The 288358-nt window shown below is 39.6% G+C and overlaps 2 protein-coding genes and 54 non-coding genes across 58 annotated transcripts; 55 read left to right on the forward strand and 1 right to left on the reverse strand.

The window, feature by feature from the left end:
- Nucleotides 1–11118: 11118 nt before the first annotated feature.
- Nucleotides 11119–22331, reverse strand: qdpra (quinoid dihydropteridine reductase a). Its single transcript, XM_063876886.1, has 7 exons — nucleotides 22130–22331; nucleotides 21946–22038; nucleotides 20750–20846; nucleotides 19893–20033; nucleotides 16622–16730; nucleotides 14185–14268; nucleotides 11119–12425 (listed from the first exon to the last, which is right to left on the reverse strand). The coding sequence occupies exons 1-7, from the start codon at nucleotides 22214–22216 to the stop codon at nucleotides 12323–12325; spliced, it is 714 nt and encodes a 237-aa protein (XP_063732956.1). The 5' UTR covers nucleotides 22217–22331; the 3' UTR covers nucleotides 11119–12322.
- A 3198-nt stretch (nucleotides 22332–25529) lies between these two features.
- trnal-uag (transfer RNA leucine (anticodon UAG)) lies at nucleotides 25530–25611 on the forward strand. The gene is given in 2 exon segments: nucleotides 25530–25567; nucleotides 25577–25611. It is a non-coding gene; the product is annotated as a tRNA-Leu (tRNA).
- Nucleotides 25612–25970: 359 nt separating this feature from the next.
- trnal-aag (transfer RNA leucine (anticodon AAG)) lies at nucleotides 25971–26052 on the forward strand. Its single transcript has one exon. It is a non-coding gene; the product is annotated as a tRNA-Leu (tRNA).
- A 354-nt stretch (nucleotides 26053–26406) lies between these two features.
- trnal-aag (transfer RNA leucine (anticodon AAG)) lies at nucleotides 26407–26488 on the forward strand. Its single transcript has one exon. It is a non-coding gene; the product is annotated as a tRNA-Leu (tRNA).
- A 361-nt stretch (nucleotides 26489–26849) lies between these two features.
- On the forward strand, nucleotides 26850–26931 carry trnal-aag (transfer RNA leucine (anticodon AAG)). The gene has a single exon. It is a non-coding gene; the product is annotated as a tRNA-Leu (tRNA).
- A 112-nt stretch (nucleotides 26932–27043) lies between these two features.
- Nucleotides 27044–27125, forward strand: trnal-uag (transfer RNA leucine (anticodon UAG)). The gene has a single exon. It is a non-coding gene; the product is annotated as a tRNA-Leu (tRNA).
- A 356-nt stretch (nucleotides 27126–27481) lies between these two features.
- On the forward strand, nucleotides 27482–27563 carry trnal-aag (transfer RNA leucine (anticodon AAG)). The gene has a single exon. It is a non-coding gene; the product is annotated as a tRNA-Leu (tRNA).
- A 353-nt stretch (nucleotides 27564–27916) lies between these two features.
- Nucleotides 27917–27998, forward strand: trnal-aag (transfer RNA leucine (anticodon AAG)). The gene has a single exon. It is a non-coding gene; the product is annotated as a tRNA-Leu (tRNA).
- Nucleotides 27999–28112: 114 nt separating this feature from the next.
- Nucleotides 28113–28194, forward strand: trnal-uag (transfer RNA leucine (anticodon UAG)). Its single transcript has one exon. It is a non-coding gene; the product is annotated as a tRNA-Leu (tRNA).
- Nucleotides 28195–28552: 358 nt separating this feature from the next.
- On the forward strand, nucleotides 28553–28634 carry trnal-aag (transfer RNA leucine (anticodon AAG)). The gene has a single exon. It is a non-coding gene; the product is annotated as a tRNA-Leu (tRNA).
- A 355-nt stretch (nucleotides 28635–28989) lies between these two features.
- trnal-aag (transfer RNA leucine (anticodon AAG)) lies at nucleotides 28990–29071 on the forward strand. The gene has a single exon. It is a non-coding gene; the product is annotated as a tRNA-Leu (tRNA).
- Nucleotides 29072–29185: 114 nt separating this feature from the next.
- trnal-uag (transfer RNA leucine (anticodon UAG)) lies at nucleotides 29186–29267 on the forward strand. The gene has a single exon. It is a non-coding gene; the product is annotated as a tRNA-Leu (tRNA).
- Nucleotides 29268–29625: 358 nt separating this feature from the next.
- On the forward strand, nucleotides 29626–29707 carry trnal-aag (transfer RNA leucine (anticodon AAG)). Its single transcript has one exon. It is a non-coding gene; the product is annotated as a tRNA-Leu (tRNA).
- Nucleotides 29708–30070: 363 nt separating this feature from the next.
- Nucleotides 30071–30152, forward strand: trnal-aag (transfer RNA leucine (anticodon AAG)). The gene has a single exon. It is a non-coding gene; the product is annotated as a tRNA-Leu (tRNA).
- A 113-nt stretch (nucleotides 30153–30265) lies between these two features.
- trnal-uag (transfer RNA leucine (anticodon UAG)) lies at nucleotides 30266–30348 on the forward strand. The gene has a single exon. It is a non-coding gene; the product is annotated as a tRNA-Leu (tRNA).
- Nucleotides 30349–30703: 355 nt separating this feature from the next.
- Nucleotides 30704–30784, forward strand: trnal-aag (transfer RNA leucine (anticodon AAG)). The gene has a single exon. It is a non-coding gene; the product is annotated as a tRNA-Leu (tRNA).
- Nucleotides 30785–31145: 361 nt separating this feature from the next.
- trnal-aag (transfer RNA leucine (anticodon AAG)) lies at nucleotides 31146–31227 on the forward strand. Its single transcript has one exon. It is a non-coding gene; the product is annotated as a tRNA-Leu (tRNA).
- A 112-nt stretch (nucleotides 31228–31339) lies between these two features.
- trnal-uag (transfer RNA leucine (anticodon UAG)) lies at nucleotides 31340–31421 on the forward strand. The gene has a single exon. It is a non-coding gene; the product is annotated as a tRNA-Leu (tRNA).
- Nucleotides 31422–31771: 350 nt separating this feature from the next.
- Nucleotides 31772–31853, forward strand: trnal-aag (transfer RNA leucine (anticodon AAG)). The gene has a single exon. It is a non-coding gene; the product is annotated as a tRNA-Leu (tRNA).
- A 112-nt stretch (nucleotides 31854–31965) lies between these two features.
- On the forward strand, nucleotides 31966–32046 carry trnal-uag (transfer RNA leucine (anticodon UAG)). Its single transcript has one exon. It is a non-coding gene; the product is annotated as a tRNA-Leu (tRNA).
- A 359-nt stretch (nucleotides 32047–32405) lies between these two features.
- trnal-aag (transfer RNA leucine (anticodon AAG)) lies at nucleotides 32406–32486 on the forward strand. The gene has a single exon. It is a non-coding gene; the product is annotated as a tRNA-Leu (tRNA).
- A 107-nt stretch (nucleotides 32487–32593) lies between these two features.
- Nucleotides 32594–32675, forward strand: trnal-uag (transfer RNA leucine (anticodon UAG)). The gene has a single exon. It is a non-coding gene; the product is annotated as a tRNA-Leu (tRNA).
- A 353-nt stretch (nucleotides 32676–33028) lies between these two features.
- On the forward strand, nucleotides 33029–33110 carry trnal-aag (transfer RNA leucine (anticodon AAG)). The gene has a single exon. It is a non-coding gene; the product is annotated as a tRNA-Leu (tRNA).
- Nucleotides 33111–33469: 359 nt separating this feature from the next.
- On the forward strand, nucleotides 33470–33551 carry trnal-aag (transfer RNA leucine (anticodon AAG)). Its single transcript has one exon. It is a non-coding gene; the product is annotated as a tRNA-Leu (tRNA).
- A 363-nt stretch (nucleotides 33552–33914) lies between these two features.
- Nucleotides 33915–33996, forward strand: trnal-aag (transfer RNA leucine (anticodon AAG)). The gene has a single exon. It is a non-coding gene; the product is annotated as a tRNA-Leu (tRNA).
- A 112-nt stretch (nucleotides 33997–34108) lies between these two features.
- trnal-uag (transfer RNA leucine (anticodon UAG)) lies at nucleotides 34109–34190 on the forward strand. The gene has a single exon. It is a non-coding gene; the product is annotated as a tRNA-Leu (tRNA).
- Nucleotides 34191–36876: 2686 nt separating this feature from the next.
- Nucleotides 36877–36957, forward strand: trnal-aag (transfer RNA leucine (anticodon AAG)). Its single transcript has one exon. It is a non-coding gene; the product is annotated as a tRNA-Leu (tRNA).
- A 107-nt stretch (nucleotides 36958–37064) lies between these two features.
- On the forward strand, nucleotides 37065–37147 carry trnal-aag (transfer RNA leucine (anticodon AAG)). The gene has a single exon. It is a non-coding gene; the product is annotated as a tRNA-Leu (tRNA).
- A 345-nt stretch (nucleotides 37148–37492) lies between these two features.
- Nucleotides 37493–37574, forward strand: trnal-aag (transfer RNA leucine (anticodon AAG)). The gene has a single exon. It is a non-coding gene; the product is annotated as a tRNA-Leu (tRNA).
- Nucleotides 37575–37930: 356 nt separating this feature from the next.
- trnal-aag (transfer RNA leucine (anticodon AAG)) lies at nucleotides 37931–38012 on the forward strand. The gene has a single exon. It is a non-coding gene; the product is annotated as a tRNA-Leu (tRNA).
- A 111-nt stretch (nucleotides 38013–38123) lies between these two features.
- On the forward strand, nucleotides 38124–38205 carry trnal-uag (transfer RNA leucine (anticodon UAG)). The gene has a single exon. It is a non-coding gene; the product is annotated as a tRNA-Leu (tRNA).
- A 354-nt stretch (nucleotides 38206–38559) lies between these two features.
- Nucleotides 38560–38641, forward strand: trnal-aag (transfer RNA leucine (anticodon AAG)). Its single transcript has one exon. It is a non-coding gene; the product is annotated as a tRNA-Leu (tRNA).
- Nucleotides 38642–39621: 980 nt separating this feature from the next.
- Nucleotides 39622–39703, forward strand: trnal-aag (transfer RNA leucine (anticodon AAG)). Its single transcript has one exon. It is a non-coding gene; the product is annotated as a tRNA-Leu (tRNA).
- A 350-nt stretch (nucleotides 39704–40053) lies between these two features.
- trnal-aag (transfer RNA leucine (anticodon AAG)) lies at nucleotides 40054–40135 on the forward strand. The gene has a single exon. It is a non-coding gene; the product is annotated as a tRNA-Leu (tRNA).
- A 3044-nt stretch (nucleotides 40136–43179) lies between these two features.
- On the forward strand, nucleotides 43180–43261 carry trnal-aag (transfer RNA leucine (anticodon AAG)). Its single transcript has one exon. It is a non-coding gene; the product is annotated as a tRNA-Leu (tRNA).
- A 356-nt stretch (nucleotides 43262–43617) lies between these two features.
- trnal-aag (transfer RNA leucine (anticodon AAG)) lies at nucleotides 43618–43699 on the forward strand. Its single transcript has one exon. It is a non-coding gene; the product is annotated as a tRNA-Leu (tRNA).
- A 114-nt stretch (nucleotides 43700–43813) lies between these two features.
- On the forward strand, nucleotides 43814–43895 carry trnal-uag (transfer RNA leucine (anticodon UAG)). The gene has a single exon. It is a non-coding gene; the product is annotated as a tRNA-Leu (tRNA).
- A 355-nt stretch (nucleotides 43896–44250) lies between these two features.
- On the forward strand, nucleotides 44251–44332 carry trnal-aag (transfer RNA leucine (anticodon AAG)). The gene has a single exon. It is a non-coding gene; the product is annotated as a tRNA-Leu (tRNA).
- A 356-nt stretch (nucleotides 44333–44688) lies between these two features.
- On the forward strand, nucleotides 44689–44770 carry trnal-aag (transfer RNA leucine (anticodon AAG)). The gene has a single exon. It is a non-coding gene; the product is annotated as a tRNA-Leu (tRNA).
- Nucleotides 44771–44884: 114 nt separating this feature from the next.
- On the forward strand, nucleotides 44885–44966 carry trnal-uag (transfer RNA leucine (anticodon UAG)). Its single transcript has one exon. It is a non-coding gene; the product is annotated as a tRNA-Leu (tRNA).
- A 355-nt stretch (nucleotides 44967–45321) lies between these two features.
- On the forward strand, nucleotides 45322–45403 carry trnal-aag (transfer RNA leucine (anticodon AAG)). The gene has a single exon. It is a non-coding gene; the product is annotated as a tRNA-Leu (tRNA).
- Nucleotides 45404–45747: 344 nt separating this feature from the next.
- trnal-aag (transfer RNA leucine (anticodon AAG)) lies at nucleotides 45748–45829 on the forward strand. Its single transcript has one exon. It is a non-coding gene; the product is annotated as a tRNA-Leu (tRNA).
- Nucleotides 45830–46192: 363 nt separating this feature from the next.
- Nucleotides 46193–46274, forward strand: trnal-aag (transfer RNA leucine (anticodon AAG)). The gene has a single exon. It is a non-coding gene; the product is annotated as a tRNA-Leu (tRNA).
- Nucleotides 46275–46382: 108 nt separating this feature from the next.
- Nucleotides 46383–46464, forward strand: trnal-aag (transfer RNA leucine (anticodon AAG)). The gene has a single exon. It is a non-coding gene; the product is annotated as a tRNA-Leu (tRNA).
- Nucleotides 46465–46820: 356 nt separating this feature from the next.
- On the forward strand, nucleotides 46821–46902 carry trnal-aag (transfer RNA leucine (anticodon AAG)). The gene has a single exon. It is a non-coding gene; the product is annotated as a tRNA-Leu (tRNA).
- Nucleotides 46903–47015: 113 nt separating this feature from the next.
- On the forward strand, nucleotides 47016–47097 carry trnal-uag (transfer RNA leucine (anticodon UAG)). The gene has a single exon. It is a non-coding gene; the product is annotated as a tRNA-Leu (tRNA).
- Nucleotides 47098–47452: 355 nt separating this feature from the next.
- Nucleotides 47453–47534, forward strand: trnal-aag (transfer RNA leucine (anticodon AAG)). Its single transcript has one exon. It is a non-coding gene; the product is annotated as a tRNA-Leu (tRNA).
- Nucleotides 47535–47878: 344 nt separating this feature from the next.
- trnal-aag (transfer RNA leucine (anticodon AAG)) lies at nucleotides 47879–47960 on the forward strand. Its single transcript has one exon. It is a non-coding gene; the product is annotated as a tRNA-Leu (tRNA).
- A 363-nt stretch (nucleotides 47961–48323) lies between these two features.
- On the forward strand, nucleotides 48324–48405 carry trnal-aag (transfer RNA leucine (anticodon AAG)). Its single transcript has one exon. It is a non-coding gene; the product is annotated as a tRNA-Leu (tRNA).
- A 108-nt stretch (nucleotides 48406–48513) lies between these two features.
- On the forward strand, nucleotides 48514–48595 carry trnal-aag (transfer RNA leucine (anticodon AAG)). The gene has a single exon. It is a non-coding gene; the product is annotated as a tRNA-Leu (tRNA).
- A 356-nt stretch (nucleotides 48596–48951) lies between these two features.
- trnal-aag (transfer RNA leucine (anticodon AAG)) lies at nucleotides 48952–49033 on the forward strand. Its single transcript has one exon. It is a non-coding gene; the product is annotated as a tRNA-Leu (tRNA).
- A 115-nt stretch (nucleotides 49034–49148) lies between these two features.
- On the forward strand, nucleotides 49149–49230 carry trnal-uag (transfer RNA leucine (anticodon UAG)). Its single transcript has one exon. It is a non-coding gene; the product is annotated as a tRNA-Leu (tRNA).
- A 357-nt stretch (nucleotides 49231–49587) lies between these two features.
- Nucleotides 49588–49669, forward strand: trnal-uag (transfer RNA leucine (anticodon UAG)). Its single transcript has one exon. It is a non-coding gene; the product is annotated as a tRNA-Leu (tRNA).
- Nucleotides 49670–50039: 370 nt separating this feature from the next.
- On the forward strand, nucleotides 50040–50121 carry trnal-aag (transfer RNA leucine (anticodon AAG)). The gene has a single exon. It is a non-coding gene; the product is annotated as a tRNA-Leu (tRNA).
- Nucleotides 50122–50493: 372 nt separating this feature from the next.
- trnal-uag (transfer RNA leucine (anticodon UAG)) lies at nucleotides 50494–50575 on the forward strand. Its single transcript has one exon. It is a non-coding gene; the product is annotated as a tRNA-Leu (tRNA).
- Nucleotides 50576–65426: 14851 nt separating this feature from the next.
- Nucleotides 65427–216493, forward strand: fstl5 (follistatin-like 5). Of its 3 annotated transcripts, XM_063875755.1 has the most exons (17): nucleotides 65427–65494; nucleotides 65646–65789; nucleotides 88521–88662; nucleotides 95549–95579; nucleotides 116324–116572; nucleotides 142963–143159; nucleotides 148827–148947; nucleotides 162326–162492; nucleotides 170546–170666; nucleotides 181897–182058; nucleotides 182861–182995; nucleotides 195795–195821; nucleotides 196055–196173; nucleotides 203035–203184; nucleotides 206039–206146; nucleotides 208348–208472; nucleotides 214266–216493. In XM_063875755.1, the coding sequence occupies exons 2-17, from the start codon at nucleotides 65767–65769 to the stop codon at nucleotides 214966–214968; spliced, it is 2580 nt and encodes an 859-aa protein (XP_063731825.1). In that variant the 5' UTR covers nucleotides 65427–65494; nucleotides 65646–65766; the 3' UTR covers nucleotides 214969–216493. The 3 variants fall into 3 exon arrangements, with proteins under 3 accessions (XP_063731825.1, XP_063731824.1, XP_063731826.1); XM_063875754.1 differs by having other exon boundaries at nucleotides 65435–65789; XM_063875756.1 differs by lacking the exons at nucleotides 65427–65494; nucleotides 65646–65789 and adding an exon at nucleotides 82577–82790.
- The last annotated feature ends 71865 nt before the right edge of the window (nucleotides 216494–288358 follow it).

A 288358-nucleotide genomic window follows, 5' to 3' on the forward strand; every position in this document is an offset into this window, starting at 1 on the left:
AGAGATTTGTGTGTGTGTGTGTGTGTGTGTGTGTGTGTGTGTGTGTGTGTGTGTGTGTGTGTGTGTGTGTGTGTGTGTGTGTGTGTGTGCTTAATCTGCCCTGAGAGAGACGACCGCACGACTCCCAAGAGGCTTATCTTGGTCAGATCCTGTTGCTTGCATGGAAACTCTCTCAATTCGGTCACATCGTTCGTCCAGTGTGTAATACAAGTCCCCCCCCCCCTAAACACACACACACCACCACCCCCACACCACCACTGACCTGGATTTGACTGGCTGCTGCCGGCGGTATCCGCCCACATCGACTTTGACGGGCCTCGTGGCTCTTGGATGTTTCGCCTCTAAAAAGGGAAAATAGCATTTATTTTTCGCTCATCAACATTTTATAAATAACCGTGTTTTCGATGATGGACCCCTTACACTAAAGGAATGGAGCGCTGCAGGGATTAAGCATTGTTGTAGGCCAACGCGGGAGTTAGCATTGCTATGGTTCCTTCAACAAAAACTCAAGTGGACATCCCAAACAACCTCTCTCACTTAGCCACGTTTCTTTTAAAGATGTTTTAACACTTACACATTTACTAGGAAATTAACTGACATAGTTTATGTTGTAGGACAAAACGTAAATCATTCTTCGGACGTTGTCGATTGTTCCAAAAGCCTTTGACATTTGCTACTCTTGTTAAATACGTTGTGTTGGCACAGTTGCTTTTCACACCTGATGCAAAATGTACTCAAGACTTCTTCATGTGAACTCGGGCATGGATCATAAAGTAAAAGTCTAACCTGAAAATTAGCATTAGCAATATTGCTGCATCAGTGTACAAAACAGCTCCAATCAGAAGATACCACATTCATTGAGTTGCCCTTTGCCTAGTTATGATTACAGCTTACTATATTAAACGATTTCAAGAACCACCCTATTCCAGCTCTCTCTAAATGTCATCTACAGTCTTATAACCCAAACTCACCAAATCAACACTCACCCAGAATTCAATTTGTAACCGTAAACTACGTCAAATATACTCCCACTTGAAATGACAATGAAAAGGTTAAAAGGTAACTTTACATAAGAATGATCAGCTTAATTTAGTTAAGGTATCACAAGCTAAGCTAAATACTATGTTTTAGTTCAGTCAGACTGCTTTCAAAATGTCGATGACTATAACAGATTCACTTTTCCAACCAAATTGAATATATGCATAATTTTTGGCATATAATGCATTTTACACACTTTGCTTAGTCTCCAGTTGCAATATACTTACTGTACACAAGTTCAAAGAATATGCTAAAACCCCCCCCTTATACACTCAATACGCATAAATACACATTCAAACTTTAGAAATCAGCAGAGAATAATAATATAAAACCCTCAAATCAGGGTGTGTTTATGTAACGGGGGTGCATGTTAGCCTCTCAGGAGGGATGCTGCAGACATCAGAAAGCCGATTCCCCTCTTCTACATACATTAAGGGTGTCATTAAGCATTACTGACATGCATCATGTAGCAGCACATTATCTGCTGTAGTTCTACCTCTCCGTCTTCAAACGATTCCCTCCCGTCGCCACAGACCTGTGTCGATCTCTAATTTGAAAACAAATGATTTATCACGAGGTTATAACCACCAGGAACCGGGACCTGTTGATATTTCTGGTCCCAGAAGTGACAGATGTGATTAGATGGGTCACATGTGATGCCGGCCCCTCCTCACCCCCCCTATCCCCGCTGGAGGCCTAATAACGAGGCTATTACCTTTAATGGCAGCCTGCCTCCATCCCCTCTGATGTTGTCATTGCTAAGTCCAGTATGGCCCGAGGCATTTAAAATAAATTAAAATGTTGGGTGTTTAACTCAGATCATCCGTACAAACTATATTCCTAATCAAGCAAAGTTACAAACAACTAACAACATGACATGCAGCATCAAATGCATGTGACAAAGACATGCTTGTTGAGAAACAAGAGCTGAAACAGAAAGAGTCAGTTCTGGCTCCTATAGCCCGAGGCCGTGAGGCCCCTGCTCTGCCCCGCCTCCCCTGATGTTACATTTGGGTGAGGGTGGGGAAGAGAGACAAGTAGACATGGTCTTCCAAATATCTGAGCAGTCATTACATTTTTTTAGGATTTGTGGTTGGTATTTTGGCGACTGCTATCTTTGTTTTTGGATCAAGAATTGCCACAATAAGTTGGACAGTACAACCAAATTTTTAGACAGCCAAAGTGTTACAACTAACTTCAATAAGGTGGAAAGACAATGTGAAAGGGTTTGAGGTGTAAGACAAAACATGGACAACACTGTATGGAAACAACCTGTAAAGCCCCTCTCTGAAGCACAGGCTGATTAAATGTGTTTTTTTCTCTAAATGGGACCATCATTTACAAAATAGGTTTAGGAATCAAGAGAATGTACTGTCATGTTTTCATAGATTTCTACACAAACCAAGATAATGGATAATAGGTGGATCTGAAAGGATTGCCTCGGACCTAACAGAAGAAGTACTTCTGCAGGGTATGACACTTGAAATGTGAGACCTTCAAATGTTTGTTTTTATCCACCAAATGTCTTGAGGAGTGTCAGAGAAAGGAAAGAATGGGTGTGGAACCAAAGCCTTCATTATATGACTGATAATGCCTGGTGTGAAGGATCACGCAACGCTCTGCATCCCTGCTGGAGCACATGACTTCATATTGCATGTGTGGGGGGGACACACATTCACTGCAGTCCATTTTAAGGTTACCAACAGCCATATTTTAGGAGGGTTTTTTTTGGGCAAACGTTGGATATTTTTGCATTTAGTGCCTATTCTTGTCAATACCTTAATTGATTAACATTTCAGCACTAAAGTATTTGCATCCTATTAACAAGCTCAAGGTATGACTAGTGTGTTTCTTTCAGATGAAATACTCTCTCTGTTGTGTGGCAGCTGTGGCTCATGAGGCAGAGCTGGCTGTTCATTAATTGCCGGGTTGATGGTTTGATCGCTGGTGTCTCTTGTCCACCTGTCAAAGAGTCCTCAAGCAAAACACTGAGCCCCAAATTACTCCTGATAACCAGGCCAGCGTGTGTGTGTGTGTGTGTGTGTGTGTGTGTGTGTGTTTGTGTGTGTCTCTGTGTGTGTGTATGGCCGAATCAAAGGAACGCTATAAATTGCTCTGAGTAATTACCATATATATATATATACATAAATACTGTCCATTAACTTGTGATTTAGAGTTTTAAGACTATCTTTTAGGAGAAATATGCTTATTTGAAATAAAACTGCAAAGCTTTGAGATGTGAAAAGAACGGAAGAGTGGTGTAGAGATGCTATGGCTAAGTTAACAGTGCAAGCTTTCGTGCTCAAATTGGAATAAATGTACCAATCCAATTATTTGTGTTCGGTGCTTGACATTTTGTTTTGTTAAGAGCCCTATTGTGCTCATTTTCAGGTTCATATTTGTATTTTGAGCCTCTACTGTCTCCATGCTTTAATGTTCAAAAGGCTCTTTATTTTTCTCATACTGCCTGTGCTGCAGCACCTCTTTTCACCCTCTGTCTGGAACCAGAGCCCAGTCTGCTCTGAGAGGTTAGCTGGCCGGTGTAAAGATCATTTCAGATTTTGCCTACAGTGTAAAAGTAGCTTCAGTGTGCTTCATGACAGTAACATGTCAGACAGTGAAACTTGCTCAACCTGTCCACATGCACAGATTTAAAATAGTGTCTTCACTCTGTGCACAGCAGCAGTTTTTGGTTCTGTTGATACCATTTTTTTCCCAAATGCTAAAACTCTGCACTGAGTGAGCCTCACATTGCTCCTGGAAACTGTCTCTGTCTCCCCATGTCCCTCTGAGTGGACGGTAAATTATGTCAAAATGTGCCAATGTGACTCGTGTGCTGCTTATTCTGTGTACCGCTCAGACAGGAAACAGTAATATATGGAGTGGAGGTTTGACAGATGCGTGCATTGCTGCTGCATGTTGCTGTCAGCCTGTCCTTACTGTCACAGTGATGCCGCCGACAGGAAAACATGTTCCCACATAACTTCAGTGTAATCACAAATCAAAACACTGCAGAGGCATCCCAGCCTCTGTTGTTCCTGTCTGTTTGAGAGAGATTACAATTTGTGTTTTAGCAACAGGATTTGACAAAGTCTTCACAATTTTTTCCTTTCAGTTGAGTCATTTTCTGAGATTTTATTAAAGTGTGCATTGAAAGAATATCTGGAGCAGGCCTTCATCAGCCCATCATTTATTCAGTGACATGGATTTTCAAACAGTGGCTCACCTCTCGCTCACTGAGCAGATGTTGAGCACCATCTCCAGCAGCCTTTATCTGAAGAGACACTGGACCTCATGTTGGCTATTTGAAAGAAAGAAAAAATAATCTTCATCCACGTCGACCCTGCACTCTGAATTACTGGCACGTGGGGCATTTAATTAAATAAAAAAACTCATCACTATACATTTTAATTATGCTCCCATACAGCTCAGGTTCACTTATGAGTTAGTGCCATCTATAGACCAAGCTGGGTATGACTGAAAACACGGATTTAAAAGAAGAAAGTGACAGTTATGTAGTGTAGGTGCAAAACAGCTTGTTTGATTACACTGGATGACCTTTCATTTATTCCCGGAAAGTTATATTATACATAATTAACTTAATTTCTAACCTGATCGTGTCCTCTATGAAGATTTTCATATAGTTTTGGCTTTTTAACATCCTATTTCCATGCATTTTTACAAGAAAAGCTACGTTTATGCAGCTATTTTAAAGTCACCCTCCACTCAAATATGTGCTTTGCTTATCTTTCTATATGTTTGTATTTTCACTGTGCAGAGTCATTTGATTTTCAAAGGCTGGTTCTACACTCAGAGCCTGAAAACTGACAGTTGTAATACAAAAAAATATGCATATTCACAAGTTTTTTGGGGTTAACGAAGAGTAGATGACATTTTAAGATTTTCCTCAGATACAGATCATTTTTTAATTACTTTTATATGTATTACAATTTGTGTGAAGTGGATTTAACAGAGTAAAAACTACTTCTTTACGAGTAAAAGCCCTTCATTTTAAATCTTCAGAAAGCAAATCAGTATTAATGTCTTAATTTTGTATCTTGCCTTACTTTTATTTAACACTCTTTGTCTTTCTGAATGCTTTTAACTTCATTTTAGCTTAATGTGTGAATGTGTTCGTTAATATATCATATATTTTATACCCCTGTGATTCTGATGCTATTAGTATAGTATTATAAAATGGTTATTGTTACTGATGCGTAAGGATGGAAGTAGCATTTTGAGCCAATACCGTTCTTGTTGTTGATAAATCTGCTACAACGTGTCATGATTCCTAGGATCATAACATGCTTGTAAACTTGGATCAGCACAGTGCACAAGTATTGTCAAATACACTCCAAATATCAAAAGTAACAGTACTTTTTGCACAATGCAAAATGTAAATATAGTACAAGGGCCCTAAATGTGTACTTCAGGCGAGTACTTGAGTAACTGTACTTTAGTTACTTCGACTAAACTTGTTATGTGAAGTTGGAATTATATGCTGTTGTACTACATGTTCAGGCTATTATTTAATCATGACAGCTGCATAAAGTGCTAAAACCGCATGAACACATGAATGAGACTGTGAATAACACCTTCATCAGACCTCAGGATCCTCCATGATCCCGTCTCTGAACTCCTCCTGTCTGATCTCCTCTCTGCTTTGTTGTTTTAGATCCTCGCTTAAAAAGAACCCAGCCCCGGCTATGAGAACAGGCATTCAGGAAGCCAAGAGGCGGTTCCAGGGTTTTGGGTGACTTACTCTCACGCAACACATGTGGCGGCCGGTCCTCGGGAGGCAGAGGGGTCCTCCCTGCAGGTCAGGTTACCCGGAGCAGCCAGGGGCTAACCACTACCATCTGCCTCACCTTCCACAGCCACTGCAGCTCCAGCTCTCAATGGCTTCCACATGGAGCCCTGCCATGTCTGACATAAACCCTGCAACACACACCTTCATAAAACTGATGCACACACCAGGAACAAGCAGATATATCCACATGGGCTCAGGCACACATAATGCATGATTAACACACATGTGAAGTTGAGTATTAATCATGTGATATTCCTGCACATTAAAGAGAGTAGTTTATTTATATTGCACTTAAAAGTAAAGTCACAATTAGATGTAAAGGGAAATTGAGTAGGTAAGTGACATTTATTTAATGTAGCACCTTCGATAATACCTTACAAGAAGAACACTTTGTTAAAACTGGCTTTGCAGAAAAATACATTACAATTAGGAAAGTAAAGTTGATTTACAATAGCACCCTTTAAAAAACAAAGTGCCAAATATATATAAATATAAATAATACCCAGTAGAGAAAAAAACAATGAATATAAACATCAGCATAAGGATGGATATGAAATGTATAAAAAGCATGTACAAATGGCAGTGTTTAAAGTTGTTAGATCAAGAAAAAATCCCCCTAAAAAGCTTTCAAATATTTATTTTCCTCTCAAATGTGCACTCATTTGGTATCATAAATAAATAAATAATATTTAAACATACACAGAAGTTTCACACAAGCAAGTGCAAGCACTAACTGAATGAATATATATGCACACAAACACATAAAAGCAGCATGCACACAGACACATGCATGCTGCATTGTGCACACATACATATGTTCACACAACAAGCGGGCAGGAGTGTGTGTGTGTGTGTGTGTGTGTGTGTGTGTGTGTTAGTGTGTGAGTGTGAGTGTGTGTGTGTGTGTGGGGGGGGGGAAGGGTTGAGGGGCTTTAATCAGGAAATTCACCTCCAGGGGTTTCGTGTAAGCAGGCCTGGACGCTGCTCGTCTCTCTGCTTCACACAATGAATCACGCAGACAGCCGGTGCTTGAAAGCCTCGGCCCACTGTCAATAAAGCTAATGCTATCACAGGTTCTCTGTGCACTGCAATCTATTATATGGTTTTATATGCAGCATGTGGGTGAAAAAAACAACAAACCTACTTATTATACAGAGCATAAATAGTGGTTTGGTGTTTTTAGAGGCACAAACATTTTATCAGTAACTATTTTGAAGCCGCTTCTATTGAATCTAGATGAGATGAAAAGGCAATACAGCCATTGTTGCATTAGAGGCAAACTCCTCCTCCTCCTAAACACCTGTTTTCAGTGCACTTATCACACACAATGCTCTTTATTTTATTTATTTATTCTTAAAATTATAATGGATTTGACTGTGGAATCAAACCATTACAGACACCTGTGACAGGCTCAATTAAAATGGGGTGAAATGGCCAGACTAAGAGCAAATTCACTCATTAAAATACAATATACAGCACAATATAATCTAAAATACTATCACAACAAGCAGTAAAGAAAAGATTTAGAACAAACTGCACCAGTTTTGAGTCTTTAATCTCATTGCAATTAATCATCATTTTTATTCCTTTGAATTATCTGACCTTTATCTAACCAGGATGGTAAAAACTGATTGATGGATTAGTTTTCAAGAGGGTCTCGGACATAAATGAATCATAAATCATGAGGTCCACACAGGAGAACCATTGATCACCTGTCCTCAAGTAAAAGATCATTGTCTGAATGACGCCTTTACCCTAAAAATATATGGAAAAAAGGCACATTTACCCCAAATGTACAGTATTTTCGACATAAAACAAAGTCAATTGGGCGAAATAAAAGTGTTGTTGTGTATGTAAATGTCTCCAATTTCAAACATAGAGGGCAGAACATGCTCAAAATTGCCCCTCGAATAGTTTTTTCATTTATTTTCTACCCTGATTATAGAATTATCATGTATTTATTCTAGAAGAACTGCTATACATGTGGCTGAAAACACGCAAAAGCTTATGTTAATCAGCCAACAGTAAAATGACTGCTGTGATTTGGCGAGAATGTAAGTGTAAATCTGAAAAATATAAGAAAACATCATAAAATATTACCTTATGGTTTTGTGTATGTGTGGAGTGACAGCCATATAATGCTACGAGATAAAATAAATAAACCTATCTACGGCGGCCAGCTGTGCCTTTCATATCTTTGCTTGTATTATGACATTGCTGGGAAAAAATGCGAATCCTTGAGCAGGATTGCTTTATGGTAATATTGGATTTACAGGATCGTTGCATCGTTGTGGTCAAGTATCTTTTTTTATTATTAGAAAACCTTTCTTCTCTGAAAAGCTGGATTTTTAAAAGTATGTCTGTGTATTTTATGGCTGTTTTAACAGACAAATAACAGGGAACAAGGGGAGAGAAAGCTGGTATGCAACAAAGGTCACCTGGAGGATAAATCAAGGACGTCGGGGTTCATGTTATTCCTAAAGACATCACATCTGCAGCTGAAGACTCACCTATATAAACTGGCCTGAGTCTGACCTTGTGCTCTCAGGTGTATTTACGGCCTGTTGTTGCGTTTGTTTTATTGTTTGTATCTTTTTATGTTTTTTATGGTCTTATCCTCTTAAGTGTTACTCTTGAGAAGCACTTTGTGACCCTGCTCTGTGAAAGGTGCTTTAAATAAACCTAAAGTACTTACTTTCTCTCATTAGCACCACTTATTAACCCATCTCATTATTATGATATTTGCTCAATGGAGGGAACAGGATGTCAACCATAAGGACATTGTGATAAAAGATGTATCCATATTCTCCTGAAAATTGGAAGAAAAAAAGTTTTAAGGACACCATATTATGCTTATTTGGTATTTCCCTTTCCTGTAGTGTGATATATAGGTTTCTGTGCATGTAAATGGTCTGCAGAGGCTAAACTGTCTCTCCTACACACTCCCCCCCATGCCTGAAACGCCTCCATTGGTCTCCTTTGTTAACTTGTGAAACATATTGATATCACTATCTAGCCCTTTTATTGGCTAGCACTCCAGCGCATTGTAAGTGACAGGCTAAGGGGCGGGACATCTCTAAGCAGTTGACCAATCACAACAGAGCTGACCAGCTAATCAATCAAAGCAGACTGGGCTGTGGTTTCAGACAGAGGGTGAAAAGAGGTGCTGCAGCACAGGCAGTATGAGAAAAATAAAGAGCTTTGTGAACATTAAAGCATGGAGACATGCATTTGTATATGTAACATAATTGAATTAGTTGGGATCTAAGAAACATATCACAAAGATCTAATGCATGTTATTTGTTTATGTCCTAAAATGTCCTTTTAAGTAATCATAGGCTCAATCTTTCCACAAAAAGTACAATAAAAGGCACAGTTATAGACAGACAGACAGACAGACAGACAGACAGACAGACAGACAGACAGACAGACAGATAGATGAATATACAGTAAGATTGCCCTTAATACATCACATCCTCATGAGGGACAGAAACAATATACACATTTAACTGAAACATATTTGCCGCAATTCCCACTGTTTGGAAAGACTGAAGATGTGCTCAGTAGGTCACCCGCCTATGTGTGTTGCATCACGAGAAATCCCAGGATGTATTTTCCACATCACATTAAGACTCAAATGAACTGCATGCATACTGTTTGAAATAAAGGCCTCAGTGTCAAATCCCCCAGAGAGGACAAAAATAAACTGCGTGGTCTCTGGAGGAAATGTTCACTGTCCCATTACCCAACATAATCCCGCTGTCCTTACATGACTCAGCTCATGTTTACCAGTGTGCACGATACAAGCAGACATCCCTAAACCACATCAGTCACCCTGCATTTACATACTCACCATCAGCCCCCCAAGATGAGATGTGAACAACACACTGCTGGCAGCTTGAAAGGAGAGTTACCTCGGATAAATTCTCTTTAGCACACCGCTGCACCTGTGACATACAAATAATTTGCTCCTCATAGATTTACATTGCACGAAACAACAGCATCTGTGGCGCTGGGTGACAGCTTATCTGCCCCCGCTGAAACAGCAACAACATGCTCTGTCTCAGCGGTAATCTTTGATCAGCTGAAACGCTTTCTGTGATAAACATTGACTCGATCCCCATGGGCAATCACTCTATAGTGCTGGCATCATGGGAGGTAATGTATGCATAGACGTGTTGAATTTGCCTCGGGCCCTCACACACACACACAGGGGTGCACACACACAGTGAGATGAATTGCTACGCCACCTAGAATAAATACATATCAGCTACAGTGAGCTTGGGCGCTTTGCTCTTTCCTATTAATCCTCAGCATGGTGATTTATTGCAGTGTGCTTGTCAACGGCCATATAGTCCCTAAGAAGTGTGGCCGGCCTAAAGAAACAGCACAGTTTAAGACTATAAGGCCCCCACTGCAGTCTATCTGTGTGTATTCTGATGATGAATATATGGCTCGGCAACATGTTTGTGCAGATAGGAATGAGACTGTAAAACAATCTATTTGTCATAATCCAATTTTTAAATTGATACAGTAGGTTTGCATCTACCAAGATGAAAGGTCTGGATGTATTGAGTGGATGCATTAAAGGGCGCTTATTTTAGAACAGGGTTTGCATGGCGGTGCACCCTCAGCTGCAAGTGTAAACTCATCCATTTCATTAATAAGACTTCCACTGAAAAATAAACTGGCAGTGCAGCAGTGGGAGTCTTATTAAACAGCACCATCTAGTGGTTGTGTGTATACTGCGGTCTTAAAAAGGCAGGTTAAGTTCAATTCATTTCTTATCTTCAATATAAAAAAGAAAAGTATTGCATGTTTAAACACAATATATCTAAATGCTCTGTGCCATTGAGCTCAACTGTTGCACAATACCATATCAATATCCTGCACTATTGCAATGAGTGATATGTTCCTTCATTAGCATGGACATGACCACTGTAGATCACAAACGTAAAGCTGTAAAGGTCCATTTAGCAGCAGTTCTGGAGCTCTAAATCCTCTTCATCAGTTCTAGAAAAGGTACTTAATGAACCTTGAAGTGAATTTTTATTTATTGCTGTTTCTGAGCCCAAGAATGGATTTTGTACTTCACTTTTTAAATATTATAATATTCTAGTTTTTAGAAAACTTGAATATAATAGCAGACTGTGGACATAAAGCAGCAATACAAAGGAAGTTATACTTAAAAGCTACTAAATGGACCTTGAAGAGAGATTATTTTATTGACTGCTGTTTCAAAAGTCGAGCATTGACTTTGAACCTCAAACTTTTCTTTGTATTCCGACTGTTTTTATTGAGAATTTGACACAGTTACAATACACGACTTAGAAAACAGGAACAGGAACAGAGCACCTTTTGCACACGGTGGACACCAAGGACACTTTGACTTTTTGCTACACACAGGAAGCAAGGCCACTCCACTTTAAACTGGATTGTCCGTACGAGAGAAGAGGACAACGGCTTTCTTTTACTTTTCTGCAGAGGACGTTTAGAGACGAGACACAGAGGACCAAATTATTGTGTTGGGTTTCACAGATGGTAAAGGAAATGACTGCAGCTAACAAAGGTATGAAACTCCCGATGTACATTTTGAAGGGGTGGGGGAAAAGTTTAGACGGGTTATTCATTTCAGGCATTTTCTTAGAGAGTTTCTATTATTGAAAGCATAAAAAACATGTTTGTAACTTTTCTTTGGCAAAACATTTAAAATAAATGTTTATGATTTAAACATTTGCTGTTAAAAAGTGTGATTGTCGATTGTACCGAGTTAGACCCCCTTTCTTTAGAGGATGTTCTGCCATTTCTGATTTTGGATATGCAGGCGGTACAAATCGCGAGAATAATTGTTTTCATTCACTGAACAACTTCCACATCAATGTGTCTGTGTGACTTTAGGGTCTGTGAGCCGCTGGGAACGCAACATCAAACCATACTGACCTTTCTTGCTTTTCATTATACTAATTGTAGCAACACTGCAAAGACACAGAATTATAATAAACCTGTCTAAAATCATTGACTGCTTCCACACAGTCTTGACCAAGAAAAGAGCAACACATTTTAAATGAAATACTTTTCATTAAACACACCTCACTGATCTTTGAAAGAATACTTTGAATACCTTCTCATATTTGTTAAGAGAGTGGAGAGAGCATCCATACGATTACAGGAGATAAAACAGTGGAGATTACTGTCAGGGTTTACAGCTAGATGGCGCTCTGATGCAGCTTTTGCAATGAAAGCCCTCCTCCCTCATACTCCCTCTTCTTCCTCACCCCTCCCTAACAAACCCATCTAGCCGTCTCCTCCCCACCTCCTTATTGTATCCAGTTTCTCTCTGTCACAATCTATCTGCTTCACCTCCACACCCCCTTCCTCATCTCCTCCTCCTCCTCTCATCTGTCGGTCTCTCTCCCTACCTCTCCTCCCTCTCTCTCTCTCTCTCTCTCTGCCATCACCGCCTCCTCTCTCACTTCACTGCGCTGGCACGGCCTGGGTTTCCCCTCCGGAGGTCGTCAGCTCCATCAGGCTGCCTGAAGCCGGACGGTTCACTCCTGTGGTCCAGCTGAAGAAAATTCTGGAGGAAAACAGAGGAGAGGAAGCATTATTAGCGAAGTAGAAGAGCTGGGAATCGTTTACAACTCACAACCATGTGTGTTACTCACATAAAAAGTATTATACAGATAATACAAAGTATATTTAAAATGTTTTACCTTTCTCAACTTCACCACACTTAAAAAACTGTAACTGAAAAGTGCAATTGTTATTCCTGAACTTGATTTGTCTGTTTTATAAAATAGCTATTTGTTTTTATACTGTGTATTGATTTGCTATCTTGGCCAGGTATTGTTAGGTTTTATTTCCAAAGGAATTCCCGGGTAAAATAAGGTGAAATAAAATATTTACAGCCTGTGGTCCATATGTTTCCGAGGTTCAATAATGACTTTGACTGTTTTGAAAGCAATAATGTAAACTAAGAAACACTATAAACATCTTCAGGCTGTATGAATGAACTTTGTCATTTGAACACAAAAGGTGAGTACAGCAGATGACAGGGGGAAAAAAATGGACAATGAAAAACCCTTAATTTCCTGTCACACAAACCGTTTCTATTCCTGTCCTCAGACCCTCATCTGTTTACTCAGGGATTATCAAACTGGATCAAATCCTGTCTAATCTTCCTTACCGACACGAAGCCTAAACACGACCTACTGTCTTAATGCAGCCAGCTTTTAATCACGGTGTTCAAACACTTTGATTAAATAAAATTGTATTTAAAATCAAGTCCATGTTCTATTTTTTATATATGTTTTAAGTAATATGAAACGTGAAAGAAATACATGCACATCAAACAATCTCTTCCCTGTTTTAGAATTGATGGAATAATACAGAGATATGACTCACTTTTTGAATATTATTTGTAGTTTGCATTAGATTTGACAGTAATAGATCCTTAGTAAAAGGTACTACTTCCCCACAACTACATCGTCAGGTAAATGGTTCATTATGCAGGTCAGATTATATGTTTGATGGAGATGGGTTGGGGTTGTATAAGCAAGAGAATAAATGTCATAAATAATACAAAACACAGACAGAAAAATGTATAAGCTACAATCATGAGCCGGCAGGAGAAACAATCAGAAATACACAGACATCAATCATGCTGCACTGCCAGACATCTGGCGGAGAAATGTCACATTCTGATTCCCTCTCTCCTTCAATTTCTTGTATATTAAATTTGACAGGAAAATGTGACAGACCATTCAGAACCAGGGAATATATAACAGCAAGCATGACTACAGGAAGGTTTGATTACTGTAAGGTAATATTAAATGTTATGTCATTTTAAAAGAAAACCTACCGTACGAACTAATGAGCAGTTCAGCTTTTGATCAAAACTGATATATTACAGAAAAAAAGATGAATTCAGAAATTGTTTTGCAGATTAATCAAAATAAGATCACTGTTAGTTGCCACTTTATAACTAACCTATAAATAAATGGTGATTAATTACTATTTCAAGCCATGCACTGTTCTGTAAATAACAAAGAAATACAATTCAACAGATTGATAATGTAATAGCATTGGAGTGTGGACTTTTCCTCAATGCAAGAGTCAGGAGTAAGAAAATCACTGATTTGTGAATTTAATGATGTATTACCTTCATGACTTAAAACCAAATACAGCCATTTAGACTGTAACCACTTTTAAAATATGGCTCTATAGCTAAATAAATGACATCAGATAGATTTGTATTGATGAAACAGACATACGAGCATGTAACAGCTGCCCCTTCCAGCCTGTATATCAGACTGAGTCATTGCCCGCTCACTCACTCTGCGATGTACTCCAGCGGCGTCCAGGAACTGAAATCTGCGTCAGGCATGAACTTCCTGTTCATCGGCGTATCCAAGGTAACCCTGTCAAATTAAGGCAGATGACAATAGGGGAATGACGACAGCGAGAGAACAGAGAGGCAGGCTGCCCGACACACACACACACACACACACACACACACACACACACACACACACACACACACACACACACACACACACACACACACACACACACACACACACACACACACACACACACACACACACACACACACACACACACACACACACACACACACACACACACACACATCTTATTCATGACTTCAATATCACTTAGCAATTCCTCACAGCACGCGCTTCTTTTCACCTTTAGATCAACTCTTCTGATATTAACATGCAGTGTCCCTGTTCAACAGCTTATGATCAACAAAACATCCTGACCTACACGTCCTGTAGTATTTCTCAGGGAATTGTCAATGTGCATATGCTTTGTCCATACATTTAAATGACCAGTATATAATAGTAGAAAGAATTAAGCTGATTAACTGATTGAAAATTATATCTGAAAATTGTGAAAAAATACTTAAATTTCATCAAGGTCAAGCAGATTACTTTAAATGTCTTGTTTTGTGAGGCACAATCCCAAAATACTCACTTATATATGACATAAAACAAACGAAATGCAGAAAATCTTCATATTTGAGAGCCTGAAAAAAGCATTTCCGACATTTTTGCCAAACGACTTATCATGAACAAAACAGCTGCCAATAATTCTTCCTTAGATGAATATTTGGTGCAGACAAAATGCCATGCAGTGTTGGTTTATGATGGTACAGCAGGAGTGGGGGTGGTGGATGCAGGCTGTAGCAGAAATGCAAGTCATGGGGCTAATGCTGAACAGATGTGACAGATGAGGAAGGCTCACTGCAGCCTCACGTTGGTGGAAAATACAACCAGAGAGAGAGAACAAGAGCAGTTTACCCCCCCATAAAAAACACATTTCTCACGATGACTGTGCAAAAACTGGTTTTAAAATTCAATAAACGGACAGAGGAGGCGATGATGCAAAAGAGACTGTGAGCGTAACTCATCCAAAACAGATCATGTGCAGGAACACAGATCTGCAGCCTGTTCCATCCTTCACTCCTTATCTTCACCCAGCTCTTATCCATGGCTTCAACATAGAAATCTGAGTCACGGTTGAATTTACAGCACATTGTTTCTTTTATTTTGACTCTTTTTGTTGGCTGCTTGCAGTTTATTTAAAGCTGCACTGTGCAACACAATTTTCTGAGATATAATTATTTCTACCCTGAGCACAACATAAGGGTTTAACATATAAGGTATTTGTGTCCACATTAACCAAAAACAGTATATCTTTAATACAATTGTGATACCATCCAAAAAGCAGTGAGAGAGTGCTTGACGCAGAGGAGTAAGATACAGAAACATCAGTTTTTGGTCTTTATTTTTCTCATACTGTGTCTTTTCACCCTCTGTCTGAAACCAGAACACAGTCTGCTCTGATTGGTCAGCTGGCCGGCTCTGTTGTAACCCTCTTAGTAAAGTCCCGCCCCCTTATCCTATCACGTACAATGTGTTGTAGCGGTAGCCATTTGAAGAACAAGTGGGAGATAGTGACTCCACTATGTCCACAAAGTAAACAAAGCACTAGAGAAATTCCCTTTGGAGGGAACTTTTGGATTTTAGCCTTTCAGACCATTTACATGCACAAAAACATATGAAGTATAACACACTACAGAAAAGGGGACACCTAAAAAAATTACAATAGGCCCCCTTTAAGGTTGCAACAACTGTTTACTTTAGACAGCCTTAGAATTATTTAGAACCTCCTCTGTGGTTGTTCCTGCAGTACGTGTCTCCAGGAGCACATTGAGCCATGATGACGCACAAACATACTCAAAAGATGGAAACGTGACCATTGTTGGGGCTGGTGAAAAGTCATACTGGACCTCCAAGTTCAAGATGAGCGTCTGCTTTGGGTTGTTTCTAAGGTAACAGACACGGGGCAGCAAGATCCTATCAAAGTGCGACTCACTTGTCTTCAGAGAGAAACGTATTTATTAAAAAGGTGAACGCCATCAGTCATTTCATAACGCCACAGTTAAAACTTCTTTTGTATAGCAAAATCGAATTCTAAATTCTCACATATGCATGATTAGGACGTGGGTGCATTAAGCTGCGAGGATGATTAAAAAAGTGTGTTTGGACACATTTTGACTAAATTCTCTGCCATTGATTAAAACTGTTGTGCCTCAAAAGCCAAAAAACTACTTGCATAGGTGGAGGGAATGTGACACTCAAGAGACATTGTGGTCGACTATTACCCCCTCCCTGTGACTGTGATGTTTTAAACCTCAGGACATAGTGTGTATTGAGTGTGTACACAACATGTTAGTGAAGTACTCACGGTAGTATCGCAACAGCAACCGCTCCTGAAGGCATCCCACTGTTTTTCGCTGCGAGGCTCTGACACAGCTGGTGGACTGCAGCTTTGGCCATGCCGTAGCCCACCATGCCTGCCGGGTACACAGACAATATTTCTTTTACAGTCCTGGAAGAAAATTCAGTTGGCAAAAAAAACATCAGAAGCATCACACACTGTGCCGAGGAACGGATGACATTGATTTAGTAGCAGGAGGTCAAGTGGAAGGAAAATTGGAGAATCCATGAAAGAAACATCTTTTTCAAAGTGAACCAGGGATGTTTAGGTTTCATAAAAGGGATCGGATTTACAGGATTCAAGTAAATCACATTCAATATACCGAGAAATAAAACAGCTTGTTCTCTCCTTTAAAGTTAATCTGTTTCTTTACAACAAGTTTCAGTTCGGACCAAGTCAAGAATAACGTTGAAACAAATGTTTTCTGTTTCAGCATCTGGAAACATTAAGTGCTTTTCCTCCCAAACATCTAACAAGCTTTCTGAAGAATGCTAAGCATCTGCCCACCGACTAAACCAATCTTATGACAGGCTTTCAGAGATCTGACCAATGGGAACAAGGGGTGGTGACATGGATTTTGTTACAAGCTTTTGCTTTACAACAAGAGAAAAACAAATCCACACGGCTATGAATTTTGAGGCATGTTGTTTGTGATACGTTGATGAACTAGTGTGCATCCATCTTCAAACTCTTAATTCTGTCCTAATTCTTGTATAACCTGAAAGAAAGTGTGTAAATATTTAGCTAGAACTAATATTTACCTATGAAGGTTTGTGAGGCACCACCTTATCTTATCAGTTATAATATACTCAGTTATACGTTTGAAAATGAAAGAGGAAATAAGATCAGATGAAGCTTGTGTTATAGCTATATTTTAGTGTCCTGGATTGACAATACAGAAGTGTCTTCATATCAAAGATGATTGAGATTAATGCAGTACTGACATTTTCCAGGGTAATCTATGCAAGGATACAAACTGGCATCTTCATGAACAGGCAACAAGCTTCTTGAAGAGAGTGAGTAACATGGTTTTCTGTGCATCCAAACACTGACGTCTATCATTTACATATCTTAGAGGATAATCAGATTAGAGATTAGGGGTAAAAGAAAGTCACATGGAGATCACAGAAAAGACCCGTGTCTGTCTAAGACTCAACTTCTGTTTTAAAGCCTTAATCAAAAGGTTAGGATTATTTTTGAAAAGCCATTCACGAGGTTTGACTACCATTTCTGGGTTTGCTTGGAGATGCAAATAGAAATTGATGATTTGTTCAAAACAAAACAAACATATGTTTTCATCACCTTCAATACTCTGCTGTTAATACTTCAACATTTAACCTGGTATCATTTAAGTAAAAAACAAGAAACTGCAAAGTAATTCAGATAAAACGATAAGCTTTCTTGTTTTTTGCTGATCAGACGATCACGATTTGGTCGGATATCATTAACTTTTTCCTCACTCTGATAAAGCACACCAAAGAAAGAAGAAAGAACCTCTGGCTCCTGATATTGATTCACATTTGTTTGGATTTCTGGAAGAATAGATAATGTTTACAAACCCTGAAAAAGTCAAGAGTTGCAGTTTCCTATATACAGTAAATAATACAGGCTCAGTCCGAAGAGAACAATAGATATCAGAACTGCATCAGTGCAGTAAACACAGATATTTGGCTGTGTTTCTGTGGAGCCTAAAACTGCTGAGTCATTCCCTCCATAAGCCAGCAGCCAATGAGTTTATGTGCCTTCTTTGTGCTGTCTGCTGAGCTGGGGCTTTGCTGCGGAGTTGGATCTCGGCCCATCACATGGTTAGTATGAACACAGGGGGAGACTGGACATCACATGGCACCAAACCAAAGCCGGGCGTCTGGATGCCACAGAGGCTGACATGAGGCCGGCTGGTGTCGCATTAACCACGGTTAACTGGGTAGAATTAAGTTCCTCAACACACCATGCAAAAGTATGAAGGTAGGGGATTTCTGTGCATTTTCTGTGGCTGATAACTTTTATATGTATACATATTTGGGTTCTTTGTTATTTTGTCAGTTGTAAACCTGCCTGTGCGCAAGAAGTTGGTTCAAAAAGAAGCTTGTTTGACCAATAATGAACAAACCAGTAACTACATTCTTGACATAGACGCTTGCACTTTTCCTAGGACAGTTTAATATTTTCCCAAAAGAGAGTCACATGTTGTTGAGCGATGACCAAATTCGGATCCTCTCCTTTTCTCTGACCACACCCATCTTCAAGGTCTCAATCATGATTTCTCCTTGAAGATTTGTGACCATATCATGCATGTTTCCCCCGTTATATAATGTGATGTACTGTAGCTCTGACAAAATCTGTCCAGACGGTCCGCTACAAGGACTTCTTTTTGCCAACAGTCCCAAAAGTCGACATTGAGCTGGGGGAAAATGGTGTTTAGTTATGCTTCTCAAATACGTTTAGGAACCAGCTGCAAAATGAGCTTAAACTCATGAAGCTGGTCTCTCTGAAGCGCTTTTTAATGACCAAGAATCAGGCAGCTCTGTCTGTAGATGCTCTGCATGATGAGGTTCTGATGGTGACTATGATATGTTTCTGTTTACAATTTTTTGTCTCCAACTGTGGGGCTGCCTATCTCAGTCAGTGCTGTCTTCTTAAAAAGATATTTGTGGCTGTGGAGAAGCTTTCTACAGTTTGAGAAATAACCATCATCATCTCTTTTCAGCTTCAGCCCATCTGGGTTTTTCCCTAACCAGTCCTATACAATTGATTTGTCGTCTTTTGTTTAAGCTTTCTTTAGTCCTCAGCTGTTTAAATACACCCTAATGAGTTACATTTTAATTATTCACCTGCTGTTGTAGAGTAGAGCAGGTCAGGGTTGAGTCAATTGCTCAAGGACACAAACAGAGCGCAGGTTTGAAAACGACAGAGCCCATCAGCTATTCTACCTTTTACCTGCTGTTTTGTTTCTCTGCTCTATTTTATCGACACATTTTCCTTGCTCTGTTGTGAGCTCTGTGCGAGATCCCCCGTGTCTCTGATCAGTATGTCAATTCCCCGGTCAAAGCCCCACGGCGCTTTCCTTATTACCTCCATTATTTGAATTGGCAGGTTGGACAACAAAGCTATATGCACAATGTAGTCTCCAATACATCAAAGTCTGCCTGCAAACCCTGACGTGACCAGCGGCCAAACCAGGTCATCATGATGAGAACGATAAACAACTAATGTGTGTGTTTGTGTGTGTGTGTTTTACCTCCAGTGCCTGACAGAGCTGCTTTAGCTCCAGCCAAAGTCAACAGTCCGCCTGGTTTGAGGTGCAGAGTGGCGAGGTGGCTGGAGATAGTGGAGGTCCACACACTCTGTTTCCACATCAGATCAGTGTTCTTGTATAAATCTACGAGGTATTTGAAAAAAAAACATTAAAAACGAAAGCCTCATTTTAAATTCGCTGGCATCTTATAATTTACCCAACCTGAGGGTTAGGGGGAGGGTATTTATCATCTTATTTAATTAAACACTTTGGAAATGCGCTGAGGAAAACGACAGTTACACAAGCAGATCAATACCAGTCTTAGGTTTGTCTGGAAAAAATGTAAAGCTAAAAGCTGGTTCGCTCAATGGTTAGTTTAAAGTATTTTGGAGCATGTTGGTATAGTGTATTTTTTCTTTCTCTTCGTGTATAGTATTCTACAGATGTGTTTCTAATGTTGATATACATTTGATTTACTTTTTAAAGATATTTCTTAATTTTTGTTTTCATGCTGCTGCAGCAAAATAATAACAGAAGAAAAAAAATCTATGATGATTCACGGGACAGCTTTTTTATATAAGCTATGCAACTGACTTTGTTTTCTTGTATTTATATTATTGTTGACAATCTAATCTGATAACTTTTTGAACTGTTTTTTTTCAACACACATTTTTGAGCAGAATTTAAGGGATGTTTGGATGTGGGATTTAATTACCTTGGGAAGAGCAATGCTAACTGTTTCCTACTGTTCCCAGTCTTTATGGTAAGCTAACCAGCTGCTTCCTATTTACTGTACAATTTGTCAAGGCAGCAATAGCTGATTATTAATTTTACAGCAAACAAAAAGGTTGAACTCTGACCTTTGGAGCTACAGCTTCCTCCCGCCCAGCCTCCGGCCACACACAAGATGGCGTCCACTTTGAGTTCCCCTAGCAACTGGGCCACATCTGCCGTCACCTATCAGACAAAATGAGAGATAACTAACAACTCCTTATTTATGAAGACACGGGGGAATGGCATTTAAATGTCAAGCAGTACATCTCAGCTTTTATTAGCTAGAAAAGTGTAATACACATTGTACGCTGCATTCAGGACAACACAATAAATGAGGATATTTAAAAATCAACAACATGCACAGTAGGAGATAAATGAATGATGAATACAAAGAGTGACCTTTATTGCAAAATACTAAATAAAATGAACATGTATCCTATGGCAGTGTGACAAGGGATCTGTAAATAATTGAGACATGCTACAGAACTTAACAAAAGTCATGTAAACCACCTAAATTATTTGTTGGAATGATGTACACAAGGACCTAACATGGCAGACATATACATAAATTAAGGGCAACTTTAAAGAACACAGATGTAAGATGGATTTTGCACTTTTTGTCAATGTGATAGCTCTTAAATATTTTACTGAAATCGTTAAAGAAAAGAGTACCCTTTGAAAACATACCTGGGTTGTTATTTATTGCATTTTAACTTGACATTTCGCTAATTAAGTTACAGTGTGTGCGAGTAGTGTTTTTCTCTGTCTCTTTTTCCCCCCAGAGAGAAATAAACTAGATATAAATAACATAAAAACAAGAAGTAAAATGTGGAATATGTCAATTTGATTTTGTGTCGGGGTAACCATTGTCGAGATTTAACAAGATAAAAAACAAGGAAAAAATATATATTGACTGGGCTTGTTACACAGCTGCAATTACATTAAATCGTTTTAATAAAATACAAACAAGTATATTTTAAAACAAAATGCTTCGGTAGCATCAAATAAAGCAGAAAGCTAAAGAAGTCGTTGAAAAACAATACAAAATTATAATTACATTCACATTTTTCATTTTTTCCTAATTTGACTTGAACGCAGCATTGACATAAACAACTGAATGCAGCAAACATAAATATAAATCATATTTATTATAAACTACTATATTCATAACAACAGTTCGACTTTAGCTGCAGGTTGTAACATATCTACTGCTACTTGTAAGTCCATCACTTACACATTAAACAGAAACAACTATTAAAATAAACATCATTATAAAACTCACCTGTCCTGCCTGCTCGTTAAAAGATTCACTCGACTTCACAATCACGTTGTCGTTTGCCTCCTCGTTTGCAACCATATCGATGGAAGTAACCCACTATAAATGAATAACAAACATAGAAACACACTTAGCTTACCATTTAGCAGAGTGTTAGCAGCTAAGCTAGGATATGCATGCTATCACTCACCCATCCTTTGGATTTAAAATGCTGCACACACTTGGAGCCCAGAGCTCCTCTCCCTCCATACACGATCACCCGATTAGCAGCAGCCATGTTTGGGGTCAGTAAGTGTCAGAGTTAATGCTGTGTGTTCGCAGAAAGCAGAGTGAGCTGAGGCTAAACTGCAGCTGAAATACAGAGAGGGAGCTAGAGAGAGAGAGAGAGAGAGGAGGGGGGCGTTTCTTCTGCAACAGGTTGGTGGAGCTAATGCGACTTTCAAAGGTACTCGGACATGCGAGTATTGAAAGGAGCCACATGGACTAGTCTAGTGAAATATCCAAATTGCAGTATTTGGTGAAGGGTAAACAAAAACATGGCAAAATATGTGAAAATATATGAACAAAGTTGAGTGGTGCTGCAGGCTATAGAGCATACAAACAGTATTCTACAGATTTAAAATAAATATGTGCATGGTGCACATCCTCTTACAATCGTTGATACATATTTTTCTATAAATATCATAATAATGTTACATAATGATCAATCCTACTTATGTTGCAAATCATTTCCCTGTGCCATATCAGTCGAACAATAGAAATTAGATCGTGCAGCCCTTTAAAAAAAAAAAGAAAACTGTTTGATAGGTCATTTTATTTGAATACATATTAAATAAATGTTTCCCCAAATTCAATTTAAGTTATACTTCAGTTTACAGGATATCTGTTAAAGGTTGTACACTTTTGAAGTTATATAACTGTCAAATTGAATTTTTTTTTCATATGTGTACAGTTTTACTTTTTATTCTTTTCTATTACGACACATGTTGTATTAAGTGTTAGATTAACACGCTTAAACTTCAGCCTACACCTTTCTTTGAATATGATTATATTTTACCTTTAATATAAATATAAACCACTTCTCCTGCAAAATGCTCTACTGATTCCCCAGCTAGTCACTGACTTTATCCGTCTGCTGTTGAATCTACAATATGTTTGCTTCAGTCTGAAAAGAGCTGAAAACAATAAAAGTCTGGGAATAATTCTCTTTAGATAATTTAATACACGGGACCCCTTCCACATGGATGTAAATGAAGGTTCTGTACCTCACAGTGCTGCAAAATACAATTTGTTGGAAAAATAGTCCTGCTCATTGATTTGCAACACTGCCCACAAGAAGCTAATGCATGCAGGGATGTTAAATGGAGATCTAGTTCAGGATGCAAAATCTCTGACTGGTTAACCCACTTTTCTTGCACTAAATAGTTAATGTTGTTAAATTGCGTTATTACATTTTGAACTGATTATGAGCTCATAGAAGAAGCCTTGGACTTTTTGTGGGTCAGTCTGGCAGAGAGAGCAGAGAGCAGTACTGCAGAGGCTTCTTTTGCTAAATGTAACAGAAATGTAAAAAGTAAGATGCTCTGTGTCTTATATTCATTGAACCAGTTTGAATACTGAGGGTCAAATGGTTGACTACCTGCATTCTATTGAATTTTTGTGATCCAATTTATGTTGGAATTGTTTTTAGTTTTGCAGTTTATACAAACATAATGGTTTATGATGCGTTAAGGCTGGCAGCCATTTGTTCTCTTGTAGAGCAACTCTTCTCATTACATAATAACTCACCGCCGAGTCAGCATACATGCAGGCAGGATTTACTCCATCCCATTTGTGTCTTTTTTCAGGAAAACCACATTTGATGTGCTGGTGGGACCTTTTCATGTCATTGATACATTGATTTATTTAATTTAAATGATAAACCCTTGCACTTTAATAACTCATATACCCCAAATGAGTGTTCTCTGAGAAGTTGTATTTAAATAGGTAATATTGAAATATGAAAGTTGTAATTTAATTGAAATAAAGTCAGTATTTCGTACAGTCTGCTGTGCAAAGTTCATTTGTAGCTTCTGGATGACGGCACACTGTAATGGTAGAGGAGGTTATCATAATGAAGGTTTTCTTCACATTCATTTGTTATTATAAAGACATTGGAAAATGGTTATATCAGACACCAGTGCGTAGATAACTCTATGGAATTGGTATATTAGCATTTTGTGTTTGAATGCCTGCCAAATAAATGTAGCTTACATTTTGCTTCCTCTTAAATTGTAATATTATTATTTTTAATTTTAATTTTTAATTTATTAAAAACAATGTTGTATTACTATCATGATTATTATTATTATTATTATTATTATTATTATTATTATTATTATTATTATTATTATTATTGTTGTTGTTGTTTATTGCCACACTTTTAATATTATTATCACATTTATAGTTAGAATTGTGTAAAATTATCATTGATTATAATTAATATTGTCTTATTATTATTTTTTATTCCCTGCTAGTGTCATATTAATCAAAAACAATTATTCAAACAATATTCTTCTCTCACTGAAAGTATGTTTCTTACATTCAGTTTTCCTGCAGTGACAGCAGGTGCTGCTGTTACACTGTGATGCTGATGACACAGCTCTGTGTTGCAGCTCCACGTTATTGTGCTGCTGTTCTGTCTGAGCTCTCATGAATAATACAAGCAAGATGGCCTTGACTCCCCTGTCACTGTAGAGCAGCCCCCGATCTGTCACACTCACCTGGATTTGACACACACTCCTGCTACAGGGGAATAAATGCTTGGTTTGTGTATTTTGACATCCACACACTCACACATATTCAGTGTGAGGGAGACAAATACACACTTGCACTTTTTGCAGTGTTGTAAACAAAAGTAATATGCCATCCCTTCCTGCATGTCTACCTATCTCCTGGATAAAAGGCATGACACACACACACACACACACACACACACACACACACACACACACACACACACACACACACACACACACACACACACACACACACACACACACACACACACTAACATCTATTGTTGATGGGAGTCAGTGAGGCTGACCGAGCTTGCTTCTCGCAGAGAGCCAGATGACGTGTCGAGGAACGAACAATAACTACGTCCTGCTGTCTGGTTCATATCTGGGAGACACATGCTGCAGCTTTCTGAAATCCACACAGACAAAATCATAGAGAACGCAGCAGAAATCTGTGCCAGGTTGAGTCTCTGTCTGCAGCTTGACTTGTTAGGTGGGGGTATTGTTTTGGAAATTCAACTAGAATCATCTTCTGGTAAGAAATGATCGATAGAAAGTTTCAATTTCAGAGTAAATGCAGGTGATGTACATATTTAATGAGTTGCATTGTCCTATTGAAGACAGTTAGTGTGGCCGAGCGGTCCTAAACGCAGGATTAAGGCTCCAGTCTTTCAGGAGGTGTGGGTTCAAATCCCACCACTGCAAATATGAAACTAAACAACTTTTGGTAAAAGGAAACCACAGTCATTATGGTTGCTGTCAAGCTTCGTCTTTTTTACATTTTTTTTTTGGTGCATTTTGCTATTAAATGAAGGTAGTGTGGCCGAGCGGTCTAAGGCGCTGGATTTAGCCTACAGGATCTCAGGAGGCGTGGGTTCAAATCCCACCACTGCCATTATAAGAAAATATGTGCTTTAAGGAAACCACACCTACTCTGAAGACAAACCCTCCTATTTTCATAGCAACTGAGTCTTGAGTTAGTTGTGGGTCAGTGGTAAGTATCTGCTAAGATGCTCAACACCAAGATCCTCTTCAAATCAAAAACACACTGTTTTCTATTCCACCTTCTTAATCCAAGGAACATTTATCAAGGTCGATTTTAGTTTTGATGTAAATTGACAATTGTAAAAGAAATTGGACTTTAGGAATTCTTCCCACTGGCTGTAGGGGCTCTTTGATTTGAAAGATTGTGGTTTCTTTTAAGGTTATACTTTATTTACATTTTCAATGATTTGCATTTCCCCATGAAAAACAGGTAGTGTGGCCGAGCGGTCCAAGGCGCTGGATTAAGGCTCCAGTCTCTCAGGAGGCGTGGGTTCAAATCCCACCACTGCCATTATAAGAAAATAAGTGCTTAAAGGGAACCACAACTACTCTGATGACAAACCGTCCTAATTTCCTAGCAACTGAGTCTTGAGTTAGTTGTGGCTCAGTTTGAGGGTCAGTTGTAAGTATCTGCTAAGATGCTCAACCCCAAGATCCTCTTCAAATAAAAAACACACTGTTTTCTATTCTACCGTCTTACCAAGGAGAATATATCAAGGTAGATTTTTGTTTTGATGTAAGTTGACAATTGTAAGAGAAATTGGATTCAAGAACTTCAGGTAAAAGGAAACCTCAGTCATTATGGTTGCTGTCAAGCTTCGTCTTTTGTACATTTTTTTTTGGGTGAATTTTCCTATGTAAAGAAGGTAGTGTGGCCGAGCGGTCTAAGGCGCTGGATTAAGGCTCCAGTCTCTCAGGAGGCGTGGGTTCAAATCCCACCACTGCCATTATAAGAAAATAAGTGCTTAAAGGGAACCACAACTACTCTGACGACAAACCGTCCTAATTTCCTAGCAACTGAGTCTTGAGTTAGTTGTGGCTCAGTTTGAGGGTCAGTGGTAAGTATCTGCTAAGATGCTCAACCCCAAGATCCTCTTCAAATCAAAAACACACAGTTTTCTATTCCACCTTCTTAATCCAAGGAGCATTTATCAAGGTAGATTTTTGTTTTGATGTAAGTTGACAGAGAAATTGGACTTTAGAAATTCTTCCCACTGGCCGTAGGGGCTCTTTGATTTTGGTCATTGTGTTGCTATCAAGTTCATTCTTTTGTACGTTTTCGATCTGTTGCGTTTCCCATGAAAATCAGGTAGTGTGGCCGAGCGGTCCAAGGCGCTGGATTAAGGCTCCAGTCTCTCAGGAGGCGTGGGTTCAAATCCCACCACTGCCATTATGAAACTAAAGAACTTGTGGTAAAAGGAAACCACACTCCCTCTCATTATGGTTGCTATCAAGATCCGTCTTTTGTAAAAAAAAAATGTTGCATTTTCCTGTGAAAAGAAGGTAGTGTGGCCGAGCGGTCCAAGGCGCTGGATTTAGGCTCCAGTCTCTCAGGAGGCGTGGGTTCAAATCCCACCACTGCCATTATAAAAAAAGATAAGTGCTTTAAGGAAACCACACCTACTCTGAAGACAAACCCCTCTACTTTCGTAGGAACTAAGTCTTGAGACAGTAGTAACTCATTTTTAGGGTCAGTGGTAATAATCTGCTAAAACGCTCAACCCCAAGATTCTCTTCAAATAAAAAACACACTGTTTTCTATTCTACCGTCTTACCAAGGAGAATTTATCAACGTAGATTTTTGTTTTGATGTAAGTTGACAATTGTAAGAGAAATTGGAATTTAGAACTTCAGGTAAAAGGAAACCTCAGTCATTATGGTTGCTGTCAAGCTTCGTCTTTTCTACATTTTTTTTTGGGTGCATTTTCCTATGTAAAGAAGGTAGTGTGGCCGAGCGGTCTAAGGCGCTGGATTAAGGCTCCAGTCTCTCAGGAGGCGTGGGTTCAAATCCCACCACTGCCATTATAAGAAAATAAGTGCTTAAAGGGAACCACAACTACTCTGACGACAAACCCTCCTATTTTCCTAGCAACTGAGTCTTGAGTTAGTTGTGGCTCAGTTTGAGGGTCAGTGGTAAGTATCTGCTAAGATGCTCAACCCCAAGATCCTCTTCAAATCAAAAACACACAGTTTTCTATTCCACCTTCTTAATCCAAGGAGCATTTATCAAGGTAGATTTTTGTTTTGATGTAAGTTGACAGAGAAATTGGACTTTAGAAATTCTTCCCACTGGCCGTAGGGGCTCTTTGATTTTGGTCATTGTGTTGCTATCAAGTTCATTCTTTTGTACGTTTTCGATCTGTTGCGTTTCCCATGGTAGTGTGGCCGAGCGGTCCAAGGCGCTGGATTAAGGCTCCAGTCTCTCAGGAGGCGTGGGTTCAAATCCCACCACTGCCATTATGAAACTAAAGAACTTGTGGTAAAAGGAAACCACAGTCCCACTCATTATGGTTGCTATCAAGATCCGTCTTTTGTAAAAAAGAGAAATGTTGCATTTTCCTTTGAAAAGAAGGTAGTGTGGCCGAGCGGTCTAAGGCGCTGGATTTAGGCTCCAGTCTCTCAGGAGGCGTGGGTTCAAATCCCACCACTGCCATTATAAAAAAAGATAAGTGCTTTAAGGAAACCACACCTACTCTGAAGACAAACCCCCCTACTTTCGTAGGAACTAAGTCTTGAGACAGTAGTATCTCAGTTTGAGGGTCAGTGGTAATAATCTGCTAAAATGCTCAACCCCAAGATTCTTTTCAAATCAAAAACACACTGTTTTCTATTCCACCTTCTTAATCCAAGTAACATTTATCAAGGTAGATTTTTGTTTTGATGTAAGTTGACAATTGTAAGACAAATTGGAATTTAAAACTTCAGGTAAAAGGAAACCTCAGTCATTATGGTTGCTGTCAAGCTTCGTGTTTTGTACATTTTTTTTTGGGTGCATTTTCCTATGTAAAGAAGGTAGTGTGGCCGAGCGGTCTAAGGCGCTGGATTAAGGCTCCAGTCTCTCAGGAGGCGTGGGTTCAAATCCCACCACTGCCATTATAAAAAAATGACAAGTGCTTTAAGGAAACCACACCTACCCTGAAGACAAACCCCCTACTAACTAAGCAACTAAGTCTTGAGTTAGGCGTAGCTCAGTTTGAGATTCATTGGTAAGTATCTGCTAAGATGCTCAACCCCAAAATCCTCTTCAAATCAAAAACACACTGTTTTCTATTCCACCTTCTTAATCCAAGGAGCATTTATCAAGGTCGATTTTTGTTTTGATGTAAGTTGACAGAGAAATTGGACTTTAGAAATTCTTCCCACTGGCCGTAGGGGCTCTTTGATTTTGGTCATTGTGTTGCTATCAAGTTCATTCTTTTGTACGTTTTCGATCTGTTGCGTTTCCCATGGTAGTGTGGCCGAGCGGTCCAAGGCGCTGGATTAAGGCTCCAGTCTCTCAGGAGGCGTGGGTTCAAATCCCACCACTGCCATTATGAAACTAAAGAACTTGTGGTAAAAGGAAACCACAGTCCCACTCATTATGGTTGCTATCAAGATCCGTCTTTTGTAAAAAAGAGAAATGTTGCATTTTCCTTTGAAAAGAAGGTAGTGTGGCCGAGCGGTCTAAGGCGCTGGATTTAGGCTCCAGTCTCTCAGGAGGCGTGGGTTCAAATCCCACCACTGCCATTATAAAAAAAGATAAGTGCTTTAAGGAAACCACACCTACTCTGAAGACAAACCCCCTACTTTCGTAGGAACTAAGTCTTGAGACAGTAGTAACTCAGTTTTGAGGGTCAGTGGTAATAATCTGCTAAAATGCTCAACCCCCAGATTCTTTTCAAATCAAAAACACACTGTTTTATATTCCACCTTCTTAATCCAAGTAACATTTATCAAGGTAGATTTTTGTTTTGATGTAAGTTGACAATTGTAAGACAAATTGGAATTTAAAACTTCAGGTAAAAGGAAACCTCAGTCATTATGGTTGCTGTCAAGCTTCGTCTTTTGTACATTTTTTTTTGGGTGCATTTTCCTATGTAAAGAAGGTAGTGTGGCCGAGCGGTCTAAGGCGCTGGATTAAGGCTCCAGTCTCTCAGGAGGCGTGGGTTCAAATCCCACCACTGCCATCATAAGAAAATGACAAGTGCTTAAAGGAAACCACACCTACCCTGAAGACAAACCCCCTACTAACTAAGCAACTAAGTCTTGAGTTAGTCGTAGCTCAGTTTGAGGATTCAGTGGTAAGTATCTGCTAAGATGCTCAACCCCAAAATCCTCTCAAATCAAAACCACACTGTTTTCTATTCCACCTTCTTAATCCAAGGAGCATTTATCAAGGTCGATTTTTGTTTTGATGTAAGTTGACAGAGAAATTGGACTTTAGAAATTCTTCCCACTGGCCGTAGGGGCTCTTTGATTTTGGTCATTGTGTTGCTATCAAGTTCATTCTTTTGTACGTTTTCGATCTGTTGCGTTTCCCATGAAAATCAGGTAGTGTGGCCGAGCGGTCCAAGGCGCTGGATTAAGGCTCCAGTCTCTCAGGAGGCGTGGGTTCAAATCCCACCACTGCCATTATGAAACTAAAGAACTTGTGGTAAAAGGAAACCACACTCCCACTCATTATGGTTGCTATCAAGATCCGTCTTTTGTAAAAAAAAAAATGTTGCATTTTCCTGTGAAAAGAAGGTAGTGTGGCCGAGCGGTCCTAAGGCGCTGGATTTAGGCTCCAGTCTCTCAGGAGGCGTGGGTTCAAATCCCACCACTGCCATTATAAAAAAAGATACGTGCTTTAAGGAAACCACACCTACTCTGAAGACAAACCCCCTTACTTTCGTAGGAACTAAGTCTTGAGACAGTAGTATCTCAGTTTGAGGGTCAGTGGTAATAATCTGCTAAAATGCTCAACCCCAGGATTCTTTCAAATCAAAAACACACTGTTTTCTATTCTACCTTCTTAATCCAAGTAAATTTATCAAGGTAGATTTTTGTTTTGATGTAAGTTGACAATTGTAAGACAAATTGGAATTTAAAACTTCAGGTAAAAGGAAACCTCAGTCATTATGGTTGCTGTCAAGCTTCGTCTTTTCTACATTTTTTTTGGGTGCATTTTGCTATGTAAAGAAGGTAGTGTGGCGAGCGGTCTAAGGCGCTGGATTAAGGCTCCAGTCTCTCAGGAGGCGTGGGTTCAAATCCCACCACTGCCATTATAAAAAATGACAAGTGCTTTAAGGAAACCACACTACCCTGAAGACAAACCCCCTACTAACTAAGCAACTAAGTCTTGAGTTAGGCGTGGCTCAGTTTGAGGTTCAGTGGTAAGTATCTGCTAAGATGCTCAACCCCAAAATCCTCTTCAAATCAAAAACACACTGTTTTCTATTCCACCTTCTTAATCCAAGGAGCATTTATCAAGGTCGATTTTTGTTTTGATGTAAGTTGACAGAGAAATTGGACTTTAGAAATTCTTCCCACTGGCCGTAGGGGCTCTTTGATTTTGGTCATTGTGTTGCTATCAATTTCATTCTTTTGTACGTTTTCGATCTGTTGCGTTTCCCATGAAAATCAGGTAGTGTGGCCGAGCGGTCCAAGGCGCTGGATTAAGGCTCCAGTCTCTCAGGAGGCGTGGGTTCAAATCCCACCACTGCCATTATGAAACTAAAGGCCTTGTGGTAAAAGGAAACCACAGTCCCACTCATTATGGTTGCTATCAAGATCCGTCTTTTGTAAAAAAAAAAAATGTTGCATTTTCTTTGAAAAGAAGTAGTGTGGCCGAGCGTTCTAAGGCGCTGGATTTAGGCTCCAGTCTCTCAGGAGGCGTGGGTTCAAATCCCACCACTGCCATTAAAAAAAAGATAAGTGCTTAAAGGGAACCACAACTACTCTGACGACAAACCATCCTAATTTCCTAGCAACTGAGTCTTGAGTTAGTTGTGGCTCAGTTTGAGGGTCAGTGGTAAGTATCTGCTAAGATGCTCAACCCCAAGATCCTCTTCAAATGTTTTCTATTCCACCTTCTTAATCCAAGGAGCATTTATCAAGGTCGATTTTTGTTTTGATGTAAATTGACAGAGAAATTGGTCTTTAGAAATTCTTCCCACTGGCCGTAGGGGCTCTTTGATTTTGGTCATTGTGTTGCTATCAAGTTCATTCTTTTGTACGTTTTCGATCTGTTGCGTTTCCCATGAAAAACAGGTAGTGTGGCCGAGCGGTCTAAGGCGCTGGATTAAGGCTCCAGTCTCTCAGGAGGCGTGGGTTCAAATCCCACCACTGCCATATGAACTAAAGAACTTGTGGTAAAAGGAAACCACAGTCCCACTCATTATGGTTGCTATCAAGATCCGTATTTTGTAAAAAAAAAAAATGTTGCATTTTCCTGTGAAAAGAAGGTAGTGTGGCCGAGCGGTCTAAGGCGCTGGATTTAGGCTCCAGTCCTCAGGAGGCGTGGGTTCAAATCCCACCACTGCCATTATAAAAAAATGGCAAGTGCTTTAAGGAAACCACACCTACCCTGAAGACAAACCCCCTTACTTTCGTAGGAACTAAGTCTTGAGACAGTAGTATCTCAGTTTGAGGGTCAGTGGTAATAATCTGCTAAAATGCTCAACCCCAAGATTCTTTTCAAATCAAAAACACACTGTTTTCTATTCCACCTTCTTAATCCAAGTAACATTTATCAATGTAGATTTTTGTTTTGATGTAAGTTGACAATTGTAAGACAAATTGGAATTTAGAACTTCAGGTAAAAGGAAACCTCAGTCATTATGGTTGCTGTCAAGCTTGGTCTTTTGTACATTTTTTTTAGGGTGAATTTTCCTGTGTAAAGAAGGTAGTGTGGCCGAGCGGTCCAAGGCGCTGGATTAAGGCTCCAGTCTCTCAGGAGGGTGGGTTCAAATCCCACCACTGCCATTATGAAACTAAAGAACTTGTGGTAAAAGGAAACCACAGTCTTATGGTTGCTATCAAGATCCGTCTTTTGTAAAAAAAATAAATGATGCATTTTTCCTGTGAAAGAAGGTAGTGTGGCCGAGCGGTCTAAGGCGCTGGATTTAGGCTCCAGTCTCTCAGGAGGCGTGGGTTCAAATCCCACCACTGCCATTATAAGAAAATAAGTGCTTAAAGGGAACCACAACTACTCTGACGACAAACCGTCCTAATTTCCTAGCAACTGAGTCTTGAGTTAGTTGTGGCTCAGTTTTGAGGGTCAGTGGTAAGTATCTGCTAAGATGCTCAACCCCAAGATCCTCTTCAAATGTTTTCTATTCCACCTTCTTAATCCAAGGAGCATTTATCAAGGTCGATTTTTGTTTTGATGTAAATTGACAGAGAAATTGGTCTTTAGAAATTCTTCCCACTGGCCGTAGGGGGCTCTTGATATTTTGGTCATGTGTTTGCTATCAAGTTCATTCTTTTTGTACGTTTTCGATCTGTTGCGTTTCCCATGAAAAACAGGTAGTGTGGCCGAGCGGTCTAAGGCGCTGGATTAAGGCTCCAGTCTGTCAGGAGGCGTGGGTTCAAATCCCACCACTGCCATTATAAAAAAATGGCAGTGCTTTAAGGAAACCACACCTACCCTGAAGACAAACCCCCTTACTTTCGTAGGAACTAAGTCTTGGGAGACAGTAGTAATCTCAGTTTGAGGGTCAGTGGTAATAATCTGCTAAAATGCTCAACCCCAAGATTCTTTTCAAATCAAAAACACACTGTTTTCTATTCCACCTTCTTAATCCAAGTAACATTATCAATGTAGATTTTTGTTTTGATGTAAATTGACAATTGTAAGACAAATTGGAATTAGAACTTCAGGTAAAAGGAAACCTCAGTCATTATGGTTGCTGTCAAGCTTGGTCTTTTGTACATTTTTTTTAGGGTGAATTTTCCTGTGTAAAGAAGGTAGTGTGGCCGAGCGGTCCAAGGCGCTGGATTAAGGCTCCAGTCTCTCAGGAGGCGTGGGTTCAAATCCCACCACTGCCATTATAAAAAAAATGACAAGTGCTTTAAGGAAACCACACCTACCCTGAAGACAAACCCCCTACTAACTAAGCAACTAAGTCTTGAGTTAGGCGTGGCTCAGTTTGAGGTTCAGTGGTAAGTATCTGCTAAGATGCTCAACCCCCAAAATCCTCTTCAAATCAAAAAGACACTGTTTTCTATTCCACCTTCTTAATCCAAGGAGCATTTATCAAGGTCGATTGTTGTTTTGATGTAAGTTGACAGAGAAATTGGACTTTAGAAATTCTTCCCACTGGCCGTAGGGGCTCTTTGATTTTGGTCATTGTGTTGCTATCAGTTCATTCTTTTGTACGTTTTCGATCTGTTGCGTTTCCATGAAAATCAGGTAGTGTGGCCGAGCGGTCCAAGGCGCTGGATTAAGGCTCCAGTCTCTCAGGAGGCGTGGGTTCAAATCCCACCACTGCCATTATGAAACTAAAGGACTTGTGGTAAAAGGAAACCACAGTCCCACTCATTATGGTTGCTATCAGATCCGTCTTTTGTAAAAAAAAAAAATGTTGCATTTTCCTTTGAAAGAAGGTAGTGTGGCCGAGCGGTCTAAGGTGCTGGATTTAGGCTCCAGTCTCTCAGGAGGCGTGGGTTCAAATCCCACCACTGCCATTATAAGAAATAAGTGCTTAAAGGGAACCACAACTACTCTGACGACAAACCGTACCTAATTTCCTAGCAACTGAGTCTTGAGTTAGTGTGGCTCAGTTTAAGGTTCAGTGGTAAGAAGCTGCTAAGATTCTCAACCCCAAGATTCTCTTCAAATAAAAAAAGACACTGTTTTCTATTCACCGTTTACCCGGGAATTAAGTAGTTTTTGGAGTGGGGTTAAATTTAAAAAATTTAATTTAGATTTATTAAAAAAAAAAAATATTTTTTAATTTTTTTAAAAAAAAAAAATAAAAAATTCCAAATTAAATCTATTAACTTATTTTGGGGGGGTTTAAATAAAAAAAAAAAAATAAGTGCTTAAAAAAACCACAACTATCTGACGACAAACCCCTAATTTTTCCCGCAACGAGTCTTGAGTAGTTTTGGCTCAGTTTTAGGGTTGTGGTAAGTATCTGCAAGATCTCAACCCCCAAAACCCCCAAATGTTTTCTATTTCCCCCTTTTTATCCAAAGGGGCATTTATCAAGGTCGATTTTTGTTTTTATGTAAAATTGACAGAAAAAAAAATTGGGGTTTAGAAAATTCTTCCACTGGCGGGTAGGGGTCTTTTATTTTGGCATTTGTTTCTTAAGGGTTATTCTTTTTTTTTTTCGTTTTTTTATTTTGCTTTCCCCCTGAAAAAAAGGTGTGTGGCCGAGCGGTCCCAAAGGGGCTGGATTAAGGGTCCGTTTTCAGGAGGCGTGGGTTCAAATCCCACCCCTGCCATTATGAAAAAAAGAACTTGTGTAAAAAAAAACCACAGTCCCCTCATTATGGTTGCTACAAAATTCGTTTTTGTAAAAAAAAAAAATGTTGCATTTTCCCTTTTAAAAAAAGGTAGTGTGGCGAGCGGGGCTAAAGGGCTGGATTTAGGTCCGTCTCTCAGGAGGCTGGGTTCAAAACCCCCACTGCCATTATAAAAAAGAAAGTGTTTAAAGGGAAACCACCCTACTGAAGACAAACCCCCCTACTTTTGTAGGACTAAGTTTGGCTAGTACTATTTGGGGGCAGTGGAAAAATCTGCTAAAAGCTCAACCCCAAGTTCTTTCAAATAAAAAACACTTTTTCTATTCCCCCTTTTTCAAGAAATTTATCAAGTAGTTTTTGTTTTGTGGGAAGTTGACAATTGTAAGAAAATTGGAATTTAAAACTTCGGTAAAAGGAAAACCCCATCTTTATGGTTTCGTCAGCTTGTCTTTTTTTCATTTTTTTTTGGGGTGCTTTTTTCCCATGTAAAAAAGGTAGTGGGCCCAGCGGGCCAAGGGGGATTAAGGCTCCCGTCTTCGGAGGCGTGGGGCAAATCCACCCCTGCCATTATAAAAAAAAAAAAGTGCTTTTTGGAAACCACCCTACCGAAGACAAACCCTCTAACTAAACAACTAAATTTGAGTTAGGGTGGCTCAGTTTGAGGTTTGTGGTAAGTATTGCCTAAGTGCTCAACCCCAAGATCCTCTTTAATGTTTTTTTATTCCACCTTCTTAATTCAAGGAGCATTTTTCAAAGGGCAAAATTTTGTTTTGATGTAATTGGGAAAGGAAATTGGCTTTGAAATTTCTTCCCCCTGGCGTAGGGGTCTTTGATTTTGGTTTGTGTTGCTATCAATTTTTTTCTTTTGACGTTTTCGTCTGTTGCGTTTCCCCTGAAAAAAAGGTGTGGGCGGGGCGGTCCCCAAAGGGTGGATTAAGGCTCCCCTCTTCGGAGGCGTGGGTTTTAAATCCCCCCCTGCCATTATGAAACTAAAGCTTGTGTTTTAAAGGAAACCACAGTTCCCCCTATATGGGTTTCTATCAAAATTCCCCTTTTGTAAAAAAAAAAATGTTGCATTTTTCCCTTTAAAAAAAAGGTGTGTGGCGATTGGTCTAAGGCGCTGGATTTTGGCTCCCCTCTCTGGAGGCGTGGTTTAATCCCCACTGCCATTATAAAAAATAAGTGCTTTAAGGAAACCACACTACCCCCGAAGCAACCCCTCTCTAGAACAAGTCTGAGACGTTTCTCAGTTTGGGTTAGTGGGGAAACTGTAAATTTCAAACCCCAAGATTTTTTCAAATTAAAAAAAAATGTTTTCTATTTTACCTTTTTACCAAAAAATTTATAATGATTTTTGTTTTGATGTAAATTTACAAATTTTAAAAAAATTGGAATTTTTAAAATTCGTAAAAAGGAAACCTCAGTATTATGGTTGCTGTCAAGCTTCGTCTTTTTACATTTTTTTTGGGGGATTTTTCCCATTAAAAAAGGGGTGTGGCCCAGCGGGGGCTAGGGCGGATTAAGGTCCAGTCTCTCGGGGGTGGGTTCAAAAATCCCAAAACCACTGCCCCTTTTAAAAAATAAGTGCTTAAAAAGGAACCAAACTACCTGGACAAACCCCCTAATTTCTGCAACTAGTCTTGATTTGGTGGGTCAGTTTGAGGGTCAGTGGGAGTTCGTAAGATGCCAACCCCAAGATTCTTCAAGTTTTTTATTCCATTCTTAAATTCCCAAAGGGGCATTTACAAGGTCAATTTTTGTTTTGATGTAAGTGACAGAGAAATTGGACTTTAGAAATTCTTCCCACTGGCCGTAGGGGCTCTTTGATTTTGGTCATTGTGTTGCTATCAAGTTCATTCTTTTGTACGTTTTCGATCTGTTGCGTTTCCCATGAAAAACAGGTAGTGTGGCCGAGCGGTCCAAGGCGCTGGATTAAGGCTCCAGTTCTCTCAGAGGCGTGGGTTCAAATCCACCACTGCCATTATGAAAACTAAAGAACTTGTGGTAAAAGGAAACTCAGTCATTATGGTTGCTGTCAAGCTTCGTCTTTCTACATTTTTTTTAGGGTGCATTTTCCTATATAAAGAAGGTAGTGTGGCCGAGCGGTCTAAGGCGCTGGATTAAGGCTCCAGTCTCTCAGGAGGCGTGGGTTTCAAATCCCACCACTGCCATTATAAGGAAATAAGTGCTTAAAGGAAACCACAACTACTCTGACGACAAACCGTCCTAATTTCCTAGCAACTGAGTCTTGAGTTAGTTGTGGCTCAGTTTGGGGTCAGTGGTAAGTATCTGCTAAGATGCTCAACCCCAAGATCCTCTTCAAATGTTTTCTATTCCTCCTTCTTAATCAAGTAACATTTATCAAGGTAGATTTTTGTTTTGATGTAAGTTGACAATTGTAAGAGAAATTGGAATTTAGAACTTCAGGTAAAAGGAAACCTCAGTCATTATGGTTGCTGTCAAGCTTCGTTTTTTGTTCCTTTTTTTTTTGGGTGTGAATTTTCCTATGTAAAGAAGGTAGTGTGGCCGAGCGGTCTAAGGCAATGGATTAAGGCTCCAGTCTCTCAGGAGGCGTGGGTTCAAATCCCACCACTGCCATTATAAGGAAATAAGTGCTTTAAGGAAACAACAACTACTCTGACGACAAACCCTCCTATTTTCCTAGCAACTGAGTCTTGAGTTAGTTGTGGCTCAGTTTGAGGGTCAGTGGTAAGTATCTGCCAAGATCCTCTTCAAATCAAAAACACACTGTTTTCTATTCCACCTTCTTAATCCAAGGAGCATTTATCAAGGTCGATTTTAGTTTTGATGTAAATTGACAATTGTAAAAGAAATTGGACTTTAGAAATTCTTCCCACTGGCTGTAGGGGCTCTTTGATTTGAAACATTATGGTTTCTTTTAAGGTTATTCTTTATTTACATTTTTAATGATTTGCATTTCCCCATGAAAAACAGGTAGTGTGGCCGAGCGGTCCAAGGCGCTGGATTAAGGCTCCAGTCTCTCAGGAGGCGTGGGTTCAAATCCCACCACTGCCATTATGAAACTAAAGAACTTGTGGTGAAAGGAAACCACAGTCCCACTCATTATGGTTGCTATCAAGATCGTTTTTGTAAAAAAAAAAATGTTGCATTTTCCTTTGAAAAGAAGGTAGTGTGGCCGAGCGGTATAAGGCGCTGGATTTAGGCTCCAGTCTCTCAGGAGGCGTGGGTTCAAATCCCACCACTGCCATTATAAAAAAGATAAGTGCTTTAAGGAAACCACACCTACTCTGAAGACAAACCCCCCTACTTTCGTAGGAACTAAGTCTTGAGACAGTAGTAACTCATTTTTAGGGTCAGTGGTAATAATCTGCTAAAATGCTCAACCCCAGGATTCTCTTCAAATAAAAAAGACACTGTTTTCTATTCTACCGTCTTACCAAGGAGAATTTATCAACGTAGATTTTTGTTTTGATGTAAGTTGACAATTGTAAGAGAAATTGGAATTTAGAACTTCAGGTAAAAGGAAACCTCAGTCATTATGGTTGCTGTCAAGCTTCGTCTTTTGTACATTTTTTTGGGATGCATTTTCCTATGTAAAGAAGGTAGTGTGGCCGAGCGGTCTAAGGTGCTGGATTAAGGCTCCAGTCTCTCAGGAGGCGTGGGTTCAAATCCCACCACTGCCATTATAAGAAAATAAGTGCTTAAAGGAACAACAACTACTCTGACGACAAACCGTCCTACTTTCCTAGCAACTGAGTCTTGAGTTAGTTGTGGCTCAGTTTGAGGGTCAGTGGTAGTATCTGCTAAGATGCTCAACCCCAAGATCCTCTTCAAATGTTTTCTATTCCACCTTCTTAATCCAAGTAGCATTTATCAAGGTAGATTTTTGTTTTGATGTAAATTGACAGAGACAATTGGACTTTAGAAATTCTTCCCACTGGCCGTAGGGCTCTTTGATTTTGGTCATTGTGTTGCTATCAAGTTCATTCTTTTGTACGTTTTCGATCTGTTGCGTTTCCCATGAAAATCAGGTAGTGATGGCCGAGCGGTCCAATGCGCTGGATTAAGGCTCCAGTCTCTCAGCAGGCGTGGGTTCAAATCCCACCACTGCCATTATGAAACTAAAGAACTTGTGGTAAAAGGAAACCACAGTCCCACTCATTATGGTTGCTATCAAGATTCGTCTTTTGTAAAAAAAGAAATGTTGCATTTTCCTTTGAAAAGAAGGTAGTGTGGCCCGAGCGGTCTAAGGCGCTGGATTTAGGCTCCAGTCTCTCAGGAGGCGTGGGATCAATCCCACCACTGCCATTATAAAAAAGATAAGTGCTTTAAGGAAACCACACCTACTCTGAAGACATACCCCCTACTTTCGTAGGAACTAAGTCTTGAGACAGTAGTATCTCAGTTTGAGGGTCAGTGGTAATAATCTGCTAAAATGCTCAACCCCAAGATTCTTTTCAAATCAAAAACACACTGTTTTCTATTCCACTTCTTAATCCAAGTAACATTTATCAAGGTAGATTTTTGTTTTGATGTAAGTTGACAATTGTAAGACAAATTGGAATTTAAACTTCTGGTAAAAGGAAACCTCAGTCATTATGGTTGCTGTCAAGCTTCGTCTTTTGTACATTTTTTTTTTGGGTGCATTTTCCTATGTAAAGCAGGTAGTGTGGCCGAGCGGTCTAAGGCGCTGGATTAAGGCTCCAGTCTCTCAGGAGGCGTGGGTTCAAATCCCACCACTGCCATTATAAAAAATGACAAGTGCTTTAAGGAAACCACACCTACCCTGAAGACAAACCCCTACTAACTAAGCAACTAAGTCTTGAGTTAGGCGTGGCTCAGTTTGAGGTTCAGTGGTAAGTATCTGCTAAGATGCTCAACCCCAAGATCCTCTTCAAATGTTTTTCTATTCCACCTTCTTAATTCAAGGAGCATTTATCAAGGTCAATTTTTGTTTTGATGTAAGTTGACAGAGAAATTGGACTTTAGAAATTCTTCCCACTGGCCGTAGGGGCTCTTTGATTTTGGTCATTGTGTTGCTATCAAGTTCATTCTTTTGTACGTTTTCGATCTGTTGCGTTTCCCCTGAAAAACAGGTAGTGTGGCCGAGCGGTCCAAGGCGCTGGATTAAGGCTCCAGTCTCTCAGGAGGCGTGGGTTCAAATCCCACCACTGCCATTATGAAACTAAAGAACTTGTGGTAAAAGGAAAAATCAGTATTTTGGTTTCGTCAAGTTGTCTTTTTTTACATTTTTTTTTGGGTGCTTTTCCCATATAAAAAAAGGTTGTTGGCCCCAGCGGTCTAAGGGCTGGTTAAGGCCCAGTCTTCAGGGGCGTGGGTTCAAATCCCCCACTGCCCTTATAAGGAAAAAAGGTTAAAAGGGAAACCAAATACCCCTGACGACAAACCGTCCTAAATTTCCTGAACTGGTCTTGAGTTGTTGTGGGTCGTTTGGGGTCAGGGTAAAATATCTGTAGAGCTCAACCCAAGTCCTTTCAAATGTTTTCTATTCCTCCTTCTTAATCCAAGTAACATTTTTAAAGGGGATTTTTTTTTTGAGTAAGTTTGACAAATTGTAAGAGAATTGGAATTTTGAACTTTGGTAAAAGGAAATCAGTCATTATGGTTGTGTCAAATTCGTTTTTTGTTCCTTTTTTTTTTGGGGTGAATTTTCCTTGTAAAAAAGGTGTGTGGCGGGGTTTTAAAGGGAATGGATTAAGGCCCAGTTCTCGGAGGGTGGGGTTTAAATCCCCCACTGCCCCTTATGGGAAATAAAGTGTTTAAAAGGGAAACAAAAAAACTTCGACGGAAAAAAAAGTTCCATTTTCTGAAAGAGTTTGGTTAGTTGTGGGGTCGTTTAGGGTCAGTGAGTATCTCCCAAGATTCTTCAAAAAAAAAATTTTTTTTTTTTCCACCTTTTTTAAGGAGATTTATAATATTTTTTGGGAATTGGACATTTGAAAAGAAATTGGGGGTTTTTAGAAATCTTCCCCCCCGGTTAGGGGCCTTTGATTTTGAAAAAACCCTTATGGTTTTTTTAAAGTATTTTTATTTTACTTTTTAATGATTTGTTTTCCCCCTAAAAACGGGAGTTCGAGCGGTTTCCCAAATCTGGATTAAGGCTGTTTCGGAGGCGTGGGTTCAAATCCCAAAAAAAACTGCCTTTTTTTAAATAAAGAATTTGGTTTTAAAGGAAACACATCCCCCATTAGGGTTTCTATAAATTCGTCTTTTGTTAAAAAAAAAAAATGAACTTTTTCCTTTAAAAAAGGTTTTGGCCCACTTAAGGGGGAAGGTCCTTCCAGGAGGCCCGGGGCAAATCCCCCCACTGCCCTTATAAGGAAATAAGGTTTAAGGAAAAACAAAATACTCGACGACAAACCCTCCTATTTTTCCCGAATGGGGGAGTTTTTTGGCCATTTAGGGGTTTCCCGTGGTAAGTTTGCCAAGATTTTCTTCAAAAAAAAACACCGTTTTCTATTCCACCCCTTTAACCCAAAATTTAAAAGGCGAAGTTTTGAGAAAAAAAAATTGTAAAAAAATTGATTTTAGAAAATTTTTCCCCACTGCTTAGGGGCTCTTTGATTTTGAAACTTTTGCACAGGAAAAACCATTTGCATAAATGGTTTTTGATTCAAAGAAGAATCTGAGTTTTACTCAGTTACCCTTTAAGTAAAGAAAACTATTTTGAATTCTTAATATCTAGTTAACTTAAACTCAGTCAGTTTCAGTAATTTAGCTAGTATCTCAGTTGAGCTCTTATAAGTGTTCTAGTATTAGTTTGTTATCCAGTTAGTTTGCAGTTATTTGGTATAACTAGTTCTTTAATTTTCCATCTTAATTATTAATCAACTTAGGCCTATTTTAGTTAATTAAATCAGAAGCATTTGGTATTACCCTCTATCAGTAGGTTATTACAACCAAGAAACATAGGGCATCTTACTAAGCCCACAAGAGAAAGTTAACACCAGTAAATGCAGTATCAATCAACCTTACAGTTAAACACATTCACAGTATGCACATAAACATCAACACAAAATGGTTAACTGTATCAATGTCCATTAAATCAATTCCTTAGTGCTAAACAGTCCTTTAGCGAGAGAAAGGGAGAAAGTTCCCTTTCACACAGCAGCGCGGAGCAGTCCACGCACTGCTCACGTGATCCAGAGGGGAGAAGTATGGCGGCTACTACTGGCACAGTCTTACCGCAGTTGGTGATTGATTCTCGGCAGGGAAAGGAAGGGAAAGGCTGAAGCACCCGGCCCCTCACTACGATGTCCGCTCTCCTCGAATAGGAGAAAAGATGTTTCTTTCGACGTACAAACACAGTTCAACGTTGCTCCTTCCTCGGGTGGCTCGCCATCCAATGTCGTTGACCACGCGCTGGATGCGTGATCTTCAAAAGCAAACTGTATCTCCGCGAATCTCCTCAGTAACTCAAAAACTAAAACGCTAAACAAAACCACAGTCTATCGACATAGACAGAAGGGTAAACAAAACACTCACAGCAAGAAAATAAATCGTCAAATACACTTAGATTTCTTAGCTCTAATATCTTCTTACTGGAGCTACTCTCAAGCGTGACTTCACCTGTTCTTGCTTCCTCGATTCTCCCGAGAATCTTCTGGAAGAGAATGACTATCAGCACTGTAATTAGCTGATAGATATGACCTTTCAACTTCAACCAATGATAAAATAAATTACCAAACCCATGAAATAATGTTTTTAATCCTATTTATCTGTTTAAGATGTTTTTAATATCAATAAAGTAAATTATTTGAAATGATGAAATTCTGTTTGATATTTATTCTTATTTATTAACTATTTAATAACCATGTCTATTTTCACCTGGGTTACAACTGCCATTATAAAAAAAGATAAGTGCTTTAAGGAAACCACACCTACTCTGAAGACAAACCCCCCTACTTTCGTAGGAACTAAGTCTTGAGACAGTAGTAACTCATTTTTAGGGTCAGTGGTAATAATCTGCTAAAATGCTCAACCCCAGGATTCTCTTCAAATAAAAAACACACTGTTTTCTATTCTACCGTCTTACCAAGGAGAATTTATCAACGTAGATTTTTGTTTTGATGTAAGTTGACAATTGTAAGAGAAATTGGAATTTAGAACTTCAGGTAAAAGGAAACCTCGGTCATTATGGTTGCTGTCAAGCTTCGTCTTTTCTACATTTTTTTTTGGGTGCATTTTCCTATGTAAAGAAGGTAGCGTGGCCGAGCGGTCTAAGGCGCTGGATTAAGGCTCCAGTCTCTCAGGAGGCGTGGGTTCAAATCCCACCACTGCCATTATAAGGAAATAAGTGCTTTAAGGAAACAACAACTACTCTGACGACAAACCGTCCTATTTTCCTAGCAACTGAGTCTTGAGTTAGTTGTGGCTCAGTTTGAGGGTCAGTGGTAAGTATCTGCCAAGATCCTCTTCAAATCAAAAACACACTGTTTTCTATTCCACCTTCTTACTCCAAGGAGCATTTATCAAGGTCGATTTTAGTTTTGATGTAAATTGACAATTGTAAAAGAAATTGGACTTTAGAAATTCTTCCCACTGGCTGTAGGGGCTCTTTGATTTGAAACATTATGGTTTCTTTTAAGGTTATTCTTTATTTACATTTTTAATGAATTGCATTTCCCCATGAAAAACAGGTAGTGTGGCCGAGCGGTCCAAGGCGCTGGATTAAGGCTCCAGTCTCTCAGGAGGCGTGGGTTCAAATCCCACCACTGCCATTATGAAACTAAAGAACTTGTGGTAAAAGGAAACCACAGTCCCACTCATTATGGTTGCTATCAAGATTCGTCTTTTGTAAAAAAAAGAAATGTTGCATTTTCCTTTGAAAAGAAGGTAGTGTGGCCGAGCGGTCTAAGGCGCTGGATTTAGGCTCCAGTCTCTCAGGAGGCGTGGGTTCAAATCCCACCACTGCCATTATAAAAAAAGATAAGTGCTTTAAGGAAACCACACCTACTCTGAAGACAAACCCCCCTACTTTCGTAGGAACTAAGTCTTGAGACAGTAGTAACTCATTTTTAGGGTCAGTGGTAATAATCTGCTAAAATGCTCAACCCCAGGATTCTCTTCAAATAAAAAACACACTGTTTTCTATTCTACCGTCTTACCAAGGAGAATTTATCAACGTAGATTTTTGTTTTGATGTAAGTTGACAATTGTAAGAGAAATTGGAATTTAGAACTTCAGGTAAAAGGAAACCTCAGTCATTATGGTTGCTGTCAAGCTTCGTCTTTTCTACATTTTTTTTGGGTGCATTTTCCTATGTAAAGAAGGTAGTGTGGCCGAGCGGTCTAAGGCGCTGGATTAAGGCTCCAGTCTCTCAGGAGGCGTGGGTTCAAATCCCACCACTGCCATTATAAGGAAATAAGTGCTTTAAGGAAACAACAACTACTCTGACGACAAACCCTCCTATTTTCCTAGCAACTGAGTCTTGAGTTAGTTGTGGCTCAGTTTGAGGGTCAGTGGTAAGTATCTGCCAAGATCCTCTTCAAATCAAAAACACACTGTTTTCTATTCCACCTTCTTACTCCAAGGAGCATTTATCAAGGTCGATTTTAGTTTTGATGTAAATTGACAATTGTAAAAGAAATTGGACTTTAGAAATTCTTCCCACTGGCTGTAGGGGCTCTTTGATTTGAAACATTATGGTTTCTTTTAAGGTTATTCTTTATTTACATTTTTAATGATTTGCATTTCCCCATGAAAAACAGGTAGTGTGGCCGAGCGGTCCAAGGCGCTGGATTAAGGCTCCAGTCTCTCAGGAGGCGTGGGTTCAAATCCCACCACTGCCATTATGAAACTAAAGAACTTGTGGTAAAAGGAAACCACAGTCCCACTCATTATGGTTGCTATCAAGATTCGTCTTTTGTAAAAAAAAGAAATGTTGCATTTTCCTTTGAAAAGAAGGTAGTGTGGCCGAGCGGTCTAAGGCGCTGGATTTAGGCTCCAGTCTCTCAGGAGGCGTGGGTTCAAATCCCACCACTGCCATTATAAAAAAAGATAAGTGCTTTAAGGAAACCACACCTACTCTGAAGACAAACCCCCCTACTTTCGTAGGAACTAAGTCTTGAGACAGTAGTAACTCATTTTTAGGGTCAGTGGTAATAATCTGCTAAAATGCTCAACCCCAGGATTCTCTTCAAATAAAAAACACACTGTTTTCTATTCTACCGTCTTACCAAGGAGAATTTATCAACGTAGATTTTTGTTTTGATGTAAGTTGACAATTGTAAGAGAAATTGGAATTTAGAACTTCAGGTAAAAGGAAACCTCAGTCATTATGGTTGCTGTCAAGCTTCGTCTTTTGTACATTTTTTTTGGGTGCATTTTCCTATGTAAAGAAGGTAGTGTGGCCGAGCGGTCTAAGGCGCTGGATTAAGGCTCCAGTCTCTCAGGAGGCGTGGGTTCAAATCCCACCACTGCCATTATAAGGAAATAAGTGCTTTAAGGAAACAACAACTACTCTGACGACAAACCCTCCTACTTTCCTAGCAACTGAGTCTTGAGTTAGTTGTGGCTCAGTTTGAGGGTCAGTGGTAAGTATCTGCTAAGATGCTCAACCCCAAGATCCTCTTCAAATGTTTTCTATTCCTCCTTCTTAATCCAAGTAACATTTATCAAGGTAGATTTTTGTTTTGATGTAAGTTGACAATTGTAAGACAAATTGGAATTTAAAACTTCAGGTAAAAGGAAACCTCAGTCATTATGGTTGCTGTCAAGCTTCGTCTTTTGTACATTTCTTTTTGGGTGCATTTTCCTATGTAAAGAAGGTAGTGTGGCCGAGCGGTCTAAGGCAATGGATTAAGGCTCCAGTCTCTCAGGAGGCGTGGGTTCAAATCCCACCACTGCCATTATAAAAAAATGACAAGTGCTTTAAGGAAACCACACCTACCCTGAAGACAAACCCCCTACTAACTAAGCAACTAAGTCTTGAGTTAGGCGTGGCTCAGTTTGAGGTTCAGTGGTAAGTATCTGCTAAGATGCTCAACCCCAAAATCCTCTTCAAATCAAAAACACACTGTTTTCTATTCCACCTTCTTAATTCAAGGAGCATTTATCAAGGTCGATTTTTGTTTTGATGTAAATTGACAGAGAAATTGGACTTTAGAAATTCTTCCCACTGGCCGTAGGGGCTCTTTGATTTTGGTCATTGTGTTGCTATCAAGTTCATTCTTTTGTACGTTTTCGATCTGTTGCGTTTCCCATGAAAAACAGGTAGTGTGGCCGAGCGGTCCAAGGCGCTGGATTAAGGCTCCAGTCTCTCAGGAGGCGTGGGTTCAAATCCCACCACTGCCATTATGAAACTAAAGAACTTGTGGTAAAAGGAAACCTCAGTCATTATGGTTGCTATCAAGATTCGTCTTTTGTAAAAAAAATTTAGGGTGCATTTTCCTTTGAAAAGAAGGTAGTGTGGCCGAGCGGTCTAAGGCGCTGGATTAAGGCTCCAGTCTCTCAGGAGGCGTGGGTTCAAATCCCACCACTGCCATTATAAGGAAATAAGTGCTTTAAGGAAACAACAACTACTCTGACGACAAACCCTCCTATTTTCCTAGCAACTGAGTCTTGAGTTAGTTGTGGCTCAGTTTGAGGGTCAGTGGTAAGTATCTGCCAAGATCCTCTTCAAATCAAAAACACACTGTTTTCTATTCCACCTTCTTACTCCAAGGAGCATTTATCAAGGTCGATTTTAGTTTTGATGTAAATTGACAATTGTAAAAGAAATTGGACTTTAGAAATTCTTCCCACTGGCTGTAGGGGCTCTTTGATTTGAAACATTATGGTTTCTTTTAAGGTTATTCTTTATTTACATTTTTAATGATTTGCATTTCCCCATGAAAAACAGGTAGTGTGGCCGAGCGGTCCAAGGCGCTGGATTAAGGCTCCAGTCTCTCAGGAGGCGTGGGTTCAAATCCCACCACTGCCATTATGAAACTAAAGAACTTGTGGTAAAAGGAAACCACAGTCCCACTCATTATGGTTGCTATCAAGATCCGTCTTTTGTAAAAAAAAAAATGTTGCATTTTCCTTTGAAAAGAAGGTAGTGTGGCCGAGCGGTCTAAGGCGCTGGATTTAGGCTCCAGTCTCTCAGGAGGCGTGGGTTCAAATCCCACCACTGCCATTATAAAAAAATGGCAAGTGCTTTAAGGAAACCACACCTACTCTGAAGACAAACCCCCTAGAATCGTAGGAACTAAGTCTTGAGTTAGGCGTAGCTCATTTTGAGGTTCAGTGGTAATAAGCTGCTAAGATTCTCAACCCCAGGATTCTCTTCAAATAAAAAAGACACTGTTTTCTATTCTACCGTCTTACCAAGGAGAATTTATCAAGGTAGATTTTTGTTTTGATGTAAGTTGACAATTGTAAGAGAAATTGGAATTTAGAACTTCAGGTAAAAGGAAACCTCAGTCATTATGGTTGCTGTCAAGCTTCGTCTTTTGTACATTTTTTTTGGGTGCATTTTCCTATGTAAAGAAGGTAGTGTGGCCGAGAGGTCTAAGGCGCTGGATTAAGGCTCCAGTCTCTCAGGAGGCGTGGGTTCAAATCCCACCACTGCCATTATAAGGAAAGAAGTGCTTTAAGGAAACAACATCTACTCTGACGACAAACCCTCCTACTTTCCTAGCAACTGAGTCTTGAGTTAGTTGTGGCTCAGTTTGAGGGTCAGTGGTAAGTATCTGCTAAGATGCTCAACCCCAAGATCCTCTTCAAATGTTTTCTATTCCTCCTTCTTAATCCAAGTAACATTTATCAAGGTAGATTTTTGTTTTGATGTAAGTTGACAATTGTAAGACAAATTGGAATTTAAAACTTCAGGTAAAAGGAAACCTCAGTCATTATGGTTGCTGTCAAGCTTCGTCTTTTGTACATTTCTTTTTGGGTGCATTTTCCTATGTAAAGAAGGTAGTGTGGCCGAGCGGTCTAAGGCAATGGATTAAGGCTCCAGTCTCTCAGGAGGCGTGGGTTCAAATCCCACCACTGCCATTATAAAAAAATGACAAGTGCTTTAAGGAAACCACACCTACCCTGAAGACAAACCCCCTACTAACTAAGCAACTAAGTCTTGAGTTAGGCGTGGCTCAGTTTGAGGTTCAGTGGTAAGTATCTGCTAAGATGCTCAACCCCAAAATCCTCTTCAAATCAAAAACACACTGTTTTCTATTCCACCTTCTTAATTCAAGGAGCATTTATCAAGGTCGATTTTTGTTTTGATGTAAATTGACAGAGAAATTGGACTTTAGAAATTCTTCCCACTGGCCGTAGGGGCTCTTTGATTTTGGTCATTGTGTTGCTATCAAGTTCATTCTTTTGTACGTTTTCGATCTGTTGCGTTTCCCATGAAAAACAGGTAGTGTGGCCGAGCGGTCCAAGGCGCTGGATTAAGGCTCCAGTCTCTCAGGAGGCGTGGGTTCAAATCCCACCACTGCCATTATGAAACTAAAGAACTTGTGGTAAAAGGAAACCTCAGTCATTATGGTTGCTGTCAAGCTTCGTCTTTTCTACATTTTTTTTAGGGTGCATTTTCCTATATAAAGAAGGTAGTGTGGCCGAGCGGTCTAAGGCGCTGGATTAAGGCTCCAGTCTCTCAGGAGGCGTGGGTTCAAATCCCACCACTGCCATTATAAGGAAATAAGTGCTTTAAGGAAACAACAACTACTCTGACGACAAACCCTCCTATTTTCCTAGCAACTGAGTCTTGAGTTAGTTGTGGCTCAGTTTGAGGGTCAGTGGTAAGTATCTGCCAAGATCCTCTTCAAATCAAAAACACACTGTTTTCTATTCCACCTTCTTAATCCAAGGAGCATTTATCAAGGTCGATTTTAGTTTTGATGTAAATTGACAATTGTAAAAGAAATTGGACTTTAGAAATTCTTCCCACTGGCTGTAGGGGCTCTTTGATTTGAAACATTATGGTTTCTTTTAAGGTTATTCTTTATTTACATTTTTAATGATTTGCATTTCCCCATGAAAAACAGGTAGTGTGGCCGAGCGGTCCAAGGCGCTGGATTAAGGCTCCAGTCTCTCAGGAGGCGTGGGTTCAAATCCCACCACTGCCATTATGAAACTAAAGAACTTGTGGTAAAAGGAAACCACAGTCCCACTCATTATGGTTGCTATCAAGATTCGTCTTTTGTAAAAAAAAAGAAATGTTGCATTTTCCTTTGAAAAGAAGGTAGTGTGGCCGAGCGGTCTAAGGCGCTGGATTTAGGCTCCAGTCTCTCAGGAGGCGTGGGTTCAAATCCCACCACTGCCATTATAAAAAAAGATAAGTGCTTTAAGGAAACCACACCTACTCTGAAGACAAACCCCCCTACTTTCGTAGGAACTAAGTCTTGAGACAGTAGTAACTCATTTTTAGGGTCAGTGGTAATAATCTGCTAAAATGCTCAACCCCAGGATTCTCTTCAAATAAAAAACACACTGTTTTCTATTCTACCGTCTTACCAAGGAGAATTTATCAACGTAGATTTTTGTTTTGATGTAAGTTGACAATTGTAAGAGAAATTGGAATTTAGAACTTCAGGTAAAAGGAAACCTCAGTCATTATGGTTGCTGTCAAGCTTCGTCTTTTGTACATTTTTTTTTGGGTGTATTTTCCTATTGTAAAGAAGGTAGTGTGGCCGAGCGGTCTAAGGCACTGGATTTAGGCTCCAGTCTCTCAGGAGGCGTGGGTTCAAATCCCACCACTGCCATTATAAAAAAATACAACTGCTTTAAGGAAAACACACCTACCCTGAAGACAAACCCTCCTATTTTCCTAGCAACTGAGTCTTGAGTTAGTTTTGGCTCAGTTTGAGGTTCAGTGGTAAGAAGCTGCTAAGATTTTCAACCACAAGATTCTTTTCAAATCAAAAACACACTGTTTTCTATTCCACCTTCTTAATTCAAGGAGCATTTATCAAGGTCGATTTTTGTTTTGATGTAAGTTGACCATTGCAAAAGAAATTGGACTTTAGAAATTCTTCCCACCGGCTGTAGGGGCTCTTCAATTTTGGTCATTGTGTTGCTATCAAGTTCATTCTTTTCTAGGTTTTCGATCTGTTGCATTTGCCATGAAAAACAGGTAGTGTGGCCGAGCGGTCCAAGGCGCTGGATTAAGGCTCCAGTCTCTCACGAGGCGTGGGTTCAAATCCCACCACTGCCATTATAAAAAAAGACATGTGCTTTAAGGAAACCACACCTACCCTGAAGACAAACCCCCTACTAACTAAGCAACTTTAGTCTTGAGTTAGTTGTGGCTCTGTTTGAGGTTCAGTGGTAAGAAGCTGCTAAGATTCTCAACCACAAGATTCTTTTCAAATCATAAACACACTGTTTTCTATTCTACCGTCTTAATTCAAGGAGCATTTATCTAGGTAGATTTTTGTTTTGATGTAAGTTGACAATTGTAAGAGAAATTGGAATTTAGAAATTCTTCCCACTGGCTGTAGGGAGTCTTTGATTTCAAACATGATGGTTTCTTTTTAGTTTATTCTTTTCTACATTTTTAATGATTTGCATTTCCTCTCAGAAAACAGGTAGTGTGGCCGAGTGGTCCAAGGCGCTGGATTTAGGTTCCAGTCTCTCACGAGGCATGGGTTCAAATCCCACCACTGCCATTATGAAAATCAAATCTACGGTGAATACCACACCCACCCTTAAAACTAAAACCCCTGTGAGAGCAGCCTTAAGTCTTAACAAAATCATCCTTGTACCAAACATAGATATGAATTCAGCCAGTTTGAAACTAACCACCCAGATGGTTAGTCACTAAGAAAACTATTGCAGCACATGAAGTTAGATTTGATATCCGTTGACAATATGGTTGACTTTGTGCTCTGCACACTTCTCAGTGATTTGTAAGAGGATACTTTCCCTGAAATTTGAAAGTATTTTTCATTCCTTTTTTGTGTTGGTCTGAAAATGTGACGGCAGAATGTACCTCTCCACCCCCTTCTTATTTGAAAGCTTCTGGACTTATGTATGATTTGAGATCTGATGTCGAGCAGCTTTCAGTCTTATGGCCCAAATTGAAAAAATTCAAGGACTCTTACCCAGTCATGGTTCAGTTTAAAGCACCAGTCTGTGTTTTCCAAGCCAAACATTTCTCAACATCTATATACTGTAGGCTATTTTACATTTGAGCATTGTTTCATCTTTAATTTGTGTGTATCCTAAAGTAAATCCATTAAAAAAAGACCAAATGCAAAGTATAACCTTTTATATACTACTTTTACATTTTTATTTTGCTAAAGTCATTTCATTTTCTTGCATTATTCCACTCTGCTGACTTGCTTTGACCTTCCTCACCTTACCCATAACCATAATGAATGCTCTCTTACCCTGATACTTAATGATGTCTTTGTTATTGCTCTGCTGTCCTCTTTAATTTGTTGGATAATATTTATTATGCACATCTATCTTGGTTGTGCAGCACTTTATTTGTCTCTGTGACTCATGAGAACACATAATCATAGTTCTGTTTGTAAGTGGTGGAGCATCGTTATCTTTTGCGAAGATATTCACCTCATGCTTGAGCAAACTGTTGCCTTCAGAGGCGATTTATACTCTGTATAAATCCTGTAGCTATGAATAAAGCCATCACTCACATTTCAATGCATACATTACTCACTGAACTGTTCTACTTTGACCCTAATGCAAGGAGTGTGGTGTTCCTTAAAATATGATTTCTCTCCTACAAACTGTTTTGTAAGATCCAATGAAAGGTTATCCTTTAGTGATAGCATGGGGTTTTAGAGTAGATATTTAGATCTACAGACAATAAACACACATCATCTTTGGGGCTAATGCAGCTTAAAAGATGCATTGCACTAGAAGATAGAGTTGATATATTCTGCTGGTAACAAACAAACTCAGATTAGCATGGGTACATTTGGTTTAAGAGGATTAGAAAGGCCGATACTGTAGAAATATACAGCAACTGGAATTTCTGTTGACAATTGTAAGAGTTTTATTTAAAAAATGTGATTACCCACATTAGAAAGATGTGCACAATCAAATCCAACAGGATGTTCTTCAAAAATGCACAGTTTTTTTATTTGTGGCACAGGAGTAAATAGCAAAAATACAACAATTCATTGACGTGCAGAAGTCATTTACATCTACCTGGATCCACCTTGATCTTCCTTTTATACAGTTAAGACCCGTTATGTTTACTGACATTTAGACTGTCTATGTTGTAAATGTATTATCATTTTAATTTATCCTCACGGAACCTACTGCGTGCTGTCTGTCTGTCCTGGGAGATAAGAGGCGTTCCTCTGTTGCTCTCCCTGAGGTTTCTTCCATTTTTTCTGATACTCTGTTACCGACCTTTTCTGTCCCTTCCAGTCTTGTTCGCCTGTGACTGGTAAACCCCACCCACCTTTTGTCTTCAACTAGAGATTTGTTAACGTGTTCTGGTTCCTGTTTGCCTATGTCGGCAATTTATCTGCTCCCTGATCCACTGCCTAACCTCATCCTGTCTTCTGCCTGCTTCCTCTCTGAGACTCTAATTGGATAATTGCCTTTCCTGCATCGATTACCTTCCCTGCCCTGCTTTGTTACTGTAGATTTTGATATTAATCAGTATAAAGTGTATCTGCTATCCATTGTGCTGCATTTGGTTCCTAACACAACCCGTTAGAGTTGGACCCACTCTCAATCCATTTCAAATCCTTTTCAACCCATTAAATGATGAGCATTGTTTTTCACTAACTATATAAGTGTTGCCTTTTTGTCTCAGACTCTTTTATAGTGTGAAAATGTTGATGAGTTTGTGCAATTAAAGCCTGCGAATCAACCAGTGTGCGCCAGTCTTTTATTTTCCCCTTGCAAGGGGATCTCTCAAACAAGGTTTCAACACTTAATCTTGTATCACACGTTAGCAGATCTGAGGTGAATGCATTTATTTGCCATATACAATTCATTGCGTTTGCTTCCTGTCCCTGTAAAAATCACTTAGCCGCACTGCGTTTCTTTACCACTGGCAAATGTTTTTTTTGGGTTTGTTTCCCGCTGTGACAGCAACATCCAGCCAAATTGTTTGGAACGATTCTCTTAAATCTTACAGGAGGACACACAGTATGTCCATCCCTCTCCCCGGGGTTTCTCCTTCTCATAGACATTCATGCTTTTAAGACATAAATCCTCTGCTGCTTTCCCATTCATCCCCAAGCTGTGTCAAGCAGCGCTCTGTTGCCGTTTGAGTTCCTTCGTTTCATTGTGGCAGTCTCCAAAGAATTGGCAGTCGGAGACTTTGGGCCTGGTGTGAGTTTGTTGATTGCGACGCTTTATGACTTGTAAATGTTTTGGGAGGCTGAGCCGCTTGAAGTGGTTTCTTAATGGGAGCTAATCAAAGCGGTGGGAAGCAGGGAGCAGTAGGGGGGGAAAGAGACAGATAACAGGAGCAAGATGGAGAGGGAGCTGCATGCTTCCACCGCCCAGATATGCACTCAGTTTCCAGTTTATTAGGTGGTTAAAACTAATGCAGGCGAATACAACAGTCCTGCAATAAATCCCTACATTCATGAATTTTATACTCCATTTGTTTTTAAGAGGTGTTGATTAAACTGTGTGTTCGTTTTGCAGGCTGCAGTTTGTGGTGCATTATACTGAGAGGTGTTTCATAATTGTGTCCATCCGATTTATATCAATGAGGCTGAGCTGAATTACAGAAATGCCTCTCTGCATGAAGACACAAACAAATCACGCTATAAAGGACGGAGCATTATAAAATAACGTGTTCAACCTCATTGATATAAATACTTGGGTTTAATGATATACAAGCTACTATCCTGGAAAGACCCCACGCAAAAGGACAATACAAAGAATTGATTTTCTCCACAATATTGTATGGAAGACCATAAAATGTATTTTTAGATTTGACCAGAAGTGTTTGTTTCTTTTTGTTTTATCTGAGAAAAAAGACTGAATTCTGAGAAAGGTCAGAATTCTGAGACTTCTTCAGGTCAAATTCATGATCTGTTCTAAACAAAATTCACATGTGGCCCTAATCCTCTTCCGTAATATTGCAATACGACATGGTGCAGTTAAAAGAGTTAAAACAGCTCAACCAATTGTAAACCTGCTCAAAGATTGTTGGTCAACCTTTTAAGAAACTACGAATCAACTTACTATGATAACATATTGGGGCTGGCCAACCACGAGTCTCCGACCCCAACCATTTCTTTAACAGCGAATATGACATGTTTACATTAAATCAGACTTAAAAGCTCCCCAGTGTGATAAGGTTAGACAGAAGCACTCTTCTGTTATCCAGTCAATCCTAAAATTGCATACAAACGACATTAAAGGGTCTTGAATAAATTGTCCTCGGTTGTTCTAATGATATATTAAATATCTGTTCTCTTGCCTCTTGTCTAAAACATTTGTCCTTGATGACGCGAATGGAGCAGCTTCAATGCAAGAACACATTTCGGACTTGATCGGACAATAAAACATTTATTGTGTTGTATCGTTATTCAAGCAAAAGCAAACAATTTTTACAATAACTTCCTATTTTGTTTCGTGAATTACTGAGCTACACATGCTGGAAACTTTTCTCTGTGCCTCACATGTTGCCTTTGGATGAGGATTTAGCATTTCACATTAGCTCTAACAACAGTTTGAAATATGAATGTATGGTCATCCTGCAGGGAAAACAGTAAACACAGGTTTCTTCTTTCCTCAGCCAACACTAGATGTCCCCATGAGCATTTGATAAAACCGAGACAGCTCCTGGCGTTTCACTCACAAAGGCATCAGGGAGATCATAAACATGTATTTTATGAAGCCTTGAAGAGCAGATGCAAATGAAAAGATTACACTGAGAAGCAAGTGTGCAGACATTGCTAAAGGGAGGTAAAAATATCCGGCTAAATGCAAGAGTCCAAGAGTAAATCTTGTAGAGAAAGTATGAGCTCTGAAAACAAAACCTGTGCATTGTTGGTCAGGTGATCCAAACAGAGGATTACATGGTGAAGATTGAGGGGTGTCATGTCTCAGATCTCACACCAGCTCGCCCTAAAGTGGATTATGACACTGATATCGGTGTCAGGCATTTACTGCAAGGCGAAAGATGGGTGTGGAAAAAAAAGGGGACGGGGTAATCTGCTGGTAAACAGAGGAAGGTCGATGGCTGATGTGGGATAAACGTACAGCTCGCCTGGAGTTAGACTTAAGATCAGCGTGGTGAAGCAATAAAGTGATAGTGTGATTCTGTAGTGGCTGCAGTGAGGGAGAAAGGGATGGTTTCCTGAGGAGCTGTGATTACAGAGGGATTGGAGGTGAAATCCCAGGGAATCACCGGCGTCTGTGCAGGTGGTTTATTGAGGTTTTACTTTCATGGGTGTGAGGAAACAATCAGGATGGAGTTGGGGGAAAAAATCAAGAGCGGGATTGAAACATCTGTGCAGGGACTTTGGGCTGGAAGGAGATTGTGCTGTAAAGATGCCAGCTGACATTCCCTTTTGACTTCATGGTAGTTAATTAAGTGTAAAACATTACATCACCTGATTGTCCAAACAGCTCCATCTTCTAGTGTTTGTACCCATAAATAACATATACACTTTATCTCAGTCTTCACACATTCATCTCTCGTTTTCTTAGGACAATAAAGTTGGAACTATTTTAATCTAATCTAAAACTTCTGATCAACATAGACACATTTCAGCCTCAAGTGTCACGAGTTTTCATTAGCATATTTCCCTCATCTGTTTTCTCATTTGCCACACTATTTCTTGGTTGATGAGGCTACTTGAGTTTGTAATGACTAGGTGATAAAAGAAATGCTTCCTTTAATTACAGTTTGTTCATAGATAAACTTGAATGTGTTGGTGGAGCGATTTTACACTTCAGGAAAGGAGGCATTGAGACATAAAAACAGAGATTGTGTGTTCAGAGGATTTAATTGTAAGAAATCTGGCCATAAAAGCAAAGTTTTCTGCTCAGTCACAAAATAAGGACTCTTGAAGAAACATTAACGCAGGAAATGTCACCATATGTCTACTCCATACATCTTAGAATCGATTCGTAAAGAAAAGCCACTACATTTTTATGTGTGGTCTTTTCAAACCATTGGTAAGAATGCATTAGCGTTTCAGGAACATTTAACACTTAGGAAAAGAGATAAATACAGTTTCTGCTGCAGAAGCAACACACTACAACAATCCAATAAAGTATTATGAATTTTACCAAGCGAAAGACGCAGAGGGAACTTATCTTGCAAAGGTTTTTCAGGCTGATAAAACAAGATTTAATTTAAACTTTTGATGTTCTGTTCACAGTCAGGAACCGTAAAAAGATAATGCCCTGGAATCTGACCGAGGTTTGGCATTTAGAGCCAAATATCACCCAAAAACAGCTTTGTAGATTCAGGAGTGTGGCACTCTGCAGTTTCAGACTTCTTCTAAGATAAATTACTTAGAAACCCAGAAAATAAACCAAAAGAATAAGCGATATTCAAATAGGACATACCATGTTAATTTTTAGATGAATAGAAACTCCCTCTGGAGGGAACACAGGGATTTTAGCCTTTGCAGACCATTTACATGCACACAAATCCATATTACACTACATAGGAAAGTGAAAACCCATGATAGGGATTGTGTTGCTTGTGAGTTACTCAATTTTAGGAAAACCACCAGTGGTCCAGACAAATTTTGATTACCACCTTCTCAAAATAATCTTTCCTCCAAGCTCCAGAGTCTCTGAAATATGCAGCTTTACTGTGTGTCAACTGCTTTAACCAAAACTTCTGGGATGTGCACCACTAAAGCAGAATGTCACCTGACATAAGAATGCCCTTTATAACATATCTTAAGGGTATCATTGTGTCTAAATGTAGTTTTAAGACCTTTTACAGTTTAAATGTTGCATATATTAAACCAGGGACCACATTCCAGCTAAGAAAACTGCTCACTCTGCAGAGAGAGGGGAGGATTTCAGGATTAATGGGTGCGGTGCAGACTGATTTTTTTTGCCCAATGGGCCCCCTATAAGGTTAATCTAGCCATAGACAGCCAGGTGTACGTTTTCATCAAAAGAGCAAGTCTGCATATTTCAAGGAGTAAAAAGCTGATTCCTGGAAATAAAAAAAAAAAAAGATAAAGCCTACAAAAAACAGAAGAGATTTTCCCATCCTCCCACAGCAAAGAGAGATCAAGCGTCTTGTTTGTAAAGGACATAAATCATTCGCCTGGTGTTTAGTCACTCTTTGAGAAACCTCCTCATTACAAATAGAAACATCATCAACTCAACCTCGGCTCGCTCCTCTCCCGAAAGAAAAAACAAATTAGACGAGCCTTGTCGCCACTTCTGTTGCTTGTTTGGTTTTTGAGCAAGCAACAGAAGTAAGTTATTTAGCTTTCCTATCCTGCAGCGAGAGCTACTACATCCAGACTGAACAGCGAGGGCTGCCATGTTCGCTTGCTCTGCTTAATAAGATCTGATCACAATATGGACAGGAGGCAGGCATGCATATAAATCATAGGTGTGAAGGCTTGATTGGATTGTTCATTAGCAGCGCAGGAAATCCAAATTCATTGCAAATCCAGGTCTTTAGGTCATGATGAATAACCTGCCAAATCAAATCTTGAAATCTAAATGATATCTAAAGGCTTAAATATGACCCAAAGATCCTTTGGCATCTGTCCGTGCAAAAAAACACCAGAAAAATAGTTTTAATCTTCTTATGTTTTTAGGTTTTCTTCTTTCCCCTCCTTTATGCTGACAATCTCGTTTCAACCATTATGCTTTTGCACCATAATGGACGTTTTTATTTCTGCTCTGTGGGTTGATTTTGGAGACTTGCTGCATTTAAAATGTGCTTTTATAGAGTAAGTATTAAGTATATCCCTGAGGTTGTTTGTGTGGCATCTTGGGGGCATTAACTTTTGGATTTTATGGGTTTAAACTCTTTATTTATAGTCCATGTTAAACCACTGCACGAACTAGGGAGAGGTGATTATGGCAAACATTAAGGGGATCTATGAGATGCATAGTAGTGGCCTAAAAATGGTCTTTTATTGTTTGTGCGGATGTATTGATTTATTACTGCGACTACTTCTGTATAGAGAAAGCTTTTCCAGTTGAAATGCATGTAATTACTTTACAATCCCGTCCAAACTTTGTTTCAGATCTAATTTCAAGTAAAATGTTGTTTTTGTTCCTGCCAATGATCTCATTCTTGACCTGCTTTAAATCTGGACCGTGCCTCTTTATGTCAAAGGAGTGTTTCATGTTTCTCATCCCCCTGAGTCTCTTCCCTTCACTCTACTTCCACATCCTTTGGGAAACAATGCTCGGCTAACAAGCACTTCAAAAGTCCACTCTGCTCAGCTGTAGTATCTACCAAAAAGTTTTGATCAGTGGTGATCCACTTTTTTAACTCCTCGCCCTCTGGGATAAGAGTTTGGCCACAGTAGAAGGTGTTGAGATGTTTATGAAACACTTTCAAATCTGTCTGCAATTATAAAGATGTCAAGGAGTAATTGAATATGCAAGAATAATCATCCTTCTTAGTAAGAAGCATGCAAACTGTCTGCTTGTTTCCCTTTACTCGTGGCCTAATTAGGATAAATATTCAATCTGTTGTGCACAGAATCATTTTGCCATGGATTCTGGCCTGGCGCCTTTGGCAGGATGCGATGATTTGAGTGGTGCAAACACTGGCCACAAACAAAAGCAGAGGTGGCCTGGAAGCAGCATGGTGGCATCTCCTCCTCTTCGGGCTGTTTGTGTTTCAAGCTTCTGCTTTAAGAGAAATGTTTTCTCTCTGACCTCAGCGGGCCAGACAAAAAAGCTTTCAGTCAAAGTGGCGTGACTGCTGCATTATGAATGTTCCCGCAGAGTTTTCCATCAGGCCTGACTCAGCAAAGACTTCCACTCGTTTCTCAAAGTATCACTCTCTGCATAAGTGACTGGAGCTGAAACCAGGCGTGCGGGAGGTCTGCTGAAAGCATTGGAGAGCACTGAATCATGGAGGCATGGAAACAGAGAGCTGGATGTACATTTAGGGATTCATCTGACTCGCACAATGTCCCCTGTCAGTGTTAGTGATGTGCACTCCACTCCTTTCACAGCGTTACTCTGAGGGGATGTAAATACATTGGACATAATCTGGTGTCCGTCTGTCTGTTGCCCTCTGCTAAATAGTTTGACCTGAAATCCAGTCTACATAACTTATGACAATTAGTTTAGAACAATACCCTTCCAATTTAATCAAACATTATGTGTTGGGAATCTCCATCTGCCGACAAAACTCTTACATTTTTACCTTTCAGAGAGTGCATTCAGGGGAAGATCTACAACACAACTGCTGCATTAATTCACAGAGTTCGAATGGAAATCCTCAGCTCGGGAAGAGGGGCAACTAATGTCACTCTGTTTGAGTCCAGGTCCAGAGAGTGGAGAGTAGGAGTCAATATGCTGTCCTAATGCAGCAGTCCGGGTAGATGTACCTCAGGATGACATCCCAATACGAAGCCGTAAGTTTAACACATAATAGGATGCAAAACTGGTCACATGTCACATCTGTGTGAGCGCGCCTTTGCTGAAGCTCCCCATACAATTTGTCACAATCTATTACAGTCTCACACAGACACACACACACACACACACACACACACACACACACACACACACACACACACACACACACACACACACACACACACACACACACACACACACACACACACACACACACACACACACACACACACACACACACATACAAGTTCCCTGCTTGAATAACGAACCACTACAACATGCTACAGAAGACAACTCCTTCCCCATCTTCCTTATTTAACATGCAGGGCATTAATTGTCTGCATGATAAATCACAGCCATCCCAGCAGCACCCATGTGACATACACACTCGGGTTTTTCATAAGCACAGATGTGAAAACATAATCTCCGGATTCGCAGGGTGAATGTCAAGGGAGAGCCGCCTCTTATTTGCCTTAATGAATCATGCTATAACTTCATTTTGCAGGAGCAGCAGCACAGTGTGCGTATTCGCTGGATGAGCGGGAGCACGTGCATCATGTTTGATTATGGTGATACGTCTCCAGCAGGATATTTAAACATGATGCACGACACTCATGACATGCTTTCCACGATTTACATGAAAGCGTGTTGTCATTTAATTTGGGTAACAGCTCTTGTAATAAATTGTCATTATTGGCCTGTCCTTACATGATGTATTACAGCTATTTAATTAATGTTATTCTTTGACATCTTGTCTGGAGTAGAAAGGGATCATGCTTCCTATAACATAAGATTAATTGATTTCAAGTGTGGTTTATTAGATTGAAATAGGTACAGACAACATAGGCCTATAAACAGAAAGTAAAGCTTATATGAGGAATTTAACCTAAATACGAATAGAAAATAAAATAAACGTCTATAAGAGAGCATTTGGAGACAAACATTGCAAGGCAAAGTGAAAGTAATGATATAAAGGTGGATGTAGGAAGAAAAAGACTGAAGGCTTTTTCGGGGACAGGTGAGGCCACAAAGAAAGAAAACCAGCTGGGCAGATTTTTCTCTCGGTCAATGCACAACGTTGCTTATCACAGCAGCGCAGAAAACCCTCAGATCAACTGAGCTCTTTCAACAAGTGAATAAAGTCACTCTATCAACGCTTTGAACAAGTATATAGCTGGATAAAATAGTGAGTATGAAAACAGACAGAAAGCTCCCTTCTCCTGTCCTTGCCTCGGGTCATGTTAGGTTCAGGTTCACTCGTGAATATGACCTCTTCACCAGGATAATCGTCGGTCGGATGCTCAAAGGTTTCAAATGAATGGTTTTCCTTACAAGTGACCTTTTGTGGTAAATATGGTCTGTCTTCTCCCATAAGCAAGTGAGAAAGGACAGTCTCAAAACCCTGGTTGACAAAGGAAATGACTTCAGCCGCAACTACACATGTTTAGTTCTTCGTTTTTACCCATAAAAGGATTTAAGTTGCCTCAACTTTATCATATCTTAACTACCAAGCTCACATGATAGCAGGCATTACACAAAAACACAGGTCAAACAAGCTGCTTATTTTAGCATTTTTAGATTTTTAATAGAGACTGACATACTGTATAATGTGTTTATGTTTTTGTTGAGGTAAGAGGTATGAGCAACACATCATATAACTTATTTAGTTTAACACTGACATTTTTAAATCTCAAACCAGTGTTTAGCGCAAAGTAGCTATAAATATCAACTGAAAACTGAAAAGTCAATCCTAATTTATGACGTGAATCTTTGCCTGCCTTGCAGACAGGTGGGTAAAAGGAGGAGGAGTAAAATGCACGCATTCACATTCTTCTTCTTCTTCTTCTTCTTCTGGTGCATGCTGGGAGATTTTGGAGTGTGAGCGGAAGAAAAGAGCGACGCTTTATAAGTTACATTTTTCCGTTTGTGCTTGTTTATGGGTGTTAGTTTCATATAGTTTATCGGTGATAGTTTACTTTGCTTAACTTTTGGGTCTTTTGGTGGTGTTTTTGGGGTGTTTTGCGGGCTTCTCCTGCCGGTGTCTCGCCGGCCGGCGTCTGACGTCATGGTAAATGGAGACTTTGCCAAACTCACGCGGAAGCACGGCATTAAAATATCGGCCGGCTTCCCATGCACTGTGGAGGATATCGGGCTGGCTGTGGGGGAGAAGGTAGGACACAGCAGCATTAAATCCCTGGCGCGGATGAACAGTGCAGTCGTGATCTTTCTGGACCAGGTGGAGAAAGTGAACCGCGTTATCGAGACGGGCATCACGGCGAGTGAAATGTTTGTGCGGGTGCAGCCGCTGACGCTCCCCGCAACCAAAGTGGTTCTGTCCAACGTCCCTCCCTTCATAACTGATGAGTTCCTCAGTAGAGAGCTATCCAGACACTCAGGTCTCTGAGGAGGCCAACTCACAGCTCGCAGGGCCTTTGACAACGCAGGAGTTGCAGGCCGCACTGCAAGGCATGCAGGGACGGCGGGCTCCTGGTATCGATGGCCTCTCGGTTGAGTTTTTTTAAAGCGTATTGGGACATCTTGTCTCATGACCTGTTAGACGTTTTTAATGAGTCTGGCCTCTGGCTCTATGCCAATGTCCTGCAGCAGAGCGGTGATCATGCTGCTGCCAAAAAAAGGGAACTTGCAGGACATCAAAAACTGGCGCCCTGTGTCTTTGCTGTGTGTGGATTACAAGCTTCTGTCCAAGGCTTTGGCCACCAGGTTGGGGAGAGCTATTGAGCAGGTCATCCATCGGGACCAGACCTACTGTGTGCCCGGCAGGTCCATGGTGGACAATGTTCATCTGATTCGAGATGTTTTGGAGGTCTCCAGCTCATTGGGCATTGATACTGGTCTGATTTCTCTAGATCAGGAAAAGGCTTTTGACCGCATTGAGCACAGCTTCCTCTGGAAAGTAATGGAGAAGTTTGGGTTCAGCGCTGATTTCATAGCTAAGATCAAAGTGTTGTACAATAAAATTGAGAGTGTGCTGAAGTTCAACGGTGGGCTGTGTGCTCCTTTTAGAGTGTGTAGAGGGGTCCGGCAGGGCTGTGCTCTGTCTGGGATGTTCTATGCACTCTCCCTAGAACCCCTCCTCGCTCTAAATACGCTCTAAATTGCAAGGGCTGTTTTTACCTGGTTTTAATGGAAACACGGTTTTATCTGCATATGCGGACGACATCGTTGTTTTTATTGTTGACCAGAGGGATGCAGACATTTTAACCAATATTGTGACAGATTTTAGTTCAGCATCGGCAGCGAGGGTCAATTGGAAGAAGAGTGAGGCCCTCGCTGTCGGTGAGTGGCGTGGCGGTCTCCCAGTTCTTCCCCAGAGCATGACATGGAAAAGAGATGGCATAAAGTACCTGGGTGTGTTTGTAGGGACCCAAATATAGCCCAGAAGAACTGGGAGAACGTCACAGAGAAGATTGAGGAAAAACTGTCCAAATGGAAGTGGCTGCTCCCGCAGATGTCTTTTAAAGGTAGAGTTTTGGTTTTAAACAACCTTGTGGCATCCCAACTGTGGCACCGCCTTACCTGTGTAGACCCTCCCTCAGGCCTACTGGCCCAAATACAAAAGAGATTGGTAGATTTCTTTTGGGATGGGCTACACTGGGTGCCACAGGGGGTGCTGTTTTTATCTAGAGAGGAGGGGGGACAGGGCCTTGTCCACCTGGCCAGCCGAACAGCCACTTTTAGAGTGCAGTTTCTGCAAAGGTATCTTACCGGCCCGGCCGATTTGGTGTGGAGAGATGTGAGCAGCTGCATTCTGAGACGCGTGAGTAACCTGGGGCTGGATGCTGCTCTGTTTTTAACTGATTTAACCATTTTAAAGTTAAGTGGGTTACCTCCCTTTTATCAAGGTGTTTTTAAGTCTTGGGCCCTTCTTAACCATAAAAGGTGTCCAAAGACTGACTCTCTGCACTGGTTGTTAAAAGAGCCTCTGATTCATGGAGCCAGGCTGGACGTTAGCTGCAGCGAGACACCAGGACTGGCGGTGGCGCTGCACAGATCTGGGACCCTGAGCCTTCAGCAGGTGGTGGAAGCAGTGGGGCCGGAGCTGACCGATGCCCGGGCCTTGGGCTCTCTGCTGGGCCTACACTCTGTCCGGGTGGCCCAGAGGATCCTGCAACTCTGGAGCCGGAGCCTCTGCGCTGAGGAACAGAGACTGTTAAGGAGCTACGGACAGGGCAGAGCCAAACCAGACCCAACAGACCCTTTCCCGGAGATATACCTGAGCCTAGGGCTCGGAGAGCTGACGGGCCCCCTGCTCAAGGTTGCAAACCCAGAGAAAATGACCATACACAAAGCGGACAAAAAGACAATATACATGAACATTGTAAAAACCATAAACAAAAATGGACTGAAGGACAGGGCCTCCACTGTGTGGAGCACTAGACTGGGTGCCGGAAACGGACCAGGCCCACAGTGGAGGATTCTGTACAAACCCCCCTTAAAAAAACGTACTGCCGACCTCCAGTGGAGAATTTTACACGGCGCTATCGCCTCCAATTATTTTATCTCCATCATTAATCCTGCTGTTAGTAACGAGTGTCCATTTTGTGGTTTTAGAGAAACTGTTTTACAGAGTGCCAGAGACTCACGGGTTTCTTCTCTCTTTTAACATTGGTTTTTAGTCTTTTTAGTATAGCTTTTACCGAGAGCGTGTTTATCATGGGGGCTCCATACAGAAAGACAAGCAAGGAAAAGTGGCAGCTCCTAAACTACCTCTCTGGTGAAGCAAAAATGGCTATTTACCTAAGTAGGAAGAACAGAGTGGAAAACAGGAAGGGACAAGAAGCAAAAGCGATCTGGCTGTGCAATATCAGAGCCAGACTCTGGCTAGAGCATCGTTTTTATAAAAACATCGGGGACTTGGAAGCTTTTAAACAACGTTGGTGCCATAAAGACATTGTATGTTCTGTGGTGAATGAGGATTTGCACTTTACACAAGTTTTTAAGGCTTAGCTTTTTTTATTTACCTATTCTAGGTAAATTGATTTTTGTTGTATTTGATGTAAATGTACATTTTCTAAATCTGTAATAAAGTGTTTTTGTAAAAGTCAAAAGTCTTCTTCTTCTTCTTCTTCTTCTTGTTATATTTGGAGATTTTATTATTTTTTATAATCTATTTTATTTGTTTTGGGGGACGTCTTTTATATTGCACATTTTATCATATTATTATTATTATTGTTATTATTATTGTTGTTATATTGTATTTTATTTAATTATTTATTAATTGTATGTGTCATTTGACTTGGTCTGCATACTGCTTTTGTCTTGTCTTTCTTGAATCTATATTACTTCTGAACTGCCTACTTCTTGCACTTTGTCTTGTAATCATGTCGTGAATCTGTTCTGTTTAAGAAAAATCAATAAAAGGTTGTGAGGAAAATAAAAAGTACTTGTGAAAAATATTGATTTTTAGCTGTCACTCTCACTCATGATGACCCCCTGGAGGTCATACAGTAACAGCACAGTGTGGTGATGTAGTACTGAATAAAACAGTGCTTACACCATTTTACACTGTGCATGGGCCTGTATGTGCATGTGTTGTGCCATAAAACAATACTGTTTTCCTCCCCCTCCCATTTTTTATTTAATAGATTTACTGTCCGATGTATGCAGTATGTGTTATATTTGTTTACATGTCTACATTTCTACTGCTGAAGTATATCTTTATAGAGAACATTTCTAGTAAATCCAGAATTTTATGTTGTGTATTATATGTCTTTTCAACTATCCATCTATCCATCTATCCATCTTTCCATCTTTCCATCCATCTATATATCTATCTTTCCATCCATCTATATATCTATCATTTCAGTCAAGTTTGGCTCTGGCTCATAAAACGCCTCACATTCCGGGTGTCAGTCTGTCCTGGTTTGGTTGCTTCTACTGCCTACTACGGGACATTTGTGATTGGTTTACTCCTCCTCGGCTCCGCCCTCCCCCCCTGTATGTAAATCCGGTCGGGACTGAGGCGGTAGGTGAGGTTGGGGCTGGTGGCTCCTGCCTCGCGCACAAGAGACCCGAAAGCGGCCGAGGTGAGATCACTGCGCCTCCGGAGCTGTCTTCTGTGCCGTGGTGCTGAACTCCACGTCGCCCTATTTTCCCTACATTCTCCTCCATCCGCTCTGCTGAGCACTGGTGATATTTCGGGACGGGATTAACATCCTTCTTTTTGGCTGTTTATAGGCGCAAACTTCCCCTCTCTAAAACAGATCGGAGATTACACACCACCAGCGTGGATTTGAAGGAGATTAATAATAGTTGGTGGGTCTTTTCACCTCTAAACTCGCTTGGATTATACTCCTGGATGGTTAACGTCTGGACACAAAGGTAAATAAATGTTTTATTTGTTGTGGATTTTGTGTTTTAGATAGAAGTCCCCGCACTCTGCCTCGTTTAACACACACCATCTCCGAACTCCTCTCCAATAATCCGCCGGGTCACTCTCTTTAACTCAGGGAATATCTCACAGCCTGAGGCTTTTTACCTTCTTGTCTCCGGGTCCCGGAGGCTCAAATCATCTGATATGAGTAGATGTGAAGTTCAGATAACTGTCACTTCCTTCCCACTGTAACACAATCAATGCGTTTGTAACGACTGGATACGCGCCACGATGCCCAGAGCTTTTAATTCAGCCGCGTAGTACTTAGTGTGTTATTTTTTTCCTTGGCACGGTAATCCTTGAGTGACACCGTTAGCAGCAGAGGGATTATACTTTTGTTTTTCATCCTCAGCTTTGCGCCTGACTCATTTGGCACTGTTTTACAGGCTCCATCGCAAAAGGGGGATGGACATTAATTGTGTGTTTTTTTATTTTTTTTATTATGGTTTGCGATTTAAATTTAGGGTTTCTTTTTGTTGTTTTTATCGCCTCTATCGTGCAGCAGATGGAGTCAGAGCTATTGTAAAGCCAGATTAACTTCTGCCATCGATACGACTCAGGTTTACTGCCTGAAATCCTGCGAGGAGCTCTCTGTTGATGGATATAAAGCAGCCTTATCTGTAGGTCCGGGGAAACATATTTTGCTGCCTATAAATATCCTACAGACATTTTAAACTCCCTATATACAACTCAGTGTTGAAATCCCCCACACATACTATCTGCAAACTACACTAACATGTAATGCATTTTATTCACTTAAATTATCATTTGAGGTACTTCAACAACTATTTAATATATACATTAACATTTCAAAGCAATGCAATGTGTCATGTTTAGTTCTTTGTTGCTTCAATATACAAATCACGCTTTACTGGACAAAACAATCATCGGTTCATACAAGAAATTATGCTTTTTTTTTACAGATGAATTATAAATAGTGAATAGTGTTTATATTATCCTATATAAACGTATATTTCCTTAATATAATAAGTGTAACACTCACAAGGTCATTATTCTGCATTAAATGCTTTTACTTTTCAGTTAAAGTACATACACTTTTACTTAAGCAGCATTTTCAATTTAAGACTTTTACTTGTAATAGTGTTTTTTATAGTGTATATTCCAGATGTGTTACTCCTGATTAGCCTGGTAACAGCTTTATGTATTTACAGTAAGAGGTAAAAGTGGCAAGACAAACAATGTGCTGGTTGTCCATTAAAACAAACTCAGCAGTCTACATATCGTGCCATGCACCAGAACACATATGATGCCTCCAATATTCTCTCATAATTGCAGCAGTAATGGAAATTCTTGCAGAGTTAGTGGGAAAGCTACAGGATCCTTGCTCAGCCGTCCGTGTGCTTTTTACAATCCAGTTTCAATCCATCTATTTCCACAATGCATTCACTTTATCTGTGAAAGCTCTTTGAAACCACAAGATAATCTATTTCCAGTGGCGCATTACATGAATGGCTGGATCTGTTTTTCAAGGCTGCACTTCCTAATTGATTTGGATAAAACAGAAACCAAGTACTATATAATTCATATTCAAACTATGCGGTATGTGTTGTATACATACTATATATGTGTTGTGCAGAATATAGTGATGAGGCTTGATAGTGGTGCTGGCCTCAATATGTAACACATTCGGTAATGGAAAGAGACATAATCAAATGTTCAGTGTAAGAGAGAAATATGATTCTAAAGCTTTCAGTTTTTGTCATGCTCCCGAGGACAAAGCCAAACAAGTGTTCACAATATTCTCATAGGTAAAACACATTACCCAGTAAGTTTCGATAAAGCTTTTTCCCCACTTTCCCCCCCAATCTCAGATCCAATTAAGCCATTTAACAACAGGTAGGAGATGGTGCCGGCTGAGCAGGTACTGGTGTTAATGGAGCTGCTATGCTTTTCATTTCATTACAATAACTTTCTGGTAGCACCGCGGGGAGGCAAAGGCTTTTCAGTCAATAATTCTTTTCACTAGAAAGAAGGAAATTAATGATGGGAAACTGATCAAAGCATTTCAGATGTGAGAGGAAAAATACAAAGTGCCAGTGCAGCTGGTAGCAGGTGAGGGCAGATTGGAAGAATACGACAATAAAGCTGCATCTGTAGGATAAATGCACTGCCATGGAAAATAACACAGCTTTAGAGTCTTTATGATGATCTCAGACGTCCTGTTGTTGTAGCAAGTTCAAAAATCTTTACCATTCACTCGCAGAGAAGTCTTTTTGATGCTGTTTTAAAGAGCTAACTGGTTTGAAAAGGCATATTTTACTTTTTCACTGGCTTTCTGCACACATCTTAGGTCTCAGGTAAGCAGAACTGAACACAACCAGAGTGCAGATTAAATGACTGTATTGCTGCTCTGCCTGTTACCTTCAGGCTTCTTCAGGATCTAAAGAATCCAATATGTTTAGGTGCTTTTCCATCACATACCATAATACCACTGCTGAACTAACTGTGAACAAAAGGTAATGGAATAAGACAGCATGCCTTGTATCTATATGGTACATTATATAAGGCAGTATAATTGCATCTATTAAGTAGAAAGCACTTTCCTTGCAGATGGAGACTTTAAACACTTTCCACATGAGAAACTCTGATAGTTAATTTGTTGATGTTGATGTAAATGTTAAGTTCACTTAAATGACCAAACTAAATATGTTATTCACATTGTCATCCGTGTCTGGTAGACTGTATTTCCAGTAAAACCAGTTTACGTTGAATTTGGTAGATTATATTCCAGAGTGTTTAGAATATAGACATAGTTCTGATTTTATAAGGTAACTTGAAAATGCTTTGAGCTTAAATTGAATTCACCTTCTTTGCGTGGTGGTATTGGCAGGTATTTCAGAAATGGAGATCTCAAAACTTGGCCACATAAAAACCAAAGGAAAATCACTGGAGCGGAGTGAGAACATTATTATATTGTAACTGTGGTAAACCCAACAGTTAAAGGAATAGTTCAACCCTTTCCAAAAGTCTCCATCTTCTGAGAGTTGGATGAGGAGATCAATATTTCTCTCATGTTCGTGCCCAGAGCAAGAAGGCGTTTAACTTGAAACAGAAACTCCGGCTCTATCCAAGATCCAAAAATCATTCTACCAGCACCTCTAAATATCACTTAATAACATCTTATTTGAGCAATTTCCACAGAGATACGTCCAAATCTGAAAATATGGGCTTATGTAAAATAACACCCAACGTTTTGGCAACTTCACGCATCCTCTCTAAGGTGTTTCTGGTTTAAAGGTGAGGATAGGTCTCTGCACTCAGCTATTCAGCAAGCTGTTACAGAATGCAGTTAAGTATGCAAACCATCGACGGATGTCATTAATTTCATCTAACTTTAGCGAGGAGGTTAATAAACACATTTCAGAAAATATCAAACTTTTTATATTTTTATTCGAAAAAATCCTTAATTTGTTTTCACTGAAAGAACCAACCTTTACTGACACTGCAGTCGATTTTCTGACGAAGGAATGATTCCACATTCGCAGTCTCCTTTCTGTAACCATCACCCTGAGCCATCCATCGGCCACATTTCACAAGGTCTCAGATCACCTCCACTCAAAATGTGTTTTTCTGATGTTTATGCCACCCAAACTGTGTGACCTTAACTTGTATCCTAACACTCAATTGAAGGTGTATTTGCCTTCGTCTTATCAGGTGCAGACTCTCACTACAATCTGGCGTTGAAACAGACCCATGTCAAGTTAGATTAGGTACTCGCATATTTAAAAGTAAACAGCTGTGTGTGACAGAAATACCAGCAGTCACAGAGCAGATATTACCAAATACTGTCGAGCGGGAGGATTCTTTAGCAGGAACAACGTCTTGTCAGCAGTCTGCAGTTTTTGGTATTAAACCGGACCCTTGTGCTTCCTTCCCCTATTGATCAAATAATCCCAGTGGATATTATTGGATGTTTTACAGCCACAAATGCTGTGTCAGCTTCTACCAGCTACAAACAAACAACATAAAAATGGAAGATGCTAACTAGACTTAGCATTCTGATACATTTGCTAGTCACCGATTTTTGTGCGCATAAACTCCTCATCTGAAATGTGAAGCACAATCCCTCCAATGTTTCCTCTTACGGGAAAAATAGACCAGATGCCAAAAGCCACCATTCCAGAGCTAAACTAGCGCAAACAATGAGGGAGAAATTAGGAAGTGAATGTGCTTTCAAACACATTTTGGAGTTCTTTAGGTAAAACTCATATATATGAAATGTTAATCATAGCAGTGTCGTTTTACAAACTTTAAATCATGTCTTGAGGCGGACTTTAAGGTTTGATGTGTTATATCTCAATAGCTCGGCCCCCACCCACCTCAACAATAACACTTCTTACTCTGCTTTCCCCTCTTCCATCTCCCCTCTTCCCACTCAGAGCTAAACTGTAACCGCTGCCAACTCCCATCTGTGTCTCTGTGTCTGTCTTTGTTGTTCCCTTCTCCAAGATGTGCAATCTTTATTGTGCAGACCCACACACATTGAGATATGTTATCCTGCTGCCATATTTAGGCGACACTACCTCCTGACATCCTTATGTCTTCTGGCAAGCAAGGGGGGGTGGGTTTGTTTGATGGAGTGAAAAACAGTTTCTTCCTCAATTGGGCACGATGCATTTTTCTACTTTTCTATGTGAGTGCATAGTTGCTTGTAGCATGCAATCTAACAGGAAACCTCTCCGCAGTTGCAGATGAGAACACTTACAATGCAATTTAGATTATTAGCACGTGTTTAACTTGCTGTAATGATGTATGAGAAAGTCTAGCAAGTCAGGCATTTCCACTGGATCACAGCCTATTTCTCCTTTCATTTCGCTCCCATGATCAATCTCGGCAGTACCAGCCTCTGTGTCCTGACTTTTCAAACAGCTCTGGATTTTTGAAGCATGACCTCCTCCACTCCATGTCTTGATTGAAGTCAGAGTGGATTGTTAAATTGCTATTGTCATAACCCATTTCGTACAGGGCTACAGAATAACGCTTCTGTGGCTACTTTTAAAGCCGAGGCCGGGTGAAATATTGAGACGGCTTTTTCTCTGTCTCAGTGCTCTTTGGCAGATGGTCAGACGATAATAGAAGTAGCAGAAACACTAAAGGGTGAGGGTCAACCGGCTCTAGGTTTCTGCACTAATCCTGTCAGTGTGCTGCAGGCGAGTGTTGCTTGGAGAGTTGTACAGTAAAATATGTCTCAGTTGGTAGGGTTGTTTGTTTTTGATGCAGTACTGCTGTTGTTTGCTGTTTATTTGCAGCGTTTGACACTTTAGGAGGCGGTTGCTGGCCATGCGTTGCATTTTAATGGCAGGTCGCGGCTCGGTTTTCACTGCCGCTGTGGGCCAAGTGTGACGACATTGTTCCCGGGCACAGTACAGTAGATCAGATTGGGCTGATTATGTAATGATTGTTAACAATGGGAGGGCCAGTGTACCTCCGCCAGGTCTTTCTTCCTGCAGAGTTGTAGCCACAGCCTGTACCTCAGGACATTCGAAATGGCCTATAAATTAAAGGGCTATAAAAGAAGAGTCAAGGTCTTTCCTGCCGCTGCCTCGTATGTCGGGACTCCTGCGATCATAAATGATTGTAATGTGGACCATGTAACGCCCTAGTCCCCGCTGTCAACCCTTTGTCATTCAGAACTTATAGGTGCACTCTGAACTCGCCCCTGTGATGTGTAAAACATCCGTAAAATATTTAGCGGTGTTATAATTGTCAATCATCTTAATTGTTAATAGCTTTGAAAGACACCCAGGGTGAAATCGGAACTGATGGTAGCCACAGTTGGCTGTTTATAATTCTTAGATGCTTTGCCAAGCTAGACAGAAACGCTGTGCATGACAAAAGATATATTTAAGAATCACTTTTCAGTGCTTTGATGAATAATGTGCACGCTCTCTGAGGATGAATTTGTTCAAATTATCATACAGTACGAACTGGCAGCCGAGCATTGGTCACAGTGAGCTGTCTGGCACTTCTTACAAGACTGCCTGGTTGTATCAAAGATAAATGATATAGACTGAGCAAATAAATGCATCCTCTTTACAAAGCGCCATCCATTCCTAAAATACAACAATTACCTGCAAAAGAAGTCGATTCTATTTTTTTGCCTCTGAAACTTAGCTGACGATTGCTTATCGAACACGTTTTGGTTTTAATTTGCAATAACAACAGTTTAATTGATCAAAATGTAAAATGTGTTTGACTTAACTTCATTGAGCAACTCATTTCAAACTATATGAAGCAATCCTTCTCAGAACATCCAGTTTGACAAGCTGTCAGGAAAGTTTTTTGACATATTGAAAAATACGCCTGTTCGCCTTCTTGCCAAAAGTTGGATGAAGAGATGACCATCAATCTCATGTCTGTGTGTAAAATATAAAGCCACCTTTTGCAGACATTTGGCACAGCTAAGCATACAGAGTGGAAATCGAGGGTGACACGGCTGTTCTGGCTTTGATTTAGAAATGTTGTTACCTCAGTTTTGACAGTTTTACCAAAACACACATTTTCTGCAACTGTACTATACTTATACAGTTCGAAACACATTTTGATTAAAATCTTCAATAACACATTTATGTACGCCTAATTAAAGAAGCCCCATCATGCTTTATGGGGTTTCTCTTTCCTTTAGAATTTTATGTAGGTTTTTGTGCATGTCAATGGTCTGCAAAGGCTGAAATCCCTGTCCCCATACACCCCCCCTGCCTGAAACGCCTCCATTAGACGGCCGTAACAGTGACATCACTACCCGTCTATAGGAAGGAATCTAAGGAGCGGGACATCTCTAAGTGGTTGACCAATCACAACAGAGCCGGCCAGCTACCCAAACAGAGCAGACTGTGCTCTGGTTTCAGACAGAGGGTGAAAAGAGGTGCTGCAGCACAGGCAGTATGAGAACAATAAAGAGCTTTTTGAACATTAAAGCATGGAGACCAGTAGAGGTGCAAAATACTAATATGAACCTGAAAATGAGCGTAACATGGCCCCAGAGTAACAATGTTATCGACAAAACTCGGTTCAGTTCAATTGTATGACTCAATCTTCATCATCAGATATCGTTTGACAAGCTGTCAAGCTTTAAATGAAATGTTTGACATTTAGAAAAATACGCCCTTTCGCCTTCATGCAGAAAGTTAGATGAAAAGATGAGCATCAATCTTATGTCTCTGCAGAAAAATATCCAGTAGCCTTTTAGCTTGGCTTATCACAAAAAATTCAGGGGAAAAAGCTAGCCTTGTTTTGATGGGCTGATTTTATAACGTTAGTTTTAAAAGCAGCATAAAAGCTTTCAGTGGGATATTTATTCTTTTCAGTCACAACAATGCCACATGTTTCAGTAAGTTTGGTAAACATCTTAAATAATTTATATATTCTGTCATCCAGCGATCAATCACACATGTTCTCTGCATTTGTTTGTATCAGAAAAAAGTGTGAAGCTGAAAAAGGAAAACGTGCAATTGAGTCAACGGCCCATCCTGTTTGTGAGAAAATAATGCAAGATGCGGTCCCAGCGCTCAGGGAAATGCTCCCATTCTGTAGCACAAAACATCTACAGTCCTGCTGAGAACAAAGCAGGCTGCTGAGTTAGAAAGACATCAGAGGCTCATTAGCGTTCCAGTGATTGACCAGCTGAACTCTCGTTACCCTCACGACTTTCTTAATGTTTTCACGGCTGCAAATCCCTCCACCTCTTCCCATCGTATGCACTAGTCCCATGTCACTCATGTCCCATCGATACAGTCATAAGGTGTCAGAATACCTGTTTTGGTTCCAGAGACTGTCTTTAAATCCTTGTGAGGTACCTACTTTCTGAGCACGAGGATCATTGAAATTCAACGTTTGATTTCAGAAGTTTCTCTGCCTGGATTTGGACTGTCTGCTAGGATTTACAGCAGATTAACTTTGAAAGTGAATTAGCTCTCGGCTTCTGCAGTTGCTATCATTTTCTTATCCGCTTTTGCCATCACCACTGGCTGACACATATTCCCACATTTACTAAATATTCCACACTACGATCTGTTTGTGTGACCCTTATAGAGTTGGCGGAGTATATCAAAAACAAATCAGAGCGTAAAAAGAGATGATTGACAGTCGTGAAAGCAGACATATAGAGGCAACACACCGCTATAGGGGCGTAATCTAAAGACACACACAAGAAGAACACACTCCCTGGATGCATTTGTGCTAAAATGTAACTGTGATGCACAAGGGATTCAGTGGGAAGACACAACACAGCATCACAAGTTCAAAGCTCAGTCTAATCACATTTTATGCTTTCGGATAGATATCTGAATGAAACAGATAACAGCCCCATAAAAAGGACAGGGGATAATGAATTATGTCATCACAACATGCTGCCAACAAATTTACACAAGGGCCTATCTCCATCATTATCTTCTATCCGGTGGCAGGGGATGCTCTGCTGTTATCCGCTTCGCATTTGGAGCTGCGCGTCCCTGCCTAATGAGTGGGAGGGATATCGGAGCGGCGGTTCGCTTAAGAGGGAGAGGTGTACATGCTTTGAACCCATGTGAAAGTGAGGGTTCAACAAATCCTAAGAAGTCTGCATTAATTATTTAGTGTGGCTGTGAACTGAGCCTTGTAGATGCACAGGAGGGTAATTGATGTGATTGATATACGGGGTTTTGAATGATGAGTTTCTATCTGAAATTCCTTTGTTGAGCACCGTTAAAGAGCCGTGCAGGTGTTTAACCACGTTTAAGTCAGTTGATACACCTATTATTTAAAGTTTTGACAGGTGCACATTGTCCTGCTTATTTCACGGCCACATACTTAAACAACCCACGAGTTGACTCATTTTTTAAAATGTACTTACTTTCGTATTTGTCCGCAAAGGAAGAAAGTCAGTGGCACGGCGTACCAACGGCTTGAACAACAACGTAATTTAAAATGACTTTAATAGTGATTGAGGTTTTTGGTAACTGTCCAAGTCTCTTCACATTTGTCTTTAAACAAAGCCAGACCATTTGAGTGTTTACCAAGGTCCAACAGTGTAACGTACTAAGTAAACTACCTCAAGCACTGCACTTAGGTACAATTTGGAGGGACTTTTCTTGAGTATTTCAATTTTTTGCGGGTTTGTACTTTTACTCCACTTCATTTATGTTACCTTTAGTTATTTTACAGATTTGGATTAATGATGTGAAATATAATCAGCCCTTAAATCAGACTTTAGTCCACCTGGAGTAAGTTCACAAGCCACCCTGCAGTATACAAAGCCATTAAAACTAGCTGCACCTTTACCAGCTCTGAGAACTCTTTAGTGATCAATAATTATAAAACATATCAGATATATTATTCTGAAATGGACCAATCAAACAATGACTACTTTTACTGTCGCTACTTTAAGTACATTTTGATGAGAATACTTTCTACTTTTACTGGAGTCACATTTTGAATGCAGGACTTTTACTGTGACAGAGTATTCCTACACTCTGGTACTTCTACTTTACTCAAGTACAAGACCTGAGTACTTCTACTTTTACTCAAGTACAAGACCTGAGTACTTTTACTTTTACTCAAGTACAAGAGCTGAGTACTTCTTCCACCACTGGTGTTTACTTCCTGTCTGTCTTATTTTGATGTTCCCGTTTGTGTTTCCTTCCTGTGAATCTTTTTCTGTGGTTTTCTCTGACCATCGTGAATCCAAAGTTTGTGCTCTTCACAAATATAAAAGTGCTGTTCAAAAACTCCTCTGCATCGTTTTCTGATTGGTGTTTGTTGTCCATAGCTGACTATCCACCATACTTCTTTCTGTGGATTTATATGAATGCACATTGTCCCTTGATCCTTGTTAGCAACAGTAATGTTATGCTTTGCAGTGGTCTGTATTAATAAACTCTGAAATGTCCAAATAGACCAATCAGAATCAAGTATATATATCTGTGAGTAGAAGTGTGTGATCCGTCCCTGGCTTCCCCCTAATCCTCATTGGATGCAGCTCAAAACAATCTCACCTTTCAGGTCCATTAAGTAGCTGTACTGGAGGTTTAACTGTCACTTTTAATTGTCAATCGTGTGATTAATTGCCATTGCTATGTCTCACGTGACTACGTCCCATTCACAATTAATGTTGCTGAAAATGAAAACGATAAGAAGAACAATGTGTTAATGTGTTTTCAAACTCTCCGATGTCAGCAGCTTTTCACTTTAACACTCATAGACGAGGTTCGCTGAGTGTGAATGCAACAGCATGCTTCAAAAGACACAGTCACACCTGAGAGATGCCCCGAATAACCAAAGTTTTTATCTACTTCACTGAGCGACCCCACTGGAGCCATTGGGAGGTTAAGTGCACCTCAACAGCAGGTAATGAGGTGGCAGCAAGTCCCTCAGTCTGTCACACTCAGATTAATCTCCATCTCAGTCTTATTTTGGCAGCTTCTTGAATCACACTGGCTTATTATTAAAGCGACCCTATTAAGCTGTAAATGTAAATGGTCTGCAAAGGCTAAACTCCCTCGGTTCACTCCAGAGGGAGTTTTCTCTCCCACACACTCCTCCACTGCCTGAAACGCCTCATTTCTTTACTTCCTGAAAATATTGACATCATTAGGAAACACTCCTGATTCTATTGGCTAGCACTCAACCACATTGTACGTGATAGGCTAAGGGGCGGGACTTTGCTAAGCGGTTGACCAATCACAACAGAGTGGGTCAGCAAACCAGTCAGAGCAGACTGGGCTCTGGTTTCAGACAGAGGGTGAAAAGAGATGCTGCAGCACAGGCAGTATGAGAAAAATAAGAGCTTTTCAAACATTAAAGCATGGAGACATGTCCCAGTAGAGGAAAACAATACAAATATGAATAGTTAGAGTTTAACAATGAAATACTTCTGTAAAAGTTCATGAAAAAATCATAATCTTCTTGGAAGATGAAAATATTTGATGCCCTGGTACTCACATTTAAACATTTGTTAATTGATTGATTTACTAAAATGAAAAAGTATGAAGATAATAAAATTATATTTGGACACTTTTTAAGGACACACTTATTCACTCTGTCTTTTTTTCCCCGGACAGTGTTACACTTTCCTTCCTCCTCAAATACTTTTGCCGACTCATTGCAGTACTTTGACCTTGAACAGAGTACTTTTACAGTGTTGTATTAGAACTTTTCATTACAGTAAAGGACCGGAATACTTCCTCCACCGCTGCTGATGTCTTTTATGTCATTTATACTGCAGATTATTGAATGGTGTGGTTGGATGTGGGAGCACCTCGATGCATATTTTTGCATACCAATTCAGACAAACTCAAATTAGTTGAACTCCTCCATGCTTCACAACACCGCACAGAGTAGTTTTTAACACCCAAATGTTATATGATGACAATTACGACATAAAATATACACAAATTAAGGCTAATATTTCAAGCTAACTCATTCATTTAGTTAATGAATTAGTCCATTAGCATTAGTGGTCATATTTAATATATCATGGTGATTATGGAAAGGCATTAGGAAGTCAAGTGCCTCTTTTTTTGGACGTGATCCAGAATATCTAAGTGATGATTAAGGCTGTGCCAGGGTTGGACCTCAGCTGTTTTTCAAAGCCTGTTCAGATTTGGTTCAACTATTTGGACTCATTTTAAGCTCCACAAAGAAATCCCCTTTTGTGAAAATTGCTCCTCAGATGAAAAGAAAGAAATACAGCGAATCCTCACTTTGTAAAAAAGCGACTCTTTTCAACTATTTTCTCATGTCCTAGCCGCTGTTGCTCATTATTTCAGCTGTGGATATCAGGATACAGTTAATGAAGACTTCCACTGGCAATTCACCCTTTGAACATTAGTCTGTCTGAGGTGTGCTTCAGAAAACTTTGACATAAAACCACTTCTTTAGTTATCTCTAAGGTTAAAAGTAAAGAAATTTACTTGGTTATTAGTCCTTAGGGTTTCTTATACATCATCTACAACTAGAGCATAATCTAAAGGTCACATATGTGTCTATGAAGAAACGAAAGCTTAATATGCTAAATGTAACTTTGTCTTACAAATATGGAGACGACAGGAAATTGAGAGGCTGCACTCAAAGCAGAATGCACGTTAGCTGTTGGCAGATACAGCTGCCTGCACAGCTGGGCGTCTGCAGAGGAAGTGCTCTCCTAGCAAAAAGGCGCCGTACATCCCCTCTACGAAACATCTGTCACCATGTCATTTTAGATGAATGGGTGGTGATTACACAATGACGGTTTTGTGTCGAAGGTGGCCTCGAATGGACTAATTCTTGGCAGATTGCAAGACTGTTCACATTGCCAAGTTTTCCTAATGAAAAAGGAGGAATTATGAGATATGTGATGTCAAGATTTGAATTCCATAAAAACTCAGATAAAAACTGTTTTTTTTGTTCAGTTCAGTTAATTTAAATCAGGTTATCGTGGGATTTTATACCAAATATTCGTAGGAGCTAATGGCTTCAGACACCAAACACATGAACTACACTATTTAAGGAACTCAAGTTATTGTGGTGTAATTTTTGTTTGCACTTCCTCAAGAATGGTGTGTAGGCTTTTGAGTTGTTAAGTTGTTGCTGGGAGTTTTAACCAAGCCCCCAGGAAGTGCGCTGGGCATTGAAGTACATTTTCGTATTGGCCAAATGATCCTTCAACAACTTCGGTGACGTCACTGGGCCCAAAAATACTGCCCATTGACCAACATTGGGAAAGAGTTGCCTGTAAATCTGTGGAAAATTGTTATTTATCTGAGCTCAATCAACTACCCAGTATGATCAACTGAATAGCCCTTATTTAAGTCATCCAAAAAGTCAAATCTAGAGTTGATTATCCTCTCCATTCATTTGACTGAGCCAAGACCTGATGTGACGCTGTCGATTGATGGCAGGGCTTAGGGAAAACTCAGATGCTCCATGCATGGCCCTATATCCAGGTATTTATGTTCTTGAGAGTCAGGCCATTTTGGATTTCATGCGTAACTTTTATAGGAAGGAACAGGGACCCACCTTCAAAGCTATATGCAGTTCTCATATATCCATGCTTTGAAACTAAAAGGCAAGTCATACATCTGCAGAGCAATCAGTCTTACCGTTGAGTCCTTCTACAATTTTGGAAATTCAGCTTTATAACTATGATTTACATATTAAAAACAACAAAACCAATACCCCATACAGGCAAACTGCTTCCTTGCAGCCTGAATAAATGCTGCATGAGTACTGGCAGCCTCTAGACCTGTGTCAGTGACCTTTAGTACAAACACCACTTCAAAATCCTGACCTGTCAGATAGTACTACCTGGGGAGCAGAAACTGTGATCCAGGGTTGCTGCAGTCAAAATATTTTCTAATAATATTCCTGGGTTCAAGAAAAGGTTCCTGCTGAGAAAAGGAAAAGCGTTTTTACTCGGTATTGCCAATTGATACCTGAGAATTTTGAATATCCTATTCATGACAGCTTTCGGTTTTATTGGAGGCTCGAAGCACCTGGTTTATAGTAGAGTTGTTGTTGTTGTTATTTCTGAGGAAGAATCCTCCGGCGCACAGGAAGTAATGCATTTTATGTTTCCAGCTGCTGCAACAGCTTGGAATAAACAGGGATGGGGCAGTTATCATGTGAAATGATAGCCAACATACCTGGAAAGACATTATCACAACCTCAAACTTCATCAATAAAAGTCTGACAGAATTCGACTGACATTGTAACAAGTTATCTGGGCAGTGCCAACATCCTGCAAAATTAAAGACGTAGCTCAAAGTTGTTGCCAAAAAGAATAAAAAAAACTATACCAGTAGTCTCCTTTAACTGCACAGTGATAAACACAGTGATAAACAACCAGGACTTAAACTGCAAAGTAAGAAAACATTTGATTTAATATCCCTAATATACCATAGAACTGCAAAAAGCAAGCTATATTTTTTCTCAATAACTCAATAATGTCCTCTAATTTTCCTTTTTGAAACTATGTACTATATCACATATTGCTTTTTATTTCAATGGCACTTTTAAGAATGTCTCAATACCTCTGAGCCAACATGGACTTCGAGTTGCATTGTTTTAGTTGTTGTTAGAATGTTATTTACTTATAATCAGGCAAAATTTTGTGAAGCACATTCAAAAAGTTGGCAGGTGTTCTTGAAATAACAATATTCTGCATATTACCATTAATGAATTACCAGCCGAGGCCTCTAATCTGAGTAATTGTTGTTACAGTTGTTCAAATGAGCAAATTTGATTTGTGCAGCCTGAAGGTGAATTGAAGAGCTTTGGGGGTCGATGTTTAAATCTTTTTATTATAGATCTATTCTTTAAACGTGAATCTAAAGATTTGAGCCTTAAATATATTTACAGACACTATAAGTTCCATTTAATTTATGGTTACTACTCTACAAAGCGCTCCTGCACAGTTTACAGTTTAAAGTTACGAGGCCTGAGGCTGGAAATATGAAATGAAATAAAAAGGTTGTTATACTATTTAAAAGAACCCCCTCTTTCTTAAGATTATATACATAGGATTATTTTGTAAATATAGAAGAACGTCTCAGTGTCTTTCTCATGCTTTTGACCATCTTGTAGTTTCATAGATTGAGGTTGAGTGCTTTGCCCAGGAGGAAACTCCAGTATATACTGAAGAAAACGATATTTGAACCCCAGTTTCTCTGAGCTTATATGGGCTTCACATAAGCTTACAACCTCACATTCACTAGCCGAGGTCTCGAACCTCTAGGCAAGTGCTGCAGCCCCTTTTATGAGCCCACTTTGCCATTTATTAACTGACCCACTGACGGCAGGTCTTACAGAAAGAAAGCATGGTCTGTTTGAATTGTTTCAGCTCTTTACTCCTCACCAGAACATGTTTTCATTTTCTTTCAAAACTTCATTTTCATGCACATCATAAACGTCTGGACTACTGAGACACATGGTGTCACCTCGATGCCTTATAATAATGTCGCTGTATGATGTTAGGAGCTCTTTATAATGATTCCGACTGAATCTATGCATGCAGGGACATACAGTAAGAGTGCTCTTTCAGATACTCATTTAGGCATGTATGACATTCAAAGTGATCCCTGTGTTCTTTGTTGTAAGGAACTGCTCTTTCTGTAAAATTGGCAGAGTATTTTCTGCATTTGTAAGGAAAGAAAAAGGCACCAAACGGAAGCACTACCCTAGGGGGAAGAGTGTCGCCCGTGGTTTTGGACGTGCTTTGAACTTGAAGGAACCCTTTATCAGTGCACAGTGCTGCCGGGGATGTACGAGTATGAGAAGTGCCGTGATAACTCTGCCAAATAAGACATGCTGCAGCGGGGTGCTTGGGCTGCAAACACACAGCAGATGCTCCAGTGTTCTCCAGATATCTCAGAGACAAACTGTAATGCTCCAACCAAATTGATCTGTACATAGAAATACCGCTGAGCGAGCTTAAAGAGATGCGCACACAGGAGGTCAGGACTGTGTCAGCTGAAGCATATGGTGAGAGGGAAAAAGCAGAGCCGTTTATCTGCTGACTTCAAGTTCCCCTCCAGTGACCTAGCCGACTTTCTGAATAAATTCAAACAAGCCTCTAGGAAATCATTGGTTTAGAGAGCAAACTGGGAACGCCAGTGCATCCCTGCTACTGTCCCATGTGCCACTGATGCAATGCAATTTCTCAGCTGTACAGGTGGGATTCCTTTTGACTGGATAGGGCTGGAGAAGATAATATGTTTTACAGTAGGGAAGAAGCAGAAGGATGTTGAAACATTAATAAGGTTAGGTATGTCTGCTCATCTAGTCTGACTTTGACATGTATTTCTTTTTGGTCTGCATAGTACAGCAAACCAGTGCATAACAAAATAATTGTTTGTGGTTGTTATACAAATATCTAAATGGTTTCTTTTGCTATAATTTAACATTTCTATGGTCTAAGTGCACCAGCAAAAGGAAAAACACAATGGAAAAAGAGAAACAGAAGCAATATGAGGTTAAAAATACATGAAGAGACCGGATGGCAATGCAGTAAAAAAACATCTGAATTGAGTTTGAACTCACTTTGCACCAGTCTTACCTACAGGTGACAGGCTGGATGCAAAATGTAATACAAAAGTTAATTATATTGAATAAATCTTGTTAAAATGGAAAGAATGAATTAAATTGAATGAAACTAAGAGTATTGAACATGAATGTGATGCAGAGGCCAGTCTCGTATAACTGTCAGTGCAGTTTTTGCTATGAATTATAGTGGCATACATTAGTATTAAAACAATATAAATATTGATTCTAACTTTAAAAATATGTGTTTATTTGCAAACTCAATAAAAGTAGTACACCACTGTAGTAGCAACAACATGTAAAAGTACTCAGAAGTCAGTAGCTATAGCATTTAAACCACAACTATTACAACAGATAACTCAAATGTTCAGCTATTATTAATGTTGTACATGGTGAACGCATGGTAGATGTAATTACCATGCTTTGTAAACATTACTAGGCCCATATTGTAGATCAACCTTTATCATTAGATAGTCATTCAATAGTTGTCATCAGATTTCTTATTGACACTTTATATATTTAAGCCATATAGTACCTTTAACATTTGGTATGCTAAAATAACACAATAACATAACAATATGGTATCCTTTAATATAATATACTGTACTATAATATGATAAAATATAACGTAAATATAATTAAATGCACCTCATGTTGTGTAACTGATTCTGTTGATCTACTAGCACTTGGCCACAGGTGGCAGCAGCGAGCACATCTTGGATTGACACTGCTCTCCTTCAGCTGAATTCTCCTGCAGTGTGTTGTTAGTTTACACACCGACACGACTTCTCTCGGAGTATTTTTACACATAAACCTGCCTTCCTATGGCTTTATGTTTTTGACAGTCCTTTAAAAAAGTCCACTCTATCGCCACCAAATGGCTGACATTGGATATACTAACAGTCGTGCTTCAGGGCTAACTTCGCTAATGCCAGGTAAGTGCAGTCCAGCTGCTAACAAGTAGGTAACGGTGTACATCCTAACGTGTCAGCACGTGTTTGATATAAATATTGATGCATTGATGTGTTTATCACAGCTGGTAAACGTGGAGATAATTTGAATGACTTTGCATACTGCAGGGTAGCTGGTTAATTTACTCCAGGTTTAACTAAAGTATTACATTTACTGTCGTACTGATTTTGGGTTTCTGGCACTTTACTCAAGTATTTCCATTTTATGCTACTTTATGCAACAGTATGCTCTACAACATTTTGGAAACCAATATCGTACTTTTTAAAACAAAATGGTTAACTAGTTACTTATTCTACATATTCACATTGTATGTTAATACAAACACTAATACATTAACCAAGATAAAAAGAACAGGTTAAGATATCCAGCGACAGTGTTAAAGTAGCTCCACCTTTACCAGCTGTGATTAATGCATCAATCATCAAACTGCAGTTATTTAATAAATATGATTCTAAAATATGACATTACGCACAAGAAGTGTTTTTTGATGCTAATACTTTCATGCAGAGATTGGTCATTGCCAAGATAACATTAACTGATCTTCGGTCCTAATCAGGGAAGCTGTTGAGCAAGGCATTAAAGCTTTGGTAAGCAGCTCAGCTACACCACATATCTGACTGTACTGGACTGATCCCTGGTGTAAATCTGCAAAACTGGCTGACTTTAAAGCAGAGAGCTTGCAAAAGCCCAGCATGCATGCTCAGCAACGTGGGTAAATAACAGTGCACAAATGGAAAAAAGTAGTTATTTCTTTCTCCTTTGACACTTTATAAAAATAGATGCACCTGCTAAAGTGCTGAAAAGTTGCTGCCACAGGAAAGTGACGCTTTAGCTTTAAGTGTAATTTTAACACTTGATGTGTTTTGCACACCGTTTGCTAAAATTGCATTTGAGGACTATTCTGAATAATAGAGGTATAAAGAAAATTGTCTATCAAGCAGAACAGGCTTTGATTTTCAAATGATCTGCACGGGAGGCTCATACCATTTTCCGCCAAATCTTTCTATTATATTTGTCATCTGTTGCTCTGTGGCAGCATAAGAACAGAAATAAAATAAACTAATGTGTCCGGGGTGTGACATTGGGTTTTCATAAATGGGTAGCTTGCACTTGAACAATGTGGCACAGATGAAAAATAATATTTACTGGTTTGTTTTATAGCATGTGTTTTAGCATATTGATAATATCCAGTATATCAGAATGATGAAGTCTGATGCTTGGCAGGTCTGGTACATCATTTATGTAATGTGACATAATACGAACAGCACAGTGACCTTGAAGTGGACAAAACCTTCCAAATAGGAGTGTTTGTGTGCAGTGTCTGGCCGTGTTCACTGCACAGAAAATGGAAGTTTTGCCCTGCTGTCCTTCGTTCATTTGTACTGCTCTCACACTCAGGGGATGTGCAGTGCAACCACAGTGCATCACTGTTTGCTATTAAACTAATTAGGAGCTTAAGAGGTGTAAAAGGTGTAGTGGTGTTGGATATATTCAGCTCTAAAAAGCACCAATAAATACTTTTCTCTTTCTAAAGCCATGAATATTGGAATAAATAATGTCTCTTCAAGCTGCTCACACCATGTTTATGTTACTAAACTTAGAGCAGACACAATCATTGAGGGGTTACAAGATAAATCAGAGGGTTTGCAAGATGATAACCAGGGTGGGGAAGAAGCGAAGGAAAACATTACTAACTCTGTGTTGTTTTTAAACACAATTAAATATGTTGTGTGATAGAAACAGGGTGAATTTATTCAGCCTCTTATTGTGGGAATTGGATAATTGGATCTGTTGCTACAGCAGACTGTGATTAAGTAAAACAGGCGTGCGTTAAGGATAATATTAATGATAATGGTTGTTCAAGTGCATCTAAATGGCGGTCTTTTGTTTGGAGATTAGATCCTGTAACTATTTCCAACATCTACAGATATTTCATGATATTTTTTCTTAATATTTTAAAATGACGCTCCTTGTTCAGGATTTCTTTTGTCATAGTTTTTTTTTTAAGAAGTTATAGGCAATCATGTTGTTGTGAGAAACTTTGCAGACGGCATGGTTTGTAAAACAGATGCCCGAGGAAAGCGCTGGCTGCAAAAGGTTGAAATATCTTGAAGTGTGCCTTATGTTGTTGAAAATATATTCTCAGTGTTGTTTAGAAGTCATGAACTCTACTGTATCTGCTGTCTACTGAAAAACTGGATAAACTAAGTGTTCCCAGTGGACCGTATTCAGAATTTGTTCAATTATATTCCAAGCAAGCTGACTTTAATTAGAAAGCTGTAAATTGGAGAGTTATCAGCAATACGTCTGCATTAGTCTAAGCTGACTAGTAATAGTCATGTGGTAGAAGAGTATTTCTGAATTAAGGCCCTTGGCGGCAAATTCATGAAAAATGCCAGGAAAATGTATTGCATGTTTTAATTAGGTATTCCTATTTTCCAGACTTATAACCTACCAAACATGCATGACAGCTGATAGTAAATTACAATGTTTGCACGCAATTAACGGCCATGATGTAGTACGCAGTCGTGGTATCTGTAAGTCGAGCTCCACATTTCTGTTGTAATGCGCGTCCAGTGACTGCTGAATGAGACAGATAGGGGGTGGTATGGTATGGAGGACAGCGGCTGTGAGCTTGTCAAGACATGATGCATTGTTTGCACAGTGGGAAATAGGTAGTCTTCATTTGAAAGTCAATTCCAAAGCTTAGACGTGCTCCAGGGAATTTAAAACCATGAGCCAAAGTTATGATGGCACTCGGTGAGGGGGGTCCAGTGAAAACTTCCAGACTGTTCCTGTCTCCTGTGCTTTTCAGGCAAATATATACAACTATTTCTGAGGTGCTGTCTGTTAAATTAAAGATCGTTTAGACATCTTACTTTTCCGAAAATATATCTGTATTTGGCTTTGAACCTTTCATTGAGAAAAACCTTTCGAGTTGAAGCTCCAGTTTTACTTTAAAATTAGTTTGTGAATAAACAAAACATACAAATTATAACCCAGGGCGGGAATTAGGTTCGGTTACAGTTGCACCATGTTACAATAAAATAAATACATTAGTTTTAGTTTATTAGTTGATTGTACATTTAAGTAAATGTCCAATACAAGGCTGCATACACAGTTATCAAATGCACACTACACATTCTAAACACATCTGAGCTTTATTTGGGGATTAGCGTTTGGATTTATAACATATGATGTGAATGGGAGGGACAGAAGATAGCTTTTTGGTATTACAATACAATTGAACACTATCTGAGTTAGTTAGCTGTTAGTAGTAATATTTGCTATTGCGGTTTGCCTTTGACAAACTTTTGCCTTTACCGTCGCTTCTTGTTCCCATCTGTGTAGTTTTTAAATGTGCCAAAAAGCTCTATAATGGTTCACACAATGAAAAGAACAATTAGACTCCATGACAAGAAAATGAGATAACTAATGGCCTCAAAAAGTCTTTGTGCAGTCAAAAAGTAGAGCTTGCTGTTTAGGAACTGAAACCAGAGCTCCAAGGAAGAATACAAATGAGTCATTAGAAGTCGAACTGTAAAGTAGTATAAGTCATGACTAATCATAATGAGTCGAAAGCATGAGAAGCAGTACTTTGTGACACAGTAAAAGTTCTTAAAACTGTGCATATGTCTCTGTCTCTAACACAGCCTCCTGCAAAAGTTAGTCCATTAATAACACATTTAACTCTGGGACGCCGCAAAGAAGTTGATTGATTGCGCTTGCAGATATGTTAATGCACCTAGTGTGGCTCAAAGAGTGTGTTAGCAGAGAAGTGGAGCAGCAGCAGCTGCAGGCATGCTTCCTACCTGGATCTGGAGAGTTTAGAAATGCAGAATGAATATGATCACATTAAAAAAGCAATAAGGAAGAAGTTCAGTTCCCCATAGCCCAAAGCCACCATTATATATCTGCAGGGGTTGGTGAGACTGTCGATCATTAACAGAGTTTTAACGATTACTTTGTCAGGTTCAAATGTCTTTTGAATTTCTAGACTCGACTGTAGAATATAACTCCCTTATCAAGTCACTTTCAAGGCCTCCTGCCGGCAGCACAGGCAGACATACGATGGTGAGGGACTGGTAGTCGAGACCTTTCATCTACAAAGGTTAAAGGCTTTTGATCTGCAGGAAGAAAGGCCAAAGACCACGTCTGTTGTGTTGCATATAAACTGTATATTTGTTTCTTTGTAGATGTTTCCTTTGGTTCTTATTAGCTGGTTTGTTTGTCTCAGTTGTGCAAATGTTACTTTCTGTAAATTCAAACGCGACAATCTGGATGTGTTGTTGTTGCAGCAGGTTGGCTCACAATCATTTCTATACAGGTTGCCTTTGACAAAGAACATAGATTTCTAAATGTCAATGTTTCTGAAGGTTATGCAAAATGTCTGGAAAATGAATCTGGCAGATTCCATGCAAACCCTGCTGTTGATGTCTGTTCCTCTGATTGAAAGTTTATATTTTCATCATATCATACGTTCGAAAGGACCAAGTTCTTCATATCTTTTCAAGAAAAAACAAAATATAGGGATTGAATTTCAAAGCAGAAGATGTTCAGGGATCTGCAGGTGCCAGGCGGCTCAGGAAGGCAATAAAAGTCACAGGAATAACGTTTTAATGTTCCCTCTTCGTCTGGCACATCACAGCGCTCTGCCGGCATGACCTCCTGACCCGAGAGCATGCGGGCCCACCGAGCTGCCACAACAGCCATTGTTGTCTGACTCAGTGTCACTCCAGAAGAAAAGAAAGCAGGGTCACAGTCCTGCTGTCAGTCAAGCCTCCGCCGCAGGATGACGAGCAGGCACTGGTGGTTTGACACGGCTTAGAAAGTACAGCTCGGTGCTTGCGTGTGAAAATCAACAAGTCAACTTCGAGCGAAAATTATTTATAAAGCTCTTCCAACAAAGGGGGATTTTTCCGACATGCTGCTCAAAGAACTGAAGGCAGAATAAATGCTGATAAAGACGCGGGATACAAATAAGGAGGGAACAAACACATTCCAGATTGTGACAGTATGCCTGTGTGCATGTGTATTCTCAGTGTGTGTTTACACCCTGCGTCTGTCAATATGAAAGCACTGGCTAAAGCATATCCTCTATACTGCATTTATATGTCTTCTCTGTGTGTTTCCTGCTGTTTCTAGGTCACATTCGCTGTTCATGTTTTTCCCCACAAACACAGTCTTGTTTAATTCATGATTTGCAAAGGTCAAACTTTTTTTCTACAGTGCAATGAATTATTGAATATATGCACTTACATTAGGGTCAAAGAGTGAGTATTCTCTCTCCCGTTAGATAAATATATTTGGGCTACATCTTTGTGAGTGTGTGAGGAAACTGTTTAAGATGTAATCTCAGCACTACATCACAGTTGATGACTTAGACACTCAGACTAATTAATCCAAAGCCCTCACTCTAATCGCCTTAATATATTGGCTCTTTGTCTTCTTTATCTTGATTTTTTTTTTCATGACATCTACTTCCCGTTAATTGATTCAAAAGGAGATACTAATCTTCTCGCCGAGAGTGGGGCACGTATTGATAGCTTTAGTTTAAACCAGCGACAGTTTTGTGCTTCCCATTGTCTGCACTAATTACGGCCGACTTGATTCATTATCTTGGCCAACAGGTGTTGAAACCTCCAGGGTGTCGGAGAAGAGCGCTCACCTTTCCTGTTTTGTTTTGTTGACAGGAAAAGACCAATGAAGACAGCAGGATGGTGGTCGGCGGCAATTTTATTGTTGGGGCTCGCTGTGCTCGGCGCAGATGGGAGACCCAACAAGGAGGAATTCAGGTCGCCGCTCTATCGACCAGTCGTGAGATTCCGACACAAGGTATTGATCGCCGCCTTTTTTCATTTGCTTTCCGTAACAAGAGGACATTGTGCTTTTGCCAACTATGAAACTAATTACAGTGGCACTTTCTCCATCCATCAGATGACTCCCCTGAGTTTGTTGTTGTTTTTCTGCCCACTGAAAAATACTCCCATGAATCATTATCCTCCCTCTGTGCCAGGGGACCATCTTTTCAAAGACAGCATCAGATTTATATGAGCCACAGCTGGGCAAAAATAAAGACGCGGCCTGAATGATGCAAGGATGTTTGTTTGCCATTTAAGCTAAATGTTGAAAGTTAAAGATGGAGTTTAAGGCTTATTGAGTCTGCGATAGAGGGCAGGCCGCAAAACCAAAATCTGCTGCTCTTATCAAGTTATTCCTCTAACTAGTAGAAGAGTCCATTTTTTATCTGAATCGTTTCCAGAACACCAGAGTGGATCAATTAGGGCTGGACTGGGTTAGAAATTGACTGTTTTGGCAGCCCGGGACTTGATAAAAGCAAAGTGTTTTGTCTAGAGGCATTAGTTAGATTGTCCTCCTTCAGTACACATTTCCCATAAGCCCCCTTTGCAACTCTGCTCCCAAGAATACACTTCTCCTCTCTACCCAATCCAAGACAAAATGTACTGTAGCAGCGACAATAAAGAAGATGTGTTGCGTTTACTTTTACTTCAAGGCGACCTGTGATCTTCAGAATCACTTTTGAATTTCAGATTTGTTCCAGTCACGTCTGCACTGGAATGAAAGGCAGCGGTACTTTTTAAGGGAGGGTCATTTGAGAGGTGGTGAGATGGAGATGGAGATGGAGAGTGATACAGAGGAAAACAGATGGAGGAATTTCATTGGACCGTATCAGAGATGAGCGGGGGGGCCGGGACCGATGCAAAGCTGTCAAATCGACACCATGGTCAACCACGTTTTGACCTTTTGAACAAGATTTATACAGACAGTTGCTTCTTAACACGAAGACTGCAGATATCCGCTATGCAAGAGTTCTGCTTCTTTCAAGCTAGAGCTATCCTGGAAATAGTGTTTAGGGAGTGAAGAGATTTAAACTTCAATACCCCAAAATCCTATTGTATGATCTCGGTAAACTGCGGAGATAGCACTTCTGTCAGAGTGGGATGCTTTATACCAAAGGGGAAGGGGAGGCCAACCCTCGAAAGACAACTTCTGCCTGGACACCGTTGGATTTCTTAAAGGAACAGATCACCAGATCACTGTTTTTTAAACCTTATTTCTATGTACAGACTGGTATTGTAGTTGCATACTACATCTACAGATCCTACATACACTGGGGTCAGCAGAAGTATGGACACTAAGCTTTTCTATATTTCAGCGTTGGACAGTTTTATTTTTTGAAGTGGATGTTTTTTAGTTTGGTGGAAAAAGTATTATTTTCTTTAGCCTGTGTGGACACTTTCAGGTGTAGGACTTTGGGGATCGATAGTATCCTAGTACCATCATTTTATTTCAAGCTATGGTTAATCTTCACAGTCAGATGTGTCATAAAACCTAATTACTGTCATTTCAGTAGTGGTTAGAAACATCTTGGAAAAAACCTGTTCTCAGAGCTTATCTCAGAGGTAGTTTAAAAGACATTGAGACACACATATTAGCTGGCTCTCCTATGATCACAATTATCATTTCTTCCCCCCCTTGAAACCTTTCTTGCCTGTGCTTTTTGTCTCCTCACCTCCCTAACACTATGCTGGGTTTCCTTGCTTTCACATGATTATCAATTGTACTGCTTTTTATTGCAATGCATGTCATTTGAATGAAGGTACTCTATTTAAGTAGCTTCAGCTCGACCGAAGCTAAAGCTAATTAGAGAAGCGGTGTAAATACTGCTCTACCTTCCTATCAACCAATATATCATTTATCTTTTGTTGAAACTAACTAGGTTTGACTTTATTTCTTTTATTGGCCTGGTTTGGAAGCAAAGTGACTTTAATAATTAAAGTAATGTATGTCCACATTTAGTGGAGAATTTGATGAGAGCTACAAAAGTGATGTATGTGCTTTTCCACTCTAATGTAAGTGATGTGCCTGGCGCTGTGATAACATGGCAGAGGGATGTCATTAACACATTTGCATACTTTTACAATTCATCTTGAGAGAGGACACAGGTAAACTCCGCTCATCCCTCCACCTGTCCAAAAAAGGACTGTGGAAATGAAGAGCCTTTGGTGAAAAACGGCCACGTTGCAAGCCATTTTCTCCAAAATAAGTCATCAGCCTTTATCTTTTCTTTGAGGAGTCTCATTTCTTTATTCTCGTCTAGATTTTAGAGACGCAGTTGTTTCAAAATGAAATATCCACAGATTGTTGAACAGCAATAACACGTTTTAAATGATGGCTTGCGGCTCAGAAGTAACATTTTGTTGGTACTCCCTCTGTCAATTTACAAACAAACAAGCAATTAAAAGCTTCTTTGAATCAAATGTGCATCAAAAAAACTGGACTAGTGCAGAAACAATGATACTTCTTCTATTATATTTTATAATCTGCACATACCGGAATAAGTGCTGGATGTCCTCTGAGCTCTGAAGCTGTGATACACAGTGGCCGTGTTAATGCTATGCGCTCTCCTTTGCTTTGAAGGACAGCGTTTGACAAGGTTAACAGGATGGGATACAACCTTTTTATGGGCTTTCCTCACAAAGACTTCAATCAGCTGGAGGCATTCGGCCATAAACAGCCTGTCACGTGCTCTTCCCATAATTCCCATGGTATTGTTTCAGAAATTCACTGTGAAATCCTCCACATGGGGTCAGGAATAGGACGCAGATCCTGGCCACCAGCATCCAGTCCTAATTATGTTTCCTCGTAATGGGAGAGATTTTATTTTATACAGTCTTATTTCTCTGACATCAAGCTGTTATGTCAGGTCAAACAAAATGGAGGCAAGGACAACTGTGTGAAAAGCCCCGTTCATCCAGCACTGGCTTGGCCTCATGGCAAATCTAGATTAACAGGGGATAAGCAGAGAGAGAGGGAGAGAGGGAGAGAGTGGGAGGGGGTAGGGCAAATGAGGTTGAGATAAACAGACAGGGTTGCAATTGGGAGAAACAACTGAAATAAATCATAAAATCCAACATGGCTTGATTTACAGTAGCTTAGCAAAGACAATGTTTTCCTCACATGTGACTTCTGTATTATATCCACCCTCCTCCCTCTCAGCTGGTCAGCTTTAGCCCCAACCCTTGTCACTCATTTTGATGAGCTGTCTACTTTCAAATGGCAGCCAGCCTGAGGTGGAGGTAACCAGCTTCTGTAAAGTCTCCACAGGGGCCGAGGAAGCAGACGCTGTGTGGAGCCAATCTGATATAACAATAACAAGATGTCCATGTCCGTGCAGCTGTTAAACCCGGAGTGTTTTTCCACGAGTCTGTTCAGCTGTTCATTGGCTGGGGCCTTTACTGTAGGAAACTCTGCCAAGGAGGTTAAGTTGTTGTGTACTGTTGGGTTTTTTGTTGATCTGTTTGTCGGCAGGATGTACTAAAAACTACTGCTTTCATGAGACTTGGTAGAATGGTGTAGCAGGGGAACCTAGAAGAATTTTAGACCGGATCTGAGTCACTCTGCAGATACAGACATTGTTTTTCACACTCGTTAACCGGGTGAGATGTCTGTGCCCTTCTAGTTGTTATTGATATGATGAACTTTTGTCAGTAGGATGTTTCCACTGGTGAAGAAGTTGGATGGTTAAAAAACTCCAATTGGATAAATGTGCAGGATGCTAAAGGGCATAGAGAAGAAAAAGGAAAGGGAGTCTTCAGATTGATGTTTTTTTCCAACTGATGCAATTCCTCTGTACAAGAAGTCACATATCTGTTCTAACAAGGCCCCTAAGCTGTTGTAAAATCACTCCAAATGCGACCTGAATGTGCTAATGGTTTACTAAAAAATGGGTGCTACACATACCTGGCAAGTTTTCATAAAATAAACCCACAGCAAGAAGACATTTTATCATTCATTGATAATAAGTGATCATTCTTTCACCAAGCAGTGTTGTTCTTCAGCCACATAGCAAACTGGTTGCCAAGCAAAACACGGGCGCTGTTGAGCCTCATTAAAGATTAACATTTATCTGAATGTCCTCATGAATTGTACACTTGTTGAAGTACATTTTAAGCACTCTTCTTCACTGGTACACAGGTTGTCGTCTCTGGACAGGTGCAGGCTCTGTGTTATTTGTAATAGGAGAAAAGAAAAAGGCAGATATAAGGTATAACAAAATATATATCTACCATCAGCAACTACACAGTAATTCTCACTACAACTCCAATGAAGCAATACGACACAGTAAGTTCTCTGCTTTTCAAATAGAAATCCCTGTCGGCTCTCTTTACTTCTTCTCTCATTAATTTCAGATTTTGTCTCCTTGGTTTCTACATGTAAAATACAGTTGTAGGGGCATACAACTAATGATCTGTTGACCTTTACACATCCAGACTTGAATAATCGCATAGCCCATCAGCTAAAAAAAAAATTGAGAATCAAATCATGACCCCAACATCAACAATTTGATTTGGTGAAATATGACACCTCTACCAGATCTGAGATAAAGGATAAATTCACACCTTGCTGATGGGACGCTGTAATGTAAATTTTACTCTCTTGTCACACAGGTACGAAGCAATTTGCAGTCGTTTCAAGTTGAAGTGTACTTGGAAGTTGATGGTGTGGAGGAGTGAGGGGTGTGAGAACTGAATTAGAGGAAAAGGAGGGGTTGAGAGATAAAGCCAGAGAGCGAGAGAAAGAAGCTGAGAGGAAAATGTGGGCGGTCAGCCAACTAGCTGTGACAGGTGCAGATGAACCGTGGGTTGTACAGCTGGGTGCTTCGTCGTCCCCAGAGTCTCTGGGCAGCAGAGACAGGCCTGCCGGCAGCCCTGGGGAAATCATTCTCTTCAAACAAATGAAGTGTGAACACTCTCTGCCATATGCAAATAAGCACCATTTGATATCTTCCCTACCTGTACTGCAATTCTAAATGTCAAACCCTTTCGGAGGGCTGGGGGGGGGGATTTGAAGAATGTCACACAGCCACAGGTGTTTCTGTAATTGTGCTACTGGGTTGTTGGTCAACAGTGTTTTGTTTAATATTCAGAAGGGTGATGAGATGTGTGTTGACTTGATAATAGTTTTCTTTTAGTTTCATAGATTTATTTGGACTTTTTCTGAACTTACTTTTAAATCAAAACAAATCGAGTGAGCGGATCGTACGGCTGGTTTTACAAATGAAGGGAGAGCAGGCGATAACCAAACATTTTGTTTGTATTGATTGACAGAAATCAATTTAACGTAACCAATGTACTGTGAGATAACATATTATGTTTGTGTTTTTAAATTATAAAAGAAAGGCTTTAGGATTTTTTTTGACATTTTATGGTTTGATCAATCAATTATATTGCAGGTATATTTATACAATCACCCAATCTTGTACTGATTAGATAACAAAATACAACAAATATCAGCCCGTCAGACTCAGTACAGTATATACAATGACAAAAAGGACCATATCCCTGATAAGGATACACAAAATAGGAAGAGCTAAATTAGTCTTGGAGTGGAAAAATCCATACATACTTTTGTCAAATCACTCTTATCTTTGGGAGATAAATACACAGTTTGCATATTCTCTGCTGAAACCCAGGGATTGGGTAATCAGCTATTTTCAGTAGGCAGTCAGGGACCACTGTTCATATTGACTGTAGCCCTGTTGCATAATGCATGTACTTCATAACGGCACCTTGCTCGAGATAGTCGGAATTTTCTGTACAAGAACCAGAAGCATGAGCAATGCAGATTTCACTGTAGAGAAATCAAATATTAATGCCTCTTTCTTTCGTATTCATGGTTCTGTGGGGAGCAGCTACTCGGAATAGCCTTCCTGATAACAGCATCTTCTACGACCGTAATCACTATGCATGCTCTAAATGCCGCTGATTTTATGGCGCTCCTTCTCAAAGGGTCATGGTTATTTGCTCTTCTTTGCATGTCTCCCTACGCTATGAAATATATTTTCAATGAGTCCACTTTTTCTTTTTTTTTTCTTAAACACAGATCAGGGATGTTTTGGTTTGCTGTGAGTGAGGAATATTTGAACTGCAAATATGATCAAATGGTGCAAACGACTTTGAACGCCATATATGGACATCCAATCTCAGAAAAAACTAAAGAAATATATTCAAAAAAGAATAAATGAATGTTGAAATGTTGGACAAAAGAACATCCTTGAAATGAGATAAAACTTCTCATTTAAGTTAGAAAATAGATTATTAAGAAATGATTAAATATCCTTGAATATACTAAAATATGCTGCCTTTAGCTGGAAATTAAATACTCATAATGAATACTCATTTTGCCCTCATTTCCTTCAGAAATGAATCAGTATACATCCTAATGTTAATTTTTTCTTCTGATTTCTGGTTTGGTATGCATTATGTAAAGCCTTTTAAAGAGGGTTTGTGTATGAAATGTGCTATACAAAGACCTGCCTTGCTTTAATCCTCCAAATATCAAAGAGGTGATGTGACAATGGGAAAGGTTTATCATTGTGTATGTAAGTGATGCAAATACCACTTAATATAACGGCACGTTAATCTCAGATTTATGCGTGCATAAATGGCCATTCAAACAGACTACACTACAATGTGTCAGACAAGTTTTTGCATTCAGAGTGAGATCATTGGAGCTTAACGTCACGACGGCACAGACACATGATCTCACTTGAACACTGAGCTGTTTAATACAATTTCTGTGGTAAAGCACCAAGAGTTTGCCCCTGATTTAAATGAAAACATGTTGATGCTGTAATCGTGTCATTTATTATAACCGTTAACTCTTGTCCTTTCTCTTTTCATGTTCGCTCCTGCAGGATGGGATCCCTGAGAGCTTGAGGATAAAGGGTGAGTTTCCATTTCTCATTGCTTGCTCTTCCTTCGTCTCTTACGACATGCAATTTACTCAAGCAGCATTGCACATGAGACAGGTTAGGTGTGTGATGGGGGGCCACAGTATGACTCAAGCACATCTGCTGTAGGATCCTTTGGACTACCTGTGGTGTAAAGCAGGGGTGTCCAACCTTTTTTGAACCAAGATCTACTTTTAAAGTTGATAGTGTGTCGAGATCTACCAAGCCATATCGAAAGCCATAGTGTAGCCACAATTAATTGTGCACCTATATAATAACACACAAAGATGGTGAAAAGATCAAGTTTTAACAATAATAATACATTTATTGAAGTACATGTACATCGTGCAAAGAGTAAGCACAAGTAGGCCTAGGACTGGCCCGTAACAACACAACAACATACAACCCAATTAATAAAATGCCTAATTCAAGTTGGAAAAGTGGTCCTCTACCTTAGTGGGACTTCTGACACTGAGAGGAGGAAGCTAGTCTCTCATAGTCCGGACAGTAGGAGCTGAGTGCCAGCCATAAGCAGGCCGCAAGGTGGTCATCAGTCATGGTGGATCTGTATTTTGACTTAATGGTTTTCATATGTGAAAAGGCAGACTCACACAAATATGTTGATCCAAAAAGTGCAACCAAATTCTTTGCAGTTTGTCTGAGGTTGGGGTACTTCTCTTTCTGCATTAGATTCCAGAATTGGACATTTGTGTCAGGTCTCTTAATTTGAGCTCAATGTCATTATTTAGTGTGAGGATCTCATTCTCAATAGCACCGCTATCCAGGTTGAAAAGTGATGTCACTTTGGACGTTATACAATCCACATCTATATTTTCCCCAATGGAAAACTGAGAAAACTGACATCAGGCTCAATGGATGCAAAGTCAGTAAAGCGCCTGTGAAATTCTGACAAGATGCTTTGCACTTGATCATCATAACATCGTGCACTCTCAAGCTCCACACAGTCTTTGCCCTGACGCTAAAGTTCTGTGTCCATGTGTGGAAAGTTCCGCAGATCACACTGTTGCAACCTGCTTGATAGCAGCTGCAACTTGCTTTTAAAGGTGTTCACGGAGCTGATCATGTTGATGATGTGTTTGTTCTTACCCTGCAGCTCTAGATTCAAGTTATTGAGCTTGTCAGTCAGATCGGTAAGAAAGGCTGAATCCAAGAGCCACTGACTGTCTTCTAGCTGTGCATATTCAGCATGGTTTGAACATTTCAGAAATTCTTTAATTTCGGGCAACAATGTAGAAAAGCGTTCACCTTAAGTCTGTGTGCAGCAGCAGATCTGTGTGTTCTGCACCGGTCTCCTCCAGTTGCGCACGGAATAATCGCCTCTGCAGACTCCTGGCCCGAACAGAACACGCAGTCTTGTTAGCCACATCCATCACGTCTTTCATAATTAAAATCTTCCCGCACAACCCTTGCTAGTGAATTATACAATGGTAATTCAGGAAATCCGGGAAAGATTCAGACTGTTTGCACAATCCAATGAACCCAGCAGTACGTCCAATCATTGCTGGAGCCCCATCGGTTGTAATGGAGACGAGTTTGAAGAGGGGCAACTTGCACTTACTAACGAATTCCATAAAAACCTGAACAATATCTGTGCCTCTTGTGTGCCCTTTCAAATGCAAAATGATCAGCAGCTCTTCTTTTACACTCACATTGTTGAAAACCATTCTAATGAACACAAATAGCTGAGCCACATCCACAGCATCAGTGGATTCATCGAATTGTAGAGAAAAACACTCACATGTGTCGATATCATTCCTCAATTGCTGTTCAACATCCTCCGCCGTTCCCTCGCATCGCCGTGTAACAGAATTTCTTGATAGCTGCACATCCTGAATAGCAGACACAATCTCCTTTCGATTTTTAAAATCGGCAAAAAGCGCATCTGCGGCTTCCATGAACGCTTCTTTCACAATCTCACCCTCCTTGAAAGATTTCTTTCCTTTTGCAAGAACACGACAGACACGATAAGAAGCTGTGGTTGCAGCCTTACTCGTGGTATTGGGCCTGGTAAAAATGGACTGTTGTGCTGCTAGCTGACTTTTCAATTCCTTGACTTTTCGGGCGCGCAGTGGTGATTTAGCTGGGAAGTTTGTATCGTAGCTCTTGTGGACCGTTTTGAAATGCCGCTCCAAATTCCCTTTCTGTGGTAAAGCCACATTTGCATTGCAGATGAGACGGATGGACTTGGCATTCGAATACACGACAATAGAATCCTCCTCCCACTCTGAAAGAAAATGATAAGTTTTAGATGTTTTAGCTTCTGCTGCCATGGTAGTATCCACTCGCTCTAGTCAAGCTTCTCGCGCCCTTCCGAGTCCTTAGTTACAACCTAGCAACCATACCCTGCGCGCGCAGATAGAAAGAAGCGCGTGAGATTTGTTCTTTGATTATGCCTGAGCTACCTTACTATAGCTGTACAAATCTACACACTGCTTCACGCGATCAGCAGTTCATTGTGCCTATTTAAGATGTTTTAAGTTGGAAGTTTTAATGTAGGCCTATTTTACACAACAGTAGGAGGATAGCCTACACACAACATTTTCTCGCGATCGACTGGAACTCAGCCCGCGATCGACTGGAACTCAGGCCGCGATCGACTGGAACTCAGCCCGCGATCGACTGGTAGACCGCGATCGACTGGTTGGGCACCCCTGTTAGGATTTATGTATTTTCTTTTTTAATACAAAGCAACAGAAAACACCTCCATAGAGAGCACCTTTAACTCAAATCTCCACTCTAAGAAATCCATTTGGAGCACATCACTGTATCTTCTCCCCCTCGGCCTCAATGTGAAGATCTCACCAGATAATCACATTTTTAAACACAGTCAACCAACCACGTTCCGGGGCAAACATTTCCTATGGTAATTTATCCTGGTTTTCACTTACCAGGTTCTTCTAAATGCAGGATAGATAACAAAAGCATAGTTTCTCACAGTGAAGATTACCAGCCACTGATGCATGATATTTCCCGAGATACACTTTGTTTAATGCCAGAGTAATGTGTTGTACTGCAACATGTACGAATGGTGACAAGCCTTGGACAGATGTTGGAAAACATTGCTGTGGTTGTGGCCATTGCACATGTGGTAAGTTGTCCACCCAAGCTAAAAACAGGTCTAAGAGAGTAACAGGATGGAGATAAACCAATGTTTTTAAAAGAAGCTGAAGGATATACTGCATAATATTTACTATACTTTGACACAGCATGTCTTGTATCAGTTTAGCAGTAGTGTAGTTGCAAAAAAAACCAACGTCTCAGTTTTGATAGGAATGGAGGTTTTTGTCGCAATATACTTCAGTGGGTTGAGCGTTAGGGTATATAAGAACATATATGTTTGAATATAGATATTGTGCTTTGGTTTGTATTTGTAAAGGTACATCAGTAACTCATCATCATTAACACTAGGTAGTTTTTGTTCATCTGCATGTACACTTTCCCCTCTAAAAGCTAGGTAAAGTTTGCAGTGGAGTTAAAAGTGTGGGTGATACATTTGACTTTATACCAAAGAGAGGAGCTTCAGTTTAACTCTGAGCTCCAAACAAAAATAAATTGTGCAGTGAAGGTTTAGCAACCTAACAATACAATCAAAAACTCCTACTTAACTTTATAAAATGTAGTTAGGAAACTTAAGTTGTCTAAATACTAATACCTATCATTTTGCCGATTTTTTTCTTCTGGTGTAGAAGATTAAACTGAACAAAGAACATCGGCTGAAACAGCATCATCATTACGACATGTGGTGTAGAATTAATAAGTAGCCTACATCAACAACCATTCTCTATTGTCATTTAAACAGTTACTTAAAATAATGAATCAAAAGATGGATTATTAATGAAGATAACCAACAGTAGCATGTGTAGTTGGCGCTGTTATCCCAAACCAGCTCCATCTCCCCGGTTGCACAGGGCGATGTGGCTGCATTAATGTGCCTCCGTCCTCTTGTTGTCTGAGGGATGCATCTCATCTGTCAACCTGCCACCTTTCTAATGTCTTCTCTGTCTCCTCTAAACAAGAGTCAATGTCAGGCAAAAGGTGATCCCTCTGCCCAACATGTCTGCCACTAAGTGTTTGAAAGGGCCGCTAAATGGACGTCTCCCCATTTTTCTTCACCAGGGAAGGTCGAAGCTGTAATTGTAGAGGGTGCATTACCATAAAGGGCGGCCCCAGCTGTCTGCTGTGATTCACTTTAATGCGCCATGTTCTCTAAGCTGAAAAAAAAAAAGAGGAAGGGAGATCTCACTTTGGCCAGTTTTCAGCAAACTCATTTCCAGGCCAGTTAACGAGAAGGCAAGCGAAGTGTAGAGAACATCATAAATAATTCAAGCATCAACCCGTACATTGGAGTCTTCTCATTATTACGCGACTGAGGTCAATTTATTGTTAAAACTTCAATTTTACAAGCTACGTAACCATGTACTTTTCGAGTGGACATCAAGCAACCTGAAATTAGAAAAGACACAGGAACAGCTGAGCTCAGTTCAGTAATGCAGTTAATGGGAATGAAGAACTCCTGGTGGAGAATTGGTAAGAATTAAGGCTTTGTTTCAAACTCCCGCAGAATAAAATCATTATATTTATGGGCTTTCTTATGTCCATGTAAAGCAATACCACAAATCTTTTTGAAGTATTTGTCTTCCTCAGACTTTTAACATACTTTGCTTCATTCAATACAAAACCAGTTGACATCCTGTTTTATTGCGGGCCGGTTTATTCCCCTTTTTCGGTCTTGCTCTGTACTCAAACACGTGTTGAAATGTCTGCACAATTTAATATTTATTGCCTTGCGATAGACTGGCAACCTGTTCATGGAGCACCTAACCACAATCATTCACCTAATGTGTGCTACAACCCCGAACAGGATGAGCCGTTGAGAATATTATATTCCTACATTTAGTGTGGATGAGAAAAACAAAAAATAATTATAGATCCGGGAAATGCAGCGCCCTGTAAACTCTACAAACTGAATGTCATCACGGAGGATACAAAGACAGACAAATGCCAGCCGGATTCCAGCATGCCCTGTAATTGGAGTCCAAGAACGAGTGCCACACTAACCAAGGCTGTTATGAAGGCTGCAGCAGGACCTTGGGCTGCCGGAGAAATGCAATTTTACGTAATAAATTGACTGATTTAGCCATATGAAATACCTGGTGGAAGTTTTCAAGATAATCCGGCCTTCCTCATTATGTGTAAAACCTGTCAGCGATGGGAACACTGTTATGTGGGATGACTTGTGCAGACGAGAGACTAAGACACCATTAAAGCTGGTGTTTACGACCACGTTCAGTGCTGCACGCTGTGGTTATTTCAACAAATAACAAATCAGTTTGGGCATTATGCTACCAGGTGAATGCTCAGGTCTTCATCTTGTGTTTGTTAAAGTTTAAAGGTCTTTGAGGGTAAAGAATCAAGACCTTTTTCAATGTTTTTTTCAATGGAAAATAGTTAGAATTTATATATTTTGTGCAGAAAAGAAGTTCTGACACCCTTTTCTCTTTAATTGTTGTCCATGGGCTTCGGTTAAGACCACAAGTTCTCATTATAAACATCATTAGTGTTAAAGTAACGCTAATTAACCTTGATCTTTGAAGGAATTGGTCCTTAATAGTCCTTGAAAAGTCTTTGATTTTAATGTTTAAGAAGTTTTAGAACCTGAATGCAACTTTAGCAAATAGAGACGAGCAGAAATTCTACAGGTATGGTTTAGGATAGTAATACTGAAATATGGCATGATGTTATATCTGGAGGTGCTCTCCATAATCTAAATTGGGAAGTGATTGAACAGGTTTGTCGGGTCGAACCTGTCCAGTGGACGATGCCAAAGCAGTCCATCTTCATCACTGCAATACACCACGCTCATATTATTGGAGCTGGTGGCCGGTGACATTTACATTGCATTGTAATATAATGTGACACTCTACCTCCATCAGCCCTGCAGTGTTATGCTTTTTGACAGGAATTTGGATTACTTTATATGGATAAATAAAACTGTTGTCTTTAAATGTGAATATGCCTCAAATGCTTTCCTGCCGTTGTTTAAATTCATGAGTTTATTAGCTTTTTGGCAACTTTTGTTAAAACAAGGCAGACTGTTTAATGTGGATGCTATCTTCTTAGCTGTTAGCTGTCACCCATTATCTACACGTTTTTTAAGCTTGCATAAAACAAATAATCAGACAGATTTTGTTTAACATTCAGGAAATTCAGCATTTTGGGTTCATTAAGTAAGACGGTGAAATACAGACATCACCACGCATGAATATATGGCCACTAAAGACAGATTTTCCCATGGCAACAAATACATAAATTCATTACTAATGACAATATGACCCATAAATAACAATCACACACCCTGGATTATCCCCGTTGGTATGGTACAACCTTTTCAGGTTCGATGGTGGGTTAACATGTTGTTTTGTTGCCTGGCACCAATGTTTTCGTTTCCCCTAATCTTTGTCGTCTCCCATTCTTTAAATTACTGACATAATATATTCATTTGTATGCATAACAGCTGCCTTACCCACAACAGACCCGAGCCCCTTGCAGAGGCACATATGAATAATTCACAGGCAGCAAACACCAAGCGCTAAATTGTACATTAATTCTAAATTTACACTCCAGACCCGGGATACACTTTTAATAACTCGTCACAGACGTCATATGTACAGGAGAGCTGTGAATCCTGCCTTGCATTGCACTTTTCTCTCACAGTGAAAGGAGACACAAACAGGGAGTCTTCCAGTATATTGTTTTGCCAAGATATAATTTGAAAAGCTCTCGTACAGTACATCTTAATCAAGTAACTGTGCTTTCACAGAGTCTTTATCTGGGCAGGGAGGGAAGACTGCACTGCACCATCTGCTTATGAGCGGACACTTACAGGCTTAGATGAGTTGCCGAGTAAACAAAAAAACCAGAAGGCCTTTTAGGATTTTCCTTCTGAATTCCCACAGGGTAACTTTACGGGCCACTTATGCTCCTTGACCCATTAAGCCATAAGAGGACAGTTGTGTGTGTCCTAAATACTTAAAAGTACAACTCTGTCACCTCCTCAGGGGAGAAATCCGGCTATATCTTTCACGGTCACACTGCACTTTAAGAAGCATTAGGGTGGGCTTACACTGAAGGTCTCCATGCTCCATTTTTAAATTGTTGCTCCAATTTTTTGTAGGTGGTTATCTAAATGCTTGGATAAAGGCTTTTAAGTTATCTGAAATCAGCATGACATAAAAACACACCATCAGAAATGATCTTCTCAACACAAAGTAGAAATCTGTTTGACTGCCTTTTCCTCTCTTGTTCAAAGTCAAAAGATAGTTTTTCAGAAGCGGAAGAGCTCGTCTACTTGAATAATCCCAAACTGCTCCACTGAAAGTTAACGGGAGGCTTATATCTCCGGACTTTACTGTGGCATTTGAATTCTTTGAAAACCAAATGAGCTCCAGACTCCAGTCCTGTTATCAGTTCTGCTGGAGGAAATTCACTGTAATCTCTCCAGGAACCAAAAACCTCTGGGCCCTTTCACAAGTTACCATTTAATATTTAGTTTTCAACCGATTTGAAATCCCGATCATACAAAAAGTTAAAATGACAGTTGTCTGACTCCTGACTTCGGATGGAGTTACGAATGCTCGTAAACGTTGACTGATTGACTCCCCCTCGGCCATAATATTAACATTTATGAGCCTTTGCCGTAGTATACTGTTATGACATGCAATTTATTTCCAGCTCTTTGAATTGCTTAATGAACTTGCAAAGTGCTTATTTGAAAATAATAACACGCGCAAGGGTAAAAAGCAAGAGTGATAGGTGTCATGGCGACCATCAGCACTGCGAAAGGGAAGCATAATGTGCTGCACACTTAGCAAGACCAACAGTTTTACCATCAACACTCATCTTCAGCGCATAAATGACTTCCAGGACGATGATACCCATACTTTTTGCCAAACCGTATCCTGAATATGTAGGATTAAATGGAGTGAGACGAATCTAATTGAGATTCATCAGTATTTCTTGGTGATCTGCATGAACTCTGGGTGCTTACAGTGGATAATGATGAAGGCTTGGCTGCAGCAGTGCCTTTTTCCCATCTGAAGGTCAGCACAGTAATCACAGGAAGGAACATTATCTTGAGGAACGTTTCCTACCCTCAGCCAAGCTTCACTTTAATGTATTTTTTGATCTGAATGGCAGGACCGCATCAGTGTCCAAACATTAAATAAAGAGAGACACCCATTTTCACAGAGCTATTCTTCTTATTTTATTGTACGCTATGTCCAAAAGGAAAATTACTTTTTATATTTTGCAGTACGAAAATGAATTCTATAATAATTTCTCAGGAGTTTTCAACATAAATCTTCTCACAGCAGCTATCATATCTAAGGCAGCATTTTGGGTACATTTAGGAAGCTTCAATATACCATATGAGGGATAAACAACTGAGGCTTTAGTGTCTCTAACTCACTCGTATTCCACATTATCTTTCAAAACTCCTTTCATCTTGCACTGTTGGTATCACTGTTTGCTTGTAGAGAGTTATAAAAAGTCGATGTGACTGACGGTAGGCTTTTGTCTTGTTGTATGATCTTGTTCTCAGCAGGGGTTTAGCTTAGCTTGTTTGTGACAACAACAAAAAGCCTTCAATTTTTTTTTTTTCTTTCTCGACTTAGAATCAGACGTTCTTTTATGCGTTTCATCATGGAAAACAAAAAAAATCTCTGCGCAACGTGTGCTTTAATCTCTTCAATATTCAGTTCATGTTCCCCCTTTTTTTGGGGACTCTGGTTTTTCTTTTCTATTTCTGCCCTTTGATAAAGGCCCCTACTGAGTTAAAACGGTATAACACTTCAGAGGCTATAGAGCAAAGCCTTGATCCTTGTCTAGCTTTGGAACTTGAGACAAATAACCTTATGAGTTTCATTACAAATAAAATCACTTTCAGACAGAAAAACATCATCTTTATGAATAATCCCTCTTCTTATAATCTTAAATATTAGACTGTAGTAGTAGTAATAGCAGTATCACCTCTAAAAGTGGGGATTCACACCATATGCATACATTAAAGTGGAATTCATGTTAAATGTATTTATTTTCAAAGTGTTCCTCTTCTAAAAATACTTTTCTGGTGTCCATGGAAACCATTAAAATTGCTTCCTCAATGAAAGAAAGCTGCTTTTCTATTATGATAATTTTCTGTATCTAATTTGTTAACCTTCATACCCTCAAATCGCACACTGCAGCGTTACTCTGAACATGGAGGGGTCTCTAAATGCTTTGGATGAATGCATTTAGCATTTGAAAGTCACAATTACTTTGAGTGCTCGGATCAAATTCTAACTAAACCTATTCATGGTATTAACAAAAAAAGCAATTCAGCCACTTAGCGGTGTCTTTTATCCCCAAATAGGCTACATTCAATCTATTCCTAACCAACATGTACTGTATGTGCTTGCTCTATATCTACAGTAATGTACCTTTTTCACTTTTAGACATGCCTACAGTATACATACCCATCAGTACATTGTTCTTTAATCTGATTTCTGTTGTAAAATAAGGTTTTATCCTTTACCCGAGCCTAAAGAAAACCTCTTCAACTTTTCTTTAAAGCCTCCTTTCTTTGTGACAGATTACTCATTTTTGTGTGCTAATACAGTGGGGAGAACAAGTATTTGATACACTGCCGATTTTGCAGGTTTTCCCACTTTCAAAGCATGTAGAGGTCTGTATTTTTTATCATAGGTACTCTTCAACTGTGAGTGACGGAATCTAAAACTAAAATCCAGAAAATCACATTGTATGATTTTTAAGTACTTCATTTGCATTTTACTGCATGACATAAGTATTTGATACATCAGAAAAACATAACTTAATATTTGGTACAGAAACCTTTGTTTGCAATTACAGAGAGCAGACGTTTCCTGTAGTTCTTGACCAGGTTTGCACACACTGCAGCAGGGATTTTGGCCCACTCCTCCATACAGATCTTCTCCAGATCCTTCAGGTTTCGGGCTGTCACTGGGCAATACAGACTTTCAGCTCCCTCCAAAGATTTTTCTATTGGGTTCAGGTCTGGAGACTGGCTAGGCCACTCCAGGACCTTGAGATGCTTCTTACGGAGCCACTCCTTAGTAGCCCTGGCTGTGTGTTTCGGGTCGCTGTCATGCTGAAAGACCAAGCCACGACCCATCTTCAATGCTCTTACTGAGGGAAGGAGGTTGTTGGCCAAGATCTCGCGATACATGGCCCCATCCATCCTCCCCTCAATACAGTGCAGTCGTCCTGTCCCCTTTGTAGAAAAGCATCCCCAAAGAATGATGTTTCCACCTCTATGCTTCACGGTTGGGATGGTGTTCTTGGGGTTGTACTCATCCTTGTTCTTCCTCCAAACACGGCGAGTGGAGTTTAGACCAAAAAGCTCTATTTTTGTCTCATCAGACCACATGACCTTCTCCCATTCCTCCTCTGGATCATCCAGATAGTCATTGGCAAACTTCAGACGGGCCAGGACATGCACTGGCTTGAGCAGGGGGACCTTGTGTGCGCTGCAGGATTTTAATCCATGACAGCGTAGTGTGTTACTCATGGTTTTCTTTGAGACTGTGGTCCCAGCTCTCTTCAGGTCATTGACCAGGTCCTGCCATGTATTTCTGGGCTGATCCCTCACGTTCCTCATGATCATTGATGCCCCACGAGTCGATATCTTGCATGGAGCCCCAGACCGAGGGAGAGTGACCGTCATCTTGAACTTCTTCCGTTTTCTAATAATTGCGCCAACAGTTGTTGCCTTCTCACCACGCTGCTTGCCTATTGTCCTGTAGCCCATCCCAGCCTTGTGCAGGTCTACATTTTTATCCCTGATGTCCATACACAGCTCTCTGGTCTTGGCCATTGTGGAGAGGTTGGAGTCTGTTTGATTGAGTGTGTGGACAGGTGTCTTTTATACAGGTAACGAGTTCAAACAGGTGCAGTTAATACAAGTAATGAGTGGAGAACAGGAGGGCTTCTTTACATTCCGTCTCTCACAGTTGAAGAGTACCTATGATAAAAAATACAGACCTCTGCATGCTTTGTAAGTGGGAAAACCTGCAAAATCGGCAGTGTATCAAATACTTGTTCTCCCACTGTATTTGATCCAAAAAATAGACACTACCTTCACTAACCTTAAAACACACTACCACAAAAAAGTGCAATAAAAAAATCTGAAATTGGAGAAACTACCCAACTTTTTGCCTACCAACCCGACTGCTCTGTGTAATGTGAGGTAGTAATGGGAGAAACGTGGGGGGCTTACAATTAGTCAGCAATCACTGATAAATGGGGTTGTCAGTGGAAACTCTCTCAGTTCTGCTTCCTGATGTGGACAGGATGAGAGAGGAGCCGGGCCCACGTTCAGTCCTTAGAGGGGGGGGGATTAAATGGGACGGAAAGTTGCCAAGTGGCTGCCAGGTGCTCTCATATCCACTCTGCACGCACGCACGCACGCACGCACGCACGCACACACACACACACTGTAAGAGGGTGGAAGTAACACATTTCTTTTAGTCGTGTTACTGCAATTCCATACATTTTTGAATGCTTTTGTCCATAATGACTGAAGTATATGACACAGCTGCATTTTATAAATCAGATCCATTCCAAACCTCTACAGAATGAAATCGATGCACAAATTGAATAAATGAAAATATTCAAGCATCTGCTGAGGCACATGGAAGTGTTGAAAACACTATTTATATCAGTGGATTGTAAAAGCTGAACAGAGAAGTAACTCAATAAAAAGCAGGTGCACATTAGAGTGGTTGATATGCAGTGTGGATTTTTCCCATTAGCTGATGTGTCGGCCACATTATGTCTTCTAGAGCTTAAAAGTAAAAAAAAAAAAAAGACCAGCTGAGCAAGTAAATATAGGAATGGTATTGTACCTGCTGTTAAAGGGATATGACAGAGGGATTAAAGTTTATCCAAATAGCTGTTTAGTTTTTTTTAAGTTATTTTTTGGGGGTTTTTTTGCCTTTAATCGGATAGGACAGTGGAGAGTGACAGGAAAGTGGGAGAGAGAATCGGGATGGGATCCGGAAAGGACCACGGGTGGGGAATCAAACCCGGGTCACCGGCGTGCGGTGCAGGTGCCCCAGCCCGTTGCGCCACGGCCGGGGCCAAGCTGTTTTTTAAAAAAGTTACAGAACTAGAGCCACAGTTGGTGTTGGGCAGCATTGACTGAACCAGATGCATTCAAATCCTGTGCTACAGGTCCCTCGTTATACCTTCAGAGCTGGAGACCAACAGCCAGTCCTCACAATGGAAAGTATGTTTGGGATGCAGTACACTCACTATCGATTCTCCATTGTGAACAACAATTCCCTGTTGAATTCGGCAGAAGGAGCGCTAGTTAATGCTAGCTGTTAGCAGCCGGTGAAGAGAGGCTCCTAAGAGTTGAGTTGTGGTTCTTTTTTTCTTGTTTCACTCACTCAAAATAATTATTTGGAGAAGGTAATTCCTTATGTTAGAGTCTTTTAAGATGTGTTTTTGTCAAGAGAAGAAAGGGAAGCTAATAAAGCAGTGCATGTTGAAGTATACGATTTATATAATGTTTGTTAATGTGGTAGTGAATTGGTGTCGTTCCTGGTATTGGTATCGACTACTAAGTTCCTGGTATCATGACATCTCTACTTGCTTTGAATGCTTTTGTTTTCTTGATTAGCGTTGGCTTGGTTGTTGCGTCATTCATTTAATTGGAGCCTTGCTTATTGTCATGATGACATATTTTTATCAATCAAACCGAATGTTACTGTATGCCTGCTTCTCTAATCCCTGCTGCCGGTTTTCAGTGGAATATATGCATTGGGTTTAGGGGGGGAAACAAACATAATCTCTGCAGTACACAGTTCATAAATTCTCATCTTGCTCAAAAGGATAATCTCCTCAAATCAACATTTTCCAGAGTGTTTGAACACATGCAATAAGTATAAATAAATAAACAGTATCGTGCATCAGAAATTGCAGTTTAGAAATAATGGGTGTAGTTCGTATCCTGAATCAAAGTGTGTACCCTCATTGATGTGTGCATACATTCAGAGTTGTTGTTTTTATTATCATAGAGATGCTTTTTAGCAATGCATGAAAGAGTGTTTACCCCCCCCTGGGATCAGTGTCAAAGGTGAATTTGTATCTGATGCATATTTATCAAACAATCAAATATAAAAAAAAAAAGTGCATAGCTTTTTAAACGGCACTATAGAGGAGAGTCATTGTGTGGCTATCAATATTTTTCACGTACCAATGACAAGCTGGAGAATATTCCACATGCAGTAAGTATATTTATATGGTTTTAATCTGTATTTACAGGACATTCTCTGTACTCTGTGAAGTGCTGTGTGATGAATGTGTCAGCCAGCACTTTATGAATATATTGGACGTGACATGATTGTGTTGTTCTGTTAAAATTCGCTAAGACCGGGCACAGTTTACTCGTGTCCTGACAGCTGTGTTTGTACAGAGCTACAAGACGGATGTTCAGTAGTTAAAACTCCCCTATGCCATATCTGCCTTCTATACCGTCACTGAAATTGTTCCTGTCTTGTTGAAAAATGCATTACAATTCCCCCTGCTGTATTTTTTTATCCACCTTCTTTCTATCGAACGTGATAATTCAAGGCAAACTATGTTGTGCTGCTAATCCTGTCGGCACGTAGAGGCTTTGACCCTTTCACACTTTTTAACTGTCGCAGATTTAATTGTGAAGCAGGATTTAGCATTTTGCTGTCCCCATCTTGTAAAAGAAGTGCATGTCTAAAACGTGACTGTAACTGCTTTATATTTTAATAGTGATGAACCAAGGATGCATACGAAAGCTGGCATCGTTTCAGCTCACCAGTTTGCAGAGCTCTGCTTTCATTTAAAAGGAAAAAATCTGCTATTAATTATACCAGTACAACTGTTCAAGTACCCTGCATTTCATTTATTCCAAACAAAAAAAGAAGAGGCCAGGGCCACCACACACACTAAAGAACAAACACAATCGTTTCTTGCTACACTGGGAAACTGAGACTAAAGTTGTTTCATATATTATTTACCAATTATTACGTGATTATTGACGAAGAAAGGTGTGTACTTACCTAAAATCAGACTCGTTAAGGTGTCATTTGAGCTTTGTGTTTCAGAGGAAGGACTTTGGAGCGGACTCATTGAGGTGGAAGGAAAGTCATCAATGTTTAAAACATTGTGGGTTTGATGCGAGGCGTGGGCTCGTCTCCAAAGCATTGGAAAAGCTCTTATGCCTCAAATAGCTTCTCATAAAATGTTCACGACTTGTTTATGCCACCAGGAGAGAAGTGTTGTCATAGTGCTGCAATTAGCATACTTTGGAGGAAGTAGAGGAGTTGAATTTCGGCAGGTGATAACACGACACCTCCGTAACGTTGCCCATGGATAAAGGTCTTCAGTCTACTCCTTAAGGGCAGAGAGAAGAGAAGTCATGGAATTTACGTTTGTAATTTGAAGATAGGAAAGCTACAACTGGCTGTCTTTCTGATAACTCACACCACCTGACAACTTCGCCAAGAATACTTCCAGTGAAGTTGCTGCATATGACTCAACACAGAGGAGATCTCTAAATGAAGGAAATTACTCTTTCCATTGGACACAGGAGTTGTATATGTTAACTGGTAAGCCCTTAGGTCGCCTCTCAGTAAAATCCGAAAGTCATGAACTTGCATCATTTGGCGCTGCATTTGTTCTTGAAACGATTATGACCTGCTAGCCCAAGGGGTATATACATTGAGCCGAAACAATTATAATGATTTCCAAATGAATAAGAGAGACATTTTCACTGGCTTAACATAATGTAGTGCAGACAGTTTAAGTTATGACACATAATTATGCAATTTGCTGTGTTTATATGACATTTTATAGCTTTCTGCTTATTATGCCCTGATAATTACAGGTTTGTGAAGCGTCTCCTAAAACTATCTACGGCTTGGCCTTATAATCCAAATCTAAAAACAACTTCGGTACAAGGTTCTGCATACCTACAAATCAAGCTAGCTGAAATTATAACAGGCTTCGAGCCATTACATTTAATTCTCCATGAATATGTCACGAATAATTTATAGTAAACAAATTGGTGACATTCAGCAGCTTGCCGTTCCCTGAGACACTGCTAATGGTCTCCATTTAATTCAGTCACTGTGGGTGAAAACCCTGCGTGATGGCAGAATGAAGGCGTACATTAAACTGTTTCCTTGCATGACAACAGGTTGGCTAAAAATACTCTATATAACTGCTTGTTATTTTAGTATTTGCTACTCCAAAGCCCTATGTACCTGCTCAACATCTGCTGGGACTTTCAAATAACATAATGGAGCAAAGTGTCAGCCTGTGTTAGGGAATGTGACATTGTTTCTGTGCAATGTAAAGTTTCAGCATTGTTTTAGTAGTTGTTTATTCAGATTTGCATCCCCTTGTACTCGTTGGTGCGCCTTGTGGGCCAGCTTAACTGTGCACCCAGTGAGCTTAGAGCCTCTGACTGTTGTTTACCACACTCTGCTCTCTCCCCCAGGACTCCGAGCTGCTGTAATGGAAAACATCAGATGGGTACCAGGCGAACCTTCTTAGTTTAGGAAGGAAGGAGGAAAAAGCCAGGCAGAAATAGGAAACGCAGTATAGCTTGTTAGCAAAAAAAGATGCATATCTAAGAGTGAATATTGCTGAAGTTGTGTTGACCATTTTTAGATTCAGCATTCAGCTCTCGTAACAGCAGTTTACATTGTATTGCTTTGCGTTACTTCCTCTGTCTTATGCTGTGAAAGTAAGGATTTTAATTTAGTGCAATGAGCATCTCGGCCATGTTTATGTACGCCTCTCTACACGTTGTTTCCCTCATTATGCATGCGTGGAAGGTGCATGATGCCCTTCAAATGATGGACTGGAGTCACACATGTCAGGACCTTGGTGTTGCCTACATGCTTTGACTAAAGGTTAACAGTTTACCTGTGTGAGGCGTGTTCTCTTCCTGCTTTTGTGTTTAATGAGACAATTTACAACCAGTTCACAAACAAACAAGGTTATTATAATTTTTACAGACATTTGCATTCATTTCATAAGGGTTGCACAAGTGTAGCCTTAATTATCATCACAATTATTTTATACATCAAGATTATTCAATGATTTCAGGGACCAAATATCTTTATATTATTCACATTCAAATAAATATAGCAAGGTTTTCACTTCCATGCTCCATCCTCTTCTATAATAGGAACATTTATGTGTTGCTCATACAGTGGGATTGGAGTAGCATTCATCTCAATCCCTCTTTTAATGTGAATTGATGGGTATGTAGAGGCATGTTTTTTTCCGGTAATAAGGTACATGACCGTAGATTTACGCAAGCACATACAGTACATGTTGGTTAGGAATAGATTTAGGGTAGCTTATTTGGGGATAAAAGTGATCGCTAACCCTACTAAATCGCCTTTCTTTTTAATACCCTGATGCATTGTACCAATTTTGCCTGCTGGAATATTAAGATACACAAAATAAATCAATAACAAATGTAAAAATGTACGTATATTTATTCTCTAGACTGTAGATTTTAACCTGTTAACTAAAATGTTTTTTGCAAAATAAATAGAATTTTAAGTGTATTACATATATTTTTGTAGCCTGACTACGTCATACTCACGATTCTATTCAGAAAGTGAGTCTGAAACTGATCCATAGAGCTTTGATTATGGGGCGTGTTTCAACCGAACCAGGAAAAAAAAATGCCTCTTCGCTCAATTGGATAGACCTACAACCAATCAGAGCAACGTAGTATGTGACGTAGATTAAGCGACACACACTTGTTGTCAACGGAACTCATGTAGGAAGGACGGCAACATCATATTTTCGATCGATAAAAGCCTTGATCGCGTTCCTCTGTTCGTCTTTCAAAATGAATGCAATGTTGAGATCATGTAGAACAGACTCGATGGCAGAATCTAAACATCCTCGCTCTCCAGCGGCAGTCATGTTTGTATTCAACCCAGCGCTCTTTAGGACGTTCGATTACGTCCCTGTTGATCATCTGTCCATCATCGTATAAAGCCCGCCCTGGCAATCTGATTGGTTCGACTGTCGCAAGATCGGAGATAATGTTTCCCCAACGGAGCAGAGCCAGACCGAACTTCCCGACCAAAAATGTTATGGGCGGGGCTAAATTCGGCTGGCACCCAGGCTAACATTTTTGTAGTCTAATCCAAACAAATCCACCCTTTCCATGATCTATGCCCCTGGTTGTTGTTTACAAATGCAGATAACGCTCAACATTTTAACAACAACCCTCAGGTTCACATCCAACTCTGAACATCATGTATTTCTGTCCACGCTCGGGGAAAGTAATAGGTCATCAATAAATGAATGGCTGTGCACAACTCCTCATTTGTCTGCCATGTCAGCTGATGACCGCACCATTGGATGTGCATACTGATAACAAATGACTGTGCCCTTCGCTGACCCTGCTGGTGGCAGAGGATGCCTGGCTATGCGACACAAATTCACTGAATAATCATTATGCCCGGCTACCGCAGGGATTTAATAAACTAGCAAATTGACTGTCTCCAATCGGGTCACAGTGTACACACTCATATCTTGTCTGAACCCTCTGTGACGGCTGGAGGAGAACACAGCACTGAGTGTGGGGATATGTTAGGGATGTGACACTTTACATTGCTCTGTTAACTGTATCCGCAGCCTGCTAAAACATAGCTCTTTCTTCATTGAAAGACATACCTCTGAGAAGTGATTTATGTTACCTGCTTTCTCAGTGGTGCACAGCAGGCTTTACCATTATACAATATATATATATATATATATATATATATATATATTTTTTTTTAAATCTCTATTCCTCATGTGGTTAATAATAAGTTTTACCTGAGGAAACAACACTCTGCTATTCCACACCTGTAGCTCATTATATGATTATACAAGGCTGTGTAGAAAAGGTGGAAAAAACAACAGTTCTTTTTTTAAGGCATACTAACTTCACAATCTGTGATGAATCTGAGCTAGGAAGCCATTTCATTTCGTACAATAATATGAACATTTACTAAGGCCTGTCTGAGAACACGGGATGTCACCTGACTTATTGTTTTAGTAATATCTGCATACCATTATGTTTAGAGCCACATTCATCATTGATCATAATTAACACAGTGCAGCACCACTCGCTCGTCAGTGTTTATTGATCAGTGAAGCACAGTGTGCCATGGGAGAGTGAAGTTTGCGGAAGCAAGTATGCGCCTCAGTTAAGTTGTGTCTTTTCCATAGGGTAAATACAGCACAACCCTAGGTTCTATGAATTATGGGTAACATGTTCCCATATATGTGTTAAGACTTTGTTCTACAGTTAAGACCAGAATAATTTCTAAGGTTAACCCTGTTTTGGTTCTCCTAAACATAATCATCATAACGGTAATCTTGCTTGAGGTTTCAGGAGTGGTTTTGAAAAGGAAAACTGATATTTTCTATAATAAATACTTAGCAAATATAACTGTTATGACCTATCCTTCTATAGGTCTAAACAAAATACCTGGATGGTTTGTTTTCCTCCAAATTCACAGCATTTAAAAACAGGGTTAAAAATAAATGTATAAAAAACTCAAACTTAATTTATACTTGGAGGCAAAAGATATAATTTAAGTGTCTTCTTGTAAACATATCTCCTCCTTGTGATAGGTTGATAAATCACTAAATATGCGCAAGGACACTTATTGAATTTATATTTATTTATAAGTTTCACAGGGATGTTTGCTCTGATTCTGCATAATGTGTTGTGTCAGAGCTTTCCTTCAGAAACACTGTTGAAGTGAGGAGTGGTCTTTGTGTGAAGATGTGTGTTTAAACATTTCAGGCAGTGAAATGCTCTTCTTGTATTTATTTAAATGAACATACTTAGAAATAGATTGACCTATTCACAAATAGAATGAGCCGTGGACAAACCCATAATCATTTTCTTATTGTCGTGTGCATTTTCAGTCGTCCGTTATATCCATAACAGTACGTGGCAGCGCAGCCTTGAGAGGAATCCACTCTGGTGGTGGTTGAGTTGTTGTTTTCCCTCCTCATACACTTCCACTGTCTCTTGAGGACTATTCCAAAGGGCAATCTACGAGTGAGCAAGCTGCTATTAGAAACCAATATATTTGATGTGGTTCATGAGTTACAGTACAGACTGATCCGTGGCCTGTCAAGAGTTATTAGTGTTCATGCAGGTTAAAATGGCAGACCACAACAGAATCCTTCCCGCAGAAGAAACTCACTCTAATCATTTCTTAAAGGAAAATCCTGGTCTCATAAAACCCTCACGATCCTGCAGCACATCCACACATCTTTATCATTGTGTGTTCTGTTTCTCTTAAAGCACCGTTCAAGCTGCTCTGTTGTTCATCCCTTCCTTTTAGTTGCTTCTGCACTAACCCCCAAAGGGAAATTCTCCTTCTCTGGCCGTCTCCTCACAGTGGTCAGGGTTCAGGGTCTACTGCAGGACTTTACCTCAGCAGCAGGCTGGGAATAAGGGTCTTGCTCAAGGACACTTTACTAATTTTTCATGTTGCTTTTCTACTCATTTCAACCCTCAGCTCTTGGATCAATTGAATACTTGATGATGTTTTAGCCCTCGTCATTTAAGGGTCACTTTGTATGAGAAAGTATTCCTTACTGGAAAACCAAAACCTTTCCCTTCCGTTTAGTCATTCACTCTGGAGAGTTATTCACATGCAGCCACACTCACAGCAAGGTGGGGGGAATTATTGATGAAATGTAAGAGGTACATAGGTAAACTGTGGAGTACCCAGGCCACTGTAAACTCTTTCCTCGTTTACATTTTGTTGTAGATAATATTGTGACCTCTGCTCTATTTATAGCTCATGGAAGAGCTGCGGTTTCATATTTAAACGGTGTAACGTTCATAAAACGTCTAGCATGCTTTAAGAAAATAAACATGGCTTTTTTAAACAAGTGGATTTGCAGTACATATGATCCATGTGTAGACGTGATATTTAGGCTGTGCACTACATATTATTTTCATTGGTAAGTGAATTAAATTACTGTCCCTTTTTTAATCAGTGAATCTTCAAAAGGTAGAAAAGTAATTGACAGATGATGAACACACTTGTTGCTTGCCGCCCCAAACTGTTGAATTGTCTTTAAAGGGTTTTGAAAAAACAGAGAAAGGCATATAAAGCATTGTTTTTATTCTATTTCACAATGCATTGTTGACATGTGTTGTTGTTGTTGTGCCGTTGCACACATTTCCTATGTGTAATAGGAGAGCCTAACATGCTGACATAGACAGAACATATTTCTCTCTCAGTCTAGAGTAATTTGATTTAAATGTACTTCTGAGATCTTTCCAGTCTTGCCTCTGCACCTACAAATATCACATGAGAAAATAGGAGATCTTTTTCTGCAGAGCATTTTGAGCAGACTTTTCCACTTCCACCACATGTGATTTATAGTGAACATGACTTGCATAATTTATCCTCTTGACTGACATTTTGTGAGTTTAGAAAAGCATCATGCACTGTTGATAGGGGTTTCCTGATGGATGAAAGGGACTGAGAAAGCCTGACTGAGATCCATCCTGTAATATGAGCGTTAACCTCCGTTCTGGAAACACATCTTTCACAGATGTTCAGACAAAACTGTAACTCACGTCTTCTTTCTGTGTGTTTTTCACAGGCTTTATGGGACACAATGGCAATCCAAGCCCCTGTGAACACAAGTACTGTGGCTTGGGGCGTCACTGTGTGGCTAACCATGAAACCGGCCAAGGGGAGTGCAAGTGCTTGGATCATTGTAAACCGCACTATAAACCCGTGTGCGGTTCAGATGGAAAGCTGTACCAGAACCATTGTGAGCTCCACCGGGCCTCCTGTCTCCAAGGACACAGGATTACCATCATGCACAGCGAGGAGTGCTTCTACAAAAGTAAGAGCTCATGTCACCTTACTCTAATGGAGGATGTGTGTGGTCCATTGAATAGTGCACATCAGGCACCGTACCCTTTGCAATGTTTATGAGTGTCCTGTTGGCCCTGAAACCTGAGGGATTTGATTTAATCGAGTTTGCTTCCCGCTTTGATGGACACTCAAAATGTTTGGAAAAAGACACCCACTAAGGTTTCGAATTTTGACAACTTCACCATTTGAAGGTGGGATATTTTTACTTGAAGGAAGGGAAATAACTTTCAAAACACACTTCTTATCAGGTCAGGGATACTTTGATCCAAACATGCAGTTTATCCCTTCATAGGACATAACTGCTCTGCCTTGGGCATTGTTAGTGCCGTGTCTGGCCACAGTGACACAGGACTGCATCTAGGTTATTAATGACCTAAAGGAGTAGGGAAATTAAGGTCTTTCTTTCATCATTGCAGTAGAGGAAATTATTGTTATTGTTGTCATTATTATTAATAATGAATTATATATAGCAAGATTAATATATATTGTTTAAAGTGTATTCAACATGTATATTTTATTTTGTTCATTGTGTTTTTGCTCCTGTTTGGCAAATTAGTTAAAGTCAAAGTACAACTGTCGGGAGGTGATGAGAGTGTTTGACAATCAAGGAGCAAAACCGTGCTTCCCACCAGCATCTAACAGCTACCGTTAACTTGCTCTCCTTTCAACAAAGATTTGATGTTCACATTTTTTTTTATTTCACTACTCTCTTCAATATCTGTATATAGTGACACCCTCAAACTGAAACACCTGAGTGAGGGACTTAATCTTGGCTGCTGGCCCCGCTGCACCAGCCTCTTGACAATTAACCAACCTTCATTAGAAAGTCCCCGAATAATCTTCTGCTACTTGGTTGGTAAAAGAGTAAAAGTCTTAATCTTGGCTCAAAATCCTACCGGCGTATTGAGAGGATAAATATTAGCAATACCTACCAACTGTGAATTGAATAACAAACACATTGATCACTATGCTGGCTCTGATACTGAGCAGCTTTTTACTTTTGGGACTTTTGAAATAGAGGAATAGATTAACATTTGGCGGAAATGCGACTCTCATATCTGTCTGTTAAATGTGAAGCCAGCAGCTGGATACTTTAGCTCAGTATAAACATCCTGGAAACTGGGGGAAACAGTTAGCATGACTAAGGCTGTGTCTGGATACGTTTTGTCTACTTGGGATGATACCTAAATGAGTAAGATGTCATATATCTAAGTTGCAGCCATGTTACAAGCTGGTGGAATTCTCTAAATCCTAAATTCACATCTTTGCTTGACCTCATACATCTTTCCATCAAGTAGCTAGAAATAGACTTAGGAAATAACTATTTTAGAAATTCATACACAGCCTTAGTCTTAATATAACAGAATCCACATACCAGCATCTTTAGCACTTGTGAAATTAAGTGGGAACTGAAGGAATGAACTATCCGCATGACAAAAAAACGACATTACAATACATAACCCACTGTGTAGCAGCAAGTTGTCATCTTCACACCTGTGTTTGCTTATTGATTGTAAACACACGATATAACATGTTAATGAGTGAGATTAAATAGGTGTTTGTAGTTAGACTTACTTATCTTTAGGGGTATTAGCCTTCCTATTAGCGTAAGATAGTTAGCGTGTTCCCCAAAATGTTGAGCTATTATTTGAATGTGACAGCAGACGTGAAAAATGTCCCACACTTGAATTACATTATGACCTTTGATGCAGATCTCTTATGTTCTCTGGAACCAAAATGCCACTCTGAAATAGATCCATCTTGTTTGATGTACTGCAAATCTATATACTAAATGTCAAAATACAAGCACATACAATACATCAAATCCAAAAGAGCACATACACGTGAAACACAAACATCTCGTGTAGCCAGCAGTGACAAGATATGTAGAACCAATGCTATGAAATATTGACAAACCCAATGCTGTATAACATTCATGGGGGATACAACATAAAGAAGAAAAGACACAATACAAAACCAGGCATAGAGCTCCATGTGAAATTCACAGCCTGGTTTAGAGTCGGGAGCAGGTGTTAGTGCTGTAGTGTTCATATTTCCCCGGAGAAGGTAGACTTCTCCCTACCATTGATTGTATAAACAGGCCAATTATTCTCAGTCCCTGGAAACAAGGCTACTCTCCCTTTGGTAAACCAAGGCGTCGCTGTGGTAAGAGCTCCTGACACTCTACACCTTAGTTTCATTCAGCGTAAAGGTTTCAAAGTACTCACAGACATTCATAATATTCATGAGCCATTCAATGAGTCTCTGAACTTATTCGACATGGTTTCTTAGCAAACTTGTTCACTTTGAAAACTTCTTTCGAGGCTGGGAATGGCTCCGGATCTGTGCACTTTAGCTGATGAAACTCTCCACGGTCCTCCCTTACAGAGGGTTTTTCGGGGGGCAACCGCCTCGGATTGTAAAGCCAAAACAAACGAATAGGTGAGCCAATGCTAACAATCAAAGCATCTGTTTCATCCCACTCACAGAAAAAGGCATTCAGATCAGCAGTAGATCCCTGGGTGGCTGACACTCCTAATCAGCCTCTCTCATGTCCCCTATCCTGTCAGAGTACCCCCCTCCAACCAACCCCACCTCCTCTACATTCAATCAGCATTTCACCGCAATGCAGAGTGGGATATTTGACCAATGTCAAGCGATCAATATCAGATCAACAGGAGCCAAAAGAAAGAACAAAAAAACAAGCTCTCTTTTTTTCTCCCGTCTCCTCCCTCGCTCAATCCACAAGTTCTTTTCTTCTCACTGTGACTGATATCTAATCAATTTCTCATTGGTTGAAAGCTCCAGGGAGAGGACACATGGGCCTGCTGCTAAAGGAATTTATTTTAGGCATTTTAAAATATATTTAAAACAACACATTCTATAAATGTAGTGCAGGTTTAAATCTACACAGGTAAACAGAAATATTACAAAGCCACTGCGGACTTGTTCTTAGTTGCAACTACCAAAGGCGCTGTGGCAATCAGAGGAAATGTATAATTGAGCAAATCAAATAGAGCTTGCAACCAAATCTAGATGTAATTATGATTCAGGTGTTATTAGTGGGTAAAGCACCCTCAACGCCATGTTAAATATGTCATTTGATTATTTGTCCTCCAGGTAATAGGCTACATTTACCTTGCAATATGGAGAAATGTACTCATTATCACAGCATAGTAATGAGTTTCCCTCAGTTCAATATGAGTTTCTACCACTGAGGAGCTTATGCTTGGCTCTCATTTGTGCCTCTGTCTGTTAGTCTGTTAGTGACCAGGATATCTACTTAACAGATTTCAATTACATTTGGTAGCAGGTCATGCCACTAGCACAGTAGCAGTAATTACTTTACAGTCACGCTAGCAGCTCTGACAGTCGGTTAGTTTGTTCTCTGCTTTGGTCTAGACTGTAATATCTCAAAAACTAGGACCACCCTGTCATTACATTTAGTTTGGACAGTTCGTTCCTCAAAAATGAAGCCTACTGAGTTTGGTAATTGCCTGACCTGTATTCTGGCAATGCTGTTTTAAATAAAAAAGCATTTTTGGTATCCGTTTCTTATTTGTCTATTTTCCTCTTTTTTTTACCAAATACATGCAAAACCAAAGACGTGCAAATCCATCAGGAATGCACTTCTTTCGTGTCAAGAAGTTCATTGCCTAGCACATCCAAAGGTTGGTGTCAGAGCTGATCCGGGCACATTTTGATCGATCAACTCAAGGAAAGTCGTCAAATTCAGATTTTTCTTTCCTGGACTCGCCTGTGTTTTTGGCATAAACAACAGGAGCAAAGCCCTCGGTAAATCTTGCCCTCCCTTGTTGCCACATGGGAAAACTTCTCATTACAGCTGCAAGGTCTTCCTCTTGTCCAGTAGATTAAACACCTTGTAATCAATGACCATACGCTGTTGAATTCAGTAAACAATGCCATAAAAAAAAAATCTGTCGAAGCTAGATGGATGACACGCTGGGTCCACTCATGCTCTACCGATCGCCACAAATACCCTCATACTTTCCTTGTTGTTGGATATACAGAAGCTAATGGATTGGTGATCGTTTATCAACCTCTTTCACACCGCACAACATTCAGGGACCAAACAATCAGTGCAAACCGGGTTTTAATAATGGAGGTCGTCTTATTTTAGACCCATATGTGTTTAGAAGATACATTGCTGCTGATTAACCACAGTATAAAGGCAAGACCCATTTCACTCATATTAGCATGTTTTTTATAGTGGATTCACACTATGAGATGTATTTGTCATGTATGATATTGCTAGCAATTCAGGATATGCATTTAACATGCTATTCAGTTAAAGTTGACATATAATGGTTATTGTTATACTGTTCATTTACATGTTGACATGCTTTAAAGTAAAAAAATAAAATAAAAAACACTGTTTTATGTTTCTGTATTCACCCGTCTTAAACACTCCAATTTGACCCTGTCACTTTTACGCTGCCTCCCTAAAGAGCCAAGTCTGAAATGCATGTTTTCTGACCGAGGCAACCCACTAAAAACAAACTAGGCTGTCTTGTCTCACAGGTTGTGGGATGTATGTATGTATGTGCAGAACACTGAAAATTTGACTTTTTCCAAAATGGTTTTATAATGTGTCCCCTTTAGCTGAACCACTAATGTTGGACCATTATCTAATGTATTCAAATGTCTCAGTGATGTCTTAATGAGACCACATTTCATCAGCCGACAGGTCCAAGGCATCTGATCATCACTGAAAAGATTCTGCTTCATATTAATTTGATAGACAGACAATTAGTCTCCTGGGCAAGATTAAACTTATAGCTGTGGGAAATGATTGCTTTTGGACAGACACCCATATGCAAAGAAGCTGAGCCATTATTGGTTCTGTTCCCAGCCGGTCGGTGTGAGCTGGAAATGGACAGGCCTTGTCAGCCATACCTTCTCTGTACTGTAACTCATATCAGCTATGGTAGACAGGATAAAAAAGTACAGCCATGTGTTGACTGAAGCTCTCATTAGCACTTGGTGAGGGCATATGACCTGCAATTTACCCCTCGCTCTGCATGGCAACTTAGCCGGGATCGGATCTGATTGAAAATTATGTGGTGCACAAAAGTCTGTCCAATCTGCGAGGGAAATGTGTGCATGATGGCGAGCAATCTCTGCAACAGGCAATTGTCACGAGCGGAGACAATCAGGGCTAAGGTTACGGCACATCAGGCAAGTGTTTTCAGCGCATTCAGCACATCCAATTATAGGGGAATCATACATTTAGAAAAAACATTCAGACATTTGGCTCCCATTAAACTTTCAGTCCCAGCGATTCTCAATTTGTGTTTAGTACTTGCTGTTTGGTTGCATTGCATCATTTACTTTGCCATTGCATCAGGAGTTTGACAGACATGGATCAAAGCTTTACACTGGATCTTGTACTGGTGGCTTGAGATTACATCATACTTGCATGAAATAAAATGTCCTGCGTGTAGTCACATAAAACATTGGGTTTGACACTTCAGAGTACCAACCCAAGAACAAGATATCTTAAAGGAGTTACAAACAATCACCGTTCATGTAGAGTTTCAGATCACTACCAAAAAGTCACACAGTTTTTAGAACTTGAAAGGTAATACATAAGCGTATTACATTCACTTCCTGAAGGGATGGGTGGTGCTATAATACAGTTTTTAATTACAGTTATGGTTTCATTCAGGAATGAGTTGCTGAGAATACATTAGAATTACTGCCAAAAGGTGATTAATGGGTAATATTGTAGAAGCTAGAATAGCACTTTCATAATTACACTGCTGTTGCTGCTGCTTGACTACCTTTGCTGCATTAATGATCTCACCTGAATCCCGCCGCTCATGTCTCTGGGCCTCTGAGAGTCATCTATTAGCCGGCTATCTCTGTAGGGCTGCAATTTACTTTACTTTAGTCTGCTGATTGACTTTCTGATTAAACAGATGCTCGTTTGGTCTTTTGAAATATCACAAACACAGTGAGCAGTCTTCATTAGGGCTCGCCTTAGAGGTGACGTCTTCAAATTGCTTTTGTTAGCAGACCAACTGTTCAGAAACTAAATCAAATTATAGATAAAATACTTTGATCTCATTAAAACTAGGGGGGAACATGTTCATCTTGATTTTGATATTTTAGTTTATAATCCCGCGAATGTTCTTAGCTTCATTGTTTTGGATTTATTCCATGTTGGACTAATCGGATAATAAACATATTCTTTAAGCTGAAATGTAAAAGCTTTAATCCAGTACCAGTCCAGTTTAGTACCACTGCTGTACGCATTGCAGAGTCTGAACTGTTGACTATATTTGCAGGTTAATATTTAGGGGAAATATAATTGTCTGGTGTTGCGATCTGATAGAAAATAGAGCGAGAGGGGTTAGTGGTAGATTCAGCCCTTTTGTGGGTGAGAAATTACTCAGAGGGAAAATCTCTCTGCTTTTGCATAATCATTGAGAGGGAAAAATCAATAGAGGTTGGACATTGATGGGGGCATGTCCCTCACAATCCCCCTGAGCAGTCACAGGGTGTAATCTTTATTTTCTCCTGTCTAATTGGACCAGCTCTGATGTTATGGAAAGAACAGGTTGGTTTCGCCGTGGTATGTGATCTGGGTGTCAAGCAAGCATTTATATAGCACAATTCTATTTAACAGACATTTTAATTAACATATCAGTAATCTTTTTTGCTGCGATTGGTATTAATTACATCATATATTAAGTAAGTAGTTATTGGTGAATCTCAAACATTTGGGCATGGTCTCTGCAACACATTGAAATCTGTCTTTCTGCAGAACTTTTTATTTCTGTCTTAGTGTACCACTTATATTATATTTCACTACTGTACAGTACATTGATATTTATATTTTTGCAACCATCTGTGATTAGGCGGTCTCTATAAGTAGAGCTTGGTGTACCGTAGTGTTTTTGTTGTACGAATCCCCTGGGCTCTGACAAGAAAAACCTGCTCATGAAGCATCAAGCTTCCGGCCTCCAGAGACCATCTACCTGAGCGTGTGTGTGTGTGTGTGTGTGTGTGTGTGTGTGTGTGTGTGTGTGTGTTTGTGTCTTTCCCCACCAGAGGCGTTCCACTGAGACCAGCCTGTGTACAGTAAAGGGCTTCTGAACCTCCCGTGCGTTTTGGCTTTCTTTTAATGACTCTGTGGTGCCACTGATGCTGAGACCTCTGTGGAGACCTGGCGCCGTCATCGTCAGCAGTGCCAGAGAACAAGCTGCTCATTAAAATCTAGACCTGTGGATCATTAAGTTTGCAAGGGCATCCAAACCATTGTCAGCTGCAGGGTGTTGGTGCTGGTCTGAAGCGCAGAGTCCTTGTACGTCGTGATCTGCTCTAATTAAATTGGCATTTTCTGCCAAAACGAGATTGTTTCATCTGACACCAATTGGAGATAAAACGGAATAACTCAATTCATTATTAATCGAAAACAATTTTACTGGGATTCGTTTCTTTTTTTCTTTTTTTTTTAAGTTATTTTTTGTGGCTTTTTGCCTTTAATCGGATAGGAGAGTGACAGGAAAGTGAGAGAGAGAGGTCGGGGTGGGATCCGGAAAGGACCACGGGTCGGGAATCGAACCCGGGTCGCCGGCGTACGGTGCAGGTGCCCCAGCCAGTTGCGCCACGGCTGGGGCCACGGGGATTCATTTCTATCGTTGTACATGCACGTGGATTTATTTTTCCTGACAAATTTGTTATGAACTTTTGGATACACAGACTGAGGGCTGTGGCAACCAACGGGATGTTCCTGTTGAATTGTGCAGTTCTAAAAGGCTGAGGAGATTAATGTTCCAGTCCAATCTATCCAGATTATGAGCTCATCGGCTGTGTATCAGATCAGTTGATGCAAGATCAGATTGGGTTTTTTTGTAACTAAGAAGAGCCACACACACAGGGGAGCACTATCTTGTGTTTTTGTCATTTGACACAATACAAAACAAGCTTGTATGATACCGCGTATTTTTAGTATCTCAAAATAATTATATTTGTGACATTTCAGTCAAGAAAAAGACAGCACCCAAGCCATTATTTGAGAGATAGAGTTGCTAAGAGAACATCATATTATTGGCCCTGAAAATCCCCAGCATAAGCTTAATTCATGGCCATCTTCAATGGACATTAAGAGAATACATGTATTACATGATGTATAAATATAGCAAAAACAAGGCCAGTTCCTTGACATAGTGCTTTTAGGCAATGAATGAATTGTTTGAACATGAATGACCGGTGTCTCTATGACTCACTTCTCTATGTTTTAATAGAATCCGTTGAAAAGGTCCTTTCCCTTGAGTAATGGCGCTGAACATTCATATATCTCTTTTTGTTGGACAAATCGATCTTTCACAAAAACTGATCATTGAAAGGCGTTGACTAACAGAACAGAGCCTCCCATAATCACCTCTCTGACATTAAGAATCAGAGACGTTGTCGCTTTTTTCCTCCATTGATTTTTCGTCCTTTTTTTGTCTCTGACACAGGCATCTGCTAATGGCAGTCATATCACTAAATACATGGCATCGTTAGCCTCTCCTGTTATAGCTGAATGAAGACGGATGCAGTAGAAAAACAGTGTAGATGTTAAACATAGCTGTAGGGAGTGGCGCTGGCCAATTTAATGAAAACTGATATGGTCAGTGAAAATTTCAGAGCAGAATGGTGTCATCACTCTTTGTGTCTCGGGGTGCAGGAATAGCTCCTCTCATGCAGGAGACGGTAAGGAAAGCGAATAACCAATAATAAAACACATTCAATTAGGTGCTGAAATGAAAAATATGATGCGGGTGAAATATTATGTCAAGGTGAATCAGGACTTCACACTTGGAACACATTTGAAAATCCGTAATCTCATTGTTTTCCCAGAGTAAGGCGCTCACTGTATATTACACTTATTTTGTGCTGTGTGAGAAAATATTTCCTGTTTTCTGCCCAGGCCAACAGCCACCAGCACTCAGATTTATTTGTCTACCTTTGTTTTTTTGATCAAAAGGCACGATTGCTGAAACCTGCAATCATAGGCTAAGCTGCACGAGATATATGGAGCTCAACTGTACAATGGGGTTTCAAAGCGAGATTGAGGGTGAAAAGTCACGGCAGATGGCGAGGACGGTTAATATTTACTGAAGGACACGGCCCGGAGCTGCTATTCACTGTGCTGTACGACAAGGATGAGCCGCCACAGTGGTCTACTTTTCTATTGGGAGGCTGCAGGTTCAGTTTGTTTATTCACAGCCCTTACTCCTGTCAAAGTGACACAAAGCTGAACCCCCAAAATGTCACCTAAATTAGCCGCATGTCATTGGTTATAGGTTTATGCAGCTTCCTCTGTCAGAAGTTGATGCTCTCAGGAGCAACATTAAATTGCAGATTTCTACGGGCTCACCTTCTTATTGTTGAAGGCCTGTTCCCCCAAAATTCACAGCACCATTATTTGAATATAAATGCATAGGCATGCCTCTTACATTTGACTTCCTGTCACTCTAACACTGACAGGTCCTTTAACTTTGGGTGCCACATTGGTTTGCATTGGTCACCTCTCAGCAAGAACGACTTGAGTTTGAACCCAACATATTCCAGCTGTAGAGTTTGAGTAATATCCTCGTGTTTGTGTAAGTTCCCTAAAAGACTTGCCATTTGGGCAAATTAAAAACCCATTAACCGTTACATTGGCTAAGTATTTTCAAAAGACATCTCAACAAAATATGTTCTTAAAAAGACATTAGAGAGATTTTCCAATTATTTGCTGCTTCTCATAAAAGGTTAAAAGCTTCTCATTATTTACACAATGTGGGTTTATGTTTTTTCTGTGTCTAAGACTTTCATCAGGGCCACTGATGCTTTGTGTGGAAAAGAGATGAAAAACACAATTTGGAAGTTGGCAAACATGAAAGAACATCAATAGCAGGGCATGCTTTAGTCTGAATAAATACAATTAGGGAATGAAAATAATGAAACCTTGAAAAGCCTTGCAGGATCTCTATTGGGACTATTAATATTTCGAATCCAAATATTTACAACGTTTTTCAGTTTTTTTCGTCACTCTCTTCTTCCGTTTCCTGTACTTTATGTGAACATGTCAATAACTATACTGCACTATCGCATAAGGAGATGTAGGACTGTGGTCATTACCGATGTCATCCCATACTTTAATTTGATCCTTAGTTGTCATCATACCCTTTCCTTGAATCTACCCAATGGGCTTCATTGCCAGTAGTTCATCTGTGATAATGCCATGTTTCTTGGAGTGGTCCTACATTTTCCTTTCTTAAAATCTGTTTCATGGAGAATTTCCACTTGCATATAGACATCTTTATGGGGCAGCTTTCATTTGATGACAGAGTGATTAGACCTGCGTTAATTGTTCAGGGACTTTCTACACAGGAAACTTAGCAACCATCACTGCAAGGCTTGTTATTCATTTGTGTTTAATTGCAACATCGAGTTTAGACAACAACCAGGCTAATTTAATCACACTACTACACTATAAGCTGTATATTTTTCCCACGTGATGATCTATGCACTAGAAAATGTATTTTACAGAGTTTCATTTATTCAATTTAGTTCTGTTGACTCTTGAGTATGTTGCCGGGTCTGTTTTTGTGTCTGTGAGTGTGTCCTCAGATAGTCGCTGATGTGTGTTCACAGTAGTCATCTGAAGTACATCCGTCAGTATCATGAACAACTATCAGAAATAAATAGGGGAGCTGTTTACATTCGGTTCACTGATCCCAAAAATATGAGGTGAGGCACCATCAGCTGGGGATTAACGCACACTGTGTTATCGAAACTATTATACAGTTTTGATTAAACTTGTCCCAGTACTGCCATGTATTCGTGTTTAACCACACATAATATGTATGAAAGTCCTTTTTTCAAGAACGAACCCTTGAGGGTTTTTCCATGAAAAGACTTGTAATTGATTCAGCATGCGTTTATGGGTGGTGTGCCTCCCTATCTTTTATTATCTGTATGTGTTCCTCAGTGTAAACACCAGAGGCTTGGTTTACCCTATTTATAAGAACAATTAGCACCAGCTGTACCCAAACCTGTATCTTTGGGCTATTGCAGTCTGCTTTATTGTATTAAAGGCTGTGGACGTTAACTTTGTTGGATTAGAGGCTTATTTATAAGTATGACTTAGAGAAGTTGATGGAAACAATCTACATATCTAAGTTCACTCAACAACAAATGATCCTCTACTCTTTTATCTACATCCAAAATTGAAATTCTCACAAAATCTCTATGAATAACAAATCTAAGGACTTTTCATGCGCTTTAAACAAAATAACTATGCTTGGCTTTTATATGAAAGTTCTTTTTGAAATGAATATTTTAATTAAATATTAGAAAAAAAGAAGATGTTTTGGGCATTTGTCATTCTTCCTGAGGATAATCTGAACCTTATTTACATTGACACTTCGTTCTGTAGTTTCTGTAGTTCATCCGATGTCTGCAAGCACAAAATCCCTGAGGGTCTGTACACTTAAAGACAAGGAAGTGGTGTCTTTGATCGATGGGTTTATTTATAGCTTGCTCAACTTCAAAGCATCCTATATTAATTTGCATGTTCATTATGTGCCTAAAATGGCCAATTATTCCATCAGAGGCGTGTGCTGAGTGCCGGGCCACAGATCCCGAACAATCATATGACAAATTAGCCAATTAAACGTCTTTGATGTTCCTCCCCCCCTGTAGTGCTGAATAAGAGGTTGACGCTGCAGAATCATTTCATTGATGAAAGAGGAATTTTTGACAAGGATAACAGCAGCTACACCCACATTTAAAACAATCTTTGAACTGAAAAAGTTTAGGACTGAATATATGAAGAATAGTTGGGTAAATATGGACAAATCCAGCACATTTTTGCACACATTTGCATAGTTAAACTACAGGTTTTATTGTTTTACTGGAGCAGCCAGAGGTTCGATGATTTACTAGAATCAATTTAACAGTGAACAGGGACTTTTGTATCCTTTGATTAAAATATATTGTCCCACAGTTTGATCCGTCTCTTAAAATGTTGTAGTACATTGACAAACGATTAAAGCACTCAATAGACTCTTGATGAATCGGCCACCTACATTTGGTTGTGTGTGTTTACTTTGACCGGCTCCAAAACCTTTTTGCAGTATTCACAAGATGCTTTATCTTTAGATTATTGGTTAAAAGCCCTCTTGCTGTTACAACCATTTACCTGCAATGTTTATCATGTCATTGTTCTCTGCTTCCACCAACTTTCTCCATCCTGGATATTTAGCCTTTGAACAATTTGGTTAAATAAGTGAACAATAGCTGCCAACGGTGCTTAGAGCGGTGTCTTATGTGAGAAAGACCCAGAGAGGAGAAGTGTGTGTGTGGGGAGGGAGAGGTTGACTAAGATCCAGCGTTGTGGGCGTTTTTTAATATCAAAGTGTTGACTTCACTCTATGTATAGCTCAATCCTTCCGACCCTGTGATGTGATGAATGTGTTGGATGTTCAGGTGCTGGATATTTCTAAAAATGCTTGCAAAGGATGTCTTTTGAGGAATACATTTTGAGAAGCGGAAGAAAAATCTCTGTGTAATGCAAGATGAAGGTCATGTTTTTAATTGGCCTGAGGAAAAAAAAGATCTGCCAAACCAACAACCTGGGCTATCGTTCCTGCTGGAAATGTGAGGTTGTTTCTTATTGTGCAGTAAAGCTGAGGGAAGTTGAATATTTAAGGGACTATTTTCTATCGATTCATCACTACAATAAACCCTTTTACATTGTCATTGATCAGATTGTTACTATGAAATAAAGACTTTTGTGTATTCGTAGCATTTTGTATGGTTATAAAGACTGTATTATTGTGTGGATAGGTTTGGAAAAACTGCAGACTAGATACATTTTTGGCAGCTACAGTATGTTAAATATTCAGTAAAAATGCTAATTCAAATTTTAAATTCCTCTACTCGTTGTTTGAAACATTATAGCTTCTACTTCTTTCCTGATTTCCAAATTGCAAGAGCACGTAAAGCATCCTTTTTGGATTTTGCTCAAGGAGCTTTTTGCTTTTTTCACGGCTCCTTTCAGATTAAATGTGAGTCTGTCAAAAGCAGACATGACTGATCAGTCTGCCAATATGGTAGATTACTCCATACATCAGAAAACATTCCCAATTCCTGACGAAACCATCAGCAAGAAAGACGTTCTGGACACAGAAGAAATGCTTTATGATCCAGCCGACCTGGACCTGTTTACTCCTCCTTACTGATGGCCATCAGATGATGATGCACCTCAACAAAGAGACATACAAATGTGTCAAAGTAAGGAGTGATTTGCAGTTAAAACTGAACAAAAAAAGATCTGTATGGGTGCTGGAATAGAGGCAGGTGACTGTTTTGACAAAGTATTCCTGTTTCCCCGCCTGTTTGTGAAGCTGAGTGCATTACGACCTGATCAATAAAGGCTCTAGAGTACGCCATATCTGAGGCGGCAGACCTTAAAGAACTCAACTTTATGGTTCCCATGTATGACTCCAGTGGCTTAATGGATGATAATAGAGTCCTTTAACCTAATGCTGACCCCGCTGTGGGATGAAAAGCAAGGCTCAGGAGGAATTGTGATAATCAAAATGTGACTGCCGGTCAGTGGAAGGATCTGCTTTGTACTCTGAGTAGAAAACTGTGGGTGTGCGTGTGTGTCCATTAGTGTCTCTAGTATAATGCTAGCTGCTACATAAAGCTGGATGGATTCTCCTTTGGACCACACAATGGGCTTGTGTCAAACTGTAATTTTATTCATGCGCTACAAGCATTTCTTAGAGGCTAGGCTGCTCTAGGGAACCAAATAAACTCAGTGGTTGAGGTAAACACTGATATGCTGAGTCAAAGAAGCCAGCTGGGTTAAAATGTTAATAGTAATTGCCTTTTATGGTCAGCAGAAAAGCTAACTACTTTTCAAATGACCACTACGTACTTCACACAGTGTAGTGGGTTGACACAATATTCTCAACTCAAAAGTCCAATTTCTTGCTTGCTAAATGTCAAGCTTTCATTTGACAAATATCTCAAGTCAAGGTTCACTTAATCTCAATTAGCAGTGTTGGGTTTTTGTGAAATCAGCCTAAACTGTGCTAAGCTCATTTCTTCACAAACTATGCTTTGGTGAACTTTAAGCACATTGTTGATTAATATAAAGTATTACCATAAAAAAAACATATGAGCTTCCCCTTTAGAGGCTTTTTTTGTCCATGGACTTGTGAACAAAGTGCCAAAAAGGAAGAGCAAAGCAAAGCAGAACGTAAAGTCGGAAAATGGGAAACCAATCCCAGCACTCAGTGAGGCTAGGTTGTAGGGCTGCCCTCGACTAAAGAATTTTCTAGTCAACTAATAGTCGTTAATTCAGGCGATTAGTCGACTAAACACCCTAATCATGAAATGAGAGCTTGAATTTATCGTTTTCTGAGCTCAGATTCAGAATGATTGTATGTTATAGGTTTATATATGTTGATACAAAGCTAGGCTACTGCCTGACTCACTGCTGCTACGGTAAAACCACAGTTTGTCTACATGTACGGCTCGACTGTGCAGAAATGATATTCTCCAGTGTCCCTGCTGTAGACCAAATATAGACATAAGGGAGTGTTTTGATTTGATATCTCTACCTAGGTGTGTTCAGCCCCTGGGTCACTGTCCTCTATCATGACATCAACAAGGCCTGCCACTGAAGGAGTAAGCTCGATGTAATCAACTCTAGCTGGATCAGATTTGAGAAGCGAACAAAGCCTCTGTTCTTGCTTTGTCCTCTTCTTCTTCTTCCTCTGCCTGACTCTCTAACTCAGTCTCCATCTCCCTTTCTTTTGTGTGGGTTTCTGAAATCTGTTGTGGAAAATCATTTTGAACCCATCTTTGCTTTTCTAAAATGTGGGTGCTTCCCCTGAAAAGGACTTGAGGCTTATAAATAAGTTTAACCGTAACGTTTTGAAAGCTGTTCCCATCTCAAGCCCAGCTAAAGCCCAGCTAACTCATGCATGCATTTTGATAATTCAATATGAGCTCCAGCATACAGCATATTCACAGCGTCCTGTTATCACAACGATCGCGATGCATCACGCATTTTCCATTCAATGCCATTACAAATTAACATCCATCAGAACTCACAGCATGATTTCCATAAAGGTGGAACAAAAGCCTACTTTAATGCAAGTGGTCTTTTTCTTTGGGTAATGCAGTGTGTTGAAGCAGTGGCTGAGATTATTTTAAAGGAAGATTTCTAGGCGCATTAAACCTGAAATAATTGATAAAAGACATAGCGTTCGACATTTAGTCTTTCCACCACTATATGAACTTAATCAACTGCTATATAGATGTTTAAAAAGTGGTCTCTGCTAAAGTTTTGGACAAAAAAATGATAGGATATGCACTATAGGGACCTTTTTTTATACAGTGCTTTTAAAAGTGCTATATTTATTGAAATATTAAAATGCATTACAATTATTTCGTTCCCCAAATCAATGTTTAATCGTTATCCTTATATTGATCAAATTAAACAGGATCAAAATGTTGATTATTATCGTGCAACCCTGCTCTGAAGGCTTCTCTCACAGCCCGGCGTCGAAAATGAGGGGGGGAGGGTGAGGTTGATGTGTGTGGTGAGGTTGGAGTAAAGTCTCCTGGATGATAATGATCCACTTCAAGGTGAGAGAGGAGGGGGGGGTAGTACATCAAAGATAAAGACATGAGGAAGATCAGCAATCCTGATGAAAGATGGGAGGGAGAGAATTACACCTGCATCAGAGGAGGTAACAGTAGTGACAGAGACAGAATGAAGGGAGGGAGTCTGTCTTGAGCTCTTACTAAACATTGAGAAAGTTTAACTCAAACAAAGTAAAGTTTCCCAGAGAAAGTGCAGTCTCAAACGATGCAGTGGAGACAGTCAACGTGACATCATCCTGTAGTTTGTGGACCATGGTTTTAAAGGCACAAGTTCTCCTCTCTTCAGTCACCATCTTTGTTTTTTTGCAACCAGAAGGGACATGAGAGGGTTAGGGTTGGGTTGAACAATCTCAGTGAAAAATGCCATGATTAACTTCAGTGAACTGAAAACATATTGTGAACGGGTTGAAGTCTTAGGAAAGAAACACGGAGAGCACCCAGAACAATAACAATGCCATGATATAGAGACCTGTCAATCACAAGGTAGCCGCCCCCTGAAGCATATCTTGTTTCATCTCCAATATAACTCTGAATAGGACTATAATTTATGAAATGAATATAACAAAACAGCGACCATAAACTCGTTAGGAGCATGTTTACTAAGGGAATAAATCAAGTGCAGCTGTGCAAACAGTGATGTTCTCTCTGGGTTTCAGTGATGGAAGTAGAACAGAGGAGGCTTGGCTGTACAAAGTGTATAAGCAGGTTGTTGGAGTTTGATCCTGGAAACCACAGTTAACAAGACATAAAGCTCATATAGAGGTTTTTGTATATTTATTAAATTCACTTAGAGGACTTTTGTTGTTTCCCTATCATTAATAAAGGGCCATGTATTAAACTATGCATACGTTTAAAATGCATAATCTGAAGAGTGAATGTGTTGCCCATCTTTTGCTTCGTTGGTTTGGCTATTTATACTCTAGCCCAGCTGTCTCCAACACGTCGCTCGCGAGCTACCAGTCGCTCGCCGCCCCCTTCAAAGTAGCTCGCCAAATAGTTTACATTTAAACCATAGACTGTATATATAAGACTTAAACACACATTTTCATAATATGCCAATTTCATTTGTCACCTGTACATAAAGTACCGCTCATCTTCTATCTGAAGATATGTTGCTACGATATTTGTTTTCACAAAATATGACACAGAGCGCTGTTATCAACCAGTATTGCTAACAATGGCTAACCCGAGGTAATTGCTAAATCTGTAAACAAGGCGCAGCCATCTTTTCCGACTTTCCGACCTCGAATGTGACGTCACTCCCAGTTCCGACCTCCGACCTCCGATGTAAACGCGGCATTAGCTTGACCATGGCATGAATGCAACAAGAGGCGGAAAACATACTTTTTTCACGAGAATTGGGAAATATACTTTTGTTTCACAAGTGTAAAGGACAAGTGTGTTTGTTTGACCTGTGGAGTAAGCGTGGCGGTCGGTAAAAAATGCAATGTGGAGCGCCATTTCACCACAGTCCACAGAACCTTCTCATGGAGCTTTCCCGCTGGTAGCAATCTACGAAAAGAAAAGATAAAGGACCTGAAAATACAGCTACAACGACAGCAGTCTGTTTTTACCAGACCAGCACAGAAGGCTACTGCTTGTACGGAGGCTTCGTTTAAAGTGGCGCACATCCTGACAAAACGCAAAAAGGCCTTCACTGATGGCAGTGTTGTAAAGGAGGCCATGACCGCGGTGGCTGAAACGTTATTCAAGGACCATAAATGTAAGACCGAAATATTGTCTGCTTTTGCTGATGTACAACTTGGTGCAAATACAATGGCGAGAGAGTCTGCACTGGCTGTGGATGCGGGAAGACATTTGGAAACTGACATTAACAGGTGTAAATGGTTTTCTATTCAGCTGGATGAATCTGTTGACGCGAGCAGTACAGCCCAGCAGGCTGTTTTCATCCGCATGGTTTTTGATGATTTCACTGCGCATGAAGAGTTTTTGACTTTACTTTCATTGAAAACTACAACAAGGGGAGTCGATATTTACAATGCTGTGAAGAACTACTTCACGGAACAGAAGATCCCTATTGAAAAGCTGGTGTCAATAACCACTGACGGAGCACCAGCGATGACACGTCGTCACTCTGGATTTATTGCCCGATGCAAAGCAGACCCGGAGTTTCCGCCATTTCTGGCCTACCATTGCATAATTCACCAACAGGCTTTATGCGCGAAGGTCATGGGATTTGAACATGTCATGGAGCCGGTTGTCAAGATTATCAACTCCATCAGAGCAAAGGCTAAGCAACACAGGACCTTCAAGCAATTCCTGGAGGAATGCACTGTGGCCTATGGAGATCTCCTGCTCCACACTGACATCAGATGGCTCAGTAAGGGTAAAGTACTGCAACGTTTCTTTTCCTTGCTGGGTGAAATCAAGATTTTCTTGGAAGAGAGGGGGGAGGACACCACCTTGTTATCTGATGCAGTGTGGGTCCTTGATCTTGCGTTTTTGACAGATGTAACTGAGAAAATGAATGACTTGAACGTACAGTTGCAAGGTAAAGAGAAAGACTTCTGCAACATGATCAGTGCTGTTAACGCGTTCAGCGCAAAACTGGCCTTTTTCATCCAGCAGTTGAAGGCCAAAAGATTCCAGCATTTCCCCTCTGTCAAAAAGGTTTTGGAAACCCATGCAGGGGTAGCTGATGCTTTGAACACAGAGAAGTACTGTGACCTCTTGATTAAGCTTGGCCAGGAGTTTGCAGACAGGTTCAGAGACTTGAGCCCTGTGTGACATTAATTGCCAACCCATTCATGAATGTGGACATTAGTCAGATTTCTGGGCAGATGGCAGACCTTTTCTGTATCGATCCTGTGGAAATGGAAATGGAACTTTTAAACCTCCAAAACGACATACAGCTGAAATCTCAACAGCATGCTGAACATTTCTGGAGCTTGGTTGAGCCAGAAAACTATAAGAATCTGTGTCAAGCAGCTCTGAAGACAGCTGCTTTGTTTGGGTCTACATACCTCTGTGAATCTTCTTTTTCTGACATGAATGTCATCAAATCTAAGTTCAGAACAACACTGACAGATGAACATTTGAAAGACTCCATAAGAGTGAACCTAAGTGGGTATATTCCAGCATACAGCTCTCTTGTTGGCACCATGCAGTGCCAGGTATCTCACTAACTAAAGGTGCTTGACTGAATATGTAGGCTAGTGAATAAATGACTGAAAGTGTGATGTGGACAAAGTTAAGAAGTTATAATTGTTCAACATCAATAGTAGCCTATGTGATTTCAAAAGTGTGAGTTATGTTTTGACAAAGTGTCAGTGTTTTGTAAATGTTATGCAAAAAATGTGAGTTTAATGTGTTTTATAGTTTGAACAGATAAAGAAATGCATATGCTGATGAGTTCAATTTGGGCTATGTTTTCACACAAAGTGTGAGTATTAGAGGTCAGTGTTTTGCAAATGTTATGCAAAAACTGTGAGTTTATCAGTGATAGCTGAAAAGAAAGAAATGCATAGACATGCATACTGATACATATTTAGTTACATTTCTGTATTTTGAGTGTGAGTATTGGCTGCCAATATTTTGAAAATGTTCATGCAAAAAAAATATGTTGTTGAAAAGAGAAAGACATGTTTTGACGTGCATACTTTGAGTTTAATTTGAGTATTAGTGTTCTTACACAAATAGTGAGTGTTGTATGTACAGTATGTTCTGTATATGCTTGTGCCAAACGAAACCTTATTCAGGGATTTAGATACGTGTGAATAAATGTTACACATGATATAAAACACAAGTAGCTCTCCGTAATTTTTTTTCTTTAGAGGTAGCTCTCAGAGGGGAAAAGGTTGGAGACCCCTGCTCTAGCCACTTTAACTCCAGCGGCCCCTTATACACTTGACCAATTATCATTCAAATACAATACATATCAGCTCAGCAGGTGTTGTTATTTATTGTCTGTGAGAACTGCATTAGCTACATCCAAACTGACATTTACAGATATGGAGGAACTACTTCTTTAGTAAGATTCTCTCCGCTGTTTCTAAGGTCAAGACTGAACCTTGAACCTCTGTTTGGTACGTCTTTACACTCAAGTTTCATTTAGATGCACGGCTCTTTAGCATGCCAGTCAGAGACTAAAAATGTTCTTCTTAAGTCTGGAGTATAAGTAGAAGTCTGTTATCAGTGCCCGAGGTCTGTTGTGAGGTTTTTGCATTCCTATCATCCAGGGCAGAGCGGCTGTGAGGAGTTTGCAGCCCCACTGCCCATATATCCATTTCAGATTCAGTCAGGTGTTGCGGCAGTGACACCTCTAGTTGCTCTTAAAGATTGCAATCAGTGACCTCTGATTTGGGTAACCCAGTTGTCACGCTGTGCTGTCTTGATGTATTGTGAGCCATGGTGGTACCCAAGGCCCTGGAGACGGAGATGGAAAAGCATGAGGAAGGCGATGGGGGGGCAGACTCTGAGGAGCAAAAGATTGGACAGTTTCAGCGGAGTGGACTGTGACTATTTCGCTGAGCCACCATTTCCTCACATAAACCAAACAGTAGTGCTTTTAAAGAGGCAGGTGGAGGCATGTGTGGCTCAAGGTTATATTCCTTTAACCCCACTTTTCAGATGATTAGGATATAATTGATTGCATTTGTGTTAGTATATGCTTTAATAACATCTCTAGCAGTTTGAATTATGTATTATACATTTCATATACTTGTGTTAGGAAGTTAAATAGGTCATAATTCAGTCTCTAATATCTCGTTCTATATTGCTGTGATAACATGTCCTTCAAACGACTGATATCATGTTCAATTTAACTAAACAGAGCTTTAAAGTATGACAACGTAACTCAATGGAACGTATGTGGATGTTAGCAGCTCCTTTTCAACACTGATTTGTAGTTTAAGATCTAGCAATAGCCCCCATCCTTAACTAACTGAAACATGACACAGTATATGTTTTGCATTTGTTACTTCATTACGCAACCGTCGGAAAGCATCGATAAGATGACTCGATTGACACAGAGGGATTTAAGTTCAAGGAGTCGAACATCTATGAAGCGTTCTTCACATTTCATCCCTTATCATGAGCCGAGATCTGCCAGTTGCAGAACAGTTTTGGTTCGTTTTCAGAGCAGTTTCTTGAATCCCACAGTATCTTGTACCACCTGTATTTACAGTGATATGAGTTTATGCTGCTCCTCCTCAATTGGCTGTAGATTCCTTCGGCACAGCGGTGCTCTTCTTGGGTGGTTAGAGAGCAGGAGTTGTTATCTTGCAAATGTTCAAAAACATTCTCCTACACGCTGATAACTTCTCCATTTCATTACACACATATCTGAAAATGCTTTTTAAAACAAATCCTGTAAAGCAAACATTGTTGTTAGCCTTCATGCTTCATCTACAGTGGTAGCATTTCCCTGCAGATAGGTGCTATTGTTCCCAGGGGAATGACATTATGTTGTGGTTTGCATGCTGTGTTCTGTCTTTCCAGGGTGATTTAAGGGCTATATGTCTACGTCAAGGGAAAAACAAAGCAAAGATAAAGCACTTCAAATGTAGCTGTGGGATTACACATTATATCAGAAGTATCTGGATTGACCTAGATGACTTATACTAATACTGTAATTAAACTTCCCTTAAATGAAAGATGCTGCCCTCTGTAAGTTGACTTTGGATTTAACAAAGTCAACCTTTGGGTTTTCACCAGTCATGGGACATGTCTTTAACTTGTATCAGTGATTTTTAAAAGAGTGCTTCTCTGATCTAGCATTGCAGTGCTATAACGTTGTCAGACTCATGATGCACAGCTTGACCAAAAAAGGTCGACGCGGCAGAATGAAGAAAATTGTCTTTTTTATTCCACACACACACACACACACACACACACACACACACACACACACACACACACACACACACACACACACACACACACACACACACACACACACACACACACACACACACAGATCTCTTCTTGACCTGTAAACACACATCGGAGGAGACCCCCTTTATGATAAATTGCTTGTCCGTCAACAAGCTGTTTTAAAGACCTTTTCATGCTAAATCAAGGACGTCCAGAGATTTTAATAACAACATTTCATAATGATATGCACTTAACTCAGAACACAAACTAAATTATGCCTTTGAGTAACTTCTAGAGGGTGAAAAACAGAGTAAAGCCCGATTTAGTTCAATTTTAGTTCAATTAATCAAGTATATCAATGAAAGTGAGTGCGGGTTGGTACTTATTGGCTTTGCATTTATATAACAGAGTTCTTTACTTACAGCCTGCCGCTGCTGTATTGCTATTTTGACAAATGGCTTGAATCATATGGTTTGCCAACAATCTACACAGCGCATGAAAGTCCTTTCACTCTGACTTGTATTTCTTTCCAGGTTGGGACTTGACCTCCACATCAAGTGAGCAGTTCAAGGCAATTAATAAGAGGCAATTGTTTTGCACAGTGCAGCCTGGCCCTCCGTGGGCCACATGGAGACTGTGTGACCACAGACATTTTCCACAAGCAAGGTCACTGAGCAGTCAAAGGCAAACAACAAGTCTGTGTCCTTCATGTGATATAACCAGTAAAAAAAAAAAAAAAACACAGCATACGCTTTGACTTAAAGCCCAAATGTTTTCAAACCATGAAGACCATGGTGAAATATTGAATGTACAAGCTCCTAAGTAATTGAAGACATTTCATAACCAAACAAAACTACTAAATTCAGGTTTCAGCTCCTTTCTACTGAACCTTTCGCCCCTGGAAAATGTCATTTAATTACATGAATAATGTTATAATGTTGACAAAAGCAGCATTATACTCAAGTGTTCCAGTGGGAGTCTTACAGTTGATGGTTCTATTACAACACTGTTACTTCGTCTCGAATGCTGTTTACGCAGCTTGTAATTGGATGTTGCATATAACGGCCGAGTTGTCATTAGTATGTATTACAAAAGGAGCGGATGATTGAAAAGAAAATTCTAAGATTGCCCTTGGGAAAAGGAAAGATTGGGTCATATTTGGTAATCAAGCTACCGTAATTCAAAACACACAAACTGGAGACTGTCTATGGCTGAGTGAAAATCCACCTCACGTCTTTATAGCCAATAGTGAAAAATACAACTACACACAGTCAAAAATACAACTTCAGCATTCAGCCATTTCTCTTCAGGTATTAGGCCTTTTGTTAAAGCAACTTGTAAGATGTGAATGTGTATGAAACCTAGCACAAAATGATCTTTCTCAGCTCCTGCAAAAATCACACTTGTCCTTCATCTGGGCTAAATCTGTGTGCAAGGAGACAGACGACGTGTTGTGGCACGCAAGAGAATGACTCGTATAGTAAACTACAGTCCAGCTTCTGCTTCTTAAAATAACAAACATGCAAAACCATCCATTGCATGAGAAATGTATTTTTTAAGTATTTTAGTCGTGGTAGGACGCGAGTTTGATAGATGTGTGGAGCCTGCCATGATGTTCCATTGTTAATGTCTGTTAAAAAAAGCAGATGATTTGAGAGAGTTAATTTGAGGTCTAAATCTTGGCACCTCGACAGACTGACACTCAATCAACAGTACGATTGCAGCCCTAGCTTGTCAAAAAGTATCCTTGATAAAAATCAACTGACACTGTTTTTCTAAAGTGATTAGTCTTAAATAGAATAAGGAGGCAGGTGATAGCTCGATAGCTTACTTACTTTTTCCCTAAAGGCCTGTTTGCACTAAGGACTTTTTTGGTTTAGTTAAACCTGAGTGAAATGATTTAAGCCACTGTTTAATTAATGCTGCAACTCCCCTGTGTGGACATGTGCTGTTCGGATGCAGGGGGGGCGGGGGACGGTATGTAAGCGCATGTGTGTATGAGTGTGTAAGCAGGTTTGTGTGTGTGTGTGTGTGTGTGTGTGTGTGTGTGCCACTGACCTTCATCTCCCCTGGTTATGCCAGCAGCCATTTATCTTTTATTCATTCTGCCATTTGTGACCAAGGCAGCTTCTCTGGCAGTGACGCTTGTCAAAACAGACCCTGTCCCATGATATGCTGCATGCTGCAGTGTGAACGGCCTGCACTCTAACAGCTGATGCAATTCACACAGCTATGATTTAGACTTGTTGATGCCATTCCTAAGATTTCACCAGACACTCTTGCAGTCAAAATATAATTTGTGATTTAGTAGATCCTCCTATTATTGGTTTCCTGCAGTGACTCACCAGTCACCGCTGTTGTTGTTCACACTCTGCTGGTTTCATGAAGCTTCAGACTGAGCATGCAGCTCCAACACCTGTCAACAACTCAGTATGTGTCCCGCTGACAGTTGTACCTCCAAAAACAAACGGAAGAATCCTTCTGGGCTCCTTGCTTATGCTTAATTCTTTCCACCTGGCTATGTGAGCTTTAAATGAATCAGTTTAGCAAGTTAGAAAACAAAGCATAACAAGATGTGATTTTCATTCACGGCATCATTTCAACATTCTAAAAACAACTTATTTTATAAACACAATATAGGCTGTTAGTAAGTAAGCTGTTGGGCCACCATAAGCCCCCAGACCAGCTTCAATGCTCCTTGGCTTTACTATATGTCAGGGTGTACAAACTGCAGCCCGTTGTCCATTTTGATGGAATGTAACATGGCCGACACATGAAACTTGTGCTGGTTTTGTGTTGTACTTGTTAAGTATATATGTACTAATATATTACACAGTATTCATGTGTTGATAATTGTAGTTTTTCAAATAAACTCAGTCCATCTTAGTTGATAAAAAAAAGCCCAATAACTTATAGTAAGCTTGAAATATATCCTTCCTATTTCCCCTCATTATAAGCAATCTTACGCTTCTGATTTCACTGAGCTGCCAACAAAATAAATAAACACTATAGAGAGCTGTGATGTAGACTGCTTAGTTTCTTAAAGCATATTCAATTATCAAGAATCATTTAACTAAAGTAAATTGATATTGCAAACTTACAACTTTACCTATCAGGCAATATTCCTCACCTCTCGTGATTGTATATGTTTCTGTATGTGGTTTGGACACCCCTGCTATACGTACTCCTTTGAATTAGCACTTTGTTTTCCCAAATATATTCCCTGGAATTCCACTGGATTTAAAGCTGGTGACTGCAAAAGGCCAAATGATTCACATCGTTTTCTCAATCATCAAACCATTCAGCGAGACCTCACGTTTCAAGGCATTTACGTTCATCGTGATGGAACTCTTTTGCTCAGGTTTTTTACTTGGTATTTCACCCAACTGTAACTTAAAGCGTTTGGCACTATTTCTGCAAACGTCCTCTTCAAAATTGCGATTGACCTTGCAGAACAAAGAAAGCTAGCTTAAATCATGTTTAATATACAGTAACAGACATGTGTGGTAGCATATGAAAATATCTTCAGATTCAAAGAAAGGCTCATAGTTGCTGTATCTCACACCTTTTTTGGCCACAATACTAAATATTTCAATACCAGTGAATGAAGTTTTTACACCTTAGGACTTCACAAGGTCACACAGAATTGAAATGAAAATGGCTGGAAATAGCTTCTGTGGAACCCAATTGATTTTACTGACACAATGATAGGAGAACTTCTCTCAGCCTCTTAAACCCCAATGATGGTTCCCACCAAGAGTAAATCTCATTCAAACACACGCTGATTGCTCAAGTTGTTTCACTGAAGGAATACGGAAAGACATGTTTAAGGGAAGAATGAGGTCCTACCCGGCAGATAATGACGTGATTCGTCTCTTGGGTTATTCTGATTCTGTCTTGCTAGTCATCAGCTCTCAGCCGGCTCCTAGTTTTACTTTGTGAGGATCTCATTGCCGCTCTAACTAAACCCCCCTCCCTTGATCACCCCACAAACAAGTTAATTAGTCTCGCAGAAGACTCCATACGGCAGCTATTATTTCATATTTTTCCCTGAGTAGGTACGTAGGATGCAGCAGTAATGTCACCTCCCTCCTCTGGGATCTGAAAAGCATCTCGGTGAACAACAAAGCTTTTCTTGTGGGTTGGTTGACATCAGCTAATATAACCGTTATTATAGGAGAAACACTTCCAGATCTAACGATGCAAACTTGATGTGACATGTGTCAACCTGTGGTTCTAGTCATTATTTTCTCTTCTCGTCGACTCTACCCTGCTGAACCTTTCATGTAGTTGACTTATTTTATCTGCAGCCTTTGATGGCGGATTGTAAATACGAGGCCATCATGTTTTCTGTTGCTGTCAGGGTTAGCTCTTGACACCCGCTGATGGATTTGTTCATCAGTTTCTTTGTGGTGCGGCTCTCTTAGTTTTTAGGCAGAGAAAGGCTGCACGACTGTCACTGTTTGTGCTCCCCTCAGGAAAATAATCCTTAGCATTTGTCATACAATCATAGACAGGCTCAGATTTGAGCTTTTGCTGAATACACACAGCAGCTTATTGTTGAGTAATATACGTCTTGAGGGGGATTCTGGTTTTCAAAGTTACTAATTGGATGACATTTGAAACATTGCATCCAATCTTAGAAATCACAAGTTCAATGCTTTTTCAACACCTGGGAGTTATTTAAGTATTTATAATATATCTATTTGTATATATCCTGCTAACATACACACACTTTTAATTATACAAACAACAGATATAACAGTTCTTGTTTTAAAGGGATATTGTAAATACTTTCTCCCTCTCTTATTCTGCCTCCCTCTTTGTCTTTCCCAGATGATAACTGCAGACTGAGTGAATACCGTCGACTGAAAACCAAGGTCCTGGATCTGCATGACAAACGATACATGGCGTCTAACATCCACGGGGCCCACAAGGACAACATGGCTGCCAGGAAGCACCTGGTTGATCTGATGTTCAAACGCTTTGATGCAGATAACAATGGTCAAATAGATGCCAGCGAGCTCTCACAGGTAAGGCCATCAAACAAAAGAAGAGCTTAAAGCTTGGGAAGGTAGAAACCAGCAAGATAAAGCTAGTTCTTCTCTTTCTCCAGCCCCAAAACAGCCAACTCTATTGCAAAGAAAAGAGCTGCAAAAGTTGACATGAGTCACCAAATTGGAAACACTGGGAACTTGCCCGTGAATTATTATTGCCAACTTAAACAGCTTTTAATAATAATAATAATAATAATAATAACAATAATACATTGTATTTCTGTAGCACACTTTGTTATCTCAAATAAAAGTTATCTAAGGATCATATCTAATAAAATGCATATAAGGAAATCAACTAGTGAGCTGAGTTTTAAAAAGATAAAAGAAAAAGGTTAAGAGCATAACAGGTTTGAATATAAAATAAAATACAGCCAGTGAAGCGAGGTGAGAAACAGGTGGGTCTTGAGGCTGGAAGGACCGAGAGGGATGCAGAGGTCCTTAAGTTTTCTGGGAGCTGATTCCACAGACGACGACCGAGGGAGGAGAAAGCACGGTCTCCCATGCTGGCCAGTTTGGTCCGGGGAACAGCTAAGAGATTGGTGCTGTATGACCTGAGGGTGCGTGATGTTTAGTAAGCAGGTACTGTAGGTAGGTGGGGACTGCGTGGTCAGTGGCTTTGTAAACCATTTTAGTTACATGATTGGATATAAAGAGTATTTTATTTTTCTAAATTACATTAACCACTTAAGCTTTAACACACAGTACATATGTGTTTTCAAAAAAGCTGATCTTGTGAGATTTCGAAATGGATCATTTATTCACAGGAGACCTTTTAATTAGATTTTGTCCCCCAAAAATAAGCCTTTTAAGAAAGATGTTACTCCAAATAACTTTTCAAGACACAGCACAGTACCTTTATAGTCTGTCAGAACCACATTTCATATTCATCCAAATGGAGAACACAACATAACAAAACATCTGTGCTCAGGTGTTTAACCAGCCGCTTTGATGCCTGCCATAATTGTCCTCTTACCCTTCCCTCTGGTAGCCGCTCTAGGTGAATCTTTTGAAAAGCAATGTGGGTTAAAGGAGCCTCGTGCTCACGGGGGGCTGCAGCCTTTGACCAGCGCTGCCAAGAGGGACGGTTAGAAAGAGTCTTTTGTGGCTGCCACGAGGAAGGAAGAGTCTCTGCATAACAAATAACATCTCCCAGTACCTGAGGACTGACTTAATGCAGAAAGTATTTAAATATCTTGAAAGGATAAGCAACCTGCGGTGGTTTTCAGAAACATGAAACCAGTTCCTGTTCTGAGGTCATGTTCCTGCTGATCCAGTAGGATATCCCATCTGCACGGAGGTCACCTTGCTTAGCTTTGTCAGTGCCCTCATCCTGCTCAACAGGGAAGGTCTCCTTGGATTCATCTGAATATATTTCAGTATTTTAGGTTCAAAGAATCTAAATAGCACTTCAAAAGTAGTGATATTTTTGTCATATTATTAACATATTTTTACATGTTTTTACATTTACTTTGTGCCCCGTGCCTGCACAAGAGAAACCAATGTTTAGTGAGTGGAATGCAAAGTCAACAAATCATGATTTGCTGAGTTTTATGGAATAATATTATCAATATGTCCTGAATGTGAATTTGAATATGCCCTTAAAAGCTTTGGGATATTACACTCATTCTCCTCCATGCCAAGCGGTATCACTCTCCCGAGGTGTTTGAAAGACACGAGCTACTCAGTAATACTAAACATCCAGATGGAGAATCTCATTTCTGGGGGTTCCTCAAGGGCTGCTTTAAGCCCTCATCCCCTTTTTTATCCACAACACATATGGGAATGTTGGCAGATTTCATACAATTCAGATCTACAAAAATGCTCAGAGGGAGGAAGAGAAGTGAGCGTTTTCCAACATTTAAATATCAGTGGATTGCAGGTGGCCCTTTTTAGGATTTCCAACTGAATCCAAAGTTTGTTGCATGAATACATGCATGGCCCTCTCAGACTTTGAGGTGAACATATCTCTTTGGGAATGCTGGGTTAGAAACTTTTTCCTTATGTTCCTAGTTTTTAAATCAAGATTATGGATAAAAGCTTTTTGGCCCTCTGTCGTTCTACAACCAACACCCACGGCTTGTTTACAGCTAAAATAATATAGCCCAAAAATGGTTGGAGAAATTGAGCTGCTGCTTGCGTTCCCCTCACATCAACATCATACATTATACATTATTAATTAGTGCATGATAAGTATCCAAGCAAAATAGCTTCATCAATCTGTTACAAGTTGGTAATGAACAAAGGCGTTAGATAATGCCTCCACATAAGGGCGCCTGAATTTAATTATGGAATGGGTGTTTAATGAGTTTTTATGTTGGTGTATTAAAAATGTAATGTAATTTCAAAGTAATGAATTGCTCAGGCCATGCAGTTTTCTTTACTCTCCAAAGGATGAGAGTTTTACAGATCATACATATGTATAAAGATTCAACCTGCCTAGTAATGCAGAGTTTTGCCTTATTGACAAAAGTTGAATGCAAAAGAAGAAAAGGGATTTATGCAAATTAAATGTTGTTGTGGACAAACCCTAAGAAAATAACCATGGGAAGAAAGGCACACGCTTATCACCAGTGCAAAGAATCAAACCATGGCTGCTGACCCCGCTGCCCTGAAGCACCCTTTATAATTGGAGACTTTTTTCTCACATTTGAAATTCTGGCATGTAAATGTCTCACCCTGGCTTACTTGACTTGCTAGAGTGTGCACATGAAGGTGCACAGGGAGCAATTGTCTCTGCCCTTTGAGTCTTGGGTGCCCGTTTTAAAATGGCAAGTCAAAACGTATTCCTTCTTCTTTCAGTGCATAAAGAAGTGTTGCCTGAAAGTATAACTCTGAGCGACTGAGGTAGGATAACTCTCCATCCTAACTGTGTCTAAGATCAAGGAGGATAAAGACCTCGCTGATATTACACACACGTTTGATTTGACTATTTTAAAAGTATTTACGTTTTTCAACTTTCCCATTAAACAAACTTAAAATAAAAAGACTACATACTTTGAACACAAATGTCTCGTTTTGTCCATAAGAGTATTATCTGCACATACATACGTGTCTTGATAAACATTAGTATTTTAATTCTCAAAGGAGTTTTAGGACAGGTAACCCATGTGCACACTTCACACCTGACCAGAGCAATAACAGGGGTAATTATGGTCCTTGTCTAGACCAAAAACCAATATAATGAATGCACAAATATTTGAAAATACTGTTTACATGACCCCCAGGCGAGGTTTGCAATACAACGTCCTTCAACGTGCTCTTAACCATGCGTGGGATTTTGGAGAATTCATGCAGAGGTTTGACACAGACTACATTTTCCCCTGTAAAATGGGAGGCATTGGCAAAAGCAGAAATAGACATGCCTTTAAAATGTTGCTGAATTGTTAAGTGCATTAACTTAAAGGTTGAATATAGTTATAATTCTAAGCTTAGTAACAATGCATGTTCAGAATCAAATGGTTTTATATAGAAATAATCCTGTTAGTAAGAGACAACAGCATTCAGATATGATCTTGCTGTCAGGAACGACCTGAGAACCTAAATGGAACACACGGGAGACCAGGGAAAGTTGGTAACCAGCTTTATTTATAGTAGATGGTACTGAACAGTTCCGGCACAAGACTAACCAGCAGGGGGTAGGCAAAGGGTAGGTCGGTACAAGCAAGGGTTCCAGGAGTAGGCAAGACGAGAGACGCAGGTACAGGCAGGGTCGGGAAACGGGCGAAGCAGGCTGGTCAGGGACAGGCAGGGTTGAAACAGGGATCTGGTAAGAAACACAGGAAAGACTTGCATAATGCAAAGTACGATCTGGCACTGAGGTGACAGTGAAGGGAGCCTACTGGTGGAGCTGATGGGTGCAACAGAGTGTGAGAGAGAAACAAGGTGTGGCTACCAGGTGACTAAGGTGACTGAGAAATACTAATGCAGAAAATAGGTGAGTGAGGAAGCAGACTGTGACACTTGCCAGCAGACTTGAAAGCATAGTGACCGTTACTGTGTTTTTGAAATGATATACACCAACTTGTGGCTATGCTACATATCTCAAATAAATCCTGTGTTTCACTGAAATGAGTATACAACGTTATGAAGCAGTATTAATCTATGTGTTAGACATGTGTTGTATTCAACTAACCAGCCAATGCTCCATTGGCTTTGCAAATGAAGCTTAGTTTTGCATTTTCAATAAACAATGCAGCTGTTTATGACTTCAATGATGTATATCCGTTTTATTCCGCTCAAGGGGGCTGATGAAAGGTGGGAAATATGTCCTTGCTACTCCTGCTATGGTTGAGTATTCACTTACCACAGAAATAAAGTTAATGCAAATATCTGCAGTTTACACAATTCATCAAAAGTTTGTGTGTTGGGACTAATGTCATGTCAGGAAACATTTAAGAAATGGAGTTTAGGCATCACAGCATGCAACTCTTACACCACTTACAAATCTCTCAAAGGCCACCTACAATATTTTAAGTCAAAACGAGGACTCGGGAGTAAAGCATATTTTAGAGTCCCTTAGGAATCTGCACAGGATTTTAAGTGATACTTACCTCATGCTCAATTTTGAATGAGCTGTATATTATCAAATACTTCAAGACAGCTATTGGAAAAACAACCTTTTGCTGATGAGATCAAATCATTAATGTACGAGAGAAACAAGTCAGCAGGTGTTTTATTATGTTCAACACAGTCATTTGTGAGGATACACCGAGGATATGCCATTACAGGTGACCCCTACATTTCGGTCATTCCTCTGGGAAGGGAAGTGCAGTGATCCGATGGACGACGCATGATGTATAAAGCCGTCCGTAGTGATCAGCACTTTGACAGCTGATCTCGTATGATGGATGTTTCACTGCCAGGGCCATGCGAAGGGGGATAAGTGGGACCAAGCTTTAGCAAGATGATGATAACATCTGCACAAGGTCTGGGGCCCATTCTCCGTCTTTTTTGACAACACTTCAGTTTGGCAAATACTGTTTTGTTTGATCAACTTTGATATCAAACACGATTAGCTTGGGCACCTAACGCTGACTTATACCGAGTGTGATCCAACATTTTCAAATAAACAATAGATTTAAAGAATAGAGTTCACTAACTTTAAGGGCTTTTCTAAAGTGCAACTTATTCTTGTATTAAGTGTTTACTTTTTTGCATATTTTCATTTAGTGCTACTTCATGTTTTTACTCTTATACACTTCAGAGGATAATGTTTTACCTTTTAATTGTATTTAAAGAAGAAAGAAACAATCAGGTTTCAGAGATTCAATGCAAACATTAGAAAAGTGTTTCAGTGGAATCATTGTAATCTAGTTCTAAACATTAAGGCATTGCTTGGTTTATATTTTCTGGTACTTGACGAGTGGTTACCAAAGTTGGCACCGAATTAAACAGGCCATAATCTTGCCTTCACATTAATCATGTCCCTAAATATAGATATAAAAACTTGAATGCTTTTTGTTAGATAATACACTGCAATCAGATATTAATGCAGGAACCAAATGAAATATGTTGGGAACATGTTACTGATGACGTTCAATCATTTTTCCAGGGTTGATTTAAAAAAGTAGCAACTATTTTTCAAGCACAACTCAAAGTGCTGCCCACAGTCTTTAACACAACATCAATTCTTTCCCCTCCAAGGTTATCAAGCAAGAAGGTCTGTCCAAGGATGTCTCCGAGTGCACATTGTTCGATCTGCTCAAGTACAACGACGTCAATGACGACGAGCACCTGACAAAAGAGGAGTTTTATACGGCTTTGGGTAAGTGTGAAGTTCTGTTGTTAAAAGTTTTATACTTTTAGAAAAAAAAGCCATTCCAAGTTTGTGAACTCTCGCCCGGACCGCAACCCAGGACAATTGAGGTTAAGGCAGCATATTGTTGTGCCCACATTTAACACAGAATCACAACACATGTGAAAACGGAAACAGAACTTTGGTATGTTGATCACGTGTTAAAGATCATTCTTCTTAATCAGCTTATCCTATAAGCATTGTGACAAATGTTTCAGAAAAGGTTCAGCTGATGACATTACCTACGATTGCATTAATCCTTCTCTTCCTGTTTCCTTGCTTTGAATAGCATGCAGTCTCACTCACTTATCTTAAAATGAGCAAATGCTATGGGCCCCATAAAAGGAAAAAAAAAAGGTTATCTAAGTAAGCTGGGATTGTGTTTTACTCTGTTAATCAGTCTGTTGCTCTACCTTGGGAACGCGGGTCATTACACTGTTACAATGTTGATAATGTTGGAATAGTGTCGGATATCTGGCCAAAGGATTACTTCACATTGATGCCAACTGTATTGTCTTCAAATGTTTGGTTCTCTTGTGAGGATGAATAAAGGCGTTCGACATGGAGTTAATGCCAGAGTAAACAGGTCATGACTAATGGGAAACAGAAGATCAAACCAAACCCCTCATCATTCTAATATGACAGGTACTCTACCACGTCCGAGACCAACATATGTGCACCAGCTTTTGCCTTTTGTCTCCTCCTCGTTTTCATTTTCACCGTTCCTCTCTGTCTGGCATTTTCCATCAGCTCAATATCCTCTGACAGGATATCCTCTGACATTTGGCTGGCTTGACACATTTAGCAGGAGGAGAGAATTCATAATCAACCTTCATCTCATCAGCCTTTTGTGTAAAAGCATTCCTCACAGCAGACAAAATCACCAGAGCAAAGTGAAGGAGTCTCATCTTGGCTGCTTTCTCCACATCATACGTGAATGTGTGGGTGCAAACCCCTTCTGGCAAATCATGGAAATTCATCAACCCAAGCCAATCTGGAGAGAGAGAGAAAGCTGCATATCCTTGAAGAGTTGAGTTCCTCTAACTTCCAACTACTTCTTCCTCAGTTTTCAGATCTTTTAAGCAAGCTTCCAGCTCAACTCCTCACGAGGAAATGGGATATTTAATGTTAGTAAATCCTCCTCTGTGGTGGAGTTTCTTTTAACTTGTCTTACTGTGCTCTTTAACTTCTTCTTTCCATTTCCGTAAAGTACTTTTTTAATATGTAGCAGGTTCAATCAAGCAAGAGTGTGCTCAGGATTATGTTTGGTGTTTTTGCCAACTTGACTCAAGAATTTCATGCAAACTGATCTAACCTTTAAAGGCATTTCAGCTCTATTCACCCACTAACACATTTATTTGAGAATGTTACATTCCTGGAGGTCATTGTAGTTCTCAGTTGGTGTCTTCACTTTATTCATTATTAAACTTGCTTTACTCTGCTCTGGTGCTTCCAAGATGGGCCCCTGGTATGCCTGTGAGGCAACTGAGAAAGAAAGGCTGATAAAAAGGTCAGAAATACACCTTCTTTAAACAACTCTATTGAACATTTATTTCACCTGATTTTAAAAGAACTCTGCTGATCAAACTAATAAGATACAGTTGAGGGACAAATAATCTGAGGCCTTTAAAAACCACAGGCAGCTGGATTTGTCAAAATGTGTTGACTGAAAAAGTGAATGTGGGAACGTTTCAGACCCTAGTGTTGATTTTCAGTGGATTCAGCATTATTAGCAGCTCTTTTAAATCATGGGGAGATATTTATTCCATTTGTATTCCATATAACCCCAATTTCCTGGGTTCAATTCAGTTTTGTCCATGAAGGTACACACCATAAACTATAGTCCTTACTTTTAAGCATCTACTCAAATGCTCACCAACATGGGATTTGAACACCTCTGAATTAGGTACACTGCCCTGATGCTCATTACCATCAATCTTCATCTAACAGATTCCCACCAAGAAATATGTGCTAATTAGGGAAGCATTACTTTTATAATTATAATTATGCTTATTAATATGTTAATCATGATGTTATTGAGTTGACTAAAACAGGCTAGTAAATTAGATTCACTGAGCGTGGCCGATCTTTTTTTATTACTGTTCTTCCACACACAGGTATTATCGAGTCACACAGCTTCAATGCTGACTCGAGCCTTAGCCTTGAACATGCAATTTCATAATCGTGGATTCACTTTGCATTTTAAGCAATAGTTTCAGTGCCTGTCGCCTGAATGCTCGCAAAGTCATGGTTTTTTCCCTTCATTGCCGGCATAATCTGTGAGTGGCAGCTATAAAAATCCTTTGCAGATACCTTAAGTGCCATTGTAAAATGGGCAGCGTCATAAAGTCCATCAGCTGATCCAGTGTGTCCAGAATTACGGTGATGCTCGGAAACAAACGGCAGTAAATACAGAGTTACTCCCCATGAAAACGGCACCTGTCCGACTACTCTGCGAATAAGGACCCTTCGCACACCTTTGTGGAATATTCAAAGCGTGGCAGCGTTGTTTGTCAGGACTGAAGATAAGACTTTAATGTCCATGCATTATTCATTCCTCCTTTGCATAGACTAGCAGGGGGTTGAGAATCAATTTGCTTCAGCTAGCAGTGAGGCAACTGTCTGGCAGAAGTGATGTCTTTTAATTAGATGATGTTACAGATATGAATGATGTCTGCCACGCTACTGATAGTCAGCCCCTTGTCATCGTTGAATAATTTGTTGATTGATGGCCCAGTGTATCATGGGTAAACAGATAAGAAGTCATCTATCATAAAGTGTCATTAACGTTTGGTCGTAGAGCGTCACGGTGCATCGGGGCATTGACTGTCAGACATTTACTTGCAGTACACGGAAATTACATGAGAAAATTACAGTAGAGCAGTGACCTTGAACATACTTTACTCCGAGTTTATGAAAATAAATGTATAATGTAGTACACAACATAAAGCAATTATGTTTGAGTGAGTTTGGGTATATACATCACAGTAGTAGAAGTATTGTGCCTCAGTTTTGTGGGAATAGCTGCAATATTTTATTCAGTATTTCGATAGGTTAGTATGGAAATAGCAATTACTCTGTGATGTATGTGAGTGAAAAAGCCATCATTGCTGTGCCTCTCGTATGCAGTAATCTGCATTCATTCTGCATCTATCTGTTATCCTACATGTCAAAACAGAAGCAAACATTTCTTGTATATCTATGAACAAGACCCACACACCACCTCACTTTGAATGTTGTACATATAATTGCCTTTATTCCACTCCGTTGATGTCAGAAAGCTAACGTAGAATGTAGGAGAACATTATACAGGTGCATGTATAAAAAACACACACATTTTGCACGTGTTCCTTTCCCTGGTTTGCTCTGCAGCTGTGCACACTGCCAAAACAAGATAGTTGAAACCACTCTGTGCAGTGAGTGCTTGGAGGGAGGTCTGCCATCTGCAGCAGAGCAGTCAACATCTGTGAGCACCGCAACATAAATGTATGTAAAGGTCACGTTCACAGTTTGCCACAAGTCATATCTCAACCGGACTGTAAAGAGAGAGCCTGCAACATTGTACTCTTGATGTTTGAGTTGCCAGTGAGTGTAAGACAGGATATTAGTTAAGCTAAGGCTCAGATGCACTCAGACAGAGAGTTTAAAAGCTGCTTCGCAAGATGCAGACTGTGACCGCTACCTTGTGCCAATGTCCTTTAAAGCCCTTTGAAGTTGGCTGGACAATCACGCTGTGCACCACACAGTTTAAATGTTATTCGTTTGGGTACACCTACTTAATGCATTTTCTAAGCCTCTAGACATGCCACTTTAAAGACAACAAAGAAAATGAATGTGCAAGTGTTTGGAGAGTATCCTCTGACTGAATGCTCCCTCGGGCCAGCTGGTTGGCTTGAATCTCATCCCCTGCAACACATCTTCTAGGGCCAAGTCAGCTCAGTGCATCTTGCTTTTTAACACATGAAAACACCTCATCCAAAGACCATAGATTTAAACACTTCTTCTTGATGTACTACTTTTTTATGACTTAAGTACTTGCTTGTCTGTCAGCTTTGTAAAGCTTATTTATTTCCGCTGATTCACCGTAACGACCTTAACTGTCCCATCAAGTAGAGCGGTAATGTATCATGTATACATATATCACCCTTGCTTGTTGTTTTTCGGGTGCTACGATATTGATCTGAACCCTGACACCCCCTGACAGAACACACAGCTGGGAGATGCAACGGTTTGATTTCTGCTGAGGCTAGAAGCCTTGGTGAGCCAGTTAGATTCCTTTGGGGCTACTTTGAAAACTTAGAAGGACTGAAATGTGATCCATCATATTGTAATGTTGAAGTGGTGAGTTCAAGGTTTGGATTGCCCGGGTTTTTTTAAGGACGACAACATTGTAGTTACAGTTTGATACGATGTGATTCTTCATGTACATCGTTCATGCTCAACCTATGGGTGTAACAGTGCACAGAAGTCACAGTTTAGGTGACGGAGTCACAGTTCTGATCCCCTGTTGCATTAGGATACGTTTATTTTTCATTTATTTTGTGCAGAGGAGTGGTGCTAGTGTCGTGGATCCGAAACCTTATACACTCACAACATTAATCAATAGAAACACATTAAGACACGGACACATAAATGGATATGCATAATAATGTGAAAACACCACGTTGCTCCAAGCAGTCAAACGCGCAGTGTCTCCCAATGGATCGAAGAATCGTACAGGTTGTATAGGGAGACTTCCCGCCTTGAACGCACACACATTCCAATCTACATATGTTAGCCTGCCCAGTGAACATGCTACAGATGTGTAGGTTACTGTCTCTTGACCTTTTATGGCACCAGCCTTACTCCCAGGATATACAATGTCAAAGATGTTGAGATATTGCACACATGGCGTATACATTGAGGCCTCTTGCTTCAAAATTTCTAAATAACCTTGGTCCTTATATAATTCAATACATTGAATTGAACTGAGATTGCATTTTTGGCCTCATTGGTATGCTGTTGGTACATATACCTTAACACCCTTGTTATCCACAAGCATTCATATTCAATGTACTGTACCTACAAAACTCAATCCTTTTTTTGAAAGCCATTTCCTTCACTGTAGCAACAAACGTTTGTCCGAGTTACCTCAGGATATGTTTTTAACAAAGGAGGAATTTACAGTATACCAAACATAGCGTTAGGGTTGGGTTTCATTTTGACTTTCAGATTGACTAAACAGCCTCACCACAATGTCCATTTTGTGGTATCTCAAGTCTCAAGTTAATGTAACATAACACATATTGTGGGGTGATCCTTTTCTCGACCGGGTCTCTCGGACCAGAATGTTAATGCTTTGTGTTCAAAGTCATAAGAGGGTCCAGTTCATGGCTAAAGGAAACTTAGCATTATTGATTACCATTCTGACTTGGCAATATGTGGAATGTACTGTATTAATTGCTGCTGAACAGTTTTGATTTTCTTCTTATGCATTTTGGTCTATTTTTTTTGGTCTATCTTCCTTGTGATGTGTTTTGTTTTAGTGGAAGGCGGCTCCATTCTTGTGTTTTTTGATCCTTATTCTTGCAAAGAAAAGTTGGCCATGCTTGAAATGTGGTTGACTTACACTCCCTATTTCAGTGATTCATATATTTAGTCATCCAAACCAAACGTCGGGCCTCCTAAAGAAAAAGGCTTCATCTTTTAAGTCAAATTGGCTGTTATTCAGCATCCATAGCACAGCAACAATTACTGGATACTCCGGCTTTTACTCGTCTAAACCCCTGCTGAGTATTCCATTCACAGGCCGCGAGAAGTGGTATTAAAATTGTTTCATAATTCATGGTTCATTTTCCAGCGTGGGACTTTTCTATCTCCAAAATGTATTAGAGAGATTTGAATAAGTTGAATCCCTTTTTTCTTTAATTCCAAGTAATCCTCAACTGAAGTACATGCACACATTTCCTCAACAATTCTCAAGGGAGGATTGTTCTTTCCTCTCGAACTTTCTGACAAAGTGAAGTCTTCGTGTAGCTTGAACAACGATGCATTTACGCACGCACACAGATGGTTGTAGTGGAATAACAGCAATTATTCCATATCTATTATTTAAGACGGATAAGTCTTATTGAGTTCTAAGCTGTTCATTTGTTTTGGATAAATGTAATTCAGCACGGTGCAGTTAACTTGAAATAAAATGATGGTTGAAATAATGGATTCTAACTGGTTATCTTTGTTCGGATGGCTGTGAATATTACACTCAATACTTTAAAGCCATTTAATACCGGAAACACATTATTACAAATGAATGATCGCGCAGAATATCTGGCAAACTAGACACTTGTTGTTGTCTTTGTCAGTTAATTGTATACTGTACAATGTCATTGTTGTGGTTTGAGTGTAGAGAGCCCTTAAACCCGACAAAAACAAAAAGGAAATATATATTTAAACTTTAACTCCCCTCTGCATTGGCAACAATCTTAATAGTAACTGATCACATATGTCCCTTTAAGGGGTAGCAATAGCAGTAGGATTTAGGCGTTTCATCTGAAATATAGACGCAGCAAATGATGAAAATGTAGCTGCCAAAATTAGCAATGGTTTTGACAGAAGAATTCATCCAAAAAAAAGGTCAATCCACTGCTGCAGCCTTACAACAAATCCACGTCTTCTTCCCAGAGACATACAGCTCAACCTCCTGCATTTTTAAAAGCTCTGAGTCTATGTTTTTCTGCTGGCATGCTTCGGGAAATGTATTCTCTATTGGTAGCTGAAGGAATCGCACAAATCCCAATTCCACTTTATGTTTTTTGAATTTAATAACCACATCAATAGTGAATCCCAGCGGTGGCTCCGATTGAAATACAAAGTCAAGGTGAAAAATCCCATCTGAAGGAGTTCACTTGAAAAGCTTTTTTAACCATTAATTGTGTAATTTTACTGACAAAGAAAGTTTGTCCTTCTGCTTGTTCTGAGGAGTGTGAGGCCTTTACAGAGGTGTTTGTGGATTCAGTGAATGAACACTTCAGAACTTGCCTACGCACCATTGACTGCTCTGGTTTACATTCACAGTACGAAGAAAGCTTCGCTCAGAATATATTTTAGTGCCCTCTGACTGAGAGAGGTTTGTTGTGTTTTTCTGGCTGTCAGGATTGTTTAGCAGTTCAGTGTAAACAAATTGCCACATTCATCCTCTTTCTCAACATTTAACATCTCCTGTCATCCAGTCGAAGGTTTTGGCATCCAACATTTGCAGTGTGAATCGATGCTGATGTTAGACTAGAAGAACACAGACAGTAGTTTCGAAGCATCGAGTAATGTAACTATCCCTGAGGTTGTAACGGGGGCCGTTAATGGAAGCACATACTAAATATACTGTCATCTTAATGCACATAAACACACAAACAGGTTTCTGATGTTGCTCAGAATAGCGAAGGAGCAGACGTCACTCAACATTAAACCCCCCAAAAAACAATGCAAGTGTTGTGTGTGTGAAATATGAAGGAACAACATAAACGCCGCCTCTCTTATGTGTGAGCTTAAGTGCTCTATGATTTAGTTATTGCAGTGAGATAGAGGCATTTTTCATTAGTTGTTTTCCACAAGGTAGCTGTGATAGAAATGAATCCAATTAGAGCTCCTCTTAGGCTCTGGTACATACTAATGCTGGCCGTCCCTCAGGATCCCTCCCAACAGCTGCGTTAGAAACAGACTTGATCAGCCAGAGGTAATGCTCTCACCAAGGCCATTCGTTAATGTTTTACAGCTATCTTGATGTAATGTTTGTGGGAGGAGAGAGGAAGGAAATGATAATTATCCTCTTGCCCTATCAACACCTGTAATTTCTGCATTTTGAAATGTAGAGCAATAACGCTTCACTTTTTTTTCCTTTTTTTTTCTGGTTTTCTAGCTGCAGAAGGCTGGGACCAGATATTGTATATTGGTTATCATGGTCACTATGGCTGTTCAGAGCATTATAAAGTAATCTCATTTAAGTGGAAAAGCTCAGAATCCACATCAAAGGTACTTCTGCCCTCAATATGATGCCAACGGTCTTTGACCTATTGTTGAGCTGCACAGTTTTCCATATACACAGACACAAATATATATACGTTGTTATATCGACTCATGGTGAAGATGTGTTTCTGCAGTGTTGGCGTTAGTTTTTTTTTTACATTTTGAAGATGCAAAGATGATGCTAAATGCAGGTATGTGGTGTTGAGATAACATCCGTAAAGGATAGTTTGTTTTGTATTTAACAAGGTATAGCACACTGGAATGTGCCGGTTTAATTACTAGAACCAAAATGTTCTCATGAAGATACTTAGAAACTGACAAATAATTGATAGTTTTGATGGAACTTAAGAGACATAAAGCATGTTGGCACCAATAGACTACCCATAAAGTCTCTGAGTTTTTTCCTCCTTTTCTTTAGAAGGGGTGCACTTTGTTTTTCATACCTGCACGTGTCAGCAGTTCGCCATTGAAAGCAGAAAGGAGGATTATTCTTAGACAAACGGGGAGGATGTGTGTTTCAACGTTCAAACAGCGTTCTTTTTCTCTGTCAAACATTTTTGTCCACAGAGTCGCTTATTTTCACAATCAAAAACAGAAACTCCCTTGCTTTGGGAGAAAGTTTGCACAAATCAAGCATTCAAGATCAGAGACTGTTCACAAGTGTCTGTTTTTTTGGGATGGGTTCCCCCCTTTGAGTCTTTGCATATGGGATGTAAACACTCTGCATCAGGGAACATTCTTTTATCTCCTCTACGAAATGTCAAACTCAAAGCAGTTGGGGTTACACAAGCATTCAGCCTTAATATTAAACATCATTGAGAAGGAGCGGGAGGAATGAGAGACTTGGTGAAGAGAGACAGAGCAAGCGGGTAAGTGTTGGAGAAAGCGAGCGACAGAGCATGATAGAGGATGGAGTTAGGGGGTTGGCTAAGCAACCTTAGTGCAATTTGTCTTCATGCAGCCGTCCCCCTTCGCAACATCCTGCAGGCCCGGGCTATTTTCCCTGACAAGCTTGTTGCCTCTAGTGCAATAGGTGATTTACCTCTCGCCATGGCACTGACCAACATCCCATTCTGGTAGCAGAGCAGAGTAAATCAAAAGCCTGGACTCCACCGTTAATCACTAATTATAGGTTGGACGGTGAAGGTTGATCCTTCCCAGGGGGCCGAGTCCCTCAGGCCTCAAATCAGACCAAAAAGAGGAGCCAAGGCCACTCCTTCCTCTGATAAATCTCTCAGAGAGATAGCGCTGGACTCAAAGTGTTTGAGTCGGCTCCAAAAGCCCAGACTTCCATCTCTCTGAGGAGTTTCTCATTCAGGTCGAACTCCAGCCCTCCCTCCTTCTCCTCCCTCCCTTCTTCCACCCGCTACAGCACTGATGGAGCCTGCCTGGTCGTAAGTCTGCCCACTTTCTTCTTTAAACTCCTCCTCTAACTCGTCACATTTCTATCATCTCGGAGGAAACGGGACTCATGGAGTTTGGTGCTTGCAGGGTATTCTGAAAGCATTAAGATACAAGCAGGCTGTAATTGAATGGTTAGAACACTATTGAGGGAGATTTTTGTCAGCGCATCCGCCCACCACCGCCACCTCCGCATCACGAAGAGCGCCAAGTGGCTTCATTGTGTGTTGATCGGCTGGCTGTGGTGTTATCAGTGTCAGGGGAGGAGGAGTATCATGGATTAGCCATGTGTGACTGATGGAAGATCCATTTTCCTTAATTCTTCTCTTTGTGCATTAGGGTAGATTGAATGTGTTTGGCTTCCCCTGCTGTGCCGTTTTCCTCATTCTATTATTGATTGACTTGTTTTGGTCAGCTTAGGTTTTTGTTTGCTTGATGTCTTGATTGGTTTCAATCTGTTTGTTTTGGTTTGTTTTTATTGGACAATAATTTGGTAAACTTCCACTACTGTGACAACATGAGATGTTTTGGGAACTAAAGGTCAAATTTCATCACCAGGGAAAGTATTACCCAAAATCATGCATACAGCCATTATGTATATATGTTTTCTCTCTACAGATTACAGTATACACTCACACTTCTGATTCAAATGTACCCTGCCTTACATACTGCAGCTGTTTTTGAGCAATGATGAGTCATTAGCAACATTACATGTGCATTTACATTTGGTTTTACATCCACAAAACAAATCTGATAAAACAGTCTGCTTGCCAGGAACTTGTCTGTTGTCTCACTTGAACTGTTCACAACCTTTACTGTCCAATGTTATGTGGAACTTAGGCCTGTTAGTCAGAGCTACAGAAGTATAACCTAAAAGATTGTTGTGATGATAAAACATGTGTTTCCCCTCCCAGCGAGCCTGTGATGTTAGACGAAAGAGTCCAAAGGTCTGATGTTTAGTTTGACGTCCTCTGGAAGGAGCACTTACTCACCTCAGTAAGACAGTTTGTACTTGATTTGTTCACTTCTTGCTGAAAAGAGGGCGATGTGTTGTTGTTCTCTGCTGCAGACCCAGGTTGCTGAGGCCTTAAGGGTCATTGTGATGTGAGGTTCAAACCACAGCTAAATACAGTAGCATATAGATGTTACAATTGTTGTAAATACGTCTTTGAAAAGGGCTGCACAACGTGAACTGAAGGAACGTTGCCCCACTATAGCTTCACTTGAAGAAAGTAGGTTTAATGAGGCCCTGTAAAAGCAGGAAATGTAAGTTTCTCATCGTTTTTCTTTTCCTTGCAATCATTTATTTTCTCTCTGTCCATGTTGGCTCTCACATCACCCCTGCTGTCTACAGATGTCAATTCTTTATTACATGCAAACAGCTCTTAACGGATCAAACACGCTCCATCAAATGATCTCTGTCACATTTTGATGTCCCCCGGGGAAATGCTTCAGTGGCTTTATGAAGTTGGTTATTTCTCTTCATGTACCATTTAAACCCACTCCTTTCATACATCAATACCAGTGACGGGTGATGTTCATGACAAGAGGAATTTCCCTCAGTGCAGGCCATCACAAGACATTTTAATCATCAATCACTGAAAGAGACTTTTAAAGGGATGGGCTCGTGTTTGCTTTTCGGTCAAAAAGAAAGACTGATTGACTCATTACTGAATGTTTGAACCTTGTTTCTTCTTCTATGTGTTTTACAGATGACTTGTTATGCAGAGTAATATTTTGACATTGGATTTTCTAAACTAAAAAGGTGCTTCATCCAAACAACACTATAATTATTGAGTAGAGTTTTAAATGACCATAAAGTCATTCAAAGATATTTGATATTGCAACGTGTGAATGGCGGCGGGCATCGCAACATGACCACTTGTAACATATGACACAATCTGATGAAATAGCTCGGCAATATACACTGACTTCATGGAGCTGATGATGTTCAATTTCTGTCAAATCTGTCGCAGGATGTTGGCGCAACAGTTATTTTTAGGTCACAATTATGGGTTGTTGCATTAAAGTGTAATGTGTTTTCTTGAGCAGCTTTCTTTTGTTTTACATAGTGGCTCTTGTTGATAAGCCTTGCGGGTTTTCACCCCAAAAAGGTATTAAGTAAATACATATTCATGCAAATAAACACACCATGTATTTAAGAAGTAACAGCGTTTGCTGAAGCAGTTAACACCTTGATTTAAGATCCCCATGCAAGCCAAAGCTATGTTTGCTGCACGATGACATCAATTATCACACAATACAGTATTACTTCTACTGTAGTGTTAATAATAAAACTGAGAAACATGCAAATATAAAATAAAATGCAAATGATCCATAGTTTTCTAACACTATTTGTGCTGTAAATTGTTTTTTTAATCAGATTTTCACCAAGATGATTTGGTTGTTTGGTTTTAATCCACCAGTTTATACAACCAAATCAAAAACAAACAGTTAAGCTCCTGGATTTATTTTAAACAACTCCACATCAGGACAAACTATAGAGTCTGATCAACTCTCCACTAACAGTATAGTCATCCAAATTTCGAGTTACACTCCGCTCCGAAGACACCACTGTTATTAATCCTCTAATTTTGATGTAATCCTGGCAGAGATTTGCCTGGGTTTAAGCACGGTTTCATTGGGCCAAATGAGGGATTAAAAGACTTAACTTGGAGCTTTTGCTGAAAAGAATATGAGTTGTCTCACGGCTCACAGTGATTGGCCTGGATCTAACAGGCCAGTAGAGTGCACACTTCCAAGAGGTCTAAACATCACACATGAGTGAGAAGGTTAAAGAAAAGCCTTCAGAGGCCGTCGGCACCGGCCCACCAGGGTTACTCTGTAATTAAAGGTGATCTCATCCCGATTCTCCGGGCTGTGGCCAGCTAACACTGGACCTGCTCTTTCATTAGGTTCTGTATTTCATGCCCTCAGGAGCAGAACAAATTGAGTCTCTGTTTCTTTTTGCTCTGTTGCTCATTACCCAAGAGAAAGATTAAAAGGCATTCTCTCACACAGGCAGCGTTGCATAATACCACGGAAGTGTACACTGTAGTGTCATCAAAACACACCAAAGGCAACTATAGCCGCTCTAACCTCTGACTAAACAACTCTGGCTTTTATGTACAGCCATATTTTCTCTCTACAATAAGTAGAAATCAACCAAAGATCACTAAAGCACATCTCATCATTACTAGAAACATTTTTTGTGGTATTGTGGGATTTCAGAATTTGGAAATGGTCGAGGTCTCGAGCTGTGTCTCTGTGGAGGGCCTCTCTGGCAGTGCAGGCCTTTTTGTTGCATGTTTCTTTCATCAAAAAGAAGGCACTCATGGGCTTTTACAACAATGTGAAGAGCCTAGCTTGTTTTAAACTATTCCAACTTCTAGATACAAAGCAACACGCTCCAGATGAGTTTTCAGCAACCATCAGACCCGCAGCATCGGTGCCTCCAGGATGTATTTCTGCTGAACTGTTAGCTAAAAAATAAGGTTTATGAGTGGTGGTGAACCCAGGGTCCTCAGAGAGACCCGATAGAGAAAGTATAACTTCCGTTAAAGGACAATTACATAAATTATGCAAAATATTTACAGAACATTTAACTTAATTCCTTCCCATTACTTTGCAAATTGCAATATTTTTGCCGCCTCAGTGCATCTTCAACTAAAAACACATCTGCCCGTACTGCACAACTGCCGCTATTTGAGACAGTGTTTTGTTCTATATTCATGTTTTCAGGCTTCATTAGGAGAAACATGTAAATTCTTGCACCGTAAAGCATCTCAGTGGGTTTATTTCTATGAATTCTGATCTGTTTTAAGCTACAGAACACCGCTTATTACTGACTCAAGTTTTTACAACAAACTGAAATTGCCGTCACTTGAGTCCGTGTCCTGAACATGAACTGTCTGACATTGTGTTTTGTTTTTTTTCCTCCTCTCAACAGATGTGTACCTGCTCGCCCTCCCCGATGACCAGAAAGTGAGCGTCACCACAGTAACAGTCGGCCAGAGCGCCGTATTGACGTGTGCCATCACAGGAGAGCGCAGGCCTCCCATACTGTGGAAGAGAAACCATCAATATCTGAACTCCCTGAACCTGGCAGACATCAATGTAAGAGCCGGCATCAGGCCCCCCTGATTGTATTGTTTATAGATGGATAAATGGGTAGATAAGTGAATGTGTAGCGGATGCATGGATACATTATATATGTAGGTAGATACATAATGGATACTTAATGTGCAATGGCTCGAACAAATGCAGCCAACAGGTCTGATTATTGTGTTCTCGTGTTGTGATTAGGGCGGCAGCTATCAATTATTTTAGTAATCGAGTATTCTACCGATTATTCCATCGATTAATCGAGTAATCGGATAAGGCGTTTTAGGAAAATGTTACATAACTGAAGAGAGAGAGAAAGTATATGTAATTAGCATAATAACAAAAATGAGCTCAGGCTTTCACAAATTGACAGCAGCATTATATTTCCAGTGGTTATTTTTCTTAGCAAGTTTTAGCTAACTTAAGGACATCATAACCTGTTGCCACCATTGATTTGTGTTCTAAACTAGCCATTGCATACAGCCATAATTAATGTACCCTCTTTACTATCCTTTATCCCAACTAGCAAACATAATGATAATGATAATTATTTATGTTTAATGCTAACGTTAGCGTTACCTTGTGCCGGGTCCGCTCCGTGGAGTACTGTTGTGGTACACGAGTTCAGTTTTGCAATAGATACACTGTACACAGTTTTTTTCCCTTTTCAGTGTGTAATGATCCTAAACTTTTGACAGTTTATTTATTTTTCTTGTTCCCGCTCTTCCGTTCACTGCCTGCTGTTTTTTAATTCCGCCATTTTGACTTTAGCGCCGTCAAATTACGTTTCTGTCTACTTCAGAGCCGTCTCTTTCAATGGCTCTGTTGTGTAAATCAACACAGCGTTGTCCCACTAATGATCATCCTAGAGAAACACAGCGCCGCCGTTATATAGAGCTAGTTATATGGAAACGGAGCCTCGATTCAGAGAATTTGCATCGAGGAATTTTAGTAATCGAGTTATTCGAGTTACTCGAGGAATCGTTTCTGCCCTAGTTGTGATGCATCATTAAGTCTTAGCGACAGAGTAAGAGCAGTACATCTCAGATTATTTCATCCTGTGTTTGTCTCTTAGCATACTTCTTTATTTCTCTGGCAGTGGCTCAGATCACAACAGTTTATTTGGCTGTTGGCGCCGGCTTGTGTGTTGTGGGTCTGATGGTAATCCAGGATGTCAGTTTGTGTTCTTGGTGTTTAGAGACTGCTCGGAGGGACAGGGATTTCAGGAAAAGAAAGCAGATGAAGAAGGGGGCACCAAAGGGTTTCAGCCCTAGAGGAGGGACCTACTTTTACAACTCTGTGAAAGACTATGTGTGTCTTTCTCTGTGTTAATCTGCATGCACAGCCCCATGTGTCACTTTCATCCACATCAAAGGGAGCAGGGGCACTTAACAGGCGAGGTGCAGCAAAAAGGCAGACCTCTCTCTCACCTCGACCCTGTTTCGCTCTCTTGTGTGTCAGTGCTGACCAAGATGAGTGTGATACTGCTGTGCATAATTAAGTCAACACTGTCGCAGTAGATAAAGGGAGAGCCAGCGAAGCCACTAATGTAACATTAAATGTTGATGACCCTTAAAATGAGTAAGAGGCGCCCAGCTGTCGCCAGTCATCCTTGGCACCATCAACTGGCTCCAAACCAGTGCACTGCATGAAGGGTGGCTTCCAACCCATTGAGTCATTTTTAGAGTGAACGCTTTTCTACCATTTTACACTAATTTATTCTTGTAATATAGTATGACTGCTTCCAAGCAACCTATTGACAGAAACGATGAATAAGTGCCGGGTGTAACGATAAAAAAAACGAAATGTCAAGTCAGATTATTTCTCGAAAACGCTCTGAATATCTTATGGGAGGAAAAGACAGGTGTGAGGTCTTGTAAGGTCAACACACACTTTGATCTATCTTTCTATTCCACACCCTTATCTCTTTTTGCAGATTCCATACATCTAGCTCATGTTTTGCCTGAAAACACAAAGCCGAGTTCAGAGGGTGGTCTTTGTCTGTTTCACACACAGTCATCAGTTTCCTGGTGATTAATATCAGATCTCACTCAGGTGTGCTTTTATTCAAATGTCAGCTCAGGGATGAAAGCTTCTGCTGACAAACGCTGTTCAGAATATCTATTGTAGATATAGAAGCTTTGTGTTAAGTTCATTTATACTTGGACTAGGGAAACATATAGGACGATTCATCCTTGAAAAATAATGTTGTATTAAAAATGTTCTTTTTCTTTTTCATTTAAACTTTCTCTGTGGAGTCATGCAGGCTTAATTTTCTCTCCTTTAATTGAGAGGGGAAAAAAGAAGCCGTGTTGGTAATCAATCAAGGCTGGGCCTTTTGTGGTTTGCAACAACCCGGAGAAAACATCCACATTTGATTTCTCTCCCCTGAACCCATAGCCTGAGTTATACATCAAAGATGGAGAGAGCAGAGAGAAGGATGCAAATAACACTTCACATTTTAATTAACCCCAAACCACTTTGGTACCCTTAGGATCTTCATATTGCCTGCATTCAATGTTGTTGCATGAAATTACCATCCCTCTCTCTGCGGTGCAAGAGGGCACACTGGGTAGATGCCAGTGCATTTTCATGGAGTGAGGCTGCATTAAACTAGTGGAGGGACTAATCTGTGTCCTCAGTTTGAGAGAACGTGCTCTACTTTGACCCCGGAGGTCTGCCATTGTCAGATTACATTTTTTTTTGTTGGTTTCTAACTAAGTCTGAGTTTGCAACCTCTGCTAGGGCCCAGATTACCTCCAGAACACCACACAGCAACAGCATGAATCAGCACGGGTCTCGTGTGGCTCATCAGGAAACTGTGTGCTTGCCACGCAGCACCAAGACAAATTACCGACGGAGCATTAGCTGCACGCAGACTTAATCCAGATTTATTTTTGGCTCTCAGACTTCCAGTCAATCATTGTTGTCCCTTCCAGAGAGGAGAGTGGATTTTGCCCGCACCTGGCATCCACAGCCTAATTCTCAATTACCTCGCAGACACTTTCTGTATAATTGCAGGCTGTTAATATTTGTGAGCATCCACTGCCAGCCTTAATTAGAGTAATATTCCTATGTGTACACATGGGAGCTTTATGCAGTCTGATCTTGCTGGACCTTCCCATTTAAAAAACGTGGTTATTTTAGAAAATATTTTGGACATTCAGACTTGCTGATGCACACATTAATCCCAGTGGTGCACTTGTATCCCGGAGTTCAATAGAGCCTCTCTAAATTTTGACAAAGCAGCTTACTGTAATTCTGTGAAGTTGACAGTTGCTGGCTGTTGCATCATCATCCAAGGCTGTCAGTATTTCTATCCTCCCCGAGTGGCCAAAGACAGTGTGTGTGTGTGTGTGTGTGTGTGTGTGTGTGTGTGTGTCTGTCTGTCTGTCTGTCTGTCTGTCTGTCTGTCTGTCTGTCTGTCTGTCTGTCTGTCTGTCTGTCTGTCTGTCTGTCTGTCTGTCTGTCTGTCTGTCTGTCTGTCTGTCTGTCTGTGTGTGTGTGTGTGTGTGTGTGTGTGTGTGTGTGTGTGTGTGTGTGTGTGTGTGTGTGTGTGTGTGTGTGTGTGTGTGTGTGTGTGTGTGTGTGTGTGTGTGTGTGTGTGTGTGTGTGTGTGTGTGTATACATTCGTTTTGGGGATACTGATTCTGAGCTGGAAATAGTTCCACCGATGAAAAATAAATTTGATTTTTTGTAATTCTTATAAGAGATTGGAAATCCAACTCTGCCAAAGTTTATTTTGTGGAAAGTTTGATACTTTTGTTTACGCCGCTTCTTTTTGTGACAAGAATTTTTGCTAGTCACTCGTCTTGTTTTGCCTCTATTGATTTATTTTTTTCTTATGAAGGACCAACGTCTCTGAACACATTGCATTTTTAAAAGATAGAGCATTTGTTTTAAAGACAGCTTAATCTTTATTTCTACTTTCTTATCTTGTTCTTTGGAATATTTGATTTTATCTGAAATGATGTTTCAGTGCCTTATTCTAGTGAATGTAACATTATCTATAATTGTGGGGATGTAATATAAGTACATTTAAATATATCTGATCTTTCATCATTTCTACATATGGTCTTAAGTGCCACCATGTTTTATAATCAGATTAGTAGTGCCGTTCCTAGAGGAACATTTAATAAAGCTGTGAAAATTCAACATTGAATGGCAGATAATGAATGAATCTTACTGAATTACACTGTCATGTTCTATTATATCTACAACTTCAATCAAGAAGTTTATATTTGTTAGTCCTCGTTGAATTAATCATGTTGATCAGGAGGTCAGAACCACACTCATGGATTATTATGTACAAGTTGTATACTGTATTATCGTAACATTAGATCTACGTTAAGCTATGAACTGAACTTTTCCTCAACACAACACCAACACTGCTGTAACCTGTGTCCTTTAAAATCTATATTTCTTGTGCTTTTATTGAACTAAACTTCCTAATGTTTGACCTCTGTTTTACTCCCTAACAGATCCCGTCCCAGGTAGGGTGTATTTGGTTTTCTTCACAGCCGACTGACATTTCTTCACTCTTTTGTTTATTTTCCATTCACAAAAACCACAACAGATGCATGACGCACACGCTACGGACATCACGTACATTGACTTTGGTTAACGTTATGTTCATCCTAAACATGCTAAACTTAACACATGAAGGGTGAGGATGACTTAATATGTGTGCATTTATTTCTGCAAACACCAATCAGATCTCTGTGGTATTCAAGATATTCAATCCGCTTCACGACTGAAATGTTCAAAGTATACCAAATAATGTCCTAAACCGCTTGGCAAACAGTGGAGGAACATGTAACCCAGTGGAATAGTGTGGCTCATTTTTGTAAACAGAATTGAGTTTGTGATGCTCGCAGCTCTAAAAATATAAATGTATCCCTACTACTGTGAGCAATAAGTAAACACTATGAACAAGTTCTGTTGGGACTGGTACATTGGTAAAAAGTAGTTGCAGTGTGAGTGGGTGTGTGACAGTGGGGGCTGTAAATGATTCAGGCAGAGCAATGGGAATAAACATGCTGGAGCTTTTTAAATGGCATTCTTAAGAGCTATCAGTACCAAACATTACATTCCTCCATTATATTGGGTTGTAGGTGAAATACTGGCACCTGAGTGTGGTTGAATACCACCAGAAACAAGTGAGACAGAAGGGAGTTTAAGTGAACCTGACTTATAGTTTCAATCCCCTCTTTCAAGCTTTGTTACCTCAGTATACTTTCATTTTAAGGAAACATGATTCTCTCACTGTGAAGGGTATTTCCGCTCCACTTCTTGCACAAAGTTTCATCAACTTCTACAGAGGTTCTGAAATGCCTCGTCAGTGTAGCTACACTATGAGGTGGCTCTTGAGTGTCCTTTCATTTGACCCGGCACTGACAGCTTTATTAATTATAGTTTCTTGAGGGCCATGGCCTATTTGTAAATCCACCTCTACCCGCCCTTGTCTCCCTTCCCTCTGAGTATCTCCTACACCGGCCTGCTCAGTCTGCTGAGAGCTGGGTGCTGCTGATATAGCTTAAGCACGGGTGGCGAGGTGAGGTGGAGGAATCATGTCGACAGCCTCGGCCGTGGCTCGTTCCACCCCTCTGAGTTTCATTTCTCCCCCCATTCATTTTTCATTTAAGAAGGTGACACAATATGCTCTCAGCCCAAGAGGCCAAGACGCACCATCGATTTCCCCTCATATTGTGAAGCTCTGATGCTTCACTCAGCTCGAGCCGTTACCGAGCTCCCAGGTTAGATGGCAGCACACCGGGACGAACTGATGAACACACCATGTTCCTGTAAACACGACGGAGGACTCCCCACCTGTCTGTTGACATTTAAAAACAAGCTTAACACCGAGATGTAAACAGCAAGCAAAGATGTGATCAAAGTGTTAAACACCCTTTAATGAGAAACTTCCCTTTTCTTTAATGAGCTCTCCTGACTTAGGACTGGTAATTAGGCCTGAGTCTTTTTAATAAAAGGAAGCTGTTTTCAGTAACAAGCGACGAGGAGCACAAGGGCAGATTCTCCGCCATGCTAAAGAGCAAAGGGTCGCACCATTAAACGAAACCTGAATGATTTTTAATGCATGGCAGCGATCGGGAGTGAACACGTTTTTGCACTTGGCCTTCATCAGGTTGGTGTGCACTGAAGAAGACTAATGAAGGCAGAGAGCCGGAGCATGTTCACTCCTGGATGTCAGCTGGTAATTTAAAAGTGGGCACAACCTTTCATTTTGACCAAAGGCAGTTATTGTGTTGTCCATGGAAATGTATAATATAATCCTTTAAAATGGTAAAATTACTTTCGTTTTTAAAATGTAAATTAATTTCAGTTTTTTTCATCAAATTAAGAAACACACAGTTTTTGAAATTCAAGGATAATCTGTAACGGAACATTTCTTTATCTGCTCTGAGTACTAAGTTAAAACTGCACTGTAATATTTAATTGTGATGACTTTACCAAGGCCAATGTACGAGTTATTTTTAGAAAAAGGAAAATATATGTGTATTAAGTTTCTTACTCATAAGTAAGTTATTATGTATGATAGTCAGTAACCTCTCTCAATTACTGAAAGGCGAAAGCAGACATTGATCACACTTCAGGCAGCTATAGCAAATCAACCACATGTTTTTAGCAATACAATGCTCAACCACAAAAGGATCCTAATTACCTTATTTTTGAGCAACATCTTCAACACCTCCTGTAGAGACAATATATTATACTTGTAATAAAAACAGCTATAAATAGGGATTCAATTAAAGCAATGCGGCTTAAATGAAAAAGTAAAAAGAAAGACTAACTCAAGCATGAAGAGAAGTGTAGATCGAAAGAAATGCATGCCGAAAAGGAAGCTTATCCAAACGTCTGAAGTATCTTACATTGTACATCGCTTCAAACTAAAAATCAGCCATCACGGCCAATACTGTGCTCTTCTGTCATCTCTAAACACGTCGCAGAAGGCGCTTATTATACATTGTCTCTAATGCAGCCATTTTGGACCCAAATAGGCTGCTTTGAGCCAACTCTTCACTTTTTTAAGTTGAAAAGTACATTATTCTAAAGTTTCTCAGTAGAAGTTAAACATTTGTACTTCTTATAAAACCGAATAGGATGACTTTTTTGTCAGAAACAATCAACACCTTCTTCAGTTTCTTCACTTCTTATTAACATAATACCAACATAACACTATATAATAAAGAACGAGATTACAATGACTTGCCAGGATGACTTTTAACTGCAGTGTGAACCTTAAAAAGGTGGCGCACATTCGCTCTCTGTCAGGCGGATTCATCACACCAGCACACCGTCTACGGGCTCATTAGTTTTAGGAGCTTCCATCTGAGCAACCCCTGCATAAAGTGTCCTCCACTTTGCTCTCTTTCCTGGTCCAGCACCTTTTTCTTTGTGTTACCTGACATCACAATCACAACATACACAGCATGAATTAATCCTGTTTTTATTATAGACATGCACATCATAGGTTTGGATGTAATACCATCTTTTGTTTTTGCTTTAGAAAGGCCACAAGAACCAAAGAGCAGCATGTTTGGTGAATTTAGGGGACATTCATGTTAACCAAATCTTACAAATGGGGACAATGACATTACATATGAGCAGTAGGAGTTGTTTTAATGGACTGGATGTCTGCAGCACTATGTTGCCCTGTTTCTTATAAGCAGCTAACCTTGTGTAACTATATGCTTATCAATTAAAACCTCAGTCCCTCCATTAGATCACTGTCCTTTGATTGTAAAAAAAATCCCACGTACCAGAAAACCATGTTGTGACTTTAACAGTTCTCATTTCTCTTATGTGGCACCCAGTAGCTTTACCTTTTGACTATGATTGATGAACATTATTCCATAATGTGCCTTTTTTGGACTGTTGTAATGTTTTTATTTTCTTTGCTACGAAACATGTTTACCTTCTCATCTGCACACTCTTCATTTCCAGCCTCCAATGCTTCCAAACCTCTCTGCTGCACTGTGGGGGATAAAGACCACTAATGCCTTCTGTAAGTCATTAAGACTTTTCTCTTCCTCTCTCTTGGCAGGACTTTGGGGACGATGGATCGCTGTACATCACCAAGGTGACCACGACCCACATGGGGAACTACACCTGTCACGCTGATGGCTACGAGCAACTCTTTCAGATCCACACGCTCCAAGTGAATGGTAAGAGGCTGCTACATATAAATACACGTTTATAACAAACACTGTTACAAGTCTGTTTCAACCTTTTTCACTTTTCCTGTCTGCTGTAAGCTGTTTCAATCATTTGTACTACTAATGCTTTCCTGCTTTAAAAAACTCAGAAACCAACAAGTTGCATTTTGATTTCAAGATGGCATCCTCTTTTTTTCTGCATTCATTTGATGGAATACTGCTCTGTTTTCAATTAGCAAAAAGCAGATGTATTTATTGCACAAAGCAGAAGCGTCATTGTTCTATCATAAGGAGATCAAATGCACACAACAGCCATCGGCTTTGAACAACAACTAGCTTTAACGTTCCTTCTAAAATCTCTTCCTTATCCGACTAACAAACATGAACACAACATGTCTCTGATTCCCTCCGGAGCAACACTCTGCCAGTCTGCCAGCTGCTGTCACTCAAACCAGAAATTGACACTCCCCTTCAGGGTGATTAAAAAAACTAGCATTTCCCTAAAGACCTTTTTTTTCTTCCTTCCAATAGTCATACAATAATATCAAAAACACATTGGCATTAAGGGATCAATGTATGGATTCTAACAGCCATTGTTTACTGACGGATGGATATGGATATTTGGATTCTCATTATGTGTGACCTTCCCTCTTAAAATCAACAACCCATCAGAAATTACAAGTAATTGACAGAAGCTTCTGTGTTTACCCTTTAACCTTCTGTGCCGCCATATGGTAGAGCACACTTTGATTCACTATATCTTATTGACATATCTATGAATATTAATGAAAGCCCAAAAGAATGTCAACCATCGACTCATTTAGCTTTGAATTGCACATTCAACCTATATACACATATGTTCTTTGTATCATTTATTTAAAGTGCCTCAACAGACAGTATATCAGCATTCGCACACATCCATACAGAGGTAGCAGCTGAAATAGTGCTCAGGGACACTAACATTCACACACATGCACAAGTGAAGCAATTTGGGGTTAACCATCTTGCCCAAGGTTACATTTACATATTGTACGTGGGGGTTGGGAATCAAATCTCTGACCTTCCGATTGGTGGATTGTCCCGGATAGAACAAGTCATTATCTTAGCACTCTATCACTGCCTTGTTATTTGCAATATAACCTTTACCATAAACAGCAGCACTGATCTCACATGTTGTTTATTGTCTAGTGTCTGTGTGTCACATTCAACCTATATCTTCACATCAGTTTGACTGAAGGTCTCGATGCCCATTATCTGTGAAGAGTTAAATATTCCACTTCCTGTTGATTAGTTGGTCCATGAACCAGTAATGTGACTGTTGAACATAGAGCGTATAAAGAGGGCAAAGGTGAAGAGTCTGGATAGAGGTTTTTTTTGTGAAAGAGCCCGATTATGGTCCTAATGAGTCGAATGTGAAGAAATTACAATATGTCAATGCGGAAAGCTCTACATCTTCATTACAATTGACAGACAGACAGTTCATTAACGTTCTTCATAAGGATTACTCCAAGGTTAATTGCAATGATCTACTGGTCTTATTATACCGAGTATTGTGTTTAAGAAAACAGAGTGAATCTCATGAGACCCCGTGACTTTTTGGCGGTAATTGACACTGAAACTTGCAGCTGACCTTTGTTAAGGCAGACTATGAATGTCACATTTATAGTCTGGCTGAAGTCTCCAAGGACCGTCCTATCTCCCTGCCACGACTGTGAGAATTTCTAAAAACTCAATTAAGAAGCAGCTGAAAGAGTAATTGTGGGAAACCGGAGTGTCCATCACTCAGAGGTCACATTTGAACGACAGGATATACAGTACGTTTTATTTAGAGGAGAGGATGAGATTTAGACTGGAAGTTCTTTAAGAGGAACTTTATCTTTCCCTATCAGCAGGGAGAGAGATTTCTGTAAGCTTGTGAAGTATGAGGAGGATCATCCTGCATTTCCAAGCTTTAATCCCTACTCTCCCCACTCACACATGCTGAGTCATCACTCTGTCCCATGTGGATTTTACACATGCTTTTTTGTCCATGTGAGCTTCTTTAGTTTTCTCTACCTCGTGCTGATGAAAACACTGTCAGACTGTTTTCATTTTACGTGTTTTATTTTGATTATTTATTATCTTCTGTATTGTCTGCTCTTTTTCTATTACATACAGCCCTCTCTGTGTTGTTGTGACCCCACTTTACCAAGTGTGATCAATAAAGTTGCATCTAATTTGTACTGCGGCTGTGAAGTTGGTCCACTCTCCCGTCCACTTTAGCAGAAAATAAATTGTTGTTTGGGGTAAATTAATGTGAGTCTCAGTTCTATCCTCAAATACAACAACACGGTCTGCTGCTGGAAAAATATTGTAGTGTTCGACTTTGGGAAGCTGCATTCATTTTGAAAGCATGATTTGAAGTGTAAGTGTTTGTGATAGGTAAAATATAACAACTTGGATCATAATGTTGTGTTTACTCCTCCATGGCAGCATCATATTTCAATGGTAGCTGCAGCTGTTTGCAGATATATATCATACATAACACACACATTACTGATGCAGCATACATGTGCAGTTATTTATCAATGTCATACACAATCACTCTCTCACTGTTTTTGAGAATGATTGCTGCTGTTTAAAGAATAACCACCTTATCGTGGTGGGGGATGTGTGCCCCTGTAACTCGGGCAATAACGCCGCTTCAAGCTCCTGAGGTATGGGGCTCATTAGAAATGTTATAAAGACCAGATGGGCCATGTGGACAAGTCTATAGCAAACCCCTAGGAAGTGTGCTGGACGTTAAAGCAAATTTTCATAGAGGTGTCAGTTTGGGATGTCATTGGTCCCATTTTTCCATTGACTTACACTGGAAAAGAGACCTCAATCTCCCACAGCATGTGCTATACATACAGTATTTCTTTATCGTGATGCTCTACCCAATAGAAACACTTGAATAGCCTTTATTTAAATGTTTGGGGTGTAAAAGTTGTAAAATACGCTACAAGCTGAATTTAGAGTCATTTTCTCTCTCCATTCATTTGACTGAGCGGAGTCCAGCAGTGACTGAGCAGATTGGAGGCGGGGCTTATAGAAAATGCAAGTGCGCATGCTATATGGGCCCAGAGCACAGATGATCCCGGTTCTTTTTTTCTGTAACGTCAGGCCATTTTGTCTTCCAGCAACTTCCATAGGAATGAACAGGGCCCCGACTTCAAATACTGTATCCAGGTGTTTTTATGCATCCACGGTTCTGCTCATGAGGCAAGACTGTCATCATGTAACATGCAGCTAAAGGACGTGGCGTTCGGATCTCTGGCTCGAAAGCTCGTCCCAAGAACCTGTGATGTCATGTTTCTAGTGGGAAGGGGCCAGAGCTTCAGGTGGAGCCAAACCACGGTTATATACAGTAGTTGAGCTCACCTCGATGCACAACAGCAGCTCAACAAAGAGAATCCTTACACAGGGCTGGTCTGTTGCTGCTGAACTGTAGGGGGATACTCATCTTGAAGTTTTCCACGAAGGGCGTGAGGGTTGCCCACATATGACAGCATATTGCATAGGAGGAGGCCTCTGACTGTTAGCGTGCCAAGGATCTGAATAAGAATAGACTTACTTAAGAGAGTGTGAGCCACTTGGGACATCATTGTTTTTACGTTTTATTTTGGGATTGGGTTAACGGCAAAGAAAGCAGGTATTGAGATAACTTAAATGTGCAATGAAAATGCGTCTACTGAGAATTGATATAACCTTATTGTCACTACACACTGGCAATAATGCCAAATATTATTTGGAGTATAAGCTGTTTTTCTCTGTATGACACAACAACAATCCTTAGCTTCAAGACCATCAGAATGAACAGGCAAATTCAATTCATCATAGACTGAAAAACTAGCCTGCAGCCTGTCAGATACTGTATATACCCGGGGTTATTTGTTTTGCTCTAACTAGACAAGAGCGATCGAATATAAACAACATGTTCAAACATAGTGTACCTGCCAGAAGACGACCTTCAATGAAGGATGTTGTGGTTATTTTCTGACCTGCGGCCATACGTGTTGGACTGCAGGCTTTCAAGTGATCACCGCTGTGAACATTGAACTAAAGGTATTCCTGCTGGGAATGATCAAAAACACAGTCTGTATATTTATATACTTTTCTAAATCCATTATATTTGTCTATTTCTGATTTAATTTTGCAACATTTACCACAAATGTTTAGCCTTGTCAATTGATTGTGCAATCCACTCGTGTTTTATTAAAACAAATACTGTTATTAAAAGAAGTCACACTATCACAACCCTGGTAACATATAGAGCAGAATCGCTGATGATATATGATGCTCTCAGGTGTCTTGATTCATTTAAGCAAGCTGTGGATGCAATTCCCTCTATTTAATTTGTATTATTTTACTGTAAATAATAGATAAAATAAAGTGCCTATAGGAAAAAGTGGCAATTATCACACACTGAAGACGACACCTCAGCATTGGTTTTCCCTGAAGATCAATTAAAGTATACTTCTTAATTGCAGTCGTAGATAGTGTCTTTTAATAGCTCCAGTTGTTTTTATCCTTTAAAATAACTTTTCGAACAGCTATGTGATGCATCGGATGCTCTGTGGATTAAAGAGCTGGATTACTCCCACATGTCCCTCCCTCTTGAGGCATGACATTCAGGTGAGAGAGTGATCACTGCTGAGAGGGGGAGCTTTCATCACTTCGTGAGCATATTATTCATGGTGTGTGTCTGTGAACGTCGGTGTGTGTGTACAGTCTGTCATGGTAGTGTATGAGTGATTGTCTGTACACATGTGATGGAGAGGACACGGGATCTTGTGTGTTTTTCAGCATTATTCACGGTTACCTAGTGAGCTTTCATAATCCTATGGTGATGACAGACATGTTTTTCAGAGACTCGGCTTGAGTTGCATTTGTTTAAAGTGTTGTAGCAAGTCTGAAAGGCTTAGTTAGACCTCTTACAGTATTGTGATGGGGAAGTGGTGTCCTGCCATGGAGTTGTTGTGTCCTTTCACTTGTGTGTGTGTGTGTCTGCACGCTTGCTCATCTTCTAGAGCACCGTGGCCGATTGGCGCCCTACTGAGTGATTGACGACAGGCTGGGGAGCTTTATGATGGAGCTGTCAGCCCCGCTGTGTCGCATTCTCCTGGCAGTGGCTCTCCTGACACTCTCAGAAACACATCAGAATGAAGCTTCTCTCACATCTTGTCTGAAATGAGTTGTGAGTGGAAAAATCCCACCGACCGTCTCACCCCCTTTCAAATGCACTACTGTCCGGGCAAAAGAAATAGGGAATTGAGTTAACACGTGCACATTGTGTATGGAAGTGAAGAATTTTCTAAAGGCAGGGAACATACTTTTCCTTTTGAGAGGGGAAAAGAAGAGTTTCATGGTTCTCATGGTGGCTTATGAAAATGCAGATTTACTGCAAGCGAGGGAACAACATTTATTGATGTCTTCAAGCTGAAAACTGCAAGCTTCCGAAAGGTTTTTAATAATTGAATCGATGCATTGATGTCACTACTTCAATGTCTTTGAATGATAATGTATAAGAGTCACTTCAAAGAACGCAGAAGAATATCTGTAGTTTCCCTATGAGCCATCAGTATTGGTAGGTAGAGGTGTATAGCTTATAAACAGCAGGGTGCCGGCTGATTGCTCAGGTCTGATGATGTCATAGGACAATCAACACTTAAAGTGGCAAAACTTACTTAGAACCACATGAACACCTTTAAGCTTTAAAGCCAAGACACAGTGAGACATCTTTCTCAAGACCGAATCAGTTGTTAATTGTTTGGTTTCGCAATTGGTGAACAATTGTGCCTTCCACAGTCATCTCGTTGGAGGGAAACCATTCGAATGTGGCGCAAATCGATGAAGGATGAAGTTATTTGTTTTTGTTTAAGGTCCCTCTGACCTTAAAGTTAACCCATTAACAATCTATACAAAAATGTCAAATAGGTTTAAATGATGAATACAGTGACTGGTTGCTGGAGGCATATACAGTAATTGCAATGTTTTAATTATGGCTATAAAATCCACTCTCTTGCTCAATATTTTGAATGACTCACCTTTAGGCATATTCATTCAATTATCCAATCAAAAGGGATTTGGGGCGTCCTGTAAAATCCTTGCTTCCTTGTGGTTTGTTGTAGTTGTCGGAGCAAAGTCCTGGTATGAAGTGGGTGTGTTGGTTTAATTTCCGAAATATAAGTTTATGGAGAGGACATACAGTATGTGCGTAAGGGAGGTGCCGGTACCGCCCTGCAGCCTGCATTTGCTTGACCATGTCTCTTTAGATTCATCAAATCTGAAAGACTCTGTTTTATTACAAAAAGATGAAGACGTTCTGGCTCCTGTTTCACTGTCATTTGAATGTGATCTCTTAACAAATTGAAACATCTAACTGCAAATGTTATAAAAATGGTTCATTGGCCGAGTGGAGCCACACTGAGCTTCAGCTGGCACACCGGTTCTGTATTAGCGGTAGTTTTGAAACCACCTCCACCTGTGCCTGAAATAAAATAAACAGGCCTATTTTGCCTCTACTGTTACATGTGTTAGATATCGGTGGACCACATTTCAAAACACAAATACAATCAATGAGTGACAATGTATAGTTATTATCCTTTTCATTTTAGTTTTCATTAGACTTTCATCCTTCAATACTAGGGGTGGGGATCACCAGGGTCCCCCATGATACGATACTATGGCAATACTTAAGCCACGATACGATAGCACTGTGATTCTACGATATGCTAGGTATTCCGATACGATATATTAATATGAATAGTTTATATATCGCGATGCTATGCTGTAGGCAACATTGTAATTCAAAGCCTCAGATTATCTCTGTCTTAGTGTTTTAGTCAAATAGATTTACCCTCTTGGCTTTAACCCACTCTCATCTTTCATTGTACCTTAAGGGAGATTCTTGACCCATATCAGTGACCAGGTTTACATGTAATATAATCAATAGACATCCACAGCAGCTCAGGGTGTACTTGCTCTCCCTTATACATGGGGGGAATTCACTGGCAAGAGTTTTTTCCTCAAATAAATAAGGCATGACCTTTATTGAGCTCAATGGGCAGCTAGTGGGATTTCAGCAACATTTATACAACTTGTCTCTTTCTACACAAGTCTCTGACACGCCTCTCCCATCCCATCCCCCTGAGTCACCATCAGTCACATTTTCACAGTACAGATAGATATTCACAGTGACAGGAAAATCTATACATGCTATTTCAGAAAGTGTTTCAGGCTTAACATTGAGGTGAGAAGTGATGAACGTTTTTAAGAAATGTTTTTAAGCAGTACTGCTTTTTAGGAGCATTTAACAGTTTTCAAGAAAACCATTACTTGATTATTAAGAATAGGTTGTTTTTCTCTGTAAATTGATTAAAACAACACTTGCAGTTTTGTCAATCTCATCCCCAGTGTTTTGAGTATCTATTTTTCATAAAATAGCTTATCCCACAGGTTGTTAATTACAGTAAGAGGCTAACTTGAATTCTCTGAACATCTCTGAAAGAGACAAGAACCAGGCTCAGCATATCCTACTGTGAATGCAATCCATGTGTCCTTTATTTGCCTCGTAATTCTCATTCTTTCCATACACGTATTACCTTTGAATTAAACAGAGAATATTTAAAGGGTGTATAAAAAGACAGTTATGTGTGTAATTATGTCGTGCTGATCTGCGGAGGAACCTCTCTTCGGTGTTTCAGGAAACTAGGCTGGGATTGAGTTTTTGGCAGGCAGTGTGACCCTCCCATCACAGATGTTTGGTTGAATTAGGTCCATGAAATCTACAGAGGACTGCAACTTATGCTCTCCCTCAGCCAAACGTAGACTCATTCACAGCCCAGATTGCACCTGCACTTACGTGCTCTGTAATTACACCCCTCCACACACTGCACCTACTCTTTTACTGCAAACTATCTGACACCTGTAGCGGTGTAACCAGCTCTGATTGGTGATCTTCAGCACAAAGTACCAACCAGTTCCATCTTCTCAAATCTCACCTGCAATTCACCCACAATTGTGTGTGAGATGAGGTGTGGGCTCAATGCCATGCTATCTATGTTCTATCAGTTTCAAAAGCATCGAAAGATATTTTTATATACTGTATAGGACACTACAAAACACAATCCGGATCATAAGATCACTACCCTCTCTCACCTGATAGATTCTGAAGGATAGAAAAACATGGAATCACACAAAGACAAAAATAAATATGACTAACTTTAAATTGAGTTATTATAAATGATTGGAACTTGAAAGCATTTCTTGGTGAAATCTACTTTTACGAAGAATGGCGTTGTGTATTAAACCCCTAGGTTTTCTCTCATCCAGATGCATTTTCTGTGTTCTTTTAGCATATTCAACACATTTCTGTTAAATGCAAAATTACATTATAGCAAGTACTTCAATGTAATCTGACCATGCTTTTTTCAAATGCATTTTCTCTGAAAACACGTTAATTCCAGATCAATAAAGCTAATTGTAAAGCATCCAGTGGAAGTAATGCATTTAAATATATGCTTATTTTATATATATTTCAGCTGTGCTTAAGCTTTTGTTTAACTGAAGTGTCTGTCGCTGACTAATGAACCCATTACTGACCAATGTGATGGTAAACAGTTTTTCTACAATAAAAAAAGTCTTGTCGATCTCTTGTGCTTTAATTCAAACACACTAATTAATGCAACATTGTTAGATTGCGTGAGAGGTTTTATTAATGAGGCGCTCGAGTTAGTCCGGTCGGTCTTGCTTGCAGTATACAGCTGTTGATTTATGGGCTGTTGTGGTTGTGGTCCAACAACAAAGGTTAATGCCATGTGCGCCCTGACCCCCAAATCTCTCCACAATCACTCCATACTCAAACAAACAACATCATCGTGTACAGTAACATTTTACAAATGATCATACATCTTTAAATACTTACATACTGCTCATAACGTCCCATCAATTTGCAACACGTTGATTAACTCATTGCATTTAAAAGAGCTTGAGAGAAAGGAAGTGTTGCCCTGCCTTCAACATAAGCACTTTATATGGACTCTACTTTCATGGTTTTGGCGTGAAGAGGAACCTTATCATCTTGGTTTTGGATCATTTGGGTCAGTGCAGCTTCATTTTGTAACATTTCAGACTGATTGAGTGTGCTCAACAGTCGAGGAAGATTTGGTTTCTTGCTGCACTTACACTTTTCTGGATTTATTAAGCTTCGCTATCTTCATTAATGTAAGGGAATGAAAGTGATCCCCTGTAGAGCTGCAATCATTATTGAGCAGCAAACTTCCATTAAATAGACGATAGAGCAAAAAATCCTCTTGTTTGAGCTAGCAAATGTTGGGCATTTTTACTTAAAAGTAAATCAAATAATGAATCACTTCTCAGAACAGTAACCAGTTCATTTTCATCCAATAATCTCGAGGTATAACCGCTGTATTACTAGTATCAGATTTACCTTCATAGCTTGATTTCAGAATTGATCTCCATTTTTTTGTGTCAAGGTTACTAGCTTCTGCGTAACTTCACAGATGCCATTATGGACATAGGCTGTAGTACGTTTTTGACCAAGAAACAGGCAGGTTCTTGGATGTTTGGTTGGCCTTAAGGGTGAAAATACAAGACATGTAAATCACAGAATATACATATTGTTTTATAAGTATATAGGAATACTGACAGATGCATCTATAGATTCAAGCAAGAACAATCCACAGAGTCATTTTAACAAACAGGAGTGTCACAAAGTGATTTACAGTAAACACTGTACACAGAAATGAAAGGAAGGATATTAAGACCACAGAAGGAACATGAGCTGCACACACACAAAGAAAGCGTTGTATGAAAGGTGTGTGTAAGGATATTTAGTGTCAGTGATAATCTTCACTCAAAAAATCGTAGAACATAATTCCCTCCATGTGTTATCTTCTGTGAACATTGTGAAAGCTAAGGGTCTAAGTGTCTCTATCACTGTGATTGGTAAAGTAACCTGAGTGTCTTCGGAGTCCTTGGTGGCCCACTCTGGATGGCGTGTTGGCAGTGAGGTTGACACGAGCTCCAAAGCCCGGGAGTGCGCTAGTTACCAGATGGCCGTGGCAACAATCTTCAGTCATTTCGCTCACCTTGCCTATAAGACTTCCTCTGACCCAGCGCCCACAGGAAATGGTCTCTACAGCACGTCTCCTGCCAAGACTCTCGCTTCTATCTCACGTCTCTGAAGTCAGAAAGGAGGACACTGATTTGGGCCACAGAGGCTAGGAGAAAGTGCTCAAAACAAGATGGCGAGATAGAGAAATGTGACGTTCCTTCTTAGACCCCTGCCAGGATGTCGTCTCATATGTGACAGGCTGTTATGGAAGACTCACGCTGCCTTTTGGTGGTGGCTCCGTAAACATTTAATTGTCACAGTCCAAGTTTCTGTCACCATTTCTTTGGGTGAGTGTCCTCAGAGATACTGCTATCCCCTTTTATGAAACGTTTTATCATTGTTATGCTACCCAGAGACGGCTGCTTCCTTTAAAGGATTATTCAAATTCATTCTTTTGATATTTTCCATGTTTTGTGGAGCAAGACTGTAACTATTTAGCCACCGGGTATAAAGCATAACTTGTGGCGTATCCTCAGCCACTGCATAAATGCATATTATTAATGTTTGTATGTGTTTTATTGATTCATGTTGATTTGCGGTTCTTGGAAATACAGTATGTAGGAGAGTTCTTAATGTTTGTTTGTTTTTGCTTCGGGGTAGGGTAAAAAAAGTGAAACTCAGAAATGACAGAGGCACAATGTGAAGGAATGAGTGCAGTCAGCTTTTGGCTCAGTTTGCAGACGTGAGCGACGTTTAGTTTTTGCCTTTTTTGTTCAACAGAGATTTTGTTTTCTCCACTTCTATCCCCTCATTCCTCGCCTGACAAAAAAAGGTTACATAAGATCAATGTCTACCAAGCAAAATCAATAACGTCCACATAGAGGTTCTCTCCCTTATTTATCTATCTGATTTGTTTGGCTTCACGGTTAACCTTTTCTTAAGGCATTGCCCGAAAATAACACTGGTTCTTATGGATAGTGTATGCTAATGCCAACCCATAAGTTAAAGCTTGGCAACTATTTTACAACCTCTCGTTCAATAAAGTTACCTCACTCCTCAAGTGAAACTAAACAAACACCATTTTCTTCCATTTATTAATTTCTCCCTCTATTTCCTTCTCTTTTTTTCACCATATTTCAGTTCCCCCCGTCATCCGAGTGTACCCAGAGAGCCAGGCCAGAGAGCCGGGTGTCACCGCCAGCCTGCGCTGCCACGCTGAGGGCATCCCCAGCCCTCAGCTGGCCTGGCTGAAGAACGGCATGGACATCGCCTCCAAGCTGTCAAAACAACTCACCCTGCAAGGTACTCCCGCTTTACTGCTTTCTGCATCTACATGTGTATATTCCTATTCCCACCACGGCTACTTCCATTATGATTTTACTGCTGCAGTTACTTTTACAATTGCTGCCACTATCAGTATAATAAATGTCACATTTATCGTATCACTATATGACCGTGACTATTATGACTGTGATACTATTGCTGTGTGTAAAACAGAGCTGGCGATAAAAAACTAAAATCTATGTCAAGAGGAATGAGAGGCCATAAATAATGTTCAATGCAACCATTTCAGTGAATGCAATCCTTTTCTCTGTTTGACTCAATCCTGATATGGATTTAATGCAGTCAATGATGCTTGCCTGTTTTGATTAATCGGTTTAACTTTGGGTTGGGTGTCATTGTTCATTTTGGCTATTTTCAGTTTGAAGATGTTGGCTTTGAATTGCAATATGTTAAATTGTCAAGAGATTTGGTTTATTGTCTGGCCTCAGTACCAAGTATTCTGAATTATATTTCAAAACTGCCTCGTAGTTTTTTTAATCTATATTGAAGCCAAATATTTTCCCTTTTGTGCAGCTTGTGCACAAATCCATTAAACCAGAAAGCTGTCCCAGTGCTCAAAGAAACACAGCATGTGTCTGACATGTGCCACATTCTTATTTTGAACAGCTGCCTCCTCATAGTCTCAGAGAAACAAACCTCTCACCTCCCTTCCCAACATATTAGAGAAGTCTTATGTAACAGAGTGAAGGTAGCATGCAGCTCTCCTTTTATCTCTTTCCGAAAGTCATCTCTTGTCTGTTCTCTCTGTTGTTCCTCAAAGCTAATGGGAGCGAGGTGCACATCAGCAACGTGCACTTTGAGGATACGGGCGCTTATACCTGCATCGCCAAAAACGAAGCTGGTGTAGACGAAGACATCTCTTCGCTATTTGTGGAGGACTCTGCACGCAAAACTCGTATGTATAAGTCATGATGTTCCTCTGTTTCCATCCAAGGGATAATGGAGCCATTCAAATGGAGCTCTAAATAATGAATCCTGTCAGATCCTAATGGTTTATATCCTGTGATGCAATGATAGAGCCTCTGTAAGGGAAGTAATGGTGATACTATCTGAACTCTTTCTCTCCGGGTTAAGAAGCAGGAAGAATTATTCATGCATCTCTCACATCGACAATAGGTGGATTTATTCATCACTTGGTCAACAGATGTGTTTTTCTTTTCGCCTGTTAGTGAGACACACATATAGTCCTGGTCCATGGCAATTTATTATATGCATTTTTTCGCACATTTTCTTTGCTAAAAAAATATTGAATTAATCAGAAATATTATATAAATATATAAATGTTTATATATAACAATTTTTATAATAATCACGAGTTGCAGACATCATTGTAATCAGTCTTTAGCTTTTTAAATGTTTAATTAAAAAATTGTCAGGTCCATAAAATGTACCAAAAAGCTGGAATATACCTTTAATAATTAATAACAGTGTCAAATAGTCATACAGATGTTCACATTCAAATTAAATAAATCAGAGAAAAGGAGCTAGTCCTTATCATTGTTAAATAGGTGATATTGGCCGGCGTATAGCTCAGTTGGTAGAGCCTACGGCCCATAAACGTGTCATTCCCTCTGTGTCCTCCTTCATAGCTATCACTCAAATAAAGGCACTTAAAAAAGGTGATTCAAGGTGTGAAGTTTAGCATTCATGCTTACTAGTTAACCAATGTCATGTATTACCAAAACTGTTGTCACTTTCTCTACTGGTAGTTCGTTGATCAACTAATTGACCCCCCGTTCCCTCTCCGTCAACCCTCCACATCAGTGATTTTTGGCACGTGTAGTAATTGATTTAGGTGGTATTTGGCATTGTCAATATGTAACTGTTCAACAGTAAGGTTGTGACACCAAGAACCTTCTTCAAATTTAGAAGCATTTCTCCACACAAACAATCTCCTCTTGTATGAACAGAGTCGTGCACAGGTAATTAGCTCTGACCTTCTCTGAAATGTCAGAATCTGCCTTTGCGGTTAAGGACCAGTTGTTAGTGTGTTGTTCTTTCCTGTGGGTACTTAGGCTTCCCGAATAGCACACTTTGCAGTGTAGTCACACACCTGTAAACTCTCCTGTGCCTCTTCTACCCCTCAACGCACTTAGACGTCCACCTCCAAGTACGACACTTCCTACCTTGCCTGACATGCATCAGAGGATCATTCTCGCTGACGTCAGAAGTCAGTCGTGTGCTTTGAAGCTTTTGAAGCTCCACCGCGGGCCAAAATGGGGCTGGGAGATGGATATTGCAGACCCTTTTTGGTGCGAGCAACCCCACAGGACACGAGTTCAAAGGGATGTCAGCAGACACACAGACGTGGCTGCACTACTATATCACGAAGATAGAGGGAAAGGAAAAAGATTTAAGTCTGGTGTAAATATCTGACTGATTGCATACTTGACCCACTCTGGTTTTCCTATGAGAATGCACCTTTATTCAGAAGCTAGTGAAGAGAACTAAAGGAAGAGGACTTTCTACTGTCTGTCTCCTCGAGCCTGAGGCTTATGTGTGGTGTCAGCTCACTCCGCCTGCAGCCTTAAACCTCTGAAACCCTCACCTCTGCTCCCAGAAATATACTCCCAGAAGCCATTTAGCTCAGAAGGTATGTTTGAATTGTAATTGTGTATGTTCGTTTTACAAATTTTAGCTCCCTTTTCATCAACTTTACTAATGTTTTAAGTTCAATGTTGTCACTTACGTGCCGCGGGATAGCTAAGTGTCTCTGTTTGCGATGTCCACTGCCAAGTAGCTTCCACTCCTGAGTGCGCTGAAGCTTCAGGTAATGTCATCCCCTCTATCTCCCCCTTTCAACACTGTATCTCAAAATGGTTGTCACTACTTCCACAAGACCTTATAAAAGAGTATGCTGCATTTTCCTTAAAAAAAATTCTATAGACTAAAATATTTCATAGAAGTTGTGCAGGTGTCATTTGCTCAAGTGAGACCCTGCCTCTGCCAACATGCGTCAGGTTTATGTTCCCTGGTCTATGTTTCTGTCCGTTTTCATGTGCTTCAGTCCTTCCCCTGCTTCTTTTCTCTTTCTTTTGCTGAGTGTTGAGATTGGCGTGTGTGTGTTTGACCAAACGAGCAGTCCAAAGTTGATTTAGTCTCTTTGGAAATCTGCTTTTTCATTTTCCTTTGAAATCAAAAATATGAAACAACTGATTTACAGATGATGCATGTTGCTATTTGGCATCACATTTTATATAAGTTCCCTCTGTACTGTAGGTAGCAGTGTTTGTTCATGTGATTGAATTATGTCCAAATAATTTTCATAAAGTTAACTTTGCCTCGCTCAGAATAAGTTCAGAATAACAAAGACCAAACTTAGTATGTCCTTCAGCATTTAGAATAGGATAAACCAGACATGCTTCATGCTTTCACCGACTCTGTCTCCTTCACATGGAGATCACAATAAGAGAGAGAAAGAGCTCGATCAGATTGTTCAGCTTTACAAGTGTAATTTGTTTGAGGCACTAAAGGTCAAATAAAGTCAAATGTATTTCTAAAGTGCTTTTAACACAGGTCCATCACAAAGTACTTTACTGTGTGTGTGTGTGTGTGTGTGTGTGTGTGTGTGTGTGTGTGTGTGTGTGTGTGTGTGTGTGTGTTTTCATTCTCACAGGCATTTATTCAAAGTGCTTTAATTAACCAAAAAAATCCCAGAGACCACAATAAAAAAGATATTTAATAATAAATAAATAGATATTGAAATATTTCATTTGAAAAAGAGAATTTTCGGCTTGTAGTCATTTGTGAAAACCGCGGATAATTTATCGTTTGTGTTGAAATGTTTGCTGAAATTCGCTTCATGACAAATATTACTTTCATCATTGTTAACACCGTTTATCAACCTCTCCGATAATAATAACTCAAACAAACAGAAAACATATTACCTCTATGTGCGGGCTGCAAGTTTGATTTTTGACCCTCTCGTCATTTGCGTTGTCGTTTGATTCGCCGCTGGAGATGGACACATCTATTCTTTATCGGGCTCTGCACTAAGAGGTTGCCGGGGTGATATATTCTAGGTAGTATGCCAGCTGCCTTCAATGCTTTAGAGTTTAAGTCCAGAACAGATTTGTGATGTTCATTGTTAACACGGCATAATTCATCAGGTACAACAAGTGTACTATAATTCAGCACAGCAGCTGTTTTTGCCTGAGTGTTTTGTCCTTTTTTGAGATGTTAATGTGTAAGACAAGAAGCTGTCATTACAAAAATATAAATAATAAAAGCACCAGTGGATTATCAAAAATGTATGATCTTTCTGGATGTGCGTGCTTCAGATATGTTGTGAATCTCTCACAAGTATTAATGCATATTTCCCTACTGTAGCTATGCTCTTCTTACAAGTTCAAACCTTTGAATTCTGATTGATACAAAAATAACTTTGATTTAAAAAAGCAAGTCTTTTTCTTTAGTAACATACACAAATACAGCAAACAGAATGAGGAATCAAGTGTGTTTTAACCTGACCTTAATGCAGAATAAGTAGGAAGATTGATTGAGCTTTAGGTCACCCATTAATCACACAGCGTTGTAAATTCTTCATGTGTATTTTTAAGTGTTGGACTTTCCATTCAGACCTGCAAAGTGTATTGCTATTCCCGCTTTCACTTTTTCAATTTCCTGCCTTCCTTCCCGGAAATGAAGGAAATATGTCTGGGCAGGACGGGGCAGAGGTAATGCACTTGAAATAAAATTAGAAATAACTCATGTATTAGTAATGTTGTTGAAACAGATGCAAACATTATCAGCTAGGTAACCTGGCGAGACGTCACCTGTGCTAAACACCATCCTTTCATCTCACTCCCATTTACTATTTTCTACTCAGTTGGTTTTCATACACTTGCCATGCCATTCCTAATTTATTAACTGGCCAGTTTCACCAATCAAGACTGCAAACATGTAATCAAAAAGAAACATCTGGGTACCCCACTTATGTCCCATAAATCACAGTTGGTCAAAATCCTCATCCGGACCCCCAGGCTGGAGTACATGCACAGTGTGGATCCTGATGAGCTCCATATGGCGTCATGTTCCGGCCAGAGAGGCGCTCTAAATCACTGGTCCACTTAGTGCCCGTCTGTGGATCCACATGTGGTCACATCCTGGTTTCAGGGAGAGGCTACAGGGTATGAATTATGGAAAAAATGCAATCAACAAAGTTCAAATGTGTACACGCAAAACCAATGTAAAATGACACGTTTAATGCCAATTCCACAAATCATCCATACCTTACATAAAACCTAAATTCTGACTGTGTTTATGCATTACTCAAATAGTAATATTGTCCAATTAAGATGTGTTATATTCTGATGTTAGTTGGGTTAAAGATCTCTCTTTGGACATGTAAACAGCAAATTTGAGAATAACCCAGTTTGCAACATACGTCCTCTTTCCGGTTTATGGTGATTTCTGTGGGTCGGAAACAATACCGACAAGCCAGCAGATTGCAGGACTTGGGTTGTGTGTATTTCTGTTTGGAAGGAAAACACATGCACCTACTTTTAAATATTGTAATAGGCTTGGTTGTCAGGCTTTGGGGATTTTAAAACAAGCACTTTTTTCTGAATTTAAAGCAATATAGGTACAAGGTTATGTTTTGCACCGTCAAAGTAGTTGGCCATCAATTGACATTTTTGAAAGACAAATATTTTACGCAGAGAAGCTAAATGGCACATGCAGCTCCAGCCGTTCCACTTTCTCATATTGTGACGTGTTGATAAAACATGTAAGCGGTGCGAGCATGACTGCGTGTCTGTGGTCATATACTTATATATTATTTATTTTAAAGTCATGTCGATAGCTGAATAGGAATACTGTCTTTTTCATAATGAGGGAAAAATTTGCATATTTTGACTTTTAACTTTTGGACCCCAAACAAAGCTTCAAACTTTATCCATCTGTCAGAAGAACTATTCCTTCCCCGTATGTTGCTGAAGTGTTACTCCCTTTTGGTTTTCTAGGTTTTGCAGAAAGTATTCCATGTTCACAAGTACTAACTTAAATTGTCTTCAAACAGCGACGTTTGCCTTTAAGTCGCAGAATCCAGGATGCTTCAAACCAAGAGCTTGATGCTCTGATCCAACGCACATTGAGATGCTGGTGGGCATGTTGTTGCACCAGACGTCGCTTGATCTAATGCAATTGATCTGAAACAGACGCAGATTCAAATGACGCATTGCGATTGTACTTGGATGTATTGGAAGAATCTGAAAGTAATGATCTCATTGTGCCGAGTCATTGTGTTTATGACCTGCCTGAGGCTCCTCGTTCAGACACTGAATAGGAGACGGGGCTGAATATCTAACTAAGCCTGTTGTCAAAGGGCTGAATAAGGTATTAGGCCGGAGATGAACCGAGAAAACATGATTTGATGAGGGAGGCATGAATGATATTTTTGAGATGAATTCACCTCCGAGGAGCTTGAAGGTCAAAACCTCCTCAGCAGAGGCGTAGCGCTGCAATGAATTGTTTTTCTCTCAAATTTACCAGACCGCTTCATTGTTTGGGAAAACCTGAGCAGTCACTGCTCTTGAGCTCTCTTTAACGGAGTCTGTCTCCTGCAAGCACAGCACCATCCATCTCTGACAGTCTGCCGCTAAACTGGCATAAATATCCGCCCTTCAAAAATGTGCCAATTATTTCTGCAGCGTCAGAAGATCGGCGAGGCTCAGAATGAGCGTTTGTTGCTTCAGTTTCCCGCTTAATGTACATTATGCTGCTCTTCATGCCTCACATGAGGGACGTTCAGAGGACTGAGTGGTGTATATACTGGCTCAATCAGATGCCCCTCTGCTCTCTTTAGCTAAAGTACTCTTCTGGACCAAATGAAGATGTAATAGTTATATAATTATTCCAATATTGTAAGTGCAAGTCTCTTAGTTTAAATTAGGATATCATTGTCATTTTCAAGTGCCACTTTTCCATCTGTTACTTAATGTATTTGTGTATGAATTATTTCAGTATAAGTTATTATTTTCTTATCATTTAGGTGATTTACTGAGCAGTAATTAGTATATAGGCTCCCTAGCTTTCACTGTTTGGCCATTTTGTTGTTAATTGGTGTCATTTGAAAGGTAATTAGTGCAGCATAGAGAACACAAGGCAACAGCACTAGTGTTTTATTTGTGATCACTCTGCTGTAACCATAACCTTTGAACTCTGGAAAAGAATTAAGAGGCAGTTTCCAGTGTTTGTGTTGCTAATTAATGACACATTATGTTAGATATCTGGGACTTGTAGTTGCTGAAACATTTTAATGAGGTGTGTCTTTACCCAAGGTTAATGTTTCCCTATAAATTAAGGTTAATGGATACATGCAACAAATGCAAAGACACAAAAGGTTGGGGGAGGTTGTGAAAGGTCCCGCTTCTTTGGGAAACTCTTAAGCAGCAGTATAATTATGATTGATATACATTTAAGTACAATGTCCTTTAAGTACAATGTTTCTTTATCCACGCATTTTTTTTGTAGATTTTCTATAAAACATTGTGATAAATCAACCCTTAACTCTCGCTTATTATATAGATTTAATCCATATGTACCATAACAATACACAGGACGCTTACATGTATGTGTCAACAGGCTCCAGGTGGAGTAGGAACGACAGAATTCCTTCGTATCCTGCTCTGGTCTCCACTCACGACTGCATCGTGAACTTTTTACTTCTGATTCTCTTTTCTTTACTCAATGCTTCATGACTCACTGTTGAGGCCCGTTAAGTAATAAATGACCTTTACATTCTTCAGCCGGGCACACAAAGTCTTGAAACTCTAGTGGGCTGGAAAGAGCTGCACTGCAAAACATCCCCACTGAGTCACGAGTCACTTACGAGTCTTATTCAATTTGCAGATTCAGTTGAGTTATGAGTTATATTTAGACATTTTAAGTTCTGATTAAAGTCAGATCTGAGTGGTTTGTACAATGTGAAGATAGACACACTTACAAACATCTTTACTCGTGAAACCTAATGAAAGAAATACATATTTTCAGGGGTAAACTGGAATTTGGATCGCTATTATTGATAAGTTACCCTCCCGCCTCTCTAACCATAAATCATCTCCCTTAATAAATCCCCTTTGTTCTTCCTTTTCCAGCCTTTTATTGATTACTCCGTATAGACTATGCAATATATGCTATTCGCTCTCTATACTTTACCCAACAGTATCATCTACACACTCATCTGCCAAGTGGGGATACATTTTACCAAGTACATTAAATAAAGTACTGCCTTCATCACGTCCTGATTGGACTACTGCAATGGGGTCCTCTCCGTGGTTCCCAGCAAAACCCTGGAGATGCTCCAACATGTTCAGAACTCTGCCGCCAGAGTTCTCACCCGCACCAAACCATGGCAGCACATCGCCCCCACCCTCATCCACCTTTACTGGCTCCCGATCAAGTCCCGGATCACTTTCAAAACCCTCCTCCTCACCTACAAGTCTCTCCATGGCGTTGCTCCACAGTACTTATCAGACCTCCTCCATCCATACATCCCTACACGGAGCCTGCGGTCCTTGGACACGGGCCTTCTCTCTATTCCCCGCAGTCGCCTCAGAACCGTCAGTGACGAGGCGTTCAGTGTTGTGGCCCCCACCCTCTGGAACGCTCTTCCTGCAGAGATCCGCAATGCTGCCTCCCTGGACATCTTCAAATCTGCAGTAAAAACTCACCTCTTCACCATAGCCTTTGAACACTGACTCATCTTAGTCCCCCGTTCTTCTACCACAACTGCCAATTCTGTTTTCTATTGTATTTACTTTATTTTTCTATTCTTTTATTTGTCCTAGTTTTATGTCTGTCCTCACAAAATGGAAAGCGGCCTTGGGTACCTAGAAAGGCGCTATATAAATTCAAATTGTTATTATTATTTGTATTATTACTGCCCTTTTTGAGACATTTTTACCTTTTACTACAATTAAGATGGAGATATTGTACTTATTACTCCACTTTATTAATATTGCAGCGTTAGTTACTAGTTTCCACAGATTCAGATTATTGATTCCACCTAATTAATGATATGATGATATAGATTAAGTTACCCAGTAGTATATAAAGTATTAAAACTGAGCTGAATCTGCCACAATAAAGTGATACACACATGGTGCATCGAAAATAATGATCAAATCATATTTAATGTATGTTTCCTTAATGCACCATAATGAATAATGAGTCATTTTGATATCTAGGTATATTTCAAAGCAAATCATTTTGTGCTTTTAATTAAATGAACATTTTATTGAGGATTTTACCGAAGAAAATCGGAGTACTTCTTCCACCTCTACATCTGTCTGTACTCTATACTCCTTGCAGGCCTTTTTATTTTTGACATTTGACATTTCGTAGACTTTTTTGTTACAATCAAATGGCTCAGTTTAATTTCACACATTCAGGCCGAGAGTAAGATCTAATCAGGGACGTCGGCCGGTCGAGTGATTGGTGGGGAGAAAACAATGCAATCACTCTGGCAGAGGCGATGAAACCCACCACTCTAAAGTCTGCTCAAAATTCAGTTTAACTCTGTTCGCCATGCTGTCTGCTCCATATCCTCTGAATAGAAAAACATCAACCTGTGCCAAAAAAAAGCGTCCATGCTCCCATCAGAGGCGTTCCTCCCCATCACAGCGGGCTTTCACACAGTGTTGGACACGCTGTCAGCAACAAGGAGCTGCAGCCAGGCGCTGACGCCATCCACAGTTCCCGCAGCTCCCGACTGTCGACTGAGTTTCATGCAAAGGGCTTTGCAAAATATATATTGTAAATCTGACGGGAAGTTTAAATGCATGCAAGCCTCGGTTACAGCAGGGCAGCTTATGAATATTTCTGATGATGCATTCTGTAAAAAACTGCCAAAACTAATTGATCAATGCAAAACATAAAGGAGAGAGGACGAAGCGAGCACACAAAATAATGTATCATAACTTAATTTTGATTATTATTTTACATAAGATCAAACTAAACACTGTTATCCTAACCTAGCTAAAAGGTCCTGTTGGTTTGTGACTTTAATAGGTATATATTTTATAGAAAATCCACTCAAATCTGCCCTGGTGGTTCATTTTCATTTATTAACTTATCCGTGTCTCTCCTATTGCAGTTTACCTTTGTGATGAGCACAGACACTTTACTGTTTCAAACTCTCTGCAGCAACTTTCAAACTCTCCTGCCTTTTTCTCCAAGGATTGGTAGTCTCTTGAATACTTTTCCTCAAAAAGAGATGATACAGCCCTCAGTCCTCCACAGGCTTCTGGCTCTAATTCTAGCGCAGTCAGTCTTGTTATTTTGAAAGCTTCCTGACTCTACCTGACTGTAAATTGTACTGCCGGGGACTTGCCGTTGAAGTTGGCCCTCAATCTTTAAGCGCTCTCAAATTTATGCAGCACGGAGGTGCTAAAAGCAATGAAAAAAGTCTTGAAGAATGTTCTGCCTGAGAGATGGATGGGTAGTATATAAAAGCTGAAAGACTTTTGTCAGAAGGGGGACTTGATCACTCTGTGAGTCATGACTATGTGGAGCAGAGAGAGGAAGTCAGGTGAGAAGCATAAAGTAGTGGAAGTGATTTTTAGCACTAGAAAGGCCACCAGCAGTCGGTGGACGCTTTGAATTGGACATGAAATATCTCCCCGTTTAAAATGAGCCTTTGAGACTTTTCCTCAACTGTATAAACCATCTCTTTCATTATGCAAATCAGGCAGGAAAATATACCCTGTAATTCTACTGTCGTTCACAGAGTTACAATTTCATGACATTCTCTTTGACCCCCCCCCTATTAATCAGGGGGCTTTAAAGTTGAAGCAAAGAAAGATTTCACACTGCCTTAGGATTCTGAATTATTTGCACTGGAGGTTACATTTGCTACCTTTCCTTTTGTAATCTATATTTTATGCAGTTTTTTTTTTTCACTGTAGGGCTGGTGATATTCTGTGTGTGTCTTATTATCTACAAATCATTGTTACAAAACAAAACCAAAGCGGAGTTGATTCTATGAATAAGTGTTGCATGTAAAGCTAAGGCCTGATATATCTTAACCCTATGTGCCATAGAGTGCCATTGTTCAGAAGTATTAAAAACATGGCTGAGAAATAGTCAAGTCATATCATTAGTCCCCAGAAATGAACTATTAATTGCAGTTTGATTAAAGTTCAATTAAACTACAAGCCCAGACATAATAGGTAAAACTGAACCTTTGAGAAAACTTAAACTGTGTATTCATGAGATGTTTTAAATAATGTTGTTCCCCAGTAGGAACCAATGGGTTAAGGGGCCGAGAGCAACAGACCGAGTGGGAATTTGATGTCTTTAAATCAGATTTGTTGACATCGAAATGTGTTTTATACTTAAAAGACTGAACACTTAGTTTCAAATCAAGATATTAGTCCATAAGATTAAAAAACATGGCATAATTTCCCAAATTCAAAGTACACCTTTGGTGGAAAAACATCAACATATATAATTTAGTTTAGTTCAGCTAATCAGCTCGACCTGGAGCTCCCCATTGCTCTTAGTAGGAAGCAAATTCTACAGGACTTTAAGACAGTTCGTCCTCCTAATCCTTAACTCTGATGAGGAGACCATAAACAGGACAGAGTTACACTCTTTATTCATGGAGAATCAATAGTGAGAAAATTAGAAAAGAGAAGACATTGATATAAATTCACTTTTCTGCTGATCTTCAGGTTTAGAGGCTCTAGCTAAAACCCAAAGCGGGGGGTCCTGAGGCGTTTTAATCCAGGCATGGATGTACTTTAAGGGAGAGTTGGCAGCTGCACCTGAAGTCTTGTTGGCATACCTGCAGAACTGGATGTCTGATTTACCTGTGCTGCATGTAATGAGTCACTGGACTGAAGCAGCATCTGTTGTGTATCCATGCAGATGAGGAAAAAAGACTGGAAGATGTGTATTTCCCCTTTGGAAATATATTTCTGTTCTGCTTCATCATAGTAAGTGACTATAGCACTTGCAATATTCCTATAATAAAGTATTTGTCCTTATGATTAAAGCAGAACATTTCCAAGAAACTTCTGGAGGGCGTCAAACCCCTTCACACCCCAGGCCCCCGTCCTGAGTTACATTGTGCATATGCTGCGACACAATTACTCTACCTTTATTATGCATCTGCTGTCTTCCTGCCATGCCACTATGGTAAACACCAAAGGCATTGTGGCCACTGTCACTGCTCCCGTAAACAAATTGGATTTATGTAACCTTGCCGACGGGCAGGAACTGCAGAGTCCAGGCAGAGCGTGGCGTTCCCGATGTTTGGACCCCGGTGGAAACACAGTTATTACGGCCAGAAAGAGTGAACTCACCGCCTACAGTGGCAGCCGGCTTGTTTTGTTATATGGATGATGAAGTTGATGTATGGGCTGCTTGTATGAGCAGAACAGCCACAGTCTCTCTGCCAAGTGATGAATAGCATCAATACTGTGGGCTATTGGAAAAGACCCGGGCACACAAGATCTCATCTCGACTCTTCTTTCCCATTTTCTCCTTTTTCCATTTTCTCAAATAGAAATTCTCAAATAAATTGTATTGTTTTTGCCCTTCCCTTCCCTTCTCTTCCCTTCCCTTCCTTCCTTCCTGCCCGCCTGCCTTCTCTGTCCCTCATTTTATAGACCTCACTCCTTATTTGTGTAACTTTTAATGAGCTGAAAGGTATGCAAGAGTGCACAGGAAACACTTGACAAAGCACTTTTGAAAGATTAAGGCTGACTAACGACACAGCGGTGACTGCTCGGCTTTGTCTCTCCTTTTCCCTCTCTGCATCTGTCCACCCGAGCACGAGGCTGCGGGAATGAGCATTGCAATAGCGGCGAGATTAGAATCGGATGAGAATTGGGCTGGAGATTGGTTTGTAGCCTGAAAATGCCTGAACATGGGGAAGCAAAGGGAAGGCCGGGGGACGGATGAACAATGAGAGAGAAGGTCACAGTTAAAAAGCCAGTGTGAGAGGATGGTCCTGCAGCTGCTGTGGCAGAGGATAAGAATGATTGAGCGGCAGAATTTGCATGCAAAATAACTTTATAATGGCTCTACTTTTTTCTCTTCAACATCATTCTTTAGTCATGTCATTTTAAGTAATGGCAACTTTTCTCTCCCAGTGGCTGCTTCTGAAAGCAAGCAGCTGCTGTGCTTTTCAGGTCAGCCACTAAAGCACTCAGGTTGTTATGTGGCTTTCATTCGACATTTCCCCGTCATTAGTCACCTTTAAGTGAATTTAAAGAGAAATTATAGGAGCAGAAACTGGGTTTTTGCCACCAATGGAACACACTAATCCCTCTTAATGACGTATGCTAATCATCTGAGCTTGAAGCCTGTGGACTACTCGTTGGCGTCTTATCCATACAGATCATATTGATGATCTGATGTCTTCGATTTTCTTTATTAGACATTTTGTACGTCTCTCAGCATTCTTGTGTTGCAGCAGAAATCATAAACGCTTTATAGTACTTGCAGTGTGTTGACTGCACTCTATTTTCCAGTGTTTGGTATCAAATTTTTCCCAAGCAGAGGTCTCTATCGATTGTTTGTTGCACTAGGTGTGGTGTCAGAGAGACAGTTTCCATAAAACTTTCATGCGGCCTGCTTTCCTTTTTCCCTCAATAGGAGTTAGTGTTCGGGTAGCTCTCACAAAGGGACCCCATTGATTCCTGCATTGATTTTTAACCACGCTTTCCTCTTTTTCTCCCTCACAGTGGCAAACATTTTGTGGCGAGAAGAAGGTACGTCTAGACTGCTTCTGCTTCACTATAGGATTCATTAAACAGAGTTAATTGAATTTTTGTAATAGGGTTACTGAACTGTGATGAGAAGGATTAAATGATTTGATGCTTTGAACGTAGATAACAATGTTGTCGGCTTATTTCCTTTGCACATTTTCACACTGCGCAGTCTCATAAGCTATTTTGGGGTCTTCACAGTCTGTGACAGGGCTGTTTTTGCTTTTCTTTTGCAGGTCTCGGCATTGGAAACATGTTCTATGTTTTCTACGACGACGGTATTAAAGTCATTCAGCCTGTGGCGTGTGAGATACAGCGACACATAAAGCCCAGTGAGAAGCTGCTAGCTCTGCAGGTGAGTGTCAGATTTTTAGTTTTAAAGATGAGTTACGTTCATAGTGATTCTTCTGAACTGAAATACCTCAGTCATTTGTGTAAATTGAGGCTGTGAGGAGAAACACAGATCATGGTTTACTGATTGTGTGATTTTTATATTCTCTGAAAGGCTGGTTCTTATCATTATGTTTGATTTGGTTTGGTACAGCACCCATGATCCTCAGCTGCTATTGGTATAGAAAGGAAACCAGATAGAGGTTCATGTTTAGCACTACAGCAAATGCATGTGAGAATAACCTTGAGAAAATTGTTCAAACCTTCCTTCACTTCCTTCAGATGTTTTACAAATCATCACTTTGAACTTGTCCACACTTTTACTGGGGCGTGCAGCAGACATTTGAAGCTCTGATTGATTTTCCACAATTCCTGCTATTTCCATTAAGCATTTAGAGTCTTTCAGCTAATCGTGTTTTGGTTTTATAGCTTGCAACAACAACAATAAACTCTGATAACCCCAGTGTAAGCTACCTGCTCAGCACCAAACAGCAGACAGAAAACGTTGCACCTTAAAAATGCTTTTTCTCAGGCGTTAATGGAAACACAAAGAGTGAATGTTCGGTCTGCTGGATTTGTAACCAAGCAGGCAGTTTCAATGATTTCAGGTTCAATGATGACAGTTTCAATGATCTTGTTTTTCATTAGATCAAGGCTGGTGTTTTGATATTTCTATTTAGCTTGTCTTTTTGATAATTACCTTGGAAAGTGTCACATTATTCAAGCTTTATATTAAAAATGATCTCAGAATACAATTAAACCCAGAAATGATTCTCTAAGAAATTGACCCTTCAGATATCTTTCAGACAAGCAATTGTAAAATAATCTGTATCGTCTCTACAAAATCTGTGTGCAAAACACATGCACATCTTTCTTGTCCAAAGAACTTGAATTATTGATGCTTGGCAAAAACTCCCCACTAAAATCTTTATTTCATTGCATTAGAAAACCTTGTAAAAGAAACAGAAAATGTCGTTAAATCAAAGTGAGAAAAGTGAGCGATCGACAGTGTTGCAAGCTCTTGGCAGGCATAAATCAGAAACTACATTTTGCACGATAAATACTAAAACATTTATGATGAGTCCTTTTTCTTTTACGATGAACCACTGTGAGTAAACAGTTAACTGTGAATGGTGAAATGTGTTAATGTGTGACTGGTGTGATTCATTATTCGCTGGCATTGACGTGCGTCCTGTTGGCTGACCCAGTAACAGCGACTGAAATCAATCATGAGCGTCAATATAGTTTATACTGGGATTCTCATTCTAATGCAGCCGAGCAGGTAAAGGCTCAGTGTCCTGACCTAGAAACGCTTTGCTATTGCACTTGTAAATGTGGTCACAGCCTTTAAACATCATGCCAACAGCCTACATATACAGGTACACATATATAATTTGCACACAGAAATGTACCTGCATGATCTCCACCTGTAATTGTGTTGAATAGCAATGGATGTGTCATGATTTGTATTTATAAAATGCCAAAGAGCTTGATAGTTTTTACAATAATAGCTCATTAGGGTGTGTTACGTCCCAGCTTGTGGGGTAAATGGGGAAGCAACATAAAACCAGTTAGGATTGGTAAAAAATCAAGTTGTTTAATGAAAACTTAACAGAAAGTGGCATAAAAAGGAACCTATAGCCAAAAAAAGGGCCAAAAGGGCGTGGATTTAATGTAAACAAACAAACAAAATATAACCAAAAGAGGGCTTTAACTAAGAGCTGACGACTAAATACACAAAAAACAAACAAGAACAAAAACGTCACTACTCAAGTGTGGATAATAATAAACAAAAGTAGAGTTTAAGAAACTCAGCTATACTGTACGACTAGTTAAACTAACACGGTGAGACGCTATATGTTTTAATGAAACCAATACCATATGTCCATAATTTGTGAGCTATAACTTGAAATAAATGTTCCTTTATTGATTTTAAACATGTTTGGTTTCCGTCAAACAGATGAAGGATATAGACAGTAGAGAAATATAAACAACATTAAAAGTTGTTTGGATGTGTGGGCTACACGCATAGGGTGGTGCAAACAGACACATACTGTATACATTTAACGTTAAAATGTTGTGTTTGAAAGAAGGGCTGCACACAGATACATAATATAGACATTTCACATTGTAAAGTTGTTACTGTGTGTTGCCTGTTAAACATTTGGCCCTATACACATCCAGCAGACTCAGAACAACATTAGCATTCATTTTGCGTCTTGTTTATGTCCGCCTTATAATTCCAACGTTCACTCTCCCACTCGTAGCTCTGTTTGTTTACGGTCTTCCCTAACTCCTGATGGAAATATCTGGCTGTTCGTGGGTTTATCTGAATTATTATTTATACGGAAGCTGCTGCTGTTGATCCGCGGTCATACTGAACCAAACCTTTTAAAGATTAACACCAAATTAATGACCTGAAAGATGCTTAAGTGTGCTGTAGATCTAAGAAGAGAAGGATGATGGAGCGCAGAGAGAAAGCAACCCCTTTCTTACAATGCGTAGTAAATGTTTCGGTACACTTTTAAACTATTGATTACTGTAGCTGTAAAGTGGGAGCCTAATTATCTGTAGGGGTCTCCTCTCCAAAACAAATTGACCCGGTGATGAAAGCTGAACAAACAAAAAAATAAAGCAGGTTATTTTTTCAAAAAATCTGTGTTTCCCGTAAACCATGCAGGGTAAGGCAGCTACTACCTAAAGGCTAAGTTTGCTCAGCTTGTTTCTCTTTAAATTAAAAATCAACGTAAGATCTACGTTGTTAAACGTATGAGTGACAATCATACTGAGATCCAAAAAGGTGAAAATGTGGCTTAAAACTGATAAAAAGTCAATTTATTGAAAAAGAATATTTTGTTGGTAGAGCAAATGGACAATAAATAAAATGTACCTTTAGCTTGATTAAAATGTGTTTTTTCAGTATGAACATGTTTGTTTGGAGTAGTGCTAGTACCAATCAAACAAATGTATAACACCTTAAAGCAGTTTTTAGTTTTTTAATATTAATGCTGAAATGTGAAATATTACACATACTGTATAATATAATGACTGATTCAGATGACCTGATTTCCCCGGGCAGATTGTCACAAGTTCTTCTTTCTAGCTCCAGAAAACAAAGCCCAGTGGACTCCGAGGCCACCGTACAGTGGTGTGTTTGTTATTTAAAGACCACAGGCAGTCAGAGGGGGCTTCACCTCTCAGAGGACTCGTTACACCGGGCCTCCCACACCAAAACACAGTTTATCACCAAAACCTCTAAGCAGAGAAATATTCAAAGCGAGTCGCCGATGGATACCCGTTAAATTTACATGTGTTCTTGAATGGACGCTTTCCCCTGAGCTGTTTCCCATCCAGGAGCCCCAGTGCTGATTGGGTGGCTGTTATACATAAAGCAATGCCATGAATGCACAACAATCAGCGGAGCGTTCCTCCGAGAGGTGTGTTTGCATTAGGATATCAATCACTGCGAGCGCGGTGATGCCAGCTCCACTTCTGTCATGGGGGATTGCTGCACGAACACATGGAGTTCACGTTTCCTCCATCACTGAGGAGCATTGATTGATTTGTTTATGGTAATAGCACAGCCAATCCATTATCCTTAAGTACCATATAGAGTGTTTTAATGCGATACACACAGTAGCGGGAAAAACACTGTGAGGTCCATTTGTGGTGAAGTTGGTCCAGAAGGTATATTTGTTTTTCTTCCCTCTGCGCCCGATAAGAAGCGTCCGTGTTTTCCATCTGCCACAGCATTGTGTCGAGTCCTGTTGTGTTGTTCAAAGGTTGTTTTTTTTATTGGTCAGACATTTGGAGGTATTGTGGGTATGAATTGAAAACGTACCATGGTAACCTGGCCTCATAAAAAGGACTTTCCCAAAACCAATCAAATCAAAGTGCAGGGAGGATTTCGGCGTGGATGAAAGGGTCCAACAAACACGCTCACCCAAGAGGATGCTGTTTATGTCCTGTGTGCAACCAAACGTCAACTTTCATCTGACATTCGTAACTTAAAAAAAACCTAAGCCATACATGTTATACTTCATCTAACCAAGTTGTTTTGTTGCGGTTTTGTTTTGTTTGAATTGTACAGTGTTAACCATGTGTTAAAACAGACCAATTTTATTGGGGAGAACATTCAGTCCCCCTCGAATGCAGTGTAGTTGTAATAATAACTTGACTTTATTTATACAGCACACAGGAGCAGTAATGCAAAAAATAAGTATAACAAATAATACATGGTTGTTCAGTAAAACAGAGTGGTGTTATCATTAGTTAAAAGCTTTAATAAAAAGGTGAGTTTTGTAGTGGGAGGTCATTTTTATAGAAAAAGGGTTGACCATATACCTGAATCTTTCTATTGTTGGTTAAGAAATGTTTTTATTTTGATCATTAAAACAACATAGCATAATAGCACTCTATGGTAAGTGTAGACGACGTGTTTTCTTGTTGTACCTTTTTCAATATGGTACGTTACCATCATCAGAAAAAAAAAGAGAATAACTTTGATTTCTTTCCCTTCACTTGTAACAGAAGCTTTTTCTGAGCTCCTGATGTTTTCTGTTTCCTGTGGTGTTTAACAATTTGGTATAGCATGAAAAATAACTGTTGGGGAAATTCAAAAAGGAAAAGTGCCAGGGTGTAAATCTGTACAAAATGCTCCTTGAGTATTTGTAAATTGTCTTCTGTCTGGTAAATTAGTATTTTAAAAGGTCGTTATTAGGGTTGCAAGCTTAAATTCCAATTGGGTTGCCATCCACTTGACAAACAGCACATACATCGAACCTGACATCCCGCAATACTGCAAGTTTACAGCGATTCGGATTGAGATGTTACAGAAACACATTGAAGGATTTAAAGTGAGTGTTACTCCTCTAAAGTTGCTCTTTCTGACAGTTTAGATGTCGCCGGTTCACTATTTACCGCAGTTTCCCTCCCCACATATGGTGTTGTTGATGTTGTGTGACAAATATATTAGCACTACAAATCATCCAGTGGCATAGCTGGGGAGAAGCTGGCAAAACCCCTCATATTTGTCAGCACAGCTCTTTGAATATCATCACTTTCACAAGTGAGAGCGATATAAAGTTTATACGTATTTACAGTTTCTTCTCTCAGTGCAGCATTGTGTTTCCCTGGCATGGATCCAGTGCTGCATAATGCTGTATAGATTAAAGTGAATCCATGAAAAATACATACAGTGCATTTCCATAATAAAGGGAAAATAATACATATATGCATTCTTTAGAAACTGTCAGTCACCACATGAATCGTATACATGCATTTCTCCCACACATATACAGACATATGTAACACACCAGCACTGAAAGATTACAGCCGCCTCCGTTCAAACCCTCAGCTGGGCATCAGATATTCGATTTATTTCCTCTTGAGGTGCATAAAGTCAGATATTTACAGCCAAGTAGCACAAAATGACCACAGTGTGGGACTGCAGGAGCTTTGCAGGGTTCAATAGCAATGACTCAACGATTACTTCAGCCGGAGCAGGGATTGCTGTACTGTAACAACAGACCTTTTTAGCTGGTTTTAGATCTAAAACAGTAACAGATGCTGCTACAACTGGGCACTAAAAGACATTGCTGTGCAGCCAAAAATGCCAAAGCACCACCATTGTTTAGTAATCTGAGTGACACCACGTCTCTAGAATGTAACTGTTGCATGCCTTCCCAAATTAACCTTCTTTTCAGCAAACATAATCAGGGGTTACACCAAAGAAGAGATGCAGGCTGTTTTAATAGTGCTGCGTCACTGCCTGGCTTCATGACGGTTAAAACTAAGAGTCAAAGAAAAAGCTGCAGTGTCGTGTATTGCACGTCAAACAACAAAAAAAAGGTCCAGAGGTTTTTTTCTTTACTCTCAATTAGGGAAAAGGACAGAGAAAGAAAAGAGTTATGGCTTGAGAAACAAATGGGTCAGTCAGTCAATTCCTCTGTGGGGAAATCCTCATCACAGGTTAATTATGATGCTAATGAGGTCAATCGTCAAAGTAAACAGCTGTAATGTTTAAAGCCAACGACATCCCACTCGGGTCATTCCCACTCCTCCACCGACGGACTAATTGGACATCAATCCTCTATAAGGGTGTGGTACAACTATTAATTTGCTTTTTTTCCCTCTATGCTTTGACACTGATCATTGATCATTAATGACATAGTGAAAAGGTTTTCCTGACTCACTATTGGACCCCTTGTAGATACAAAACTGCTAGCGAAACTTTATCAACCGCCAGTCAAATGACAGCAGATATTTTCACCCAGAAAGGGGCCATGATGTAGAGGGAAAGTACCCAGCTGGGTTGCTTTCATATACAGTATACCCTATGGGTGTTGTCGCCCTGTGGAAAGTCATTTGACTGTGAGGTTGTAAATATGGGAGAAAGAGTTCATCCCTCAACGCTGGAGCACTCCATTCATCCTTTCTGGCCAACAGCTCGCTAAATCGTCCTACAGGGTCTGGAGGTTTTTTGTAACCAGGGGGAGGAAGGGGAGGAAAGCTCCAGAGACAGAAGGCCGGTAAAGGTTCCTGGTGGCCCGGGAAGGCGAGAGCTGCTAGGACTGAAAGTGTGGACATTATGTATGGACAACTACAGGGCGATTACAGAGACTTTTCAGGACCCTGCAAAGCTCATTTATCTAAGTTGCCAAGATAACATGACTCACATCAGCACAGGAGATAAGGCCGCTCGTCGTAAACAACACAGAGTAACGTCTGGATGAAGATAATTGTTTTTTAATGAGACGTGTTTCCCGGTGATATGAAAGACAATTAACCGAGAATGTGTGTGTGTGTGTGCTTTGTTTTTTTCCAGGAGGAGGTGTGCCCCATCTCGCCCGGAGAGGAGGTTCAGAGGTGTGTGTGGTCATCAGCGGTCAACATCAAGGACAAGTTTATTTATGTGACGCAGCCGACCTTGGATCGAGTGCTCATAGTTGACATCCAGTCTCAGAAGGCTATCCAGGTACTGTTCAGGATAAATTGCAAAACAAGGTTTGTGTCAGATTTGTCATCGCTGCACAACAATGTTTGATGATGGAGGATTTTTACACAAACTCTTTCCTGTTTTTTAAAAGTTTGCCCTCCATATGTGTGAGAAAAACCTCAAGGTTGTTGAAGGAAAACGTGTATTATTCCTGTCCATCTTATTCTAACAGTCGAACCCAAAACTCCCATTATGTTCCCACATACTTAAACACAACATATTTCACAATATACTTTTTCATACATCACGGCTTCATAGGGGCTCTTTTGTATGATTGATTTTGTTGAATGAAGGACACTGTTTTCAAGAAATCGTCTCCTTCAACTTGAGGATTCATTTCGATACAAAACATTGTCCTTCATCTGGAAACTCAGTTATTCGAGTGTTCAACTGCTTGCTCATCTTTTACCAAAAGTGCACATCAAACTTTATATTTTCTTGAAACAGCTTGCACATTAGTTACCCATACAACTATACTATTCTACTATAATTAAGTAGTATCTTCATAAACAAGATAGAGTGCTGTGGTGAGCTGCAGAGGAGGCCGAATTCAAGACATGTTTGACAACTGGTTGACTTAAAACAACACGTTGGTAAATCATCTGTAATCTTCCTTCAGTTCCTGGTAATTGCAGCAGAATACTGTAGAGGCTCAACCTGACACGTATAGATGTCACAATGTGTTTGTGATAACAGAAAGTCATCAAGAGCTGTTCTTATTTGCAATATTTCCTCAACAGCTAACCTCTTTTAGCAATGTAGGAAAAAACAGCAGCATTAATGTTTGTTTTTTTACTGCTTTAAATATGAAAATGTCACACTAAAATCAAGACCTCCAGTATTTTGACTTTACGATGCCCTGTTTTTATGATGTGTGATGAACATTTAATCAACATTGACATGCTAATCACATTTTCCGACACATTAACCAGGCCAGTTGTTAATACTTATTGTATGTATATTTATTCACCTGAACAATAAAAACCTTCTCAGATTAAATAAAATGAGGTAAAATAGATTCCGGTTTGATAAACCTCAACACTGGTTAGACATGTATTGGATTTTTCCACGTTATAAGGTTTTTCTTTTTCTCCCTCTCCAAAGCCCTGTAAGGCCATCGATCTGAAGTGCTGTTTTTTTAAGCTTTCAGATCTGTTTTCCATCCGTTAGTTCACCTGCTGACCCGTCTCCTACTTACCGCTGCAGTCAGGACCTACACTTAACCGCCACATTGATGTGGTAACAAAGTAACCCAGAGACCCACGGATACAGTAACCTGGCAACCCTTCATAGATGTTTTAACAACTGCAGCAAGAAGCAATTCCTCTAACTCTCTGCAGCCATTTATTTTCCTGAGAGAATTTTATATTTGCGAGGCACTCTCAGGAAGAAGCACATTTCCTCCATGACAAAATGAGGCACATTTCTAGCGTTAAATCCTGGGTGTCAGTAAGTTTCTGGGAGTGTCATGGTAATCCAGGGCTGCACAGATCCCTGCAGATGTTCCTGACACGGTGTTGGCTGTTTACAGATCACGAGCCTCTCGGGTACCTGCCAGTAAACAGGTCGGCTCCCAGAGACTGTCACAGGCTCATTATTCTGGTGCCTGGAGCTTTAGCTTCATCGCATTATATTAGCAGTTGTTAATTAACCACCTGAACCCGCCTCTCGTCTGGAATAGTAAGAGAGACACAAGTTTTGGTTTTCCAATTCCAGGTTTCACTGAATTATTAATATGATTGACGTGCGTAAAGTCATAATAATGAGCAAATAACATCCTGAAATTTGTAACCAATTAAATGCTCAGTGAAAACTTTTAATGAGCAGATTGTATGTTGCATGTTATTACCAATTAATTGCGCAGTGCACATAGGTAAATGTGTGACGGCGCAGAGATGAGTTTTTCCGCTCTTCTTCTCTGACATCGTAAAGTTACTCGAACATGTTGGATGCAGATCTTCATAATCTTCCTCAGCCAGAAACAAGTTGTTAGTCAAGAGAAGAGAACAACAGGAACACCTGTTTCCTCCGATGACTACATACTCAGAGATTAGTCAGGATTCAACAGATATCCTCATCTTATGTGCAATAAACCTCTGAGGAGCTGTTAGCGCTCAGTGATACAATATATATTTTGCCTAGGTAAACAATACTATTAGTGCTGCGAAACAAATAGCAAAGAAAGTAAGTCAAAGGGGATTGTGGGAATACAGGCTTGCAATAATTTTCTTTAAAAAAAGATGATTGCTTTCTCTTGCTGTTGTTAGCTACTGCATGCATGCTTCTCCCCTGTGATCTCCCTATTCTCTTTGAGCTGTCTGCTCTCAGGTGGACATAATGCATGAGGAGGGTTTTCTGTCACATGCGACTCATCCATTGTTCTCTCTCAGAGTATTGCCGCTGTGTGTCGGATAAATACTGAAAGCCATTACTTCAGTGTGGTGAAGAAATTGTCTGTCACCACTTGATTTGCTATGCAGCTCGACACCAAAAACACCTTCTACATAAAAAGCACACCTCCACACTGCCTTGTTAAAGGAGCGCCGCTCCTGTCAACCCCTGATGCATTAGTCTGCTGGAAAACTTTCCAAAAGCATTACCACTGCACATCAAAGAAGGATCTCTTCAAAAGTCTAGATTGCTTTAAACTCTTATTCTGTGGACCTGCTGTCTTTAAATGCTCAGTTTGGTTTGATTTGATTTGACCATGTGTGTGTGTGTGTGTGTGTCTGTGTGTGTGTGTGTGTGTGTGTGTGTGTGTCTGTGTGTGTGTGTGTGTGTGTGTGTGTGTGTGTGTGTGTGTGTGTGTGTGTGTGTGTGTGTGTGTCATCAGACTGTCAGCACCGACCCTTATCCCGTGAAGCTCCACTACGACAAATCTCACGACCAGGTTTGGCTGCTCAGCTGGGGAGACGTGGAGAAGAACTTCCCCACCCTCCAGGTCAGTCTACAACTTTTCCTGTTTATAACACTCAAATGTTATGTATCTGCAGGGATGTATCCATGTGAAAAGGCAGAGGGTGAGATACTCAAGCAGATGTGTCAGGATTTGATACAAAGTTACTCAGCAAAGGGCCAGTACATGTGATGTGTCCTCTTGTCAAATGATCGTTAATTCTTTGAATGATTTAGTTGTTAGAGTGATAAAACGGCCATTAAAATGTCCAACAAGGCCAGAGTGATGACTTCAAAGTGCTTGTTTAGTTCAACCAACAGTTAAAAACCCCCAAAAATTCACTTTACAATGACATATTTAGATTCTTGTACCAGCGCACGCAAGCTTCTTTTGAACTCTTTATGTATCAAGGTCGAGCCATAAAAAACACAATGATCAGCAAATGAAAATCTGTCTTGACATCAAAAATAAATCATCAATTAAAAGTATAACTCTGAAATTATACTAGCTAAATGTTTGGCGGTTCTGCTTGAAAAGTGACTCAGAAATAAAGTGTCCATACTCAAATGAATTGTTTCTTCTTAACCCTAACCTGTGAAAGATGTTAAACGAGTGTCAACAATAACCAAAACAGCTTGTTTTTACACCTCTAAAGGGAAGAGTTTATTGTTTAGGAAATTGAAACGTCAGACACGGGCCTTGCTTTACTGATCGAGTAAGTGCTGTGGAAATGGAGACTGAATTAAAAAAAACTAACAGGTCAACATGGAGGAGGGTTTGATTGTGCAGGAAATTAGAAATAAAAGCCTCATTCTCTCTGGCAGTGAGACAAACAAAGGACAATTTACTCCTGAATGCTAGTATATCAACATGGCCCATTCTTCAGCACAGTGGCCCACCATAGTGGTCACATCCATGTTAGCTGAACAGTGAAAAACGTTGTTTCAGTAGGTCAATAACATGTTTAAAGGCATTGAATGTTTGCTTAATATCGGTGTGAAAAAAACCTCACGTTGAATAGAGTAGAGTCACTATGTCACCCTGATATAGATTTGAAGATCAGGCTACAAATAGAATCAATAAACATGTAATGAAGTAGTAATACATCTCAAATAAAAACATGTTTTTCTTCCTCTGAGGTTCATCTCGATTCAGCTCGAGTGGTTTTACTTAAAAATGCAGCTTTTCATCGCCTTCACAGAAATTCATAATGCAAAGTTTGGTCCGTGGAAATTTGCTTTGTGCCACAATCAAAGCAGACCTCCCAGCCTACACACAGAGCACATGTCTGCTCTGCATGCACAAGTGTGTGATAGAAAGCGGTGACAACAGCACACACTCTGAAGATCCAACACCTCAGAAATAAGGAGAGGCTTGTATCTCACATCGGTGCATTTTACCAGAAAGAGTGAAAGCAATATTTTAACTATTTTAAACTATTAAGTTTGCATGACATCTAAAATAAAGTGTCACGACAAGTATTCCTCTGAGCAAAATTTGATTTCTTGAAAAGGGACTAAACTGATTCAATCATAAATGTGTACTATTCTGAATAGTTTACCATGAATATAAAAACCTTTGACATCAGTCGCCAAGCACTGATTACAATATCAAAAATGGTTTCTTTATACTGACTCTAATATAAAGGTTTCTCAGCAAAAAACACAATGATCTGTTACCTTCACACTTTATTTTACCTACAACAAACGTTTCCCCTGCAACACAGGTACAGAATATTGAAAATACTGACTATTAAAACATCCAGATTTGTCTTGGTTTCCAATAAGACATGAATGTGGCATTGATCATTGCAGTCTCTCCATTTGTTTGTCTGGCTCGATGAGAGGCGATTAATAATCACTTTCAGTTCAGTGTGTCAATATTTGGACAGTGACACATTTCCAATTGTTTAAGATCCAGCACATTTGGTTTGAGATAAAGCTGTGATTGGTCAGATCCATAGTAAGACAAGAAAACGATAACTCAAAGAGGCCCGTTTTATGCTATGGATTTTTCTCTTCTCCTGTAGATTGAGGGCTATATACGTTTTTGTGCATCTAAATGGAAGTAGTTTCTCTCTCTCACACCCCATTTACACAATGCCATGAATAGTCAATCACATATATTTCTCCCTTTAGGTGATAAGCTTTGACTCAGCACTGTTTACAGACTTAAACCTGCTGCACTGAATGTATTCATCACGCTCATATTTAACACCCACCTTCTTCTTCGTTGGTGCTCACCAGGTGATCAATCAGGCTAGTGGGCGAGTCTCCCATCACACGGTTCACACACAGCCCATCGGCAGACGCTTTGACCGGGTGGACGACTTCTTCATCCCCGCCTCCAGCCTCATCATTAACCACATCAGGTGCGTCTGGCAGGATCCAAGAGCGCTGCTAATGCAAATTGATTCGCAAATTACATTCACCCCATTGGCATTTCATTCATTTTTTTTCCTACTAGACTCAATACTGTGATAATGATTTGGACGGGCATTTGGTGTGAAACTGAGTGTGTGTGTGTGTGTGTGTGTGCAGCTCTTTTACGGCGTTAATGGGAGGTTTTTGGAGAAAGGCCCAGTGGTCGTCTGTGCTGCAGAAACCGTAGCCAATCACCTGGAAAAGATCTAAAAATAAACCCTTAGTTACATTAGCTGTGGGATTAATTTTTAATATCCGATTTGTTAAATCCAGGAGCCAGTTACTAAGACTGATCCCCATAGAACTTGTTCTTGATTAAAAAATGTATCACATCGAAGCAATAAATATTGTTCTTAAAGCTGCTTTCAGGAACAAGTCTCCAAATATACAGAGAGAGATTGTTTGAGTTACACTTCACACACCACTTGTTAGTGTTTGCTATCAGATCAGAATAGATTCAAGGGAAAAACTGAGCGTATGTCAAAAATCAAAACAACCATAAGAAGCTGTTGGACGGATTAGATGTTCATATGCATGACCTTTTACCCACAAAGACTAGGGCTGATTCTTATTTTCGTCACACATTTTTTAGTCATCAAAACGCCAGGAAATAAAGGCACGCTTGTGGATATTAATTTGTAATTTTCTTGACTTGTCCAAATTCAACAGTCCAACGTTCAATGACATTCAGGTTAAATGATTTGTAAAACAGAAAGCAACAAATACTCACATTAGATGGAAAATTAATATAACCAACTGATTGTTCGTCCAACATGTTGCCCTTTTAATTTTAATGTTGAAATATTATTTTTCAAGAATTTTGTTTTGCCAGATTAGCCTTTATTGGAGAGTGATAGTGTTGAAAGGGGTACATAGAGGGCATATCATGTGTAAAATGGTTCCAGGCCAAATTAGAACCTACAGTATGTCCTCTGCACGGGGACTGAGCCCCAGTACATTGGGGCTAAAACAAAAGAAAAATGGTTTTAACTCTAAATGAGACCCTCCCAAACATGGTGTGTTTATGGCATGTTGGTAACTGACAAACCTTAGTGCAACCAAGATGGTAAATACATAAAGCATCATCATCCAATAAGCACTTTTGATGTTAGTTCCTAAATCTTCAATTAGGGAATTTATTGTGTATTGAATCCAAAAGGTAAGCAGAAATCATTTGTATTGTGATATAAACTAATATGTTTCCCTACATGGCAGACTCGACCTCCATCACTATGTTGTGCGAAAGCTGAGTGCTGTTAAGAAAAGTGCTCAGAGTTTGAGCACACTGTTGTTAACAGCTTTGTCTCTAAAACAAAGGTAGGCAGTGTAATTATGTTGCTAAGCACCAGAATGATGAGTACATGCAGCATTAACTCTGCCTCGATTTAAAAGCCATGCAGGTTCATGTTTGCTCCTTCTTTAAATTTACATACAGACACAGTTGTTATAAACTGAAAAACTGAATTAGACAGAATGTGAACAGCGTCTGGCATTTTACTCTTAGACATTATCAGAGACACATTGATTTAATCCCAACACCTCCTCAGAGTTTATTTGGTAAGTGGTTAAAGAGGCTGGTTCTTTTCCCAATAAAGTAATCTAATAGGTCATTACTGCACTTAGTCTAGCATTACTTATTTATGTTTTCTCCTCTATTATAAAGCTCTATGTGGCCCGGAGGGGACAGTGGGCACTTTTCCTCCTCTGACATTTGAGTTAACCGAGCCCAGACATGCTGCTGAGGTTGTCTCACTTAAGTTAAACTTGGACAGTGAAGTCTGTCCCAAACAATACTCTAAGGTCACAGAGAGTCCAGGAACGAGCAGGAGGTCTGCAGGACTTCAGGATGCTAACGTTCCCCTAGTGAGGGTCAAGTGTGTGTGTGTATGTGTGTGAGGGGTTTCTGCCTCAGCAGTAATTAGACCCAGTGAGACCTGCAGAAAACAAAACAGTGTTGTATAAAGATGGACATTTTCAGTGTTTCTTGAAAATGGCCATCTTTACCGACTAGTTGCTCATGATTTGTGATGCTCTTGGAAATGATCCTGTGACTGTTACTGCCAGATCCTCTGAAAATGTAGTTCATGTGGCATGTAAATCACAATAATTATACTAAACTATAAAATACACATCATTTTTTGGAATATTTTGCATCTTAAACTGGTCAGCTTATAGCCTAAATAGCTAAACGTTAAAGTAGGTATTATTATTTTTATTTCTTTTACGGAAAATAACGGATATAATGTGGATTTATATCAATAATAATTTAGTCAAAAAATAAAAAAAGCCATTACAATTTCTCAAATGTTTTAACAGTTTAAATCCTAAAGATATTTATTTTAATACATCTGATGTTCATTTTTTAGAGGCCAGGACTATTTAATGATTGATATTGCTTACTGACAGTTGACAAAAGTATGTACGTTACATTACACTAGTCATGCAATATAGACCTTTTTTGTTTCATTGAATACTATAAAATGTTTCCAGCATGTCCTCAGTGATGGTTTATTCTTGAGTTGGGAACTTGGGTCTCTGTTAACGATGTGATTCACTGCATTATGCTGAGGCAGATGGAGGAAGCATGATTAGACGCCATTAGCTCTGCATGTTCCAGCGTCGTTACAAACTCATAATCTGGATTTGAATCTTCTGGATATTTACTCGGATATTGTTGAAGTACACAGAGAGCTTCAGATCCATGTGTGCAGGGTCCGTGTTGTTTTTGCAGAAATCCAAAATGTTGAAATGAACTGCTTTGTGGCCCAGATTTTTATTTTCTGGGTCTTGTACCCAGACAGCCATTTGTCTGTTGGCAGGAACGCAGCATTGATTAGGCGATTTAGCAACATGAGCAGAGTGTGAGCAGCCGACATATATTCAGCAACTTCCGAGGTTGTTTAATGACTCGGGGATACCCTCAGCAGCAACTATAGAGCAAGCAGGAACTTCTGGGGGCTGTCATTCATTAAAACATCGACCTACAGTCAGGAAACTGCATGTCAGCAGAAAAACCTGTTGTTTATTGTTTGTACCCAATGTACAGCAGCCTGCAGCTGGATGCACCTATCCTCCCCCTGCCTTATGGCACAACAAGCTGGGGGAGATGTTGATTCGTTGTTCTTACTCCGGCTGAACAAGAATTGCTGTGTTACCAATATTTTTAACCGTGTAGCAGTTATTGTTCTATTCCCTGTTTATTAATTCAGCCCTGAGGAGCTTTAACTGAACTGCGAACCAAAGTGTTGAGACCCAGTCACTTCGTAAAGGGAAAATATTGTCATGAAGATGTGTCTTTAGTTAAACGTAGCCCAGTTGTTCAGAGCAGGGGGAATCGTTCATGTATTAATCATCGGTACAAAAGACAAACAGCAGCTGTCAGTTTGCTGAGAGCAATCTGCGTCTGCCAACGAAGCAACCCAGCTGTGTGTGAGGCCAAACAGTGTGTGATTATTAATTTACAATACACGAAAACACATCCTGCTGCTGGAGAAAATAATCGTTTCATTGCAGGATCAATGCACCATTGACCTTTAGCTTCTAAGCATGTTGCAAAATATCACAGTAAGTGTGTGCTGCCCATTGATCTGTCACAGCAGATTACATTCAATCAAGAGCAGAGCTCTCAGCAGACTTTGACAGAGCGAAAATACTGGTCTATAAATTAACAGTGGAGGAAGAAATGTAAGGTTTAAGCTGCACAGGACATTAAACATAAAAACAATATTTGTCTTTTGGAGTATGTTTTAATAATAAAAGGTGGGGCAAATTACAATCAAGAACCTGATTTGTGTCAGAGCGCTTCTTTTTGGATTTATACCAACAGATAAACAGTAGCTTACAGAGTCACAGAAAGCCATTTTGGTTGGATTTCACATAAAGTCAAGACATACAACCTCCTTATTGTTAAATGTTGCGTATATGTCATTCACAGCATTATTATAGCAGCACAAACACTTGCTAAGCAATAGAGGAGTCATGTATAAAGCACACGCCTGGTTTCCCCCTCAGGTTAGCGCTGTTGGCTAAAAGCAATCGTTCATTCACAGCTTCCTGTTCAACCCCTTTCAAAATAATGGAAAAAGGTGTCTCCATTCATTATTCATTTCAAGTCTTACTAGACAAATGGAAACAAAGGTGAAATATTCCAATACTTTTAAAACAAGCTCACTATAGTTTATAACGGATATTTGTGGGGAATCACAGAAATACTGTCACTGCTAGAAAACCCAACAAACTTTTTGACCTGCCAGAAACCCACCGGATACTCAAAAGACAACAATTCTAAAAAAAAGGGTAAAAGAAAAGTCGTAAGCGCCTCATTTGGGATACAATTTGGACATGCTCCGAACAACTTCTACCTGTCATTACACCATTTTATAGATCACCTTTATATTCTCTTCATTTTTGTCTGAATCAGCTCAGCGCTGCCTCCTGTCTGAACCCAGTGGTCAGAACGATCTCTGGATCAATGGTTCCCTCCGCCGATATAATAATGTGGCTTTCAAACAGCCATTTTCTGTCTGCAGGTAGGAACGGCTTGGTGTTCAAATGACATGAAAAATGATGAATGACTGCAAGATTGAAGTAGCTGTCAGCATCGATCAGCTGGTATTCACATTTAATTGAGGTCTGTCTGCTCGTTGCATATTACCCGTCTACTTGTTCAGCTGTTTAAAAGTAATGTGCCATTAAGATTCTTTGGGTTTTTTGTAATGAATAGTAGTCCCACTGATCCATGGCCACATATAAAACTGCAATAATTCTATTAGAGGGGAAAGTGTAGATGATGCTAGGCTGCCAAGTGAGGATTGAAAGGGAGCACCGCTATTAGTCTAATGGATCTCTCAGATAACTATTTTCCTTAACATGTCTTTAAAAACAGTTTGGCAATCCAACAAATACCACTAAAAGTTTCAAGTGGATTTGTCTTGTTGTGTGGATTTCTTTTCAAGATTCAGACAAAATGAGTCACCACTTTTTTCTGGCACATTGGTGACTTTAAAGTGGATTTTCTGACACAATGCGTGATTAAATTAATTTAACTTTGATTGTGTTATCATCCAAGAAGAGCATTGTTGCACACCATTAAAATGTATTTCATTTCAACGTGTTTCTTGTTAAGTGTGGCGTCAGGTTTCATTGTTAGCTTCGAACACTTCAGCCTTTAGCAGGTGAAATATGTCCCATTGTCTTAGTTCAGACAAACAAAATATTTGTCTTTTGGACCTTGTTATAATACAATGTCAAGCAGGTGCAGTAACATTAAATGGAGATGGTGGGATGGCAGTATCTTATTCATTAAGATCAGATATATTAAAAGTGATATGACGACAGCACTAGAAAAGTTAAGAGATGGACAAGGTTGTTATTTCATTCAACCTGAGGTAGAAATATCCAAATTTCATTGCAACCCCTTCAATGGTTATTATCTTTAGCTCTAAGTTAGAAGATCATCTAAAAACTTTTGAAGCAGAAACTAAAACCTGCTGGTCGCACGATATTTAAGATTGGATATTAGTGATCGTCTTCTAACAACCATAGATCTTTTCACAAACTGTTCTAGCTCTCCATCCAATAAATGTTTGGCTCGCTCTGGACCAAAGTATTAACTCGACTGGGACTGCCATCTCTAGAGCCATGATGTTAACATGGCCAAAAATCTGTCATAATTTCAGCTTCACAAGAAGTCAAAATGTGATATTGATTAAATCATTTATCTCTTTTTCGCTTTTCTATAGATATGGCCTCATCCTTCACCGAAATGAGCCTGTCCTCCACAAGATCGACCTGGAAACGACGTCCTATGTGAAGAACATCAGCCTACGGGAGTACAACTGCATCCCCAAGTCTGTAGCCTACACACACCTCGGCGGTTATTACTTTGTCAACTGCAGGCCCGACTCCACCGGCGCCTCACAGCCACAGCTCATCGTGGACAGTGTGACGGACAGCTTGATCGGACAAAACGGCGACGTCACCGGCACGCCGTACGTGTCTCCGGACGGCCACTACCTGGTGACTGTGGACGACAGGGACGGCCTGATGAGGATCCAGGTGATCTCGGAGCGCGGAGAGATCCAGGAGCCCTTCGACATCCACACCAACCTCCACCTGTCCGACCTGGCTTTCCAGCGCTCCTTCACCGAGCTCCACCAGTACAACGTGTTCGGCAGCTCGGGGCGCCAAACGGACGCTCTGTTCGTGGAGCTGAGCAGCGGCAAAGTGAAGATGATCAAGAGCCTGAAGGAGGCCACCAAGGCGTTCGAGTGGCCGTGGAGCGGCAGGAACAGGGTGATGGCGGGCAGCGGTCTGTTCGGGCAGTACCTCATGACCCCGTCCCGAGAGTCCCTCTTCATCCTGGACGGACGGCTCAACAAGCTCAACTGCGAGATCACCGACGTCCTCAAAGGCAACGTGGTGGTGTGGGTTGGGGAGTCTTAGGGTCCTAACGCCCAATGACCGTTGTTTCCCTCAAAGGTACTGTTGCACTGAATTCTGTTGCAGATTTTTTTATTTTGTTGGAATGTGATAGTGGATACCACAGATTCAGAAACCAAATTGACGATTTGCATAAAAAGAAAAAACACGTGAGGAAGTAATTGATTGTTAATGTCTTAAACCAAGTTAATCATGGGTGGTTCACATTAAAGTCAACATAAAGTTATTGCTGGTGATCTTTTTCAGGAAAATTGGTAAACATGTGCAACGTTGCATTATATTCACAATCGGTTATATTCAGTGTGTGGGAATGCTGTAGATAATCTCTGAACAAAACTAATATCTAAGTGAATTGGCAGGAATAGATATATATATATAGACTGTATATGTCCGGATTTACTCTTGTACTTTTAGTTTTCCCTTCCCAACTTTTTCCTGTGCCTTCAAGGAAAATTCCCCTCCGTCAGAGGAATTAGCGTAACTATTCCCCGTGTGACTGCCGACTGCACCTCCTCCTTTGACCCTCCATTCGTGGTGAGCGTGGTTCTTCACAAATCCACCGCTCTCGTCTCTCTGCCCATCCCTGATTCAGACTAATTAAAACGAGCCCTCGCTGTGATCCTATCCCGTTTGAAGTGGAGGCCGAGTGGTCATTACGCTCCGTAACCTCTAATCCAAAACGTAAACCCAGCGTTTGACGGTTCTGAATGATATCCTTATTGTTTTCCTCCTTAGTCCAAAGCAGAAACATGAGTCAGTGGCAGTGTTAGTTAAATTGTACCAGCTTGATACACACCACATTGTGAAATTAGGGATTTAGAGCACTAGTGTGTGGGAAGAAAATCATAACTTTAAAATCTCTGGACCAAAAAAAAAGAAGATAGGAAAGGCATTTAGAGTGAGCTTTTGATGACATGCATTTGCAGCATGTTTTATTGTGAAGTACTGAGAGTGGGGTAGTTGTATTTAAGTAGAGGGTCTTTGACAAACAACTCTTTCTGGAAGCTCCCGCTGTAGACACGTAGCTGGAGAGTGAAGCGGTTTCCTAGCTGGACACATTTCTATGCATTTTCACCCTAGCACTCTGACTCTGTGAATCACAATGGGCAACTGTATTCAGATTTAGTAAGGACTTTTGATGTGTACAGATTATATAAAGTCATTCCGTCTCTCCTGTTTAATCTTAACTCGTATATATTTTAATTTGTTTTCCAACCTTTAAACCTGACTGTACTGTTCTGCTGATGATGACCTTTCTCTCTATTTACGTTCTGTACATAGCGGTGGACCGTGAGTCCATTACTTTCCCATTGTATGTACAGATTGATGCAGGTTCTGTTCATAATCAACACTCTCCTTTTTAAGAAATGAAAACAAAACACACAGCTTTCATTATCTGCATCCTGTACGGGCACATTGTGATCACAATCACCGCTTCCACCGCCACATAGCCATGTCTGTATGTTCCTTCATGTGATTGTTATTTATATAGAGAAAACACGCTTGTCATTTTACCCAACAATAAAAACTAGACCATGAAAAAAAAAAAAGTGTTTTTGTTTCTTCTTTTCCTCATTAAATCCTGGAATCACACATTGAAAAGTTTCCTTTAGGAGTTAAAACAGCCGGTTGCCAATTATTATGCTACCAGAACAAGGTCAAGGCTCCGTTGTGCCTTCGGCATGTTTATCTTGCAGAGAGGCATGACGTATAATTATGATTAGCAAACAGAGGGAATACAATTGTAAAACATGACGATCTCTAACCTTAATCACGAGGAAAGGAGGGCAGCATGGGTGTTAGTAGCTTATCATTTTATGTCAAATATATTTAAATAATGTAGGAAAACCATAACTCCCTATCAGGATGCTTGTGACCTAAACTGAAATACAGCTCACCCACCTGTGATATCAAGGATGAGCAAATTTTTTAAACTGAAGGATGTGTCCTGCATTTTGATCACTATAAGTTATGTTATCATTAATAGGTCACTAAAACATGTCAGTGTGTTATAAAAAGATGACTTGGTATGTCAGAAACAATTTCCAATAAAGATATTGTAGTTTCATATGTCTTCAAAAAAAAATCAAGGAGAATTAAGACGTAGAAATATATTGTAGTACATGATAAAAACTTAGAGTGTAATATATATATATATTTGACGGCATGTTATATCGTGAGTTTAGTTTTAATTACATCATTATGACAGACATAAAAAGTCAGAATATAGTACGTCATAAAATGAGTCATGATAGTGTAGAATATTATTGCTCTAATAAAAAAAGAATCTGTCAAATACGAAATAAAGAAGTCATAGTTTGAGATAAGAAGTTATAAAAGAAATGATAAAACAATACATGACTGTTGCTGAAATATGTCATTATAAAAAATGTACTTGGTTTCTATAAAAAGTCATAAAACAATTCATATTAAAGTACATGATAAAGAGTAGTGTGGAAGAGTTTAGTATCCCATAAAAATCATTCTTAAATACGTCTCTTTATTTTCCAAAAATAAAGACAGCATAGTATGTGGGGAAATAAAAGTAAAGTATCTTAAATAATTGAAAATAACGGTCATATGACTGTTTTGTAATACTTTTTTTAACATGCTTTAATAGAAACATAATATTCTATTATATATAGTCAACAGACTCACAGTATGGAAGTCATAGTACAGCATGTCAGACAATAAGTATATAATACATTGATATATACAAATATGTAGTGTTTAATGTCATGAAAATGTCAAATATATATATATGTAATTGTAAAATATAATTTTAGGGGAGGTATTGCGCACAATACACATTTCACATAACTGTATTAGGTTAGTTGAAAACAATAATATTGAGTTGGACCTAATATTTGTTATTTAAAGGTGCCATAGAATGGAAAACTGTATTTACCTTGGCATAGTTGAATAAGGACAGTTCGGTACATTGAACTGACATACCGTGAACCTCAAACACCATTGTTTCCTCCTTCACGTGCAAGTCATGAATATGCATATCACAGCGGTAAAACGGGCAGAATTACAACAATCCCTGTATGTGACATCACACACGGTAGTCCAGCCCCAACATTTGCATACACCAGCTGCTGGAAACACTAACACTCACCACTCCGTAAATCTCCGACCAACTGGCTGTTCTTCAAATTCATCGGTTTCCTCCTCCGATAAAGGCTCAAACATGTAAGGTTGGATACCAGTAGCCTCCATGGTTCATCTCTCACAGTTTCACAAACTTCACTTACTTCTGTGGGCTCTGAGGCATTGATTGCTCCTTGTAAACCAGCCAATCAGAGCAGAGCTCGTCATAATTATTTAAATGGGCCCCCAAAATAAGACAATTGGACATTTTTGGGATCAACCAAAGTTATATACCTTCTTTGTAGATATCAGATATCAATTTAAATTACCAGATAGATCTATTCTATGGCCTCTTTAAACTTGACATTTTTGCTTTCAACTAACCTAATACAGTTATGTGAAATCTGTGGCCATAATACAGTCAAAGTTTGTGTACTTTGGGTCCCAGTTTCTTTTTATATTATTTGACCATAGAACACCTAACCTGATTCTTTCGTTTCTGTTTTAAATAGCATATTCAGTTATTTTACAAAGAGTTCAGATCTACGAGGACAGTTCAGACACAAACATGAAACCTTTCATAATGACTCATCTGTAAAGAAATGTCACACAGCTACAGTATTTTTACCAAACTCACAACCATGAGAGAAAACATTAAGTGCATCACCGATGAAAAGCCATTTTCTCTCAAGGATTTATGCCCAGGCAACATTTATGTGCTGCAAACATTCCAACATGTTCCAGTCAATGACACTTTCAGACCAAGTGTTATATTCCTCTCCGGGTTTATTCATCTTAGAAAATATATGCGGCTGCAGGTTGTGTCAGGCATTTCAGATAAAAGCATCCTCCAAACTGCACGAGGCTGCACACTTATCTATGAAATCCATGTGGAGATATCCTTCCATGTGAACAACTCCTTCATCAGATAAACATTTTACATTGGTAATAAAAAATCTGCTGCATTTACATCTCTGACACTTTCCACCTCCTCTGTACTCGCTGCAGGATCATTTGATTTTGCCACGACTAAAGGCACTCTTTGGTTGGGTCAATTATTGGTTAATCCAACAGAAATCAGTAATTATAGCACCATTGGTCTGACCACCAGCCGGCTCTGACATCTTTTAAAATGTATTGTGACAATAAAAAGCCAATCATGGCATTTGAAAGAGGACATTTGTTTGAAAATAAGCAAGATCAATAAATTGTCCCGCTTGTTATCCTGTATTGCATGGATATACATTTTCTCAAAGGGAAAAGGAGAATACATTTTGTACACGTGTACATAGTGCAGTATGAATGTGTGTACCTGTGTGCATAGCGCAGAACAAATGTGTACATAGCACAGCATAAATGTTTGAATCAGTAGAGCGATAGCAGTATAGTAGAGTGTAAGTGTGTAAAAAATAATAGATGTGTAAAGCCTGTAAGCAACTAGTTGTTCATGACTGTGTTCAGTAATTTCCCCAGAGATCATCAGAGCTGAAACTGTGGTGTAAAAGTGAGCAGCCGTCATCATCACGCCCCCCTGCGCTCCTGATAAACGCTCCTTCTCACACACACACACACACACACACACACACACACACACACACACACACACACACACACACACACACACACACACACACACACACACACACACACACACACACACACACACACACACACACACACACACACACACACACACACACACACACACACACACACACACACACACACCAAATTTATATTCAGAGTCACACAGGCTGGTAGTTTATATTATATTTGTCCTTACAGATCCTCCTTTAATAAAACCGCTGTGTGAATGGAGAAAGAGTCCAGGCAGTTCCTTAATTATCTTCAGTCTTTTATCTTCTCCGTCACCTGGGAGGTCTCCACCCAGCACACACTCGACTCCATCAGGAGGATTTAACACCGCTCTCTGTTATTCCATTCATAAAGATCGCAGCGTAATCACAAAGTCAGCTCCTTCATCATGCTGTCCCCCCCCCACACCTCCCAGTTTGCTCCACCCACACCATGGAACTTGTCTGATTGAGGCCACGGATGGAGCCGGGTGAGGGTCCTCCTCCCGCCTCAGGGAAAATCACTGGATGATCGCTGATAGAAAATAGATTTTATCTCAGGGACAGGAGCCTTTCTTCAGCTGCAGAATGTTTGACTACATTAATGATCAGTGAACTGTCCTGGAAGTTGTCAAATAGGAAGTTGTTTCGGTATTAGTCGTGTTTTTATTTGCAAATAAATATCCGAAAATTAAAGTTCTTTAGACAAAAAATATTTGAGCCTCATAAAGCAAAAAATAAAATAATAAAATAAAAATAAAATAAATAAAAAAGATAATCAATTAAGGGCTCCCAATCAAGTGTTTTAACTAGAAATATTCATATATTCATCAATTACTTGAAAACATTTCTTTAAATATTAATTGATAATCAATATAGCTGCCAATCATTTCAATAGTTTTAGTGGCACATTGGATAAAAAACAGGATGTGTAATTATTGTCTTCTCTGGAGGGATCATTTTCTTTTATTGATTAACGTCTTAATGCTTAAAATGGTGTTAAACATAACCATCATTAGACAAAGGGGGGATTTGAGCTAAGGGATACTTTAACCCAAAGTAGAGCTGATAGGAATGTCATTAGTTTTGGATGAATTTAGTCTTATAAAAAGCAGTGGGAAAGTTAAATTTTTGTCAGGGGATGAGTAAGGTTATTACAATTAATCTTCAGGGGGAAGTGAACGTGTGAACCACATTTCATGAAAATGTATCCTAGTGTTATGGAGGTTTTCTCGTAAAGGCATACATCACTTGGTGAGTCCACTCGAGGAAAAATCGGTATGATGCATCATGTGGCAAAAAAATGAATACCATTTAGTATATTTCAGCCATTAATTCACAAAATATGGGAAGATGTATTAAGGTTGTGGTTGTATTAGAGGATCAACAAAACCATCCACTGGGAACTGTGAGTTTCTCATTGCATTCATGGAAATGCTATTTTTAAAACATTTTAAAAGACATTTCAGTCTGGACCAAAGTTGGGAAGAGAAAAGCAACAATCCTCCAATATGAAAAGCTTTACCAGTGCATTTGGAGATTTGTTTTCCTAAAAAATGACCCAAACTACCTGGTAAAGTAAATATATATATCACTCTTTTGATGGATTACCTTTTGTATCCCTACAGTTCGTGAAGCTTGACACACATTTTAACTTCAGTTGTTAAGACTTTGTTATTGATAAATGACTTGGTTAAAAAATAATTTCTTCAGCACTACTCTTGCATTGGGCGATAGTGACAAAGTCTATAAGAACTTGGCTTGGGAACCGGAAAGTCACCGGTTCAAATCCCAGAAAGACGCTAGAAGTAGTAGAGGTGCCCTGAGCAAGGCACTGTTCCCTACACTGCTCCCCGGGCGCCGTACATATGGCAGCCCACTGCACTAGGATGGGTCAAATGCAGAATGCACTGTATTTCGACGCAGTGGGATGATAAAGGGGATATTGTTCTTGTGAAATGTTATTTTACAAAATAGCCTCAACACTCCTGAGTAAAAATAATCTAACACCTTCACGTTCTGCTGGTGTCTCATCTGGACCTCCTTGATTCAACAGATGGGATGTTTAGGGGCTCATTAAGCCGGTCTGGAGGTCTGTCTGTGCAAAAGAGAGAACTTTTTACAAAGGTTGTATGATAAATCTTTCCACATTATAAAGTCACAGTTTAATGCTGACTGCAGATGCTGAATAATGATGATTATTTTTAGGGTTTTCTGATATGTTTATCTGAGTTTGGAGGTGAGTTTTTAACATGCAAAGTGGAGGACAGATGGTGATGTGAGCCGCTGACAGCAGACGTCCCCTTTAGTCGTCCTGTCGTCACGCTGAGTTGCCTGTCAGGACACCGAGGGCGAAGCGCGCCTGCGGACACTCAGCGGTGACGGGGATGCGTCCTGTCATCCAGACACGGCCGACTGATCGCGGCCTGATAGCGCTCAGGTCGACCATGACAGGAGCTACAGACTCCGCTTAGCATGCAACTTGTCCGTCCTTTTGCTGCTCAGCGTGCTGCGAGAAGGCAGCGAAGGGAGCGTTCCCCAAGGTCGCCCCTTGAAAGAGAAACAAGGAGGAAACAGGTCTTAAAGTCAACTGTTTCTACACCTTTTCCTGCCAGATTTTGTCTGACTTTGGAGTACAATACAGGACCTTCAGAGCAGAAAGTCCCAAAGACAGCACAGTCTTTGTGTGTCTTCCTGTACTGTATTCAGCCTGATGGGTAACTTGAAAGTGTGAACCACATTGTATGACAATATCTCCAACAGTTGTGGATGTATATTACTAAAAGCTAATAATGATTGTCCACTTCAGGGAAGGTCAGTTATCACAGTCAGTAGGACATATCATCTGAGAGCCATGAATGTCAGTAAACAATTTTATATAAATCCATCAAGTAAATCCTTCACAATATCACAGAAAATTGGATCACCTGGATGGCAAGAGAAACATGTAGAGGACAACAAATTTATTTCCCAGGGAGCCTAAACGTCCAACACCAAGCTACATTGTAATATAATACTAAATTGCAGGTTCATATTAGTATTTAGTGCCTCTACTGAGACATGTCTCCATGCTTTAGTGTTCAAAAAGCTCTTTGTTTTTCTCATACTGCCTGTGCTGCAGAGACTCTTTTCTCCCTCTGTCTGAAACCACAGCCCAGTCGGCTCTGATTGGTCACCTAGACGGCTCTGTTGAGATTGGACAACCGCTAATAGATGCCCGCCCCTTAGCCTATCATGTACATTGTGTTGGAGCGCTAACCAATAGAAGAGCGTGTTACATAGTGATGTCACTATGTTAGGTAAGAAAACAAAGACTACAATCGAGGCGTTTCAGGCAGGGAGGGTGGTGTGTGGGAGAGAAACCCCCTATTTTAGCCTTTGCAGACCATTTACATGCACACAAACCCATATAACACACTACAGGAAAGGGAAATCCCCAAAAAGCACAATAGGGTCACTTTAAGACAGGACATAAGATGGGGAAAGGAAAGCAGAAAATCCTTAGATACAAAAAGCTTGAACAAGACCTTTTATTTCTTCTATTTACATTATTTAAACTCTATTTTATTTATTTATTGACTCCCTGAACAAAGCTTGATTCACAGAAGGTGGCTGTGGATACTCAGCTGTGACAGGAATGCCCAGGTCGACCATGACAGGAGCAAAGGACCTCGCTTCACATACAACTTGCTCGTCCTCTGCTGCTCAGCGTGCTGCGAGAAGGCAGCGAGGTAGCGCTCCCCAAGGTCGACCCGAGAAAGAGAAACAAGGAGAAAACAGGTCTAAAAGTTAAACCCAGAAATCAATTGTTTCCTGCCTCGCTTTGTCTGAGTGTGGAGGAAACATTGGCGCTGTGAGAGCAGGGATTCACAAACACAGCACACTGTTTGTTTGTTTCACACTGTACTGGTTTTATCCTGTTGGGTTTATACTCCCATGATTCAACCTGAGCGCTGGGAGATTACACAACGCCTGTCCACAACCCACACACTCCATACCAGAAGGTAAAATAATATTCAATCGTACTGTATTTGTATGTCTTTGAAGACAGCATCAAAAGATTGAGCTTCTTCACATCTCCCAAAACATACTTTTCAAACTCAAGCTCCAATCACATTTTAATATACGTAAGTCAGATCTGTACATGTATAACCTCTGACGTACTGCATCACTAATGCTGATGTACTGCTTCGATGGATTTCAAAATGATGTTCAGCCCTGCTTAACATGACCACTGGATGTGAGGCACCTTTCAAAATAGATCTATGTTATTTTTGCTAGATATCCCCATGAGTGGCTTCATATGGATAAAAAATCTATGTTTATTGTGTCAAAAAGTCAACACAATATTGGTTTTGTTTGTAACAAACTGTTGTCCATCATGGATAACCCCACCCATCCTCTCCACCGGCTGCTGGAAGGACAGATCCTTTTCCAACAGACTGCTCCAGCTCCGCTGTCACAAGAACAGGTACAGGAGAACATTCCGGCCCACTGCCATAACTCTGTACAATAATTCCCCTCTGACTGGCAGACAACTCACTGCTCCGTAGCCTCTCTGTTAACTGGACGTAACATGCACACCTTGAAACTTAACATTGTACAATTACATTATACTGATTTAATATTCCATCTCACTGCATTACTTGTACTTGTGTATGTTTCTCATTTTTATTTTTTATTATTTATAATTTGCTATGCTTCTTCTTTTTGTATTTCACTGCTGCAATCAAAAAACGTCACAGTTTGGGATAAATAAAGTATTTCTGATTCTGATACCTGCACACAAATGATATTATCACAGGTATAGAATAAATGTTCAGACCAAGCCCAGACCTGCTGCTCAATATGAGATTATGATTTGTAACATTTAACTTGTTTAACTTACATGTGTTGTAAGTCTGCCACTGGTGAGGAAACTTAAAATCTGAGAACTGATTTATTTTTTTTTTCAATTTATCCATTATTTATTGAATGATAAATCCCCATTTGATTGGGAATCAAGGTTTCTGGGTCTGACAAACAAATGAAAACCAACAAATATTTATTTTAATACAATGACAATCAGAAAATCCTCTGGCATTCAAATAATTGGAAAATCATTGTTTACTGACTAATCCTTTTTGAACAATTGTTTCAGGTCTGGTGTATCGTGTAAGTGCCAAAAAAAAAGCCCTTATTCACCCCATAACCAGAATGTTATGAAACCCTATTAACAATATGAAATCTGAGCTTTTTAAAACTCCACACCCAAAACCTGTAAACAGTATTGTGAAACTTCATGGTTCAACCAGAGACTTACCACTGACATGCAAGCTGCAGAACAAAATGTACTCTACATTTTATTTGCCCTAACCTCTGTACCGACTCTTTGAACATGCAGCCTTTGAACAGAAAGTTAGCCCTGCAGTTCAGGGTGGGTTCAGGATTTGATCTCTAGAAAAGCATGAAATAACCATTTCTGTAAGCTAGTTCTGCAGCATATCAAAAATGCATTTGTTGCCAAATGGGTGCATTGTGCTTCAGTATCTCATCACCGCAGACCTCAGAGATATCTAGCTGGGATGTCTGAGGGAAATGAGGTTGATATATGTGAGCTGTCTATATGTTGGTACTCTGCTGAGAATCTGCTTGATTTGTTTGTTTGGAAGTTTTTAGGCAATGTCTTTGATGTTAGAGTTTCTCTGAAAGTGAAACTCTGTTGTTCATTTAGCCACGAACGTTTAGCTGCTCATGCAAATGTTCAAACTTTAACAAGATAATGTTTAAGGAAAAACATCCTGCTTCCAATGTGTCAACAGGTTTTTATACAAAAAAACAACAACATTCTTGGGAGAAAATACAAGTTTTATAGGTACTGCAGATTATTTTAAGTAGATGTTTTTGGATGTGTTTGTGGAGACAGCATTATAGATTGTGGCCTCTGTGTATGAATCCCCTTTCCCATGCCAGCGGTGGTGGCAGAAGTCCACGGGGAATTGGCTTTGGAACTGGAAGGTCACCCGTTCAATTTCCAGTCCTCGAGAGACCAAGTGCTTCTTTGGAGTCCTTGAGCAAGAAACCGTTCCCTACTCTGCTCCCCGGGCACTATACATATGGCAGCCTAGTGCTCCTAACACTAGGATGGGTCAAATGCAAAATATAAATGTCCCATCTGTGGGATGGCAAAGGGTTCCTTCTGCTTCTCCTTCTCCTTATAACTGAAAATCTAGCAGCTATGTCACAAAATCCCCACAATACATTGGACTGTAGCGGTATTACAAACTCTTTTTAGGGACTGTCATCACAGCAACTAAATACCAGCCTGGCATCATGAATCATTATGTAATACACTAATGGGGAGGCACTATTTTTATTTTTTAGGTATTATGATTAACAACTAAGTACACAAGTCAAAGACACCAGCACAGAACACTGTATACTGACTTATTGGCAAAACTGAGTTTGTAATTATCTGTATGAACTGGCTGTAAATGAAATCTCTATTGTGTTGAATTAATCATTTAGACATTAAGCATCCATCATCTATCTGGCTCACTGTCCATCTGGCGCCACCTCTCTCAGTCCACCCTGTGCGACCTTGGAGAAAATAAACCCGCAGAGTGAAATGTCAGACAATAGAGAGCGACTCGCTGCTTCATGCTCTGCTTCAGCCTTCCTCATTTCCATGCAGGCCATAAAAACCCTCTGAAATGTGTTCAACGTTTCACAAATCATGGAAGGTCTCCATCTTTAGATGTCTCCCTCTACTAGAGCAGGAGGACATCTTTACAGCCGCCCCGGCGCATCGGGCCGTCGGCCAGCCGCTCGTCATTAGGAGAATTTACTCCTCTCTGCCGAGTGAAAGGACCAGATGCGAAGCCGTCTCCTGGGCTGCCAAACACAGCGAGACGCATCCCGCACCGAGGGAACGCTTTCTGCAGGGCAGCTCCATCACTGCCAGGAGGAAACATCGCACGGATCTCTGCGGCTCCACGGCTCTCAGCCAGAGAGCCAGCTGTTAGAAGAGGAAGTCTGAGTGCAGAGGAGAAGAAGTCCTGTGGTTCTCTGGCCAAGAGGGACTCCTCCAACATGTAACGCTCTCCAGTGAAGAGGAAGTGAGGGAAGATATTCACCTTGGTTTTATATACTGTCTGTCTCTGTCTGAACTCTATCACCAGGCGTTGGTTGAGTGAATAAAGCTACAGAGATGTAGAGCTAATACAAAACAAGAGAAACACCTACTATTGTGTTTTTCTCAGAGCGATTCATCTGTGTGCTTGACATTTTTGTGTAAATTGCTTTGGATTTTAACCAAATGAAATGAAATGAGGATGATTTGCTAGATTTGAAGTTTCCTACAATGTCAACGTAGTGCCAAATTCGATAAAAGATTAGACCATCTCCCTGCTGGCTGGTCCATCCAACGTCTGCAGCTAATTCAGATGAAGCTGCCCGACTGATTTTAATCTACCTAATACTACTACTAATACTTATGCTTCCATACTACTACGACTCCTCTGCTCCCTTCACTGGCTGAACAAATCCGCTTCAAGCCACTGGTCCTGGGCTATCGTGCAGTGAACGGACCCAGTGCTTCCTACATCCAGCACACGGTTAAACTTCACACTCCAGCACGTGCACTTCAATCTGCATCAGCCAGTTGGCTTGTTACTCCTTCACTGCAGGTTGTACCAGGTTCCCCTCAACAAAAACACACCTGTCTGCTCTCCTGGCTCAAAAATGGCGATAGGAGCTCCCCATCAATAGGAAAATTGAAATTCTACATACCTTAGGCTTGCACCTTGGCAATTAAACTTAGCACAAAACAAAAAGAATAGAGCACTTCAAGGATTAAGCCTGTGTGAAACTGATGCACCAGCACTTACAATGCTTTGGACAAGCTGAACCTGATTTCAATATTGCACTTCACAACCCTTTGCTAAAGTGGGCAACACTTCCAAGCAAGACCAACAAGATTTTATCTAATAAAGTAGTTTTCTTGTTTTACAGAATATTTAAAATGATCCAACATTCCTGTCTGCCTTTTTGTTCATAATTTGACTCTGCTTTTAGTTCGTTAGACATTTCAAGTTGTTGAAAAGGATTGTTATTATAATTATTATAATAGAACGGTATTTTCTCCTGAGGCATTTCATGAAAGAGCATGCAGCTTAGGAACAGTAGGTATCAGTTTAAATTTTTTTTACACACATAGTTTCTTTCAAATATTATTCCTAGGTTTTGAATTTCACAGCAACAACGTCATGTTGTCATTTCCATTTCATTTAATTAACAGCAACATGTAAATTGATTGTGGGAGCGAATGTGAATTAGTCACTATACTAATCGTGGAGCTATTATTCATATTTAACAACATGTTTGTACACACACACACACACACACACACACACACACACACACACACACACACACACACACACACACACACACACACACACACACACACACACACACACACACACACACACACACACACACACACACACAGTAGCAGATCCATGTACAAGCACTTCCTTCTTTAAACAAACATGAACTCAGAAAAATCCTTTATAATCTTGACTAGACAGTCGTGTCCCTGAGTGAAACCCACCAGATAAATCTTCAAACAGTGAAAACCAAATCCCCCATTCACACACACACACACACACACACACACACACACACACACACACACACACACACACACACACACACACACACACACACACACACACACACACACACACACACACACACACACACACACACACACACACACACACACACACACACACACATTCTATTTTATGAGGGAAAGTTTGCAAAACAAAATTGAAATGATAGACACTTTCTTTTATGGATTTCCAAAATAATAATTCGTTTTAAGTTACATTATGTGCTTTAATGTTGTTGATGTGCTTTAATGTTTTTGGTTTTTTTGCTTTTATTGTGCAGAGCAAATCCCCACAGTGGAATACAGGTTTCATTCATTCAAGCAAAAAGGAATGCCTCTGAATTCAGATAAGATCCACTCTTACTCATATTTATGTATAAAAGTAGTCATGAAAAGCATAGAAACCCTAAGCTTGATATACAAAAAAACTGTTGTGGCACTATTATGAAATGGCAAGACAGGATGTAAACAATGTTTTGATTCTGGGCATGGAGCCAAACACCCAGAAAAATCATGCTGCAACAGAAGCATATCGTTGAGTAATGTCATGAGGATAACTGTGTAAATCTCCTCAGTGACACTCAAGTGTTTTTTTAAATGATACAGTATGTTTTGACATACACGGCTTCAATAAATCATTGACATTTACACTTTATATGACTGTAATGTTAAATAAAACAAGAGAAAGGATGCAGAGTTTTTGCTGATCTTTACAAGTTGTTAAGGAATCAGTTTGTGTTTGATCATCAGTCAGTTAGCATCCTGTTGGGACTGAATCATAAGCATTTAACTTGAAGCAGAGTTGGGCTTATCTGGAAGAAAAAAAATAGATTAGTAAAACTATTAATGTAAATACTGAGTTTTAATAATTCACAGCTTTTATATTCTCATTAGAGGCTAATACTTTTTTATACAAATTAACTAGCCTCACCAGGAGGGGGTCAAGGCCTTTAAAGAACCATAAACATCCACTCTCTTTACTGTGTTTACCTAAGAGAAAGCTTGTTGTTATGTCCCTTCACAGAGGGACAATACACATGGTTTATTATTAAATGTAGAGACAGGTAACTCATTTCTTATTCATATTTTCACATTAGACTTAGCATCAAAAGCCTCAGGAGGAAATTAAAGCAGCAAATGTAATCCTTAGTGGTGAACTTTACTTTAAAGGACCCAATGATTTGAGTGGTGTTTAAGCGGTTTTACAGTGCGGTTGCTGATTTACAGACATCTCTATCCCAATGTAAGGAAAAGGGTATTTTTGGGCCAAATGGTGTAAGATAACTGACATGTTGTGATTTTATATAAGTTCACGCTTGCAATTGATCGGGAACTCTTAATGTGCAAAAATATCCAAGTTTGAACTAAACTCCTCCTGATATTCCACTGTAGGCGCAGATACTCACAATATGTTAGGGAGATCACGTTATTATAAAGTAATAACCCCTCTGATTCTCTTACCAGTTTCTCTTGCTTCTTTTAAAAAAACACCTCACGTGTGTTTACTCACTGCCAGATCAGTTGTTTTGCTAACACACACCTTAAGTCTCGCACTTGACCTCCTGGCCAAATTGTCAGTGTCCATTATGGGGACAATTTTGTGGACCTACCTATGGAGCGGCTGGTCAAAGCTCAAAGCAAAGTGAACAATTGACTGCACAAATCTTTGCTAAGTCACAAAAGAGGATTAGCAATAAAGCACTCGAGGACACCTTGGCTTCACACTGAAGATCCAAGTTCACTTCTGACCAGTTGAGAAAAAAATGCAAAGAAATAAGTTGAAGTAGTTGAATGCTCGGGAGAAGTTTTTAAAATAACCTGGTAATAAGACTTTTTTTCCGCACAAATAATGATTTACTTGTCTCACAATCAAAGAAAGGAAAGCTACGGCCACAATATGAATTATTTTAAGGTTTCATTTGGAAATTCTAAGATCATCATATATAAAGGACGGACCCTGAATACGTCTCAGAGGTTCATTGAGCTTGTAGATTGCTTGTTGGGTGGACAGCTCTGTCAGACATACGGTTTGTATCTCAGTGATTTTCTGATCTTTCTGTGAAGGTTATTCAAAATAATGAGAGCATCTCCACTTCTCAAAGACACCCGGTCTACAGTTCCCTCCCTCGTCAGTCTCCCTGCGCTCTGTTATCGCATGCTAACGGCAGCCGTTTCCAGGCAACAGTTGACATCAGATTACAAATATCAGCATGCGAACAATGTTCAATAATCCATTAATAGGCAATAACATTACAGCCATTTAACACTATCACTGTATCTGATGGTGTACCTAAGGACAGCAACATCAGCGGCAGTGTGTGAACACTCACTGACACAGATAACATCACACCAGAGCAAAAGTGAAGAAGTCTAAGGTCATCATCACTTCAACGCCAGAGACCATCTTTGAACACAGACGGTGGGTTAGTGATCTTTACCCTGACATTAAACTATCTTTCATGATGATAACTGAACTTACTTCCATACCAGCTGGCCAACTATACATCCGCAAGTGTAGCACAATTCTTTATGTTGATCGAGTTGTCACAATGCATTCATTTTTTAAAGCTTTTGTTGCAAAAATGTATCTAGACAACAATATTTTAAGATATTTCAAAAGGGCCCTGTTTTGCTTTATGGAATTGGTTACTATCCTGTAGCATCATAAGCATTCAGTTTGAAGCAGAGTTGGGTTTATCAGAAAAAAAACCAAAACTAGATTAGTAAAACTATTAATGTAAATACTGAGTTTTAATAATTCACAGCTTTTATATTCTCATCAGAGGCTAATACTGTTTTATACAAATTAACTAGCCTCACCAGGAGGGGGTCAAGGCGTTTAAAGAACCATAAACATCCACTCTCTTTACTGTGTTTACCTAAGAGAAAGCTTTGTTGTTATGTCCCTTCACAGAGGGACAATACACATGGTTTATTATTAAATGTAGAGACAGGTAACTCATTTCTTATTCATATTTTCACATTAGACTTAGCATCAAAAGCCTCAGGAGGAAATTAAAGCAGCAAATGTAATCCTTAGTGGTGAACTTTACTTTAAAGGACCCAATGATTTGAGTGGTGTTTAAGCGGTTTTACAGTGCGGTTGCTGATTTACAGACATCTCTATCCCAATGTAAGGCAAAAGGGTATTTTTGGGCCAAGTGGCGTAAGATGCAATTGGTTACTATCCTGTAGTGTGTACAGTATAAAGGTTTGTATGCATGTAAATGGTCTGCAAAGGCTAAAATCCCAAAGTTTCCTCCAGGGGAAGTATCATCACTTACATCAGTATGTAACCCTTGCAATTGGCTCCAACACTTTGAACTTGAGAGGCTAAGGAGCGGGACATTTCTAAGCGGTTGACCAATCATAACAGAGCATAACCAGAGACTGGGCTCTGGTTTCAGACAAAGGGTGAAAAGAGGTGCTGCAGCACAAGCAATATGAGAAAAATACAGACCTTTATGAACATTAAAGCATGAAGACATGTCGCAGTAGAGGCACAAAATGCAAATATGAACCTGAACATTTGCATAATGGGCCCTCATTAAGATTTTACCTTATCAGAAATCATCGTCTTTAAATACACGGTAGAAATGACATGAGCAGCAATCAGGTTCTTGTTGGTCGCGCTCACACCAGAGCGCACATCTACACATGCATACAGTTTATTCATGGGTACCAGAGTTTCTTGTTGTAGTCCGACTGCATACATATAGGAAGAGGAAGTTGACACACATGTGCTGTGCCACTATAACCTTGTCAAAAGGATGCACATCTTGTCTCGAGTGTATCTCTTCTACAGCCTCTGACACAGTAGTTTTGTTGAATTCAGTGACATGACATCGGTTTTTACTACCCGAAGGTGAAGTACTAGCACCAGTAAAGGCAGTGGGGACAGTCTATTGTGCAGTAAAGTTGGGAAATTGGTTGTGCTTTGAGCTCAAATATTTAGGGACGTTTGATTTACATTTTCAGCCACAAATCTGTCAGATGTTTGTCACTGTAACACCGTCTTACTTTTTATTTCTCACACATCGCAATCCAAGGAATAGTTCTCACACTCGAAAGAGAATAGAGCTATGTTTTATAGTGCTCAATATAAATGTGTTTTTGTTATAGTAAGCACATATGGCATACATATAAACAGTTATTTGCTCCAGGACAATGCTATGCGCAGGTGAGTTTGTGGCAATTTGAATTCAATGGAGCAAGCAAGATTAGATTTCCCCAAATAATAAAACATCTACCAACATTTCCTTCATCTTTCTGCAGCTTGTGACCCCTCACGTGGGATTTTAGAGCTTTTCCTGGGAATTTATTGAACACATAAGTACCTCTCAGAAGGCTGCATGTTCATTATTTATTATTGCAAAGTCCTACAGTACAACAGGCTTCAGGAAATGATATGGTGACCACTTCTAAAGGTCTGCAATTGTATACAGCTGAGTGGAAATGTTAAGGCGTGATCCCATAAAAAGGATCATATATAAAGAAAATGTATTAAGGTAATAGGATTGGGTGACTTTTTTGTTTTTTCGCTGCATGCATGGGATATAAAGGGCAGGGGATGTTTGTTGTTCTGTTTTCCATTTGTTTGGTTGTTTCTTGGATTCTATCGTAAAATAACAAGTTCACATTGAACTTATGCTGATGTATCATGGCAGGTGTGTTTACTATCCGAGTTTAGACTCTAAACACGAGTTGATTAACACTAATCAAAAGAACGAGGTAAAGTGATTAAGATTCAGCAGTTAACATTATTGTTTGTCTCACATTTCTTGGCTATCCATTAAAAAAAAAAATAGGCTATGCTCTTAAAAGTGTAAAAGTCTGGAAATAACTGAAGTAAATACGGTTCATCTTCTTGTAACCATGAATGCCTACTAAGTTGCGTGAATGCATCTTGTGATGTCACAAAAATAAGTGGGAAGTAAGTTAGGAAAACAGTACTTTTGAATACCAGTGGAAATAAAGAGGATGTGGGTGTAATGAATCTTCAACATTGTTAAATAGTTTGTCTTCTTTGAAAGGTCCTTAAGTTGTTTCCTGCGTAAATTATTGTGTCACTTTTTTGTGCGAAAACTAGGATTTGGATAGAGAAACTAAATGATATATAACCAGAAAGAAAATAATCAAAGACACACATGCAGACGATCAGAACCTGGATACTGTGATCACTATCAAATTCATATTTTGGTGAGTGATCTAAAAAGACAGTTTTTATAATGTGTAAGAGAAACTGACTATAACGTAATGCTGTCATTGTCTCTGCCAAATCTGACATTAAGTAAGAGTTTAAATTTCCATAAACATGGCCGCTTATTTCCAAATGTTCTGTCTCGCTTTCTTTGGAAGCAGAAATACAGCGTGTCTCACATCTCAACCAAAATAAATACTGTGTCAAAAGTTGAACCTTAACCTTTAACTTCCTGAGTGAAACCTTTATGTAAAGTTAAGACAACATTTGCAGTCTTTAGACACGAAGACTACAGAACAAGATAACTCATGTCCTATTGTCTTTTAATCTAACTGACATGATCTGTCTCACTCTTCACAGGCTGTTCTGCTTTTTGGCTGCACAACCCTCCAGGCGTCTGTGTACCGCAAGAGACATTTACTATGATGGGTTTCTGTTATTTGCATGCATATCGAGAAGTCTGCATTTTTATGTTATTACTTTGACCTTGAGGGAGTTACTGTGCCCAACAGGCGAAATAGCTTACTAGAAATGCGTCTGATTAAAACTCTTTAGCGGGAAAACAGCGAGTAATATTTACTTATCAGAAGGAAAATGTATGGCATTCTTGAAATCATGTTTATTGTGACAGTCAGACGCAGCCTGTCAGCAAAACAACATCAGTTCATTTTGTTTTAACCAGCGCGGGAAGTCGACACTGTACAAAAGAAAGTGAAGTAGTTCATTATGTTGTTCAACCGCAGAGGACAGGATAAAAATAAAAAGCTCTGCTCTTTCTATCACGATGAGGACAGCTTCATTTGTTGCCTCTAAATAACTTCCTGGCTTGTCATGTCCATTGGGAACTATCAAGACTTGTGGCTCTGTTTGTCCCATTCATTTGCATTTTTCCGCTGCAAACTTGAATTTAATTATCACACAGAGAGCCCATTTACAGAGATAATGAGAGAAAAGCAAGCAAAACTTCCCATTACACAGCTGAACACTATATACAAGACAATCAAATCCACCCATACACTTCCCTCCATATGTTGTCTCTAAAGACAGATGCAATTCTACAAATTAAACAACGGCCTATCGCTCTTTACTTCAGCACTAGAGGCTTTAATTGGTCACTGTAGGGCAGAGTTGTGGATTAATGAGGGCGTATAAAGAGATCAGTCCAAATTAAAGTTATATTTCCAGCTCCCTTCCTTGAAACATCTCGTCTAAAAGGCATACAAACTCCCTTAAAGCACACCTAAAGCCCCCGATACTCCATCAGAGGTTCGCTGAACACTATTCAACTCTCCATGACAGCAACATGGCAGAAATTACAGTCGGTAAGCCGGGGAAAATGTGTAGCTGTATGCACTGTGGGTTTTAAAGTAATCTAATAAATACCAGCAGCACTGAGCGCATACACTTTGTTGCTCCTTTACTCTCACCATTTCAAATACATGACAGGGACAAATAGGTGTAGCGTTGGGCTATTAAAGAGTTTATCGCAAATCGGGACAAAACACACTCATCATAAAAGGTGGTTGTGTTTCATTTCACACTTTGGGATACCCGTGAAAGTCGTTATATGAATGAAATGAGTAATCTTTTAAGCTTGTATGACTTACATACTCAACACTATGGACAGTATCCAGCACTATCCCACTGTGCCATACCCTAATACATCTCTTAGCCAAATTATTTTTTTCAGGATCATAATTTCAAGAATGTGGATTATTAAACCCATTGATTATACTTGTGTCCTGTTTTTGGTTTATTGACATGAATTGGTTCATGTTTTTGGTATTGTAACTAGACACCTAATGCATGGTTGATTACTTGTACCCTTTAATTGTGTATTGTACTATAGTTATGTAAACCCAGTACAGTACGGTATTCAGTAGATTTATTAACAATTTCACAGAGCATTTTTATTTTTTCCAACTTAATCTGAATATACTGTTTGTGCAATAGTTCTCACAAAGTCATAAAAGAAAGACGTCCAACTACAGCCACAAAAGAAACTGTCAATCACTCTGGTTGACATTTTGATAGCAAATGTAACTGTCGAAGTGTGAAGAAGGTGAGGCGTAGGATTACATTTTGTCTGGTGTTTTTCCCTCAAGCACCTACAAAGACCATTTAATCATTCTCAGATCGCAATAATGCTCAAGTTGTGATTGTTCTGTACCAATAAAAACTGCTTCTTCCAGTCAGGAGAATGGCCTACATTAAGGTTGCAGTAAATGGTAAAAATATTTTGGATGTTCGGGATGGAAGTCCTTTCACATAGGGATCAGATCCTGGAGAAGTGTGTCAGTATTGAAACCCCTCGTAATCCCCTCGGATCATCTCTGTGAAGTGAGATCCCTGCAGAACAGTAGATGTAGAGACATTGACTGAATGGACGCTGCAAAACCTCTGGCACCATGAAAAGAGTTTTTTAAAAAAAAGGTCTTAGGAGTTTTCATTCCTTTGGCATTTATCTTGTTCTCGTCATTGGACTCATATTAATTGTATCTCCTTTGGTAGAACTGGCTGCACTCAGCCTTGAATGTAAAGCAGGGCTCTGCTAGCTTGCTCTCGACACACCTCAGAGTTCACTGAGGCGTGAGATTCTGCTGCCATGTTGGCGCTCTCCATTTTCTCAGCCAATTTCATTCTCTGCGTCAGGAACATTTGCATGCAAATAATGCAAAAGCCTATCTTTACTCAAATGGTATAATACACAAGCATTGTCTGACTCCATGTTTGAGACTATAACCTCTGAGAGTTGAATACCAAAGCTTATTTTTTGCAAAATCCTTCAATGGCTGCTGATTTTGGAAGCATGATGATAAAAAAAGAGACTGTTGCTACTCATTTCAAGCTTTTCTCTCTTGCACTTCACATGGATGTAGCACTTGAACTTCTTTGTTATTTTTTGTACAATGGCTGCTTGATTTTAGATAGAGCTCAACAAAAGCAGGATTTTCAACTCCAGCTGTCAACTGTTGAATCTTGCGGCTAGCAGGCTAATTAAATGTTAGCTTCACGAGTTGGTTGAAAAGGCCATCTCCGGCTGACCTTTAAATGTTGCAAGCTGACTTATTAATGAGAACAACCAGATGTTACACGACATAAAGCTAAATTACTGAGGCTACAACTGCATAACCCAGCTAAAAGTCAGCATAATAATCAGCTGATTATCCAAAAAGAAGACATGTGGATAGAAAGAGCAGCATTGCTTTTTTATATTGACGTATTATTTACGCAGTATGACGAGAAAACATAGAAGATCGTACTGTGTTATTATGGACGAATCGTGTTCTTTGGCTTGGTTGTTTGTATTTTCATTGTAACATTACAAGAAAATAAGCCTTTGAGAAAATAACAGTATATCCTTGATAGCTAAAGTTATACTAGCAATGTCTCAAGTAATGTTAGCTGGAGTTTCTGGAGTATAAACTTCCCCAAATCCAATAAAAAGCAGGAAAGAACTGCTAGTGTTCTGCCCCTGGCATTGAAAGTGTGTTTTTTGTAATGTATGTGGCATAGGTTCCTGTACCTTTAAGAGGGAATGCTCTAAGGGAGGGGCTGCTAGTTAGGTGACCGGAAGTCACAAGCACGTTATTCACATAGAGAGCATGCAGGATCGACAGCTTGATCAGCTCTTCCATTAAGATGCAGTTCCACATCTTCTTGTTTGTTAAAGCAACGTCTGTAAGTGTTATCTTTATTTTCCATGTGTTGAATTATAGATTTACTTCTTTATGCTTACTGTTTAGCTTTATTAATACTTACCTTATGTTTGTATTGTGTTTACAGTTTCACGAAATTACCATTAAACTACATGAGTAATCCTCAACACGATGTGGAGTTTTTTGGGAAACGTTTAACTGAATGGATAGTTAGCTTGCTTGGCTAGCGAGCCCATTACAGCTAGCATTAGCTCGGTTAGCTTCCAGCTTAAACACATAGGGGGAACTTCACAGTGGATGCTCTAAAGGTAAACACCGTTTCATTTTTTGTGAGTAATCCTGAAACTTCACCAAACATCTTTGTTAGAGACCTTGGAAATAATGTGTTACTGTTACAGCTAGTGAGCTAGTTAGCTGAACATGCTAATGATCGCATTGTTTCGTAAGTTCTTTATCATTTTGCTCTTGTGTTTTGTGTGAGTATTAAAGAAATTCAACACTAGATACTGTATGTCATGCCTTAATGGTTAGTAAGCTAAGGACACCACTGAAATCACAAACATGTTCACTTGTGCAAAAGAAGGAGAATAATATACAAATTATTATGTTGAGCTTCAAGAAAAACTCAAACGTGTTTGTTTTTTCTTTACTTTCAGTTTACATGAGGATGCTTTGAAAGTGGCACATCATTTCTGCCAAAGCACAGAAAAGACATTGCACTGGTTACCCTCTTTGTTCTTGTGTTGTGGGATATGCCAGCCATTGCAGTGTGATTCTGAGTCACGCATTGACTCCAGAAAAAGCCTAAATACTCATGCATAGTTAAAACAAAAATGTTCTTTCGTCCTCATGAGACATTTCAGACTATGAACAATTAACACAGGCTCATGAAACCAGAAGGCTGGTGCAGATTCTTCCACACATTACTTGCTCTTGGCACCATGCTTTAGAAAGACAAAACATATAAACAATCCCAGAGAATCCTCCCATTTGGGTTTAGCCTTTGAAAATATCTGAAATAATTGTGTTGTGGATCACAGAAAACTTCACACCTTCCTGGAAGTCCCTGCTCGAAGGAGTAAAGTGAATCTTTAACTCGGTGGGACAGTAATAGCTCTGCTTTATACAGTCCCTATTCACATGTGAGATTGGCAACCATAAATGCCAGACAGATGAAAAGGTGTTGAAAAACTATGCATGATTTAAGAATACAAAGTCGCCAAGAGGTTGCAACCATAAAATCTTCAGCCTCTGGGTCTTTCTTTTCTCAGATTCGATTAACGAACGAAGGTGGATTGGTAATCATGAATATATCACCATAAACAGTAACACTCTGTAACTGTACAAGAACAGTTGCCTAAAAGGTGTTTGCTGAATTAATTGAATGTTGAGGTTTATAAATTAAAGAGGAGCCTTGTAAATTATAATCCTCAATTCACTTGACAAGTCAGGCATGAAATCCATTTCATCTTTTTTTTTTTTTTCTCCATCGCGTCTCCGAGAATTAATGCAACTGGATCCGACTGCAGATAAAATGGAGCCAAAAGACATAAGAGGGCGATCGACGTTCATTTATTACAGACTACTGCACTCACTGACTTACACACAACATCTCCAACTCTTTCCCAAAAATATAATATATATGCAAACTTGGCTTCCCATCATTCTTATTAATATAACAAGCTCTCAATCTGTCACTCGAGATATACAGGCACAACGGGTGATTACTTTGACCTGAGTCCCTCCTACACCTGCCTGGATGAAAGCACTTTTCTGTCACTTGTCTTTAGCTGTAATTGTTTTAACTGGAAATCCATGGTGGCTACTATGGAAACTGTAAATTGTGTTTTCAATGAGGCACGAAATAGGTCATGCAATTAAAAAGTCATGCATGCTTCTCTTGCAGGAAATTAAAGGTGTTTTTGACTCATTACTTAAACTTCTTCCTGTAGAAGGTTTTCTTTTTCACAAAGAAATGTCAGCATTAAAAGTTAACAACCTGTTAGACCTTTTTTTTTGACAAGCGCTCTCCTGCAGTCGTGAGATTAATTAGTTACACCTCTATATAGAAAAGGTGGCAAAGTTACTGAGTGCTTTTTCATCCAACTATGTTCATGGGCATATGAATTTGTGCAAAAGAACCCTGAGTGGAACAGAACCTCTACATTGTCTTTCTATTGTTCTGGAAATAAGTATTGGTATAGAAATTGCAAAACAAGCTCGGGGCAGAAAGTTTGCTCAATAAAGCGTTACTTCACATCTTTTAAAGCTAATATAAAGATACAGTTTTTCAACCTCCTTTGAGTTGTCTCTTTTTTGGCATTTGGGAAAAAAACTGACAAGCAGCATATTGTTGATTAGCTGTAGCAGATGGTAACCTCTTGAGCATGAAGGTTTCAAGGTTTCAAGGTTTCAAGGTTTCAAAGATTAAGGGGGTGGTTTAGTGAGGCCAGAACATAACTCCACATCTTAATCTGATTGTGGTTACATCAAACATGATCTGCAGCAGCACAAGCAGTTGTTGAAAAAGGGCAGAATAATATTAGAGTTGGTCATTTAAAGATGCTTTTTATAGTAGGTTTTAGCGCATCAAATTGGCTGCAAAGGCTAAAATCCCTGTGTTTTGCTCTCCCCCCCATGCCTGAGACACCTCCATTGGACTGCTTTTGAAAATTATTTTAACACAAAGACATCATAATGTAACACTCATGCTTCCATTGGCTAGCGCTCCAACACAATGTACATAGAACAAGGGGCGGGACATCTCTAAGCGGTTGACCCATCACAACAGACTGGGCTCTGGTTTCAGACAGAGGGTGAAAAGAGATGCGCAGCACAGGCAGTATGAGGAAAATAAAGAGCTTTTTGAACATTAAAGCATGTAAACATGTCAAAGTAAAGACACAAAATACAAATATGAACCTGAGAAATTAGCACAATAGTGCTCGCTTAACATAATTCACTGATCGTGTGTCAGCTGTAGATGCTACTAATATCATGAATCTCCATTGTAAACATAAAATCATTTCAGGCCTCTTGAGATTAAATTATACAAAGCCGTGTTGAGCTGTAAGACTAAACACATATTGTTTATAATCTTAATCAACTGTCACTATCTCGCCTTGTGAGGCTGATCGGGTGTTGTGCATCTTCTGTGTTGAATATATTCACTTCAAGCCTGTAAACAAGTTCTCATTATAGTTTCCCTTGTTGTTTAGTTTGAAACGTGTGTGGTGAAAAGTGATTACGCTTGACTTCAGTGTCAAGTTGTTTTAGTTGCCAGAGAAATGCAATAAATTATAATTCACACAGCACTAAGTTAGCTGTGGTACATACTGTTTTAAACCAATGTTCCTTTAAAAATACTTTTTTTCTAAAGGATAGCTTGAGTTCATTACCAGAGCCCATTATGTTTATAGTATTTATAGTATAACACTATTTTACTGGTAATGTAATGAATCTGATTTACATATTTGTATACTATATATTACAGTTCAGTTTAACTCCAGAGCGTAAGTAGTATCTTTGCTTTAATGTTATCATCCAACCAAAATAAATCTGCAAAAATGGAACCCATTTCTCTGCAGAGTAATCACAAAAAATACACTTTATTTTTTCTTCTCTCAAAAACGTTCTGCCCTATTTTTGCATAAACTTTTTTGTGTCTACAGTTAAGAATACCTCCTGAGTCTTGTGCGACTGTTACTGTGCTTGTATACAGTTTTAATGCATGCATGAAACACATCTGATCACCTTTTATTGGACAGATGGGGAAGCTGAACAGAGTAAATCTGATGGCTGCACATCTGCTTTTCAACCGGCCGATCTGGTATCCACTATCATTGAAACTCATTACACACTGGAGGAGACTTTGACTGATAAACCTGCTCTCTGAGTCCATCCATTCTGCAAGCATGTTCAATTAAAAAATTCATTTGTCTGCAGGACTTTACATAAATGTGTAATGATACTGTGATATTCATGAAACATCAGTGTCTACGCCCTTATCCTTTATAAATAGAAAGTGCCACGGGATCATACATGGTGTAAATTATTCATGTCTCGCACTTCTGTTGCTCCTATAGGTATCACGATTGGTTCAGAGAAGTAAATGCAAAATAAAGTCGGAGGGACACAATCACATCTGAGGCTTCTTTAAAAAGCTTTTTGCGGAGATGTCATAAGATCACTGCTAATGGGATAATCATCATGATAGATATAAATTATTTGGGTCTAAATGTCCAAAAGTTCTTCTGTCCTGGATATTTTGCACCTACCAGCAGGAATTTGTTTTCTTTCATAGTTTTAAGGAAACATGACATTGGCAAATATGACTATGCTGTGAAACTGTTAAATACCAAAGCATAACATCATGGTACCCTTGTTTGCCAATGCTTGACCCTTTGTATAGTGGGTGCACATCTGTGAAAACCTGATCATTGGGAACATTGAGAATTAAAACAAAAGTACTTGGTTATGTTAAGAAGATGATCATTTCAATTAAATGAATATGTTTGTTTGTTATTTAAGTAACAAAGACACATTAAAATAGGCAACATTAACGGTTGGTTTTTAGACGAAAAGCTGTTTCCCGCCAAAAGGTATTTATAGACTTACCTGAAAAAGCATTGGTTTGTAAAACAATTCAGATTATTTACTTTAGAAACATGTAGTTTACCACACTGTGAAAAGGCTGCACTATGAGTATAACACTTTAACAAAAGTGTTATACAAATATTTGTGATGTATTTATGAAACTGGGGTGTGTGGGTTTCAAGTGTTGAAAATCCTCAGAAATATAATATATTAGATACTAATTTTAGTGGAGCACATACAGATTCATCATCGGAGAAATCTCAACTCCAAATTTCACATGTTTATGTTCCCCGGGGAGAAGAGTATTACATTTTAAAAGCAAATAAAGCTGTCGGACAAATAAAGGTGTACAGTATTTGCTTAATAAACTGTACACTTCAGTATAAAGATGCATACAAGTATAAAGTTGCATGAAATATAAATTATATCAAGTAAATTACAAGAACCTGAACCATACTTTTTTTTATTTTCTTGGACCATATCCTTAGAGAACTGGTTAAGTGAAACCACACAGTATAACAAGAATATTGGACAAGGTCAAGATTCAGGAAATGCCTAAAAGCGACCAATTTTCCTGGAGAGCAGCGCCAGATGTGACCACCACTTGTGTGGTGAAAGCACATCAGAGGAAAAACTCCCATTCATCCGAAGATGTCAGTTTTGAGGATTTTATCTGGCATTTTATCACAAATAAATGTCGCTTTGACAATTCCAGAGAGACAATGACGATTAAACCGGAGCTTGTCTGCATGATAATTTTAATTTCCTGCCTGTGTGATTAAATCTCACTATAGTGTAGAAAGTGTTGCGTGAAATGCATGACTTGTAGAATAATCTAATAATATCCAAATGAAAATGATAGGCTGCCTCTTCATCATTGCTGTTGATGTTCCCTTGACCTTAGTGGAGATGGATCTTCGTGTCCCAGAACCTCCCACAGTAAGTCTCAGCTGCTCGAGATGCTCACGGGTCCAGGAGGGGATTTGGCAGCTTTACTTTAGCAGGGCAGACATCCAAAAAGCTCAGAGTGTCCCATAGCTCCTCCTCTCCTCATTTCCTCCAACCTGCTCTTCACTTCCCCTCTACATTTCACCTCCTTCCGTAGTCTTTGAATTTACCACAGGGATCCACTGATTCAGCTTTCTTCACAAAATCCCTATTTCCCCACCTTACCTCTGAGTGTCGATCAGATCCAGTGCTCTTTATTTTATATTCAAAGTCTTTATCAGACTTCTTTGTGCAACACATTTCAACACTTTTTAGGTAAGGATGCCAGAGAGTGATTTGGTGCTCAGCTAAATGTGACTGAACGAATATGAGATCTGATTACGGGAAAACGGATTTTATAATGACATTTGATTAGTGACAATAAAAGGGCTAACAATGTTTTTCATTTTATCTATGAATCAAATCAACTAAACGATCATTAGTAATCATTACCAGAAGCAATTGCATTTTCAGCATCACTAATTTAACCATCTGTAACTTTTTTCTCATTTCTATCATTGGAAGTCTATTTACTTTGTTGTTGTTTTTTGACTGATAAACCATGATCTTCAAAGATATCCCTTGAGGCCTATTTTCCCTTTGTACACTTAATCAAATGACACACAATATTATGAGGAAAGCATGTAAAAATAAAGGAAATTGAAAAGAAAGTGTGGGTTGCAGCACTGATGTTGATGCAGTATATTGGATTAGTGAATCCCGCCTCTCATTGTATTGCCGATTGATTTTCTACTTGCCTCACTAGAACTTTTCCTCCCCTTACTTCTCATCTGCTCTGTTTACTTTTGTGTTCTCCAAACTAATCCTACTTTACTAATGCACTGCAAGTTAGTGCTTGCCTAACAAATAACCCTAAATTTGATTTCCATTGGCAATTTCTAACCTTGCTTGTTGGTTGATGTTAATGATGAATTGTTACCTATCCTGCAACAACGAACTCTCTACTTATCTGAATGGAGCTGGTTTAATTTATTGTGTTTCCATTTGTTTTCATTGAAAGTCATTAGAAAGCAACGACACAAACTAATTATTACCACAGTCTGTCTTCACCACTTCCCACAATGCACTGGTACGGGTTTCTGTTAATCTAATATACATGGTGCTCTAACTAAATAAACGAGAGCCGGTGTTGTTAAAAGCTTGCCTATGTAATAATCAGGGTTTAATTACAAAATAAAACCGCTACCCAAAGTCTGACACAGCTAGAAAATGGGGTTTTTAAGGGTTTTCTCATTTAGCTTTCATCCAGGGAGCCTAAGGAAGCTACAGTAAGTTCACTTCCTCTCGTCTTCTTTGAAGCTCATGACGATATATCTGCCATCCAGGTGAAAAGGACAGTGAAGAAAGATGAGATGAGGTGAGGAGAAAGGAAGGGTGATCTCGCTGCCCTGAACCCTTTGGCTCTTCCCTTTGTCTCTTCTCGGTGGAGCATCTGGCAGTGTGAAGCGTTCCATATTTCTTAGGTTCTTTCTCTCTTTCTTGGTGTCTGTCGGGCTCTGACAAAGGCGACCAGGCAGACAAACCCAGTCAAGCAGAACACCGTGCTCAGATGTACGACAATTCATTTTAGCAGGTCGGACGAGTAGTCTTTCCCTTTTCTGCTTCATGGTCAATTTTGTATGGAGCGTCAAAGGTAATAGCAACATCTGGGTAATGGATAAAGACGTTAACCTGAGAGAGAAAGGATTTGTGCTGGCTTTAAAAGCACATACATCGACATAAATGTGAAGTTTTTGAGAGTAAACATGGCAGAAATTCAAGCAGTGAAACAAATTGATCCCATAGTATTGGAGGATGAAAGGGTATAAATAGGTCAAATTTAGTCCGATTAATACCTTAACTTTCCATTTTTGTGTCTATTTTTACTAAATCTTACCTATTATAAAGCAATGTGAAGACAGTTCAATACGTGTTTTGGACGATTTAGTACTTGAGATTGAACTAGCTTAATCTTTAGGGACATTAATGGTCTACAAAGGCTAAAATCCCAAAGCTCCCTACAAAGGGAGTTTCTCTTGTTCACAGTTAGGCTTAGGGTGCGGGACATCTAAACAGTTGACCAATCACAGCAGAGCCGGCCAGCTAACCTATCAGAGCAGACTGGACTCTGGTTTCAGACAGAGGGTAAAAAGAGGTAATGCAGCACAGGCAGTATGAGAAGAGCTTTTTGAACATTAAAGCATGGAGAAATTTCCCAGTAGAGACACAAAATACAAATATGAACCAGAAAGTTAGCACACAAGAGCCCCTTTAAATATTCAGAGCGTCACTTGTTTGCTTTTAGTCCTGCCCCTTAAAGGAACTATGAGTCAGATGGAAATGTTGCAGATCATTAAGGACACACATCTGTATTTAAAAGGAGACATGTCATCAACAAAGTGTCGGCCGCTTGCAGAAAGAACAATCACGGCTCAATATTAGTTCACATTCAGGTTGGAAACCTAATCACAAACTTGATAGGACTCTGTCAGGTAACTGCCGCTGTAATTTTGCACTCCAGTGATTCCAGAAAAGCTCTTTGATATATATGTTTCAAAGCTGAAACCGACAGCTTATCTGATCCTCGGGGTGCCTTTTATGATAGATTACATACAAGGTAAGGTCAAAATAATGGGACCACCCGAAATGTCAACATTAAGTCTCCGCTGAGTGACGGATGGGATTTCTATTCTGGAGTGGTTTCATTTCCTGGCGAGATATCTGCCCTCCGGGAGCTGGATTAATTGTAATCATTTCTTATACAACGCTTTGAGCTGAATACTCTCGTTATGGGATGCAGCTCCTTCACATGATAACTGCGCCACTGTGACAATCAAGCAGTCAGAGGAGAACAAAGGAAAGAGAGGAAATGGCTCTATTTACTGGTGGGTGAACGACTTTATCTGAAGTATTTAGTATAGCAGTTATTTTAGCAAATAAAGCTCAACTGGAGGAATTTAATTATGTCATCTAAAATCCGCTCTTTGGTACCACACACTGTTCAATTTCTTTCATCTAAACTAGCATTTTGAGATGTTAAAAGTCTGTTTACATATTCAATTTTTGTCCAAATTAAAACATGTCACACTTCTTTGCTTCCTGATGGATTTTTGGTTTTTCTAAACTGAGCACTTTCATGTTGAATTAGACCCGGAGCCATTTCTGGCAAATCTAGCGGATTACATTTGTCCTCCATTAACAGGATTTATTCGAGAACAATTGTATGTGTAGTTTTTGGATGGAAGTTCAAACATGGATAGAATTTGACATTATAGGGTTATTTTGAAATGTTGTAACGGTTATTTTGGCTTAAATTCACTGTCTTTAGGAGGCATACAGACTTGATTTACATTGAAAAGGCACCTGTTGATCGTATTTGTTAAGGAACTATGTGAAAAGTTGCAATGTTATACTTAGATTTCTTATAGTTCTTGTATAAACTAAGGACAGTTAGTAAATTGTAGAAGTAAAATACATTTTTTATGATATATTGTTCATGTGAAGATACATATGTGGTTTATAAAGCAATCAGAAACTGTGTCCCCCTCAACTGAATGTATAATAGCGGGAAATGAGGTAAAGCACAGCATACTTGAAAGGAAACTCTCCAAACTTAAATACACTCACAAGACACCCCCACTATGAGTGCTCTCTCAAAATGCACAAAAAGAAATACCTGCTCAATTTCAACATCTTAATGGATGGTTCAGGTTTTTTGAAGTAGTGTTGTGTGAGTTACTGATTCATAGCTATTGAGAAACTTAGTGCTAGGGAAACCTATTATAGCCTCTTAAAGACATATATTTTGGTTTAAGTGTGCGATATATTTATTATGATTTAACTGCTTTACCTTGCTTTCAGAAAGCCATTTAAGTCTTTATGTTTTCTTTCTTCAAGCCACTAGTCTCCTTTGAGAAAACCAGCAGTTTTCTACTTTGTGGAATAGTGACTGTTGTGTTTGGTGATGGCCCCAGAGCCTGCTGCCTGTTACAGGTCCTGGATGGGGTGGAGCTGAGGAGGCCAATCGTACTAACTGGGGACAGCTGTCCAGTGACCCAGGACACACATAAGCCCGGCTGCCCGGAGTCCACAAAAGGTTAGTTCTGATTCACCAAGGTCACAAATGAACCCAACCTAATTAACCAATCAAGGCAGGGTAGAACAGCAACTCCAGTGTCATGTGAGGTAAATAACAGTTTTTATCAACGGCGGGCTGGCCGACCGACCGACCGACCCGACCGACCGACCGACCGACAGACCGACCGACAGACAGACGTACTTTAATAATCCCAATTTGGGAAGGCATTGTACATTAGAGAAATTAAAGAAATAAACTATCCAAAATGTAAACATTTCAAGAGAAATAACAGCATTAAAAAAAGTAGAAAATATAAAGAAAATATAAAGCAGGATATTATATATACATTAAGTGTGTAAGGAATGGAATATGAAATACAATATAAATGTATAATGTACAGTGTGAGTTTGAGTCAGTTATCCAAGAGAAACTATGGAGAAGAGAATTATCTGCCAGCCAGAGGTGATTTGTTATATAGAGTTATGGCATTAGGCAGAAATGTTCTCCTGTACTTTTCCTTGTGACAGGTGCACGGTAATGCATACATACAACCACAACTTTAAAAAAATCCAAAACTTTCCTCTTAAAATGTGTTGAAAACTAAAAGTAACCACTTGATTTGGGTGGACAACAGTGTCACAACACTTCCCTTTATTCCAATATTATCCAATATATGAACACAGTATTTCTTCCATCCACTCAATGCAAAGTTTCTTAATAGATTCAAACTATCATTTCTCCGTGTTGAACTTGGCATGGACCATCCACGGTAACACATTAGAGCTAAACAGCAGCAATGTGACAGACAATTACCTCAATGTAGCCGCGAACCTGAGCAGTGCATGAGCCGTGTAAGAGGCCAGATGCCAACAATTGAGACACGGTTAAGTCCTCTTAACTATTCACAACTAAGCCCATTAAAAAGGGTCTTCCTGCATGATACGTAGCACACAATGAAACTACAACAGACTGGCTCCGGATAAGATGTAGCAGTTCTAAGTTACTGATCCGTGGAGAGAATGTGATAAAAACGTATTGCTTTTTTAGAGATGTGCATCAACGCGGGGAAAATACAGTGGTGAAAGTTCTGGAGATGTTTTGGCTGGATTATACAAACATTTGAACACTTAATAACAGATCAATTACGATCCAAACTAAGTTCGTACAACATTAGGATGCTAGTAGAATAGATTGCTGGTTGAGTTATGTCTATGTTATCTGAAATACTGTACACGATCTCTGCACACACACAATTGCTGACAGTTGCCCATTGTAAACATGTGAAATATTTCAACCCTAATATATAGCAAGGAAATCCCATCCCATCACTACATTTCAAAATATCTCTGTTAGCTCTAAATCTGATTTGTATCTGTTAATTTATCGAAAAACTTTTAAGAACAAATGGTATCAGAAGGTCTGAAACTCTCATAAATTCTTAAAATATTGAGTGCTACATTTTTCCAGTTGCAATATTTATGTTACATAAATCAACTGAAATACTTGAAAACGTAGCAGAAACTGCCATCTTAACAAATCATGGTAATTTGATCTAATGATAGTGTTTTTCCTCCAATCAACAACAGTGTAATCAAGCAATTGGCAAGACGCTGAGCGCAGCAGCTTCTCATCATCGTCAGCTCCACTCCTTCTCACAATCTTTTACTACACACTGTTCTCTTGATTTCATGAAGATGCAACTCTATGTTTCTTTTTTGTAAATCACAGGTTGTTTTTCCGAGTATCATGTAAATGCAGCTTAAGTTGAATACAACACTGAATTGATTTCCATAAGTAAAATGTTGTGTGAAGGTAGGATCAGTTGAATCAGACCCAAATGTCTGGGTGGAGGTCAGACGTGGCTAAGTATTCTTAGTAGAGCCGCAGCAGGAAAGCTAACGTTAACCTCACAGGGGAGGCAGCCTTCCTCCAAAACAACTGACAGGTCTCTCTCTCCCTGTTTCCAGGTCCATACTGCCACTTCATCTCGCCTAGGGCTCAGAGGAGCCTCAGACTGACACTTTCCAGCTGCTCCTCTGCACAGGCTGCAGACAAAATAACAAACTGCCAACCGGCGAAGATGTGCACAGGGATGCTTACTGTGCCCTTAAGGATTTATGCCCTGGACTCTTTGAAGTGTTGCTGCAGTCTCTGTAATTGTCTGGCCTTTGTGGACTAATTGCCTGTCTGCTGCACCTTGCCACACTGCAATGGTTGAAAGGAGGACTCACTTTATAAAAAAGTGGGGTGCTGTGTTCAAGCGCTGATGGTTTGAAATAGAGACATCATGGGCTGTGCACGACATACCTTAAACATGCCAAAAGAACACAGTAGACCACTCAGATGTATGATACACTACATGGAAACACAGCCAGACAGGAAGGAATTCAGACTAACTATGGCTAGCACTTTTATTATTGCTACTACAAACACAGCTATCAGTACTACAGCTATTTTAGGTAGCACAACAACAACAAACAACACATAGTATGAAGTTCTCAAATAACTACCAATACTAATACTTCAATATCTGCAGTTTTACCACTGCTTTTTAAGCACCAATATTACTTATACTGCTCATACAACATATACAATTACACATGCAATTACCACTGCACATTACTATAATTAAAAATCATCTATTGTATGACTACTCCTGCCTCCAATACAATTATGTGTGTTTTGTATTGTGTTTTTAGGCTTGCACTGAAGTCAAAGTCTCCCCAACCTGCAATGATTTCTTTCTTGCATGTTGTATAACCCCCTAGAAAAGGCATTTCAACTAAGAAAACATTGTGTAAATATGTTTAACTTAATTACCAAACGTACTCATTTAACTTGTCTACTTACAATTACCGCTATATAAATCTACCACCCTTTATACTGCTCCATTACTATTCCTGCAGATATACCACCACTACTGTTACTTCTACAATCAGCACTACAGCTACATAAATATGGTTACTACCACTCCTTATACTGACAATACTACTACTTAAAGGTCCCCTTTTATACCAAATGCATGTCTTTTATACATAAATATGTGTCCCCGGTTTGTAAGGAGACTCACAATGTGTCAGAAAATACAACCCTCTCTCTTTTCCTCCTTACCCACATCTCTAAAAACGGTGGTACAAACGAGCTGATCCAGATTTGCTGCGGATATGACGTCATATCGAAATGTGGGCAGGCTTTACATCGAACTCCTGGCAACGTCCCGCCCACGTGACACGTCCCAACCTATCGTCCGCAATATACAGTCGCAAGCTGAATCCCCTCCGCAGCACCTCTGTGTATTCAGCAGATGTCTGCAGGAGGGACTTGGAGTTGTTGTATATATAATACATATACTGTCTCTGTTCTAGTGGTAAACATTGAGAAGTGTTTCAGAAATAATGCTTGATGTGGTTTGGAACATAATATGGCGTTTAATCACGGCAGCGTTTAGCTGAGTTTCTCCATTAGAAACTTCTCTCTTCAGATAGAGAGATCATGACGCTCCAAAGGAGCTTGGCCAGCTTCAGCTCAGGCTCAAATTTAAAGTGACAGTCACAGAATCTGCACTTTCGAAAACGGGGCTGAAACAGAGGGATAGGGGACATGCTAAAATTAATGATCTGTTTTGTATTTTGAGCAAAACACGTCAGACACATGTTTTTTATATATGTGAGACTTATAATATATGCCATAAAAGAGCATAATAGGAGACCTTTAAACATAACTGTGACTGTGTGTGTATCTTCCAATCAAAAGGATTGTTGGTTCGATCCCACCCCCTGCAGTCAACATGTTAATGTATCCTTGGGCAAGATACGCTGGTGAACAGCGTGTGAATGTAGTTGAATGTCAGCTTCCTTGAGCAGGTAGCATCTTGCATTTACTCTAATGTTGCTTTATTACATTTCTATTTTGAGATGTTTGTATTTTCAGATTTGTTTGTTTCTACTTTGAATCTCTAATTAGGTGCAATGCCTTGTTTTGTTGTATGCTGCTGCAATGCAAACATTTCCCAGTTTGGGATCAATAAAGTACCTCTTATCTTATCTTATGGTAGGCCCCTGCGTCTGTATGAATGATGTCCTGTGCATGTAAAGCGCTTTCAGGAGTCGTGGATACAGCATTATATAAATTCAGTCCATTCCAGTCACATCACTATTATTATCAAGGTTTTATTGTGCAACAAAAGGTTACTTTTAAAAATACAATGATACAATATGTGAAAGGTAAATGGACTGTATGCATATAGGCCCTTCTTTCTTACAGGATGGAGCACTTCACAATTTGTTCATTGTCTTGCTCAAGGACACCATAACCTGTGGATGAGAGCCACAGCAGCCCTTTGTATGAACAAAACATAATCATCCCTGCTCTGCTGGATGCATTATCACTCATACCTTGTTCGGGCAAACTCAGGAAAATGGCAAGAGCTTGGTTGGAGCATATTTGAACTGACATGTCACATTATTTCCTACAATTTCTATCCGTCAGATGCCGACTGTCGACACTAGAGTGTGTGACTTTTGTGATAAGGTTGCCATGACATTTTCCAGATGGCGGCTGAAAAATGACGGAAACAAAAGGCTGGTTAAATGGATTCCATACTTTACTGCGGTTTTGATGCTGCCTTATCGACAGGCTAATTCCCAGAAGGAATAGAATGTGCCAAGGGAGGAAACTAATGGAACAAACGCATACTTGTATTCCCCAGACACCCTATCTGAGTCTCAACTCGCAGCTCCAACCGGCCCTCTCTATGTGTTACTTTGCATCGCTTGCCACCTTGGGGCTGGGTTGAAAGGTCAAACGCACATCAGATTTGTCTTTATGATGTTTTTCAAAAAGCAGCATTATTCTTCCTCCATCCCTGCCGTATGTGACGGAGAGAGATAAGCTATTTTCAGCGGGTGAGAAGGGTAGCAAGGCGCAGTATGTAGAGCTGGACTGACAATGACACATGACAATGACTACTGTTTTGGAGCGCAGAATGTTGGTGAGATTGGATCCACAGTGACAACACTGCGTTACAAATAGCTCCAGCAGTGGATTAGAGAGTGGGAGCTCATAACCGGCTGTTCATAGCATTTACACTGATGCAAACAAACACAGGCAGTAAGTGGCATGTCCAACAGCTCCAGAGGACTCCTGAGACAACACACTGAACTCTTTGAAGGAGTTGTTGAAATGTCTTGCAACACATTAGGTGTGTCAAAAAAACACATCCTCTTCCTTTATTACGTTTGATCTTGGATACAGTACATCTTCAATAGAATTGGTGCAGTAATAACATATTTGCAGGATGGCTTGGAAGATTGCATAGTATGGGTTCCCTCAACAAAAAGCAATGGGAGTATTTCACTGGATCTGGGAATATTGAATAGAAAATTATGTTTGGTAAATTTATGTGTGATACTAACACATGTGTCCCATCATCACGTATGACTTTGTAAGCGTTAATGCAGCCTCTAGAAGTAAAAAGCTAACGTTGGGTTATAAAGGAGCTACAGCACGGATGAAAGACTTCACGTCACCTCTGTTAAACTGAGCTAATGGCAGCTAATGTGGGACGTGATGACTTTAAGCAGTCTCATTGGCTATTGTTGGAAAAGTCAGACATCTATGAGTGGGGTATTTACTGATGTATTTCATGTCACGCCACAAATATCTTAAGCTTGTGTAAACCATAGATATTATTTCAGGCATCTGACGAAAAACAAGTCAAAAAAACACGTGAACCAGGGAACCAGAAGTGGTAACATGCTTACCAATCTTAAGGTTTACAGACTCTTTCTTGCACTATTTCATTTGACAACCAACAAACTCAAATATATTCAAATACCAGCTGGTTTTGTTCTACAACAGAAGGACCTTTTTGCAGTTTTTGCCCATCACCGATGATACAACAGGGTGTGGTGTGTCTGCTGAGCTGTTCATTTGTGAAATGAGTATAGCGCTGCAGTTGTAATCAAGGCTCACGAACAAAACTCAATCTAGAGCCCGTCGTAAAACAAGCAGGGCTGACAACAACGGCATCATGAAAACCAAGGCCACAGAGAAAATCCCTAAAGCATGATCATACTTGGCTTTGATTCAGTGAAAGAGAAGATGATAAATCAAAGCTGCTGTTCACTCTCTGCAGAATTTCAATGTACATTATGTGATAGTTTACTCAGTGGTATGCTCATCAGAAATTGCTACATAGCATTTCCCATCTGAATTTGGGTAATCAAACAAAAACTTTACACACCGATTTTGTGGTTGATGCCTCAACAGATAAATTAAATACTGTATGACCATTTGCATTTTAGATTCTTCCACGGTTGCTTTTTCATTTGCAGTATATCAGTGACTCTAATTAAGATGTCTTTTCACATAATGACTTTACCAGGAACATATTTCCTTTGTATTTAATATTCAAATTATGCTACAACTGATGATACAATTATTATAATGTCAAGCACCGTAAAGCATAAACTGCCTCCGTACGTCATCAGTTTTATTTGTGAACACGTTGCTTCTCACATGAAGCAATGTGTCTGTGAGATAGGATGAAAAATGAAACCTGCTGGAGATAATCTCTCAACAGAGTGGAGCTGACGAGAACATCCGTGTGTGGAGGAGACAAAGATGTCCTGCAGGATACGGCAGTATGAGAAACATCAAAGCGCTGAGGATCAAGTAATCTCAATTAATAGCTTTCCAGAGTGAGGAATGTGCCGGGGAGGGAGCGAGATTGAACATAAAGAGCTTTGCAGAAAAGTTTCCATAAGTACATGCATGCAGCTACATGGGCATTGTCGTGCCTACGTTACTGAAATGACACACTGCCAGGAAAACACTGTCAGTATGAATCTATCTTCCCTTTAACACATGTTTTAGATTATCAATGTCTCAGCAAAAACATTTAGAGGACGAATTTCAAAGGATTGGGATGTTGTTATTTTGTATTTTTCTCATCAGCACTTCCATAAAACACCAAACCCGCAATGCAATAGTCGCATTATTCTGAAACTGTTTAGTATTTAATACTTTATATGCTCAGTTATTTCTAAAATGCTATGCACTGTAGCTTTAAACAATATTCAAACAATATTATGTAATTATCTAATGATTGCTCAATATTCATTGTTTATTGTTTCTATTAAATGTCAAAAATTGTATAATAAAAAATTAAAAAAAGGCCAGAGTTGTTGATAAAGCCGTAGTCACCTAAAGATATAACATTTGCAATCATTTAAAGAATGTAAAACTAGCTGATGTTTTCCCTTTTGATTTAAAAAAGGACTCAAATGGTGTATTGTTAGAGTTTGTTGAATAGTAAAAAATAAATTCCGTTCAACAGAAATGTTTCAGATCAAACTCACACAGGAGCACACAGTGAATCTAATGGAGACTATTTTCAGCAGCGGAATAATACAAAATAACAAGTTGCTGCCATTATCTCTTAGGAATGTCTTCTTTAACAAAGCACTTAGGTGTTGTTTTCCCCTTTTTAAATGTCTATTTTCCATTTCCAATTACCTGTGTTCAGCCATTACCAATTGTTTCCATGCAGTCGAAGGAAGCTTCAGTGTGAGGAGGAATGCTTCTACCAGGGTGTCGTCTTTGATGTGTGACTGACTGATCATTAAATACCTAGTTAGCCTCCAGAAAATGGCCAATTCCAACCTCCACAGTGCAGGAAGCAGGATAAATATGTCTGTTTTTCTACCATACACATCTCAAGCATCCTATTCAAATGACAATGGAAATGAATATTTTGACGCTGCCCACCTTTTATACAGAACTCAATTTAAAGGTTGGTAAACAAGCCGACAAATATGGAATATTGCACGAGATACTGCAGTGCTATTGATGGTGTTAAGTGGGGCTTAGCTGCAGGTAAAGGTCTAGCAAATTAATTGTGAATGGCAGCAGTACTGTACTTGTTAGTGTTCATTTAATCGGACACTACTTTCACTTGACCACTAAAGCTTTAACTTAAGGTGAAATTGTAGAGTTAAGCACCGCTAAATTAACATCTCCTACTTCCTTTTTCACAAAGAGACAGTCCGTGCTATGAACTGGGCTGTTGTCTTTTAGTTAAAAACAAGACGGCAACCATACAGTTCTTGACTATGGAAGTAAACCAGGGACTGTTGTTTTGTTAATGTGATTTATGACTGAAAACATTGACAAATGTGTCAGGAGAATTTATTTTTCCTGTCGATCTGTTAGCCTTTTTTGCCTTTTATTATGTTTGACTGTTTAAGTATTTCCCTACTTTCTATTGGTAATTGACAAACTCAAAGAAAAAGCACTACTAAATAAGCTTTAGGTGTAAAACTGTGTGTGTAGTTGGAAGGGTGTTAGGGGAAGCAAAACAAGAATGGTAGCTTTTTTTTAGAATACCAAAAATAAAAACATGAGAACGAGGATGCTAGTCTTTCCAAACTGTTCCGATTCTTAAAGTGTATATCAGGTGCAATATAAAACAGATGGCCATGTACTTTCTTGCTAGTCTCACTACCATTTACAAACCTTTTGCAATAGGAAACTGTGAGACCAATACATTATATATAGATATGTGAAAACATGTGGTTTTGTTATACACCGACTCTAATCCAAATCTCTTTAAAGCATCATGATGATGATAGGCTGTCGCACAACAGCAGCAGACCCCTACCCTTGGTGGTGTCAGGTCGATGCTCTATCTATTGAGCTACACATGTAATAAAACCCTTAATCCTGCAGCGTTAGAGTATCGCTCTGACCACTGAGCTTCAGAGGACATGGGATACCCGAAACCTGCAACATCTCAGTAAGAAGGATGAGATGTGGCAGAAAGTAGGCAGACAAAGTGAAGTCCAAGGACACAAAAAAAAGAAATAGAAAGTACATCTTCCCTGCACATCGCAGTGGGGGTGTGATTTCCCTGGTGGAGCACAAACGACGTGCCCTTGTGGTTTAAAGATACTGTGCCGTAATTAGAAAGTCACGGGTTAAATCCCATCAGCAGCCAACACATCCATCGACAGCCATTTGTCCTCTTAAAATGTCTTTACTGCTCTCTCGTTTGTTATATTTTGAATGCACCGAGCACCCGGACTATCGACCACGCTCTGGTTAAGGTCTAATGTGTATTAAGCTATTTAAAAAGAACCTATCTCACCCTAATTGAGTTTCCCAGAAAAGCTCAACATTAAATCGCATAAGCCTGTCACCTCTTCCCTGTATTTGACTAAGTAGATGGCTTTCGATACCAAAATAAATAACTATCCCAGGAGTCATTTGTGCCTTTTTCCTAAATAACCTTACAAATAGTTATGTTAATGCATATTCTGAAATAAGTACTTACCAAAGTACTTGGACATTTGCCTTATGAGGGTAAATCAATAAAGGGTCACCCACCTTGCGCTGGGTCTCTGGGAGACGATAACGTTTTAAAGCCATGGTAAAACAAGGTCGCTAGGCTTTGCCTTTTGTTCCAGCTGAATCTTTGGACCCTTTTCTGACAAGCCAATTAAATCATAGAAGAACGACAAACGTGTCAAACAGGCTCATAAATTGGCTGTCTGTTACTGACTCGCCCTGTTTCTGTTTTTTGACATATGTCTTTCTTTGAAAAGTTAAAGCTAAATGTTTTGTTGAGCCTTTTTGTTCTTTGGCAGTTAGTTCTAAGTTCACCAGGTCCTCCAGCAGCAAAGTTAAAAGCTGTTTTATGTCCGACGTTGACATCAATTAAGTAGTTTGTTCAAAGTTTGATACGGACTGAATAAATGTTAGGAGCTGTACATGCATTAGTTGGATACTAAAAAAATATTGCTTGAGTTTTGATAAAAGTGACCCTATCATGCTTTTGGGATTTTCCCTTTCCTGTGGTGTGTTATATAGGTTTTTGTGGAAGTAAATGGTCTGCGAAGGCTGAAATTCCTCCAGAGGGATTTTATCTCCCACTCGCTAACCAATCAGAGCGGACTGGCCACTGGTTTTGACTGAGGGGGAAAAGAGGTGCTGCAGCACAGGCAGTATGAGACAAACAAAGAGCTTTTTGAACATTAAAGCATGGAGACATGTCACAGCAGAGACACCACAAATTAATATGAACCTGAAAATGAACACAATGGGACCCACTTAAGGACTGTGTTTTGGTTTGATGGTTCAAATATAATGTTTGTATTGTTGGTTGTTCTTGTTGTCTGTTGTTCTTGTGTAAGTCCGTAGTTGGTTTGGTAAGAATGTCCAAGATAATAAAACACATTTGAGAAACTGGAACAAGCAAATGTCAGAAATGTTTGTTTCATTAGTAATCTATAAAACAATATGTATGATGAAATATAGTATTTATACTTATAATTTCAACACTGTTTATTTCTCAAACTCTCTGTGAAACACTGAGGCACATTTCATTTCTTGAAGCAAGGCAATGTCTCGTGAGTGTTTCCTCTGATATCAGGCCATCACCCGAACATGTGCGTAATGGTTTGGCTGTCCAAAATGTCAGCGCTATGACATGCTGCCGCTCCTTTCTCCAGAATACAGGTGTAGGCTGTCAGCAAGATATTCTTTTAGCTCTGCAGTTGGATTTTTTTATCTCCTTTTTTACATGCATTTGCTCCACAGGGTTGATTTAAATGCACAACAACATGCAGCGGGAACATCTCATTAACCACGTGTGCACAACACAATTCAACATCGCTGTGAGTTAAGAAAAGAAAAACTGTGTGCAGCTCTGAGTTTCGATGGTTATGCCATCACATAACATTCATACGCCCACAGGATTATAAATGAGGCCTCAGGAAGTCTCCCCCCCCCCCCCCCGAGGAATGTATAACTCCAGTTATTGTAGGGACACATTTTAAAAAGTCGGTAAGAAGAATAACATTGAAAAAATTGTAATAGTCTAGAAAAAAGACCACACCAAAAACACAATAATAATACATTCTGTGTAATTTTAGGTTGAGATTGTGTGGTCGAACATTTCATTACCATCTGTTTCTGTTTGTTTTTTTAACTAGTGGGTCCCCATTGGGTTTGTATTGTGCAGATTTACCAAGATGCTGAACCCTCACAACACGATTCACATGTTGAAGTCGCTTTAACGCTTTTTCAAACAGAGGAAGAAATGCAGCAAGATAAGTAGCAAAGCAGGGACAAATGCAGGAGGACAGAAGACTGCACGCTTGTATACAGCACTGTATATAGATGTAAACAATGTACTGTACCACCTCAAGGATAGAACCAAGGCATTGTGGCGAACAATTGCAACCCTTAAGAGGGTTATCCCGTTTGACCTTATGCTCCATGATGTTATTCATTAGAGATACTTCACTACTACTCCTCTCCTTCCCTTAGCTACTTACACAAAGCTAGATGTATTAGTAGTGGAGAGAAAGACTATACTATACAGTTGTTCAGATGATTTCATCCGTCTGCAGAACAATTCACATTGCTGTCAGCCTCACTGTGTGGCTAAAAAAGCCTTTTAAGAAAAAACTTGTACTTGATTACATTTAGAAATGACATGTGTGTATTGATTGCTTTCATCCTCATTATTTATTTCTTATTTATTTGACGCTGGGCACAGTCGATAACTAACATTCATTGTTCATAAATAATTACAACAATTGATCTTGTGGTTTTCTGCTTGGGGAAAAGGCGCAAATTAATTATCCCGTGAATTATACAAGAGGAAATGTTATGTAGTAAACATTAAAGAGGACATATGATGCTAATTTTCAGGTTCAAATTAGTATTTAATGTCTCTACTGATGCGTGTCTCCATGCTTTAATGTTCAAAAAGCTCTTTGTTTTTCTCATACTGCCTGTGCTGCATCTCCTCTTTTCACCCTCTGTCTAAAACCAGAGCCCAGTCTGCTCTGATTGGTTAGCTGGCCGGCTCTGTTGTGATTGGCCAACCGCTTAGAGCTGTCCCGCCCCAGAGCCTATCAAGTGATGTCATTATGTTAGGTAAGTAAACAAAGGAGTCCAATAGAAGTGTTTCAGGCAGATGGGGAGAGTGTGTGGGAGAGAAACTCCCTCTGGAGGGAACTTTAGGATTTTAGCCATTGCCGACTATTTACACGCACTAAAACCTAAGCCTAGTAGGGCCTCTTCATTTGCTATTTCGAGGTCCCTTCTTCTAATTGATCCACTGTGTTGCCGGTCGGAGGTCAGTAACACAAGCTGATTAAATGTAATGAATTGTGTATACATACCGAGCCTGGATGTTTAATGTGTTTTTTTTTTTAAATGGGGTGTGTGAATAAAGTGTAAATGGTAACCCAGGGAAAACTGCAGTGGTGATAAAAATTGAGAACAGCAATAACTGCAGTGGCTCAGGGAAAAGAGCGACAAAGGAGGCTCAGGGGACGCAGAGATTTAGAAGCCATTTGATCGGATATAAAACGGGAAATCTCCAAGGCAACAAAACAAACTGTGTAATATTATAGAATAATTGCTGATGGTTACACACTGGGGGCTGTGGTTTTAAAAGCATTACTTTAATTTGTCCAGCACACACGTACGTACTGTACACACTGCGGAGCCTAAAGCTATTGTGCAGCACTTCTGTTTCCACAGCAACTTTGTTCAGGGGGAGAAAGTAACTCCTTACATTTACATTAAATACTGAGCTGAAGTAAATTTTTAGGTACTAATACTAGTTTGGTTTAAAACATCTTGAGAGAATGAGAATAAAGTATAAAATATCATCAACAAATAATGTGGGGTTTTTTTTATATCCAAGTACTTCTTCCATCACTGCTTTTATTTCATATAAGCCCGCCAACACCCCTTTCTGCAGAAGGTAGTGTGTTCATCAGTGAATTTGATGACACCGACAAAAAACGAGGTAAAAAGTACACTGTTGGTGGTCCAACAAACTTTCTCCCTGCACGACTCTGTGTGAGTACTTTCACAGTCAGATCCCTCCCTGCCCTCATCAACCTGCCCCATCACGGTCATTCATCAGTGTAGTCATTAAAAGTAATGCCCTGCTGCAGAGCTGCTCCATGATTTAATGGCCAGCCTTCCTCACAGAGAATTTGGTTAAAGGAATTGTTTACAGATGACTGTCGCGGTAATGAATTTTTACACTATCAACTCCTCCTCCACCCCTTACTTTTTGTGTTTTGGAGTAATGCTGATATATGAATGCTGCCCCACTGATAATGATACGAAGCTGAAATGGGCTTGTGGTAAGTTATTGCTGATGTGCACATAAAATAAACATGAACTATAATACAAATGAGCTCCATAAGCATATGTAACAAAAGCTGATATGTCAAATCGACGGGAAGAAAGAGCAAATTATTACCTGGAGCTACAATGGGACCTGTACAGCTAACCCTTCAAGACGAAATATCTGCCTGTGGCTTAACGAGGCAAAACACCATTAGCATGGTGAGAAACACACCAATAAATTACTCAACCACTATCCACTCCATTACCGGTAAAAACTGATTGAAGTGTGGATGGATAACTCAATGTTACAGATCCCGTTCCAGTGCTGTAATATTGCTGTCTGCATAAACACATAAAAATGTGGCAATACGTGTGAAGGCACAGGAAAATCCAATTAGTCCTCCGATGCAATTTTGCAGCATGGAGTTCCTCTCCCAGAGATGTGCCATATGAATGAGATTTTTACATCTTGACGAGATGAGAGTGCAGTTTAGTCCTAATGATGCCGTAATGCTCAAGGTTACTATCCTGCTTATAGGACAGAGGGGAAATACGAAAAGTCTGAAGACACTTCTGAGTAAAGTGCTTAGTTCATATCTGCCACTGATCATGTTAACTTTTTGATGAGATGGAAACATTTTCACATAAAGAGTTCTTCTACTTCTATATTTTTACCCCACAAGTGAAGCTATTCGTCTGCCTTGGTTGTCTTTAAGAACTCATGTATAACACATTTCTCTGTCTAAATATGTATTGGTAATAATTTAACGGTTTCTTATTCCACTGAAGTGTTTAATTTTACATTCTGCTTTTATTCTATCTCACTCTGTTTTACATGAATACAGTCGACTTTTTCCAACATTTGACTTGCTCCATTTTGTCACTTGCACTATTCTTTCTTTCTATCTTAAATACATTTCTTCCTTCAACTACTTATATTCAGTTCTTTTAATTTTCCAAGTATATTGCGTGCTGCATTGTTGGAGCCTGGGTCTTAAGATCATTGCCGAAACTACCCTGTAGATCTTGTGCATAGGATAATAAAGCTTTTGAATGTTTAATGTAGTTAGTTTTAGGTTTAGTGGACAAAGAAAATAGTATATCAACTGCTTAATTGCTGCTTAATAAGTCCAAATCTTGACACGATATTGAGCATCAATTCCTGGTGGAGTAAAGAAAGGAGATCGTTTCCTTCTCCCTGCTCTTGGAGGAGTCAGTGTTTTGGAAATAATACTTTTTGATATGATTAGGACTGAGTTGGGATCCCGCTGAGCCCTTATCAAAATGTTCATTTAGCTGAAAATACAAACAATCTTTTTCCAAATTGGTGATGTTTATTTTGCAAGATGACAAACCTCACCGTTGTGTAAATGAACAATCAGGGAAGAAATAAACACATGGAGGATTACTTCTGTCAAACTGAGCCACATCTCATTGTTTTATGTATTTAACAAAGCCATAGCTGTTGTGGTAATCAAACCACAGCCCCTTCCTCCGTCACTGTGGCTGAAGCAACAGATGATTGGTTTGTAACCCCAAAGGTGTGCAGTAAACATCACTCTAATGCATCATTCCTATCATAAAAACAGAGACTTAACTTTATGTAAACAGAAATGTGACCTCGTTCAAATGCAGTTTTTCGAGCAATGAATACATTTTTAGGCAAGGTAAAGTTGATTATGGTCTGCTTTTCAAAAAGCAGTTCAAAGCCATCTGTCGTCACAGGCTATATTCCTTTGTAAAAGCCACTTTCTAAAGTACTGAATCAGTATAAATGATTCATCCTCTCTTGGCGCGAGATCCAGGAAAAATTATTCAAAGATGAGTTTGGAATCCCCTGCGTACATCGCTCGGCGTGTCTCACAAGATAGCCAAACAGATGGACGAGGCACTGTGAGGATTAAATAAAGCCCCCGGCATTAAAGTTGAGTTCAGTTTTATTTACTTTGAGGTCTTATGAACATGTTGACACAAACTGAACACAAAGACCTACAATGTGTTTACATGACCAACTACATGTAACAAATCCTTCTTAGGGTGTACTTCAGGTTTAGTATTACAGCAAAACAAAGAAAAAATGTATTTAGTCATAAAGTTTGGCTTCAAAGTACTTTTGGAGTAAGTGTTCCTTGCATTTTTTTGGTTCTTATTGAAGATAATCATGCATTTTGTTTCCTGTTTGGATACTACGGTGTTTTTCCCCGGAGATGATTCTTATTCAAAAGGATTTTGTTCTCATGCATTCAAAACATTGTGAGAAGTGAATAGATATAATATTTGCTTGCTCAATTTTCTGATGCGGCATATATTTTCATTTTATAAAAAAAGGCTTGAATATCGTAAGTGAATCGATATGAATGTCTGAAATCAAACCTTTTTTTTAACACAGTGTTGTTAGCACATCTGTATTCATCGGGACACATCTGGTATGCTACCTCACACTTTACCAGATGTGCGATCACTGCAAACTGTGACAAAGGAGGAGGAAACATTCAGAGGCTTGATCTCAAAGAACATGACCTTCACATACTTTAAAAACTGCATTCAAGTCCCAGGCTCCTCCAACAATGCAACACGTCTCATTAAAAGGCACAGCAAGTCGGCATTAACGTTTGAGTGTACAAGGGCTTGAGATCAAAGGAGAGCATTGGTGTTGCACTGTTTCCCTTTCCTTTCACATGTTTTATGTCACAACCCTACGAATTTAATATTTTCTGAAAGCCTAAAAAGGGCTCTATTATGCATTTGGGGGTTTTGCTTTTCCTGTGGTTTGTTATATAGGTTTTCGTGCATGTAAATGGTCTGCAAAGACTAACATCCCCGTGTTCCAGAGGGAGTTTCTCTCCCACACACTCCCGCCCTGCCTGAATCACCTCCGTTGGACTCCTTTGTTTACTACCTGAACGTAGTGACATCACTATGTAAGACTTGCGCTTCTTTTGACTTGGTTTCAGACAGAGAGTGAAAAGAGGTCTCAAGTCCCAGGCTCCTTTTGCATTAATGTTTGAGAGCATAAGGGTGTTAGGGCTTACGATCAAAGGAGAGCAGTGGTGTACTGCTTGTAGTGTTGAGGCGATGTTTTTGACTTCCCTTTTCTTTCACATTTTTTATATTAGAACCTTACAGATTCTAGATTTTCCTAAAGGAGTGCAAAAATAGTTTGGATTTGGGACACAAAAAGTCATCAAGCACCAGCCAAAACCATCATTCATGATTTATGTCCCTGAACAACATAATATAGTAATGTGACATATTGAGAAAGAGAAAGTGATGGTGAAGTGTATAAACAGGTGTATGCTATGCTTTTCACCGGAACCAGAACATGTTCTGAACATCTTTTTGATTGCGTTACTATGAGAAGAAACATTATCTAATATCATCAAGAAGTGGATTCCAGCCATTGTTTCCCCGCCCTGCTGCCTACACATTACCGATGCAGCCACTTAAGGCAGTAATTCTCAAAAATCCTCAGATCCACTCCAAAACTCCACGGCTGAGTCGCAGCCTCTACTTAATTCAGAGAGCACAGAGAAGGAGCAGAGCAGCAGAGCGTGAAGCTCTTAGGGAGTGATGTAAGGAACAAGAAAATGTGAAAGGCTAGAATGTGGAAAATGAAAATTGAGAACCGAAGCGTCGGCAAAATGAAAGCCTTTTCTGTTATTCTCTAGAAGTCCGGAGAGGCATTTGAGGGTCCTGACTTTCAGAGGTTTATATTGGAGATGAGCTTTCGAAAGGCCTGCTAGGGAGTGACATGTGTGGCAGCACTGTGTCGAGAAGAACGACTGCAATAGGAGCCTCGAGTCCGAGAAAAACCCATCAAAATAAAACGAAAGAGGAGGACACACAGAAGCACAATTTAGATCCACATCGCTCTGCTCTGTCAGCAATGCAGTTTGTGATTTTGAAACCATTGAGACTTGCACGATAGCTTTGTGTGTAGATGAAATTATATATTGATGAGTCTATATACTCAGCAGAGAAGGAGACTAAATTACTCCTGGGTTACCAGGGTTGTGTTTTCCCATCAGACAGCAAAGAGGACTAAATCTAATGATTTCAGACAATTGATAGAAAGGGTTCTGGAAACCAAATGTATTTATTGCCTTTGTATCATTTAATTGGGGGACGCAGCAGTCTCTTAATACTACTGAATCATGATTATTCAGACCGCTCAGTGCCACGTTGGATATTTGCTGAGCTGCACTGGGAATACTTTGATACACAGAATACTTTCTGCAAGAGGATTTTTTTTTCTACTTTCTTCCACTGATTTAATGGAGCATGTAATTCTAAAGCAGTTGTTCCAAGATGTGCATCGTTTGGAGATAAGACATTAATCATTTACTGGCACACAATACACTAATTTCATTATTTAATGATTTGCATTGAAAATATCGTTAAAATGAGATTAGGGAGGCAACCAAGTGTAAGACCCACACAATTATAATGAATGCTCGTATATTCACCTAAACTAACCTTTCTAATCAAGAATATTCCAAATAATTAGCGCGCAATATACTCTTTGGAGCAAAGCTAAAACAAGTTAAGCTGCAAGAAACTGTAGTTCAGTTTACTGTTTTAAAGAAATAGATGAGGATAAGTTTCATTAATCACCAAAGTTAAAATGACAAACATAACATAACATAACCGAAAGGGACAGATGGTGTGAATTTTTTAAGCCACTGCAATGCAAGATGCGATTATATGAGCACACACATTTGTTTCTGCAAAAGGGCATCACCTCCATAATAATCATCTCCTAGTTCTCACTTACATACACACACACACACACACACACACACACACACACACACACACACACACACACACACCTCTGTGCCAAACATGTCTGAGAAACACCGGCGAGAAACCTCAGGCAGGTCATTGATAATGTAAATAACAGCCTGCAGACCTGAACTTTAATTAAAAAAGCACCCTGCTGAGTTATGTTCCGTCATGAATGCACATGAGCAAATATCAAAACCTATATTAAAAATGCCAAATTTATAATACCAATATATAATGCATATTAAACCAAAATACCACCAACTGCTAAGTGTTAATTGGAAGCAGCAGAGACGTGATCTCTTGTTTCTCAACGATAACCAGTACGCAGCTAGACAGATGTTCCTAATAAAGACCTGGAGCTGTATCATGGCAAACAAACAAGGGGAAAGATCCAGCATGCCCTTTCTCCAGACCAACTGAATCAGAAGGGTTGACTGTGGTTAATTCCTCCTGAAAGGTTGTACCAAATGTCGTAGCAATCCATCCACTAGTTCCGTTAAAAAACACACATATCAATAGAGGAAAAATAAGATGACTACCAGAGTCATTACCAGTAATTGATCTGGAAACCAAATGTTGTGACAGTCATGACATACACAGTGACTTCAGCCATTAGCTCATGGACTATGGATTTGATGCTTTGAAGTTTGGGCCGTCTTCATTTTTTTTATAGCTAGAAGTGACAAAGATGGTGGACTGAAGTACAACTGAATACTTAACAGGACAATTCAAAGCGAAGAAAAAGGCTACACTTAACTTTTGTGAACTTAAATCACACTGTGAAAGAATTAAAGTAGTAAAACTAAATATGAGAGCACCCAGGCTGGATCACACTGAGGTAGAGACCTGTCAATCACAATGTAGCCCCGCCCCTAAAGGAACACCCCACTTTATCAATACCAAATGTGAATATAATTTACAAAATAAACAAAATGCTGTATTTAAGAAGACTTGAATGCATCAACTGAGACCATAAACACATCAGAAAAAGGTTTCCCAACAAGTTATACAACTCTTTGTTATCCTCGGCTGGCCATTACACATTACACACAGTATGGCCTCTTGGTTCCAATCTATGCAGTACATTTATTACATAGAGTTTCACAGGATAATGGAAACATAAGATGCATTACCAATTATGCTTTATTTATCATTTGGGCATCATAAACCGGTGCACCACCATTAATGGCAATTCATCCAACAGTTGTTGAGATGTTTCAGTCTGGACCAAAGTGGACCAACCCGTCAAACACTTGACAATATGCCACTAGCATGAGTTGGACTGGGTGTCATGTCACTTCATTGCTATGAACACATGTACCAAAAAAAGTCCATACAAATAAAGAAATACAGATATTTGAGTTACGTTTACTAATCAGAGCAACATCTTTTTTTAACCTACCACGTTCACTGTCCCGCTCCACTATCAAAAAAAGGCAAGAAAGCTGTGTGAGGATAGTGTAAATGTGGCTATTCTCATCTTCAGAGGGACAGGAAGGACTTGGGGATGAGAGCCATAGTACTGAGGGATGAACTCCATTGTTGTGTTTCTTACCTTTTCATCAGATTCTTCTGACAACAACCGGAATGTAGAATATTGCCAGACTTATCCTTGAAATGTGATTGAAAGCAGCAGCAGACTGAACATGCTTTCAGTGTGAACCACAACCCTTCATTTCTTTCAATAAAAAGAAGCAAGCATTGAACATACTTCTTCTTCTTCTTGATCATCCACAAACAATTAGACTTGTAGTTGATCGATTGATACGTTGATGATTATAAAAAAAGGTACCATTTTGAAAAATGAACCAAATAGGGGTTGCTGTGAAATGATTTACCGTTTCTCCTCGTTTTTGTGGTATAATAAACTGAGTACCTTTTGGTTATTCCCACAAACCTAGCAATTCCTTAAAACAGAAGGGTTGTTATTGGCATTTTAACATTTTTATGACATGTTTTAGACCAAGCAATTAAGTGATTATTAGAAAAAAGTGAAGGTATTTGGTATTGATATTGAAAATGACAGTTAGTTACAGTACAGGCAAGGAATGGCAGGCGAGATAAATGATTACTTGCACAGAATTTGACATTTTGTTGGGTCCTTGATGTCTTTAATATTAGGTGGGGATTTAGGAAACACTAAAGGTGACCCACAGGTGCAGCGCTCAACACTATCTTGGCACAGAAATAAACCAAAGTCCTCTGACTAATCCAGTGAGCCAAGGACAGATCTGCCGTGTGTTTCATGCTGCATCCTTCAGGGTATGATCCCTCCACTGTGCGTCTTATCTGTTATTAATATGGACAAGACATTCAAACACATTTTCTTGCCTTTTCTCCTCACCGAGCACACACCTTTGATATGGCTTAGTGAGAAGAGAAAAAGATAATTGCCAATGTCATGCTAAACCTCACTAAGACATTCTCCTTATATGTGTATGATTTTTGGACTGAGCAAGCTGAGGAAATGACAGAAATGGATGAATGGAAATAAGGATAATCATAATCATAAAGGAATTAAATATATCTCTACAGGTTGCTGATATGGTTGGTCGGAATGTCTTGCTTTTACCCATCAACTGGGTAGTATTTTATACATTCAATGACATTCATTAACATTTCATATTCTTCATTTTGTGAAAATGCGATATTGACGAACAGATATTGGAACTCCTTTACAAAAGTAAAACATGTCAGGACTGGGACATGTAAAGAAAATCATATATCCTGATATTTTCTCACCAAATATCTCAGGAATGATATTGTATGACTCACCATTGGTGCTTTCACAAAAGGTTACAATGTAAGGATTTTGTTAAGCAATCATCAGTGATCTGCCCTATAATCAAACAATTATTATATATATCACTTTACATTAATGCTGAAAACTCAGGGGCAAAAGGTGAACAAATCTGGCACGAGGGACAACACAGGAAGGACGACAAGTCAAGACGCAAGGAGAAAATGAATTTCAAATTAAAACAGGAAACTATACAAACCCACAGAACGAAAAATCACGACAAATGCAGCGTTTAAAACCAGAAAAGACACAAAGACTTTTGATATGTTATTAAAAGGCATATCACAATATCAATATAGTATCAATATATTGGCCATCCCAATAAAATGCTGCATTTTGTGTTCCAGCATTTAACCAATATGAAAATAACGATGTAAAAAACCTTTCCCGATTTCTGTGATTTGGATGTCAATTGTTATGGCAGGTACAGCTTTAATTTGCATGGGGTTTAAAGGTATTGACTTTTTCTGTAAGCAGCCGCCACCGTCTTTGATCCTCCACATGGAAAACAAGGTACAACTTTCAGACTTCCCCCCTCATTCTTCCACCCACTGGTTTCTTGCCATCCATGCACCTGTCAATCAGACCCTTTCATGTCCCCTCCAGTGACAGTTACAGTGTGATAATGTATGGTGTCAGCAAGTTGTCAGCCGTCTACTTCACTTAAGACAGGGAAAAAAGGGAGCTGGTGCCTGCAGTCTTCAGGGGGTTTTTCCTAACCTTTTCCCAGGAAACTGGCAGCTCTTCTGCAGTGAAGGTCTTTGATACTGACTACAGTCTTTGGAGAATGTCATCTCTAATTACCGTGGAAATCCATCCCTACCCGCTACCTCCCCAAAAACCTGCCACCTGTACAGACTCCCCATGTTTGTCAGCTTAAGTCCTTGAGTGTTGGGAGTCTGTACTGTTGGCCAATCTGTCCTGCGACTTTCAAATCAAAAGCACAACAACAGCCACAGTGTTGTCATTTAATTAACCAATTCGTCATATTTTTCTTAGCTGCCCAAGATGTATTTAGTTGATTAGCTATCGTTCATGCTAAATGACTCATTACCAAGAAACATCTCTCTGATAACCCTTTCTTTTTTAATTTAAAGTGGTGATTTCTCACGATTCGTTGCGGAGATACTCAGTTTTACAGATCTGTAATTATTCGAATAATTAATATCATATGAATGTAAGTCGACCTAAAGGTCCCCTGTTATGCAAAATGTACTTTTTGGTGTCTTGTATACATAAATATGTGTCCCCGGTGAGTAAGTATTTTTTGACACAAAGTGTCAAAAATACAACCCTCTCTTTTACTTACCCACATCGCTAAAAACGGGGGCACAAACGAGCTGATCCAGATTTGCGTCGGTCATGACGTAATGTCCGAAATGTGGGCTGGCTTTACGTTGAACTCCTGGCAACGTCCCACCCACCTGACACGTCCCACCGTGGTGGAATTTTGACCAAAACGCTTCGCAGACATGGTTTTTTATAGATATAGCCCTACAATGTACTGTTCAAATATACTATAGTACAAGACCTTTAAGCTGCATTCACATGACAAGTGGCAAAAGAGAGCATGCCGCCGACTTTGACTTTGTTTACTGCTGACCTTTTTGACACGCAACCAATCAGAGGACAGCTGTATGCAAACTGAGCTAGCTTGTTTTCACCACAAGGCTCTGCACCCAAACTCGCAGTGAACCAAGAATCGCATATCATGTGAACGCAGATTAAGAATGTATTTAGACGTGCACATCCTTTTCTAAACATTTGTGTACTAATGTTTGATTTCAAGGGTACAAACATGATGAAAAAAGTGTCAATCTATTTGCTTTTTTGGACTTACCCATCGTTCAATTGTTGGCATGTTAGCTGGCACTGACCTCTCTTATACAGTGCACACATATAAATGAAAAACTCCCAAAATGTGTCATGCTTACTGCTGATGTTTTTTCACAGTGCATACAAACTTGGAATCTTTTCCTAAGTTTAAATCAAGCAAAGTCAATGTATTTAAAAAACACAAATTTTACTCAAAGGGCTTTACAACCTGTACAGCATTCAGCCCTCTATTACACACTCCATTCAGAAAATGCTGCCATCCGACACACCTGCTGTACATTCAAATGTGAAGGATTCATTTATGATGCTATTCAAAAGCAAGGTCGTAACATTCAAAACCATTTTTAGGAATGAAAATGCCTGTCAGTTAAGGCTGCTATAGTCAATACTTTTATATAAAACTAATTCAAATGGATCGTTTCAGCGTCTTTCAGCTCATTGCTCTGCTTTAAAGTCCTTACATCGAACAGTTTTAGAACCACTGCTCTAATCAGCATAATTTACAACTGCAGCAGGCAGTGGAAAAGCTCCGATAACTTCAAATTATTTCATGTGCTTTCATCACGGTACATTAATTTATCGTCTTTAATGGAGACCAGCTTTTCAGGTATCCAGGTAAAGAAACTCATTAAATGATGGTGTCTACACACAGTCAAAATAGAAGGTGTGCAGAGATGAAGGAAAGTCTACTGAGTGACATTTTAATGAGTATAATTTGTTCAGTTATTAAGAAATGTGTAAGAAGGGAAGATCCGCTAAGGATATTTAATTCACCCTAATACATGGCTGCATTTTTAAGCACTCACATGTTGTTGAATTCATTTTTCGTGATGAGCTACAACAGATGTCTGACAACTAATTAAAAATTAATGAAAAGGATAATCTGTGATGATTCTTTTTTTTTTATATTGAAATGCAATTAAGACACCCTCACCTCCTGCTCCTCCCCCAGCACAAAGACTGACTGTTCTTTATGACTTTCATAATTACATCAATGCAATGTCCATTTCTTGCTTCACATTGAAAATGGCCGAACCTGACTTTATGGGGAAGCATTTTTCCTTTGTTCATTTTTATTTCTTTCTCCAAAATTCATTTGCAGGATTTAATCGTTTTGTGAAGGGAGTTGGGCGTGAAAAACTCTCCCTAATACCTTTGTCTGTCAGTGGAATTTAATCCTTCATTAAATTGAGTAAGTGTGAAATGCCCCGCCATATACCCCATTGGCTCATTGTTCGCAGCCATTCTCATTAAATCTGTCAAATGCCCATTTCCTTGCATAGTTTCCTGCCCTCATATATTAATGAGTAGCAGGAATATTACATTAGCTTACAGATGTAGATGGTTTTCGTGTGAAACCAGGGATTTGAGAAATAACTTGATCATTACAGTAAGGTGATGACTTAACTAAGAACATAGGACGTGCATGGCATAGGGTTAGGGTTAAAACAGAAAATACAAACAGCTCATAGGGCAGGACTAGACCTTGCTTACCTCTGAACAACCATATTTACCTTTTTAAAAAAGTATTGTGAAAGTGTACCATTTTCTGATATAGTTTTTTTCTGCTTAAAGCCTTTAATTGTATTTATATTTGTGATTGATCTAAGTGGGGAGCAGCTACATACAGTTAAGATACAAATTGAAATGCTCAGAATGAATTACACCTGGCTAATTGTTTGACAAACAGTATGTGTACTTTGGATGTTGTAATCTATATCAATACAGTTGATCTTGACCATCAATTAGTATTTCAATGATATCTGTTATTAACAATAAATGTGCTGGTCCTTAATATTTGATGAATTAGCCATGAGCTAAGTACCTTTATTTTCAGATTTGCAACAGATACTTATAGAGTGTATCACTTAATGGTAGATAACATAAAAGTTAATGATGTGTAGTCAAGCAATTCCTTAACACACCACTTTACAAATTGAATATCATGATTTCATTCAGTGATAGTCCAGAAAGGTGCATTTTGGTCCCTAAATAGCCTAAAGAAAGCTTGTTCTTTTTGAAAGTTAACATAGAAAAAATAAATCTTGTTATTACAGCTGCAGCTAAACAAAATTCCATCCCAGTTATTAAATAACCTGTTATTTCCCTTGCTGCTCAGATGGGATATTACACTTTTGTCATCCTCCTCATCACCTCTTTTATTTAAAATGAGTTACATTTGTCCTCAGAGGTGTAAAAGAATATTCCAAAATAATCAACAACTCCTCTGGGACCAGTGGTGAAGTCAAAGACTGCCGCCATTTGTTTCAACTATATTTAAGCTGCACATTCAATTGCAAATCTAAAAAAGGGCATCAGTTTTCTTTTAGGCCATTAAAAACACAAACACTTCTCCCGTTTTCCACCTCTCAATGCTCCATTAACTTTATATTTACAAGGCTCCCTGCCCAAGGAATCCTATCTTACATCCCCTTGGCACATCGTACAGGATTTGCATACTGTAGTCTGCAGACATGGGGAATGCTGATATATATTCCTACAGCTTTAACAGAGGATCCCCGGCTATGCTAATTCAGTGGCTTTCTCCTTAAACATATTTCTTTTTTGTGGTCGAATGCTATCTTTGGATCAGTTTCAATAAACATTATTGACTTTGTGGAGAGTTACAGTTTATTTGTCGACTTCCCATAACAGATATGAGGTTTCACTCCTTTCCTTGAGCGAGACATAAATCTATAAGACACAATAAGCACGGGAGTTTAGCCAGGGTATATCTTCACATCGAAGGGAGACTTCTCTTTTGTGGAGGACCATTTGTACCCCTGTTGCGGATAGCAGGGGACTAATATCTCGTTCCTGGCTCTGCTGCATCCAGATTTTTACGAGGTCTTCAGCCAGTGAAGGCAACATGCTGCCTTACCCACAATTACCTGCTAATGCACATCAGCTAATTTGGATCCGGGGTGAGGCGAATTATGCAGCAATCAGCTTGAATCTAAAACCAAGCTATGTGTGCAGAAATGATGCTACAGTACGGGTTGATAATGGCATTTTACTACACTGACAGTATATAATATCAATTTGGGTTATAGCCCTTTATTATAGCTGCGGGAACAGATGCAGTGTGCATATTGTGCGTGTGAATATTTTACATTTGATACCATGTGATTGGATATGCATTTTAAAGAGCAGAACATTTATTTAATTTGCATACATTTGGTACTAAATGTGCACCAGAAATTGAAACCCTTCCTGTATAACTGCATTATGCGTAGCACACTGCAGTGTAACAAAAGGTGGAGATGTCGGGTATTTTCATTAAGTTTACTGAAGTTGAAAAGCTGAAATTGAAAGCATACTTCTCACAATCAACATGAGGATGAATGCTTGTTTACGGCTTCAAAAGCCTTCGGATTGTTTGCAACCTCAGAGGCCCTCCAAGAAACAATTATGTATGAGAGAAGCGACACAGATTCCCATAATGCACCATAACAGATTAAGATGCGAGACAGATAAGGCGGTGTAATTACTCTTAACTCACACCACAGAGTGTCAAAGCTCGTTCAAGAGTCCCGGCTGACAAGAACAATAACGTGACCTGTCATTAGAATTGATTATTTATGGATATGAATTATTGGCTTTTCGGTTGCAGTGGAACAAGTTTGATATTATCTGGTATTTTTGCAAAAACATAACAGTATTATTATATAGAAAAAACATCTCAAAGAGAGTCAGGGTTACATTGCATTCTCACTAGAGGATATTCTTTCGAATGCTAGGAGAACCTGTGTATTAATTGTTTAACTGAGAGGGCGTAAAGGGTCGTTTGTTGAATGTTGCTCGGCTGGCAAGTTCCTTTATGTCTGTAAAGTTGTGAGGTGTGAAAAATGATTATCCAACTCTGACGCAGATGAAAGAAATGGACCAAGACGATTTAAACAAAAAAAAGTGTGTTTGCAAGCTTCTTAATTACAACGCTAATAAAAGTAAGACCATTAAATTCATCTGTCAATTGTTAACTCGTCAGGAAGCAATTTATAATCCATCTGTGTAATCCATGCATAAACATGAATGTAAATCATTAAAAATAAATGTGCGTCAACTCATAAATGTAAGAATGTTCCCTGATCAATCAGACAGCCTGATGCATGTATTCTACTCTGTAAATGTTAGCAGATCATTAAGTCCAATAAACAGTGTGTATAATGAGTGCCAGCTCTTCTTGATTTACAGTCTAATGCTACACTGATAATGCATGATCATTTATTGAGGAGTTTATGACCCAAGAGATCATAAATATACATATGAGAAGCATTAAATGTATCATTGCCTTCATTACAGTCAGCTTCTCTGTGTCAGGATTACTTTATCGTTCATCACTCAGGAGGGTTTTAAAAGGATTCAAACTATCAGCCGGTTTTCACTTCTCCCAAACAAAAGGGACTTGGTAATAAAAAAAAATTAAAACACTGAAAAAAAATCACATTTGTTTCCTTGGTGGACAAAGAAGGGGCTACAAGCCAACCAATCAATGTTTGCTCAGCTTGTTTCTCTTAATAACTTAATATCCACAACTTATTGCTAACATTATTAGTGTGGTTGAAAAAAAATAAAGACCAAGAGCTAGAGTATGTTACAAAATGGCTATAAACTAAAGAAAAGTCCATTTGAAATCTGAAATTAGTCCCCAAACATACTAGGGCGGATGTTTATATACATCCATGTCCATGTGTGGGAATAACTTGTATTATAGGTTATGTCTTTTTTAGTGCCAACATTTTCAAAGAAATCAATCCATTTGGTTTCACGGTCGTATGAATTCAGTATGCCATTTAACGAGATGCAACAATGAACGGTGACAAAGAATGTCACCAACTCAACAATGAGGTCTGTAATGGGGTCTGTAAATTGCAGACAAAATGTTTCAAATTGTGGAGTGTATGTGTCGTCTTTCAAGAGAAAATCTTTCAAGATGAGGACTATATCTCCTCTTTTGAACAGAATAGTCTATCAGGATAGAAGAGTGCTGTATTTTCAAAAACTATGTTTCTAAAAAAGATTCCATTTCAATTCAGTGCTGTCTGAGCTGCAAACCCTTCTGTTACCTGATGATGTGTGCCAAAAACAAACACACATCACATTTCATTCTGTCTCACAGGAGATAGATAAAGACCAATCATTCAAGCCAAATGAAGTATCTGATCACAACATTCACAGTTAACATATTTGTGTCTGTCTCGAAGCACTACAGCGAGTGTTGGAAAGTGAAGTGAGCAGAATAAGTGTTTAAATCTGTCAGAAAATTAGTTTTGAAAGCAGGAAATGTCAGCAACTGGCAAAGTAACCTTTGAGTCGATGATATTGAACAATAACCGTTAGCAGCTCATGCTGTTTTATTATTATGGTTGTCTCCTTCTATGAAGCGTGAACAGAAATCAAACGTGTTAACCTTTCGTTAATCGACTTAAGTATAGCGTTGATAAATTCTCACAGGAAATGTCTCGTTATTTATGTCCATACTAATAAAACAACGCTTTTGCTTGTGATATAAGATGATTGAAAATAAAAAACATACCTTGGCTATCATAACATCAACACAGTTTCATTTAAAGCTGTGAGTACATGTTGTGGTAAGACCTTCCAAATGTGTTCAACAAAAATATAATCAGTCAAAAAGCTAAACCTTTTAGTATTACGTTTACCTGTCATACATTTTTGTATTCTTAATTAGGTCTGTCTGTGTCTCTCCCTCTCTAAATACATATTTTATGCATGAGGACCCATATTTTGACAGCTATTAGCAGAGGTGATACACATATTTTATCTTGTATTTATGACTTCAGGGACTTCTCTTCATTAAAAAGGAATAGGGGAGGGAAACACCGTCAGTAAATGCAAAATAGAATTGCTTATTTATGTAACCTTGTTATTTTGACACAACTCTCATGTGGCATTACAGGTGTTTATGACATTTATTCCATTCAACACATCATTAAACTGAGGATTTCATACTGATATGAAATAATCAAATAGAGATTTAACATGTAGGTAAGCCTGTGCATCTTTTGGTGTTTCTAGATATTCTGAATTGAGATTCATAGCGCTGTCCTGATCAGATCAGTTAATTAAAGATCAAAGAGATGTTACATGATTTGTTCTCAGGTTTTCAGATGCTGCTTGAATAAGAAATTCAAAAGATAATTTCATTGCCTTGGTCTCCACTTGCATCATCAGACATTCTTTCCAAGGCACCTTTAAAGTAAAAGGAAGGGAATTTTAAGAAAGACTTAATTGTACTTTCTCCTGCCAAAAGCACACAATCTTAAAAAAAAACAACTTTTGAAGACGTGCTAAAGCTTCTACATGAGAGAAGAGTTGAAGCTCCGGCTTAGCAAATCCACCCACTAATCTGCTGCCCCCAAACATCCTACATTCATCCTACTCAACACTGCATCAAGTTCAACTTTCAGCTAAACTGATTCTGGGGTCTGACATCAGGGCAGTGCTCCCTGGGATTGCCTGTCCTTGTATGCATATTTTGACAAAGAAGAACGACTCAATTAAAATCGATGGTTTGTGCTCTGAGCTGTTAATGTCTGCTGAACTGAAACTCTCCACTGGGTTAAGTGAATGTTTGTTAGAGTGGGACACAGTTCAAAGCAGGAGTCACTGCCTATAAGGAGAGTAATTATGGTGCTTAACATTATCACAGTTTAGACGTAGAGCTTGCCAGTCTGATCCTGTGTGGTGATTTCAAGTACGAATTAGGAATACAGTCAAATGGCCATTATAGGCTCTTATTTAAATGTGATGCTTTTTTTTTTTAAGAAACAGGTGTTACATTTCAGCTCTTGTACCCAAAATGTATACATATGCAACACAGTCAAATTTGGTTGTGTTTCACAGCCAACCAGACCTTTTTCACATCCGATATTTTGACTTGAGAGAGCACAGGTGTCAGGTAACAACATTAATGATGGCTCTGCTCCATTTAGGAAACATGCCAGTCAGCCAGCATGAAACACTGAAGCCGTGGCACAAGCACTACAGTTAGTGGGAAGCAGCCACTATTTATGCTTTCAGTACACCTGTGTTCGACAAGTCAACATGTCAGTAGGGACAAAGGCATTTGACTGGAGGTATCAAACATCTCTGTGGTGAAAATGATTACATTGAAAATGGGTGAATACATCATGTTTGATTACACATCTCAGACCAGAATTTGTATACAAATCTTTATTTCAGATGACAAAAATATTGCTTAAACAAGTAAAATAGTACCATCTGAAGCTGTAACATTTTATATAAACTCTGGCAATTGATAATATTTTCTTATTGTTAAATTCACAATGTTGTAGCTGTAGAATAATGAAACCATTGACATGTAGATTGACAAACTATAAACCGAAGTGTCTCTGGTTCAGGCTTGACACGAGGAATGCAACAGTTGTAGCCCATGTCCTGGATACGTCTGAGGTAGTGGCTCTTGAGGCACTGATTCCAGCCTCAATGCATTCCTTGTGAAGCTCCCCCAAATTGTTAAATGGCCTTTTCTTGACAATCTTCTCAAGGCTGTGGTTATCGCTGTTGCTTGTGCACCTTTTCCTCCCACACTTTTTCCTTCCACTCAACTTTCTATGAATATGCTTGGATAGAGTACTCTGAACAGCCAGCTTCTTCAGCAATGACCTTTTGAGGCTCACCCTCAAAAGGTCATTGCTGAAGGGGGTCAATGACGGTCTTGTGGAGGGGGTCAATGACGGTCTTCTGGACAACTGTCAAGTCAGCAGCCCCCCCCTAGATTGTGAAGCCTACTGAACTAGATTGAGAAACCATTTAAAGGCTGAGGACACCTTTGCGGGTGTTTTGAGTTAATGAGCTGATTAGAGTGACACCCCGAGTCTACAATATTGAACTTTTTCACAATATTCTAATGTTCTGAGATACTGATTTTTGGGTTTTCATTTTCTGTATGCTGTAGTCATCAAGTATAAGACAAATAAAGGCTTGAAAGATTTCACTTTGTGTGTAATGAATCCATATCATTTTAATTCACTTAATGTATTGAGCTGCACCTGTAGTGTGCATTTCTGCAAACCAGGGAGGCAAACTACTTTTAACTATAGTACAACTACAGTAACTATCCCCAAGAAGCGCATGTTTACTGTGAAAACTCCACCCGACATAAGACACATTTTCATAGAGTAGCCAAAGAAGGCGAAAAGGAAGAGTTAGAACAAAATCTGCCTAAAGTAAACTCAATGCTGCCAGACTGTCAGAGCACTGACATCAGGGTTTATTTGGGATTATTGAGGTTGTTGATTGGCAACAGTAGCCATATTGCTAATAATACATTAAAAAGTAGATCTGTCTTCTCATACGAAAATCAACAGACAACAAATATGTGATCACCGTCTTTGTTGAACAGTTATATGGAAACAAATGCAGCAAATACTAGGCTGTTTGTAGCTCTGAGGAAAATGGAAAGTTTTCTAACAGTGGCATCAACAAAAGCACCACCTAGAAACAGTAAGTGGGGAAATGTAAATCTAAATAAATGTCCCACCTTAACATTAGTGTTATGTATAATTTGTACTCATAATAACAAACCCACAGATACAATATACATTTCATTAGCTCTTATTACCCCTTTATTATCCATTGTTTAACTTGCAGTTTTGGTTATCAATTTATACAAGATATAATGTATGGGTCACCATTTTTGTCAACTCCATTTACAGCAGCAGCAGACAGCTCTTTTTCAGCAAAACATCTTTGTTAATCATACTGTACATTACCTACTTAAAAATAAATGGAAAAACTATAGCTGGTAAAGAATATGGGGTTTACTTTCATCAGGTGGAGAGTAAAATACCTCAAAATGACTAATAATGTTGTTTAATTTCTGCAGGATGTGCAAGTTTGCTTGTTGTCATCAAAGCCTGGTGTAATGGTATACATTGTGAAAGTCTTCTACACTTAAGGTGGCCAAAAGAGGTGCAATGCATTTTCCTGGCATCTTATATTGCATGAGGTATTATACTTGTCAAACCTTTTCCAGAGAAAAAAAGGAAGGTATTGGACTTTATGGAAAAGTCTATAATATATATCTAAACAGGAATAATCAGAGGAGAGAACTCAGAGAAGGGAAGAAAAAGAGACTGAAACTCTTTCATTGTTCAAGCTCATCAATCTTAACTGAAGCTGAAGGTTCAGTGGTGGCTTTAGCAGAGGCTTTCTTCACTGGCTTCTCAGCATACTAACTGTTTATTTCTAATACGTTTGCTGTGTCACATATGGCCTTGAGTAATAGGCCCATGGCAGGTAGTTAACACTGATTGATAAAAGACCTTTTAGAGGGCGCAGAACACTCTGCAAGTGTTTTATAGCCTTTTGTGTCGAGGGCGAAGAGAGGCAGGAGAACGACTGAAAGCGATGTGACATTAGGAAATACAGAGCTGGGGTTTTAATTCATGCAGCAAAACACAGTGTTAAGGGACAACAGAATAGCTAAGGGGCTGTGGAAATCACACACTCTATTTGGAGGGTTATTTGTGTGGTCTTCAAATTGGGCTAATGTTTCTGTAGGCCATTGTTAGACAAATGTGAACCACGTCTCTGATGTCAGGCTATGTTAAAAGCAACTGTTATATTGTAATCCAATATTATCAACATAATTGGTAATATTGGATTATTTCAGCACAAGTACATGCACAGATGATGGGGTATTCCATTGGTTGTTGATTATGGTATCTGTACGGTATCTGTAAGTACTTTATTTTATCAAAGAAAATAAAGTTAAATGAAAGCTTCTTCCTAGTTTCAGGGAAATAAAGCTAGTAATGAAAGCCATTTTTATGTCAAGGGGTTCAAAAAACTATTTTGAAGTAGTCAGAAAGGCTAAAAGTCTTTAAGAGTGGATCACTTCTCACTTCACAGACTAATCACTGCCCTAATGAACTGCTGCAGTATGCATCACGTACATGGAAGAACAACCGCAAACAAGCACGGTTTGTGACAGAAACACCAGAGATGATCCTGGAGGAGGAGACATCTGAGTTCAGCATGGACCAACTTGAAACACCTGATCTTTCTGCCTCTGAGTCTAAATGCGAGGCAGAGAGTGAGAACCAGCTTTGTTTGTTTGTCACCCTGCTGACGGGGAAAGTGACGAACAAGTGCCACGCTTTCCAGAATCGCAACCAGGAGGACTGGACCACCCACACAAAGAGGCTGGTGAACCAGATCATGGAGGGACTCACCATCACTAAAGGCTTCTGCCCCGACGTCAGGAGCACAAAGAAAGTGTGCAAAGCTGTGCTGAAAGACCTGCACAAGAAGTTTTGCAGCAACAGGCAGCACGAGTCTCTTATTTTATTACAGGAACCGGCTGTGGAGGCAGCGATCATCCAATCTATGCAGGCCCACATCCAACAGCTGTCTGCACGGCTGGCAACGAAGGTTTCCTCCAGCTGGAGGAAAGATCTGCTCATGGTCCTGTTCATCACAGGTCTGCTTGCCGCCTTCATTTTGATCGTACTGATCGGGTGAAGCAGGACACAGCCGCAGCTGGAGGTGGAGGAGGTGAACACTGTATCTTCACAGCTTCTCCACGTTCAAATTAACATTAGTTTTGGGTTTACCCCGGGTGATCAGGGTTCTTTCCGCATCATTGACAACTAACACATCAAAATATTGTTTTTTAGTCAGTGAAACCTCCTTAATTAGAATTATACTTTGTTTGTTATTTTTATTATATTTGTGTAAAATACTATTTTAACATGGACATGCCTTGAGTATTCATCATAAACTGGCATCCATTCAGAAGGCTGGTGAGGAAGCTCAAAAATATTGCACACCCCAAGGCCAAATTAAAATCAAACAGCTAAAGAATAGTTCAGTAATTCAGTAACATGAGTAATTTAGTTGCTATATTTGGACATACAGTCAAAATATTCATGGTAAAAATATATTTCTGGTTGTTTATTTATTATTTGACATGTCATTGTAGTGGCTAAAAGTGAAACAGACTCTTAATTTAAAAGTAGTAAAAACAATGTAGTAAAGAAATAGATAACTGATCAGCACACACCTGTCACCTTTATTTAAAAAACAGAACTTTAGCCTACTTATAAATACAGCATTTCAAACAATGCAATACTCCCTGAAGGCCTCCAGTTACTGTTAGTGGGTGCGATCAAGAGACATTTTGCTAGTAGGAAAAAGTCAATTCAAGAAAACCAATCAATCAGAACAAAAACTGAAATTTCTTCCCGAAACATCTATTGTTTTAAATCAGGAAATCACGTAGCACCTTAGCCGCATCAATCACACTTGATTGAAAATCAACATGCAATCTCGAAATATAGAAACTAAACTTTTTCTAGATTTTATGAAATGTCATGCGTTTGGAAGTAAATGTTATTTTAGAAAATGTGCTTGTTGATGTTCTTGCTGAGAGTTACATGGAAGGCTCAAAACCACTGTTATGTCTGTAAGGTAAATAATGGTTAGCTTAGCATAAAGACTGGAAACAGCTAGCCTGCATCTGTACATCCTCATTTATGCTAAGCTAATTGACTGCTAGTTCAATGCTGTGTCTCAATTTGGAAACTTCCATGTTGTAAGCTACACTCTGTACACTCTGTCCTTGCTCTAACATACAGCTCAACTGGGTATAGTGCTGCCTCAAATTGAAGACAGCAGATGCAGTGTCCGGAAATGACAATCGCCGCTTGGAAAAAGATAGCTAACTAGCATTTGCGTTATCGTTTGCTGTACCAAATCATTACAGACTGTTTTAAGAAGTAACTCAATAAACATACTGATGGCTTAACCTGAAAACAGAATAAGGATATCTGGTGAACAAATCTAATATGTGTTGCATATGAACAACTGCCATCGCTACTTGTTCCTCCCCTTTTGCTAAGAAGACCATATGGCGACCATTAAGGGATGAGAAGTGTGAATACACCATCCTGTTACACATAAGGCAAAACAGGCTGAACGGATAAATGCTCGAAATTGCGCTTTCAAATGAGAGAAAATATCAAATTAACATTAGTTTCAGATAAGTGTACAGACATGAGAGTTGTAACAACCCTAAAAAGTAAATATACAGTTTTCCAAAGTCAAAGTATCCCTTAACGTTTTATGGAACTTGAACTGATATACTACTTGTTGTTGAATCAATATATTGTAGAGCTACACTATACATGTAATAAATATACAGGATTTCGTCAGAGCAAGTATGGCGCCCTTTCAAACTCCTCACAGTCCTTCTTTAACAAAGTCCATTTATTTCCAATATTGGAATCAGATATAAAAACAGTTTAAACACAACCAAGAGAGAAACTGGACGTTACCGCAGAATCAACAGACAGGGCTTTACTGCTTCAACATATGTGAGAATGGGAGGGAAATCTTGCTTGGTTGCTGATTGAATTTTTCAGCCTGAGCCTTGAGGAGAGTGCTGGATGGTAATTACCCCAATGTAGGAACAACCAGAGTGGAGAAGTGCTAAAAAAGGGAACGAGAATGAAAAGCACCGCGCCAATCCTTGGGTGTTACCCATCTGCTTTGAAATGTGGTGAAGTTTAAAAAAAAAAAGGTCTATTAAAATGGACACCATTGTAACAGAAGACACATTTTCCCTTTGGTTCTTAATCGTCTTTGCAGGGCAGGAAGCTTAACATTTTGTTAACAGTTCACAGTGGATGGGAGTTTCTAATTAACGGTTTAACCACCCAATTATGACAGTAGAAAAGAGCTGGACCTTTGAATGATGACATGTGCCCTGCTGAAATGGCTACACGTGGCAAGGAAAGTCAATGTCTGACTTTAACAAAGGACTCCACAGACTCTAGACATGACTTGGAGGATGCCCCGAGCAAACTAATTCTGAGTGGCTTAAGGACTGTCCCTGGAGAGGAGTGTCTATTATGGATGGCGGTGTATTGTGATGCAGCACAGAATAAAAATCAACTTGTATTAAGATGTACTTCGCAGTTGTACCGTCTATCAAAAGTTCTTACTCCACATTCGTATATACCACCAGTATAAGGTGTCACGTGCCGGGCTGTTGTGGCTAAGTATGAAGGGACTTGGCTTGGGAATTGGAAGATCACCGATTCAAGACCCCAAAAGACCAAGTGCTACCGAGGTGTCCCTGAGCAAGGCACTGCTCCCTACACTGCTCACCGGGCGCCGTACATAATGGCAAATGGGTAAAACGCAGAATATACATTTTCCTTCTGTGGGACGTTTAATGGTATATTCTCCTCTCTCTATTCCCTCCAAGCGAGTTGGGAAATGTCGGTCTTTTTATTATCAGAAAAAAGCCAAAGTCTGAATGCATGCACGTCACAACACTACTTACTTCGACATGTCTCCGTGCTTTAATGTTCAAAAAGCTCTTTATTGTTCTCATACTGCCTGTGCTGCAGCTCCTCTTTTAACCCTCTGTCTGAAACCAGAGCCTAGTCTGCTCTGATCGGTTAGCTGGCCGGCTTTGTTGTGTTTGATCAACTGCTTAGAGATGTCCCGCCCCTTTGCCTATCACGTACAATGTGTTGGGGCGCTAGCCAAAAGAAGTGTGTTATGTAATGATGTCACTGTGTAACGGAACTAAACAAAGTACTGCAATGGAGTTGTTTCAGGCCTCAGACCGTTTCAATGTTCTAAAACAGTTTTTTAAAGTTAAATAAAGCTGTTCATTCCAGGCACAATCAAAGCAGAATAAAAACAGTTGCACAACAAGGTCTGCATTGACAAGCCGACACAGGTTCCCACTAACTAAACCTTAGGAATATTAATGTTTCCACTATCTAGGAAGAGCACTAAGCTAAAATGTGTGTGTTAAAACAAGACCATTCAGTTGCTGCAGGAGCCTCATTACAGAGATGAATATCTGGGTGATACCGATACCATCCTATCTACAGTGCAGTCCACTGTAAGTATTTGGACAGTGACACATTCTCTATTGCTTTGGTTCTGTACATTGGATTTAAAATGAAACAAAGAACGAAGTTAAAGTGCTGACTTTGACTTTTTGCAGACTTTGAGGCTCTTCTTATCTACCCTGGTCACAGAAAAGTCAGCACTTTTAACTCAGTCATTGTTTAACCTCAAAAGAAATTGGAATAAAAAGAGCCAATCCTGAAAGAAAAAGTCTCATTGTTGAAAATGAGTCAAGTTATCAATGTGTGCATGGGCGGCTTCGAATAATACAATAATGTTTTGGGTCATTTATCAAATAAAAATACCAAAAATGCTGATTCAAGCTTTTAAACTAAATATAATTAAATGCACACTTATTGTAATGGTTAGCTGATGCCCTCTAACTCATAACACATTCAATTAATACAATCTGAATTTATGACCTTTTTTCAATGAGACCATTGTTAGAAATGTTCCAAATTAACCACCAGTCTTACAAATCCTGGGTCTGCTCAATCTATATTTGTGTTGATCTCTTCTCTAACATTGTGTTCATTCACACAGATTCCTGTACAAAGATTAACCAAATCGGGTCAGTCCTAAAAACTTCAGTGAGTGAGGCTGAAAGGCGGCACACTGGGATTACACGGGTCAGGTATTGTACTGCTGCTGATGAGCTCTGTGGAGTCTTGGAGTATTTACACAGATCTCCTCAAATTCCTCTCCTGCGCCGCTCTACTTCACAGAAAGCTTTTTTGATTCACGGGTCTCTCTTCACTTGCAGGGAGGCCACTGTTAGCTATTCATCTGGTCTCAATTGGGGTTGCTTGCAAATTGAGCTTTTGCTGAAAGCATGTTATGCTGCCGGGTCTATCAGCTCACTTTGCATCCAGACCGATATTACTCGGTTTGATCACAGGGTGAGTGCTGACTTGACAGAGAAGATCAGGATTGCACTGAGCATACTAAAAGGGGGCATAGCATTAAGTGAAAACTTTGGACATTCATTTCCTGCTTTAGTTGAACTTTTGACATTTTTAAATGTCTACTCTTTACTAGATATCCCAAAAAGCCCAAAAGAAACTTTAACTAAAATTGTTAATGGTCAGCAGCAATAAGACCAATTTGAAGGATACTGCATTTAATGAAATTTTGATATACGCTTTTTAAAAATGTATATTTAACTACTTTAGTCCCTCGAAGCAGGAATGCTTTTGATGCATTTTCAAATGCATTTCCTGCAACACCTGAAACCAGAAATATGTAGTTATTTTCATTACATCCTCAATGAAAAGCTATTTCATGCTAAATGGAGAACAAAAGGCAGCAAAGAGGTGCTGGATACATTGATAAAATCCAACACAGGCTTTCCGTGTAAAACAAAAGGATGTCCAACACATCTAATGTATAACAACCTGCATTTCACCTACAACTGTTGAAATGTTTCTGAGTTTTATTTTACAAATATAACAAAGAGAGAGAAGAATGTGCCATCACACTGCATGAGGCCTTGACTTGAACTGAAGCATAAAGGAGTTTCAATAATGGGTTTTCAGGGTCTCAGCAGTCAAGGCCTTCACACATTGTTATAAACCTCAAGGTTCTTAAATGTGGCCAAAGCATCATTTTTTAGACATCTGGCTGAGAAAGAACTGATCGCCTATAATTACTTCACAATAGAGGATGTAATGTGCATCCACACTCGCAGGGAATATGAGCGGTCCCCTATCTGCAATTTTCCCATGATCCTTATCTTTATTAGCTCATTATTTTCAGCGCAGCCAGCGGTGGCTGCTGATCTGTGGCATTTATCTATGAGAGCAGAAACAGCCAATTAGTGAGTGCTCGTCTCGTCAACTTTATGGAGGTGAACTAAGAATGAAACTGCACAGTAAATTCTGCAGCTAAAGTTTAAGATATAAATTGCATTACTATTGTGTATATATATTGTTAAAGTGTACTATTTTAGAAGCCAGTAGAGCTGAATGCTAAATTTCCTCGGCTTTACATTGAGTGAATGCATTGAGGTATTGCTGAGATGTGTTAAAGACCGATTGCGCCAATTATAAATGAATATTACAATTAATCATTCAACTCCAGTTGTTCAGAAGCATTACAAATTCCCTGGGCATCATCCTCACCAAGACTACTAATCTGATCCCCATGGAACAACGGGAAAATATTATTTCAACCAGTTTCAGTGGTGCATATCAATATATTCAAAAGACCCTATTGGCATGGAGGAAATAAACTGGTGCTGCAGCGGTGACATTTTGGATTAATTTAATATATTCACTTCAATTGGAAGGATGCATGACTGTCAAAATAAAGAATGGACATTATTAGGAAGTACTTGTTTGAGGAAACTGGGACTTTATGTATCATTGATGGCAATTTGTCTTCGTAGGGCAATGTTGAAAGAAGCCTGTTCTATAAATATGTCTGGAGTAAAAAACCCAAAGTCCCAATATAATAAAATATTGTTTTCAAAAACTACCTTCAGTTCAAAGACGATTGTTATTTGATGTACACGCTTGGTCCTATTAATCCTAAATATCTAGGAGAAGTAAAATATTCCCACCAAACAGAACTTGGGTCTGAGGATCTTAAGCTGAGCATTCATAATAGAGCACCAGCTCACACAATAATGCTGAGCTGTATGAAGAATAGTTTGATTATTCTAAAGTAAACTGTGAATAAACCCACCAAACAAAACTCAATGTGGGGATCCCCCAACTGGTTAAGGGTTTTACAGAGCCTTGCAGTGCTCTTAAAGTCTGTGTTCACTTTGTTTGTAGGGTTTGTCATTTAACCTCTAAAGATTGAAAAGATTTTTGCAGGGACTTACATTTCAAGTTTAGTCAAAACGCAAAGTTTTCATGAGATGAAAGACAATGCCGGCAACTCTTCTTAAAGTGAGGGTGGTTGTGTATACCCTCATCTCAGGAACATAACTTTTAGCGACTCAGAAACGGTCCAAATTAAACACAAAAACAACAATCAGGACTCCACTTTTATCGGGCACATCATCCATTATACCCCACCTGTCAACAAAATACTAAATTGGCCTTTAAAAAGTATTAACTTCCAGTCTTATGTTTGAAGTGCTGTGGCTTGACTGTTTTCAGCCTCTGGTGTAAACTGTGAGAAAATAGAAAATGGTTTGGAAACCACTTAAATGCTGAACAATAATGAATTTATTCAGGCACAACTGCAGATAACACAGCTGTGTAGCTTCATATGGCTTATTACAGAGCAAATCCTCCAACACATTGACAACTTGTGCAAATGAATGACAACACAGAGTTTTAACAAGCTGTTCAGACCAGGAGTAATATTCTGCTTTATGCCCAAAGGAACAAACCAACATGTGCTGATTTTGCTAATATAACACTTGAGGGTTGTTTCTCAAACTGCAGTCTGTGAAAAATTAAGTAAGTGACCTTTAGAGCTCAGCTGTTGACCAGTATTCCTGCAATTACCTTCCTATTTATTGCATCAAGGGAGTAATTCAAGTTCTCCATTTCCTGATAAGGTCAATCAAGTCATTAACAATAATACATCATTGGTTTGGGTTTGCTTACAGAGTGGTACAGTAATCCTGAAACCCGGAACTGACATAGCATTTCACCTTTCAGGGTTCCCTCCTCTGGAAGTCAATGGTTTTTTGAACATGCTTGTGGTTGGCTGTCTGAAGTACGGTCTGTGTGTCTTGAAAACGGTGGTTGCTAATAAGTGATTAACCACTCAATACCTAGCACCAGGTCGCCTTTAGATTAGCGGCGGTGATGTGCAGCCATGTGACTGAGATGTAGTTTGTTTATAGCATTAGGTTAGCTTTCTATTTCGGCGCATTGCATTTACCCATCAAAAATCACAAAGTGGTGTTAATATATGAAGATTATCCTGCTGAACATTAGTATCATATCATAAACGTGTTTTGGCTACAAAGCTTATTTTCTTCATTGTACAAAATCCAGTGGGGAAATCACAGTGCTTTTTGAGATGCTAATTTCCAGGTCGGCCTACAAAAATACATCCTCACTGCACCACTCTTTTGGCAGATAGTTATTTTGCCTCGTTGACAACCAGATTCAGCAAGCCTGTGATTATGGTTGTCCCAAGTTTCCTACATTAGTATTTTTTTTATTTCGCATTTAAAACTGAAGGTAAAGCCAACCGACATACAGTTTTTCTTTTTACTTGCACATAAATTCTATGTGTCCCCTCATTAAATGACTCTCTTCAAAAACTAAGTGGTACTTCTTACTTTGGTGCTTACTTAAAGCATTTAAAAGGTCTCGAAGGCTTTTGAAATTATTTCCTTTTTTGCTTGCAAAGCCAGACTTCAGGCTCCAGACTTCAATCCTCTGATATTATTATGCAGCATAACAGCAAATGAGGTAACACTTGTCTATTCCATAATTAACACCATAACCAAACTGGTAAATTGCAAACAAGGTTTCAATACAGTGAACACAACCTTTTTTTTTATGAATGAGGACAGTGACTGATATAGCCAGATTCACCATGCACACTTTATCAAATATTAGGATACACAATTCTGACTTTGGCGTGTTCATGACAGAAATGCTGTATTATATTGGAAAGAGAATTTGAACCATAAGTGGATAGCATTCATTTTGCAAGGTCTATATCAATTTAGAGTGCATCATTCAGTCAGTTGTTAAGCTTTTATAATCAACAACAACGTAAAATAGAAGTGCAGCTGTGGGTGCCGTCATCTGTGTTGTACTTTAGATGTAATTCTAATTGACTACAATGTGGAAAGCGAAAGCATTTTACACTACGATTGAGTAAATCAGAAACATGAAACAATCAGGCATTTGAAAAAAGATGTTCTCCCTGTAACCTTTGTGGGAGGATATTTGTATCCAAGCCCACTGGTTGGTGCATTAATGGTCCAGGGTCTCCTTTAACAGCTTTCACAGCAACGGAAAAAATATTTCCAGCAATAAACGATAAACCGTCTGCCAACCCGGAACACAGATTTGGCAGGAGAGTTTTAATAGTAGAACAACCACATTTGTGATATTTGCATGTTT

Source organism: Eleginops maclovinus, chromosome 23 (genome assembly GCF_036324505.1).
Source record: "Eleginops maclovinus isolate JMC-PN-2008 ecotype Puerto Natales chromosome 23, JC_Emac_rtc_rv5, whole genome shotgun sequence".
NCBI classification, from domain to species: domain Eukaryota; kingdom Metazoa; phylum Chordata; class Actinopteri; order Perciformes; family Eleginopidae; genus Eleginops; species Eleginops maclovinus.

What these genes read in the sequence shown, in the direction of transcription:
- fstl5 (XM_063875755.1), top strand. Translation starts at nt 65,767, where the DNA reads ATGGTTAACGTCTGGACACAAAG. An exon ending in TCGTGAGATTCCGACACAAG is followed by an intron (nt 88,663 to 95,548) that starts GTATTGATCGCC and finishes TCGCTCCTGCAG; the next exon opens with GATGGGATCCCTGAGAGCTT. An exon ending in GGAGTTTTATACGGCTTTGG is followed by an intron (nt 148,948 to 162,325) that starts GTAAGTGTGAAG and finishes TCCTCTCAACAG; the next exon opens with ATGTGTACCTGCTCGCCCTC.
- qdpra (XM_063876886.1), bottom strand. Translation starts at nt 22,216, where the DNA reads ATGGCTGCTGCTAATCGGGTGATCGTGTATGGAGGGAGAGGAGCTCTG. An exon ending in AGCTCTGTCAGGCACTGGAG is followed by an intron (nt 16,731 to 19,892) that starts GTAAAACACACA and finishes TGTACCCGGCAG; the next exon opens with GCATGGTGGGCTACGGCATG. An exon ending in GTTGCTGTTGCGATACTACC is followed by an intron (nt 14,269 to 16,621) that starts GTGAGTACTTCA and finishes TTAATTTGACAG; the next exon opens with GGTTACCTTGGATACGCCGA.